The 277,762-nt window shown below is 48.7% G+C and overlaps 1 protein-coding gene and 2 long non-coding RNA genes across 10 annotated transcripts; 1 reads left to right on the top strand and 2 right to left on the bottom strand.

The window, feature by feature from the left end:
• Positions 1-35,482: 35,482 nt before the first annotated feature.
• LOC140425435 (uncharacterized) lies at positions 35,483-189,192 on the bottom strand. 8 transcript variants are annotated; one of them, XR_011947859.1, is made up of 8 exons: positions 188,820-189,192; positions 187,576-188,038; positions 183,251-183,561; positions 152,102-154,559; positions 131,467-131,531; positions 62,433-62,551; positions 40,489-40,664; positions 35,483-36,525 (listed from the first exon to the last, which is right to left on the bottom strand). It is a non-coding gene; the product is annotated as an uncharacterized lncRNA (long non-coding RNA). The 8 variants fall into 8 exon arrangements; XR_011947860.1 differs by lacking the exon at positions 131,467-131,531; XR_011947857.1 differs by lacking the exons at positions 131,467-131,531; positions 152,102-154,559 and adding an exon at positions 175,987-176,112 and having other exon boundaries at positions 188,820-189,025.
• Positions 189,193-215,726: 26,534 nt separating this feature from the next.
• LOC140425434 (uncharacterized) lies at positions 215,727-235,009 on the top strand. Its single transcript, XR_011947856.1, has 3 exons — positions 215,727-215,818; positions 230,924-230,981; positions 232,075-235,009. It is a non-coding gene; the product is annotated as an uncharacterized lncRNA (long non-coding RNA).
• Positions 216,505-219,988, bottom strand: sox4b (SRY-box transcription factor 4b). Its single transcript, XM_072509706.1, has one exon. The coding sequence runs from the start codon at positions 219,646-219,648 to the stop codon at positions 218,509-218,511; it is 1,140 nt and encodes a 379-aa protein (XP_072365807.1). The 5' UTR covers positions 219,649-219,988; the 3' UTR covers positions 216,505-218,508.
• Positions 235,010-277,762: the final 42,753 nt, after the last annotated feature.

Raw genomic sequence — 277,762 nt, 5'->3', positions numbered from 1 at the left:
CATTTACGACGGCGTCAACACTTAGACCCAGGATCGGAGAATCCCGCCCAGGGTTCTCATTGAAGCCTCATTGAAATATATAGCGGGGGGGATTCTTCCTCACACTGCACCTGTTTCTGGTGTGACACGCCCCTGCCAACAGCGGGATCCTCCGTCTCGGCAGCCAGCCAGTGGGATTTCCAATTGTGGGCCCCACACGCTGTCGGGAAATCCGCCGGCGTGAGTGCAATGCCAGCAAAACGGAGGATCCCTCCAAAGGAGAATCCAGCCCATAGGATTCTTAAAGGGCTTGACAGGGTAAAACCTGAGAGGATGTTTCCCCTCATGGGTGAGTCGAGGATCAGAGGGCACAGTCTCAGAGTAATTGAGTTGCACTTGCTATTTTCCAGTCTGTTGGGAACATTTCAGAAACAAAGGAATTTTGGAAAATTATATCAATGCATCTGCTACTTCCTCAGACATTTCTTTTAGGACCTGGTGTGAAGTCTTGTCACACTAATAGTTTTCTCAGTACATTTTCCTTGGTGATTATAATTGTTTTAAGTTCCTCCCTCTCTTTCATCTTTTTATTTATACATATTTGGGGGATGTTTTTGTGTGTCTTCTACAGTGAGGATGAGTGTCATTCAGATTTCACACACATGCATGTCCGGGATTCTCTGACCCGGAGCTGGGTCGAAGAGTCCCCGGGGAGGCACGAATCCCGCCGCGCCACTCCGACGCCCTCACCCCGATACTCCGACCCGCGAACAAACCTGCCGACGGGAATTGCGCCGCGCGCCTCGCAGAATCGCGAGAATTGGCGCGATGTGCTGGTCCCTCGGCCTGCTGCAAATCTCCGGCCTGGTCACACTAGCATAAATCAAAGTACCTTTTAAACTGCGTCAACCAGTCGTGCTGGTTGAAGCCGGCGAACGAGGAGGTAGGGGTCGGCGTGGGGCAGCCGCCACGGAAGCGACGGCACGGCCGTGGCTGGGGGGGGGTTGCGGTTGTCGGTGGAGGATGCGACCGGGGGTGTCGGGGCCGGTGCCGGGAGAGGATCACGAGTGCCGGGCTGGGGATCGGGGGCCGGGGAGGGGATTGGGGGTGCCAGGCTGGGGAGTGCCGGGGAGGGGATCAGGAGTGCTGGGGGGAGGGGGGGTGGGTTGGGTCGGGAGTGCCGAGGAGGGGATCGGGGGTGTCAGGCTGGGGATCGGGGATGCCAGGCACGGTAGAGGGGAGTGCCAGGGTTGTAGAGGGGGGTGTTTGCCTGGCTAGGTGCCACTTGGCAACAGTGGCAACCATGTAGCCCATGGCACCTGGATGCGGAGGGGGGTATGTACAATGATGATATGTCGTCTACCCCCACCACCTGCAGACTGTTATGTTTGGCCATCACCCAGCGATGTTGGCCGCCGCGGGGGCCGCTGTCCTGCATGTGGCCCTATGGGACCTGGAGCAGGGACGTGCCATGGAGGCGGCAGAGGCTGCCGCAGAGGAACGTGCCGCAGAGGGGCAGGTGGCAGCCGCCCAGGCTGGAGGGCCACCCACCCGACAGGACAATGAGGAGGAGGAAGAAGTGGTGGTGGTGCCACAGCGATGGAAGCGCCCGATGAGGCCCCATGTGTACCGGCGCCGCACATCGTACCAGGACCTCACGAACTGGGCATGCAGGAGGAGACTCAGGATGAACCTGGAAACTGTCGGCCATATCTGCCACCTGATGGCACACTTGGCACCATGTGGGACTTGGGGGACTCCCTCTTCCTGTGGCCGTCAAGGTTACGGTCACCCTGAACTTCTACACCACGGGGTCGTTCCAGTCGCTGAGTGGGGACCTGTCCGGCATTTCCAAGACGTCGGTGTACCAGTGCATCCGTGCAGTGGCTGCGCCCTGTATGACATTGCGGACCGCTACATTCAGTTCCCTGTGGACCGGGCCCACCAAGATGCCCGGGCAGCGGGCTTCGCTGTCGTGGCCAGGATCCCCATGGTACAGGGGGCAATCAATGAGGTGCACATCGCCATGTGGCCACCAGTGGATAACAGGGCCCTGTTCATGAACAGGAAGGGGCCCTATTCCATGAACATTCAGGTGGTCTGTGACCACCGGATGAAGATCCTGCACATCTGCGCCAGTTACCTGGGCAGTGTGCATGACCCGTTCATATTGGCCCAATCGTTCATCCCTGCCATGTTCGAGGGGTACCCCTCGGCTGCGGGGCTGGTTGCTGGGCCACAAGGATTACCCGTTGCGGTTGTGGCTGATGACGCCTATACGGAGGCCACGGACCGACACGAAGAACCGCTACAACGATGCCCATGCAGCGACCAGGGGTGTGGTCGAGAGGTGCTTTGGGCTGCTGAAGATGCACTTCAGGTGCCTGGACCGCTCTGGAGGGGCCCTCCAGTACCCATCAGATAGGGACGGCCGCATTGTTGTGGTCTGCTGCGTCCTGCACAATATTGCCCAGCAGAGGGGCGATGTGCTGGAGGCAGAGGAGGAGGAGGAAGGGGAACAAGACGAAGGGCACGCCTCCCCACATGAGGAGGATGTGGAGAGGGGTGGGGCAAAGCACGGTTCACAGACTGGGGGTGGGATTCACTGAGCATGGGCATGGACAGCACAGTACGACACCAGCCCACCATCCTCACCCCGCCCATCACCGACCACACTCACCCTGCCCATCACCGACCACACTCACCTGAGCTCGACGTCCTATCACCCCTCACACACACTGGTACTCACCTCACACCCCACCCCCGCACACATCAGACAGAGCACAAAGGCAGCTTCTGTAGATGTGAAAGTGATTTTAATTACAAACAATTCATACACGTGCCCTAGCTCCAGAACTAATCTGTGCCCTGCACCCGTGCCAACTTACTCAGTGTCTCATTTTCTAGCCTTACGGGCCCTATGATTATGTCTATTGGTTCCCCAGACGGTGCAGCAGAACTGGAGGTGGACTCCTGTGATTCCTGCCCTTTGACTAGGGCCCCCTTGGCGGCCATTTCCTGGGGCGGCCTGTCCTGGATCGCCTCGGGCAGCCGGGGTGGCGTGCTGCCAGCCTGTTCTGCCCTTTGCCCACCAGATGAACCTGGGAGGAAAGTAGGGCGGGGGGAATCCAAGGTGTTGCGGTGTTCTGGGACTGCCCCTGCAGGGGGACCTGGATCGGGCCCCAGCACCTCCCCCTCCCTCGGGGTGCCCATTGGCCCCCGGGGCTCTCCATGGGATGGGGATGCGAACAGATCTAGCACACAACGCACCCCCGGCACCTGGCGCTGCCAGTCCTGGAGGCCGTCCTGGTATCAACAAGGGTCTGCAAGTTTGCAGCCATGGAGCTCAGGGAGTTGGTCATCCCTGTCTGTGTCTGGGCGACGCCGGCCAGCACCTGGGCAATGGCGCCGATGCCCTCAGCGACGGTCTGCAGAGATTGGGTCATGGCCTGCTGGCACTGCGCCATGGCCTGCTGAGACTGGGCCACGGCGTTGAGTGCCGCTGCGAACCGCAGCAGGCTCTGGCTCATGGCTTCCTGTGAGAGGGCAGCCATGTCCTGGGCCACGGACGCCGCCTGCACGGTGAGCCCAAGGCCTTGCACCCAGGCCTTGCATACTGCTACCTATGTCCGACACCATCGCACCCATTGCCTCCACCGCGGATGCCACCCGGGCTGTTTCAGTCTGGGTGGCACGCATGACCGGCACCATTCGCTGCTCCTGCACGCGGGTGGACTCCTCCACCTGCGTCTGCAGGTGCTGCAAGCCGGCCGTCACCCCCTCCACTTGTCCCTGGGTCCCTGACTGCATCGTGTCTACGGGTGGGTGTGGGAACTCCAGGAACCCGGGGCCGCCTGGGCGGCAGCTGGTTGCTGGGGCTGGTCTGCCCTCCGACCATCCGGCCCCTCGGCTGTTCCTCCCTCCACCTGCCGTACCGGGACTGCTGTAAGGTGCGCACCAGTGAGTGTACCAGAAGCCTCATCGCTAATGTGCCCAACCGAGGTGAGTTTCTCTGCGATGGTGGAGGATGTAGGAGATAGCAGTGGCGTTATGTCGAGGTCCTCATCGGACCCGAAGTCTGGGCTCCCCTGGGGTGGTGTGACCTGTCCGTCCGTCTTTGGGTGTCCTGGGTGGATGTGTCCTGTGTCTGGGTGTCCTGGGTGGATGTGTCCCGTGTCTGGGTGTCCTGGGTGGATGTGTCCCGTGTCTCGGTGTCCTGGGTGGGTGTGTCCCGTGTCTGGGTGTCCTGGGTGGATGTGTCCCATGTCTCGGTGTCCTGGGTGGATGTGTCCTGTGTCTGGGTGTCCTGGGTGGGTGTGTCCTGTGTCTCGGTGTCCTGGGTGGGTGTGTCCTGTGTCTCGGTGTCCTGGGTGGATGTGTCCTGTGTCTCAGTGTCCTGGGTGGGTGTGTCCTGTGTCTCGGTGTCCTGGGTGGATGTGTCCTGTGTCTGGGTGTCCTGGGTGGGTGTGTCCTGTGTCTCGGTGTCCTGGGTGGGTGTGTCCTGTGTCTCGGTGTCCTGGGTGGATGTGTCCTGTGTCTGGGTGTCCTGGGTGGGTGTGTCCTGTGTCTCGGTGTCCTGGGTGGGTGTGTCCTGTGTCTGGGTGTCCTGGGTGGGTGTGTCCTGTGCCTGGGTGTCCTGGGTGGGTGTGTCCTGTGTCTGGGTGTCCTGGGTGGATGTGTCCTGTGTCTGGGTGTCCTGGGTGGGTGTGTCCTGTGTCTGGGTGTCCTGGGTGGGTGTGCCTCGTGTCTCGGTGTCCTGGGTGGATGTGTCCTGTGTCTCGGTGTCCTGGGTGGATGGGCCCTGTGTCTCAGTGTCCTGGGTCGACTGGGATGAGGGCCTGTTGGTGTGTCTGCTCCCCCCACCTCCCCCCCGTCGCTGGATGGGGCCCTAAGGCGTCGCCGCACTGGCACTAGATGGGGGCGGTGTACACCTGATGGTCCGGGTCTATCCCTGGCTTGTGGTCACCAAGGAACTGGGTGGGGGCAGTGTACACCTGATGGTCCGGGTCGGTCCCTGGCGTGTGGTCACCCTGGCACATCCTGGGGGCGGTCGGCATCCGCAGGGACAGGTGGATCACCGTGTGGTCCTGCAATACACAATACAGCATGCATGGTTAGACATGCAGACAGGGGGTGGGGGGATGTGGGGGTGGGAAGGGGGAGTGGAGGATGGGGGGATGGGGGAAGGAGGATGGGTGGAGGGGGAGGGGGATCAGAGGAGGGGGGAGGGGAGCAGGCAGGGGGTGTCTCACTTGGTGCTGCGCCCCCAATCTCTGCATCCACAACCTCCCGGTCCTCGGGTCCGCCTGCAATGTGCAGGGCCCTCTCTTCATGAACGGCGAGGGGGCGCAATTCAGGTGGACCCCCTCCGGTTCTGGCACACTTACGGTTGTTATGGGCGCGCTTCTCCTGGGGAGGGTGTGGGGGGGGAAAGGGGTGACAGAGATAACGGTCAACAGTGTTAGGCGGACATATACTTGCAGACCAGCGGTTGGGTGTATGTTGGCATAGGTTCACAGCCCATCCTGCCAATGCAGCCTGCATGGGTGGGTGCAGCCATATCCTCTGCTAGGGCTGTACTGCCCATCATGCAGGGTGGGGGGGGGGAGGGAGGGGGGAGCGGTGCCACATGTGTGGGGGTTTGGGGAGTTGGTGCCATGGGCACAATGGGGGGTACTCACCCTGGCTTCCTTGACTAGGTCATTGACCTTCTTGTGGCACTGGATGGCTGTCCTGGCTGTTACGGCCACGGCGCTGACGGCCTCTGCCACCTCCCTCCACAGGTGCCGGCTGGTGTTTGCTGTGATCCTGCGGCCGTGTCCGGGGTTCAGGGCTCCCTCCTGTGCTCCACGGCATCCAGGAGCACCTCGATGTCTCAATTAAACCTGAAATGTGCTGAGTTGACCTGGTAAGAGTGGCTCTGAATGTTGTGCTTTCTTTGAACTGACAGGGTATCCCTTGGAGAGGTATGCTCCCCTTTTGGATCAGGTCCCATGAAACCTTTGGGGGAGGTCAGGTGCCCTTTGAGGAAGGTACGGTGTCCTTAGGGGGAGGTAAAGTGCCTTTCGGAATTGTTAAAAGTAGGCATAAATGTGCGTAAAGATTGCATAAACTCAATGACCCGGCACTTTGGTGGGAGGTGTACACTTCTGACCTGATCTTCTGTCCAGGACTTGGTAAGAAATGTGCAGCAGAGCTGATCTAGGAGGCCCAGTGGAGAGCAGCAGTGTTAGGGGAAGTGTCCACACCACCTTTTTACAGCACTAAAGTGGGTAACTTTAAAGATCCCAGCCATTTTAAGAAGCCAGGAAAAAGGTAAATTGGTAAAAGAAGCAGCTAAGTGATTAGGGTGGTCAGTTTGGAGGGCTTATGCTGGTTAGGTGGGGGTATTCAGGTGATCTGAGGGTTTCGGCTGTACAGAGGTGCTCAGGTGGTCAAGAGGTGGGGACCAGTCGAGAGGTGGTCAGGGGAGTGGCTGGGAGGGTTGTTGGGGAATGGGTCAAGTAGTGAAGGGAATCGGGGGTTGAGGAAGGGTAGTCAGGGGTAAGGGGTAGTCGGGGTGGTGGAGGGGTAGTCAAGAGGTTGGGGGTTCAGAGTCGTGTGGTCAGGTGTTTCATGGTTGGGTGGTCAGAGGTATGGTAAGGGGATGGGCAGTCAGGGTAGTTCAGATGCTCAAGGGGGGGCCAAGAGGTCAAGTGGTGGGGAAGGTCGTCGCAAGTCTGGAGGGGTAATTGGGGTGGTGATGATGTAATCAGATGGGTATGAGGGTAGTCTTAGTAGTCAGTGGGGATGCAGAGAATAGTTAGGGGGCAAATGGAGGATTGGAAGTGATTCTCATCCATCTAACTTTTCCTGCTTAACTATTTTTCTAAGAAGATCAGAACCATTGACGCCTCCGACTTAAATCCATTGTCAGAAATGCGGTAAAGGGGGTGGCATGTGGCGCAGTGGTTAGCACTGGGACTGTGGCGCTGAGGACCCGGGTTCGAATCCCGGCCCTGGGTCACTGTCCATGTGGAGTTTGCACATTCTCCCTGTGTCTGCGTGGGTTTCACCCCCACAACCCAAAGACGTGCTGGTTAGGTGGATAGGCCACGCTAAATTGCCCCTTAATTGGAAAAGAAAAATAATTGGCTGCTCTAAATTTATTTTTAAAAAGGAAATGTGGTAAAGGAAACTTCACGACTTGTATTAGTGAAAGGATTTGTCAGCTCAGATTGTTCAACTAAAATTTAAACTGGGAAACCAAGGGGCCCACAAGAAGCGTAACATTGGCCAAAGTTCAAAAACTCTCTGGATCTCATCTGGTCAGCTGACTCCTCCTGACTTGCTGCCATTGTCGCCAAGTAGACAACGCAGGCCACTGTGGTGTAGCGGCAAATAAATTACAGCAACAATTACATTATAGAGCCATGCATTTTGCATGTAAAGCTGGCCCAATGCCAGCAGTTAGCGGGAGCCTAAACAGAATCATAGAATTTACAGCGCAGAAGGAGGTCATTCAGCCCATCGAGTCTGCACTGGAACTTTGAAAATGCACCCTGCTTAGGCCCACACCTCCGCCCTATCCCAGTAACCCCACTTAACCTTTTTGGACACTAAGGGCATTTAGTCGTGGCCAATCCACCTAACCTGCACATCTTTGGACGGTGGGAGGAAACCAGAGCACCCGGAGGAAATCCACACAGACACGGGGAGAAAGTGCAAACTCCACACAGTCACCTGAGGCCGGAGTTGAATCCGGGTCCCAGGAGCTGTGAGGTGGCAGTGCCATTGTGCCACCCGAACATAGGCAGAGAAGGTTCCATGGTTGTGAGATGCTGGGAAGGAATGAGTTAAAGCAGAGTGATCAATCTTGATCTTAAGACTGTAATGGGGCAGGAAGCAGGAAGAGTGCGGGGGGACAGCAAGAACTGAGCTTAATGAGAACAAGAGCAAATCTTCTGTTTAAAAGGAAGAGGCCGAAGAAGCAGCGGGAGGTGGAAGTACTGCTCAATCCCACCCTTGTCAAAGTGGATGATGTTGAGAGTGGGTGGATGGGAGCACTGTACTGTAGCCAGTGTGCTTTTCCCAAGGTTAGAGCAGTATATCAGCCTCCTTTTCCCATTGTAAGGTTTGTGCATTCGCTAGCTAAAGGAAGGAGGAGTTGTACTCCTGTGTGTTCCCGCTGTGGTCTATCAGTGACAGCAATATGCTGACCATCTGCTAGTTACATCCTGGCTTGTTCCAGGAGATTAGAACAAGCTGAAGCAAAGTCAAAACACGCATTTAAAAAAAAGCCAACCTGCAGCACTTGCAGTGCACAATCGCCTCAGAGTGACGAACTTACATGGCCGAGCCTTTTCGAGAGTCCTCTCCACCCACCACTCTGAAAAATAAAGCTTGCCCGCGTCTCCTGATGACTCGCACGTGAACACGACACCACGCAGCTGCTCATCTAGACCAACATGGGCGCGAACTGCCCCACATCAGTGTGGCTCCTACCACTCCAGCCATCCACTCACTATCACTGGCAGCATATTGGTGGCATCAAAGAGCATCAGCAACATTTATCACAAAAGTCAGGACGAATGGGTTTATCCAATGCAGCCACATCATGCCACAAGATCTTCACTCCATGACAGCGTTTATCATCTTTAAATTACAGAGGGAACACCATTGTGTAATTAACCTAATCTGCATACTAAATGACATCTAATTAAACAAATACATTAATATGTAATGATATAATTATATCCTCCAAGTTCTGTTGGATTTACAATTTCAGTTATAATGCCAAGGTGTTCTAATTAACCTAATTTACATATGGAAAGTACATGTAATTAGCACAGCCCATTAATGTAATCTCTAACTCTAATCCATTGTGTAACTCATCTTTCCTTACAAGACGCACACTTTCAAAATCTGGGATTTTCCCCTGGCCTAATTTGCATATGTAAATTTACTGTAAGTAGTTTAATTTCTTAACACTTTCCAATTGGAGTGTCAGCTGTACCTCAGCTGGTAAAGCTCTGACCTCTTGCGTTATAAGATTTCGGGTCCCACTCCAGAGCTTGAGTAGATATATCAAAGCTGACTCTACTGTCAGAGGCACGACCTTTTGGTTGAGACATGAACCAAGGTGCAAAAGACTCAATGGCAGGTCAGGTAAAGTCACCAGGTAAAGTCCCAGATGACCATAGGCTGCTTTCCCCTTGAGCACAGTTAGAAGTGTTACAACACCAGGTTAAAGTCCAACAGGTTTATTTGGAATCACTAGCTTTCGGAGCGTAGCTCCTTCATCAGGTGAGGACCTGTTGGACTTTAACCTGGTGTTGTAAGACTTCTTACTATGCCCACCCCAGTCCAACGCTGGCATCTCCACATCATGGTTCCCCTTTGAGGGGAGAGCTCTGTCTGTGCGGAGTCTGCACGTTCTCCCGTGTGTGCGTGGCTTTCCTCCGGGTGCTCCGGTTTCCTCCCACATCCAAAGATGTGTAGGTTAGGTGGATTGGCCATTCTAAATTGTCCTTAGTGTCCAAAAAGGTTAGGTAGGGATAAAGGGGATAGGGTGGAGGTGTGGAGCTTGAGTAGGGTGCTCTTTCCAAGGGCCGGTGCAGACTCGATGGGCTGAATGGCCTGCTTCTGCACTGTAAATTCTATGATTCTATAAAATCTCGTTCTCTGATATTCCCGCCTATCGCCGGTGATGAAACGAGATTCCCGCCCAGAAAAGGTGTGGCTCTATCAGGCCCCACCCACCAGAGCTAGGCCAAAAAACAAACCCCCAGGTTTTCTGTGTACAAAGTGCAAGTATATCTGGAGAGAACATTCGGCTGTGCAGCTGGAGAGCTACATGCTGGCTTTCTCACCTCAGCCAGCAGTCCGAGATGGTGAAGAAGGAGGGACCAAAAGCTTGATCGGGGGAAAGGAGAGCACGTCTGCAGTGAGGAGCTGGGCCAGCAGTTCAAGCCTGTGTTGAGGAGCCTAGGCCGCAATTCGGGCAGAGATCTGGAGCATCGATCATGAATATTCTCTGGAATTAGTTTGTTTCTTGAAGTTAAGCGTTCCCTTCAGAATTTATACAATTTTGATGGCAGTGAAATAAAGGAAACTTTGTGTTAACGGTTGAGCAGTCCACGTTACATGACATAAAGCCATTATTATTTACAATCAAACAGCAACACTCATGACAATTTGGGAAATAAGGTACAGTTGTCTAAAGTAGAGAGATTTCCCAACAACATAGTAGGAGAAGCTTGAGGTATTTAACTGAGGTACTGCAGTTCCCTCACAGAATTTACAATGGAAAAGTTAACAGACGTTCACAGGCTAACAGGAAGTATGTTTTGTAGACATGATGTATCAGTTATGGACAGGAAGTATTTAGGCATAGGCCAGAAGTACTCAGATTATAAACGGGAAATACACATGCAGAGAGTTTTACAGTACAAAGCGGCCCTTCGGCTCACCATGTCTACACCGGCCATCAAGCACCTATCTATTCTACCCCTTTTTCCAGCACTTGCTCCGTAGCCTTGTCTGCTACGGTGTTTCAAGAAAATGCTTCTTAAAGTTGTGTAGGTTACTGCCTCTACCATGCCGTGAGTTCTAGATTCCCACCACCCTCTGGGTGAAAACGTTTTTCCTCAAATCCCCCCTAAATCTCCTGCCCCTTACCTTGTCACAGGGCCAGGGAGCCGGGTTCGATTCCCGGCTTGGGTCACTGTCTGTGCAGAGTCTGCACGTTCTCCCAGTGTGCTCCGGTTTCCTCCCACAAGTCCCGAAAGGAGTGTTTGTTTGGTGAATTGGACATTCTGAATTCTCCCTCCGTGTACCTGAACAGGCACCTAGGGGCTTTTCACAGTAACTTCATCGCAGTGTTAATATAAGCCTACTTGTGACACTAATAAAGATGATTATTATTATTAAATCCATGCCACTTTGTTATTGACTCATCTATTAAGGAGAAGGTTTCTTCCTATCTACCCTATCTGTGTCCCTCGTAAATTTGTACACCTTAATCAGGTGTCGTCGTCGTTTCCCCCCCTCCCCCCCAATCCCCTCAGCTGTTCCAGAAAACAACTCTAGCCTAATGAACCTTTCTTCATAGCTGAAACACTTCAACCCAGGCAACATCCTGGTGAATCTTCTTTGCACCCTCTCGAGTGCAATCACATTCTTCTTATAGCGTGGCAACCAGAACTGCACACAGTACTCTATTTGTGGCCTAACAATTGTTTAATGCAGCTCCACCATAACCCCCCTGCTCTTATATTCTATGCCTCGGCTAATAAAGGCAAGTATCCCGTAAGCTTTGTTGACCACCTTATCGACCTGTCCTGCTGCCTTCAGGGATCTTTGAACTTGCACCCCAAGGTCCCTCTGGTCCTCTGTACTTCCTAGCATCCTATCGTTCATTGTGTATTCCCTTACCTTGTTAGTCCTCCCAAAATGCATCACCTCCCACTTTTCAGGGTTAACTTCCATTTACCACTGACTAGCCCATCTGATGTCTGCACATACTTTCTTCCAACAAATCATCACTTCCTTTGTCAATCTCAGGCATCGATTAAAAATGTAATTGTGCCCAACAGGCATGTATAAAGAAGGGTCGCACAGTTTTTAGGATGTCAAGGATGCAGGGTAAAATTTCAGACTAAAGGATCCTGGCAATTTACCCAAGGTAAGCAACATTGGGGGTGGGAGCCAGTTAGCTCAGTTGGTTTGACAGCTAGCATGTTATACAGAATAATACTAAAAATGCAGGGTTCCAGCTGAAGACTTGGGACCTGCATCCCCACCCTGCCCCACAGTAAATAATATAAACCACAGTTTATGAATCCTCGAATAATCATGGACACTACCTGGAGAAGAAGAAGTAACACGGACAATTGTAACTGTTCGCCTGCCTGGTTCCTCTCTGTAAACAGGCTGGAATTTTCCGGCCGTTGTCATTCACTTTTCCCGCCTGCAGTGCATACCGCCCCCAACTTTGACTAGCAGCGGGAAGACAGAATCCCACCGCCAGCGAACGTCGCCCCGGCGAGAACCACGCGGCTGGGGCACCGGAGAATACAACCCCGTCATTACAATAGTCCAAACAGTTCTCCTTTTTCTCTCCAATATATAGCGTGTGCTCACACATCAACATTTTTGTGATGCGGAGGTCTCTGCTGCCAGGGGTAAGGAAAGCGGAATACTCCATGATAGTGATTTCAGATCGCACTCCGCGCTTGGTGGGTGTGGTTTTGGAGGTGGGGTCAGCTCGACGGCCGACGTGGTGTTTGGATGTGGGGCTGTTAGCAGATTTGGGGTTTTTGTGTGAAGATGGCCAGGATGATTAATGAGTATGTGGAGTTTAAATAGAAGGGGGAGGAGTCGCTGGCCGTGCTGTGGGTGGCCCTGAAGGCAGTGGTGAGAGGGGAGATAATCTCGCACAAGGCGCAGGTGGATAGGGAGGTGAGGGAAGAGCGGCAACGGTTGGTGGGCAAGATTTTGGTGGCGGACGGAAGGTACTCAAGTGACCCCATCCCAGATCCTCTGGCTAGTAGAAAGAAGCTGCTGATGCAGTTTGATCTATTGTCATGTGAGAGCACCTTTAAGAAATGGGTGTTTATAAATGGGTGTGTATATAAATATCTGTAGTGAGAGCACCTTTAAGAAATGGGTGTTTATAAATGGGTGTGTATATAAATATCTGTAGTGAGAGTATCTTTAAGAAATGGGTGTTTATTACTGCAAAGAGGGGGTGGAGCTGCGCTGTCTGTCAGCTTTTTACTTTCATTTTAGGCTGTTTGCTGCAGGGTGTGTTTTAGTTTCATTTTCAGAGCTGGATAGCTGCAGTCACAGCCAGAAGGTGTATGGATCTCTCTCTGTAATCTAAAGACTGTAAATCGATCCTGGTGATTTAAAACTAAGAACAGTAAATACTTTAACCTAATGTGCTTCTGTTGAAAGGTGTTTCTTCTGTCTTCTGGCTGTTGTTTGGGAAGTTATTAAGCACTACATAGTGTTGTATTCTTTGGGGGTTGTATTTGAATTAATGGTTGCAAAGATGTTCACTGTATGTTTTAAAAAGGTGAACTTGAGTTCATAGAATAAACATTGTTTTGATTTAAAAAATACTTTTCCATTTCTGCTGTACCACACCTGTAGAGTGGGCCCGTGCTCCCATACCACAATCTATTAAAAGTTGTGGGTCAGGTGAACTCCATGATACACTTTGGGGTTCTCTAAACCCTGGCCCATAACAAATTGGGGGCTCGAGGGGGATAAAAGTCTCTCTGGCTTTGTGAACCTAAAGACAGTGAGGGGTGAGCATATTGTGGTTGCTTTTCAGGTGTGGTATTCTAGTTTAAGTAGGGAGTGTGTTGTGGACAATGGCTCTTTCAGAGGCTTTGGGAGTGGAGACGGTCACACGCAGTGCCTTACAGACAGAGACTAAAAGCAGACTGTTAGGTTTGGCAAAAACATTGCAATTAACATGACCTGACAAAATGTGAAAAGATGAGGTAATTGAAAAAATGAAAATCGCTTATTGTCACAAGTAGGCTTCAAATGAAGTTACTGTGAAAACCCCCTCGTCGCCACATTCCGGCGCCTGTTGGGGGAGGCTGTTACGGGATTATGGCGGTGGCTAAGCATTTAAAGTTGCCTGAGATACAGTTTGACTCATTGGAAATGACAAAAATTCAGTTGCAAATTAAACAAATGGAACATGAGAAAGAATTAAATCAGCTTGAATATGAAAGAGATAGAGAGGAAAAAGAAAGAGAAAGGGAGATACAGATCAGGGAAAAAGATAAGGAGAGAGAGTTTGAATTTCAGAAAATGGCCATGAAACAAGACAGTCAGTTAACATTGGCAGGCGTAAAGGGAAACGTACGGTTGGATGATAGTGATGAGGATAGTGAGAAAGAGTGTCAGAGTCGAAGGCTTGGTGGGGATCTATTTAAATATGTCCAAGCATTGTCAAGGTTTGATGAGAAGGAGGTAGAAGCCTTTTTCATTTCATTTGAGAAGGTAGCTAAACAAATGAAATGGCCACAGGACATGTGGGTATTACTGATTCAAACAAAGCTGGTAGGTAGGGCTAGTGAAGTGTTTGCTTCACTACCGGAGGAGTATCTGGGATGTATGAGGAGGTGAAAAAATCCATCTTAGCTGCATATGAACTAGTGCCTGAAGCCTACAGATAAAGGTTTAGAAATGTAAGGAAAGAATTTGGTCAAACATACATGGAGTATGAAAGGATCAAACAGGATGATTTTGATAGGTGAATAAGGGCTTTGAAAATAGACAAAACGTATGAAGCTCTCAGAGAAATTATGCTTTTGGAGGAGTTTAAAAATTCAATTCCAAATGCAGTGAGAACTCATGTGGAAGAGCAGAGGGTTAAAACTGTGAGGTTAGCAGCAGAGATGGTAGATGATTATGAGTTAGTTCATAAATCAAAGCTTGGTTTTCGACATCAGCTTCAGCCTGTGAGAGATAGAAACTGGGGACATGAGAAATACTCAAGTGGTAAAGGTAAAGGTGATCTGATGGGAGATAATAAGGAGCGTGTACCTCAGATTAAAAAAGAAATCCAGGAGGGTGGAAAAGAAATGAAAAGTTTCAAATGTTTTCATTGTAATAAACTAGGCCATGTAAAGTCACAGTGTTGGTGGTTGAAGAAAAGCACTGGGAAGGCTGATGTGATAAAACAGGATAAGACAGTGGGGTTTGTTAAAGTGATAAAGGAAAGCCCAAGTGAAGTGAAGGAGGTGCAAAAGAATGTGCAGCCTGATCAAGAGGTGATTGATAAGAAGGTGCCAGATCTCTTTAAATAATTTACTTGTGTGGGGAAAGTTTACTCATGTGTATCATGAGGAGCAGGTAAAGAAGTCACTATTTTAAGAACGGGAGCTATTCAATCGTTAATGGTAAGAGATGAGGAGTTATGTAGTTTGGGAAGAACGTTGCCAGAAAAGGTGGTAATATGTGGAATTCAGGGTGAGAGGAGTAGTGTTCCATTATATAAGGTAAGGTTGGAAAGTCCAGTGAAGACTCGTGAAGTGGTAGCGGAAGTAATAGAGAAACTATCTTGTCCATGAATCCAGTTTATCTTGTGTAATGATATAGCTGGATCGCAGGTGGGAGTGATGCCGACTGTGGTTGATAAGCCAGTGGAAAATCAGACAACTGAAATGTTGAAGGACGAATATCCTGGGATTTTTCCGGATTGTGTAGTAACAAGGTCGCAAAGTCATAGGTTAAAACAAAAGGAGAAATCTAAGAGTGAAGATCACTTTGAAGTGCAATTGTCAGAAACGATTTTTGATCAGATGGTTGAAAAAGAACAAGAACAGGTGGAGGATGAGGCAGATATTTTTAGTTCAGGAAAATTGGCGGAGATACAACAGAAAGATGTAGCAATAAAACGGATGTATCAGAAAGCATACACGGAAGAGGAATCTGAGTGCATACCAGAGTGTTATTGTGATGTCTTGATGAGAAAATGGAGTGTTATTGTGCTGTCTTGATGAGAAAATTGAGACCTTTACATTTACATAAGTAGCATTGCCTGTAGGGTATAGAAAGGAGGTGTTGCAAGTTGCACATGAGGTACCAGTGGGAGGTCATTTGGGAATAAGGAAAACTCAAGCTAAAATCCAGAAATATTTTTATTGGCCTGGACTACATAAAGATGTAGTTAAATTTTGTCAATCATGTCACACATGTCAAGTAATAGGGAAACCTCAAGCAGTGATAAAACCAGCGCCCTTAATACCTATTCCAGCATTTGAGGAACCTTTTACAAGGGTCCTAATTGATTGCGTAGGACCGCTTCCTAAAACGAAAAGTGGGAATCAATATCTTTTGACTATAATGGATGTGCCTACTAGATTTCCAGAGGACATTCCAGTACGTAATATTACAGCTAAAAAGATTTTGGAGGAGTTACTTAAATACTTTACTAGATATGGACTACCCACAGAGATACAATCGGTTCAAGGATCAAATTTTACCTCCAGGTTATTCAAAGAAGTTATGGATAGCTTAGGAATAAAACAATTTAAATCAACTGCGTACCATCCAGAATCGCAGGGAGCGTTAGAAAGGTGGCATCAGACTTTAAAGACAATGTTGAGGGCTTATTGTCATGATTATCCAGAGGATTGGGATAAAGGAATTCCATTCATACTGTTTGCAATTAGGGATGCACCTAATGAGTCAACCAAATGTAGTCCTTTAGAACTAATTTTTGGTCATGAGGTAAGAGGACCACTTAAATTGATTAAGGAAAAATTGGTGAGTGAGAAATCAGAAATTACATTATTAGATTGCGTGTCAAATTTTAGGGAACGATTAAATAGGGCAGGTGAATTGGCTAGACACCATTTGAAAGTTGCACAAAATGTGATGAAACGGGTAGTGGACAAGAAATCCAAAGTTCATAGTTTTGCCAGTGGAGATAACGTTTTAGTGTTGTTACCAGTGGTAGGTGAACCTTTAAAAGCAAGGTTTTGTGGACCTTATCAGATTGAAAGGAAATTAAGTGAGGTGAATTATGTGGTAAAAACACCAGATAGAAGGAAGACTCACCGAGTGTGTCATGTGAATATGCTTAAAAGGTACTTTGAAAGGGAAGGAGAGAAAAGGGAGGAGGTTTTAATGATTCTAACTCAAAGTGACGAACCAAATCCAGATAACTGTGCATTTGACATACCTCAAATTAAATTGGAAACCGAGGATGTTCTTAAAAATTGGGATGAATTGTTGAGTTGCCTTCCAGAGGAAAAATGAACTGACCTGAAAGAGTTATTGATATCACATGGGCAAGTTTATAGAGATAAATTGGGAAGTTCTGTAGCCATCTGGGATGGCCACTTACAACAAGAAACATGGACGTTCACAAAGCCCAATGGGAAATATGGACAATGTAAGATTCAGGCAGGCTCAGAGCCTGAATGTATATTTGTGAGCAAAGAATCCAGATAGCATCGGAACCCCGAACCAATTAGCATTTTGATGGCCCATCTCCGTAAGACAAAGAACTGATACTTGAGTAACCGATACAATCCCAGACATTTCGGCGCCACTCCCTGTACTCAGGAAGCGTAAACAACAGGGTCAATGACCACTTAGGACACACCCAGCCATCAAGGCACCCGCCCCTTTATTGGCTCAGATCGAATACAGTGATCGAGAACTGCCCAATTAATGGGGTCCAAACCAAAGGCCCGCCCAAAAGAGTGCAAAACTCTCCAAGGATAAAGAGAGACACTGCCACGTGTTCGATCTCTTTTTGACCTGGAGCTCCGGAAACGTCCATCTCCAATCGCAGCACCACCAGAAGCAAGTTCAAGTTCAACGCTCTCTACCAGACGGATGATCCTAGCTGAGCAGCAGTTACTTCTTCAGACCCAGTAAATCCAGATTCAAACAAAGGCCACTGTTCCTCTGACCTAAGCTGGGTGCCTGAAGTTAAGTACAGGTTGTCATAGTTGTTAGGTGTAATTTAACTAGTAGTGTTTATGTTGCTTGTGTAAGTTAATCTTGCGTGTAAAGAAAGTACCATTGATCTTGAACTAACTAACTGGTTGTTTGGCTCTTTGATCGATACCCGGTTGAACCTTGTGGCGGTATCATTTGATACCTGGTGACTCTGAAAGCAATATAATATTGATATCTAAATAAAGAAGGGCAACCTTATTGTTTGCCATATTTATAGCAGGTAAAAAAAGGCAACAGTTATTGGCGACATCTGACAGGACTCAAGCCAGAAGTGACTGTGTTACTCCGAGAGAACCCACAAAACAGTTGAATTAGAAATCCAAATTGTAAAAGTAAAAAAATCCACAAGCGTAAGACCAGTATCGATCAAACCTCCACGATTCGGAAGTATGTAATTTGCATGCGTACTAACAAGGGATATAAGGTAACCTCGATAGATTTTGTTGCGTGAAACATTGTGTAAGCCGGAAAATAGCTGAAGCCATACCGGCTGTTTGCACCACCGCTTTATTCCCCCCTGTCCCAAACTCCCGGTAGAGATACAAAGATAATCGTAGAGATGGCCATGAAGGCAATGGAACGCCTTATGCACCCACAGGAACCCGAGGTCGCAGCGACCAACAGAGCAGAACAGTGTCCCATATGGGAAGAGGAAATTAGGAAGTACCTAAAGGGGAAAGGATGGCCCCTATGGTCTGAGTTTTGTGCGAATGAGGAAACAGGTCCTGGTAGTATAGGACAAACTTGGTGGGATGACCTGACCGAGATCCATAAGAAGAATTAGTAGAGTTCGTAAGCCGATGGCAATCGTGTCCTGCTTGGCACAATTGTGAGGCACAGAGGAGGTCATGAGAACGCTCCGTAGGCAGCTTGAGCAGAAGGAGAGGAGCTGAGAGGGAAATGTTAGCGAGTGTGAGAAAGTAAATGAGCAACTCCGAGAGCAGTTAGCGGCGAAGGACAAGGAGATGGCTGATGTCAAACGGGCACACCAATCTTGTCTCGCTCACCTAAGTAGCTTTCAGATCCAATATGATAAGGCCTACCAGGACACGCAACGTGCGGTTTTGATAAGAGAGGAAACAGAACACCAAGCAGAACAATTGAGAAAGCAATGTGAGGATTTAAAGGCAGCCCTACGAGCACTCCACAGTTCCACCACGGAACAAAGGCAGAGTTCGGTAGACCATGCTAAGTGCCGGCAGCAAATTGCAAGATTACAATCACTGCTCTCAGTTCAGAATGAGTTTAGAGATACCTTTGGCCCACAGTTAGATCAGGAAGATGACCCCGATTGGCAGGAACGACCCACCGATATGCAAACGAAACAGAAAGTCAGAATAGAGCCCTCCAGGCCCCGAAAAGAAAAGCACCCACACCACCGACTGCACAGGCAGCACCCAACCCTATGAATCCCATCACCACACAGCGTAGAGTAACAACAGAAGACCAACCCGATTTTGTGTACACCACCCCACTAGCCATCACCCAGTTAAGAGATGCCCACGACAAAATAGAAACTTTTCACCCCACGTCAGACCCACACCACTTTTTCGAACGAGGTAGGCAACAGGCCCTCATGTATGGTCTGGACGAGCAGGAAGAAGTAAAACTCATAGTAATGAGCCTTGACCCGTCTGTTAGTTCAGCCCTTCCCGACCCACAAAATGTTGGAGGAGGTAGCCTCCAAGATAAGAAAACAGCCATTTTAGATGCCATTAGCTACAATAGAGGAGATCCAGTAGAAGGACTCAACCGGTGCCGACAGAAAAAGGGAGAGCATCCAACAGCATTTGCTGGATGCCTCTGGATCCACTTCATCGCAGTATTCGCTGATTTAACACGCGCCCATTTATCTGCAGACAATACGGCCGAATGGACCCGTATTTTAGTCGCCCACACTACAGATGCAGGACAAAAAGCATGAGTAAATTATGACTCCTCAGACCCGGCACACAATGAAGTGTGGGTTCTGAAGAAACTCTCTAGAGCTTGGGAACAATCCCGACATAAAAAGGCAGAGCAGGAGAAGGTAGAAGCAAACATGTATCTAGTAAGGACACATCAGGACCCCGCATGGGTAAATGAAGGTAGAAATGACGGACAGCACCATAAAGTACAGGGATGCTATAATTGCGGACAGAAGGGACATTACGCCCGCGAATGCAGACAAAACCCCCTCGAACCAGCAACGACACCAACAGCCCAACCCCCCACCCAGGAAACCATACCCAAGGGAGCAATACACCAGAGAGCCTGCTCCACTTTACGTGCCCCAGGGGTCATGTTACAACCGTGGGCAGTCAGGACACTTTGCCCAAGATTGCAGGAGAACCCCACCACCAGCTAGACTAGCACCCAGATATGAAAGAGAACACCACCCACAGCAGCTACAAGGTCCCAGCTGCCCCTTGCAAACTGTGAGCGCTTACCCACCACTTCTCCTGGCAGGGACACCTCAGCAATGCCACTTCATTTTTGTTTCTCTCCTTCCCCTCTTCTTCGGTCACACTACACTGACTCCATATGCTAGTTACACCCCGGCCAAATGTGATTTACGGTGTCCTATTTTCTGATGCAGCCTGCTCGCTTTCTTCTTTAGTTTGTTTTTTAATGTTGATTGTTTCTCTCTTGTACGACTTTGTTTGTCGATCTCTTGCAAATTTCTTGATACAGTTATGACAACTCCTTTGATGCCACATGGTAGTTAAAGGCACAAGTTTGTTGAAAGTCCATAAATATTCAAATTTTTACCGTTTTTGTAAGGTCACTCAGGCAGTGGAGTAACGGCACTTATCCCCGCCCTGCCTGAGGACCCCTATGTATTTGGTCAGCCATGCTCGGGTAGTGGAGCAACGACACTGATCACCGCCCTACCCTGGGATTCCACCCATTCTTGCCCTGCTCATACGCACCCCATTCGGAAAGTTCTTTTCGAAACTCTTTTGCTGTTCTTTTTAAAATGTGATTTAAAGAATGCACTTTGCCACAACTTTTGTTTCCTTTCCGGCGACCCTTCGGTTGCTAACCCCCACCTGCTATTTACATGTTAAAACACTTGGTTGAAACTAATTTGCACTGAACGGAGAAATTATCCGCCCACTCAGCCCATCAAACACAGGCTGCGCGAGTGCCCGCACTGTGACAGAATTATTTTTCAGATGTCTTGTCTCCCAAATGGTTGGTTTAAAAAAAAATGAGGGAGTCACATATGGTGACGATTCTAAATGCGAAATTGACATTAAGGAGAAACAGACAGACAAACTAGATATTAAACAACAAGATAATAACAGATATTGTGCTTGTACTCCCAGGAAGATACGAATATACCAGAAGACAGAGGAAGATACAGACAAGATGAAGACGGATCTGATTATCTGCATCATGATCGTCGTTGGATCAATACAGTTGCGCGCGTTAGCCGCCCCTATACCCTTCACCACACAGGCCCTAAACATGACCATCCAACACGATACCCCTAGCCCGGACACTACACCACACATAGACACAGCCACTGATACCCCACATGGTGTGATAATATCATATAGTGGTATTCCCTTTTGCACACGGTAGAAGCCCTATTGATTATAGCTATACTTTGCAGTGTCATCCAGACGATCAGACTTCGGAAATGGTGAAGGAGAACCTCCCGCCCACCAGTATACACATTCAGAGCCCCTTTTCTCGGACTTCAGCAGACCCCACACACTTTTTGAACCCCTTTCTCCCTAATAAATTCCACGGTTTTTTTAAATTAAATTACTTTCTCTGTAAATTGACATAAGTGCTAAGTAGGAATGTGGTGCTGCTATTGTTTATTTTGTACTGTAATATAAGTTCCTTTGATTATTAGATAGCAGCATGAGCGTAGTTTAGTTAAGGACAGTTAGAGGTTCCCCTTTTTGTGTAAAGAAATTGAAATGTATGATTGAATGTTAGAGTGCCCCCTCAGAATCTTTTAGATGTGTGTTGCAGTAGGGAAAACTTAGGTAAATGTTTCAACCCATAGGACTTGATTGAGGGTACCCGGCATGTCAGAGAGCTGGAGTAGATTCAGTAGTGTGATCCTTCACGCTTCACGTTGAGGATCAATAGGATGGACTGTAGCCATCTGGGATGGCCACTTACAACAAGAAACATGGACGTTCGCAAAGCCTAATGGGAAATGTGGACAATGTAAGATTCAGGCAGGCACAGAGCCTGAATGTATATTTGTGAGCAAAGAATCCAGACAGCATCGAAACCCCCAAGCGATTCGCATTTAATGGCCCATCTCTGTAAGCAAAGGATTGATACTCAGGTAACCGATACAAGTCCAGACATTTCGCCGCCACTCCCTGTACTCAGGAAGTGTAAACAACAGGGTCAATGACCGCTTAGGACATGCCCAGCCATCAAGGCACCCGCCCTTTATTGGCTCAGATCGAATACAGTGATCGGGAACTGCCCAATTTGTGGGGTCCAAACCTAAGGACCGCCCAAAAGAACGCAAAACTCTCCAAGGATAAAGAGAGACACTGCCATGTGTTCAATCTCTCTTGGACCTGGCGCTCCAGCAACGTCCACCTCCAATTGCAGCACCACCAGAAGCAAGTTCAAGTTCAACACCCGCTACCAGACGGATGAGCCCAGCTGAGCAGCAGTTACTTCTCCAGACCCAGTAGATCCAGATTCGAACAAAGGCCACTGTTCCTCTGACCTAAGCCGGGTGCCTGAAGTCTAGTACAGGTTGTTAGATGTAGTTTAACTAGTAGTGTTTATGTTGCATGTGTAAGTTAATCTTGTATGTAAATAAAGTACCATTGATCTTGAACTAACTAACGGCTGTTTGGCTCTTTGATCGATACCCGGTTGAACCTTGTGGCGGTATCATTTGATACCTGGCGACTCTGAAAGCAACATAATATCAATATTTAAAGAAAGAAGGGCAACCTTATTGATTGCCATATTTATAGCAGGTAAAAAAAGGCAACAGTACTAAAATGGCTATATATGATGTAGATGTGGGAAATGCTGTTCCAATCAAATAACATCCATACAGACTTAACCCTTTAAAATTGGCACAGGTTAACAAAGAGATTCAGAAAATGCTTAAAAATGGCATAATTGAAGTGTATTTCAGCCAATGGAGCTCACCCATAGTGATGGTACCAAAACCAGATGGTACCCAACGGTTGTGTGTGGATTATAGAAAGGTTAATGCAGTTACAAGAACGGACTCTTATGCTATCCCACGTTTGGAGGATTGCATTGAGAAAGTGGGACAATCAGCTTTTATTTCCAAACTGGATTTACTTAAAGGTTACTGGCAGGTACCTTTATCCGAAAGGGCGAAGGCGATTTCAGCTTTTGTGACTCCAGATGGTGTATACCAATTCAAAGTTATGCCATTTGGCATGAAAAATGCACAGCCACATTTCAACGGTTAACTAACAAATTTGTTTCAGGATTACCCAATTGTGCGGTATACATCGACGATCTGGTCATTTTCAGTCAGACATGGACAGAACATTTAAAACATCTGATGGAGTTATTTGATCGACTTCAGGAGGCGGGTTTGGTGATAAGCCTAGCCAAAAGTGAATTTGGAAAAGCCCAAGTCACTTTCCTAGGCCATACTATCGGACAGGGTCGAATTCTCACAAGGGATGTGAAACCACAGTTGTTGAGGAGTTTCCGATATCCTCAAATGATGGGAAATAATGCGATTTCTTGGCATGAGTGGATTTGATCGATCATTTGTGCCAAATCTTTGTAACGTGGTTGCTCCACTGATGGACTTGCTTAAGAAACGTTGAAAATTTCAATGGACAGTGGAGTTTCAACAGGCATTTGACTGCCTGAAAGCTGTGATAACCAATGCTCATATGTTGGAGAATTACAAGGGATTCTGTGATCAGATTGAACGAAAGTATCTGACTTTATAGAGAAATGCCAAGGCATAGAGAAATGGATGGATCGTGCAGAGACCTTCTTGTTCAAAAAGACTGTCAATCGAGAAGGATTCCAGTTAGAGGAAGAAGGGGAAAACAATGGACTACATGATTATACCTGTTTGCATGTGTTGTTTTTTGAAACGATAAAGTATATTTACTGTGTGCATTTCTTAAAGGATAGTGAAAAGGTGAAAAATGAAACCATCTTGAAGTTGATGGGGTTTTTTTTCTTGGGGGGAGGTGTCATGTGACAGTACCTTTAAGAAAAGGGTGTTTATAAATCGGTGTGTATATAAATATCTGTAGTGAGAGTACCTTTAAGAAATGGGTGTTTATTACTGCAGTGATGTAAGAGAGGGGGTGGAGCTGAGCCGTCTGTCGGCTTTTTACTTTCATTTTAGGCTGTTTGCTGCGGTGTGTTTTAGTTTTGTTTTCAGAGCTGGATAACATCAGTCACAGCCAGAAGGTTTATGAATCTCTCTCTGTAATCTAAAGACTGTAAATCGATCCTGGTGATTTAAAACCAATAACAGTAATGACTTTAACCTGATGTGCTTCTGGTAAAAGGTGTTTTAAGTCTTATGGATGTTAAAAGGAACGCTTAAAGGATTATTTAGTGTTGTATTCTTTGGGGGTTGTATTTGAATTAATGGTTGCTAAGATGTTCACTGTATGTTTTAAAAAGGTGATCTTGAGTTCATAGAATAAACATTGTTTTGTTTTTAAAATTACTTTTCCATTTCTGCTGGACCACACCTGTAGAGTGGGCCGTGTGCTCCCCATACCACAATCGATTAAAAGTTGTGGGTCAGGTGAACTCCATGATACACTTTGGGGTTCTCTAAACCCTGGCGCATAACAAATTGGGGGCTCGAGGGGGATAAAAGTCTATCTATTGGATTGGCTTAGTGAACCTAAAGACAGTGAGCATATTGTGGTTGCTTATCAGGTGTGGTATTCTAGTTGAAGTAGGGAGTGTGTTGTGGACAATGGCTCTTTCAGAGGCTCAGACATTTTTGGGGGTGGAGACAGTCACACGCAGTACCTTACGGACAGAGACTAAAAGCAGACTGTTAGATTTGGTAAAAACATTGCAGTTAACATTACCTGACAAAATGCGAAAAGATGAGGTAATTATGGTGGTGGCTAAGCATTTAAAGTTGCCTGAGATACAGTTTGATTCATTGGAAATGGCAAAAATTCAGTTGCAAATTAAACAAATGGAACATGAGAACGAATTAAAGCACTTGAATACGAAAGAGATAGAGAGGAAAAAGAAAGAGAAAGGGAGATACAGATCAGGGAAAAAGATAAAGAGAGAGAGTTTGGACTTCAGAAAATGGCCATGAAACATGACAGTCAGTTAAAATTGACAGGCATAAAGGGAAACGTACCATTGGATGATAGTGATGAGGATAGTGAGAAAGAGCGTTATAGTCGAAGGCTTGGTGGGGATCTATTTAAATATGTCCAAGCATTGCCAAGGTTTGATGAGAAGGAGGTAGAAGCCTTTTTCATTTCATTTGAGAAGGTAGCTAAACAAATGAAATGGCCACAGGACATAAAGGTATTACTGATTCAAACAAAGGTAGGTAGGGTGAGCGAAGTGTGTGCATCACTACCGGAGGAGGTATCTGGGACGTATGAGGAGGTGAAAGAATCCATCTTCGCTGCATATGAACTAATGCCTGAAGCCTACAGACAAAGGTTTCGAAATTTAAGGAAAGAGGGCCAGGAAGGCCTGGAGGAGCCTATGTGGGTGGAGGAGGTCTAATGCCAATGGGCAAGGTGCCAGGGCCGGATGGCTTCCTGGTGAAATTTTACAAAAATTTGCTGATTGACTGGTGTCATTATTGGAGGAGATGTTTGAGGATTCGTTAGTGTGGGGGATCTCTTCCAGAGACAATGATGCAAGCGTTCATCTCGCTTCTGTTAAAGAAGGATAAGGACTCGGTGACGTGTAGGTCGCACCGCCCGATTTCCTTCTTAAATGTGGATACCAAGATGTTGGCCAAGATTTTAGCACTACGGCTGGAGGAGTGTCTCCCTCAGGTTATTGGGGAAGGTCAGACGGGGTTTGTGAAGGGGCGGCGTTTGACGTTGAATATGAGGTGGCTTTTGAACGTGGTACTGTCCCCGGCAGAAGGAAGGGAGCAGGAGGTTACTGTGACGTTGGATGCCGAGAAGGCTTTTGATAGGGTAGAATGGGGGTATTTGTTTGTGGTGTTGGAATGATTTGGGATAGTGCCTAAATTCGTATCATGAGTTCAGTTGTTATACAAGGCACCTAAGGCCAGTGTCCGTACAAATAATGTTAGTTCAGGATACCTTCAGCTGCACAGGGGAATGAGGGAAGGATGTCCTGTGTCCCCCCTTCTTGTCTGCATTGGCGATAGAGCGTTGAGGGCCTCGGATAAGTGGAAAGGGTATAAAGAGGGGGGCTTGGAACACAAGGTGCCCTTGTACGCTGATGATCATCTTTTGTACGTGACGGATCCAATCCCCATAATGGGTGATATCATGGTGCTCCTGAGGCATTCTGGGGCTTTTTCAGGGTATAAATTGAATTGGGAGAAAAGGGAGTATTTTCTGGTCACTGTACTGGGGAGGAGAGCCAATCGGGGGGTGTTACCGTTCCATTTAACGGGTTCCCATTTTAGGTATTTTGTAGTCCAGCTAACACAGGATTGCGCATGGTGTCTTAAGGTGAAATTTTCGAATTTGGTGAACAGGGATCAGGCCGACTTACAGAAGTAGGATAGTCTCCCTCTGTCCTTGGCAGGCAGAATTCAATTGGTAAAGATGAATGTTTTGCCATGGTTCCTCTTCCTGTTCCAGTGTTTGCCAGTTTTTCTGCCGAGATCCTCTTTTGGGGGAATGGAGAAATTAATTTTGTGTTTTATTTGGGTGGCGAATGCGGTGAAGGTTTTGGGATGGTATGGAGATCCTGAAGCAACATGGGTGCAGATGGAGTTGGGATGAGTCATGTAGGGAGTTGGGGTTAAAGGCTTAATAGTGACAGCCTCGCTGCCAAATTGTCCGGTGAAGTATTCAGTGAACCCGGTGGTGGTCTCCACACTGAAGGTGTGGAGATAGTTTCGGCAGCTCTTTGAATTAGGGGGAGTATCGAAATTGGCACCAAATTGGCAAGGCTGGATGCTAGGTTTAGGAGATGGGAGGAGAAGGAGGTTGAAGGGATGAGGGACTTGATTTTGGAGGAGCGATTTGCCAGATTGGAGGAGTTGTTGGATAAATTTGAGTTTTCACAGGCAGATGTGTTTAGGTACCTACAGGTTGGCAACTTCGCAAAAAAGGTCTTCGCGATATTCCCTGCGGTGCCTCCTTCCTATGTGATGCAAAGGTTTTGTCGCTGATAGGGATGGAGGAGGGGTGTACGTCGGGCATTTATGGCAGGATTATGTCGGAAGAAGCAGTGTCTGTAGAGGGGGTCAATTCTAAATGGGAGGAGGAGGTGGGGTTGGAGATGGAGGAGGGGTTGTGGTGTGAGGCTCTGTGTAGGGTGAATGCCAGCATGTGCAAGGTTAGGGTGGATAGGGCCCATTTGACCAAATCCAGGGTGAGCAGGTTATTTGCAGGTGCGGAGGATGAGTGTGAATGGTGTGGGAGGGGCCCAGCTAATCATGTACACATGTTGTGGTCATGTACTAAGCTCGCGCGATTCTGGGTCTCCTTCTTCAGCACCATGTCGGTGATTCTACAAATTGAAGTGAAGCTCTTTGGGGCCATATTTGGGGTGTTGGACCTGACGGAGACGGGGGTGGGGGCTGATGTTCTGGCCTTCGTCTCACTGGTTGCTGAAAGGCAGGTACTGCTGGACTGCTGGGGTAGAGGTAAGCTTCTCTACCCAGTGCCTCAATGTGGCAGGGGGAATCTTATCTCTCGAGAAGGTTAAGTACACCGTGAGTGGGGTACTTGAGGGATTCTACCAGAGATGGCAGGCGTTTATTCTGCACTTTAAAGAGCTGATCACCATTTGGAGAGGGACCTGGGGGGGTGCTTTCTATTGGGGATCGTGTTGCATGGGGATGGGGAGGGGGGGCGGGGGTGGCGGGCGCAGTCCCGGGAGGTTTGTTTATTGTTTTATTATTTTACCGTGTTATCGTTTGTGTGTAAAATTTGAAAAATGTTAATAAAAATACTTTAAATAAAATTATATCCCAAACAGCAACAACAGTCACTACCTGCTTTTATTAACCGTCTTACTGTAGTAAAATATTCCAAGGCACTTCACAGAGCATTTATCGAACAAAATTTGACAGCATACCACAAAAATAGGTTGTTGGACATTTAAAGAGGTAGGTTCTCTTGAAGGGGGACCGAGAGAGGTGGAGAAGCTTAAGAAGGGAATTCCAGACCCTGGGGCCAAAGCAGCCGTAGGGATGGTCAACAATGGTGGAGTAGGGCAGCACGGTGGCGCAGTGGGTTAGCCCTGATGCCTCACAGCACCGAGGTCCCAGGTTCAATCCGGACTCTGCGTCACTGTCCGTCCGGAGTTTGCACATTCTCTCCGTGTCTGTGTGGGTTTCACCCCCACAACCCAAAGATGTGCAGGGTTGGTGGATTGGCCACGCTAAATTGTCCCTTAATTGGAAAAAATGAATTGGGTACTCTAAGTTTTTAAAAAAACAATGGTGGAGTGAATAAAATCACAGATGTTGAAGATGCCAGAATTGGGAGGAGTGCAGTCAACTGAGCGGTTGTCGGGCAGGAGGAGGTTACAAGGTGAAAGGGGGAAGAGGCCATGAACGAATTCAAAATAAAAGATGAGAATTTGAAAATCGACTGGGGCTTTTTTTTCTTTTTTAAAATAAATTTAGAGTACCCCAATTCATTTTTTTTCCAATTAAGGGGCAATTTAGCGTGTTCAATCCACCTACCCGGCACATCTTTGGGCTGTGGGGGCGAAACCCACGCAAACACGGGGAGAATGTGCAAACTCCACACGGACAGTGACCTAGAGCCCAGATCGAACCTGGGACCTCGGCGCCGTGAGACTAAAATCGACTGTTGCCAGACCGGGAAGCAATCTCGGCAGCGAACCCAGATATGGCGGGTGAACAGGGCTTGGTGCGAGTCAGGATATTAGCAGCCGGTGCCGGTATCCAGGCAGCATACATGGACATTCATGATAGAAATCAGCTGACCTGCTTCGAGACAGCAATTGAAGCAAGGCAGCGTCACTCAATTCAGATAATGACAGTGAGAACATTGCGTCTACAGACTGTGGAATTCACTTACAAAAAGGCAAATAAGAACAATTCAGTCCAGATGAAAGGGCACCATTCTCCAAAATTTGTCATCATAGCTTATCCAGATTGGGATGGCACAACGCCATGAAGTCACATCTTTACATGACCTGTTCTGACCTGCGGTCAGACTGAATTTTCTTAATTAACTCATAGATCCTCATCAGCCTCATCCCTTCACTTTCAATTGTCAGGAGAGTCATTTCTGATTGCGGACTGGCAGGTTAAAATACCACCTGAAATACCATTTTGCTTGATTATGTATTAGATAATCAAAGCATATATGGTGCCAGACTTTCAATTAAATTATTGGCATCAATGGTCCCAAACTGTCTTCATCTAAAAGGATTGCATTTGTATAACTATTGATGACAGAACTACGTAAATGATATTAAATACTGCAGTTGAAGGACCGCCATCTTTGATTTAATTATACAGTCTCTTTTCAAAAGGCTAACGTGGTTATCCCTTAAAGGGATTGACCTAATTGACTTTTCTTTTTTGACAGTCTGGATTGTGGATTAGTGAGAAGCCTGATTATTCATGGTGATGGCACAGGACGCTTTTAATCCCATAGATGACCCAATTTTAATCAATTAGGCCTTTAGCTACAGACTGCAGCTTAGTTGTTGATGTTTGAAGAGACTTGTCTCCTTCCGAGTGAGTAGGAACCCTGCCTCCAAATCATTCCTAGATGAAGAGCTGAGGAATTAGGATCGCTGATCTCAGTGTGGATTTTAATTGCGGTTTGTTTGGGGAAACAAGACAAATTTAAAAAATTTACAGGCCCCAAATTTGTACCAGTGAAAAATCAGCACCAACGGCTGCAAACAGACATGTCATGACCGCTGTCGTGCCAAATTCAGCATGAAAGGTCAGGAATATCCCGTGGCAATTCCAGGCCGTGGCCTACTTGATCGGGTAGGGATTAACTCTTGAGGATTAACTCTTGATGGACCAGGAATTATCAGCTGGGAAGGTGCAGTTTTGCAAAGTGCACCCCCAACAGACAGCGGGAGACGGGGGCATTAACATTTTCACAAGCTTGCCACCGGAAATTTCCACAGATCCACAACAGGTTCTAATATTCTGCTGTCAATGCCACCGGACTTAGCAAAGCCCGGGGAGGGGGAGCTAGGGTAAGCATGTTTCTTGTGGGAACGTACAGATGGCAAACTCAAAAGAGACAGCATGACCTAGTTTAATAAATCGTAGAAGCAATGACCTGATGGACTGAAAGGGTTGAACGGTGAACAGACATTTACATAATGAAAGCAGACACAGTTCACAAGTTGGAAGTTAGCCTCAGGCACTGGCTTTCTCCTATCACTGGACAGTGCGATTTGACCCAGTTTTTGGGCAGGCCTCTTGTGATACAAATTACAAAGAGCCAACAGTTAGCTTCAGATACAAATAGCAGTCCTTTGGAATGTCCCCATCTGTTGGTCTGGAGTATTGATGTCAAGGTAGGGAGGTTCTGTATACACGTGGGAGAAGATTCCAACTGCAAAATCATAAAGGTGACCGTTACATACATGGATTATTTCAATATCAAGAGCAATCAATGAAAATCACCCCCTCAGCCACCCCCCCCCCCCCCCCCCCCCCCGCCCCCATCCCGCCCGTCCCATTCCTCTTGTTGATCAGAGTCGAGGGGGTAATATTCCAGCTGCACTGTCGGCGGTCTTTCATTCAGGTGAGGGCCGAACTTCTCTGACCGTTGGGATTCTTTGCTCCCGCTGGCAGCGCATCCCCGTCAGGTTTCCTGACGCCGTGGGGTGGTTTCAATGGGGTATCCCATTATCCCATTGACATGCGGAAGGTGTAGAGAATCCTGTCGCCAGCAAACGGCGCACCACCGAGAAACACGCGGCTGGGGGACCAGCGAATCCAGCCCGGGATGTTAAACCAAGTCCCCGGTGCCCTCCTAGGCAGACGTGAAAGATGCCATGACGCTATTTGTGAAGAGAATGGGCATTGAACCACCGTACTGATTAATATTTACCCCTCAACCACCATCACATTATCTGGGCAGCACGGTAGCACAGTGGTTAGCACAGTTGCTTCACAGCTCCAGGGTCCCAGGTTCTATTCCCGGCTTGGGTCACTGTCTGTGCGGAGTCTGCACGTTCTCCCCGTGTCTGCGTGGGTTTCCTCCGGGTGCTCCGGTTTCCTTCCACAGTCCAAAGATGTGCAGGTTAGGTGGATTGGCCATGATAAATTCCCCTTAGTGTCCAAAAAGGTTAGGAAGGGTTACTGGGTTGCGGGGATAGGCTGGAGGTGCTCTTTCCAAGGGCCGGTGCAGACTCGATGGGCCGAACGGCCTCCTTCTGCATTGTAAATTCTATGATTCTATGGTCTTTATCACACGGCTATTTGTGGGATCTTACTGTGCACACGTTGCCTGCTATATTTCCTGTATTACAACAGTGACGATGCTTCAAAAGTATTTCGCTGGTTGTGAAGCGTTTTGGGACATCCTGAGGTCAAGAGATGCGCTACATAAATGCAAGGTCTTTTTCTTCTTTCTCTTCTTTATAAACCAGTCTTTCACAGGACTGATACATCCACAGTGCAACACCATTAAAAAAAAAATCAATCCAAATTCAGCTTGGTTGATCAATGGGTAAAATATCAATAAAATAAATTGCTGCAATTATCTAAGGCAACAGCATCACCATGGGAACATTACTGTACACCATAGATAGGGCGACAACATGACACCCTGGATTCTACACTGACCACATGCAATGCTGCACTGTATAAAAACTTTATAGAACCAGCAGCTACAGCAGTAACTCATCTGCACTAACCTTGGTCACACAGTAAAGGTTATACTGATAAACTACCGTACTTATAGTTAGCCGAAAGAGCAGTGGCTCCATTGTGTGCCAATCAATGCCACCTTAATTTGCCATCACTTTTAATGCTTAAAAATAAGCATGGCAAACAAATTTGTGCTGCAGCATGTACAGTTTTGCCAATGGCATTTAGCGTGGTTGGCTGGCCCTTCCCCGTGAATATTCTTTTTCTTTTTTATTCATTCATAGGCTGAGGGTGTCGCTGACTGGGCCAGCATTTATTGCCCATTTGAAATTGCCTTTGAACTGAGGGGCTCGCTAGACTATTTCAGAGGACTCTGAAGAGTCAGCCACATAGCTGTGGAGCTGGAGTCACATGTAGGCCAGACCGGATAAGGATGGCAGATTTCCCTTCCCGTAGGCGAAATCGGGATCTCACCGTAGCGTGGCGAGAAACCAATTATCACCACTTATGTCCCATTTCCATACAATCAACGGGAGCCACCCCATATCCATGGCCTCCCGTCATTCAGTGGCCTCCCTAGCAAGTGCTCACACTGGCGCCAATTAGTACTCCTTTCGAAAAACGTGAACCTGGCGGAAGGGCTTCTGCGGGGGGCCGAGGAGGTGAGTAGCCATCTTTGCTCACAGGCAATGAGCCGGGGGCACTGGGCTTGCCACCCTAGTGCATGGCGGGGGGAGGAGGGGGGGAGGGGGAGCGGGAGCTCGCCTGAGGGTCGGGGACCCTCCGCAGGGATGGGCCGCCATGGGGGGGGTGGGGGGGCAGGCACTGGGGGGGGCAACGGCTCGCGGCACCACCATGCCAACCCCTGGATCATGTGTAAGCGTTCCGGGGGCAACACTTGTCCCTGCCCGTCTGCCCCACCGATAACCCATACCCCTCACCAACTGCTCAGGCCTCTGCGAAGCTGAAGGCTATTGCTAATAGGGAATTGGCAATCGTGGTTAAGTGAGCACTTCACACATGCCAAGTGGATTCCCGTGGGTGGCCAGGCTATGTAGCAGGTGGGAGTCATTGCCCAGCATCCCAATCACACGTTGATGCCTGGACACTGTGCTTGAACAATGCAGGAAGCAACATCACACACGCAACATCCGAACAGCCAGAGGATGGAACACAGCTCTGGGGACATGTCCACGGCCGGAGGGTGGGCGAGCACCACGGGGAGGGGGAGATGCCTGGAGAGATGGGCAAAGGGTCTGAAGGTCGGCCCGCATTGCAGAAGAAGGTGACAGAGGCATCATACTGGTTGTGCAAAGAGGAGTTTAATGTGATGTACAATACCCCACTCCCGGTGGTGCCGCCATCCCACCTCCAAACCCCACCCCTCCTCCCCCCGGTGCCCTCAGCGATCCACAATGTGCTTGGCCCTCCTAGCTCTACCACTACGTCCATGTGTTTCCCCAGGATGCACATTTGAGGTGGAGGCAGCCAGCTGCCTACCTCATCCCGTGGCCTTTGATGCCCCTGGTGGGTGTCCTCTAGGGCTGGAGGGCCCAGGTTCACATGTCGGCAGCACATGCACAGTCGTGCCGGTCTGTCCCGTGTGCTGATCTTGAGACACGTCCTCATCAGAGGGGGGAACTTGGGGGATCTGGTGCCCACCGCCGCCACTCCATGGGACGGGTCCTCAGCTACCCCAGTCACCTCTAGGGCCAGCTCCTCGAAGGAGGTGAGGATTCTTATGTCCAGCACCCCACCGCGAATCTGGGCCCTCTCTAGCCGATCGTGGGAGAGCCTTTCCTGCGGGGCACAGAGAGGGCATCGTTAGCCACATGCGTGGCTCACAGTGGTCGGAGAGGGGGAGTGAAGGCGGGGTTGGGGGGCAAGTGAGGACTGGTGGTCGTATGGGACGTTGGGGGGGTGGATGCTCCCCTGGCGGGTGGGGTGGGTGGGGGGGGGGGGGGCATTGATGTGCACTCACCCGTGCTGCCCGGTGCAGGTCGTTGCCCTTCGTCCTGCACTGCTGGCCAATCGTCGTGGTCATACCACTGAAGCTTACGGCTGCCGCCACATCATCCCAGGCAGCATTGACTGCTTTGTGGCTCACCCTCTGGGACCTTCGGGGGAACAGGACATCCCTCTTGGCCTTCACCGCAACCAGGAGCCTCCCCAGGTCAGCGTCTCTGAATATTGAGGCTGGTCTCCTGGGCGCCATTGTTGTGAGCTGGCTGGGGGTGGCTGAGCAAGTGCAGTTTAAGTGCTGCTCAACCTTGTTAGCGGGGGGCTGGCAAGCGCGGTCCCGGCGAATCAGCTGGCGCGCCATTATTTGCGGCGAGAAGCACATGAGGCTTTGTTAAGTGGACCAATGATCATTGAATTGCGTTGTCAGCTTCACTGGGCCGAGGGCTGGGAAGCTCGTGGCAATTCCAGCTCAATACCACACTTATAGAAATGTTACCGTACAATTGCGCCCATCGTCATCATTAGACTTCAAATTCCAGATTTCTTTTTATTTTCACCATCTGCCATGGTGGGATTTGATCCTAGGTCCCCAGAGGAAGTGGTGATAGCACACCAACATGGCTGCAGTGCCTGCCTGGCAATTGACAGCATGTCCTTTTGTTAGCTACACTATGAGTCCTCTGACAAGAGATCCGACTGCTATTTTGGGAGGCGCCTGGGCAGACCTGGAGCTTGAGCCGATAAAGGAGCAGAAGCAGGGAGTTTAAAATGTACTTCTGTGGGGTTCAGAGGATTAGGAGGGCCCTTGCGGGACACCACGGGAATGTCATGGACTGCCAGCCCCGACATTCGCATCCTGGACCTACTTTAGCTGTTGCTAGGCCAGTCTCTGGGCCACACACTTTTGCACTGGCCCAAAATCAGCAAGTTGCAGCGGGGAATCACAACCTGCCTGTGTCAGGGTAAGAAGACTTGGAGCCAGATTTCTCCCCCCTCCCCCCAACCCCTGCCCCCAGCAGGTTCTGAGTTTGGGGGAAAGTGCAGAATTGCATGGAAGAAATTCCCTCTGGCTTCCCATCGACCCTGACCTGCTACACTGGCAGGTGTAGCCATTAATGGCCACCTTTTCTGCCCATCCTCAATGTTTAGGCTGGGGGCAGATGAAAATTTGAGAGACAGTTTGAGACAGTTTGACACCACCGGGCAGCCGGTCTCCCATTGACACCACCGGGCAGCTGGCCTCTGATTGACACCATCGGGCAGTCAGCTGGTATATTTAGGCGGGATGGATAACAATCCACTAACACAAGTATTCCACACCAAAGTTAAAATCTACTCAATAGGCTTTGCAAAGTACCTCAATAGATTAAAGTAACTTAACCCGTGCATTAATTCGCATTAAGGAGTTGGCTGTCCTTTATTTCCACATTATGGATTTATCTCACAGAGAACTTTGAAGCTAAACAGTCTGGCTCGGATCAGCTGCTGTTTTTACTTGCTTATCAGAAGCCCTTGAATTTGAACTCTTCAGGTTCTGGGAACCACAACAAAATGTAAAATCTGGACTTGCACGAATGCTCATCCTCAACAAGCTGTTTTTGTTTTTAGACTATTCAGTAACTGTTTTGAGATAAAAATACAGTTCCGTGGAATTGGCTCTTTGTATGATGTTAATTGGGTACGAGGAACACGGTCTGCTCGAAGTAGACAAGCATTGTTTTTACGATGGCAACTCCAGCACCTTGCTGAATCTCTGTTTGATTTGTCAGGTGCAATATGAGAGCATGATTATTAAAAGAGCAAAGGCTATACATCAGCGGTTGCCAGCCTTGTCCTTTATGGAGACCATAGGCCGCCATCAATATCTTTTGCAGACCGTAACCTACACAAGCTGTTTTAATTGTTATTTTTTACTTGGTCTAGGATTGACGGGGATCAAACCTATATATCAACGGGTATTAAAAACGCAGCTATTCCCAATGGTGTGTGCTGGCCACTCACAAATACATTGCGGATTAAGTTACACAAGGATGTTTGTGAAGCACATTACACTGTGAATAATAATTCACAATAATTAATAATAATAAACATCGATAATGATAAATACGAGATACATATATTTTTATTTTCCCACGGACCACCTGCGTTGAACCACTGCTGTACATCTTACTGGAAAGATTAAAGACTTTGATTAAAGCCATGTTCTTCTTTGTTCAATTGGGCAGTAAACCTGAAACAGATTGTTTTCTTTTAATGGAATCCTATCGATTTAGAGGAATTTGTTTCATTTAAGCCAGTAATCAACCAAGTATCATTTTAAGTTTGACTACAAAAAAAAGCTACTGAACTCAGAGGAAGTACTGATGTGACTTTAATCTCATTCCAACTACATTAAAGTTCATGCCTGCGGAGGCTGGAATGCCACGCTTCCGTGAACTGTTGCCAATTGACTGCTTTTTTTTTTTATGTATATGTATCTGAAATATATTTTCACTCATGATTGCTCGCCATTTAGATTTCTGGCTACAGGAACAAAATGACTCCGTCAATTCTAAACACTTGAGGCGCCATTAATGTTTGCCATTCAGGTTGTGTAACAACAATTCTGTCAAAGACCCACGGAGCACTCAGAGAGTTTGTTGGTTAACTCACTCAATTCAAAACGTTTCAGTTAATTTGTTTGAAACTGAAGGCTGAAAATTTGATGCAAACACAATTGCCTGAAAATGGCCGTCTTCAAGACATGCTCTAACCATCAACACCCGAATTCTGTGCTCCTTTCATTGTCCCTTCCTTTCCTGTGCAATTGTAATACTCTCTGGAGTTGGCTTCATATTGGAGTTAGTTTGTAGACAGCTCAGTGTCCAGACTCCCATCTGGAGACACCCACTTCCATCTTGAACCTCAGGCAAGACTAATAAAGTCGGATGAGTCCCTTGCGTGTGATTTCCGATCATTTCCTCCAGTCCTTGAGATGTTGCCTCGTGGCAAAATACAAAGAGTCGAAATCACCAGCAGCACCAGTCACAGAGGTTGGATGGGAACAGGCCATCAGTTCAATATTCTCCTATATTGCTGGTATGGCTGCACAAGGTCACTAGTTTTCCTCAGTTATTGGTGGAGTGACTCAGACACACCTAAGGGGGAAAAAAAAGAGACTTGCATTTATTTGGTATCCTTCACAACCTTAGAATGTTCCAAAGCTCCTTACAACCATTGAAATGCTTTTGAGGTGTAGTCACTGCTGTGATGAGGGAATTGCAGTAGCCAATTTGCAAACCGTAAGGTCCAATAAACAGCAATGAAGTAAATGGTCGGCGCATTTATTTTTGCTATTGGTTGAGGGATAAATGTTGGCTGCAGATATCATGAGGATTCCCTTCTCTTCTTCAAAATGTCATGGGATCTTAATGTCAAACTGAAAAGGCAGACAGCTCAACCCACGAAGGCTGCTCTGACAATGCAGCACTCCCTCAGCACTGTACTGCACTTCTAAGCCCAGCAGCGGAATTCTCTGTCAGTGGGTTCCTACGGCCCGCCGGCAGCGCACCCACGGCCACAGGTTTCCCGACAGCATGGGGTGGCCACAATGGGAAACCCCATTGGCCGGCTGCAGGAACGGAGAATCCCGCTGCCGACAGGTGCGCGCCGTGCCAGAAAACATGGCTGGTGGACCGGACAATCCCGTCCCAGATCTTCCGCTCAATGTACTAGAATGCCACTTGAATCGGCAGCCTTCTGACACAGAGGCAGGAATGCTACCAGTGATTGATGCTAATAGTGACTCCACATGATGTGTACATGTGACATGTACGTCTACTTCTCAAAGTGCACGTTGCAAAGGTAGCCTCCATTGGGTGTAGTATAAAACTTACATTTCCCCCTCTTTTCTCACCAAGCAGGTCCCCTTTCCCTTGTCACCAAAATGTCCATGTATTTCCACCCCCCAAGGACCTTCCTTTAATGTGGAGTAATGTGCATCGAGTCTCATTCACTAATAGACAGTCTGCCAGCTTTCAGGCTACAGGTGGACATTGGATGAGTGAAGCCCCTCCATCCTCTTACCAGACACACTGTTATTTTATTACAGTTCATGAATAAAGACAATGGATGAACTTCACTGGCGTGCTGCAGGAAATTACCTTGCAATGTGCCATGGGCTGTAAAGTTGACTACAATTTTCACTTCAGGGGAACAGTAATTTCCTCAACAGTTTGTTCCTACGTCTGGAATAATATCAACTCCTGTTCTCGTGGTAGTCACACTGGCATTGATTATCACTCAAACTGGCTGCGATTCAGTGAACTGCTAACGTGACATTTTACTGAATACATTCCTTACATTCTAACTAAATATTTGACGGGGACTGTGGAGAATGGGGATTTAATTTGTTACTCTTCTAACTCAATAATGTTGTACCCTATTGGCTTTTCCATATTATACTTGGAGCTACACAGGGGACGAAAGAAATTCTGCTGAAAGGCATAAGGTTCCAGAGTAGAAGGTAGAATGATAAGTACACCATCTCCATTAGTTTTACTACTGGTTTTCCGCAGTACATTTAAAGGCATCCTCTCCCACCCCAGCGAGAGATATGCTGCGAGGCATGAGATCACAATCCTATCACAGAAGGCTAGGGATTTGTGATTGTGGAAATGTTTGGTGTACCTCCTTGTATGAAATAACAGTACAATGTACCTACTGAGCTACAAATAATGTACAAAGTATTAGATCTAATGCGAATAAGGTACATCCAATTGAATTTGTTGCATTTGAAGCAGCTGACATTGAACCTGGCATACTTGCAGTGATTGTAAGAAATGCTGTATCTTGGAGAAGGGGTAGCTACAACCTATATGCGACCTAAGAGGGGAAGAATTACCTTAATCCAGGTGGACACCTTAACAATTATTAAAACACAAAGTTCACCCAAGTCTCAGAAATGTTGAATATTGATTCATCTTTTTTCCCCCCAGGATTTCTGGAATTAGTCTCTGGCTATATGTGTTTACTGTTCCGTATCTTTGTCTGACAAGTTTCATTTAATTGTGTAACAAATCCTTCTCCTCATCCTTTGCCTCAGTTCCGACTGCAAAAGAAGAGCAAGTCTATGTTTTGCCTTGCCTCAAGGTTTCTTTAGTGAATCAGACTCTTTGGCAGATGGTTAAATGTGCCGAAGCTGCTGGAAACTCAACACCAATGTTCAATTTTACAGTGAAACTTTTCTTGTGTGTGGCAAATTTGAAGGATTATTGAAGTTTTATCTGTTTATTGTTTTGTAACAGGGTTGTCTTTGTGAGACGTCAAACATCCTTTTGCTCTATTCCAGTGGCACCAGCTTTGTTTATCCTTCTTTCTGTTTAATTTTACTTTGAAGAAGGAATTATCTGTAGTTTTGAGCCAAACGATCCCTTCATCATTCGAACGGGATCGGTGCTGTTATCTTTCGTATTCACCAGGACACAAAGTCAATCTCGTCGTCTCTCAGGACATACCACCGTGCAGAGTGCAGAAGGTGGCTGTTTGGCAAATGTGTCCATGCTGGATCTTTGCAGAACAATCCAAACCCAATCCCAAGGCCCTGCTCTCTCCCCACGGTACCGTATCTTCACCTGCTCCATTGTCAATCTCGCGCCCCTCCAAGCCATAAAATATAGAACTGGTCTCAGCCTTAACTACATCCCCTGTAGTTTCAAATTACTTGGTACGTAAAGTCGTGTTTCCGTTGATGGGGACTTAACTACAGATGTTTCCTTTGTGCTGGTCCAAAGTAAAATACTCTGCCACAAGACTCGATAAGACCTGAAGGATTGCAACGCGAGATGAACCTGTGGAGGCAGTGCACAAACATCATGTTGGGTGCTCACTTGAATGACTGTAGAATGCAAACCACACTAAATACGCTGCTGAGTGGCTGAGTGCCTGAGCAGTGGGTGCAAAACTGTGAGAGGCTAGCACGAGTTGGAGCTAGCCGGTGAGTCTTACAGCCAGCCTGCACTTCTCAAAGGGGAGTCTGGAGTAGGTGCTGGAACTAATTGCGGAAGAGAGTTTGGACAAGAAGAATTGTGCCACAGCAAGGGATAGAGCAGGATCTGAGGTATTCCAAAACTGCATTGCAGTCGAGGGAAGGAGCAAAGTTATTTATCTTCAGGAGGCACGAAGCCCTCCTGACAACCTCTTGCAAGGCAGTGGAATAGATGTGGAAGTCAATTATAGGAGTCCAGACCCAAGGGCCTGAATACAGTGCCACAAGAAGTTCAATGACAGCACACGGGTGACCAAGGTCAGTAAACGCATCTTCAAATTTGATTAGCCACCAAGAGCCCCATTAGCTTCAAAGCACCATAACCCCATCACTCACCAACTAACGATATCTATCAATCACAACTCATACCTAAATTCAAAACTTCACTCACCTTCATACACTTAGAACGGCTGCAGGCCTCACGACCACATTACAGAGTTTGCAGCAGAATATTTTTCTTGTTGCCAGCACAAAGGAGGCATTCCAAGCTTGACAACCACATCACCCAAACACTTGTACCACACTCACTGGCACACCTTCCTCTCTCTTGCAGGACAAGGTGGTGCATAACTGCAGACCACAACAGCTAACTGGCAGAGGGCCCTCCTGTGGGGGAGACTGTGTTGGCCACCATTAGGGCAGCCATGATTGAGGCCCTGGCCAGTAATGGGACTGAAGTCATTGAAGGGGATCTTATACTCACACCTAATCCTCCTTCTCACCTCCCACTTCCCTCCTACTCACAATTTCTTCTCATTTACAAGCTGCAGATGGTGTAAGTTTGCACTTTTTTGCTTTGCCATGCTGCCCTCACAACTCTATCCTTGTGTGTTGATCCTTTCCGATGTTCACAAAATACAATTTAGCCAGGTGGATTAAAGGAGGGATCTCCATGTGACGAGACACCAGACACAATGCAGCCAGGTCAGAGGACAAGGATAGCAGACGTACCAATTTGCCAAGGGTGAGGTTGCACATTATTTCTGCTGCCGAATACTCAGCTAAGGACTTAAAGTGAATGGCTATAGAAAAAGGCTCATACACAGTGAGATGCTTGGTGCATTGGTTGACTCACCAGAAAGCATGTGGTCAATATCAAGGAGCAGGAGGAGTCTTACACCAACTTGGCACAGGGCTTGATGCAAAGCTTAGAAACCATCCTTTCCAGTCTTCAAGTGGTGGCCAGCTCCATGAAAACACTTGAGGGCTCAACCACGATGCAGTGTCCGATGGACGATGTGATGGCTCAGCCTACATTGCAAAACAAACATAAGGCACACTAAATCTGTGTGCTACAGCAGAAACACTTGTGCCACAGAAGCTCAGACTGCTGGTATTATAGCTGGGCTGCCAATGTGCAAAGGGACGTGCAGTGTATCAGAGCAATGTAGTAATCTGTCCTCCAACACATTACTAGGATTACTGAAAAAAGACACATCTGTCAAAACTTTTCAACTTGCACTCAATCAGGACAGACACAGGAATGCCAAATTTCAAAGGGAGCAACTATTTTGCAGGAGAAAAGTGTGCTGATTGGTTAGCAAGTGGACTCTGATTAGACAAGGTATTACCGTGGAAGGTGCACCAGGGAACAGTTATCCCCAAACTTCTGTCTAAATTCAAAAAAGGCAAGTCAACTCTGATTGACCAAGGCTTTGTTTGGGGAATGCACCGGGAAGCGCTGTCCCTCATGTTTTTGTTTAACTGAAAAAGGCACAATGCTTTGACATGTTTTTGATGTTTGCAGAGGGCAGGGTCTTGTGCATAAATATATGTAGATCCCAGCACGAATGGGCACAAGGCCTCTACTTTCAATCCTGAAGATTTCCCAGCCTACCTCAAATTATCCTATTAAGGTGTCTAAAAAATTTGAGCAACAGGTGAAGCTAGCTGTTCTGTGCTGCTACTGTGCAGTAGCAACATGAGTGGTATTCTCTAACAGGCTACTGCCGTCAAGCCAAAAAGATATTCCGCCTAGAATACAAATGAGGAATGTGGCATATGAATTTCAGTGTCAGTGTGATGCCAGGTAGGTAGACTGTATGTCCCAATGACTGGTGGATCATATCAAACAGCATGCCCCTTCAGCGGCTTGCAACAAGCAGAATACGAACTGAAGTAAACCAAACAAAACTCAGAGAAAAAGTGTTGAACGTTAGATGTGATTCTACAACTGGACAACACTTATTGAACAATCCCAAACATGCCCTATGTGCTCCCCCTTCCATAGACTTCAAGAATTTTAAGTAACAGCACAAACCACAACAACACTTCATCAACTCAACAATAACTAATAGAAATCACTCAGCAACTAGCCTGAAAGTGGTTGGTCTGGTGTGGTGCAGGGTGGGAGTGTCCTAGCTGCTGCTGCTGCTGGACACAGGTTTAATTGTGCGAGGTTAAGAGAAGCCACCAGCTGGAGTGTTCAGACTGAACTTGGTACCACTACCATTTAATCAGTGTTACACGCTGACTGGCATCACAATTTGCCTGCTCTGCATACTTTCAGTACATATTCCCGGTACCAGTGTTAACACATTTATCATAATAACATCTGCCATGGACAGTGCCAGAGGTGTACACATGCCTCACCAGGGGCAGCGCCAAAAGTGTATACATGTCTTGTCATGGGCAGTGTCAGAACTGTGCAATGCCCCACCATGGGCACTACCAGAGGTGTGCACATATGCCACCATGGGCAGAGCCAGAAGTGTGCACATGTGCCAACATGGGCAGTGTCAGAGTGTGCACATGCGCCACCATGGAAAGTGCACATTCGCATCCATGGTGTGCAGATGCACCATCATTGGCAGTGCCAGAAGTGTGCACATGCACTATCATGGGCAGTGCCAGAAGTGTGCACATGCACCACCATGGAAAGTGCACATTCGCATCCATGGTGTGCAGATGCACCATCATTGGCAGTGCCAGAAGTGTGCACATGCACTATCATGGGCAGTGCCAGAAGTGTGCACATGCACCACCATGGGCAGTGCACATTCGCATCCATGGTGTGCAGATGCACCATCATTGGCAGTGCCAGAAGTGTGCACATGCACTATCATGGGCAGTGGCAGAAGTGTGTACATGCACCTCCATGGGCAGTGCCAGAAGTGTGCACATGCACCACCATGGGCAGTGCCAGAAGTGTGCACATGCACCACCATGGGCAGTGCCAGAAGTGTGCACATGCACCACCATGGGCAGTGCCAGAAGTGTGCACATGCACCACCATGGGCAGTGCCAGAAGTGTGCACATGCACCACCATGGGCAGTGCCAGAAGTGTGCACATGCATCACCATGGGCAGTGTCAGAGTGTGCACATGCGCCACCATGGAAAGTGCACATTCGCATCCATGGTGTGCAGATGCACCATCATTGGCAGTGCCAGAAGTGTGCACATGCACTATCATGGGCAGTGCCAGAAGTGTGCACATGCACCACCATGGGCAGTGCACATTCGCATCCATAGTGTGCAGATGCACCATCATTGGCAGTGCCAGAAGTGTGCACATGCACTATCATGGGCAGTGGCAGAAGTGTGCACATGCACCACCATGGGCAGTGCCAGAAGTGTGCACATGCACCTCCATGGGCAGTGCCAGAAGTGTGCACATGCACCACCATGGGAAGTGCCAGAAGTGTGCACATGCACCACCATGGGCAGTGCCAGAAGTGTGCACATGCACCTCCATGGGAAGTGCCAGAAGTGTGCACATGCATCACCATGGGCAGTGCCGGAGTGTGCACATGCACCACTTTGGGCAGTGCCAGAAGTGTGCACATGCACCACCATCGGCAGTGCCAGAAGTGTGCACATGCACCACCATGGGCAGTGCCAGAGTGTGCACATGCACCACCATGGGCAGTGCCAGAAGTGTGCACATGCACCACCATGGGCAGTGCCAGAAGTGTGCACCTGCACCACCATGGGCAGTGCCAGAAGTGTGCACATGCACCACCATGGGCAGTGCCAGAAGTGTGCACATGCACCTCCATGGGCAGTGCCAGAAGTGTGCACATGCACCTCCATGGGCAGTGCCAGAAGTGTGCACATGCACCACCATGGGCAGTGCCAGAAGTGTGCACATGCACCACCATGGGCAGTGCCAGAAGTGTGCACATGCACCACCATGGGCAGTGCCAGAAGTGTGCACATGCACCACCATGGGCAGTGCCAGAAGTGTGCACATGCACCACCATGGGCAGTGCCAGAAGTGTGCACATGCACCACCATGGGCAGTGCCAGAAGTGTGCACATGCACCACCATGGGCAGTGCCAGAAGTGTGCACATGCGCCATGAATTAATTTTCGACCCGGAAAGGCACAGATGTGTGTCAAAAATAAGGGTGCTGTGCAACCGAGCTTTTTTGCTTCTGAGTGCATCTAAATCATTACTAGCACCTTATAATATCTAACTTTGAGCCGTTAAAGTTTAGTCTCTAGAGGTTGATGAATATGAGAGAAGAACTCTCTCAAGCAACATTTGCCCAGCAAACATTAACTTCATGCACTGTGGCTGTAGGACATCCTATTAACAGGATACACTATAGCAGCACACTAAACACTCCACGTGACTTGCCAACCACAGTGTAAGCCAGAGCTCAGTTGGCAGCACTCTCCTCTCTGACTCAGAACATTTTGCCACTCCACAGAGACTTGAACACCAAATCTTGGCTGACATTTTAAGGCAGTGTGTTCACTGTTCGAGGTGCTGTCCACACTGGCCACACTGTTCGAGGTGCTGTCCAGAAGGAAAGCCCTGAACCAAGGTCCCGTCTGCTCCCTCAGGTGAACTATTTTGAAAATGAGCAGCAATGTTCTCCCACATGTCCTGGTCATAATGGATTCCTCAGGGCGGCACGGCGGCGCAGTGGTTAACACTACTGCCTCACGGTGCAGAGGACCCGGGTTCGATCCCGACCCCAGGCCACTATCCGTGTGGAGTTTGCTCCTTCTCCCTGTGTTGCATGGGTTTCGCCCCCACAACCCAAAAAAGATGTGCAGGGTAGGTGGATTGGCCACTCTAAATTGCCCCTTAATTGGAAAAAAAGGAATTGAGTATTCTAAATTTGATTAAAAAAAGCATTTATTCCTCAACCATCATGAGAAAAATACGTGAGGTGGGTTTCTCCCGTATCCGCGCGATGGCCCGACAAGGCATAAAAAACAGCGTGAACCACTCCGGCGTCGGGCTGACCGGAAGTTGCAGGATTCTCCGCACTTCCAGGGGCTTGGAAGGCGCCAGAGGGGTTGGCACCGCGCCAGCCGGTGCCGAAGGAACTGCGCGAGTTAGCTCATGCGCAGAACCGCCGGCTTGGTCCAGTGCATGCGCAGACCGGCCGGCGTATTCTAGCGCATGCTCAGGGGGGTGTCTTCTCTGCGCCGGCCATGGCGGAGCCCTACAAGGGCCGGCGCAGAAGGAAGGAGTGCCCCCACAGCACAGGCCCACCCGCAGATCGGTGGGCCCTGATCGCGGGCCAGGCCACCGTGGGGGCCTCCCCCAGGGTTGGATCCCCCCACGCCTCCCCGAGGACTGCACCAGTCAAATTACCTGCCAGGTCACGCCGGCGGGACTGGCCAGAACCGACGGCCGTTCGGCCCATCGGGGCCCGTTGCCAACAGCCCCCGACCGGCGCGGTGTGATCCCTGCCCCCGCCCAAAAACCGCCGCCTGAGAATACGGTAGCCGGCGTCGGACCGGCGGGGCGGGATTCACGCCACCCCCCCGGGGATTCTCCAACCCGGTGGGTGTCGGAGAATCCGCCCGTGACCTGCTGGTTATCATATTACTGTTGGTCCAAGCTACAAATTGGCTCCTACAATACTTGATCCCATTGGTGGAAGGACCGAGAAGCAGAGGACACCAGTTTAAGGTGATTGGAAATGAAGCTTCTTTGATATGAGAGTACGTGTGGCCCTACGCGTGGCTTTTAAAAGACAATTCAACAATTACCTGAAGCGATATCATTTGCAGGGTTATGAGGAAAAGGCAGGGGGAGTGGGGCAAGGAGAGTTGCTCTTACAGAGAAGTGGCATGGACACGAAGGTCTGAATGACCACCACCTCGACAGTAAAGATCCTCTGATTAGAACATCAATTGGATGTAATTGGCCGGAAAGCACTTTGTGATGTCAAGAGTTCATGAAGAGAGCAATATAAACGCAAGACTTTCTCTCTATTTTCCCACAATATAAAGGATAAGAGTAGCAGTGTCCGAGGAACATCATTCCCTCCCAAGACACACACCATTCTGATCTGAATATACATCAGTGTGCCTTCATTCTCACCCGTTCAGTATTCTGATAGCATTGTAGGGGCAGCATCACTATAAAAACCACAACAGTTCAAAACAAATTCCCAGCAGTACAAAGATGGGTAATAAATGCAGTTTGCCAACATCACCCATATCCCAAACACAGAACATTAAATAAAACAAACAAAAAATTCAGCCCAACAGGTTTACACTTCAATACACCTTCCACGACCCTACGTCATCTAACTTTATCAGTGTAACATTCTCTTCCTTTCTCTCAGAAGTGCTTATCTCGCTTCCCCTTAAGTACATCTGTTCAGTTTACCTCACCTGTTTATTGTCGTAGCGCATTCCACATTCTAACCATTCTACGGGGAAAGAAGTTTCTCCTGAATTCCTTATTGGATTTATTAGTGATTTTTTTATGGCCTCTAGTTTTTCAATCTCTGACCTCTTCTCTTTGACTACCTAGCCTTTTGAACTCACCATTTTAAAGACTCTCTTTTCGAGAGAAAAGAATCTCAGCCTGTTCAATCGTTTTTGATAGTCAAGCCCTCTCAGCTCTGCTATTATCCTTGTAAATCTTTCCTGCACTTTCACTGATGTCTCTATATACATTTAATAATATGGAAACCAGAACTGTGCACAGTGTCCTAACAGCATGTTCTAACAGTGTGATTTATACAAGTTAAATGTGACTTCCTTGGGATTGAATTTTATCCTCCTAGAAATAAATCCCACAGCTTGCTTTACTTTAACAGTCTTATTAACCTCCACCACTACTTTTACTGATCTGTGTATCTTCTGCACTTACCAGCCCTTTGAGACAATGCTACGATACTGTTATTGGTTCAGTTCTGCTTGTCCCCTTGCCAAGACTTTGTTTACTTGGGAGAAAATATTGTTGCATGTTGTTTACCAACAACTTTTTGCCAAAAATCAATAGTCCTGTGTCTCCAAATATATCAGTGATTTTCAGCAGGACAGGTAGAACCTTCATCCCCATGTTGACCTGTTTGTGCAATCTTTAAAATTCATTACTCTGTTGAATTTCCTACAGTTTAGCCCTCTACATGACTGGATTAATGGCTTTGACCATTATTTGACTATTTCTGCAATGGTTTGGTCACTTGAAGAAAGAATCGAGAAGGTAATCCGTTTTGTGTCAAGAGGCTAATGAGCTAATTGAATGAATATTGTTTCATCTGCTGGACGGCACCGCTGCCTGTGCAGCAGGCACTCGGTGCTGCACCAAAGTGACATCTTGTGTTAAGGGCTCAGATCTGTGGGGGAGCTTGGCCTTTGGACTCAGAGGTGAGCACAGTCCTACTGTCCTGATCAAAATTTATCACTCAGCAACATTGCAAAAACATTGGGCGGAATTCTCGCAAACCATTTGTAAGTGGAGTCTCCATTGGGAAACGCGTGCGATTCCCATCAGGTGGATCGACGCCATTCAGATCGCAATCCACCCACACTTAGAAATTCTTTTGGAGGGGGGGGGCGAGTTTCGCACCGGCACTGAGAGGGATGAGGTCGAAACACGCCGGCAAGCATGGCTAGACAGAGATCAGTGCATCATTTTTAAAGGGCGCCTCAGTCTCAAAGTAACAGCAAAGGCCACCCCCTCACCACTCCCTGCAACATTGCCAACATCGGGGCTTCAGTGCCACCCACCATCACCATCCTCGGCAGTATCGGGATTCAGTGTTCCTCCCCCCCATCATCCTCACCGGCTTCAACCCCATCTCACCACCCCTCCCCCCCTCAAGGGATCACTGCATCAGGGCATTGGGACCCTCCGAATGGGTCTCCCTTCAGGTCACCCGCACACCCCATCCCCCGCAGGCCACCCCTAATCGCCAGTACCAGTGACGCCCCCCACGCGAGTGACACAATGCCATGGGGACGCCAACAGCCCTCTCTTCACGGCCCCTCTTTCATGCCCCTCCCCCTTTCAGGCATCCTTTGGCAGTATCAACACGGCACTGCTCCCGGTACCCCGGCAGTGTCAACATAGCCAGTGGCAAGATATCCCCGACTACCCAGGGGCTACAATGTCCTCAGAGGCCCCCAGGGTGATCATCACGTTTGGTCTCCGTGGGTGGTGACCAGTAATGATTCCCGCTGGCCTCGCGTTGCATCGGCAGAAGGGAGAATATCAGGAGCCAGGGCAATCCAGCTTTAAACACTCCCAGCATACTTCAATTATGATTTAAATATGCTGATCTGGTTCACGCCCAATATGTCTGCTTCAGCGGGCTGGGAGCATCGCGCACTGTTGACACCAAGCGCAAATCCCTTTTCGGGCCTCTCCCGCTATTCTCCCGACATAGCGTGATTGGCACTGGGCGCAACAAGGCCAGAGTATCACCCCCATTGTCTGGTCATTATCAGATTGTTGTTTGTGGGATTTTGCTGTGTGCAAATTCACTTCTGCATTCAAAAATACTTCATTCACTGTCTATAATGTTTATTGGGACAGTCTGAGATTCTGACAGCTGCTCCATAAATACTAGACAAAAGCAAGTTCATTCTTCATTCCCAATTGAACAAATGCTAACATGTTAAAAGGGGGGCTGATTTTACCTGGTCTCGTGGAGCTGGATGTTGAGGTACCCTACCTCCCTTGGTAGTGTCACATCACCTGGTGGGACTGCTGGACATGCATCACAGCAGAGCAGACCCTCCAGTCGGGCCTCTTGCTTCCTGGGTCCACTCACCAACCTTAATTTAACGGGGTTCAAACAGGAAGCTTATTAAGCCACATCCAGGAAGATCATGACTAATATCCTGCCATGGACTCTTCTGGGTTCCCAACCTGGGATTGTGAGCGACTTTGGGACTATGTCTCTGCTCTAGGTTTCAGAGGGATTTGGGTGTCCGAGTGCATACATCACAAAGGGCTGGTGTGCAGCTACTGCAAGTAATTGGGAAAGCTGATAGAATGTTACAATTTATTGCAAGGGGAATTGAATATAAAAGTAGGGAGGTTATGCTTCAGTTGCACAGGGCATTGGTGAGACCACACCGGGAGTATTGTGTACAGTAAGGGTCTTATTTAAGGAAGGATGTAAATGTATTAGAAGCAGTTCGGAGAAGGTTTACCAGACTAATGCCTGGAATGGGTGATTTGTCTTATGAGGAAAGATTGGAGAAGTTAAGTTTGTATCTGCTGGCATGGAGGCACAGTGGTTAGCACTGCTGCCTACGGCACTGAGGACCCGGGTTTGAATCCCAGCCCTGGGTCACTGTCCGTGTGGAGTTTGCACATTCTTCCCGTGTCTGCGTGGGTTTCACCCCCACAACTCAAAGATGTGCAGAGTAGGTGGATAGGCCACTCTTTTGAGGTCCACCAAAAGAAAAAAAATCGAACAAAGAAAACAAACTTAGGGACAAAGCAAAAAAAGGGCCACTCCTGTTAGGGGCACGGCCTGAACATAACGAAGATCAACTGAACCTTAAAAACACCAAATAAGAGTGCAATTAAAGGGATCAATAAAGCACCCCAATCCCTGCGGTGCCCACCAGGCACAGAAGGCCTTGATGGTGCCCGTGGACACCGCATGCGCCCTTTCTAGGGGTAGGCAGAGCCAGATGGATTCTTGATAAACAAGAGGGTGAAAGGTTATTGGGGGTAGATCAGCCATGATCTTATTGAATAGCGGAGCAGAATGAAGGGCCGAGTGGCCTTACTCCTACTTCAGCCAGGAAAACACACCCATTGCAACCAGACATATTCATTTCAATGATGTCATATACATGTTGCTTTAGATAATATCCACTTATAATTTTGTTTAAATCAGGTCCCAGGTGAAAAATTAGGTGAAGCTTTTTGACAACAATTATACTCCGGAGACAGCAGCCCTCAAGCATCATGTGCAAAGACTAAAAGCTCTTTACAGTCATTAATGTAAAAACCACAGGATGTTGCAAAAATAATAAGAGGCTTTGAATAATAATAACAATTGATAATATTAGATGGCTGGGAAAATATAATTGACTGTGAACACCAGCCTCTTCCTGCCGATGAAGCTCTTATTTCCAATCCACCCATAAGTGCTTTCCCTGACACCCTCAGGGGGATTTCTCCCTGCCACCCACTATCTTGTAGCGTGATCCCTATTGGACTCCTCCCTCCATCCTGCTTCCTTGCAAGCCCAAACGTGAATACCTACCACTGATGTTTTCTATTTAGAACACAAACATCCCTGTCAGCAGCAAGACCATCGTGTGGAATTTATTTCTCTGTACATCTGCGTATAAAAGTTGGAATTTGTGGCTTGAAAATCAAAAGGAAGTGTCCCGCGATACAAAGGCTTCAAAAGCACCGAATTTCTGGCAAGTGTGTGTAAACATACCCTCAGCCATAATTTCCGTGGGATTCGGATTGCCTCATTACCACAGATTCATTCACAAAACCCTGCATACCTGCATAAGGCTTCACCTTCACCCAGAACAATCACGCACGCTGTTTTCTCCCCCTCCGCCCTCTTCTTTGAAAAAGAAAAAGGTCTTCTTATCCATGACCACCCATGCAGCGAACTGCACGGGAAGCCAGGTCAACCTGCCAAGATTCTTCACGGCCGCAGAAACTCAAGTCTTTCTTAACCCTGGAGATATCAGATTGCATTGGCACACGTGTTGGTAAATTGGCAGATGCTGGAAGAGAACCTTGGGCAGTATTTTAAGCTCCCCACAGGCAGGGAGGCGGAGTGTTCAGTTGGTAACAACCTCACTTCTGATTCAAAACGTTCTGAGTTATAGAACATACAGTGCCGAAGGAGGCCATTCGGCCCATCGTGTCGGCATTGATCCACTTTAAGCCCTCACTTCCAGCCTACCCCCATAACCCAATAACACCTCCTAACCTTTTTGGACACTAAGAGCAATTTAGCATGGCCATTCCACCTAACTGCACGTTTTGGACTGTGGGAGGAAACCGGAGCACCTGGAGGAAACCCAGGCACACACGGGGAGAACGTGCAGACTCCGCCAAGACAGTGACCCAGTGACGAATCGAACCTGGGTCCCTGGTGCTGTGAAGCCACAGTGCTAACCACTGTGCTACCATGCTGCCCCCAGAGATCAAGGTCCACTCCAAAGCTTCAGTGCACTCAAGTGCAGTACTGTGGAGGTGCTGCACTGTCATTCTTACTGTGCTGGATTCTCCAATTCTGAGACTACGTCCTGATGCCGGCGTGGGACTGGTGGCATTTTACGACTGAAAAAACTGCGCAAACGGCCACCGATACCCCTTAAGGTGGGGGGGCTAGCAGGCACACAGCGTAGAGCACCCGGCTCTAGCTGCAGATACGGCCGGGGACTTGCCAGGTCCGTGGCTGCGCATGGCGGCGGCCTACAGCAGCCATGCCGTGCAACATGCCCCCGGCCGCACGCGGAGCTGGCCTGCCAAACAGTGACCCCCTTTGGCCAGGCACGCCACCCCCGGACCAGCCCCCACCAAAGCCCACCCTGCCCGCGAATCGGCTCCCCCTCGACTGTGGCGGTGTTGGACTGAGTCTGCAGCCACCACGCAGAGTTTCCGACAATAAATACCACACGCGACCGATGCCATCGGGAACTCAGCCCATTGGGGTCGGAGCATTGGGGGGAAGGCCTCAGATAACGTCCTGAGGCTGTCCAAACAGCATGAGGCGTACTAGAGTACGCCGTTTTGGATGGGGCAGAGCATCGCAAAAACAGTTCCGCCCCCAATTTCGGCACCAACATGGATTCTCAGGCCGATCGCTGAACACAATCTCGCCGTCAGGGACTGGAGAATCCCGCCCACTGTCTTTCAAGGGCAGTATGATGGTGCAGTCGTTAGCACTGCTTCCTCACGGCGCCGAGGTCCCAGGTTCGATCCCGGCTCTGGGTCACTGTCCGTGTGGAGTTTGCACATTCTCCCCGTGTTTGCATGGATTTTGCCCCACAACCCAAAGATGTGCGGTGTCGGTGGATTGGTCACGCTAAATTGCCCCTTCATTGGAATAAATTAATTGGGTACTCTAAATTTTTTTTTTTTAAATGAACTCTCTGGTCATTATCACGTTACTGTTACTGGGAGTTGGTACTTCATTGATAATAAAGCTCTTTGAGATGTCCGGTGATCATGAGATGCATTATATAAATGTTAGCTGTTAAACCGAGTGTGCAGAAGAGATTCACTAGGATGTTGCCTGGGCTGGAGTGTTTCAGCTATCAACAGAGACTGGAGAGGCCGGGGTTGTTTTCCATAAAGCAGAGAAGGCTGATAGGGGACCTCATTGAGGTGTACAAAATTATATGGGGCATAAATAGGATGCATAGGAAGGAACATTTCTCCTTGGTGGAGGGTAAAATTACCAGGGAGCATAGATTTAGGATAAGGAGCAGGAATTTTAGAGGGGATGTGAGGAAAAATGGTTTCACCCAGAGGGTGGTTGGAATCTGCCTGAAAGGGTGGTAGAGGCAGGAACCCTCACAACATTTAGGAAGCATTTAGTTGAGTACTTGAAATGTCATAGCATACAAGGCTACGGACCAGGTGCTGGAAAAGAGGGTTCGAGTCAAGAGGTGCTTGATGGCCGGCACAGAAACAATGGGCCGAAGGGCCTCTTTCTGTGCTGTAAAACTCTATGACATCTGACATCGCAGGCATACATAGAAATTCCTGTCGCGTGACTTCGAAAGAGAGCAGGAGGAGAGTTCATCCCAGTATCCCGGCCAACAATTCTCCCACCACCAACATCACTTAAAGAAAATTGATTCTCTCGTCATTGCTATTTGTATGACCTTGCTGTCTGCAAATTGATGCCATTTTTTCCTACATTAAAACAGTCATTACACTTCTTGGCTGTAAAGCTCTTTGGGACATCCTGAGGATGTGATAGGTGTTATATAAATGTAAGACTTGCTTTTTTTTTCATTTCTCACTTCTCATAGTTCAAATACACACACATACACACATATCCTGGAAAATAAGAGTTAAATTCACAGCCCACATGCCATTGTATATACTGTTCAGTGACAACACAAGGTCAGGATAATTATCTCTGCTCAACAATTAGCCTATTCAGCTGTAAGTGGCAGTGTAGTGCACTCAATTTATTATCTTGTTCTACATTGAGGTTAAATGCGGGTTGTTTTGGGGTGAGTACGGGAAAACAAGTTCCACAATAATTTCAATCAAGCTTTTGTAAGTGAGAGGCAGGATACGTGGCAATTTGCAGCACTCTCCCATGACTTTGTTACTGCAGTTCGTTCAAAAAGCTTTAGAGATTTCCCTTCAACCTGCACAGGTCACCTCTGTGCCTGCTCCGACACCCAGTCTCAGGAAAAGTGGGTTTTTATATCCGTGAGATTTTTTAAAATCCTAAACTGATTTGCAGAGCAAAATGTGGCAGTGTTTATTTCACATACCTGCATCGCTGTCACCCTCAACATATATATATAGGGGTTTACGCACATCCCTCTTGCCTCCCACCCCACAAAATACATAAAGGGGTTTACCCACATACCTGCACCTTACAACATGTACACGGGGGCTTACTCGCATACCTGCACCTTACAACATGTACACAGGGGCTTACTCGCATACCTGCACCTTACAACATGTACACAGGGGTTAACTCGCATACCTGCACCTTACAACATGTACACACAGGTTTACTTGCATACCTGCACCTTACAACATGTACACAGGGGCTTACTCGCATACCTGCACCTTACAACATGTACACAGGGGTTAACTCGCATACCTGCACCTTACAACATGTACACACAGGTTTACTTGCATACCTGCACCTTACAACATGTACACAGGGGCTTACTCGCATACCTGCACCTTACAACATGTACACAGGGATTTACGCGCATACCTGCACCTTACAACATGTACACAGGGGTTTACTCGCATACCTGCACCTTACAACGTGTACACCCAGGTTTACTCGCATATCTCCACCTTAAAATATGTACACAGGGGTTTACTCGCATACTTGCACCTTACAACGTGTACACACAGGTTTACTCACATATCTCCACCTTAAAATATGTACACAGGGGTTTACTCGCATACTTGCACCTTACAACATGTACACAGGGGTTTACTTGCATATCTCCACCTTAAAATATGTACACAGGGGTTTACTTGCATACCTGCACCTTACAACATGTACACAGGGGTTTACTTGCATACCTGCACCTTACAATATGTATACAGGGGTTTACTCGCACACCTACATCTTACAAAATATATATAAAGATTTAGAATCATAGAACTTACAGTGCAGAAGGAGGCCATTCGGCCTATTGAGTCAGCACCAGCCCTTGGAAAGAGCACCCTACTTAAGCGCACAGCTCCACCCTATCCCCGTAACCCAGTTACCCCACTTAACCTTTTGTTCACTAAGGGGCAATTTAGCATGGCCAGTCCACCTAACCTGCATGTCTTTGGACTGTGGGAGGAAACATGTGGGTTACAGGTGCAACAGGTGATTAAGGCGGCAAATGGAATTTTGTCCTTCATTGCTAGAGGGATGGAGTTTAAGACTAGGGAGGTTATACTGCAATTGTATAAGGTGTTAGTGAGGCCACACCCGGAGTATTGTGTTCAGTTTTGGTCTCCTTACTTGAGAAAGGACGTACTGGCACTGGAGGGTGTGCAGAGGAGATTCACTAGGTTAATCCCAGAGCTGAAGTGGTTGGATTACGAGGAGAGGTTGAGTAGACTGGGACTGTACTCATTGGAATTTAGAGGGATGAGGGGGGGATCTTATAGAAACATATAAAATTATGAAGGAAATAGATAGGATAGATGCGGGCAGGTTGTTTCCACTGGCGGGTGAAAGCAGAACTAGGGGACATAGCCTCAAAATAAGGGGAAGTTAAGATTTAGGACTGAGTTTAGGAGGAACGTCTTCACCCAAAGGGTTGTGAATCTATGGAATTCCTTGCCCAGTGAGGCAGTAGAGGCTCCTTCATTAAATGTTTTTAAGATAAAGATAAATAGTTTTTTGAAGAATAAAGGGATTAAGGGTTATGGTGTTCGGGCCGGAAAGTGGAGCTGAGTCCACAAAAGATCAGCCATGATCTCATTGAATGGCGGAGCAGGCTTGAGGGGCCAGATGGCCTACTCCTGCTCCTAGTTCTTATGTTCTTATAAACCGGAGCACCCGAAGGAAACCTACACAGACACGGGGAGGTAGTCACCCGAGGCCGGAATTGAAGCCGGGACAGTGGAGCTCTGACGCAGCAGTGCTAACCACTGTGTCACCGTACTCGCAGACCTGTCCCTTATAACATGTTTGCAAGGGTTTACTCGTATACCTGTACCTTACAAAACATATACAGCGGTTTACTCATATTTTTGCACCTTACAACATGATATCCATGGGTCTCCTCCCCAGGGGATTATTTCCACCACCTTCCCAAGAGGGATGGTTAGGGTGGATCAAGTGTCACATATGCTCCGCTAAAGCAAAACAAGATTCATTACTGACTGTGTAACTGTTGATCCAATTTTTGATCAGTGATCTTCCAATGATTTTGAGTATGCCCCCGTTCTCCTCCAGGCAATGGAGAGAGTGCAGAAGAGGTTAACGGGAATATTTCCACAGGTGATGAGCTTCAGTTGTGAAGATCGGCTGGAGAAGTTGCGACTCTTTTTTGGAGAAAAGGCTGAGAAGAGATTTGGTAGAAATATTAAAAATCCTGAGGGGCCTGGCCAGAGTAGACAGGGGGGAGGGCGACATGCGGCGCAGTGGTTAGCACTGGGACTGTGGTGCTGAGGACCTGGGTTCAAATCCCGGCCCTGGGTCACTGTCCGTGTGGAGTTTGCAAGTTTCCCCATGTCTGCGTGGTTTTCACCCCCACAACCCAAAGATGTGCAGGTTAGGTGGATTGGCCACATTAAATTGCCCCTGAAAAATAATTATTATCGAGTACTCTAAATTTTTTTTAGAGTATTTTAGAGGGGGGCGGGGGGGGGGGGGGGGTCGCAAGAGAGAAGGCACAGACTTAAGGTAATTGGCGAAAGAAGCAAAAAGTGATACGGTAAAAGACATTTTTAGCACAGCGAATGGTTTGGGTGGGGAATACGCTGCCGGGCAGCACAATGGTTAGTACTACTGCCTCACGGCACTGAGCACCCGGGCTCGATCCCGGCCTCCAGTCACTGTCCATGGGGGGTTTGCACATCCTCCCCGTGTCTGTATGAGTCTCACCCCCACAACCCAAAGATGTGCAGGGTAGGTGAATTGGCCACACTAAATTTCCCCTTGATTGGAAAAAAAGAATTGGGCACTCTAAATTATTTTTAAACAGGAATACACTTCCATGGGAGTGTGGTGGAGGCAGGTTCAATCAAAGCATTCAAAAGGGAATTAGATCGCTTCTCGGCCTTTTGGCTAAGATGGGCGTGAGGTCAGGTCTAATGCCTGGATCTGGTCTCTCTTGTGGGGACCATGAATTGGATTCAATTTGAATTGCTTTTTGGAGCAGACAAGGATCTGGATTAGGGATTTGCCCCTGTCCACACTGAGCTTTGGCTTTGTAACTCTGATAAAGGAATTTAAACAGAGGAATTAGATGATTATTTGAAAAGCAGCAATCTGCAGGGTTACGGGATGAAGGCATTCAGAGGGTTAAGGAAGACACAATGGGCCAAATGGCCTCTTTCTCTCCTGTACCAATTCTGTGGTTCTGACGACTACATTTCTCTATTTCCATGTTCCAGCATTGTGTCAATGCTGGCAGAATGATGGACAACAATGGGACAGTGGCTTCAATCATTGCAGAATCAAGAGAAAAGGTGTGAAAGAGGGATAAAGGCCCAGGTTTTTGTCCCCTGGTCGGTTGTGCAGAGATGGGACATTTCCTGGCTCTGCAAACCTGATTTTGAAACATGGCTGCCCACAGGGTTTCACAAAAAGACGTAATGGTTTCAAAGATGGAAAAAGAACAACTGCGAAGTTTAATTGGGCAACTGAATTGGTTAGGTAGACAGAATAGACCGCACGTGAGTTTTGATTTCTTAGAGTTGAGTACAAAAATGAATGTCACATTGACAATAAATCTCTGTGAGAAAATGTGCACTCAACAAAAAGTGTCAATGAAAAAAGGTTAAGGATAGACATCGCAAGTTTGAAGCAGATGTTGGACAGAGGGGAATAACAAAAATTAAATGGGTCGACAGTAGCTATCAATTGTCAGACTGTTTTCATTCGGAGGGGTGGGCTAGATTTGCAGTCAGGCCCGCTGCCCCTCAACTAGTGCAGAGACTGCCAGGTGCAGAGATGGGCCGGGCAAAGGCATGTCTTTGTGCTCCGGTACTGCGTTGAAGTAATTTTTTTAAAAACAGCCCTCATCCCCCTCAATGCCCCCATACACACTCCCTGTACCCCATCCATACCAACCTATGTAAACCCATGTCCACCACTAATCCCCCATGGTCCCTGATGGCCCCATGCCAACCCATGCCCCTCTACCAACCGCCATGGTTCCTCATATATTCTATGCCAACACATTCAGTCTACCCACCACAAATGCCCCCATACCCCCGATGCAACACACATCCCTCTGTCCACTCCCCAAGACCCTTCAGAGCTGTTGTGCCATCTTAGTGCCAACCCATTCCCCCCATCAAACATCCTTTTCCGTTAGCCCATTATTCCAACTCACCTAGTATCTTTTGACAGTTCCTTGACAACTTTTACAGTTCCTTGATAGATCTTTTGTCAACTGGACAGGTCTTTGACAGTTATTTCACAGCTTGACAGTTCCAATGAATTTTTCCATAAAAGTGCACAATCATGTTTACTTTAACAATCCCAAAACATGCTTTATCACATTCCCTACCTCTCCCAAATGTGTCCCAGGACTCTATCCAAAGCGGTACCTTACCTCTTCAAAGTAGTATCATCCTGGCTAACCAAATGAATCCACCAATTTCCGATCTCCTCTTACAATTCTGGCTTTTACACTCCTGGCCCCCAAAATCCTACTTCAGTGGGGACAGCTGGTGGTTGAAATGGCCAACTGTCTCTGCAAATCGAGCATGTGCAAATCCCGGCCTGACCCCAGTCCTGCCCCCGTGACGTGGGAAATACCAGGTTCAGGGGCCGGACTTCAAAATTCTGGTCATTTCCAGAATGTTTGTCATGATGGACAGCCTCTCTGTCATGGTAAAAATCTAGACTGGAGCGTAAGAGGAGAGATAGAGGGCTGAACTGGAGACCCAAAAACCAGATGCAGGAATTGCAATGTGCTTGATTATCCCATGCTCGCTGAATACAATGCATGTTAAGTAATGGGTTAAGCGACATTCCAATTAGTTGTCTCATTTATGTTAAGTATCCAATAATTGACACTGATATGTAAAAGGACTTCAGGTGGCCTTTGTGTCAGGTGATGTGATGATAGGGTTTTGTGCAGAGTCTGTTAAAGTGAAATAAAGGTGTTGGTGAAAAGGAGCAGAACCTTTGACTATACAACTGTAGCTAAATGTCTAACAAATGGTAGCAGAGGATGGTTGCTGTGCAAATGTGAAGGATTGAAAGAAACAACTTTTCCAGACCAACCTAAGGAGTGAGTGAGAAGAAAAAAAAACCAAAGATATATGGCTTAATCTAGGATAAAGATGGCCGGATATGACTATCCCCCCTTATTTTCTGAAAGGGGATCATACGACCAATGGAGAAGTGCAGTAGTTATGTGAACTAGGGTAACTGCCTTGGGAAAGAGAAAACAAGGTATGGCATTGGCTCTTTCTCTACCTTATGACAGTAAAATCTGGGGCAAAGTGTTTTCTGAGCTGGATTTGGAAGAGTTAGACTCAGAAGAAGGTCTGCAGACTCTATTACGTTATATGGATAAGATTTATAAGAAGGATGATTTGTTAAGTGCGTATGAAGCATGGTCGGATTTTGATAGGTTCTGGAAAATAGAGGATTTCTCCAGTGAAGACTATATAATGAAATTTGGCAGACCATATAAAAGGCTGCAGAAACACAACCTGGAATTTCCACAGTCTGTGTTGGCCTGTAAATTACTTGACTGTGCTAGAGTGAGCAACATGGATAGGCTCCTGGTTTTGACAGGAGTTCAGTTTACTGATAAGGATACCTTATTCGATGAGATGACAGAAGCTTTAAAAAAGTTTCTGGGGAAACATTCAATTCCGATGGCTCTGATGATCCAAATAGGTCAGCCTGCAATAAAGCCGAATATGGAAGATACACTACTAACAAGATAAGGCAACAGTTTTTGGAAAGACGGTGGACTTACAATTTACACAGTCGGGACACTGTTGTATTCCATTACTGACAAATAATATTTCAAGTAGAGTTGTTAAGGATGTGTCAATGGCAGTTGAAAATGGGACTTTAGCTGATAAAAAGCTTGTTGTAATAAAACTGCACAGGCAATTTGCGCATCCGTCTCCTCGGAGGCTGAAAAATTTATTAAAGGGTGCAGGGGTAAGGGATGAAGACTATACTAAACTGATAAAACAGGTTAGTGGTCGCTGTGAAGTTTGTAGGAAGTACAGAAGGACACCGATCGTAACCCTACCTTTGGCCAGGGATTTTAACAACATTGTGGCCATGGACCTTAAGATCTGGGATAAAGCCAATAATATATTTATTTTGCATTTTGTAGAGTTAGCAACCAGATTTAGTCAATCAACAATTGTACAAAGTAAAGAAAAGAGAATAATTCTGGATCAAATCATGGAAAAATAGATAGGGACAGGAATGGGCCCACCGGCAAAATTCCTTACGGAAATGGGGGAGAATTTGCTAATGATGAGATAAGGGATATGTGTGAAAACGTAAATATCACAGTTATGAATACGGCTGCAGAAAGCCCATTTAGTAATGGTGTCTGTGAAAGAAACCATGCTGTAATCGATAACATGCTCCGGAAAATTTTGGCAGATAAACCGAATTGCAGGCTAAATTCAGCTTTAGCATGGGCGGTACATGCAAAGAATTCATGACAGATGGTTGGGGTCTATAGTCCCTATCAATTAGTGTTTGGTAGAAATCCTAAAATTCCGTCCATTTTGGATGACCAGCCTCCAGCTTGGGAAGGGACTACAATTAGCACTGCCTTTGCTGAGCATTTAAATGCATTACATAGCAGTAGAAAAGCCTTTTTGGAAGCAGAAGTCTCTGAAAGAATTTGCAGAGCTTTAAAGCATAATATACGGCCATCAAATACCGTTTTTCAGCAAGGAGACATAGTATACTATAAGAGAGACAATTTTTATGAATGGAAAGGCCCAGGGAAGATCGTAGGCATAGATGGGAAAACAATTATTTTGCAACATGGCAATCAAACTGTTAGGGTACATTCATCAAGGATAATGGGTACAGACTACAGATTTTCAAATTTAGACAGAGCAGACAGACATGATGAGGAACCAGGGTCATCTGGTACGCATGTGTTACAGAACTATGAGGACCAGTTAACTGATATGGACAGGGTTTCTGTAGAGGAACACAACACATCTGGTGAATTAAAACAGGCCATTTTTCCGAAAGGGCAACTGCCAAAAGTTGGTACAAAAGTGACATACTTGCCTGAAGGGTCTAGTCAATGGAAGGATGCAATTTTTATTAGTAGAGCAGGGAAGGCCACTGGAAAGTATAAACATTGGTTGAATGTACAGCATTCAGGGGAAGGGGTCAAGACAATGGATTAGGAACACGAAGTTCAAAAATGGAGGGCACAGAAACGCAGTGCCAGTTCAGATAGTACATTAAACAGTGAACAGGTTTGCAGGAAAAGGTCAAGAACTATTGAAAGGTCATCCCACAGCAGAGGGGAAAGATCAAGCAGTAGCAGTACAGAACGAGATACCAGGCGGGAGAGGGGACGTTGTTTATCAAGGTCTCGGAACATGAGTAAGAATATGAATACTAATATGAGTGGAAGCCCATATTCACGTGAGATTTTGGTGGCTTCCAATAAATTAGATGAAAACGTTATCAAAGATGCCAAAGAGCAAGAACTGCATAGTTGGAGTGAATTTGGGGTCTACACGGAGGTACCGGATAGGGGACAAAGAGCTCTATCTCACAGATGGATTTGCACGGAAAAGGTTCTTCCGGATGGAACTTATAAGGCAAAGGCCAGGCTTGTGGCAAGGGGATTTAAAGAAAACTTAGAAGATCAGGATTTAAGGGTAGATTCACCTATGGCAGGAAAGGTTATTTTAAAGATCTTCTTGGCTCTATTAGCCACAAAGGCATGGGAATGTAAATCTATAGATATAAAAGCTGCCTCTTTGCAGGGTCATCAGCTCCAGAGAGACATTTTTCTCGGTCCTCCTAAAGAGACAGCTAACACAGAAGGGGTACTCTGGAAGTTGAACAAATGTGTATCTGGATTAAATGATGCGTCTAGAGTCTGGTATTTTTCGGTAAGGTCAGTTTTGTTAAAGTTAGGCTGTTGTAAGTTGAAAGCAGATCTGGCAATGTTTTACTGGCACTATAAAGGGAATCTTTCTGGCATCTTTATGATGCATGTCGATGATTTTTTGTGGCGTGGGACTAGTGATTTTGAAGCTATTGTAATCTCTGGTTTGAGGAAAGAATTCCGGGTTGGAAGTCAGGCATCCGGTGCATTTAAATATATTGGATTGGAAATCGGCCAGACTAAGTTAGGGGCAACTTTACGTCAGCAATCTTATTTGGAAAGCATCAGCCCAATAGCAATTAGCCGTGGCCGGGTTTCACAAAAAGACGTAATGGTTTCAAAGATGGAAAAAGAACAACTGCGAAGTTTAATTGGGCAACTGAATTGGTTAGGTAGACAGAATAGACCGCACGTGAGTTTTGATTTCTTAAAGTTGAGTACAAAAATTAATGTCACATTGACAATAAATCTCTGTGAGAAAATGTGCACTCTACAAAAAGTGTCAATGAAAAAAGGTTAAGGATAGACATCGCAAGTTTGAAGCAGATGTTGGACAGAGGGGAATAACAAAAATTAAATGGGTCAACAGTAGCTATCAATTGTCAGACTGTTTTCCAAAAAGAGGGGCTAGCTCACATAAACTTTTGGGTATTGTTAATGAAGGGCGCCTGTTTCTGTGATTGTTTCATTTTTCCAAAATGGAAAAAAAAGAAGGGGGGAAATTGCATGTGTGTTTTTGAGTTTCTTGTAATTTTGTTTTCATCTAATTAGTTTTTTCTCCAAGGAAGGGAGACTGTTAGGTAATGGGTTAAGAGACATTCCAATTAGTTGTCTCATTTATGTTAAGTATCCAATAATTGACACTGATATGGAAAGGGACTTCAGGTGGCCTTTGTGTCAGGTGATGTGATGTGAGAGTTTTGTGCAGAGTCTGTTAAAGTGGAATAAAAGTGTTGGTGAAAAGAAGCAGAGCCTTTGGCTTTTTATACAACAGCAGCTAAACGTCTAACAATGCATGCCAACTTCCCAGAGTACACTAATTTGAAGGAACTCAGCATTCCGCGAACCCAAACTGTATTGTTGATTGACTGAACACATCAACAGGGGACCAATGTCGTGAATGGCAGGTAAACCTTAAAGCTATCTTGCAGTACCTAAAACTAGCTGGCGCCTGCTAAAGATGAACTGTAGTGACTCAAGCTGCAGTTACACAAGAAATGAATCTGTCGTCCTCTCTCAGAATGAAAGTATTCATCCTCCCACCACTGCCACCCGGCCAGTATCCTTGTTGTTGCCTGTCAACCGGTCAGCCCAGACTGCAGCCGCCCATACCAAGACATTGCAGACACAGCCTCACCTTCTAGGCTCAGAGCTGCTCGAGGTCATCCTTTTTTCTGATTCATTCATGGAATGGGGGCATTGCTGGCAAGGCCGGCCCTCTGCAGTCCACATGGTGTAGGCACAGCCACAGTGCTTCTAGGGAAAGATAAAGGAACGGTGATATATTTCCAAGTCAGGGTGATATATGATTGCTGGTGGCAGTGTTCCCATATACCTGCTACCCTTGTTCTTCTAGGTGGTAGAGTTCGCAGGTTTGGAAGGTGCTGTTGAAAGGACACTGGCCAGATTCTGCAGTGCATGTTGGAGATGGTATTCAGTGCAGCTACTTTGTGCTGGTGGTGGGAAGAGAAAGAGTTGGGTGGCGTCAGTGGACATGTGGAACTCGAGTTTGTGTTTGTGGATGATGCTGTCCGGGGAAAATTAGGAAGAAGCCAGGGATAGATCCTTAAGGAACACCAACGTTAACAGTGCAGGAGCAGGAAGAGAAGCCACAGTTAATGCTTGTCTGGCAACAACTAGAAGATACGAATAGAGCAAGGCAAGGGCATTTCCACCCAACTGGACAAAAGTAAATTTGGAGGGCGATGTGACCAATTGTATCAAAGGTCACAGACAAGTAGTGAAGGATAAAGTGATATAATTTACCTTTCTCACATTCACATAGGATACTGTGGTAATTGTGCCTATGATAAGAGCTGTTTCAGTACAATGACAAAAGTCAGAAACCTGACAGAAGTATTCATTCTCAGGGCTTGAATTTGAGGGCAAGAGAGGAAAAGGGGTTAGAGATGGTCCATTGCTTGCAAGGACCCGCGGCGTGGAGTTTAAGGATTTTCTTTTAAGGAGAGGGATAATGACGGCAAATTTGAAGAAGTGGAGGAAGTAGCTCAGGAGAGAGAACCATTAACATGAGCTAGCATGAGAGCCATACAAAACATTTACAGCCTCGTCAACACGTTCAATTGCAGCTGCACAACACTGATAATCATGGAATTTAACCAGCGGATCGTGAATGTTTACTGACACATTTGAATTCAGCTAAAAAGCTGGCTGTTTTTTATTTACAGGACAGTGGGAGGTTGCACTTCCCACTCCTTCCCTTGGGAAACTCCACCACAAAGGGGAAATGGAAAGAGATTTAAAGTAGCTCCCTCCCTCTAACTTCATAAGGTTCTTTTCTTAAACCAAAATTATATGCAATTTGTGGCTGCATTAATTGTTACTTCCTGACTCAATGATTCCAATGCTATCCTAACTGGCCTCCTACTTTGTGCCTTCTGTCAACCTGAGGTCATCCAAACCCAACTGGTGTACATCTGAACTCACACCAAGTTCCACTTAATCATCACCCATGTTTGTTGATCTACATTGGCTCCCGGTCTGGCAGCAGCTCAATTTTAACATTCTATTCTGGTTTTTAAATCTCTCCATTGAATCGCCCCTCCCTTCCTCCGTCATCTTCTCCACCCCCACAAGTCTGAGATCTCTGTGCTCCTCTAGGTCTGGCCTCTTGCAAATCACTCCACCATTTGTCACCCTGCTTTAAGCTGCTCGGCCTTACACTATGGAATTCCCTCTCTAAACCTCTGTCTCTCCACCTGTCTCTCCTCTAAGGTGCACATTAAAAGCCCCCTGTGAAATGCCTTGGGACATTTTTACTATGTTAACGGTGCTTTATAATTGCAAGTTAGTATTGTTACCATGGGATTATTTATACCCACCTGAGAAGGCAGACGTATGGCTGGAGGAAATGACAAGAGGAGTGAGGCCATGGGGTTGGATTTGAGAACAAGAATGGGAATTTAAAAACCAAGCTCCAGTTTGGTTTACATCTACAGCAATGAGGCTGACTGCAATTCCTCACCTTAACCTTCACAGCCCATCCTCCCACACAGCGTCCATTTCCCTGCTGATGGTATGCAAATACCAACTGGGAGGCAGGGTCTAGGACACTGACCTGTTTTCAACCTCCTGATGCCAGGACCACCTCTTGTAAAGCACTGGAAGGCCAGGGGACTGGCAATAATAGGCCCAACACCTCCTGATGAGGTGGAGGTTCTTGGGAGAGACCGCCTCCCCCTCCAAATTGGCTCCACCTTTGAAGACCTCAATCTTGGCCAAGCCTGACCAAAATGGCAGCCGTTCCCATTATTCGGGCCTCTTTTTTTCCCCTTTGAATGCAGAATTGACAGACTCCTGATATTGAAGTGGTGTCTCTTACGCAACACCACCAATTTTCCTCCTTTGGAACCCTCCAAGCATCTGCAAACAGCCCAATGGCCTCGCTAACCCCAATTGAGGAAAAGCGATCATGGTTTATGGCAGAATTGAGGGCCAGATAGATGTCCTGCACAGCCAAATCTCCAAAGAGGGAACTAGGACCTGTGCCCAGTGCAACAGCATAAGCACCATTTCTCTTCAATGTTTTAGAAACAGAGGGTTGGTGCACAGGAACAATCACCCACATTTGTTTCCTTCTTTTCATTTTCTTCCTCCTCTCCTTTTAAAAAAAATATTTTATTGAATATTGATATTGTTGGCAATGGCAACATTTGCTGTTCACCCCGAATTGCCCTTGAGAAGTGGTGATGAGCTGCCTTCTTCAACCCCTGCAGTCCGTGTGATGTAGATACACCCACAGTGCTGTTAGGGAGGGAGTTCCCGGATTTTGACCCAGCGACAATGAAGGAACTGCGAAATATTTCCAAGTCAGGGTGGTGCGTGGTCTGGAGGGGAACCTGCAGGTGGTGGTGTCCCCATGTGTCTGCTGACACTGTCCTTCAAGGTGGTGGAGGTTGCAGGTTTGGAAAGTGCTGTTGCAGGAGGTTTGGCGACTTACTCCAGTGCATCTTATAGATGATACACAATGCGGCCATTTTTGCAGTGGAGAGGATAAATGTTTATGGGGCGGGCATGGGGTGACAATCAATCGGATTGCTGAAGACACTCATTCTTTCAATGGTCTCCATTTCTACAAACACCAGGCACCATCCAGTGGCTCACCATTCACAATTGAGCTCCGTCAGCAAATGTTGCCAGGCTATTCAACATAGTGGTGGATGTTGGACTTGCTTCTGTTGCATGGGAAAGCATGAAGCGTGCCCCTCCCTCCCTACCTTAACTCACATTAGGGTAGGGCCAGTGGGATTTGGGGCTTCTCTAGTCTGCAAAGCTCATCACTCCTTCATTTGTTGAAATAAAACACAAATGCCTGAACAAAAATAATTTTTTAAAATTTGAACTGGTACCCCCAATATTCTAGCTCTGCACTCCTCTATCTCTAGCCTCTTGTTCGTCACTGATTTCATTCACTGTCAACCATGCTGGGCCTTGTGGGAAGCACAGTGGCGCAGTGGGTTAGCCCCGTTGCCTCACAGTACCCAGGTTCGATCCCGGCTCTGGGTCACTGTCCGTGTGGAGTTTGCACATTCTCCCTGTGTCTGCGTGGGTTTCACCCCCACAACCCAAAGATGTGCAGGTTAGGTGGATTGGCCACACCAAATTGCCCCTTATTTGGGAAAAAAACATAATTGGGTACTCTAAATTTATTAACAAGAAGGAAAAGAGTGATTTGGGCAGCAGATTTGTGGAATGGGCAGCCAGCGAGGAGAGTATTTTAGAAATTGATGCTCAATGTGATAAGCCAATGAACGAGGCGTAGGAGTCTAAAATCACATAAGAATTACAACGTAAGGCTTTTCAACCCATTTTAAATCATCCATTCAGATAGTTCCCCTGATTGTGGAATCCAACATTTTCTGAAATGTCTCTATACATGCAAAAAGAGGCCATTTGGTCAAACGAGTCTGCAATGACCCACTGAAAGAGCATCTTACCCAGGCCCACTCTCTCACCCTATTCCCTTAACTCTACCTAACCTGCACATCTTTAGATTGTGGGAGGAAACTGAATCATCCAGAGGAAATCCACACAGGCGCATCAAGAAAGTGCAAACACTGTACAGACAGCCAGCCACCCAAGGCCGGAATCAAACCCAGGTCCCTGCACTGTGCCACAGAGCCATCCTGGGTTTCCATCATAACTGCTCAGTTTCAGGCAGCACGATGGGTTAGCCCTGCTGCCTCACGGTGCCGACGTCCCAGGTTCGATCCCGGCCCTGGGTCACTGTGTGGAGTTTGCACATTCTCCCCGTGTTTGCGTGGGTTTAGCCCCCACAACACAAAGATGTGCCGGGTAGGTGGATTGAACACGCTAAATTGCCCCTTAATTGGAAAAAATGAATTGCGTACTCTAAATTTATTTTAAAAATGTGCTTCCTTGCCCTGCAGAAATCCCTGCCAACCATTTGAAATCAGGAATGTATGTGCCTGTATATGTGTGTGCATTTGTGTATATGTGCATGTGTGGAATGTCACAGGCACGGACCTGTGCATCACACAATCACAGCATTTTTACAGTGCAGAAAGAGGCCATTCGGCCCATCGTGTCTGCACCGACTCTCCAAATGAGCATCATGACTTACCGCCATTCCCCTGCCTTCCCCCCCCCGTAACCCTGCACATTGGTTTTATTCAAGTAATCATCTCATGCCCTCCTGGATGCCTCAATTGAACCTGCCTCCACCACACTTCTAGGCCGTGCATTCCAGACCCGAACCACTCACTGCGTGGAAAGGTTTTGTTCACATCACATTTACCTCTTTTACGAATCACTTTCAATCTGTGCCCTCTCATTCTTTTTTTTTGTTTTTATAAATTTAGAGTAAATCTGGGGAGAGAACCGAGGATCCTGGGGGTTTATTTCAATCGCTCATGGGATGCAGGCATCTCTGGCTGGACCAGCATTTATTGCCCATTCCTGAGGGGAGTTAAGAGTGAACCAGATTGCTTTGGCCTGGAGTCACATGTAGACCAGATCCAGTAAGGATAACAGATTTCCTTCCCTAAAGGACATGAGTGAATCAGATGGGTTTTTACAAAAATTGACAATGGTTTTGTGGTAATCATTAGGCCTTTAATTACAGATTTTTATTTCGTTGAAATTTCAACGCGATGGGATTCGAACCCAGGTCATATAATCGTAGAATCCCTACAGTGCAGAAGGAGGCTATTCAGCACATTGAGTCTGCACCGACCCTCTGAAAGAGCACCCTACCAAGGCTCACTGACACACTATCCCTGTAACCACATAACCCCACCCAACCTGCACATCTTTGTCCAAGAGCATTACTCTGGGTCTTCTGGATTAGTTGTCCCAAACAATACCATTGTGTCACCGCCTCCATCCATCCAACCTTGGTCAGAGGTCCCGCCTTGAGGAGCTGTCAGCTAATCAGATTGGCCAACAGCTGTCCAGGTCCTCCATGCACAGCGCTGCAGTGGCCAGAAGAGGTCCTGCAGCACTGTGCCTGAGCCTAAGCCCTAGGTAAGTATCAGGGGTCCCGGGGAGTCGTTAGGGGGGGCAATCTCGGCATCGGGGGTAGGTCAAGCGGGAGGAAAGGCCAGAACTCCCTCACTTCCTGCCCGAGTTGGCGATTTTTTACTTTTTTGGGTTGTCACCCAGCGCCTGCCAACCTAAAAATTGATGCCCTTCAGTGTACATCAAGTGGCTACTTAAGGGCTTAATAGCGGCTTCCTGTTCGACGCCCAACCAGGCCCACTGTAATATTGCATGTGGGTCAGGGCGGGCAGGTAATTGGAGGGAATCCTGTGCATGTAACTTTACATCCTCTGCCCCCCCGGCCATCGGGGGGGAGAGATGGGAGGCAGGGACATTGGTGGTGGGGGAGAGTATACAATTCTGGTCAAAGTGTGTATGTGAGAGAGGTTTTTTTGTATATGTGTGAGAGAGTAGTGTGTCTGTGTGAGAAAGTGTGTGTGCTTGTATGAGACAGAGACTGTGTGTGTGAGAGTATATGTGTGTGAGAAAGAGGGTGTGTGCATGTGTGCGTGTGAGTTGCAGAGTGTGAGTGTGTGTCTGAGTTAGCGAGAAATACCATGCTATCTATCGGGACTTTGTTGCATTTCGGAGCCTCAGCTGGGAACGCCATATCGAGGCCGCACTTAATCCCATTTCCTGCAATGAGAAGCTCTGCTTGCCAGAACTCCTCAGTGCAGGAAGAGATCGGGACACCATTTTTAAATCACAACATAGTTCAGTTCTCCTCAATCAAAGTTCAAGGTCCTCCTTCCCCTGCCAGTCCATTCTCCTTCATGAAGTCCGCTGCCTCCTCCGCCTAGCCAACGTACAGCTGCCGGACTCCATAGGTCACCCATACGCGAGCTGGGTACAGTAAACCAAATTTAACACCCTTCGGACTTGACTCTGTTAAAGCTCGCCCTCCTCTTCACAAGCTCTGCTCCCAGGTCTTGGGACACCCGAATCTCGACGTCTTCCCAAGTGCATCGCCTCGTCTGCCTGGCCCACCTCATGATGCATTCCTTGCCCAGGAACCGATCGTACCACCATCGCCCTCGGGGGCTCACCCCCCTGGGGTTTGCACATCAGTGCCCTGTGGGCCCGATCCACCTCCAACGGCCGATCTAACGCACCTTCCCCAAGCAGCTTCGCCAGCAACTTCCTAACATCGGCACCCTCATCCGATCCTTTGATTCCCTCCGGCAGACCTACGATCTGGATGTTCTGCCTCCGAGAACGATTTTCTAGGTCCTCCACTTTCTCCATCAGTCGCTTCTGCTGGTCTCACATCAGCCCAATTTCTGCTGTCATCGTGATAGACTGTTCCTCCTGCTCCCCCGCCAGCCTCTGGATCGCCTGTCCCTGGGCTGCCAGTCTCGTCTCCACGCGGTCAACCACCGCCTTGATCGAGTCCACCTCCCGGGCCAGGTCCTCCGCACTTTCCTTCCGTTGTTGAGTGAACTTTTCATTCAGGAAGCTCACCAACTGGTCCATCGACCACTGAGCCGGCCGGGTCAGACCCTGCCCCTGCCCATCCGTCATGCGTTGTCCAGTTCTCACTTACCTCAACCAACTGGTTCACATTTTTCTGGGCACATCTGAACCGCAGCTCCATAAACTAAGGGTCACTCTCTTCTGCTCTCACTTCTGCACCTTTTTCCCAAAAATTTCTTGTGACAAAACGGCGTAAAGGCCACAAAAAGACCACCATGAGCAGGAGCTGCCAAATATGCGATCATTCACTCCATGGCCGCCACCGGAAGTCTCAGCACCATTTTTAAATGGCGTCCCGAACTCTCGACCCCCTGACACTACCCCAAAACCCCCAACTCACCGATGAGGAGGTCCTCGGGGGGGGCCCCCCTGCGCCCCACCTCACACATGGCAGGGCAGCCCCAGGTCCGATCCCAAGCATGGGAAAAATGCCAGCCTGGCACCACCACCTAGGCACTGCCAGGTTGGCAACCCAGTGGTACAGCCAGGGTGCCATGCTGGCAGTGCCAAGGTGGCACCAGCAGTGCCAGGGTGTCACCCTGCCCAGAAAACAACAACCTGGGGCCCTCTGATCCCCACCCACCCCCAAAGTGCTGCTCCATCTACTCCCCATTTGTGAGGACCAGCACTCACCCAAGGTCTCCAAGGCGAAGGGGTTAGATCCCAGGACCTCGGTAGATCCAGCGACTGCACATCAGAGTAAGACTAGCTGTCTCACTCTCGTATACAGATTTGCCAGATACTGAGAGAGAGAGAGAACAGTGCATGATTGTCAGTGTGTTTTTGTGTGCGAGAGAGAAGAGTGTGTATGTGTGTGAGAGAGGAGTGTGATGTGTGTCTGTGTGTTAGTGTGTGCGAGAGAGAGAAGAGTGTGTCTGTGTGTGTTAGTTAGTGTATGTGTGTGTGAGAGAGTGTGTCTGTGTGTCTCAGTGTGTGTGTGAGAGGGGAGTGAGTCTGTGTGTGTTAGAGAAAGGCAGAGGGAGAGAGAGAAAAGTGCCTGTATGTGTATGAGAGTGGAGTGAGTCTGTGTGTGTTAGTGTGTGTGTGTGTGAGAGAGAGAGAGAGAGAGAGAGAAAGAGAGAGAGGAGCGTGTCTGTTAGTGTGTGAGAGAGAGAGAGGGGAGTGTGTCTGTGTGTATGAGCGAGAGAGGAGTGAGTCTGTGTGTGTGTGTGAGAGAGAGAGAAAGAGAAGTGAGTCTGTGTGTGTGAGAGAAAGAAAGAGGAGTGTGTGTGTGAGAGAAGAGAATGCGTGTGTGTGTGAGAGAGAGAGGAGTGCCTGTGTGTGAGAGAGAGAGGAGTGAGTGTGTGTGAGAGAGAAAGAAAGAGGAGAGTGTATGTGTGTGAGAGAGAAGAGAATGCGTGTGTGTGAGAGAGAGAGAGAGAGGAGAGTCTGTGTGTGTGAGAGAGACTGAGAGAGAGAAGTGAGTCTGTGTGTGTGAGAGAAAGAAAGAGGAGTGTGTGTGTGAAGAGAGAAGAGAATGCGTGTGTGTGTGAGTGTGAGAGAGAGAGAGAGAGGAGCGTCTGTGTGTGTGTGTGAGAGAGTGAGTCTGTGTGTGTGAGAGAGAGGATGTGTCAGTGTGTGTGAGAGCAAAAGAAGAGTGAGTCTGCGTGTGTTAGTGTGTGTGAGAGATAGAGGAATGTGCCAGTGTGTGTGAAAGAGTGAGTAGTTGTGTGTTAGTGTGTGTGTGAGAGAGACCAGGGGCGAAATTCTCCGTAATCGGCGCGATGTCCGCCGACCGGCGCCAAAAACGGCACAAATCAGTCCGGCATCACCCCGCCCCAAAGGTGCGGAATCCTCCACATCTTGAGCAGCCGAGCCCTAACCCTGAGGGGCTAGGCCCGCGCCGGACTGATTTCCGCCCCACCAGCTGGCGGGAAAGATCTTTGGTGCCCCGCCAGCTGGCGCGGAAATGACATTGCTGGGCGGCGCATGCGTGGGAGCATCAGCGGCCGCTCACGGCATCCCCGCGCATGCGCAGTGGAGGGGGTCTCCGACCCGGCGGGGTGTCGGAGAATCCCGCCCCAGGAGTGAGTTGTGTGTGAGAGAGAGAGAGGAGTGTGTGTGTGTGTTAGTATGTAAAGTAAAGTAATCTTTATTGTCACAAGTAGGCTTACATTAACATTGCAATGAAGTTACTGTGAAAAGCCCCTAGTCGCCACATTCCGGCACCTGTTTGGGTCCACAGTGGGAGAATTCAGAATGTCCAAATTACCTAATAGCACATCATCTCAGACTTGTGAGAGGAAACCGGAGCACCCGGAGGAAACCCACACAGACACAGGGAGAATGTGCAGACTCCACACAGGCAGTGACCCAAGCCAGGAATCGAACCTGGGACCCTGAAGCTGTGAAGCAACAGTGTTACCCACTGTGCTACCGTGCTGCCCACATAAGAGACAGAGGAGTGAATCTGTGTGTGTGAGAGAGAGAGAAGAGAGTATGTTTGTGTGTTCGTGTGAGCTTGTGGCTGTGGAACCCTGGGTGTTTATGTGTGTTTGACTCATTTCCAGTCCCTGGTTTTACCATCCAGCCATGGCCGGGGGGATTAGGGGTTGCAGCAGACCAGCCAGAGATCCATTGACTTTCAGCAGGCTCGGACGATCCCAGTGCCAGGCAAGGCTGGAGAATCTCACCGCCCCCCCAGTCGCAAAATTCTCACTCTCCCTCATCTCCACGCAACAACAGTTATTCCCACCCACCCACATGGCGGTGGGTGAGGGTGAGTTTCCCACCCACCCACCCACATGGCGGTGGGTGAGGGTGAGTTTCCCACCCACCCACATGGCGGTGGGTGAGGGTGAGTGCATGCACCCCCCGAGGCTGGGTGTGAGCCAGACACACACACTTCCCTTTCATACTATAATGGTCATCTTTATTAATTATTCTTTTGTTAAATTATCAATTTAATGCTTTGACATTGCTTTATTTTTATCAGCAGGGCATTTCTTCTGTTCATACTCAATCTTTTATTGAAATCCATATATCTGAAATTTCCTCATTGGCCCCTTGAGTGGGAAAGTAATGGAAATGTGTGTCCCCCCTGTACATCAAAAGATTGGACAAGCCTGGCACACAGCATGATGGGATAGCCTGCATCGTGGTTTTTGACTAATAAGGTGACTGCATAACACTGCTTTAAATTAAGCTTCTGGGTAGGTGGAGTTAAAATCCCATTAATATGGCAATAGGGCACTGACACTCTTCTATAAAAGCAATTATGAATTCAGGGCCTGATTGCCACATGAAGACATTTCACACACACCAAACATACCTGGCGTGGATAATGGATCTGTACATGCTGTACCGAAGAATTTACATAAGAATTACAAGATGTGCTTTCTCAAACAGTGCCAGATGTTGTTTAAAACAAAAACACAAAAGTTTTAAATTATTGGGTTTTACAAGATTAATGAACAGTTCTTGGAAAATGATCAATAAATGACTCAAAGTTGGAGATGATTATATCTTCATCCTTTGCTTCTAACAGATATTTTTTTAATTGCAGCCCACACAAATTAACCACATTGCATGTCTATGAATTGAATGATTCTGCCCAATCATTTTCAGCACTCTTTGCAAACCACATACCATGCTATGGAAAAGACAGGGACAGATTCCGGGAGGAGATGAGAGGATTATGCTGACTGGTAAGTAAAGTAAAATTGCCATGGTCCCAGATGACCATAGGCTGCTTTTCCCTTTGAGGGGGAGAGCTGACTGGTGGTGATTTAATCTGAGAATTGATGTGGTGTTGGGTGCTCTGGATCCGAGGAACACATACAGGCCACCAACACTTAAAATAGTGCAACACTATTTTATTAAGTTAGAAACTGTTGAACATACTTTCACTGTGGGTTAACACGATGTTAGATTAAACTAAAGACCTATGCCTGTCCTAACCAGTCTATGCACTCAGCACATGGTGAAGATCTGTGTTGTAAGCTGTAAGCTCTGTCCTTCTAGGAGGCTGCATCCCGAATGAGCGGGAACTCTGATGCCCCCTGTCTTTATAGTGAGTGTGTTCTAACTGGTGATTGGCTGCGGTGTTGTGTGTGTTGATTGGTCTTGCTGTGTGTCCATCAGTGTGTGTGTATCTGCACCATGATATACTGGTGTATATTATGACAAGAATCACCATACCTTAGGCGAGGGGCAAGGTCGAGAAGGTGAGGCCTTCATAAATAACCTCAGCTGGTACGGAAATTGAACCCACACTGCTGCTTCCACTCCACATCACAAAGCAGCTGTCCAGCCAACTGAGCGAAACCATCAACACTGCACAAACACTCCACTGACGTCACTACACATCACGCGACGCATAACCAACAGGAATGTATTCCCAGACACTTAATATAGAAATAGGTGCGACAAAATACTGGGAAACCAGGAGAAGGCAAATTCAGGACAGGTATCAAGAAGCAGTTATTCACAGAAAACATGATTGACACCGGAAAACGGGTCTTCTGGGTAGCACTGAGGAGTGGAAATCTTCGGAGACATTTATGAGGGACGATGGCATGATGTTGAGGAATCAAAGCTTTCTAAGCAAGGACGACCTATATTGGCTGAATAGCCTCCCATCATTTGCACTGGCCTTTACTATCTTAAATGGGACGGCAGTTGCCATCAGCAGGTTTTTAAAATAGAAAATCAAAGTCAAAGCATTTGCTAATCGCTAATTACCACAAGCAAGGTAAAATAGGACCAGATGACAACTGTCGTGCCATGTTACTGACATCCTCCAGCAGTAACGAGATGTGGGCAATGTGATTGGGATCCATTCTTTGGACAGTGCACCCATTTTGAGGAAAGTCACAAGACTGGAGGACTGGTACATGAACAGTTTTATTTTTGTTGTTTTCCACAGTTATTCATACCGCTCCTCCCTACTGTGATCGCAAAGATAAAAATTCTATTAACATTCTCTTGAAGAAGAATGATGCATTCTAAATTGTTTCACCAATAACAATAGCTCCTGGAGGCACTTCAGTTACACTGTGCCAGCATCTTGGCTTCACACTAATATATGTTTCTACATCATGCCCTCACTGCTCCGTAGCCTTGGAATTTATTGTCCATTAAAGGCATGAGGCTGTCATGTTATTGTGATCTGCTCAAGAAAAATTACACACAAATAATGGCCTGACATATTTATTTTCCTTCAAATGCATCTGGATCAATACAATTTCACTGGGAATTCACGAGGTTTCATTTCTCTTTAATCACAGCTGCATAATAATGCTGTCAGGTGAAGGTACTGCAAAATGGGTGACCGGTCAGCCCATGTTTGGAATGTTTAATCGTCTGGCTTCTTAATATTCCCTAATTTGTTCCCTCACTGCCGCCCCTGTTTACACCAAATGGTGTCATAAAAAGGTTTGCTCCAAAATGCCCCCCATCAGTTAAAGTGTGCGTCTAGGCCTTGTAAACAGGTTCTCAAATTTAGCTCCCTGATCTGTGTCTAATTTGTGAACCTCAGCCTGGGTGGGGGCGGGGGATGGGCGGGGGGGGATGGCGCTTTGCAGAGGGGAAAAGAGTGAAAGATGTACATTTACAGAGTGTGTTTCACAGCCTCAGAATTTCGCAACCAATTCAGTGGAGTCACTGTGGAGAAATGTGGCAACTAATGTGGACGCACCATGATCCCCACAAATAATGATGCAGCAATGATCAGGTAATCATGCACATGGGCAACTATCAGCAAAATGTCTCAAGGTCCGCAGTCAGAACCCAGATGGGCCCCACATGGACCGCAGTCAGAACCCAGATGGGCCCCACATGGCCCCCCAGGCCGCAGGTTGCCCATCACTTGATTAGAGCAATGAAGTACAGTATCTCAGCATTAAAAGCAAAACAGGGAAAGTAGTGATTAAACCCAAAGACCAGATTCTCCCAAATTTCCCATCCCAATTTCCAAACTCCACACTTCCACAGTTCCAAATGCCATCCACACTCCAATCCAGATTGTCAAACGCCACCACTCCCTCTTTCCAGATTCCCAAAGTGCTCCCTTTCCCCAGTCCACTTCTCAAACATCATCCTTACCCCAGTCGGAACACCAGTGTTACCTGAGTTTTAATACAAATTCTTCAACCAGCCAGAATGTTGCATGATTTGGTCAAAAAGTATTGTTGTGCAGATCTTAAGAAACATTGATGTGAAACATTAACAGAGGAGCTGTCGACAAGATTCCACTCTTAATACAAACCCTTAACCACCACCACCCACCCCCACCCCCCCCACCCCCAGCTTAATACAAGATTATGTTTTTGAATTTAAGTAAATGAAAAGGCTGTTAGGACAAATTAACACATGTATAGATTTCTGAAGAACACTTTTGACAGTAAAACGGAACTTGTCAGGAAGGATTTAGTTCATCAGGTAAAATGAAGTAAAATAGAGACTTATTTCAAAATGCAACCTCTCGTTGGTACTGGCACAAAGGAAACATTCAGCTTCAAGCAGACCTCATTGTTTACATTCATCGGCATTCAAGTGTGTGGATGATAATTTATGAACCTAACACAGACTCTCAAACACCACCCGTCTCCCTCCCTAAAAATAAATACACATGGACTAGTATCTGAAGAAGTGTTGTTGTGTAACGGATATAGAATAGAATCCCTACAGTGCATAAGGAGGCCATTTAGCCCATCAAGTCTGCACCAACCCTCTGAAAGAGCACCCTACCAAGCCCACCTCCCCACCCTATGCCCATAACCCCACCTAAGCTACACATTTTTGGACGCTAAGGGGCAATTTAGCAATCCACCTAGCCTGAACATCTTTGGACTGTAGGAAACCCACGCAGATACGGGGAGAACGTGCAAACTCCACACAGACAGCCACCCAAGGCTGAAATTGAACACGGGGCCCTGGCGCTGTGAGGCAGCAGTGCTAACCACTGTGCCACCATGCCAGGGAAATCCTGACAACATATAAACTCAAATGTCGTTGAGAGAAGAGTATATTGTACATTCTTTTGAGGGGGTTTCTGCATGTATGCTGCTTTGTAACTCTCTCCTTATCTCTGCTTATATTTTTCAGCTCTGAGACTTGTATTTCCCTCTACCCTTATCTTATTTATGCCACTCTCTTCTACCTCTGTTTACACCAGGCTTGTACCTCCTGGCTTGTTCCTTTATTTCTGTTTTGTCTTCCATACTTCTCAGGTGGAAATAGAATCCTGCAGGTGTGCGAGGGATCAGGGCATGAGCACAGGCCAGTTTTCAGGTCACTTGCAGTGCACGGGTATACAGCCAGTGGTGTAGACTGATATTGAGAAGCAAGTGAAATTCAGGCCATGACCAAAAGCCAAGGTCAGGCACGTGGTAGATATGGATCATTCAACAGCATCGCTTATCAAGGAGATTAGGAGCAAAGTTTGAGAGATAAGTATGTATAGTAAACAGACTAAATATGGCAAGGCCAAGCATAACTAGAAAGCATCATGTTACATTTATAAAGTACAGAATGTCCACTATACTCTTTTAATATATTATCAGTCAATTGCCGAAGCCATTATACGTGGGGAGTCAAGATCATGTAATATTCAGGTGACGTGAAGTTAGAAGATGAGGAATTAGATCAAGTCATGCAGATGTAATTCAGCCCCAATGTTAAAGTTGTGCATTAGTTTATTTTAGTATAGTACTGTAACTTTATAATTATTATTTATAATTAAATAGCAAAACCTAAAGCAACTTGAAAAGTAGAGAAATAAAGTAGGTTGAAATATGGAAGCAGAAGGCTGTGGAGGCCAAGTCGCTGAATGTATTTAAGATAGAGATGGATAGGTTCTTGATTAATAAGGGAATCAGGGGTTATGAGGAGAAGACAAGAGAATGGGGATGAGAAACATATCAGCCATGATTGAATGGTGGAGCAGACTCGATGGGCCAAATGGCCTAATTCTGCTCCTGTGTCTTATGGTCTCATGGAGGTTTCTCTATATTGTAGGATGCCAAATGTAAAATTAGCTGCTATGGCGCCACCGCTGGTGGGAAGGTGTAATGTCAATGTCACATGTTTACATAGGTGTTATGTATCAGAGTAAAGCCATTGGCTGGTGTAATGTTACGTGTTATGCAATGATGTCAGTGGAGTGTTTCGCGGGATTTTGCAGAAATCACCATTGTACCCTGCTTCAGCAGAATCTTGTAAATAAATTCCTTGAACTATGTTATACGACCTCGGCGTGTGCCCTTCTGATTCTTTCATTTTCGGCTGCAACAAAAAAATTACAAAAGAGAAGCTGGTGACCAGATCCAGACCATTAAAAAAAAAGGGAGAAAAACCACTTTCTGAACCAGAATGAGGAATCATCGATGGGGCAATTTAGCGTGGCCAATCCACCTAACCAGCACATCTTTGGGTTGTGGATCGAACCTGGAACCTTGGCGCCATGAGGCAGCAGGGCTAACCCACTGCGCCACCGTGCTGCCCCATCTGACGTGGTCTTGAGGACATTTACCGAGGAGGTCGTGTCGCTGAACGACTTCATCAAGGTGACTGTGGAAGTTAACAAGCAGAAAGTGGAGTTGCCTCTTCACATTGTTCAAGGAAACTTTCCAGCATTGTTTTGTTTTATTCGTTTATGGGATGTGGGCATCGCTGATTGGGCCAGCATTCATTGTCCATCCCTGAGTGCATTTAAGAGTCAATCACATTGCTGTGGATGTGGAGTCACATGTAAATCAGACCAGGTAAGGATGGCAGATTTTCTTCCCTAAACCCAGAAGGGTTTTTACGACAATCGTCAAAGGTTTCATAGTCATCATTAGACTTTTAATTCCAGATTTTTATTGAATTCAAATTTTGCTGTTTGCCATAGTGGGATTCAAACCCTGGTCCCCAGAGTGTTATTACCCTGGGTCTCTGGATTACTCGTCCAGTGACAATACCACTATGCCACACCTCCCCATATCATTTGGGAGACATTGGTTAAGGAAGATCGAACTAAATGCGCCAGTGTGAACCAACTTGTTGACTCTACAAACGATCCTCGACCACTTCTGAGAAAGTATACAAAGGTATTCGAGGAGCCATGTGGATCCATGATTGGGGTCAATGTGAAACTCAAGATAAAGGCAGACAGCATGCCTGAGTGTTGAAAGCGCTTACCGTACTCTATGGTATTCATGGACGAAGCAGTCGAGAGGTTCCCAAAGGCAGGAGTCATTGGGTCTATCACCATCCAACAATTGGGCAACCCCAATTGCCTCCATCTTAAAGAAGGATGGTTCAGTACGAATATGCGGGGATTTAAAATGACTATCAGCCCTGTATTATGTGCTGATCAGTACCCTCTACCAATTATCGAAGGTCTTTTTGCAGGATTCTCAGGAGGGCAAAAATTGAGCAAAATTGTTCTCTCCCAAGCCTATCTGTAAATGATTGTAGCTATTGAGTCTCAGCCGTTATTGGCCACAGTAACACACCAGGGTGTGTTTCAGTATCGGTTCCGTTCAGGATAACGTCAGCACCGGCTCTCTTCCAACAATCTATGAATCAGGCTGTGAGTGGGCTACTGGGTGTGTAATGCTACCTGGACAGCATTTTGATTACAGGTTCAAATGATGGAGAGCATATAAAAAACCTAAAAGCCACTCTCAAGGCTGAAACTACATAATCTCAGGGTCAAGAACGAGAAGTGTGAATTTTTTACATCTTCAATCACTAACCTGGACACATTATCGACGAAGACGGTATTCACAAAGAACCTAAGAAATGTTGGAGATGCTGGATGCTCTGTGACCACAGAACATGACTCAGTTAAGGTCGTTTCTTGGATTATTAAGTTCATATCACACTTAGCAACAAAGCTTTACACATATATTTCTTGGTAAGAAACAAGCTTGGCTCTGGAAGAAAGATTGTGAGGATGCTTACCAAAATGTCAAAACAATATTACAGGGATTGGAGTTGTTGGTCCATTATAATCCAAAACTGAAGCAGCAGCTTGCTTGTGACACATCACCCTATGGGATTGGAGCAGTTGTCTCGCATATAATGCCTTCAGGCAAAGAGCGACCAACAGCATTTGCTTCCAGGATGTTCGCTAGCACTGAGTCCAATCCTACTCAACTTGAGAAAGAAACTCTCAGCATTATTTTTGGCATTCGAAGTTTCCACCATTATTTATTGACCGTCAATTTACTCTATTGACCAACCTCGTCCCTTAACAACAGTTTGTGGGCCACTCGCTGCTAATTGATAACAATGTTGGGCGTTAATCTTGTCGGCACAGGTGTCATTAAATATATTGAGTCTGAACAGCACACAAACACGGATGTTTTGCCTAGGCTGCCACTGCAAGATTAACAAGACGAAAAAGATAAGCATGAATCTGATGAACACTTCAACAACATATTTTATTTGTCTCATGTGGAAAATGTTTCAGAGAACGTCTTCTCAGGTGTGAAAATTTACCCGACCAGATCCAGTGATGGGGAAGGTGTTGGACATAATTCAAAGGCAAACTAACACTTTTTTTTCCTTCTTTTTTTAAATAAATTTAGAGTACCCAATTAATTTTTTCCAATTAAGGGGCAATTTAGCATGGCCAATCCACCTACCTTGCACATCTTTGGGTTGTGGGGGCGAAACCCACGCAAACACAGGGAGAATATGCAAACTCCACACGGACAGTGACCCAGAGCCGGGATCGAACCTGGGTCCTCGGCGCTGTGAGGCAGCAGGGCTAACCCACTGCGCCACCGTGCTGCCCAAAAGGCAAGCTAACACAAGAACACAGAAAGAATTCAGACCTGTAACCCTATCTTACCAGGCATCTGGAGTTGACAGTACAAAGTGGAGTATTGCATTAGAGCAGTCAATCCACCATATCTTCAAAGTAGAATCCTGGAACAGCTGCGCGAGGGCCATCTAGTGTAATTATAATGAAGGAGTTGACGAGAAGCTACCTCTTGTGGCCCGGGTTGGATGCCCAAATAAAGGAGAATGTGGGGTTATGCCAATCCTGTGCTGCATTGAGAAATGTACCTCTACTACAACCTTTGCATCCATGGGAATTTCCTACCAGGCTATGTCAAAGAATCCATGTTGATTATGCGGGACCAGTTGAAGGACATGTTTTTGGTTATGGCTGACGCGCATTCAAAATGGCGCAAAGTTGACAACATGAAATCGTCAACTACGGAACAGACCATAGAAAGGCTTGACAAGGGATTTGCAAGATTCAGGCGACCTGAACAACTCGTGAATGATAACGGTACTCAATTCACATGAGCCGAATTTGAGGACTACCTGAAGGGGTGTGGCATCAAATCTGCCCCCTCCCATCCAGCTAGCAAAGGCTTAGCTGATCGTTTCATACAATCGCTCATGCATGTAGTGAAGGTTTTGAGGGATAAGGTTCTCTACCCAACCGTGTCAATAGATTTCTAATGAAATACAGAAACACTGCGCATTCAACAACACAGAGCTCACCGGCTATCCTGATGTTCAAAAAGAAACTACGCACACATTTCAACCTTCAACTCCGAGATAGTCAGCCAACAACAACAGACGCATGTGGCTAGAAGGCAACAACATTCCGAAAGTCGCCTTTGACCGTGGGGAGCATGTCCTTGCAAAGAATTTCACCCCAAGCAGAAAATGGACTCCAGCAATTGTATCAGCCAAAACGGGATCGATTTCATATATTGTACAATCTGACGATGAACTATTTCTGGTGTTGGCACGCTGACCAATTATTGACTGCACCTGGTGAGAGTACAGAATCTGTACCAGATGTTTTCACCACAGATAGTATGGACAGGGACATGTCCGACTTGAGGACTGCAACTGCTGAAATTATGTAATCTGTTGTGACAGAATTATCCACACAACCAGAGACAGTTGCTGAGTTGGTTTTACCAGATGTAACACCAACCAGCGTACAGGAAGACACTCCTAGTACCCGTCAGAGCCAAGTTCCTGAACGTCGTGTTCTGCCAAAACGAGACCGGCATCCGCCCAAGAGACTGTCTTACTAATGTCCGTATGTAACATGAGAATGTTAGTTATGGCATTATGTGTTGGATCAGAGTTAAATTGCTTGTTTAAGTAAAAATGCTGGGGACTCTAAAGGAGTATATAGGGAGGGGTGTTATGTATCAGAGTAACGCCATTGGCTGGTGTAATGTCACGTGTTACACAATGATACCATCGGAGCGTCTCGCGAGCTTTTGCCGAGTTCAGCTTCGTACCCTGTTTGAGCAGCATCATGGAAAGAAACCCCTTGTACCATGTTATACGAACTCGACGTGTGCCACCTCTGATTCTTCCTTTTTGCAGCTTCAACAAAGAATCTAACAATAGGTCGTTTCCATTCGAGATGTGGGCATAGGCATTTGCAATTGGAATGTTGACAGAAAAGTGTGAGAAAAAGTTGCCACAGCACACCTTGCTGATAGGAGAAAGTGACAGCTGCTGAGCTGCCTGATGAGAAATATTTGGCCGAGTTATATTTTGTTTCTAATAACGTACGTACTCCTCTCTGACCATTTTCACGGGTCCTCCTTCCATTGAATCACCTGCTCCATTGATAACTTTAAATTGCCGGACACTATTTCTGGCAGCTGGCTCCTGTGTCTGGTATTTAATCAAGTCAAATTGCAGAAAAAGTAGCAGAAACCGATCTGTGTGTAATTTGAACAGGCTGATCCCAGATCTGCCAGAGGACAGGACCAGAAAGCCTAAGCTTTCACTAAAATGTCACTAAAATGCACATACATGGCACAAACTGAAGGCAAGACATTCAGCACCCAAGGGATAGTTATTTCAAAAACTGGGGTCATTAATAATAAAAAATATGCATTACTATTGTGCTGACATGTGGACAGTGTGGGATATTTTGCAGTTGAATAACAGAGATTGAACCTGGAGTTGTCAATTCCCATCGAGTGAGATCTTCCGGCTGTCAGCGCTCCACCATTACAGAGTAGGTGGGTGGCTCCAAAATCGACAGACCGTCCACTCAATGTAAACAAACAATTAAGGGTCAATTGAGCTTCTTACCAAGCCCGACGATGCCAATAACACTGCCCATACCATAATACAGTTGATGTGAGCGGTGGAGCTGGAGTGGGCAGATCGTTCTTGCAAAATGGTTTTCAAAGGAGTAGGAAGGAGGGACCACGTTTCAGGGAGCACCCTTTGCACATCGGGTGCAGCCCCTCATTAGGCCATACCCCTATATTTTCCGACCCTCACATTCTCCAAATTCCACCACCGCAACCCCCCCAACCCATTCCCCCCATCTCAGCGCCCCCCCCCCCCCCCCCCGCAACCCCCGCAAAAGCTGGCCAAACCCTCCCCGTCCAACACTCCAGGCTTACCTCACTCCAGGAGATGTTGGACATTCTTCTCGGGATTGGTTCCGGTTCCGGCAGCACCCGTTTCTCAGCTCTTGGCACTGCCAGGACTGCTGGAGTTGCCGGCCAGTCGGGTTGGCTGGAAGCTCCCAAGTGATGGGACTTTCTCCCCAGTGATGGGACTGTCTGTCAAGTTAGGGTTGCCCAGAGTGAGGCGACTTCCAGTCGACTTGCCTTCGGAGCGGGATGGTGGAGAGGTGGCGGGGACAAGCCATCTGTTCCCCACAGAATGCAGCCCAGTCAAGTAGTCAGGTGCAGCCATGACCAGGCCATACTTCCACTAATAATAATAATAATCTTCATTAGTGTCACAAATTAACACTGCAATGAAGTGACTGTGAAAATTCCCTAGTCGCCACACTCCAGCACATATTCGGGTACACGGAGGGAGAATTCAAAATGTCCAATTCACCTAACAGCACCAAGTATGAAGGTTATGGATTTGAAGCACAAAATCCAGGCTGATGATTCAGTGCAACTTCTTCCTTTCTTTTGTCTGTTGTCAATCTGGCCTGATATTAAACCTGGACAAGTTATGTAAAGTGGGTGTAGAGTTTGCAACTGGAAATCCAGATGTGCTTTATTTGAGAGTGTTCTCATGGGAGAGCTCTAGGGAGCAGGGGGAAGCATTCTAGCTCCTCCTGGAGTGCTGCGAAAATGGTCACCTTCTCCCCGAAGCTGCCCTCACCTCGCTTCAGGTGTCGGGTTTCCCGCTGCGTAAGAAGTTAACCATTGTAGAAGCACCACCCCCCACCCCCCCCCCTCCCCCCACCCCAACCCCATGTGCTCACCTATGTTGAAACCCTGAGGGTGGGTATAGCGGGATATTGGCCAAATGTGGGCAAATGGGACTAGCTTTGTGATAGAAACTGGGCTGCATGGACAAGCTGGGCCGAAGGGCCTGTTTCCATGCTAAAACATCTATGACTCTATGACTCCGCCCCCAGCCCACTCCCTTTTTTAGAGCCTAGATTCAAATCTAAATGATGACCGCTTAAGAAAGGCTGTGGAAGCCAGCAGTTATGGATCCATTAACACCTTCAGAAGAGGCGGGGGATAGAAATCACAGGAGAATGTGCGATGTATAGAAAGTCAGGAAGGCGATACATGTGCTTACATTCTTACCTCATCAATCACCAACGGGTGACATGCTTAATGCTCATTTTGCATTGGAATAGACATAAAACATTTCCAAGTTTTATTTTACAAATTGCTTTTAATTCCACCAATTATCCAGGAATTTCAAACAGTACCATGGATGTTGTTAAATCCATCCGAGATGGTAGTTTGGGGCCTCAGCTCATGTCTCATCTGAAAAGACAGCAGTTTAATATTTCCTACAGTATGGTTCAAGTGGGTTTGAACCCACAATCTTCTGGCGCAGAATTGAGAGTAGCTATCACTGAGCCATGCCTGACAGCCACAGCGAATGTGACACAATCGCAGAGACTGCATGTGACGTGCCAAAAGTGCAATTTTGCAGGATTGTTTGCATGTGACCAATTTAATATAATGAGGTTTTCTTTTCCCATTCACCATGAAGATGATGGAAAAATGATTATACAGATTAAACTTGTTAACAGGCTGCTTTTGCCATCAAATTAACCTGGGACTGCTTTCTATTCCAGTTTCTCTGCGCCTTCATGCCTCTGTACAGCTGGCAATCATAAATGAGAGAAGGACAAACATGTGCTGGAAACATTACCAGCCAAAGCAGTCACTCACTCCTCACTGCAAGGCTAAGAAAATTTGGCATGCTTACGATTGTTACAGAGTTAATGAACTCGATGGGTGTTGAACATCTAATTTTGCCATTAAGGGTTTCCCCTTGGAATGTGTTGTAGGATGGGTCATTGAATCTGTGATGGATGAAAACGATACTCATGAAGTAATTCAAATGTAACGGGTTTCAAAACGGAGCAATTCCCACCTTGCACATTAGCAATTGCCTTTATCGTTTTGATCAGCTCACTCATATCTCCGGTCAATTTGCTTTTGTCCAGCATCAGAAGGAATTAAATTCTCTGATCCTTTTCCTCACAACTCGGCAAGTCAAACCATTTATTTTTAATGTTCTTCTCACTTGCTTGCAGGCACTCAGATCCTAGATGCAATTCTCCAACCGTGGTCATACTGGAGTTCATGCCTTTAGCTACCTAAGCCCTCAGCTCTGAAATTCCACCTCTCCCCAAACCTCATTGCCTTTCTTTCCATACGTCACTCCTCAAAACCTTCCTAATTAAACAAGCTTCCTTGTATCCCCAAATCTCCTTACTTTGCTCTGTGTCAAGCAGCTTGGAAAGTTATGCTTCATTAAATGTGCTATACAGATGCAGGTTGTTGTTGGAGTGTTTTAAAATTCGATCGGTATATGGATATCGCAAAACGGCGCCTCTCTCTGCACAACCTGTTTGCTTTGACAATTCCAACATTGCACTGTCAAGATACAGTTCTTATAGAATTTACAGTGCAGAAGGAGGCCATTCAGCCCATCAAGTTTGCACCGGTCCTTGGAAAGATTACCCATTTAAGCCCAAACCTCACGCCTCCACCCCATCCCCATAACCAAGTAACTCCACCCAATCTTTTTTTTTGGACACTAAGGGCAATTTTAGAATGGCCAATCCACTTAACCTGCACATCTTTGGACTGTGGGAGGAAACCGGAGCATCCAGAGGAAATCCACATGGACACAAGGAAAACATGCAGACTCCTCACAGACAGTGACCCACGCCGGGAATCAACCTGGAACCCTGTAGCTGTGAAGCGACAGTGCTAACCATTGTGCTACCGTGCCGCCTATGGTAGAAGAGTCACTCATCAGTTCCTTTTAAAGATTGTTTTGTGCTCGATTCAAGTGAAATAGCCGACTCTGAACTTATTTTCATCCACTGCTAAGATTTTCCAGTTATAGGACATAGACAGGATGAGAATGAGAAAAATGGATTAGCTGAGTGTCCAGTGGAGTTGCAATGTGGGGATATTTCATGGTTGTCCTTCTATTTGAGGACAACATCGACTCAGGGTCATCAATATCTGCCGTGGGTCTTCATGCAATTGAACAGGCTGATTCTCCACCCACAACATGGGTCAAGATGTCCCACAAGGTAGTGGGATCCGGAGTGCGGGATTTGATTCCTTCTCTTCCCTTCTCTGCCTCATCATCAAAGCACAATGCAGTGAGAAGGACACGTTGTCCCCATTTTGAACGACCGGTAGCCAGCCAGCCATGACATTAAAATCAATGCTGCCACACACTTCGAGCAGAGTTTCAGAGTGTCTTTGAGTGACATTTTCTTCGTCCTCCACTGGAACGCTGACCATTTCAGAGTTGAGAAAAGAAGCCCTGGTGAGAGCGATGCTTTCTGGCCATACCCGTACATGGTGTCCAGTCCTCTGAAGTTGATTTTGTTGTTGTTTTGCCTATATGCTTGTGGGAGCTGGCTTCAAGAAGGACGCTGGTGTTTGTTAAGACAGAAATTCAACCACTGCTGGTGATAACAGGACTGTAGTTTGAAATGATTGTGCTTTCTTGAAGTAAAGCCGAAACTCAAAGTCGAATCCGGTTCCAGCACACATCATGCATACTCGTTCACTCCATTTGTGCCTGCAAACACATCCAGTAGCAATTCCATTGTCGTGCCATGATTTGACAAGTTTTACATTACCCTCCACTATTAACACTGGCTGCTGAATTGATTCAACATTGGACTGTGTACCAAAGAAGACACTACGGGTGTTCCCCAATTCGGAAACCCTGGCTCAACCAAAGGGTCCAATCCCTGCTGAAGTCCCGGATGAAGGCGTTCAAGTCTGACGACCCTGACCTATATAAGAAATCCAGGTACGATGTACGGAAAGCCATCAGGGACGGCAAAAGACAATACCGGATCAAACTAGAGTCCCAGGCCAACGACACAAACCCACGACGGCTATGGCAGGACTTACATGAGATCACAGGCTACAACGCAAGGCCAGGCGGAATCTCTGGGGCTGGAGCATCGCTCCCTGATGAACGGAACAAGTTCTATGCCCGTTTTGAACAGTCAGCCAATACATCAGTGCCACCCACCCCAACAACCCTGGACACACCCATACTCACTATTACAGCCTCAGAGGTAAGAGCTGCCTTCTTGAAAGTGAACCTGCGGAAAGCGACGGGCCCCGACAGAGTCCCTGGGCGAGTACTCAGAGTCTGCGCAGACCAACTGGCGAGTGTATTTGCAGACATCTTCAACACCTCACTTCTCTGCTCCTGCTTCAAGAAGACCACCATAATACCGGTACCAAAGAAGAAAAAGGTAGCGTGCCTCAGACTTCCGGTTGCGGCTATGCGGAGCTAAGTCGCACATTCGGCGGCTCCCGCGGAAACTGACTTTTGGGCTCTTTTCAGGGCCCCCAAAGGCACTTTTTCGACGTTTCCCGGTGTGGGAAGGAGTCTACAACAGCTCCCTGTCAGTATATGGCTTCAACTAGGAGCGGGGCGACAAAAAAGGTGGTGGTGGACCAGAAGAAGGTGCGAGGGAAGAAGGACAAAATGGTAGTGGGCGGAGACCAGGCAGCGTGGATGCAGTGGGCGGAAGAGCAGCAGGAGGGTATCCAGCGCTGCTTCAGAGAGATTAAAACGGACCTGCTAGAGCCGATGAAGGCGTCTATTGATCAGCTGCTGGAGACACAGATGGCCCAGGGAGTGGCGATCCGCGAGGCTCGACAAAAGATCTCTGACAATGAGGACGAGATCTTAGGCCTGGCGGGAAAGGTGGAGGCGCACGAGGCGCTCCACAAGAAATGGCAGGAACGGTTTGAGGAGATGGAGAATCGGTCGAGGCGGAAGAATCTGCTGATTCTGGGCCTCCCGGAGGGGCTGGAGGGGCCGGACGTGGGGGCCTATGTGGTCACCATGTTGAACTCGCTGATGGGAGCAGGGTCCTTCCAGGGGCCCCTGGAGCTGGAAGAGGCCCATAGAGTGCTGGCGAGGATGCCCAAGGCCAACGAGCCTCCGCGGGCGGTGCTGGTGTGGTTCCATTGGTTCGTCGATCGGGAGTGTGTGCTCAGGTGGGCCAAGAAGGAGAGGAGCAGCAGGTGGGAGAACGCGGAGGTTTCGATATATCAAGACTGGAGTGCGGAGGTGGCAAAGCGGAGGACTGGGTACAATCGAGCGAAGGCGGTGCTGCACAGGAAGGGGGTGAAGTTTGGCATGTTGCAGCCGGCGCGACTGTGGGTCACCTATAAGGACCGGCACCATTATTTTGAGTCTCCGGAGGAGGCGTGGGCCTTTGTTCAGGCCGAGAAGCTGGACACAGATTGAGGGTCGGGACGGGCGATTGGGGACTGCGGTTGATATGCTATGTTTATTTTTGTTTCGAGGGGGGGGGCCTTTATATTGCTCCGGGTTTCTTTTCTTTGTGCTTTTTCTCTTTTGGGTCGGTGAGAGTGGCTGGGGCGGGTTGGGCACTGTCTTGGTTGGGTTGGTCGGGGGGGCTCTTGGAGGTGAGATGGGGCCCCGCGGGGGAGGGGGAGGCCTGCGTCAGGGGTGAGAGGACCGGGCCTGTAAAAGGAGCTGCGTCAGAGGTGGCGGGGCCTGGTAGGTGGAAAGCGCGGGCTTTTTCCCGCGCTGAAGACTGGAGGGGGCGGGACCAGGGCGGGGAAGCGAGGGTCGTTTTCAGAAGGGGGAGGGGGAGAGCCTATGGATGGGGACGGGAGAGGAGGGTGTGCCACACAATGGGAGGAGTCGAAGGAGAGGCGGGAGTGGCCGGGGTCAGCAGGAGTCAGCTGACTTGCAGAAGTGCAATGGGGGGAGTAAATCAGCTAGGATGGGGCCTAGCCGGGGGTGGGGAGGGGGGGGGGGGTGTTGTTGGGGGGGGGGGGAGAGGGATCGAGTTGCTGCTGCTATGGTCAAGGAGGAGCTGGAACAAGTGGGGGGGGTCGAGACGGGGGTATGCCGCTGTGGGGAACGGGCCGAATGTGGGGTGTGGGCGCGTGGCTGGCCGAGGAGGGGTCATGGCTAGTCAGCGGGGGAGGGGGGCGGGTAGCCCCCTGATCCGGCTGATAACCTGGAATGTAAGGGGACTGAATGGGCCGGTTAAGCGGGCCCACGTGTTCGCGCACCTGAAGTGGCTCAAGGCGGATGTGGCTATGCTTCAGGAGACACACCTGAAGGTGGCAGACCAGGTAAGATTGAGGAAAGGGTGGGTAGGTCAGGTGTTTCACTCGGGACTAGATGCCAAAATTCGAGGGGTGGCGATCTTGGTGGGAAAGAAGGTGTCATTCGAGGCGTCGAGCATTGTGGCAGATAATGGCGGTAGGTACATAATGGTAAGTGGTAAGTTGCAGGGAGAGAGGGTGGTACTGGTCAATGTGTATGCCCCGAACTGGGACGATGCAGGTTTTATGCGGCGAATGTTGGGTCGGATCCCAGACTTGGAAGTGGGGGGCCTGATAATGGGGGGAGACTTTAACACGGTGCTGGATCCGGCACTGGAGCGCTCCAGGTCTAGGACGGGTCGGAAGCCGGCGGCGGCTAAAGTGCTGAGGGAATTTATGGACCAGATGGGAGGGGTGGACCCTTGGAGATTTGCAAGGCCGGGGGCTAGGGAATTTTCATTCTTCTCACATGTCCATAAGGCTTATTCCCGAATCGACTTTTTCACCTTGAGTAGGGCGCTGATAGCAAGAGTAGAGGATACTGAGTATTCGGCAATAGCCATTTCGGACCACGGCCCGCATTGGGTGGACTTGGAGATGGGGGAGGAGAGGGATCAGCACCCGCTGTGGCGCTTGGAGGTGGGGCTGTTGGCAGACGAGGAGGTGAGCGAGTGGGTCGAAGGAAGTATAGAGAGGTACTTGGAGACCAACGACAACGGGGAGGTCCGAGTGGGGATGGTATGGGAGGCACTGAAGGCGGTGGTGAGGGGAGAGCTGATCTCCATTAGGGCCCACAAGGGGCGGAAGGAGTGGGGGGAGAGGGAGAGGCTGGTGGGGGAGATGGTGAGGGTAGACAGGAGGTATGCGGAGGAGCCCGAGGAAGAGGCGTAGCCTCCAGGCCGAATTCGACCTGGTGACCACCAGGAAGGCGGAGGTGCAGTGGAGGAAGGCCCAGGGGGTGATTTACGAGTATGGGGAAAAGGCAAGCCGGATGCTGGCGCATCAGCTTCGGAAGCAGGACACAGCTAGGGAGATTGGGGGAGTTAAGGACAGGGGAGGGAGTGTGGTGCGGAGTGGGGTTGGCATCAATGTGGTCTTCAGGGACTTCTACGAGGAATTGTCCCGATCAGAGCCCCCACGGGAGGAGAGAGGGATGGGCCGCTTCCTAGACCAATTGAGGTTTCCAAATCTGGAAGAGGGACTGGTGGCGGGATTGGGGGCCCCGATTGGGCTGGAGGAGCTGATCAGAGGGATAGGAAGCATGCAGGCGGGGAAGGCACCGGGGCAAGACAGTTTCCCGGTTGAATTTTATAAAAGATATTTGAACCTGTTGGGCCCGCTGTTAGTTAGGACCTTCAATGAGGCAAGGGAGGGGGGGGTTTGCCCCCGACGATGTCCCGGGCACTGATCTCCTTGATCCTGAAGCTGGACAAGGATCCCCTGCAGTGTGGGTCTTACAGACCGATCTCCTTGCTAAATGTAGATGCCAAGGTGCTGGCGAAGGTCTTAGCCACGAGGATTGAGGATTGTGTGCCGCAGATCATCCATGAAGACCAGACGGGGTTTGTGAAGGGGAGGCAGTTGAACGCAAATGTGCGGAGGCTTTTGAACGTTATCATGATGTCGACGAGGGAGGGGGAGGCGGAGATAGTGGTGGCGATGGATGCTGAGAAAGCCTTCGATAGGGTAGAGTGGGGGTACCTGTGGGAGGAGCTGAAGAGGTTCGGGTTTGGGGAGGGGTTTGTTAGGTGGGTTAGGCTGTTATATGAGGTCCCGATGGCTAGTGTGGCCACAAACAGAAGGAGGTCCGAGTACTTTCGGTTGCACCGAGGGACGAGACAGGGGTGTCCCTTATCCCCCATGCTCTTCGCACTGACGATTGAACCCTTGGCTATGGCACTGAGGGAGTCAAGGAACTGGAAGGGGTTGGTGAGTGGTGGGGAGGAGCATAGGGTATCGCTTTATGCGGACGACCTGCTGCTGTATGTGGCGGACCCAGTGGGAGGAATGCCGGAGGTAATGAGGATTCTTAGGGAATTCGGGGACTTTTCGGGGTACAAGCTCAACATGAGGAAGAGCGAGCTGTTCGTAGTTCATCCAGGGGACCAGGAGAGGGGGATTGGCGAGCTCCCACTAAAAAAGGCGGAGAGGAGCTTCAGGTATTTGGGCGTCCATGTGGCCAGGAGCTGGGGGGCCCTGCATTGGCTTAATTTTACAAGGCTGGTGGAGCAAATGGAGGAGGAGTTCAAGAGGTGGGACGCGTTGCCGCTGTCCTTGGCGTGCAGGGACGGTGCTCCCAAGGTTTTTGTTCCTGTTCCAGTGCCTCCCCGTGTTTATGCCGAAGGCTTTTTTCAGGTGGGTTAACAGGAGTATAATGGGGTTTGTGTGGGCGCGAGGGACTCCGAGGGTGAGAAGTGTGGTTCCTGGAGCGGAGTAGAGATAGGGGGGGACTGGCGCTGCCCAACTTCTGTGGATATTACTGGGCTGCCAATGCGACAATGGTGCGCAAGTGGGTGATGGAGGGGGAGGGGGCTGCATGGAAGAGGCTGGAGACAGTGTCTTGTGTGGGGGCGCTGGCAACAGCGCCACTGCCGCTCCCTCCAAGGAGGCATACCACGGGCCCGGTGGTGGTGGCTGACCTCAAAATTTGGGGACAGTGGATGCGGCACAGGGGGGAAGTGGGGGCCTCGGCGGGGACCCCATTACGGGGGAACCACCGGTTCGCCCCAGGAAGAACAGGTGGAGGGTTTGCGGGGTGGCACAGGGCAGGGATACGAAAGTTGGGGGACCTGTTTGTGGACGGGAAGTTCACGAGCCTGGGTGAGCTGGAGGAGAAGTACGGGCTCCCCCCTGGGGAACACCTTCAGGTACTTACAGGTAAGGACGTTTGCCAGACGGAAGGTGGTGGAATTCCCGTGGCTACGGCCACACACAGTACAGGACAGGGTGCTCTCGGGGGGGTGGGTGGGGGTGGGGAAGATCTCGGAAACTTACCAGGTGATGCAGGAGGAGGAGGAGGCCTCGGTGGTGGAGGTAAAAGGTAAGTGGGAGGAGGAGTTGAGAGGAAATTGAGGAAGGGACGTGGGCAGATGCCCTGGGGAGGGTGAACTCTTCCTCATCGTGCGCGAGGCTCAGCCTCATACAGTTTAAGGTGCTGCACAGGGCACACATGACCGGGACAAGGATGAGTCAGTTTTTTGGGGGTGAGGACAGGTGTGTCAGGTGTTCAGGGAGCCCAGAAAACCACACCCATATGTTCTGGGTATGCCCAGCGCTGGAGGAATTTTGGAAGGGCGTAGCGAGGACGGTGTCGAGGGTGGTAGGATCCAGGGTCAAATCGGGCTGGGGTCTAGCAATATTTGGGATGGAAGAGGAGCCGGGAGTGCCTTTGCGTCCCTGGTAGCCCGGCGAAGGATTCTTCTTCAGTGGAAAGATGCGAGGCCCCCAAGCGTGGAATCCTGGATCAACGATATGGCGGGGTTTATTAAGTTGGAGAGGGTGAAATTTGCCTTGAGAGGGTCGGTACACGGGTTCTTTAGGCGGTGTCAACCGTTCTTAGACTTCCTGGCAGAGCGGTAGACATTGGTCAATGGCAGCAGCAACTCGGGAGGGGGGGGGGTCACTTTATTTTTTTTTGTTTTTGTTATTTACACTGGAGGGTCTGAGGGGGTGTATATACCTGTTGTATTAAGTTGGGGTGTTAATGTTAATTTATTATTTATGTACAGGGGGGGGAGGGGGGGGTGGATGGTTGTTTTTCTGGACTGTGTTTTGCACTTAACCCTGTTGGGTTTCTTTTTCATTTTGTTATTGATATTTTATGAAAACCTTTAATAAAAATTATTTTTTTTAAAAGGTAGCGTGCCTCAACGACTACCGACCGGTGGCCTGATGTCTGTTATCATGAAATGCTTCGAGCGGCTAGTCATGAGACGGATCAACGCCAGCCTCCCAGACCGTCTCCATCCACTGCAGTTTGCCTATCACCGCAACCAGTTCACAGCAGATGCTATCTCTCTGGCCCTACAATCAACCCTCGAACATCTTGACAACAAGGACACCTACGTCAGACTGCTGTTCAGAGACTACAGCTCCGCCTTTAACACCATTATCCCAACAAGATTAATGACCAAACTCTGCAATCTTGGACTTGACACCTCCCTGTGCAGCTGGATCCTTGACTTCCTCACCAACAGACCACAATATGTCAAGATAGGCCACAGCACCTCCTCCACAATAGTCCTCAACACCGGGGCTCCCCCAAGGATATGTGCTCAGTCCTCTACTGTATTCCCTATACACACACGACTGTGTGCAAGGTGTAATTCCAATTGAATCTATAAGTTTGCGGATGATATGATTGTGGTTGGTCGTATCTCAAACAACGGCGAATCAGCCTACAGAAGGGAGATAGATCGCCTGATTGCATGGTGTATCGAAAACAACCTCTCTCTAAATGCTGGAAAGACCAAGGACCTGATCATCGACTTCGGGAAGTGTAGCACGACACCACACACCTCCCCTCTCCCCCAGTCTACATCAATAGCTCCGAAGTGGAGATGATAGATATAGATAACGTAAGTTCCTGGGGGTCACCATCACCCCTGGGGGTCACCATCACCAACAGTCTGTCCTAGTCCACTCACGTTGATGCAACAGTCAAGAAAGCCCAACAAAGTCTCTACTTCCTACAGAAACTAAAGGAATTTGGCATGTCTGCATCGACTCTCACAAACTTCTACAGGTGTGCGATAGAGAGCATCCTATCCGGCTGCATCACAGTTTGGTGTGGCAACTGCTCGGCCCAAGATCGCAAGAAACTGCAGAGTGTGGTGAGCTCAGCCCAATGTATCACACAAGCTTGCCATCCTCACATTGATTCTGTATACAGCTCTCGCTGCCTCAGGAAGTCAGACAGTATCGTCAGAGACCCTTCAAACCCAGGCTTTGCCTTCTTCCAGACCCTTCCATCAGGCAGAAGGTACAGAAGTCTGAAGACCCACACATCCATACATAGGAACAGGTTCTTCCCCACAGCTACTGGACTCCTCAACGACTCTCCCTTGGACCTGTTCCCTGGAAGAACATTATTTACGATGCACTATGTTGCTCTTACTCATGTGTTGCTTGTTTGGCCCTTGGTCCGCACTGTAACCAATCACTATTTGTTGATGTGCCATTTGTCAATGTACTCTGTCGATTATTCTTTTGTCTACTATGTACGTACTGTGTACGTTCCCTTGGCCACAGAAAAATACTTTTCATTCTACTTCAGTACATGTGACAATAAATATCAATCAATCAATCAATCAATCAATCCACAAAATGTGGGGAAGGTTAATGGGGAATTGGGATTGGGGCGTTGTTTAAGTAAGCCATGTTGGCTGGGTTTGTTGTTGGTTGGGTGTGTGTTGTTCATCTTGCTCTTTTGATATCTTGTTGTTAAAATTATAAATGCCTTAATAAAAATACTTTTTAAAAAATCAGTCAATCAACCACTATCCACCCACAGAAATAGTCGAGAGGTAGCAATATAACCGGTTCACTTCCCAATGCTCGGCACCAAACTTTGTTGTGCCTGTGATCATCTCATGGTTGCTGGGGCCAAACAAGAAGATGACTCGACTACAGCTCAGGAAGCTAATTTGCCAACAAATGACCTGCTTGTATTATTTCACAATGGAATGCGGCATGCAAGCCCTCATACCTGACGGAGCCCTGATCCATGAAGAAAGCTGTGCAACCAAGTGTCAACACATTTTGCAGTAATTATAGCTGCAGTTGCCTCTGGCTGTAACCCTGCTGAGGTGTCATCCAACACATTAAAGAGGAGTCCCAATGCCAACTCTCTACAACATCCCACACCAGGGGCAGGACTTTACAGCCCCACCTCAATGTGTCTCCCCCACGCCAGCGTGTGCGATGGGACAGCTAAATGGTTGTTTACTTCAGCAGGATCATCCCATCCTATCGGGCAGGAGAGACCATAAAATCCGAGCCCACAGATCAAGGGCCTAAAGAAACGGAAGCACTTCTCTGAAGCTGCAATGAACTTATGCAATAGACATGTTGGGACGTGCTGAATGCAGAAGGTCAATGACAGAGCTTGTTTCCAGGATCGTGCCAGACTATTTTTGTACATCTGTTACTAACAATCTACATGTTTATTTTGGACAGTTTGAATGTAATATGGAAGTCCAGCACCGTCCCAACAAGAAAATAAAAATTACAAATGTGCCAACATGAAGAAATAGTGGAGGCATTAGTTATGATCTTTCAAAAGACACTGGAGTCAGGGAAAGTCCCAGAGAATTGGAAAATCGCTGTTGTAACCTCCCTGTTCAAGAAGGGAACAAGAAAAAGATGAAAAATTATAGGCCAATTAGCCTAACCTCGGTTGTTGGCAAGATTCTAGAATCCATCGTTAAGGGTGAGATTTCTAAATTCTTGGAAGTGCAGGGTCGGATTAGGACAAGTCAGCATGGATTTAGTAAGGGGAGATCGTGCCTGACAAACCTGTTAGAGTTCTTTGAAGAGATAATAAATAGGTTAGACCAAGGAGAGCCAATGGATGTTATCTATCTTGACTTCCAAGAGGCCTTGATAAGGTGCCTCACGGGAGACTGCTGAGTAAAATAAGGGCCCATGGTATTCGAGGCACGGTACTAACATGGATTGACAATTGGCTGCCAGGCAGAAGGCAGAGAGTTGCAATAAAAGGTTCTTTTTCGGAATGGCAACCGGTGACGAGTGGTGTCCCGCATGGTTCAGTGTTGGGGCCACAGCTGTTCTCTTTATATATTAACGATCTAGATGACGGGATTGGGGGCATTCTGGCTAAGTTTGCCGATGATACAAAGATAGATGGAGGGGCAGGTAGTATTGAGGAAGTGGGAAGGCTGCAGAAAGATTTAGACAGTTTAGGAGAGTGGTCCAAGAAATGGCTGTTGAAATTCAACGTGGGCAAGTGCGAGGTCTTGCACTTTGGAAAAATGAATAGAGGCATGGACTATTTTCCAAACGGTGACAAAATTCATAATGCTGAAGTGCAAAGGGACTTGGGAGTCCTAGTCCAGGATTCTCTAAAGGTAAACTTGCAGGTTGAGTCCGTAATTAAGAAAGCAAATGCAATGTTGTCATTTATCTCAAGAGGCTTGGAATATAAAAGCAGGGATGTATTTCTGAAGCTTTATAAAGCACTTGTTAGGCCCCATTTAGAATACTGTGAGCAATTTTGGGCCCCACACCTCAGGAAGGACATACTGGCACTGGAGCGGGTCCAGCGGAGATTCACACGGATGATCCCAGGAATGGTAGGCCTAACATACGATGAACGTCTGAGGATCCTGGGATTATATTCATTGGAGTTTAGGAGGTTGAGGGGAGATCTAATAGAAACTTACAAGATAATGAATGGCTTAGATAGGGTGGACGTAGGGAAGTTGTTTCCATTAGCAGGGGAGACTAGGACCCGGGGGCACAGCCTTAGAATAAAAGGGAGTCACTTTAGAACAGAGATGAGAAATTTCTTCAGCCAGAGTGTGGTGGGTATGTGGAATTCATTGCCACAGAGGGCGGTGGAGGCCGGGACGTTGAGTGTCTTTAATACAGAAGTTGATAAATTCTTGATTTCTCGAAAAATTAAGGGCTATGGAGAGAGAGCGGGTAAATGGAGTTGAAATCAGCCATGATTGAATGGTGGAGTGGACTCGATGGGCTGAATGGCCTTACTTCCGTTCCTATGTCTTATGGTCTTATGGGGCGAAATTCTCCAGTATCGGCGCGATATCCGCCGACCGGCGCGAAAATCGGCGCTAATCAGTCCGGCATCGCGCCGCCCCAAGGGTCGGAATCCTCCGCATCTTGGGGGCCCCAGCCCTAACCTTGAGGGGCTAGGCCCGCGCCGGACTGACTTTCGCCCCGCCAGCTGGCAGAAAAGGCCTTTGGTGCCCCGCCAGCTGGCGCGGAAATGACATTGCCGGGCGGCGCATGCGCGGGAGCGTTAACGGCTGCTCACGGCATCCCCGCGCATGCGCTGTGGAGGGAGTCTCTTCCGCCTCCGCCATGGTGGAGACCGTAGCGAAGGCGGAAGGAAAAGGGTACCCCCACAGCACAGGCCCGCCCGCGGATCGGTGGGCCCCGATCGCGGGCCAGGCCACTGCCCAGGACCCCGGGGCCTGATCGCCCCGCGCCCCCCCCCAGGACCCCGGGGCCCGCCCGCGCTGCCTTGTCCCGCCGGTAAGATAGGTGGTTTAATCCACGCCGGCGGGACAGGCATTCTAGCAGCGGGACTTCGGCCCATCCGGGCCGGAGAATCGCGGGGGGGGGCGGGAGGCGCCAACCGGCGCGGTGCGATTCCCGCACCTGCCGAATCTCCGGTGCCGGAGAATTCCCGGGGGCGGGATTCACGCCAGCCCCCGCCGATTCTCCGACCCGGCGGGTGGGGTCGGAGAATCTCGCCCACGGTCTTATAAGTTGCAAAGACATTGTTTGTCTATCATTAAGGAACATAAAAAGTGTGTCACAACAGACGGAGCCATCAGTTGTTTGTGTTTACCCCTTCCCCTATTTTAACATGCAGGTTTCCAATGCTAATTTTTCCCTTCGTGTTCTGTTAATAAATGAGTGAACTCCTTCATCTCTCCTCATGAAAGAAGCACATTGATGGTTTGTTTTTCTAATCTCGATCCAAATACGTCAACTAAACAAGCAGCGGACATGAAGAAGAATTGAATAAATAGCTGAGTGAGGATGAAAATTGGAAATGCAAATCTTTATGTTAAAGGTAAAACAGAAAACCAATTCTACAACAGTTGATTACTTTTCCATCTAATAATAATGTTTATTATTGTCACAAGTAGGCTTACATTAACACTGCAATGAAGTTACTGTGAAAGTCCCCTAATAATAATAATAAAGCCGCCACTTCCATTGAGGTACATTGAGGGAGAATTCAGAATGTCCAATTGAATTCAGAATGTCCAATTCACCTACCAAGTACATCTTTCGGGACATGTGGGAGGAAGCTGGAGCACCCGGAAGAAACCCACGCAGACACTTGGAGAACGTGCAGACTCCACGCAGACAGTGACCCAAGCAGGAATCGAATCTGAGACCCTGTCGCTGTGAAACAACAGTGCTAACCACTGTGCTACTGTGCCACCCATCTTTTGCTGCACCTGATTTCCAAAACACATCTGACCAGAACAGAATACTTGCTGGGCATTTTCATGTAAGAACGTTCCAGAGAAAATGTTGCTTTCATTACATTCATTTTGAGACCATGGACAGGATTCTCCGCTGGTGGGATGCTCCATTTTGCCAGCAGCCCAGGGGTTTCCCGACAGCGTGGGGCTGCCCTACATTGGGAAACCCCATTGACCATCTGGCGTAACGGAGCATCCCGCCGGCGGGGTGAAACAGAAATGTGGCACGGCGGGGCGGAGAATCCAGCCCCATGTTAGTGGGCAGCAAGTTTAAAAAAGTTCAGAATGTATTCATTCTTCCAAAATACACAGAACATTTTGGCTCTCGCCTTGAGTTGACCTTTATCCTTGTGAAGAGTTGTCAACAGTTCCGGGTATTTTAAATAGAGCCAGGTTGTCATTAGTCACAGGGTTTTTAAGTAATTCTTTTAACTGCAGAAAATGCCATTTGTTGCATTTTAAAAACCCAAAGTGACGGATTAATGCTCATTAATACAAGATATCTTCAAGGTTGGAAATGGATAAAAGGCAATATGCGAACTGAGAAATGTCACTGAAATGACACGGAATTAGGTTTTAAAAGCCTGAAGCTGTAAGATAAAGGCCAAGGAATGGCACTGCCAAGGGGCGGGGCCTGAAGGGGAAAGAAATTGAAGGGGGCAGGGCCAGGCTGCGGCCTATAGGGAAACCCACAGGGAGGGTCCTGTAAGCCTGATGCCAGCGATCCAGGGGAGGGGGGACATTAATGCCCGATCGTAATCGGCGGTCGGGCAGAGAATCCCTTTTTACAACTGAATCGGGGGGGTGGGCCTGTTTTCAGATGCTCCGGCCACTCCAGAACGGTGTCATCGTGGAGTACACCGCACGCCATTGGGATGGCCTCAGGACGTTACCTGAAGCCCCTCCCCGGTGCTCCGCCCGCGATGGGCCGTCTTCCCGATGGCGGGGTACACGTGTATTCTCAGTTTTCATGAACCCAGCATGGCAGCTACGGACTGTGTCCAGCACCGCCACAGTCGAGGGGGGAGCCGTGCCATTGGCCGGGGGGCTTCGGTGAGGGCTGGGATTGACGGGGCATGGTCTGGGGGTGGCAAGGGGGCCCCAGGGAGGCACTACCTGACAGGTCGGGTCCGCGCGCAGCAAACACAATGTTGATCGGCGCGACCGCTGCAGGTTTTCGCCGTGCGCATGCGCGGCCACGGACCTGGCAATTCTCCGGCCATTTATTTTGTGAAGGCCGTGTGTTTTACGTGGCACGGCTGCATGCCCCTCACCGGTCGGAGGATCGGTGCTGGGGCCGCGCAGATTTTTTCATCATAGAACTAGACACATTCCCCTGACATAACCTCAAAATCACAGAATCCAGCCCCCTGTTTCTCTGGGGAGAAACACGCCACTTTTCAGTCAGAACCTGACACTTGTCCATTTTGGGGGGAAAGTCCCATCCAAGGACCTGGGAAAGTTTGAGTTGAAGTTGGCTACAGTGTATCGGGTCATGTTTTGGACACAGTAAGGGTGCAAGGAGAAGAAAAGCAACAAAGTTAACATATCTTGAATGTGGAAGTGAGGGAAGCTGAGAAAAACAATGAGCATCGTACAATCATTAAAATAGAGAGAGGCAAGAGAGGTTTCAATGGAGATAGAGGTTTGAAGCTGAAGTTGAGGAAAGGATTCCAAACGCTCACTGGAAAATGGTGAAACAATGGGCGGGATCGAACAGATCGGTTTCTAAGTGTCATTTCAGGCGGGCTTTGCTGGGAGTTTCTCCCCAGCTCTGTCGGCGAGTTCCCCACCGCTATCTAACCACACTTCATCAATTTTCCGGCCATGGGGAGTATCTCTTTGGGCAGTGCCAAGGTGCCAGCCTGGCAGCATCAAAGTGGCAGGTGCCAGGGGGAGAGACGGGGCCCTTGCCCTGTCCCTGACCACCCAGGGGCCTCCGATGACCAGGGAAACCCCCCCCCCCCCCCCCCCCCCCCCGTGGGCCATTCTGTCTGGTCTACATTTGTGTAGACCAGTACTAATTGGTGCCCAGCTGGGGTCTACCTGGGGAGCTGGTAGATGCCGGGAGCCGGTTAAATCCAGGGTCAGCACACTTAAGTGGGTTTGAAATCCACTTATGCATGCAAGCCTTGATCCACCCATTGGGCAGGATCCTGATCACAACACCTTACGAGATCTGGTCAGATCTCACCAGGTGTACTGGCTGTCAGGAAGCCTAGTGGCGGCCTCTTCCAGCATTAACTGGTCACATCGCACCTCTGTTCAGGCACAATGTGGCCGGTAGATCGCGCCCAATATATGTTTACTGGTTTCCTTGTATTCTGATGCATTATGATGCATCAGCTGTTAGGATCCCAGTTGATGTTACTACTGGATGGGACGGCCCCAGAATGGAACCCTGGCTCAAGAGGCCGTAACTTTTACTTTGTTTTAGAAAATATGGATGAATAGAGTCACAGGACCACCAGTTTACTTTTAACAACAGGAAAAAAAATAATTGAATATGAAAAGTTTGATTAGAATGCAATGATCCTTCACTGCCCCTTGTCTTCACAAATGTACTCAGATTTTAAGAATAACACAGGTCACAAAATATATTTTATGCTATAATGTGCTCAGTAAATACACAGTCCCTGCAAAACAGGCCAGTTATGGTCAGACACACCCCATTCTGAAACCAAGTGGCATATGCCACCCAATTGTCAAACAGTTCAACCTTATAAAAGGTATGCCACCCAATTGAACCTCTGTGGATTTCTCCTCAAATTTCCCCAGATGACGATGACATGGATGTTTCCGAATTCCACTTAGAGTATTCTTCCAAACAAAACTTTCTCTCAGCTGTTTGCAGCAAGAATCGACTTCCAAGATTTCCAACTCTCTTTTCAGTATTCCTTTATCTTAAATTGCCACAAACTTCCACACAATCTCCAAGGTACTCAGCTATACCAATATAGTCCAAGGTGGTGAACGCCCAGGTGAAGCCGAGCTGGGGGTTAGCATTATTTGGGGTATCAGACGAGCCGGGAGTGCAGGAGGCAAAAGAGGCCGGTATTCTGGTTTTTGCTTCCCTGGTAGCCCGGCGGAGGATTTTGTTACTGTGGAAAGATGCGAAGCCCCTTAGTGTGGAAGCTTGGATCAATGACATGGCAGGGTTCATCAAGCTGGAGAGGATAAAGTTTGCCTTGCGAGGGTCTGTGCAAGGGTTCCTCAGGCGGTGGCAACCGTTCCAAGACTATCTCGCGGAGCGTTAGGAGGAGGTCAGCAGCAGCAGCCCGGGGGGGGGGGGGGTGGGGAAGGAGAGGGAGGGGTGACGTTTGGGTTAAGGTGGGGTGTTTCCCTATTTGTGTTTTCTACTGTTATATGGGGGGTTATTGTATCTGGGGGAAATCTTATGTATAATTTCTGCTTGTGTTTTTGTTTCTTTTTCTTGTTGGGAGGGGGGTTTTGTTGAAAATTTGTTGAAAAATTTGAATAAATATATATATATTTTTTTAAAGCTATACCAATATAAGACTATTCTTTCACAGGCTGCGCTATGGTCACCAATCTTAGGACTGCTTCAGTTATCTGGCTTGTCCCTAGCCAACTTCACTAGGTCTGCACTTTTCAGCTCTTTCTTTCATGGCAATGAACAGTACCTTGCTCAAATTCTAGTTCCTTTGACTTCAATATTCCTGGAACTTCTCTTTTCATTCCCTGGTTTCTGGAACAAGCTGTTCTTTAGTTTCTGGGATTTGTTTTCTTGTCCATTGCTCCATTGTTCTGCTCCTGGTGGAGCTGTGAGAGCTGCCTTTTCTCTTACTACCTAGCTTCAACTACCTTGGGTCCAATTTAAACTGAACTCAAAAGGTTTTTCCAACTTAAAAGGTGGCCCTTGGTTGCTAAGCAACAGCTCAGTTTTCTTTAAGCTCTTGCTTGCTTTTCACATCCTAAACTCTTGAAACACAATACAGACACAGTTTGAAATGAAACCAAAACCCAGAACCCAAACCAATAATCAAAACACAGAAACTGGGACAGTTGGGGGTGTTGGCTACATGAATTTGTTTAACATGAATCTGACCAGTGGGTGGCACGGTAGCACAGTGGTTAGCATACTTGCTTCACAGCTCCAGGGTCCCAGGTTCGATTCCCGGCTTGGGTCACTGTTTGTGCGGAGCCTGCACGGGGTCCTCTGGGTGTTCCATTTTCTTCCCACAGTCCAAAGATGTGTAGGTTAGGTGGACTGGCCATGCTTAGTGTCCAAAGACGTTGGATGGGGTTACTGGGTTACGGGGATAGGATGGAGGTGTGGGCGTGGTAAGGTGCTCTTTCCAAGGGCCGGTGCAGACTCGATGAGCCGAATGGCCTCCTTCTGCACTGTAAATTGTATGACTGGAAGTTTGCCCTTTCGTACATGGAAGCACTAAATTAAACTCATTTAAATCTATACCTTGGGGTGGATTCTCTGGTTTCCCCAGTCACGGGTTACTCGGCAATGCACCATTCGTTTGCGGTGAAATTCTTTACTCCAGCCGCTTGTCAATGGTATTTCCCATTGAAGCCACCTCACGCCACCGGGAAAGCCATGGGCGGGGGTGTGCTGCCGTCTGGAAAGAAGAATCCCAACAGCTGGAGAATTCCGATCCTTATTTCTAATATCCAACAACTTAAAACTAACTCTCCTGACACTGCAAACATATTTGATTTTCAATATCAGGAGTCGGACAAATACCCAGCTCAAACCTTTCTCTTCAAAGATTATGATGCCATGTGAACTGCTCTTAATTAGATGACAGTATGCCAGAACTGTCCAGTGCTGCCAGTAAACTTGAACTTCTTCAATATTTACACTGCAGCATTTGCAGAGATACAGGCATGTACCAAGCTGAATATTTTGTAAGAAAATTGAGCTCACTTTAAAACAGAAATGAATGATAATTTTCTTATCATTTTGCACTTTTTACATTCATCACGAAGCACCAAGGAGAGTGGTGGAACATGTTGACACAGTAACAAAGGTGGAGGGGGGTAGGGGAGGGAAGGAGGTTAAACCCTTTTAAAAAAGGTATATGCCCCAACCTGACTGGTCCATGTCCATTGAGTTTGTTGGGTGGTCAATTGCAGCCACTCTACCTTGTTGGCCTCCTCAACTAAAGCCCTGTCTGTAGCCTGCTCAGGAATTGCCAACACCCCCAACTGTCCCAGCCCCATGATTGCCCCCTACGTTAATGCTTGGCCTGCCAATACAATTACCAAGGACTGTCCCCAAACATCCCCAACGATCCACGGCGACAGCCTTAGGCTGCCTTTCCCTGCCTGAGGCTGAACAATAAGGTCGCAACAACAACAACAAAAAATCAAAATCAGTACAAATGAGTAAATTCACTCAAAGGTGCAATGTGAGAAAATAGAAACCTCACTTTTGTACAGTGTGGGAGGGGGCAAGGAGATGGAGAAGTCTAAAATGGAGATTAAGAACTATTGTTGGATCAAAATAGAGTGAGATTTTTCTGACATTTGACCTTGTCAAACCTGACATAGAGAATATTTCTTTCTTGGGCTGGGGATTTCCTTGGAATTGTCAGGCTTGGCCATCACAACTCTGTTGCACTTCCGGTGGCAGAGTGTGAGCAATTCCAAGGAAATTCCGGGATGATGTGTCAAGATTGGAAAAGTGTTGCAATTTTCCTGTAGTGAAATTATCCCACATGTAAAATTTTTACACAAAAACATATTTAACCCTTCCATTGCACAGAGAAAAATCTGCATTCCAGGAAGAAACACCAAGAGTTAATCCAGATAAACTCAAAAGTCACTCTTTAAACTAATCCCCACATATATAGAATTACAGATTTAAAATTATAAACCCACAGCTCAGAGCACTCTGAAGCAGGGATTAGTTCTGTATTTAGGCCAATGGCATATTACAGTTATGAAAATAATAGTCTGAGCCAATGAGAAATGAGTGAATTGGGATTTTGTTTTGCACCCATACTAATTACATAGAATTAGGTAGAGACGACAGCACAGAAACAGGTCACTGGAATCCTGTATGATACCTATCTCAGTATGGAGTCAACACACTGCACAACCTATCTACTCTGCAGATAGACAAGATTAGCAAAAGCATCAAAGAGCCTTCACCTGCTCCCTCTCAGTGGTTCAAATCCAAGTTTCCACCCTCTCTCGATAGTAACTCATGAGCTCATGAACTACTCTGAACTCGTGTTCTGAAGGATTGGTCAAGTTGTACATGGTTTAATAGCAACTTTAGAAACAAAAGAAGGCCATTCAGCCCCTCACGTCAGTCCTGCCACTTTCCATTAGCTCTACGCTGATCTGTACATCAACTCCATTTATGCCTTAGCACCATAATCCTTGACGAACAAAAATCTGACCGATCTGTCTTGAAAGCTTCAATTGTCTCCACCTAATATAAAAAAGCACTTCCTGATTTCCCTCCTGAATGACTGGGCTACAATTATAAGATGATTCTTGGTTCCCAATCAGAAGGAATAGTTTCTAGGTCAAATCCTTTCAACAATTTAAACACCTCAATCGGCTCACTCTTATACTCCATGGAATACAAGGCAACAAAAATGCAAAAATCCATGTATGCAAGCTGTCTTCATAATTTAATCCTCTAATCCCTAGAATTTATCAAAGAGCTGACAAAACATGATGAGATAAATTTTCCGATCCCGCCCACCGGGGGAATTGTCGCAGGCGGGACAGATAATTTAACGGACCATTAAAAGATCCATTGACCGCGGGTGGGCTAGGCCGGAAAATCCCACCCCATGGGGTGAAGGGCCTCCTGCTATGATCTGTGAAGCCTACAGGCCAAGATAAAGCAGAAAAAGAAAGCATATTTCAATCACACAAGACGTAATACTGTAAGAAGCCTAGAGTATAGAAAGTACAGGGGTGCAGTAAAAATGGAAATTGGGAAAGAAAGGAGAAGATATGAAAAAATATAGGCAGGTGAAGTCAAAGAAAATCCTAAAATGTTTTCCCAATAGATTGGGAGCAAGAGAATAACTAAGGAAAATATAAGGTTTATCAGAGATGTACATGGTAACTTGTGGGTTGATTCAGAAAATGTGGGCAGGGTTCTCAATGAGTACTTTGCTCTGTCTTCACTAAGGGTAGGGTGATGCAGACATTCTAGTCAAAGAGGAGGAGTTTGTTAGATACAATAGCATGGAGGGAGAGGAATTACTGGAAGATAAGAATGTATCTCAGGCTGTTAAAGGAAGCCAGGGTGGAAATAAGCGCAGCAGTGAGCAGGTCACACGGCCTGCACATACACTTGACATTAAGCGCCCTGTGCATTTGGTGCCAAATCACGGAGGAGAGCTTCTTTCTTTTTCTGGCTTTGAGCAAGCAAGGAAAGAGGACTGTGACGATGGATTGTTTTGTTACAAGGAAGACATGGCTAGAGACACAAATAGGCAGTGTACCTACTGGCCAGGATCTCACATCTGAATCTGCTGGAGAGAGTTGCTCAGGAGAATTCGCAGCAGGACAGAGCAGTGCTGATGTTAGATCTGCACAGAGCTACAGGGCCTCTGGTGAAGAGCCTGCAAAGAAGAATCCTAACTTGGGAACAAAGCAGTATAAAGATTATTTCTTGATGTATGATTTTGTCAATTGTGCCAATGCAAATAAGGATACGAAGCCCATGCGTGTTATGTTCAGGGAAGTAAAAGTAATAATAATAATCGCTTATCATCACGAGTAGGCTTCAATGAAGTTATTGTGAAAAGCCCCTAGTTGCCACATTCCGGCGCCTGTTTAGGGAGGCTGGTATGGCAAATGAGAGAAGTTTCAGATTTTGAAAGAGAATCATAGAATACTTACAGTGCAGAAGGAGTCCATTCAGCCCATCGAGTCTGCACTGAACTGTCAAAAGACTACCCTAGCCAGACCCAATCCCCTGCCCGATTCTTGCAACCCCCTAAGGGGCAATTTAGCATGGGCAATCCACATAACCTGCACATCTTTGGACTGTGGGAGGAAACTGGAGCACCCGGAGGAAACCCAGGTGGAGAATGTGCAAACTCCACACAGACAGTCACCTGAGGTTGGATTCGAACCAGGGTCTCTGGTGCTGTGAGGCAGCAGTGCTAACCACTGTGCCACCGTGCCACCGAAGTGGTGGGTGATAAACTCCTTTTGAGGTTGACACCCCATTGTCAGTTATTAACTTACAACTGACTCCAAATGAAAAGACTACGCAGCTGTACCTGACCTGTGACAGCACATCAAAAACACAGCAAAAGCCCATGAGGCTGTCAGCATTCTAGAGTAGCATCTCCCAGCAGTATCCAGTGCTGAGTAAAACAAGCATTTGGTTGCTATTGCCCTTCACGACAACCTACATGAGTGGTATCGGATTTTCCATTCTAACAAAGTTGAAGACGGCACAGAGGAACTGGCTGAAGTCTGCACCTGACAAGTGCATTGCCCTCTCCTCCTGTGAACCTGATTGGAGTGAAATTGTGAGATCAAGAAGGCTGCCCTTTCGCATTAAAGATAAGCGAACATAACGTGTGTCACGATGGCCGGCCTGCATGGGTCCCGAAGGTCAGCCAGTTGGCAAAAGTGGGTCCCTGGTTAAAAGGTTTAGCCCCCCCTGGAGGGGGGCTATGGTGAATGATGGTGTCTGGGTTGTTTGAAATAAATTATTGAAAGGTAATCGCACTTTAATGTGGTGCAAATAGATGCTTGAGCTGTAGAAAGAATGACATTAATAATAAAGTTGAAACAGCACTTTGTAATGCATGCCTCCAGTAACAGTCAATGATTACTGCCAATTGCATTAAAGGTGATGTCTGGGGTAAGTGGGGACAATCTGTTTCCACTCATGAAAGAATTGAGAATGAGAGGGCACTGGTTTAAAGAAATTAGCAAAAGAAGCAAAGGTGATAGAACAAACAACTTTCCCACACGGGGAGTGGTTAGGATCTGGAATACACTGCCTGAGAGTTCAGTGCAGGCAGGTCCAATAAAAGAATTCAAAAAGGAATTTGATTGTCATCCGAAAAGGATGAAAGTACAGAGTTACGGGGCGAAGGCTGGAAAATGGCACGAATCGCTCATTCAGAGAACCAGTACAGACACATTGAACCGAATGTGCCCTTCTGCGCTGTAACAATTCCGTCACTCTGTGTAAGTGATGGGGATCCCCCCCAAACTTCTGGAGGCCCCTTCAACCCGCCTTGCACCCCACCCCCACTCGTCAGACCTCCTTCCACACTCCTTTCATGGGCATGGCCCCATCAGGTCCTGACTCTTGGTAGTGCCACCCTGGCACCCAGGCACTCAGGCACTGCCACCATGTCAGTGCTCCAGCTGAATTTACAGTGCCAACTGGGCACCTTGGCACTGCCAGGATAGCAGTGCCAAGGTGTCAGGCTGGCAGTGCTAAGGTGTCCTTGTTCAAGGGGGTGGGTCAGATGGCCACCCTGCCTTGAACCTGCCAGCCTGGCGCCTCTGATGGCCGTGGAGACGCACCCTGTGTGCCGTCCCGCCTGATCAACGTATGTGTGGACCAGGACTGAACGGCTCCCAGATACGGCCCGCGGGGTTTCTGCCGCGCAGGTCGGGGGCCGTTGAAAGCTCCCGCCCCGGCGATTCTCCCCGCCTCGACGGGGCGAGTACCCGCCGACTTCGGCCAAGTCCCACCGGCATGGGTTATGTATGGTCCTACCCGGTGGACCTCGGAGTTCTGGCTGCGGGGGCCGTCCTGGTGGGGGATGGGGGTATCCGACTCAGCAGGGTGGCTAATTCCGTGGGGGGCCTATGTTCCTCCGCGCCAAGCCCCTATAGGGCTCTGCCATATTGCCCGGAGCCGGAGCGGGTCCACACATGTGCGCCGGTTGCCGTCTCCGCGCCAGCCCCGGATGTGGCGTGATTGTGCGGACACGTGCCGGCCGTGGCTTTCGAGCGCCAGAGCAGCGGCCACCTCTCTCCGGCGCAGTACTAGCCCCCTCGGAATAGGTGAATGCCTGGGCCTGGAGGCCCTTTGACACCGGAGTCGTTCGCGCCACCTTTGACACCGGTGTCAGAACCTGGCCGCGGGATTGGAGAATCCCGGCCTAACTCCCTGGGAGGCCTGTAGGTGTCGGGAGCCCAATAGAACCCAGGTGAGCGGACCTAAGTGGGTTTTAAATCTACTTAGGCATTGGGGCGGCACTGGCACAGTGGTTAGCACTGCTGCCTACGGTGCTGAGGACCCGGGTTCAAATCCTAGCCCTGGGTCACTGTCCATGTGGAGTTTGCACATTCTCCTCGTGTCTGCGTGGGTTTCGCCCCCACAACACAAAGATGTGCAGGTTAGGTGGATTGGCCATGCTAAATTGCTCCTTACTTGGAAAAAAAATAATTGAGTACTCTAAATTTATATTAAAAAACTACTTAGGCATGTGAGGTTTGGTCCCGCCCATTGTGGGTGGGATCCTGATCGTGCTGCCTTGCGAGACATGGGTAGATTTCGCGAGGTGAGGGCGGCATGGTGGTGCAGTGGTTAGCACTGCTGCCTCGCAGCGCCGAGGACCTGGGCTTGATCCCAGCCCCGGGTCACTGTCCGTGTGGTGTTTGTACATTCTCCCCGTGTCTGCATGGGTCTCACCCCTCTTTTATGACATTACTGTATCATCTTTTATTAAACTTCTTTGTGTGTTTTGATATACAACGGAGTGTAATATGTATTACTCAAACCTTGGTTACTGATGAGGTCTTCTGAATCTCGATGAAGAAGACTCGAACTCGTCCAGTAGTAACAAAAGGTTTATTGAGTAACTATAACAATAATTGTGTGAGTTCTTTACTTTAACATTGATACTAGTGATAAGGTTAACAAGATCTAACTACAGTAACTATGCGTAACTACACTAAACATCTGAGCTAATCTGATACTCCTGTCCTGGTCACAGGACATCCAAAAGAGAGAGAGAGACAAAATGTGGTTGCTTTTATACTCCTGTGGGTCCGGCCCTCTAGTGATCATCTGGTGCTACTGATTACACATTGCCTTATGTACATGCACATTCAGAGATCACTGCAACCCCCACAACCCAAAAGATGTGCAGGGTAGGTGGATTGGCCGTGCTAAATTGCTCTTTAATTGGAAAAAAAAAGAATTGTTTACTCTAAATTTATTTTTTAAAAGATCTCGCGAGGTGTACTGGCTGTCAGGAATCCCTCAGGAGGCCTCTCCCAGCACTCCCATTCGGGCACAACATGGCCAGTAGATCTCGCTCTTAGTTTCAATATGGGAGACTTCCACCCCTAGTTGATTGTAATTTGCTTCCTGGATGTGACAGAATATTTCCTGTTATCTCCCTGAACTTCAGATAATGGACACTAACTTCTACCTGATTAAGATTGAGGGCGCGATCTACCCGAATGGGGACAGCGTCCTATCATGCTCAAGATTAGCCAGGTCTTTCCAGGGGGTTGAAGCACCTAGAAACACCCTGCTATCGAATGCCCATCTGGGTAGATCGTGGGCCTCTGCGGGGAATGCACGGCCGAGGCTGCACTCAGCCCCATTGCCTCCGCCCATAAGCCCTCTTCCATCTCACCCTCGAGCTCCTCTTCCCACTTAAGCTTCAGCTCCTCGGTCTGTGTCTCCTCTGCTCCCATAAGTTCCTTATATTTATCTGAGACCCCCCCCCCCCCCATCCACTGGACACTACCCTGTCCTGGGTCCCCCCAAGTGGCAGGTGTGGGAAGGATGGAATCTCTGCGTAGAAAGTCCCGCACCTGCAAGTACCTGAACTCATTCCCTCTCGCCAGCCCAAATTTCTCCTCGAAAGCCCTCATGCTCGGAAAGCTCCCTTCCAAGAACAAATCCCCCATCCTCTCAATCCCAGTCCTCCGCCATGCTCGGAGCCCACCGTCCATATTACCCTGGGCAAACCGGTGATTGTCACAAATTGGGGACCAAACCGATGCCCCCACTCCCCCCACATGCCTTCCCCATTGGCCCCAGATCCGCAGAGTCACCACCACTATAGAGCTGGTGGAGAACCGTGCCAGCGGGAGCGGCAGGGGCGCCGTGACTAGGGCTGCCTAACTGGTGCCCCTGCACGAAGCGGCCTCCATCCGCCCCCAAACCGACCCGCATCCCCCATCCACTTCCTTATCTCATAGCTATGTTGGCTGCCCAGTAGTAGTTACTAAAGTTTGGCAGCGCCAGCCCCCCTTCCCCTCGGTTACTCTCAATCGCTTCCCCGCCCACACGAATCCCATAATCATTTTATTGACCCTCTTGTAAAAAGACCGCAGAATGAAAATGGGGAGACACTGGAAGACGAACAGAAATCTCGGGAGGATTGCCTTTTTAACCGTCTGCACTCTCCCCGCTAGTGTCAGAGGGAGCGCATCCCACCTCCGGAACTCGACCCTCATTTGCTCCACCAACCGAGATAAGTTCAACTTGTGCAGACGGCCCCAGTCCCGCGCCACCTGTATCCCTAAGTATCTAAAACTGTCCCCTACTGACCTAAATGGCAGCCCCCTCAGCCTACCCTCCTGGCCCCTCGCTTGGACTACAAACAACTCACTCTTTGCCATGTTCAGTTTGTACCCCGAGAACCGGCCGAATTCCTTCAAGGTCCCCATGATTTCATCCATCACAGCCACTGGATCCGTGATGTATAAGAACAGGTCGTCGGCATACAATGAAACTCTGTGGCCCCCCCCCACCTCCACCGTACCAGCCCCTTCCAACCCCTAGAAGCTCTCAGAGCAATTGCCAATGGCTCTATTGCTGACGCAAACAGCAATGGGGAGAGGGGACACCCCTGCCTTGTCCCACGGTACAGTCTGAAATAGTCAGATGTCATCCTATTCATCCTCACACTCGCCTCCGGAACTTGGTACAACAGTCTGATCCAGTCGATTAAGCCCTCCCCAAACCCAAATCGTCCCAGCACCTCCCATAGATAGTCCCACTCGACCCGGTCGAAAGCCTTCTCGGCATCCATTGCCACAACTACCTCTGCCTCCCTACTCTCCAGGGGCATCATGATCACATTCAGCAGCCTTCTTAGGGTGGCCACCAGCTGCCTGCCCTTGACGAACCCGGTTTGATCTTCCATAATAACGTCCGGCACACAGTCCTCAATCCTAGCTGCCAAGAGCTTGGCCAGTATTTTAACATCTACATTGAGCAGAGAGATCGGCCTATAGGACCCACATGCCTCCGGGTCTTTGTCCTGTTTCAATATCAGGGAGATGGTGGCCTGTGACATCGTCGGGGGTAAAACCCCTCTGTCTCTTGCCTCATTAAAAGCCCTAACCAGCACCGATCCCACTATCTCGGAGAACCTTTTGTAAAATTCCACCGGATACCCATCCGGCCCCGGGGCTTTACCCGATTACATGGCCCTCAAGCCCCTCAATATTTCTTTGGTCCTGATCGGGGATCCCAACCTGTCTACCAATCCTCTGCCCACCTTTGGGAAGGTCAGTCCATCCAGAAAGCGCCTCATCCCCTCCGGCCCCGCAGGGGGTTCCGAGGTGTAAAGCTTACTATAGAAGTCCCTGAACACCTTGTTCAGCCCTGCCGGATCTCCTACCAAGTTTCCCCCGCCCCGTCGACTACCTTCCCTATTTCCCTGGCCGCCTCCCTCTTCCTCAGTTGCTGTGCCAGCATTCTACTGGCTTTCTCCCCATGCTCGTAAATCGCACCCCTCGCCTTCCTAAGCTGCTCCATAGCCTTACCTGTGACAACACCCCAAACTCAGTTTGTAGCCTTCGTCGTTCCCTTAATAGCTCTGCCCTCGGGGTCTCCGCGTATCTCCTGTCTATCTGTAAGATCTCCCTTACCAGTCGGTCTATTTCTGCCCTGTCCGTCCTGTCCCTATGCGCTCTAATTGAAATCAGCTCCCGTCTCACCACTGCCTTCAGCTCCTCCCAAAGCACCGCAGCTGAGACTTCCCGTGTCATTGGCCTGCAGGTAGTTTTGCATACATTTCCTCACCCTCTCACACACCGCCTCGTCCGCCAACAAACCGACCTCCAGCCTCCATTGAGGGTGCTGAAAACTTTCCTTGCAGACCTGCAGATCCACCCAGTGCGGGGCATGGTCTGAAATAGCGATCGCCGAATATGTCTGTCACCCCCTCCAGCAAATCCCTGCTCATGATGAAAAAATCAATTCGGGAATACACCTTATGGACATGTGAATAAAACGAAAACTCCCTCCCCGTCGGCCGACTAGCCCGCCATAGATCAGCCCCCCCCCCCCCCCCCCCCCCCCCCCCCCCCCCATTTGCTCCATAAACCCCCTCAGCTCGTTTGACATTGCCTGCATCATACCCTTTCTTGAACACGATCGGTTTAGGCCGGGGTCAAGGACTGTGTTAAAATCCCCTCCCATAATCAGCCTGTGCGAGTCCAGGTCAGGTATCTTCCAACCCAGTTTTAGGGGGTCCCCACTAAATCCCCCCAACTTTGCACAGAGCACACCCCAGCCCAATCACCCCAGCACACAAAATGCCAGTTTGCCACCCTGGCGGTGCCACTTGGGCACCTTAGCAGTGCCAGTCTGGCATCCAAGTGCACTGCCAGGGTGTCAGGCTGAAACTGCTAGGGTGCCAGGCTGGCACTGCCAGGGTGCCCAGGTGACACCAGCAGTGCCAATGTACCAACATGCCCAGAGGGCATGCACCTTGGGGTCTCTCCCCTGGGAGACCCCCACATGTGCCATTCTGTCTGGTCCCCGTTTGTGGAGGTCCAATGTCTCCAATGCGAAGGAGCTAGATCCCACACCTTGGTTAGATCTTGGGAACGCATATTAGAGTGAGACTAGCTGCCTCACTCTAATAGACAGAAAGTGATTCCACCCACAACAGGCGGGATTCACATTGCAACGTCTCGCGAGAATCGCGTTGGATCTCGAGTTGGATCTCATGGCAAGCCGAGTAGGATCTCCCGACATCTACCGGCGGCGTTGCGCTGCACCGCGCTGCTTTTCGGGTGCAATGCGGCCGGTAGATCCCATCCTGAGGCTGCAACCTACAGGTCAGGTTTATTGGAAGTATCAGAGATGAAGTGGAATACCAGCTTGCACTTTTTCAAATCTAATACAGAAGCTTTGAGTAACGTCATCTGCTCAAGTACAAAATGGTCAAAAGAATCAACAGCATTGACAGTACTGACTGTGGGTCAGAGACTGTTCTGTAACTCGTGTACACTGAGATTTGTAATGATCCAACAAGGGCCACAAAACTATGTCACATGTCTTGCACACAGTGATGCAAGAAAAAAATCTGCAGTTCGAACGACTTGTTCTTTTGATCTGAGGAAACAAGAGGATAATTGATAGTTCAAATTCACATATCCATTTGAATACAGCTATCAGGGAGAAACGTTTCTTCAAGTCCCGACCCATAGACTGATAGTGAAGTGGAAGTTACCGGGAAGCATTTGCATCAATGCTGATGACTTAGTTATTTAAATGTGTTGAAGACCAAGATACAATTGACTATTCACAAGGCTAACAACTACAGAAGGTTACAATTAGCACATCAACAAGCAAGTAATTTCATCTAAATCCCCGCAGCTGGGTCCTGAGTGTGTTTACAGTTAGATTGATAAAAGAAAGACTTTCATTTTGTAAAATGTATTTCACAAACGCGGGATGACCCAAAACTCTTCACAGCCAATACAGTGTAGTCGCTGTTGTAATACGGGAAACGCAGGAGCTAATTCGCAGACAGCAAGTGCCCACACCAGCATGTGATAATGACCAGATTGTCCAATTTTGTGACGTGTGAGGGATGCCGTCCTCGCAGTGTTGGCCTTTGTGCCACGCATTGTCGGTATCATCTCCTGCGCCCATAGCCTTTGCGACTCTTCCAAACGACTATACACTCGCTGGAATGTCGCTGACATTCCGTCCAGCATCTCACGGCCGCGTCCTAGCTCTGGGAGAACCTTGTCCAGAGGCTCGGCATCTGACAGGCATTCAGCTGAATCCTGGGTTCCACCAGACCTCCGCCTGCTGTTGCCCTTGGATGTTCCTGTCTCCACCTGATGTGCATCAGCAGCTGTGTGGTGCTCATCAGATTGTGCCCCAAAGGCCTGTCTACTAATGTTGCCCACTGAGGTGAGTGGTGGAAAGTGGGGATGATAGCTGTGACACCTCGATGATGGTCTCCTCAGAGCTCTCCTCCCAAGTGGTCTCTTGAGTGGTGGGGGGGGGTGGTGGGGACGGACGATTCCAGATGGCCCGGCCCCATCAGATGGAGTTCCTGCGAGAGAATGGACACATGATCAGTGAGAGGGAAGGATCATTGTGTCTGACATGAACAACTCACTTGAGTCAGGACATCTTGGTGAAGGGGCAGTGGTTCCTCACCTCTCTGGCACAGGCCAACTTCGCTGTCAGTGACTGCTCTCTCTTCAGGCAACCCCGCGATTTTGAGGGCCCGTTCCTCATCAGGGGTGAGGAGTCAGGTCTTTGGTACTCCGCCCCCCATCTTGCCTCTTTCCCAATTATTATGGGCTAACTTTTCCTACGGGGATAAAGAGAGAGCTTTGTGAGCCGCACACTTGATGGGTCAGGGGGGTCTATAGCAGGTGGCAATTGTGAGAACTGGACCTGGACATGAAGGGGTTGTGTCAGTGGGTGCCACAGGTCTCTGTGGAGCAAGTGTGAAGATCCGATGTGAGGAGATAGAAACATAGAAACAAAGAACATTACAGCGCAGTAAAGTCCCTTCAGCCCTCAATGTTGCGACCTGTGAAACCACTCTAAAGCCCATCTACACGATTCCCTTATCGTCCATATGTCTATCCAATGACCATTTGAATGCCCTTAGTGTTGGCGAGTCCACTACTGTTGCAGGCAGGGCATTCCACACCCTTACTACTCTCTGAGTAAAGAACCTACCTCTGAAATCTGTCCGATATCTATCTCCCCTCAACTTAAAGCTATGTCCCCTCGAGCTAGACATCACCATCCGAGGAAGAAGGCTCTCACTGTCCACCCTATCCAACCCTCTGATCATCTTGTATGCCTCAATTAAGTCACCTCTTAACCTTCTTCTCTCTAACGAAAACAGCCTCAAGGCCCTCAGCCTTTCCTCATAAGATCTTCCCTCCATACCAGGCAACATTCTGGTAAATCTCCTCTGCACCCTTTCCAATGCTTCCACATCCTTCCTATATTGCGGCGACCAGAATTGCACGCAATACTCCAAATGCGGCCGCACCTGAGTTTTGTACAGCTGCAACATGACATCATGGCTCCGAAACTCAATCCCTCTACCAATAAAAGCTAACACACCGTACGCCTTCCTAACAACCCTCTCAACCTGGGTGGCAACTTTCAGGGATCTATGTACATGGACACCAAGATCTCTCTGCTCATCCACACTGCCAAGAATCTTACCATTAGCCCAGTACTCTGTCTTCCTGTTAGTCCTTCCAAAATGAATCACCTAACACTTTTCTGCATTAAACTCCATTTGCCACCTCTCAGCCCAGCGCTGCAGCTTATCTATGTCCCTCTGTAACTTGTAACATCCTTCCGCACTGTCCACAGCTCCACCGACTTTAGTGTCATCTGCAAATTTACTCACCCATCCTTCTACGCCTTCCTCCAGGTCATTTATAAAAATGACAAACAGCAGTGGCCCCAAAACAGATCCTTGTGGTACACCACTAGTAACTGGACTCGTCTCAACATTTCCCAACAACCACCACCCTTTGTCTTCTTCCAGCTAGACAATTTCTGATCCAAACTGTTAAATCACCCTGAATCCCATGCCTCCGTATTTTCTGCAGTAGCCTACCATGGGGAACCTTAGTAAACGCTTTACTGAAATCCATATACACCACATCAACTGCTTTACCCTCATCAACCTGTTTGGTCACCTTCTCAAAGAACTCAATAAGGTTTGTGAGGCACGACCTACCCTTCACAAAACCGTGTTGACTATCTCTAATCAAATTATTCCTTTCCAGATGATTATACATCCTATCTCTTATAAACCTTTCCAAGATTTTTCCCACAACAGAAGTAAGGCTCACTGGTCTATGGTTACCGGGGTTGTCTCTACTCCCCTTCTTGTACAAGGGGACAACATTTGCTATCCTCCAGTCTTCTGGCACTATTCCTGTAGACAAAGATGACTTAAAGATCAAAGCCAAAGGCTCAGCAATCTCCTCCCTAGCTTCCCAGAGAATCCTAGGATAAATCCCATCTGGCCCAGGGGACTTATCTATTTTCACACTTTCCAGAAATGCTAACACCTCTTCCTTATGAACCTCAAGCCCTTCTAGTCTAGTAGCCTGAATCTCAGTATTCTCCTCGACAACATTGTCTTTTTCCTGTGTGAATACTGACGAAAAATATTCATTTGGCACCTCTCCTATCTCCTCGGACTCCAAGCACAACTTCCCACTACTGTCCTTGGCTGGCCCTACTCTTACCCTGGTCATTCGTTTATTCCTGACATATCTATAGAAAGCTTTAGGGTTATTCTTGATCCTACCTGCCATAGACTTCTCATGTCCCCTCCTGGCTCCTCTTAGCTCTCTTTAAGTCCTTCCTAGCTAACTTGTAACTCTCGAGCGCCCTAACTGAACCTTCATGTCTCATCTTTACATAAGCCTCCTTCTTCCTCTTGACAAGTGTTTTGACTGCTTTAGTAAACCACGGTTCCCTTGCTCGACCACTTCCTCCCTGCCTGACAGGTACATACTTATCAAGGACACACAGTAGCTGTTCCTTGAACAAGCGCCCCATTTCCATTGTGCCCATCCCCTGCAGTTTTCCTCTCCATCCGATGCATCCTAAGTCTTGCCTCATCGCATTGTAATTGCCTTTCCCCCAGATATAACTCTTGCCCTGCGGTATATACCTATCCCTTTCCATCACTAAAGTAAACGTAATCGAATTGTGGTCACTATCACCAAAGTGCTCACCTACCTCCAAATCTAACACCTGTCCTGGTTCATTACCCAGTACCAAATCCAATATGGCCTCGCCTCTCGTTGGCCTATCTACATACTGTGCCAGGAAACCCTCCTGCACACATTGGACAAAAATGGACCCATCTAAAGTACTCGAACTATAGCGTTTCCAGTCAATATTTGGGAAGTTAAAGTCCCCCATAACAACTACCCTGTTGCTTTCGCTCCTATCCAGAATCATCTTTGCAATCCTTTCCTCTACATCTCTGGAACCTTTCGGAGGCTTATAGAAAACCCCTAACAGGGTGACCTCTCCTTTCCTGTTTCTAACCTCAGCCCATACTACCTCAGTAGACGAGTCCTCATCAAACGTCCTTTCTGCCACCGTAATACTGTCCTTGACTAACAATGCCACCCCTCCCCCTCTTTTACCACCTTCCCTGAGCTTACTGAAATATCTAAACCCCAGCACCTGCAACAACCATTCCTGTCCCTGCTCTATCCATGTCTCCAAAATGGCCACAACGTCGAAGTCCCAGGTACCAACCCAATCCGCAAGTTCACCCACCTTATTCCGGATGCTCCTAGCATTGACGACACACTTTACACCACCTTCCTGCCTGCCGGTACACTCCTGCAACTTTGAAATCTCACTCATTACCTCACTACTCTCAACCTCCTGTATACTGGAGCTACAATTCAGGTTCCCAAGCCCCTGCTGAACTAGTTTAAACCCTCCCAAAGAGCATTAGCAAATTTCCCCCCCAGGATATTGGTACCCCGCTGGTCCAGGTGTAGACCATCCCGTTTGTAGAGGTCCCACCGACCCCAGAATGAGCCCCAATTATCCAGAAATCCGAAACCCTCCCTCCTGCACCATCCCTGTAGCCACGCGTTCAACTCCTCTCTCTCCCGATTCCTCGCCTCGCTATCATGTGGCACGGGTGACAACCCAGAGATAATAACTCTATTTGTCCTTGATCTAAGTTTGCACCCTAACTCCCTGAATTCCTGCCTTACATCCCTATCCCTTTTCCTACCTATGTCGTTGGTACCTATGTGGACCACGACTTGGGGCTGCTCCCCCTCCCCCTTAAGGATCCCGAAAACACGATTGCGAGGTGTCAGCCAGTGATTTGTGGGAGGGGTTGAGAATTTGAGGGGTGGCAGGCAGAATCACTGCAAGGATAGAGGCGGTAACTTACCCTTGCACTCAGTGGAGGTCGTTGGTCTTCTGCCTACATTGGATGCTGGTCATACTGTCCACAATGACAGCCACTGCCACTGCTCCCAGGGGGTATTATTGGTGGCCGTGCTGCTGGTCCTCCGACCCCCTCGGGGGCACCTGTTCCCATCTCTCATTCATAGCGTTGAGAAGCCTGTCCAGGTCACACCCCCAAACAGAGGAACAGGTCTGCGCGTGGTCATGCTTGTGTGTTGACTAGGAGTGAGTAGCGTGGGAGCATTTAAAAGCAGCACCCCCTTGTTTGCGGCGGGACGCTGAGGCACAAGTCTGGCGAATCAGACGGCGAGACAGCCAGTAATGGCAAGATGTTCGTGGGGGATCATTTTCAACACTTAATGCCGTTAAATATGGACCAACCCCACCACTAGCACCCAAAATGATGCTCAGAATTGCTTCCGTTAAATCATGCCCAGAATGTTTCCCCTGGCTGGTGAATCTAGAGCCAGACGACACAATCTCAGAATAAGGGGCAGGACATTTAAGACTGAGGTGAAGAGGAGTTTCTTCTCAGAGGATGGTGAATCTTTTGAATTCTCTACCCAGAGGGCTATGGAAGCTCAATCATTGAGCATGTCCAAGACCGAAATCAATAGATTTCCAGATACTAATGACACCAAGGGATATAGTGATAGTGGGGAAACATAGCGTAGAATTAGATGATCAGCCATGATTTTTTTGAATGATGGAGCAGATTCAATGGGCCGAATAGCCTACTGCTATTTCCATATTGCTACGACAGGTTGCAAGACTAGGCTTGTATTCCCCTGAGTATGGAATTAGAGAAAATGATAGCGTGATCAAAACGTTTGAGATGATTATAGGATTTGATAAGGTAGATGCAAAAAATATATTTCCTGTGTGAAGAGGCATCATCTTAAAATTAGAGCGAGGCTGTTCATGGATGATAGCAGAAAACACTCAAAGTTGAAACATTGAACTATGTCCTTCACAAAGCTGCTGCGGCCAAATTGCAAATTTCAGGGCGGCACGGTGGCGCAGTGGGTTAGCCCTGTTGTCTCACGGCGCTGAGGTCCCAGGTTCGATCCCGGCTCTGGGTCACTGTCTGTGTGGAGTTTGCACATTCTCCCCGTGTTTGTATAGGTTTTGCCCCCACAACCCAAAGATGTGCAGGGCAGGTGGATTGGCCACGCTAAATTGCCCCTTAATTGGAAAAAATGAATTGGGTACTCTAAATTTATTTTTTTTTAAGTTGGAAATTTCACAACAGAGTTGGGTAAATTATCGTTAGGATTTCCGAGACAGATCAGCCATGATCGATCTAAATGGTGGAAAAGGCTCGACAGGCTGAATGGTAAACTCCAGTTCCTATTTTCCTTTGGTGGGGGGGAAGCATAGTCCCATCTAAATCTAAATGCACAAATCAAAATGCCTTCCACCCATTGACTTGTTGATTTCCAGCTTGTAACTAGCCTCCGGGTGAGAATGAAAATTCAATGGATGACATCAGTACCATGGAGTCTGAGAGTTTCTGTGTGAATGCTATTAGCTGGAATGCCGAGCTTAAATTGTAACAGTGCCGCAATACTGTCTATAAAAGATGACTGCAGGCTCTGAACTAGCTTGTATCTCTTACGAAAAAAACATTCGTAAAACACTCCCTCAACGTCTGGTTTCCAACACTAATTAATTTTATTACAGAGCAGGGCAGCACGGTGGCTCAGTGGGTTAACCCTGCTGCCTCGCGGCGCCGAGGTCCCAGGTTCGATCCCGGCTCTGGGTCACTGTCCGTGTGGAGTTTGCACGTTCTCCCCGTGTTTGCGTGGGTTTTGCCCCCACAACCCAAAGATATGCAGGGTAGGTGTATTGGCCACGTTAAATTGCCCCTTAATTAGAAAACATGAATTGGGTACTCTAAATGTATTTATTTTTTGTTTAAAATTTTTTTATCACATAGCAAACACAACAAAAAGGAGATTTCAAAGTGAATGTTTTCCATTTACCTAATAGCAGCTATTAACTGCTTTAGACTGATTGATATTAGCCAGTGTGGTGATGGTCGCATCAGCCGGTTGCCGCCAAATGGAGGTGTGAGGTGGGCTACCCACTGTGAATCAAACATGGTTTGGGGGGGGGGCTTCTTTTGAAGATAGTGAGGGGTGGATCTTAATGGGCAGGCAGGTCCATTACCTCCCTTCGAAATGTTAGTTAATGTCTATTCTTCCAAAATTCAATGAAGAAACCCTTCCTTTGGGACTTACAGTCAGAAAGAATGCTTGATAGGTCTGCACGGTGTCACAGTGCTTAGCACTGCTGCCTCACGAACACCGAGGTCGCAGGTTTGCCCCCACAACCCAAAAGATGTGCAAGGTAGGTGGATTGGCCACGCTAAATTGCCTCTTTATTGGAAAAAATGAATTGGGTACTCTAAATTAAAAAAGAAGACAGCAACAAATGGCAAAAAGAGGGACGGGGGTGGAATCTCCCAGCATGCTGATGTGGGCCCTGTCCCAATTTCAAAACTTGGTGTCAACAATCCAAAGTAAACAGGAATGTTACAGGATGACATTCAGCATGCAGCCACAGAAATAAAGGTTTCTGGCCGGTTTGAGGCAGAAATCCACGGTTCTTACAAAGCCCTGTGGGCAAATTGGGCTTTACAGCACCCTTATGGTACGATTACAATAGAGTAGGCGTTCCTCTAGTCTGGCGCTCACACTTTGCCTATTGCACCACCACACTGCATGATAAATAAGGTGCACAGAAATGCAGACCCGCAGTAAAAACTTCACATGAGAACAGAAGTTGACTCGTGTAGTCACCCGAAAACAATGACTTTGTTAATAATTGACATTTGATCCGTGGGAGTAAATATTATTTTAAGTCTTGCTTCAATTCTCTTTGCAGCAATTAAATATTACACATTTGCATTCTCAAATGTTCTCACATTAATCACTGCCCTCTTTTTTTTCTTGAAAGTATTTATGGTGAGTTTCTTGCTTTTTCTGGCAGTGCTGAAGGATAATGAGAGATGCTTTTCCCTCTCGACTCCTGGAGGGAATGCCTTGTGCTGTGAAATGTCTTCCGTAAGCACTGGAGATTCCCTATTCCATCACCTTAATGTTGACTCCTCACACGTGGACTAGGCAGTGAGCACCAGCCTATCGTTTAACATACGAGACCAGCTTGCCTTTCCTCAGACATGTGACTGCATGTATTTCCCAGTGGGAATCCTTGATAACACCAGGCCTGCCTTAATATGCGCTCCAAGAAATAGTGAGACAGCTACAGGTACAGAAGCTGCTCGTAGTATGTGTGGAGGTTTTTTAAAAAATCTTTTGGTGATGGTGTCACATGGATAATATCGGATTCACGGGCCTCACCCTGCTTTGGATTTCCATTGACTTCTTGAGGCACGATCAACTTGACTTAAAAAGACGAAAGTTGAATCCAAACTGAGGCTTTATTGATATCAGATGTGTGGCCTCCCACAGCAGTTGGCGAAATGGCTGCGAGCTGGAGGACATGCATATTTATACCCCACCTCCTGGGCGGAGCCAGCAGGCAGGGGCCACAGGCGAACCTGTAGTGCAGGTTCTACCGCACAACCTCTAATATAAGTACAATAGTGGTTTACCACATTCACCCCCTGTTAAAATTGAGTCCGGCGGGGGTGGTGGATAACAATATACAATCATGATTTTAATATTTACAGAGCAAAACAAATGTCTCTTGGTGTCCGGTGGACCGGTCAGAGGTTCAGCCGGTCCGGGGCCTTGATGGTCCTTTGAGAGCGACAAAGTGGTGACGGCGATGTTGGTGCTGACCTGGTCGAGGGTGACTCTGGGAGTGTGCCGAAATCCTCTTCATCGATGGGCATGGGCAGGGGGAGGACTGACGGTCCTGGGGGGGATGGTGTTGCGAGCGACGGGGAGGGGAGGGTGGCGACGGGGGTCGTGTGGGGGTGGAACCTGCTGGTGCCAGGTCCCTGAGGGAGACAGTATCCTGGTGGCCGTCGGGGAACGCCACGTAGGTGTACTGGGTGGTAGGTGTGCGTGGAGCAAGTGTACCCTCTCCACCAACAGGTCCGCCTTGTGGAGTCGCACATGTTTACGGAGAAGCACGGTTCCCGGAGCTGTGAGCCAAGTCGGGAGCGACACCCCAGATGTGGACTATCTGGGGAAGGCAAAAAGATGTTCATGCGGTGTATTGTTAGTGGCAGTGCAGAGTAATGAGCGAATGGAATGTAGTGCATCAGGGAGGACCTCTTGCCAGCGGGCGGCCAGGAGATTTCTGGACCGTAGGGCCAGCTGGACGGCCCTCCATACCGTCCCATTCTCCCTTTCTGCCTGTCCGTTTCCCCGGGGATTGTAGCTTGTCGTTCTGCTGGAGGCGATACCCCTGCTGAGCAGGAACTGACGCAACTCATGAATGAGGATCCCCTGTCACTGTGGATGTAGGCGGGGAAAGCGAACAGAGTGAAGATCGAATTGAGGGCTTTAATGACGGTGGCAGACGTCATGTCGGGGCAAGGGATGGCGAAGGGTAACGGGGAGTATTCATCGATCACACTGAGGAAATATGTGTGACGATCGGTGGAGGGGAGGGGGCCTTTGAAGTCCCGCTGAGGCATTCAAAGGGGCGGGAGGCCTTCACCAGGCGCGCGCAGTCTGGCCGGTAGAAGTGCAGCTTGCACTCCGCACAGACCTGGCAGTCCCTGGTGATTGTCCTTACTTCCTTGACGGCGTAGGGCAAATTTCATGCCTTAATGAAGTGGTACAACCGTGTGACCCCTAGGTGACAAAGGCTGTCGTGTAGGGTCCGGAGTCGGTCTACCTGTGCGCTGGCACATGTACCTCGGGATAGGGCATCTGGGGGCCCATTGAGTTTGCCAGGGCGATACCTAATCTCGTAGTTATAGGTGGAGAGCTCGATTCTCCACCGCAAGATTTTATCATTTTTGTTCTTGCCCCACTGTGTGTTGTTGAACACAATGGCTACCGACCGTTGGTCAGTGAGGAGAGTGAATCTCCTGCCGGCCAGGTAATGCCTCCAATGCCGCACAGCTTCAACAATAGCTTGGACCTCTTTTTCGACGGATGAGTGCCGAATTTCAGAGGCATGAAGGGTGCGGAAAAAGAATGCCACGGGCCTGTCTGCCTGAATGAGGGTGGCGGCAAGGGCGACGTCTGATGCGTCGCTTTCTACTTGGAAGGGCAGTGTTTCATCTACAGCGTGCATTGTGGCCTTGGCAATATCAGCTCTGATCCGGGCGAAAGCCTGTTGAGCATCGGCCGTCAGGGGAAACTGGGTAGGCTGTATGAGTGGGCGGGCCTTGTCCACAGTTGGGATCCACTGCGCGTAATATGAAAAGAACCCCAGGCAGCATTTGAGGGCCTTGGGGCAGAGTGGGAGGGGGAGCTCCATGAGGGGGCGCGTGCGGTCGGGATCGGGCCCCAGAACTCCGTTCTGGACCACATAGCCGAGGATGGCTAAGCAGTTCGTGCTGAACACACACTTCTCCTTTTTGTAAGTGAGGTTTAGGAGAGTAGCGATGCGGAGAAATTTAGCACGGTTGGCGTCGTGGTCCTGCTGATCATGGCCGCAGATGGTGACATTGTCTAGGGACAGAAACGTGGCCCGCAAACCATACCGGTCGGCCATTTGGTCCATCTCCCTTTGGAAGACTGAGACCCCATTAGTGACGCCGAAGGAGACCCTAAGGAAGTGATATAGACGCACTTCTATATCTGCCTCTGCCTCGAAGGCGGTGTATGGACGGTCCAATTTATGGATGGGGAGCTGGTGGTAGGTGGATTTCAGGTCCACCGTTGAGAAGACCCCATACTGTGCAATCTGGTTAACCATGTCAGATATGCGTGGGAGGGGGTACACGCCGAGCTGCGTGTACCTGTTGATGGTCTGGCTGCAGTCCACGACCATTCAGTGTTTCTACCCAGATTTAACCACTACCACGTGAGCTCTCCAGGGGCTGTTGTTGGCCTCGATGATGCCTTCCCGAAGCAACCGCTGGACTTCGGACCTGATGAAGGTCTTATCCTGGGTGCTATACCGTCTGCTCCTGGTGGCAACGGGTTTGCAATCTGGAGTTAGATTAGCAAAGAGGGAAGGTGGGTCGACCTTTAGGGTCGCAAGACCGCACACAGTAAGGGGTGGTAAGAGGCCGCCGAATTTAAGGGTTAGGCTCTGGAGGTTGCACTGGAAATCCAGGCCGAGGATAAGTGCAGCGCAGAGGTTAGGGAGAACGTAGAGGCGGAAGCCGTGGAATTCTACGACCTGGACCGTGAGCGTGATCGTGTAGTACTCCTGGATCGCTACGCAATGGGATCCGGAGGCCAGGGAGATTGTTTGATTGGCGGGGTGTATCGTGAGGGAGCAGCGCCTTACCGTGTCCGGGTGTATAAAGCTCTCGGTGCTCACGGAGTCCAGCAGGCAAGAGGTCACATGGCCATCGGCTTTCACGCTAGTGGATGCATTGGCCAGGTTATGCGGGCGAGACTGGTCGAGTGACATGGAGGCGAGCCTTGGTTGGTCGTCGGGTAATGGGGCGGCCGTTGAGTTCCGATCTTGGAACGCTGGTGGTGTCCATGTGTTGAGGGGTAGACAAGATGGCGGCTCCCGGAAATCTTGGGGGTTACAAAATGGCGGCGCCCATGGAACGAACGCACGTTGCGGGGATGGAGCAAGATGCCGGTGCCCATGAAACGCATGTGCTGTGCGGAGGGGAAGATGGCAGCGCCCACTGATCGCACATGGTCTGGGGGGGAGGAGAAGATGGTGGCGCCCATTGTCCGTGACTGGAGGGGGTGGTGGCGATCGCGGCCACTGAGCGGGCCTGGCACACTGCGGCGAAGTGGCCCTTCTTCCCACAGGCTATACAAAGGGCAGCGCGGGCCGGGAAGCGTTGGCGGGGGTGCTTTTGCTAGCCGCAAAAGTAGCATCGGGGCCCCCCGGGGTTTGCTGGCTGGCGTGTAGCGCAGGCATATTGGGTGGGCAGTGCCCCACTGGGGCGGCTGCTTGTGAAGTCCATGAAGCGTAGGAGGGGTGGGCCGCGCGGCTGGGGGCGTAGGACTGGACGTTGCGCAGGGCGACCGACATGGAGAGCGCTAGCGTTTTAGTCTCTGCAAGATCACGTGTGGCCCCTTCTAAGAGCCGCTGACGTATGATGTCTGACCCAATTCCGGTCACAAAGGCGTCCCTCATAAGGAGGTCTGAGTGTTCCTTAGCTGTAATGTCCTGGCAGTCACAGTCCCGGACTAGTGGGCTTAGGGCCCTCCAGAAGTCTTCTATGGGCTCACCCGGCAAACGAGTTGCGAGCGCGTGCCTGGCGAAGAGCGTGCTTGTCTTCTGCTCGTAATTGTCCTTGAGTCGAGTCGTGGCTTCGGCGTAGTTTGGCACATCCTGGATCAGCGGGAAGACTTTGGAGCTGAGCCTGGAATATAAGATCTGGATCTTCTGAGCCTCTGGAACAGGGGTCGGTGCCGCATTGATATACGTTTCAAAGCAAGCTAGCCAGTGCTGGAAGTCCTTTCTGGCGTCGCTTGAATGCGGATCCAGCTGCAGGCGATCTGGTTTAATACGGAGGTCCATCCTTTGAAACTGATACCAATAAATTGAGGCACGATCAATTTGATTTAAAGACGAAAGTTGAATCAAACTGAGGTTTTATTGGTATCAGGCCTCCCACAGCAGCTGGCGAAATGGCTGCGAGCTGGAGGGCACGCATATTTATACCCCGCCTCCTGGGTGGAGCCAGCAGGCAGGGGCCACAGGCGAACCTGTAGTGCAGGTTCTACTGTACAACCTCTAATATAAGTACAACAGTGGTTTACCACACTTCTATATATGTCTGCACGTGTATCTGTATGACAATATTAGGCCATTCTGTAATTTGAATAGGCGACTGATACACAGAAAATTGCATTTATCTAGGAAATGGAACTCTCCATTTAACCTGAGTAATTCTTAAGGGTTTTAACTCATGATTAATGGAGCAAGTGCGATGGTGACTGTTCATAGTATTACTGCAGATTTACATGGGCAGCACTCCTATCTTTGCTGTAGAGGTGTTGGAAATGCTGTTGCTGCTGGGGAGGCAGCAAAGTTAAAGGTAAAGTTCCCCTAGTCCCAGATGACCACAGACTGCTCGCCCCTTTGAGGGGGAGAGCTGACTGGTGGTGATTTAACCTGAGGATCACCACACCTCAGGTGAGGGGCAAGACTGAGGAGACAGGTCCTTGATAAATAACTTCAGCCAGCGGGGGAATTGAACCCATGCTGCTGGCCTTGCTCTGCATCATGAACTAGCTGTCTAGCCAAGTGAACTAAACCGGTCCCCAGCAAAAGAGGGTCACACTATCTGGATCTGAAGACGACTCGCTAACATGAGTGGAAACTTCATGGCTGACTGAATCAAGGGAGTCAACTTGAGTCTCAAAGAAGGTTGCAGATATCAGGAGGAAGGTGGAAGCCAGATTCCTTAATCATGGCTACATTTCCTTCAGGATCCAACAATTGTGAAGCAAACCTGTTTGAGGTTGCTGCACCCTCTGTGAAGCATCGTTTGAAACATTAGAAACAATCATTATTCTTTCGGCACAAACAGTTTTAATTGCGATAAAACTAGTGACAGAAATACTGGGCATTGTGGGTGGAATGCCGGTCAGGAGCAAGTCCACACACCCCTAGGAGCCTGTTCTGCCATTTTAATTTGATCATGAGTATAAGAATTGGCAAGTCATGTTGCAGCTGTATAGAACCTTAGTTAGGCCACACTTGGAGTATAGTGTTCAATTCTGGTCGCCACACTACCAGAAGGATGTGGAGGCTTTAGAGAGGGTGCAGAAGAGATTTACCAGAATGTTGCCTGGTATGGAGGGCATAAGCTATGAGGAGCGATTGAATAAACTCGGTTTGTTCTCACTGGAACGAAGGAGGTTGAGGGGCGACCTGATAGAGGTATACAAAATTATGAGGGGCATAGACAGAGTGGATAGTCAGAGGCTTTTCCCCAGGGTAGAGGGGTCAATTACTAGGGGGCATAGGTTTAAGGTGAGAGGGGCAAAGTTTAGAGTAGATGTACGAGGCAAGTTTTTTACGCAGAGGGTAGTGGGTGCCTGGAACTCACTACCGGAGGAGGTAGTGGAGGCAGGGACGATAGGGACATTTAAGGGGCATCTTGACAAATATATGAATAGGATGGGAATAGAAGGATACGGACCCAGGAAGTGTAGAAGATTGTAGTTTAGTCGGGCAGTATGGTCGGCACGGGCTTGGAGGGCCGAAGGGCCTGTTCCTGTGCTGTACATTTCTTTGTTCTTTGTTCTTTGTATGACTGATCTGTATCTCAATTCCATTTACCACCTTTGATACACATCCATTGACACTAATTGTGCCAGGCATCCACAACATTTGGGGAAGGGAAGTTGAGATTTCTTTGTGTGAAAATGTATTTCCTGATTTCCCTCTTAAATGACTGGGTTTTAATTTTAAGATAATGCAGTCTGGTTCTCACTTCCCACACAATGCTGCTGTGTCAGCTAAGATGAATATTTGTGTGATTTTTGAATCATGGCCCATGGTACTTAATGTCACTTTGGGGAAGCATAGGACCCAAGGAGCAGAGGTAAGCCATTTAGCCCTTCCCGCCTGCTCCTCCATTCGATAACATTGTAGCTGATCTGATTATGGTCACAACTCCATCTTTCCATCTTCCCGTCTGCTCCCCCTTAACCTTTGACTCCCTTGTCTATCAAAAAATCTATCTGACCCAGCTTTGAATAAATTCTGTGACCCCAATCTCCACAGCTTTCTGGGAAAGTGAATTCCCATGGCCCACTGGGAGAAACAAATTCTCCTCTGTTTTGAGGAGAAACTCTGCGTAAAATTAAATTCTTTTTTTTTTTTAAATTTAGAGTACCCAATTCATTTTTTCCACTTAAGGGGCAATTTAGCGTGTTCAGTCCACCTACCCTGCACATCTTTGGGTTGTGGGGGCGAAACCCACACAAACACGGGGAGAATGTGCAAATTCCCACAGTGACCCAGAGCTGGGATCGAACCTGGGACCTCGGCATCGTGAGGTTGCAGGGCTAACCCACTGCGCCACCGTGCTGCCCTAACCTCTTATTCTTAAACTGTGTCCCAGAGTTCCAGTCTCCCCACACGAGGAAACATCCTCTCAGTGTCAACTCTATCATGCCCCCTCAGTATCTTTTATGTTTCAATAAAATCGCCTCTCACTCTTCTGAGCTCTAAATGTGCAAAGTGGAGCTCATTTCAGTCGTATCCCAATGCATTAAAACAAAATGTATTACTTCAGTTCACAGCACAGCTTCAGGAATTCCAGTTTAAGATGTGAAAATAGCCGATGATTGCACCCACCAGCACGGGACATGGTATCCAAATGATGTAATCTGTGTGAGTGAGAAATTCAAACATTGGCCCACTCGTTTCCTGGTTTGTTTACAAGGGAAGGCTTGTATGTGTGCATGTAATCTGTGAGTTTGTTATTACATTTACACTGCATGGCCATCGATGGTGCAATATTTGCCTTGAAAAGATATGATATTAATAATAAACACATTAATGTATTTGTATAACATTCCTTTCACGACTATTCCCAAATGGGTGAACCCAGCATAGACGCCTGTACTAAAATAACAAACACATTTCACACACACATTTGTTAATGTGTTTGTAACTGCTATTACACAGCATGATTTCAAGGAAACTACCTCGTCTACTGCACTGCCAGGTGCAAAGGATGGTAACATGAAAACCACTACTTCCTCATCGAAGGAGGTGGCGCGATTGTCACAACAAACACGTCCAACAAGTTGAAAAGAAACCCCCTTCTTCTGCCATTTTACTGATGGAGTCAGTGTTGGGTAAGCTTCACTAAAATAGAAGCAAAGGAATTTCTCACAAAACATGTTCAAATGTTTACGAAAAACATGGAATGCTGCTAATACGTCAGCATAAACGGAGTCGTGGGCCCAAAATGAAAATCACTTATTGTCACAAGTAGGCTTCAAATGAAGTTACTGTGAAAAGCCCCTAGTCACCACATTCCAAAACCTGTTTGGGGAAGCTGGCATGGGAACTGAACCGTGCTGCTGGCCTGCCTTGGTTTGAATCGCTTCAAAGCCAGCGATTTAGCCCAGTGCTAAATCAGCCCCTATCTCAGAAGAGTCGGGAAATGAGATTCCCGCTGGTGAAATCTCGTTTTCCGCTTCCATGCCCCTCGCTGGGGACATAACGAGGTTCCCGCCCTTTCATTTCAATAAACCTAAATATAATTAAAGGGCTTCCCCACAATATGTCCCCCCCCCCGGCACTCTAAATAATCAGGTATTTAATAATAATCAATAATCTTATGAGCGTCACAAGTATGCTTACATTAACATTGCAATGAAGTTACTGTGAAAATCCCCTAGTCGTCTGGTCGGGTATACAGAGAGAGGGAATTCAGAATGTCCAATTCACCTAACAGCACGTCTTTCGGGACTTTCTGTGGGAGGAAACCAGAGCACCCAGAGGAAACCCACACAGACACGGAGAGAACGTGCAGACTCCGCACGAACAGTGAACCAAGCCGAGAATCGGGTCCCTGGCGCTGTGAAGCAACAGTGCTAACCACTGCGCTACTAAAACTTTTTTTTTTTTTAAATAAATTTAGGGTACCCAATTCATTTTTCCAATTAACAAGGAATTTAGCGTGGTCAATCCACCTACCCTGCACATCTTTGGGTTGTGGAGGCGAAACTCACGGAAACACGGGGTGAATGTGCAAACTCCACACGGACAGTGACCCAGAGCCGGGATTGAATCTGGGACCTCGGCGCCATGAGGCAGCAGTGCTACTCACTGCACCACCGTGCTTCCCACTTGTGCTACTAAAACTTGAAGTAGTCAAGGGGAACCTGCTGGGGGGTGCAGAGCTAAGTATATCCCCCAGGGGAGAGGGACATGCCTAGGCAGGCACTGCCATTCTGACACTGCGCCCTGGCACTGCCACCAGCACTGCCAACATGGGTAGTTCCCCGAATGTGTGGGGGGTTCGCAAAAACGCCTGTGTGGCCGGGAGGAAGGGGTGGTGGGGGAGGGGGGAGGGGGGTGGGGGAGGTCACGAATGTTAAAATGTTTGTTACACAGCACCATTGAAGATCAGAGGCATTCTCCTGGGGACAATTTCTCCCTCAGCCAACATCAAAATGGATCATCTGGCTGCTACCTCATTACTGTGGAACTTTCCTGTGTGCACCTTGCTGCATTTCCTACCTAACAACAGTGACTAGGTTTCAAAGTGAAATTCATCGGCTGTATAGGACTTGGAGACATCCTGAGGTCCATGAAAGGTGCTGCATAAATTAACCCTTCTTTTTGATATCCCGCGGAACTCATTTCAAGACAACTGTTGTACTGACAGCCAACCTGCGGCGTAACCCGCGACTACCACAGCCAGTCTCATCTCAAACTTGGAAATTCTTTACAAAATTAATGTCAGTCAAACAGACAGACATCCAGCACAACAGCTTGTTGGGTTAGTTCAAGTTTCATTGACAGACACAGCAAACAATGCTGCATTGCCTGATCCTCAGCCCACACAATCAAGCTTCAAGAGCAGCAGATAATGGCCATTCATACCGTTAAAATGCCTGCAATGTTCCAGTGGAATGAGTGGATCTGCTCCAGTGTCAAACTGAGCACAGAACAAATATAGGCCAAACAGTCCAACTGGACTATGAGGTGCTTCTGCCTCACTTGAGTTTCTTCCCATTATCTCAATTTATCAGCTTATTGTTCTGTTCCTTTTCTCCCTGGCTTATCTTGTTTCCCTGTAAATACATTGCCCCCCACCCCCCTCCACCCGCCGGCTATTCTTTGTGGCAGGAAGTTCCACATCCTCACCCCTCCCTGAGTAAAGGATTTTCTCCTGAGTTCTTCAGGTTGATTAGTCACTCTCCGATATCTATGACTCATCGTTTTCCCACATACCCTCAGCAGCGGTGCACCGGGAACGTTTGAGGTGCAGGAGCTCTCAGGAAATGTGTTGGCCATATCATGTTAAAATATACTAGCACGTTGTTTTCCTATGTATTCATTATTTTAGCCCCCAAACATCAGTAAAGCTGTTTTTTAAGTGAAAATTATTAGTGCCGGTCGGCGTTTTATTTCGAACTATGTGGCATTTTGAATCATTATCCATTAGCATAGCTAGAATTCCATTGTGCAACAGTTTAATTATTTCATTCAATCCTATTAAAAACATGAATGACAGAAGACTTTACTTACTTCTGACTGGGGGCTGCTGTGTGGAGGGATCGCTGCTTTTCTTGATTTATATTGATGACCTAAATCTGGATGTACAGGACACAATTTCAAAATATGAAGATGATGCAAGACTTGGAAGTATTGTGAACTGTGAGGAGGCCAGTGATGGAACTCAAGAGGATGCAGACAGGCTGGTGCAATAGGTAGACACATGGCAGATAAAATTTAATGTCAAGAAGTGTGAAGTGATACATTTAAGTCAGAAGAATGAAGAGAGGTGACATAAAATAAAGGGCACAATTCTAAAGGAAAGGCCGAGGCAGAGGGAGCTGGATGGATATGGGCATAAATCACTGAAGGTTCAGGACAGGTTGAGAAAGCAGTTTATAAATTATACTGAATCCTGTGTTTTATACATGGGGGTGCAGAGTTCAAAACCAAATAAGTTATGAAGCTTCATTAAAAAACTGGTTCAGCCTCAACGGGAAGGATGTGAAGGATTTAGAAAGGGGCAGAAAAGATTTACAGGAATGGGGGTTCTGAGGATGTGAGACTTCAGTAATGTGGATAGATTGGCAAAGCTGGGCCAGGTCTCCTTGGAGAAGAGAAGGTTGAGGGGAGATTTGTTGGACATGTTCATAACAAGCCTGGAGAGCGTAAATGGGGAGAAGCTGTTCCCATCGGCAGAAGGTCTCGAACCCGAAGGTGATTAACAAAAGAACCAGAGACGACATGAGGAAAACATCTTTATGCAATAAGCAGAATGCACTGTCTGAGCGCGTGGTGGAGACAAATTCAAATGTGGTTTTCAAAGGGGAACTGGATAATTATCTGAAGAGAAAATATTTTACTGGACGACAGGGAAAATGTCGGAGTTGGACGAGCTGAGTTGCTGTTGCAGAGAACTGACGTAGAGACAATGTGCTGAATGGCCTCCTTCTGTAACCATTCTATAATTCTGGTATAGATACATTCATGGAAGTTGATAACACATGAGGAAGAAAGAAGCGGAAGGTTACCCTGATAGAGTGATCAAGAAGGTTGAGAGGAGGCTTGTGCGGAACTTAAATACCAGCATTTGACCTGTTCCTGTGCTGTATATTCCATGTATATTCCATGTAAAGCTGCCAGCAGGAATACAAACATTCCACTGCATTTCACATCTTCAGGCCATCACAGCCAAAGAATTAATGTGGATCATTTTCTCTCCCACCCGCTCCATCCCCCTCCACAGTCTCTTGCTCTCCCCAACCCCACAGCCTTCCCCATACACTCCGTCTCTCCCACAGTCTCTTTCCCCCAACCCCCACACATTCTCTCTTTTCCACCAACAACTCACACTCTCTTCCATCCCCTGGCACACTCCCTCCCCTCACTCCCTCACACTCTCTCTTCCCACCTCCAGCTACCTCACCTGGGCTCCACACCACTGCTCCAGCTACCTCGCCTGGGCTCCACACCACTGCTCCAGCTACCTCGCCTGGGCTCCACACCACTGCTCCAGCTACCTCGCCTGGGCTCCACACCACTGCTCCAGCTACCTCGCCTGGGCCCCACACCACTGCCCCAGCTACCTCGCCTGGGCTCCACACCACTGCTCCAGCTACCTCGCCTGGGCTCCACACCACTGCTCCAGCTACCTCGCCTGGGCTCCACACCACTGCTCCAGCTACCTCGCCTGGGCTCCACACCACTGCTCCAGCTACCTCGCCTGGGCTCCACACCACTGCTCCAGCTACCTCGCCTGGGCTCCACACCACTGCTCCAGCTACCTCGCCTGGGCTCCACACCACTGCTCCAGCTACCTCGCCTGGGCCCCACACCACTGCCCCAGCTACCTCGCCTGGGCTCCACACCACTGCTCCAGCTACCTCGCCTGGGCTCCACACCACTGCTCCAGCTACCTCGCCTGGGCTCCACACCACTGCTCCAGCTACCTCGCCTGGGCTCCACACCACTGCTCCAGCTACCTCGCCTGGGCCCCACACCACTGCCCCAGCTACCTCGCCTGGGCTCCACACCACTGCTCCAGCTACCTCGCCTGGGCTCCACACCACTGCTCCAGCTACCTCGCCTGGGCTCCACACCACTGCTCCAGCTACCTCGCCTGGGCTCCACACCACTGCTCCAGCTACCTCACCTGGGCTCCACACCACTGCTCCAGCTACCTCGTCTGGGCTCCACACCATTTCTCCAGCTACCTCACCTGGGCTCCACACCACTGCTCCAGCTACCTCGCCTGGGCCCCACACCACTGCTCCGGCTGCATCGCCTGGGCCCTACACCACTGCCCCAGCTACCTCGCCTGGGCCCCACACCACTGCTCCAGCTACCTCACCTGGGCTCCACACCATTTCTCCAGGTACCTCGCCTGGGCTCCACACCACTGCTCCAGCTACCTCGCCTGGGCCCCACACCACTTCTCCAGCTACCTCACCTGGGCCCCACACCACTGCTCCAGCTACCTCGCGTGGGATCCACACCACTGCCCCAGCTACCTCACCTGGACTCCACACCACTGCTCCGGCTGCATCGCCTGGGCCCCACACCACTGCTCCAGCTACCTCGCCTGGGCCCCACACCACTTCTCCAGCTACCTCGCCTGGGCTCCACACCACTGCCCCAGCTACATCACCTGGGCTCCACACCACTGCTCCAGCTGCCTCGCGTGGGATCCACACCACTGCTCCAGCTACCTCGCCTGGGCCCCACACCACTGCTCCAGCTACCTCACCTGGGCTCCACACCACTGCCCCAGCTACCTCGCCTGGGCTCCACACCACTGCTCCAGCTACCTCGCCTGGGCTCCACACCATTTCTCCAGCTACCTCGCCTGGGCCCCACACCACTGCCCCAGCTACCTCGCCTGGGCTCCACACCACTGCTCCAGCTACCTCGCCTGGGCTCCACACCACTGCCCCAGCTACCTCGCCTGGGCTCCACACCACTGCTCCAGCTACCTCACCTGGGCCCCACACCACTGCCCCAGCTACCTCACCTGGGCCCCACACCACTGCTCCAGCTACCTCGCCTGGGCTCCACACCACTGCTCCAGCTACCTCGCCTGGGCCCCACACCACTGCTCCAGCTACCTCGCCTGGGCCCCACACCACTGCTCCAGCTACCTCGCCTGGGCTCCACACCACTGCTCCAGCTACCTCACCTGGACTCCACACCACTGCCCCAGCTACCTCGCCTGGGCTCCACACCACTTCTCCAGCTACCTCACCTGGGCTCCACACCACTTCTCCAGCTACCTCACCTGGGCTCCACACCACTGCTCCAGCTACCTCACCTGGGCTCCACACCACTGCTCCAGCTACCTCACCTGGGCCCCACACCACTGCCACAGCTACCTCGCCTGGGCTCCACACCACTGCTCTGCTACCTCGCCTGGGCTCCACACCATTTCTCCAGCTACCTCACCTGGGCCCCACACCACTGCTCCGGCTGCATCGCCTGGGCTCCACACCACTGCTCCAGCTACCTCACCTGGGCCCCACACCAATGCTCCAGATACCTCGCCTGGGCTCCACACCACTGCACCAGCTACCTCGCCTGGGCTCCACACCACTGCCCCAGCTACCTCACCTGGGCCCCACACCACTGCTCCAGCTACCTCACCTGGGCTCCACACCATTTCTCCAGCTACCTCACCTGGGCTCCACACCACTGCTCCAGCCACCTCGCCTGGGCCCCACACCACTGCTCCGGCTGCATCGCCTGGGCCCCACACCACTGCCCCAGCTTCCTCGCCTGGGCCCCACACCACTGCTCCAGCTACCTCACCTGGGCTCCACACCATTTCTCCAGCTACCTCACCTGGGCTCCACACCACTGCTCCAGCTCCCTCGCCAGGGCCCCACACCACTTCTCCAGCTACCTCACCTGGGCTCCACACCACTGCTCCAGCTACCTCGCCTGGGCCCCACACCACTTCTCCAGCTACCTCACCTGGGCCCCACACCACTGCTCCAGCTACCTCGCGTGGGATCCACACCACTGCCCCAGCTACCTCACCTGGACTCCACACCACTGCTCCGGCTGCATCGCCTGGACCCCACACCACTGCTCCAGCTACCTCGCCTGGGCCCCACACCACTTCTCCAGCTACCTCGCCTGGGCTCCACACCACTGCCCCAGCTACCTCACCTGGGCTCCACACCACTGTTCCAGCTGCCTCGCGTGGGATCCACACCACTGCTCCAGCTACCTCGCCTGGGCCCCACACCACTGCTCCAGCTACCTCACCTGGGCTCCACACCATTGCTCCGGCTACCTCGCCTGGGCCCCACACCATTTCTCCAGCTACCTCACCTGAACTCCACACCACTGCCCCAGCTACCTCGCCTGGGCTCCACACCATTTCTCCAGCTACCTCACCTGGACTCCACACCACTACTCCAGCTACCTCACCTGGGCTCCACACCACTGCCCCAGCTACCTCGCCTGGGCTCCAGACCACTGCTCCAGCTACCTCGCCTGGGCTCCACACCATTTCTCCAGCTACCTCGCCTGGGCCCCACACCACTGTCCCAGCTACCTCGCCTGGACTCCACACCACTGCTCCAGCTACCTCGCCTGGGCTCCACACCACTGCCCCAGCTACCTCGCCTGGGCTCCACACCACTGCTCCAGCTACCTCACCTGGGCCCCACACCACTGCCCCAGCTACCTCACCTGGGCCCCACACCACTGCTCCAGCTACCTCGCCTGGGCTCCACACCACTGCTCCAGCTACCTCACCTGGGCTCCACACCACTGCTCCAGCTACCTCACCTGGGCTCCACACCACTGCTCCAGCTACCTCGCGTGGGATCCACACCACTGCTCCAGCTACCTCGCCTGGGCTCCACACCACTGCTTCGGCTGCATCGCCTGGGCTCCACACCATTGCTCCAGCTACCTTGCCTGGGCTCCACACCACTGCTCCAGCTACCTCGCCTGGGCTCCACACCACTGCTCCAGCTACCTCGCCTGGGCTCCACACCACTGCTCCAGCTACCTCGCCTGTGCTCCACACCACTGCACCAGCTACCTCGCCTGGGCCCCACACCACTGCCCCAGCTACCTCGCCTGGGCTCCACACCACTGCTCCAGCTACCTCGCCTGGGCTCCACACCACTGCTCCAGCTACCTCGCCTGGGCTCCACACCACTGCTCCAGCTACCTCGTCTGGGCTCCACACCACTGCTCCAGCTACCTCGTCTGGGCTCCACACCACTGCTCCAGCTGCCTCGCGTGGGATCCACACCACTGCTCCAGCTACCTCTCCTGGGCTCCACACCACTGCTCTAGCTACCTCGCCTGGGCTCCACACCACTGCTCCAGCTACCTCGCCTGGGCCCCACACCACTGCTCCAGCTACCTCGCCTGGGCTCCACACCACTGCTCCAGCTACCTCACCTGGGCCCCACACCACTGCTCCAGCTACCTCGCCTGGGCTCCACACCACTGCTCCAGCTACCTCACCTGGACTCCACACCACTGCCCCAGCTACCTCGCCTGGGCTTCACACCACTTCTCCAGCTACCTCACCTGGGCTCCACACCACTGCTCCAGCTACCTCACCTGGGCTCCACACCACTGCTCCAGCTACCTCACCTGGGCCCCACACCACTGCCCCAGCTACCTCGCCTGGGCTCCACACCACTGCTCTGCTACCTCGCCTGGGCTCCACACCACTGCTCCAGCTACCTCGTCTGGGCTCCACACCACTGCTCCAGCTATCTCGCCTGGGCCCCACACCATTTCTCCAGCTACCTCACCTGGGCCCCACACCACTGCTCCGGCTGCATCGCCTGGGCTCCACACCACAGCTCCAGCTACCTCACCTGGGCCCCACAACACTGCTCCAGCTACCTCGCCTGGGCTCCACACCACTGCACCAGCTACCTCGCCTGGGCTCCACACCACTGCCCCAGCTACCTCACCTGGGCCCCACACCACTGCTCCAGCTACCTCACCTGGGCTCCACACCATTTCTCCAGCTACCTCACCTGGGCTCCACACCACTGCTCCAGCTACCTCGCCTGGGCCCCACACCACTGCTCCGGCTGCATCGCCTGGGCCCCACACCACTGCCCCAGCTACCTCGCCTGGGCCCCACACCACTGCTCCAGCTACCTCACCTGGGCTCCACACCATTTCTCCAGCTACCTCACCTGGGCTCCACACCACTGCTCCAGCTACCTCGCCTGGGCCCCACGCCACTTCTCCAGCTACCTCACCTGGGCTCCACACCACTGCTCCAGCTACCTCGCCTGGGCCCCACACCACTTCTCCAGCTACCTCACCTGGGCCCCACACCACTGCTCCAGCTACCTCGCGTGGGATCCACACCTCTGCCCCAGCTACCTCACCTGGACTCCACACCACTGCTCCGGCTGCATCGCCTGGGCCCCACACCACTGCTCCAGCTACCTCGCCTGGGCCCCACACCACTTCTCCAGCTACCTCGCCTGGGCTCCACACCACTGCCCCAGCTACCTCACCTGGGCTCCACACCACTGCTCCAGCTGCCTCGCGTGGGATCCACACCACTGCTCCAGCTACCTCGCCTGGGCCCCACACCACTGCTCCAGCTACCTCACCTGGGCTCCACACCACTGCCCCAGCTACCTCGCCTGGGCTCCACACCACTGCTCCAGCTACCTCGCCTGGGCTCCACACCATTTCTCCAGCTACCTCGCCTGGGCCCCACACCACTGCCCCAGCTACCTCGCCTGGGCTCCACACCACTGCTCCAGCTACCTCGCCTGGGCTCCACACCACTGCCCCAGCTACCTCGCCTGGGCTCCACACCACTGCTCCAGCTACCTCACCTGGGCCCCACACCACTGCCCCAGCTACCTCACCTGGGCCCCACACCACTGCTCCAGCTACCTCGCCTGGGCTCCACACCACTGCTCCAGCTACCTCACCTGGCCCCCACACCACTGCTCCGGCTGCATCACCTGGGCCCCACACCACTGCTCCAGCTGCATCGCCTGGGCTCCACACCACTTCTCCAGCTACCTCGCCTGGGCCCCACACCACTGCTCCAGCTACCTCGCCTGGGCTCCACACCACTGCCCCAGCTACCTCGCCTGGGCTCCACACCACTGCTCCAGCTACCTCACCTGACCCCCACACCACTGCTCCGGCTGCATCACCTGGGCCCCACACCACTGCTCCAGCTGCATCGCCTGGGCTCCACACCACTTCTCCAGCTACCTCGCCTGGGCTCCACACCACTGCTCCAGCTACCTCGCCTGGGCCCCACACCACTGCCCCAGCTACCTCGCCTGGGCCCCACACCACTGCTCCAGCTACCTCGCCTGGGCTCCACACCACTGCCCCAGCTACCTCGCCTGGGCTCCACACCACTGCTCCAGCTACCTCACCTGGCCCCCACACCACTGCTCCGGCTGCATCACCTGGGCCCCACACCACTGCTCCAGCTGCATCGCCTTGGCTCCACACCACTTCTCCAGCTACCTCGCCTGGGCCCCACACCACTGCTCCAGCTACCTCGCCTCGGCTCCACACCACTGCTCCAGCTACCTCACCTGGCCCCCACACCACTGCTCCGGCTGCATCACCTGGGCCCCACACCACTGCTCCAGCTGCATCGCCTGGGCTCCACACCACTGCTCCAGCTACCTCGCCTGGGCTCCACACCACTGCTCCAGCTACCTCGCCTGGGCTCCACACCACTGCCCAGCTACCTCACCTGGGACTATGGCCACTTTACTTTATTTGCCAATATTTATCCTTCAACCAACAGCTAGAAAACAGGTGATCTGATCAGTATCATAGTGTTATACGTGGGACCTTGCTGTGTGCAAATTGGCTTCCACATTATCTTCAATTACAACAGTGAACACTTATGAAATTCACGAGCTGTAAAATACCGTGGGACATATGAGAGGTGCTATTTAAATGCAAGTCTATCTTTTCACAGAATCTCACAATTGTTACCCTTTGGCCCATCATGTTTACAGCAGCTCTCCAAATGAGCAACTCACCCAGTGCCATTCCCCAGCCTTCTCCCCATAGCCCTGCACATTCTTCCTCTTTGAATAACAATATAATTTCCTTTTAAACGCCTCGATTTGACCTGTCTCCACCACACTCCTGGGTAGCGCAATCCAGATCCTAACGTGAAAGAGGTTTTCCTCGCGCCACCACTGCTTCTTTTGCCAATTACTTTAAATCGGTGCCCTCTCGTTCTTGATCCTTTCAGCAGCGGTTTCTCCCTTTCAGCAGCGGTTTCTCCCTGTCTACTCTGTCCAGACTGCTCAGAGTTTTGAATCAAATCTCCTCTCGGCCTTCTCTTCTCCAAGGAAAACAGTCCCAGTGATGTGTTGATGTGTTGATCCCTGTTACTGACTGAAACATTAACTTTATCTCATTTTCAAATGATTCACTCAATTCTCTCTTGCCGTGGAAAGTACATAAAAGATCGGCTTTTGTGCTTTTCATCAGGAAGCTTGCATATTGCTGCAGGCAGATATTAACAAGTTAGCTTTCATCCCCGTCATGGTGCAGTAATGGTGGCAACAGCCACATGTGGAATGAATGTTGGGCTACGGTTCTGCAGCACCGCCATGGTCATTCATCACACCCAATGTTGCCGTTAGAACGTACAGGGGAGAGAAACACTCCCACCCAATGATAAATGAGGAAACAGTTTGGTGAGCTGAAATATTGAGCTGAATTCTCCGGTTCCCAAGCCACGTGTTTCTCGACCGCGCGCTGCTGTCTGGAGGCGGGGACAGCACTGAAAACAAAGCCAACTTCTCGCCAACCTCCTCGTTGCTGATTTCAAATTCTGTGATAAATCAGCTCCTTCCCTTTTTAGGTTGAAGATGTTGCCTAAAAATTCACCCCTAAAAACATCTTCCAATTTCCGATCCGGTCAACAACTGTCTCTGAATAACCCTGCATCTTTTGCCATGTCTTGGGCTGGATTCTCCGTTCCTGCGGCTAAGTGCCAGCTCAAACAGAGAATCCGCGGGAGGTTCACGTCAAAAGAATCAGCTCAAACCCCTCATGATTCCGGTATTGGTGAGGGGCGAGCACCGGCGGATTATGTATAGAATGGCCGGGTCCCGGGCCGTGCATGCGCACGGCTGACATCCTGCAGCGGTCGCGCCGTAAAATATGGCGCCGGCTGTGCACGGTCTCAATCTGCCAGCCGCAATCCCATAACCCACCCCTTGGCCAACCCCTACCAGCCCCCCCAGCCTTCGCAGAAGCCCCCCGGCAAGTGGCACGGATCCCAGCTGAATGTGGTGGTACTGAATAAAGTCCGCAGCCGACACACTGGGTTCACGACTTGGGTCTACTGGAATGTGGACTGTCTGACGCTTTACCCGCCCACTGTACTGTGGGAACCAGATTGGGGGTGGGCAGGAGGACAATCAGCTGGCTACCCGCTTTATTTTACATGCCTCCCACCCCAACCCCACCCCCATCCCTGCCCTCAAGCATTCAAATACACTGGCCTTCAAATTCACTCCTGCAAAGTTGGTCTGGGCATGCAGTCACACACAGGTCAGACAGACAGGTTTCTGATACTATAGATTACAAATAAACCATTACCATCAATCTGATAGTTCCATGGTCACTTTTACTGAAACTAATTTTTAACGTCCAGATTTGTTTAACTGAGTTTAACTGCGCAAATTGCCACGTTATGTTTCAAAGTCATGGGGCGAAATTCTCCCCCAACGGCGCGATGTCCGCCGACTGGCGCCCAAAACGGCGCCAATCAGACGGGCATCGTGCCGGCCCAAAGGTGCGGAATGCTCCACATCTTTGGGGGCCGAGCCCCAACATTGAGGGGCTAGGCCGGCGCTGGAGGGATTTCCGCCCCGCCAGCTGGCGGAAATGGCGTTTGTTGCCCCGCCAGCTGGCGCGGAAATGCGGCGCATGCGCGGGAGCGTCAGCGGCCGCCGACAGTTTCCCGCGCATGCGCAGTGGGGAGAGTCTCTTCCACCTCCGCCATGGTTGAGGCCGTGGCGGAGGCGGAAGGGAAAGAGTGCCCCCACGGCACAGGCCCGCCCGCGGATTGGTGGGCCCCAATCGCGGGCCAGGCCACGGTGGGGACACCCCCCGGGGTCAGATCGCCCCGCGCCCCCCCCCCAGGACCCCAGAGCCCACCCACGCCGCCTGGTCCCGCCGGTAAATACCAGCTTTGATCTACGCCGGCGGGACAGGCAATTTCTGGGCGGGACTTCGGCCCAACCGGGCCGGAGAATTGAACGGGGGGTCCCGCCAACCGGCGCAGCCCGATTCCTGCTCCCGCCCAATCTCCGGTACCGGAGACTTCGGCGGGGGCGGGGGCGGGATTCACGGCGGCCAACGGCCATTCTCCAACCCGGCAGGGGGTCGGAGAATGATGCCCCAGTTCTCTGGAAATTTACACAGCCCTATGGATTACTGGCCCAGAAACATGAGCACAATGTTATTATACCCGATTCATGTTAAATGCAGAATCAAATCATAGTCCTGCTTGTAACAGCTATCATTTTGTTTTCACATTTCCTCTCCTGCAAGCACCAACTCTTACTTTGCCACACAAATACTCATATCGTTCCAAGAACCTTGACCCAGAGGTATTCTTCACAGCATGAGCTGAGACAGTAAGATTCAGCAGGCTATTTAGCTATCAAGGACATCATAGCTTATCCCAATCCCATTTCTGCTCAATGTTCAAATCCATGCCTTTTCCTGCAGGGATCAGTGTACAATATGAAGCAGTGTTCCGAAAGCTAGTGATTTGAAACAAACCTGTTGGACGTTAATCTGGTGTTGTAAGACTTCTTACTAAGTCAGGAATGTTATGGAATACTCTCCCAACCTTGGATGAGTGCAGCTCCAACGTTCAAGAAGCTCGTTACCATCCAGGACAAAGCTGCCAACTTGATTGGCACTGCATCCGCAAACATTCACTCCCTTCACCACTGATGCACATTGGCAGCTGTGTGTACCATCTACAAAACGCATTGCCGAAACTCACCAAGGCTCCTTAGGCAACACCTTTCAAACCCACAATCACTATCATCTGGAAGGACAGGGGCAGCAGACACATGGGAACACCACCACTCAGAAATTCCCCTCCAAGTCACTCGCCATCCTGACTTGGAAATATAACGCCGCTCCTTCGCTATCACTGGGTCAAAATCCTTCAATTCCCTTCCTAACAACACTGTGGGTGTAACTGCACCACATGGACTGCAACGGTTCAAGAAGGTAGCTCACCACCCATCTTTTCAAGGGCAATTAGGGATCAGCCAGCGAAGCCCTCATCCCAATAACAAACAATGAAAAACAGTGAGGCTTAACTCCCCTCGCTGTCTCAACCAAGTCCAATTAATTGAATTCAGACCAGTGGGGTTGAAGCAGAAACCATCTTATATAAAAGTGCCGCATTATGTAGTGGCATATTTGCATGCAGAAGAGTCTTCCATACCTGTCGACATCACACTCTCGCAATTATCCTTCACTTGTCCACTTCTTTGTATTTAAGTTCCTCCATGCTCTCCCCCTTTCCTACTTGTCCTCCAGCTCTACAACTCTTCTATTTCAATCACTCCATCAGTGAGTGGTCTTCAGCTGCCTTGGAATGAAATGGAACTCCCTTTCTAAACCCCCTTGCCCTTTTCTCCTATTTTGAATCTACCTGTCGCATCAAGCATTTGCTCACCTGTCCAAATATCTTCTTATGTGGCTCGGTGCCACACAAAGGTAAGAGAGAGGCAAGAATGGACATTGGACGACTAGAAAATGAGGCTGGAGAAGTAGTAACAGGGAACAAAGAAATTACAGAGGAACTGAATAGTTACTTTGCATCAGTCTTCATGGTGGAAGACACCAGTGTCATACCAGAACTTCAAGAGAGTCAAGGGCAGAGGTGAGAGTAGTGGCCATCACTAAGGAGAAGGCGCTGAGGGAACTGAAAAGACTGAAGGTGGATAAATCACCCGGACTGAAGTATTGGAAGTGCATGGTAAAATAGGACTGAGTCAGCACGGCTTTGTCAAGGGAAGTCATGCCTGACAAGTCTGTTAGAGTTCTTTGAGGAGGCGACGAGGAAGTTAGACAAAGGAGACCCAGTGGACGTGATGTATTTGGATTTCCAGAAGGCCTTTGACAAGATGCCGTATAGGAGACTGCTAAATAAGAGAAGAGCCCATAGAGTTCGGGGGCAAGGTACTAGCATGGATAAGGATTGGCTGACTGGCAAAAGGCAGAAAGTGGGTATAATGGGGTATTTTTTAGGATGGCAGCCGGTGTCTAGTGGTGATCCGCAGGGGTCAGTGTCGGGACCACAGCTATTCACAATATACATTAATGATGTGGAAGAAGAGGGCAGCACGGTGGTGCAGTGGTTAGCACTGCGGCCTCACGGCACAAAGGTCCCAGGTTCGACCCCGGCGCTGGGTCACTGTCGGTGTGGAGTTTGCACATTCTCCCCATGTTTGCGTGGGTTTTGCCCCCACAACCCAAAAATGTGCAAGCTAGGTGGATTGGCCACGCTAAATTGCCCCTTAATTGGAAAAAATGAACTGGGTACTCTAAATTTAAAAAAAATAATCTGGAAGAAGGAACTGAGGGCATTGTGGCTAGGTTTGCAGAGGATACAAAGATATGTAGAGGGACAGGTAGTGTTGAGGAAGCAGTGGGGCTGCAGAAGGACTTGGACAGGCGAGGAGAGTGGGCAAAGAAGTAGCAGATGGAATACAATGTGGAAAAATGTGAGGTTATGCATTTTGGTAGGAAGAATGGAGGCAAAGACTATTTTTTAAATGGGTAAAGGCTGAGAAAATCAGAAGCACAAAGGGACTTTGGAGTCCTTGTTCAAGATTCTCTTCAGGTTAACGTGCAGGTTCAGTCGGCTGTTAGGAAGGCAAATGCAATGTTAGCATTCATGTCGAAAGGGCTGTAATACAGGAGCAGTGATGTATTTCTGAGGTTGTATAAGGCTCTGGTCAGACCCCATTTGGAGTATTGTGAGCAGTTTTGGGCCCCGTATCTAAGCTGGCCTTGGAAAGGGTCCAGAGGAGATTCACAAGAATGATCGCTGGAATGAAGGACTTGTCATAAAAAGGGCAGTTGAGGACTCTGGGTCTGTAATCGTTGGAGTTTAGAAGGATGAGGGGGGAGCTTATTGAAACTTACAGGATACTGAGAGGCCTGGATAGAGTGGATGTGGAGATGTATCCACTGGTAGGAGAATCTAGAACTCAAGGGCACAGCCTCAGACAGAAGGAACGATCCTTTACAAGATGAGGAGGAATTTCTTCAGCCAGTGGGTGGTGAATCTGTGGAACTCATTGCCGCAGAAGGCTGTGGAGGCCAAACCACTGAGTGGCTTGAAGACAGAGATAGATAGGTTCTTGATTAATAAGAGGATCAGGGGTTATGGGGAGAAGGCAGGAGAATGGGGATGAGAAACATATCCGCCATGATTGAATGGCGGAGCAGACTCGATGGGCCGAATGTCTAATTCTGCTCCTATAATTTATGGTGCTAAATTTCGATAAATCATGCTCCTTGGGACATTTTACTACATCAAAGGTGCTATATAAATGCAAGTTGCTGTTGTTGCTGGCTCTGCATTCAGCCCTATGGGAGCTCTGCTCATTTGTTCCAATGTAAAAAGGTTGTAAGCTACACAATTTTGCGAGTGCTGACAGAAAAATATGGGGGCAATTGCACTGAAACGATTAAATGGTTTGAATTTTTCAAGTGGCCAGCTATGTTGGACAACAGACATACTGCTTCTCGGAAACACACATTTAGTAACACAGTCTAAACTATCTAAACATGGGAAAATAGCATGATCGGCACTGTCCCTCCACCACAGAGAAAACACTCAGGAAACTTTACATCTATCACTCTGGTATTTCCAGATGAGGTGGGAATTCATAAGTTCTGTACACACTGAAGTTAATGGAAAACCCTGCCAACCCTAAGGATTACAAGAATGCACTTGTACAATCTGGGAAAGTATTGACATAGCGCACTGCCAGCATATTTTTAAACCAAACTGTCCACACTGTAGATAAACTCGAGTTGGCTTATTTGAAGGATGACATTGTGGAATGCATGCAAGATAATAACTAGAGGCAGAAACTAGTCAGTTGTAAAATGTAAACAAAGCTCAGTGGCCTGATCGAAACCATTTCCCACAACTTGGGGTTAGCACTGCTGCCTCACAGCTCCAGGGACCCGGGTTCAATTCTGGCCTTCGGTGACTGTGTTGAGTTTGCACTTTATCCCCATGTCTGCGTGGGTTTCCTCTGGGTGCTCCGGAGGTTCCTCCCACAGTCCAAAGATGTGAGGGTTAGGTGGATTGGCCATGTTAAATTGCCCCAAAGTGTCCAAACGTTTAGGTGGGGTTGCTGGGTTACGGGGATAGGGTGGAGGCGTTTAAGTAGGGTGCTCTTTCCAAGGGCCAGTGCAGACTCGATGGGCCAAATGGCCTCCTTCCGCACTGTTGATTCCATGATTCTCTGAACTCCACAGCCATCTCTTGTGCTGTCAGACTGCTGAATTATCCCATAAACCAACCCTACAAAATCTGACTGTGTTCAATGCCTACATGGCCTTGTTCCTCCCTGCCTCTGTAAGGTCTTTCAGCTCTATAATCCTCTCAGAACTCTACAAATCCTAGCAAGCATTCCCAATTTCCATTGCTTCATCATGGAGGCTGGATCTTAAGCATGCTAGGCCCAAAAGTCTGGAATTCCAGCCCTAAACCCAGCTCTCACTAATTTCAACCACCGCAACTTTGCTAGCACCTACCACAGTTTCTAATTTCTGATTCCTTTATTCACATTTTCACCACCTCTAACCTCAATTTTTCCCGTGTCCTCCTACTTGGAGTGCCATCATCCACACTCTGTAAATCCCAGCACCCAAACACCCCACCACTTGTATTAAGCCCTGAATCAAATGGTGTCCCACTTGCCCTCACTTGTCGACCTGCATTTCCTCCATTCTGCAATATAAAACCCCAAATCATCATCCACATCTTCCGATCCCTGCATGGCCTTGTCCTCCTCAGCCTCCTTCAAAACCTTGGATCCAGCCCTCCAGTACTCCATTTATGGCCTTTGCCCCAATTCTTTGGAAATTAAGGCCAGGATTTTACTGTTCCTCCCACCCGGTGGGATAGTACTATCCCGCCAATGTAAATAGCAATCTAAATGGCCTGCCACATCCGTTGGGTGGGGGACCTAACTCTTCTGTTGCCAGATGCATGAGCACCATCCCTAAATCCTCCTTCCATTTCTCCCCGGACCTGTGAAAACCTCCTCAAAACGTTTCATATTGGCCGACCTGTCAGTCATCCCTCCATATCTCTCCTGTATCATTTGGCCTCTCCACCTTCATCCCTGCCTTTTGTGAAACTCCGTGGAACTTTCTCCATGAGCTATATGACTGAAGGTCATAGCCAGCTATGTTAACCTTATATAGAACCTTGATGAGATCACACTGCTGTCTTCAGCTCTGTGCTTCAAATTACAAGAAAGATAGAGAAGCATTAGAGACAGTGCAAAAAGGGATTTCCAAGAATGATATTACAACTAAGAGGTTACAGCTAATAGGAAAGTCTGAACAGGCAGAAGCTCTCTTCTCTAGGAAGTAGAGGTCTAAGAGGTGACCCATTTGACCCATTAGGAAGGGATTCTAGAGGGGTAGACACAGAAATGATGAGGGCGATTTTGCACCCACATACGCCATGAGCGCAAAATCTCATGGCAATTGGGAAACGAGATTCTCACCGACGAGATCTCGTTTCCCGATTTTCCCCGCCGTTAGCCTGTGATACGGTGATGTATCAAAGTTCCCGGCCTTTGCATTGAATTCAAATGAATTTGAATGTATTTAAAGAGCTTCCCCACCATATGTTCCCCCGGTAAGGAATTCCCCCCTCATCAACGTGATGACTCGTCGGAGAGGTTTACAATAGCTATTAGAAAACTGGAAACAGTTGAGGGGAAGTCAACCTGGGTGGTATTGCCAGGCTGGCACTGCCAGGCGGCTGTGCCAGCAGCGTGCCCTCTTGGAGTGGGGGTCCACTTATGCGTGGTGGGGGGATGTTGCCCTAGTGCATGTATGTGGGTGGGGTTGAGTCAATACTTTTAGGGGGTGGGGGTTTCCCTCATGCTTGTGGGGAGGGTGATGTTTCCCCAGTGCATCTGCGGTGAGGAGAGGGGGTTGCCCGGTGCTTTTGGAGGGGAGGGTCCCCCATGTCCGGGGGGGGGGAGTTTCTTTTTAATGCAGATCAGGGCGCCCTTGAACTCTGTTGAGCCGATGGTGCCAGCTCTCTCAGGCTCTGCCCTCACCGGCATGATGGCAAAAACCACGGCCCCGAGATGTTCGGTGCACAAAGTGCCAAGAATCTGGAGAGAAAACTCGGCTGTGCAGCTGGAGAGCTAGACACTGGTCCCTGTCCACCCCTCCAATCCCCACCCCAGCCAGCGCTCTGTTCACTGATTGCAAGATTCCACCCAATGTTTCTACTTGTGGGGGAGATCAGGATTAAGATGGCCACTCACAAATCCAACCAGGGATTCAGGAGAAACTTTTTAAGCGAAGTGTGGTGAGGTTATGGAACATATTACCACATGGAGTGGTTGAGACAATCAACAGAAGTACGTTTAAGCGACAGCTATATATCAGGGTATGGGGTAAGAGAAGAATATGTTGATAGATTGAGATGATGTCAGGTCGGAGACCTCATGGAGAGTATAAGAACCCAACATAGACCTGTCAGGCTGAATGTCCTGTCTGTACTGTATGTAAATTCTATGTAATTCCATGAAAAAGCACAGTACTTGCAAAATTTATAAATGTTCTCAAAGTTTAGCAAACTCATTTGCTTTATATTCAGAGCACGGACATTGTTCAGATATCTTTCAAAACCCCAATTACTGTGTAAAAGTGGCAGTATCAGAATAAATCTGGCACAAACTCATGGTATAATGGGAGTGTGTACTGGTTTAAGCCAAAGCATATGCATGTTTGACTTTCATATCAGATTCCCACAAAGCTGAGGTCTGACAACAATAATCAGTCTCAGTTCTTATATAACAGGAGGTATGTTTTTCTCTGTCAAAATAAACCAAAAATAGTTTTAACAAGATGTTTTCTTTCACTTTCCTGTCCATTATTCATTGTGGTATTAAATTCTTAGTAATCAAAATTACCATTACTGTGCCTCAGACAATACCATGTGAAAGATCAGTTGAAATATATATTGTTATCTGAAGCTGATCTCCCGATCTCTGAGATTGGATAAAGAGTGGACAGAATGAGCTTGCATTTCTGTAACCCACATGAGACAGAATCTTATTGAGGCCTCGAGGATTACACTTGCTGGTGAGAGATCTACACTGCCTCTTTTTGGGAACGCCTGTTGAACCACAAGCCAACCAGGCAGTGGTGAGGTCAGTAGTGGGCCCTCCCCTGGAACCAAGACCCCAGCGGAAATGTCTCGCCAACCAGGAACTGCCAGCCAGTCAGAGGTTAGAAGCTCTTGTGTTCAGCAGCGCCGTTGGGGAGGAAGTGACTGCTGCCAGAAGGACTCAGGATTCTCAGGATCACAGAGCGACCAAGGCCACAGGTAAGTAACTTGAGGTGTGGGGGGTGTTTTTGTGGGGTGGTAATCGCTAGAAGGGTTCATGGGTGTCGGGAGCAGAGGCAGGGGGAGTGGCTCGAAGTGGGATCCCCACCACTCCCGATGAGCCATCACTCGATCAGGCACTGAGTGCCTTTAATTGATGGATGCCCCCGACGCCCACCCCAGGAGCTGACTGCACAGTTTCACCTGCCATGCATGCTGCATGGTGACAGGTCTACCTACCACTGGGTTGATACCAGCAGTGATGGCATGAGGCCTTTATCTGATGAATAATTGGCCTACGATGAATCTCAGCTCGTGGTGGGGCAGCAAGGTCAACCATTCGCCTTCCTGCCAGAACTTAACTGTGGTGAAGACAGGAAGATGGTGGGCTTCCAGGTATACCACTATCCTATCTAATTAAACCTTTTCACCTCCAAGCTCACCACCAGAGATGTGTTCCATGATATTCCGATACATTATCCCAACATGGGGAATTGTATTACGGTACATTACCCCAACATGAGGAATTGTGTTCCAGTACATTCTCCCAGCATGAGGAATTGTGTTCCAGGACATTATTCCAACATGAAGAATTGTGTTCCAGTACATTATCCCAACATGAGGAATTGTGTTCCAGTACATTATCCCAGCATGAGGAATTGTGTTCCAGGACATTATTCCAACATGAAGAATTGTGTTCCAGTACATTATCCCAGCATGAGGAATTGTGTTCCAGGACATTATTCCAACATGAGGAATTGTGTTCCAGTACATTATCCCAGCATGAGGAATTGTGTTCCAGGACATTATTCCAACATGAAGAATTGTGTTCCAGTACATTACCCCAGCATGAGGAATTGTGTTTCAGGACATTATTCCAACATGAAGAATTATGTTCCAGTACATTATCCCAACATGGGGAATTTTATTCCGGTACATTATCCCAACATGAGGAATTGTATTCCTTTTCATTATCCTAGCATGAGGAATTGTGTTCCAGGACATTATTCAAACAGGAGAAAATGTGTTCCAGGACATTATCCCAGCATGATGTATTGTATTGAAGTACACTTTAGGCATGACCGTAGCACAGTGATTAGCACTGTTGCTTCACAGCGCCAGGGACACGGGTTCGATTCCCGGCTTGGGTCACTGTCTGCGTGGAGTCTGCATGTTCTGCCCGTGCCTGTGTGGGTTCCCTCGGGTGCTCCGGGTTCCTCCCACAAGTTGTGTTCCAGTACATTATCCCAATATGACGAATTGTGTTCCCGTGTATTACCCCACCATGAGGAATTGTGTTCCGGCACATTATCACAACAGAAAGAATTGTGTTCCAGTACATTATCCCAGCTTGAGGAATTGTGTCACCGTACCTTATCCGAACAAGGAAAATTGTTTTCTGCTATATTATCCTAACAGGAAGAATTGTTTTCCGGTAGTGGTCGGGAAATTATTGGTGAGGACTCTTTGAGACAGGATTTACTCCTATTTGGTAGCAGTGGACATATTAGCGAGAGGCAGCATGGTTTTGTGAAGGGGAGGTCATGTCGCACTAACTTGATCAAGTTTTGAGGAAGTGACTAAGATGATTGACGAAGGTAGGGCAGTGGATGTTGTCAATATGGACTTCAATAAGGCCTTTAACAAGGTCCCTCATGGCAGACAGGTACAGAAGGTGAAGTCACACGGGATCATGGTGAACTGGCAAGATGGATACAGAACTGGCTAGGTCATAGAAGACGGAGGGTGGCAGTGGAAGGGTGCTTTTCTAATTACTCGTGACTCGTGGTGTTCCACAGGGATCAGTGCTGGGACCTCTGTTGTTTGTAGTATATATAAGGGATTTGAAGGAAAATGAAACTGGTCTGATCAGTAAAGTTGCAGACGACGCAAAGGTTGGTGGAATTGCGGGTAGCAATGAGGACTGTCAGAGAATACAGTAGGATATAGATTGGTTGGCGACTTGGGTGGAGAGATGATGGATGGAGTTTAATCTGTACAAATGTGAGGTAATGCATTTTGGAAGGTCTATTACAGGTGTGAAATATACAGTAAATGGCAGAACTATTGTCAGAAGAGGGATTTGAATATACAGGTCAATATGTCACTGAAAGTGGCAACCCAGGTGGAGAAGGTAGTCAAGAAGGCATACGACATTCTTGTCTTCATCGGCCAGGGCACTAAGTAGACAAATCATGCTGCAGCTGTATAGAACCTTAGTTAGGCCACACTTGGAATATAGTGTTCAATTCTGGTCGCCACACTACCGGAAGAATGTGGAGGTTTTCGAGAAGGTAAAGAAGAGGTTTACCAGGTTGTTGCCTGAAACGGAGGGCATTAGCTATGAGGAGAAGTTTGATAAACTCGGTTTGTTCTCAGTGGAGCGACGGAGGTTGAGGGACGACCACATAGAAATCTACAAAATTATGAGGGGCATGGACAGAGTGGATAGTCAGAAGCCTTTTCCCAGGGTAGAAGAACCAATTACTAGGGGACATAGGTTTAAGGTGCGAGAGGCGGAGTTAACAGGAGATGTGCAAAGGAAGTCTTTTACACAGAGGGTAGAGGGTTCCTGGAAATCGCTGCCGAAGAAAGTGGCGGAAGCAGGTACGATAGTGACATTGAAGGGGCATCTTGACAAATACACGAATAGGATGGGAATAGAGGGATAAGGATTCCGGAAGTGCAGAATGTTTTAGGTTAGACGGGCAGCATGGACGGCGTAGGCTTGGAGGGCCAAAGGGCCTGTGCCATGCTGTACTTTTCTTTGTTCTTTGTACATTATCCCAGCAAGGGGAATTGTGTTCCAGTACATTATCCCAACATGAGAAATTGTGTTCCAGTACATCATCCCAACACAAGGAGTTCTGTTTGTGGTGAAGGCAGAAATTGTTTTATATTATATTTCATATTTGTTTCAATAATATTATTTAAAAACCCTGGTTTAAAATATATACAGGCAGTATGTCTGTTAGAACTGCAATTAAGGAGTTGTAAAACGTGAGGTCATGATTCATTCCAACCACTTACCTGATCACAGATAATGGTCTAATGGGATATTGTTATGATTGTTGGAGATTCCCTAGAGAGTAGATCATTTATGAGGGGTTGCATTTAGTCCTAGCAAAGCAGTACGTTATCCCAACATGAGTTGTGTTCCAGTACAATATCCCAACATGAGGGGTTGTGTTCCAGTACATAATTCCAACATGAGTAGTTGTGTTCCAGCACATTATTTCAATATGAGGAGTTGTGTTCCAGTACATTATCCCAACATGAGGAGCTGTGTTCCAGCACATTATCCCAACATGAGGAGCTGTGTTCCAGCACATTATCCCAACATGAGGAGCTGTGTTCCAGCACATTATCCCAACATGAGGAGCTGTGTTCCAATACATTATCCCAACATGAGAAGTGGTGTTCCAGGACATTATCGCAATATGAAGAGTTGTGTTCCAGTACATTATCCCAACATGAGGAGCTGTGTTCCAGTACATTATCCCAACATGAGTTGTGTTCCAGTACATTATTCCAACATGAGTTGTGTTCCAGTACATTATCCCAACATGAGGAGCGGTGTTCCAGTACATTATCCCAACATGAGGAGCTGTGTTCCAGCACATTATCCCAACGTGAGGAGCTGTGTTCCAGCACATTATCCCAACATGAGGAGCTGTGTTCCAATACATTATCCCAACATGAGGAGCTGTGTTCCAGCACATTATCCCAACATGAGGAGCTGTGTTCCAGCACATTATCCCAACATGAGGAGTTGTGTTCCAGCACATTATCCCAACATGAGGAGCTGTGTTCCAGCACATTATCCCAACGTGAGGAGCTGTGTTCCAGCACATTATCCCAACATGAGGAGCTGTGTTCCAATACATTATCCCAACATGAGGAGCTGTGTTCCAGCACATTATCCCAACATGAGGAGCTGTGTTCCAGCACATTATCCCAACAGGAGGAGTTGTGTTCCAGCACATTATCCCAACATGAGGACTGGTGTTCCAGGACATTATTGCAATATGAAGAATTGTGTTCCAGTACATTATCCCAACATGAGGAGCTGTGTTCCAGTACATTATCCCAACATGAGTTGGGTTCCACTACATTATTTCAAATGAGGAGTTGTGTTCCAGTACATTATCCCAACAGGAGTTGGGTTCCAGTACATTATCCCAACATGAGTTGTGCTCCAGTACATTATTCCAAATGAGGAGCTGTGTTCCAGTACATTATCCCAACATGAGTTGTGTTCCAGTACATTATTCCAAATGAGGAGCTGTGTTCCAGTACATTATCCCAACATGAGTTGTGTTCCAGCACATTATCCCAACATGAGGAGCTGTGTTCCAATACATTATCCCAACATGAGGAGTTGTGTTCCAGCACATTATCCCAACATGAAGACTGGTGTTCCAGGATATTATCGCAATATGAAGAATTGTGTTCCAGTACATTATCCCAACATGAGGAGCTGTGTTCCAGTACATTATCCCAACATGAGGAGCTGTGTTCCAGTACATTATCCCAACATGAGTTGGGTTCCAGTACATTATCCCAACATGAGGAGCTGTGTTCCAGTACATTATCCCAACATGAGTTGTGTTCCAGTACATTATCCCAACATGAGTTGTGCTCCAGTACATTATCCCAACGTGAGTTGTGCTCCAGTACATTATCCCAACATGAGTTGGGTTCCAGTTCATTATTCCAAATGAGGAGCTGTGTTCCACTACATTATCCCAACATGAGGAGTTGTGTCCAGTACATTATCCCAACATGAGTCGTGTTCCAGTACATTATCCCAACATGAGTTGTGTTCCACTACATTATTTCAAATGAGGAGTTGTGTTCCAGCACATTATCCCAACATGAGGACTGGTGTTCCAGGACATTATCGCAATATGAAGAATTGTGTTCCAGTACATTATCCCAACATGAGGAGCTGTGTTCCAGTACATTATCCCAACATGAGGAGCTGTGTTCCAGTACATTATCCCAACATGAGTTGGGTTCCAGTACATTATCCCAACATGAGGAGCTGTGTTCCAGTACATTATCCCAACATGAGTTGTGTTCCAGTACATTATCCCAACATGAGTTGTGCTCCAGTACATTATCCCAACATGAGTTGTGCTCCAGTACATTATCCCAACATGAGTTGGGTTCCAGTTCATTATTCCAAATGAGGAGCTGTGTTCCACTACATTATCCCAACATGAGGAGTTGTGTTCCAGTACATTATCCCAACATGAGTTGTGTTCCAGTACATTATCCCAACATGAGTTGTGCTCCAGTACATTATCCCAACATGAGTTGTGCTCCAGTACATTATCCCAACATGAGTTGGGTTCCAGTTCATTATTCCAAATGAGGAGCTGTGTTCCAGTACATTACCCCAACGTGAGGCGTTGTGTTCCAGTACATTATTCTAGGGGGAGTGCAGCGAAGATTTACCAAACTGATTCCTGGGATGGTGGGACTGGGATGAGGAGAGATTGAATCGGTTAGGATTGTATCCATTGGAGTTCAGAAGAATGAAATACATCTCATAGAAACGTATAAAATTCTAACAGGACTGGACAGGGTAGATGCAGGAAGGATGTTCCTGATAGTGGGTGAGCATAGAACCAGGAGTCACAGTCTGAGGATACAGGGTAGACCATTTAGGACAGAGATGAGGAAACATTTCTTCAGTACCACAGGAAGTAGCTGAGGCCAAAACATTGGGGGCGGGATTCTCTCAGCCCTGGGCCAGGCCGGAGAATCCCTGCGACCAGGCCACACCGCACTGACGCCGGCACACGATTCGCCGCAAATCGGAGAATCGGCACCATTGGCGTCGGTTGCGGGCCGCCCTACACGGCCAGCCTGCCGATTCTCAGGCCGGGATGGGCCGAGCAGCCGTCGTGGAAACGCTGAGTCCCGCCGGCGCTGTCCACACCTGCTTCAGCCGGCGGGAACTCAGTGTGGAAGGGTCGGGTGGCAGCCTGTGGGAGGGGAGGGGGGCTCCAACCCCGGGGGTGGCCTCCGATGCGGCCTGGCCTACGTGCCGCGTTTCCTACATGCCGGCCCCTGTAGTCCTGCGCCATGTTGCGTTGGGGCCGGCGCGTTGAAGGAAGCCTCTGCACATGCGCGCGTTGGCGCCGGCGTTACTGCGCATGTGCGGATCTCGCGGCGCCCAGTTCGTGCCAGGATCGGCAGCCGGAGCAGCGTGAACCACTCCAGTGCCATGCTATCGGGGGCCAGAATTAATCCTGGGAGCGGCCCGTTCACGCGGTCGTAAAATGCAACGGCGTTTAGGACGGAGTGGACACTCTGCCACGGGATGAGAGAATCCCGCCCTGCATGTTTTCACAAAGCAGTTAGATATAGCACTTTGGGTGAAGGGGATCAAAGGATATGGGGAGAATGTGGGATTAGGCTATTGAGTTCGATGATCAGCGTGTTCATAATGAATGGCGAAGCAGGCTCGAAGGGCCGAATGGTCTCCTCCTGCTCCTATTTCTATGTTTCTATGTTCCAGTACATTAGCCCAACATGAGGAGTTGTGTTCCAGCACATTATCCCAACAGGAGGGATTATGTTCCACCACTTTGTTCTTACATCAGTTGTTGCCTTATAATACATTACTCGATCATTATGCTTTTTTCCCCAAAACATTATGCAGTGTGCAGAGTTGTGTTCCAGTACATTATTTCAACATGAGGGGATGTGTTCAAATACTTTATTCAGACATGAGGTATTGTCTTCCAGTACATTATTCAAACATGATGACATTGTGTTTTAGTATAACCTTTATTCATGGAATGTTGTGTTTCAGTGCGTTACTGTTAATGAGTAGTGGCAGCAAGATATCTATTGTTTTCATATGGATGTCTCTCCATTTTAGTCTGCATCAACGAGTATATAAGGTACCCTCATAGATGGTGTAATGCTGATCACTCCCTCCAAGCAGGAAGTGTTAAACACATTCTGTAAAAAGCTCTGGGGTGAATTCTCCACCTCACCAGTCGAGTGTTTCTCGGCAGCTCGCTATCGCTGCCAGTGGAGTTCTCAATTCCACCGCTGGCCAATGAGATGTTTTATTGTAGCCTCCCCACACCGCAGGATACCGTCGGACGGCGGTGCACTGGAATGGAGAATCCAGCTGGTTGAGAATTCACCCCTCTGTCACAATCTCTGGGATTTTGGGACCCCCACCCACAGCTATAACTTCCATGCTTCCTCTAACATGACGATTGCTATGATTATCAAAGTGCAATTCAGAATGTTTTAATTGTGGCTGATAACAACATCACTGCTCCAAGCGATGATAGACCAATGGCCACCTGCAATATTGTCCAAGTAACAGTATTCAACATATTTGGTGGGGTATAAGAGGCTGCTAGGAATGTATACCTGTATAGCTTGTGGTGTAGTCAAGGTAGCACGGTAGGCACAGCGGGAATTATTTCAATTTTACAAATTACTTGAAGACCAACAGTTCATTACACCCCTGAACACGTGGTACAAATCATTTCCTCTAGAGTATGCAGAGAGCATCATTTAGGTAATCCAAATACTGCAATTAGTTATCCAAGATTGGGGTCCAGGGAACCTTGGAAAAAACCAAGCTGTGCAGGCTTCTTACAGGGGTAATATATTCCATATTCAATTTACCTTCAAATGTTTTCCTTCAAATACAAGAAAATGTATTCATTATACTTTGATTCTGGCTATTATCAGCTTGGAAGGTGTGTTGATGGTGAGGATTAAAGTTGAAAATTACAGACAGCCCCGACAGCGCTGTGTTCTGATAACTCACTGTGAAGCAATTTTAAATTTCTCGCTTGCTGCTTTTTGACATCCTCTACATTGCAAGAATATAAAAAAGTGCTATTGCTGCCAACAGGGACATTTTGAGTCTCCTGTAAATCCTGTGATAACTGAGCTGACTGATGACATTTTCTTAGTTGGAATTGTTGTGCCAGTATTTTGCTCTCTCTTTGATTCACAGAGTAGAATGTGATCTGCATTAGCAGGAAGTGTATGATTCCAGAAAAGCATCTTGCCCTCTCTCTGGTGTTTTACATCAACTCTCATTATTTACAGCAGGCATTAACCCTTCCTTTCATGGCCTTCACGTCTGCTCCCCTTTCTAGGTATGCAGCGAATATTCAATCTGAACAGGTTTATGTTTATTCCAATAACCAGATTTTGTGCCAATTCATTCGGCATCTGCTGATCAAAGAGGTGACATGATAGGCTATTGTCTGTTTCCTTCTTCCCTTTCTGATCAGTAGCACTTTTCATTGTATGTCATCGGTTACTTCCTCTGGTTATATTCCAATAGCTGTTATTTATTTAAACAAATGAGCTGAAACATCTGTGAGGCATCTCAATTTTTGGTGTCCCTGACACTCTCAGGAGTCGAAAGGACCCTCTAACTCCCTTAAAGTACCATCATCCCGCACACCCCACCTGCCCTCATACCATTCCCCCCTCACATCTTATATAGTCATCAAAGTGACCAAAACTGAGCAGTCAGGGAATCATGGCATACACCAAACAATAGTCAACATTGCTGTTTTCTCACAGTTTGTGCACCTATTCAAATGCATCAACATTTAAGATTGACAATGCATTATAAATTTAAACAATTCACAATTCGCTCCAAACTGAAATCTAATGTATTGCTTTTGGGATGTCTGGGGGGTTTTCTTTGAGAGATCGTCGAATAATGTTGCCATAGAGGGAGCTACAGCTCTTCACAGTTAAACTGAAGCACTGGGAGATCAATGTACAAACCAACTATAATAATTCAGGCATTAAAAGGTTCATCGATAGATAGATGCCTGTTGCTCAAGTAATAAAGTTAAAAAGGAGTAAAGTGTGAATGTGGTGGCGCAGCCCCACAGATCTGAACAAAGAAGCTGAACGTACAAAGTCAGTGCCAACAAGCTGCCTCGAGCTGACAGTCATTAGGAAAGCCTTTGGGAACTATCCCTGGCTAGCCTCAGATTTATGAGTGGAGGGAACCAGGGGCGAAATTCTTCGGTATCGGCGCGATGTCCGCCGACTGGCGCCCAAAGCGGCGCAAATCAGTCGGGCACCGCGCCGCCCCAAAGGTGCGGAATGCTCCGCATCTTGGGCGGGCCGAGCCCCAACCTTAAGGGGCTAGGCCCGCGCCGGACGAATTTCCGCCCCGCCAGCTGGCGGAAAAGGCCTTTGGTGCCCCGCCAGCTGGCGCGGAAATGACATTGCCGGGCGGCGCATGCGCGGGAGCGTTAGCAGCCGCTGACGGCATTCCCGCGCATGCGCAGTGGAGGGAGTCTCTTCCGCCTCCACCATGGTGGAGACCGTGGCGAAGGCGGAAGGAAAAGAGTGCCCCCACGGCACAGGCCCGCCCGCGGATCGGTGGGCCCCGATCGCGGGCCAGGCCACCGTGGGGGCACCCCCCGGGGCCAGATCGCCCCGCGCCCCCCCCCCCCCCAGGACCCCGGAGCCCGCCCGCGCCGCCTTGTCCCGCCGGTAAGGTAGGTGGTTTAATCTACGCCGGCGGGACAGGCATTTTAGCGGCGGGACTTCGGCCCATCCGGGCTGGAGAATTGCCGGGGGGGGCCGCCAACCGGCGCGGCGCGATTCCCGCCCCCTCCGAATATCCGGTGCCGGAGAATTCGGCAACCGGCGGGGGCGGGATTCACGCCAGCCCCCGCCGATTCTCCGACCCGGCGGGGGGTCGGAGAATCTCGCCCCAGAAGAGAGAAATGTCAACAATTATTTGTGAAGCTGCCCAAATCTGGTGAACAGATTTCACCATTTGGCTACCTATAATTCCAGATCTTCATGGGAATTTAGCTGTCGGGTTTAGCATTAACGTGGCTGCAGCATTTCATGAAACAATTGTTTTGACATGGGACAAAGCCATAACAGAAAGGAACCACAATTTATATTGTATTTGTCGTATAGAATAAGGTCAAAGGATTGCTTTATAGGATGGAGGGATGGACACCCCAGAAGGAAAATGGATGCAAGAGTAAAAGAGACTGAAAGCAGAGATAAAGACGTGGGAATTCTCCTTCGATGGGTTCCTCCGGTCCGCGGCAGTGTACCCACGCCCGCAGGTTTCCCGACGGTGTGGTGTGACCACAATGGGAAACCCCACTGGCCGGCTGCGGGAACGAAGAATCCCGCTGCCGGCGGGGCACGCCACGCTGGAAAACACGGCTCCTCCAAATTTGGAGGAGGTTGAAAGCAAAAGTGATTTGGGGAGAGAATTCCAGAGAATTTCTATCTCCGTTAAAACTGGAAATGAGTGGATTCAGAGATTCAGTTCAAGATCAACATCTGGCAATGATGCAGAGGAAGGTAGGAAGGGGCACAAGCAGGAAGCAGAACGTCTGAACATTCACGCAACACCAAATTTAGGGGATATTATCATAGATTATCATAGAATTTACAGTGCAGAAGGAGGCCATTCGGCCCATCGAGTCTGCACCAGCTCTTGGAAAGGGCACCCTACCCAAGGTCAACACCTCCACCCTATCCCCATAACCCAGTAACCCCACCCAACGCTAAGGGCAATTTTGGACACTAAGGGCAATTTATCACGGCCACTCCACCTAACCTACACATCTTTGGACTGTGGGAGGAAACCAGAGCACCCGGAGGAAACCCACGCACACACGGGGAGGATGTGCAGACTCCGCACAGACAGTGACCCAAGCCGGAATCGAACCTGGGACCCTGGAGCTGTGAAGCAATTGTGCTATCCACAATGCTACCGTGCTGGAGGAGACAGGAATGTGTTCCATTGTTAACACGGAGACAGGAATGTGACAAAATGCAAGGTGACATTAATACGTTTGCTAAATGGAGTTGTAATTTGCAAATTAATTTCAATAAAGATCAATATGAGCCGGTGCATGTTAGTAAAGAGAAGAAAGTGGCTGGTCTGTGTCAAAATCATGGAACACCCTCCCTAGCAGCACAGTGGGTGTATCTACACTGCATGACTGCAGAGGTTCAATAAGGCAGCTCACCACCACCATCTCAAGGACAATTAGTGATGGGCAACAAATGCTGGCCTAGCCAGCGAAGCCCACATCCCCAAAAATATATATTTAAAAATAACATTTCCTTGGAAAAGAGGTGCCTACATGGCGCAGTAAAGTCACAGGAGTCTAACAGTGCTGATATGCAATGACTAAGTCGTGATACATATTAATAAGGCCTGGAAAAACTGTAAGGCAGGCATTGGGGTTCTTTACCAGAGGCAAAGAATTGAAAATCAGAGATGTTACGATATGAGGGGGGAGGGGTCCAACAAATCACAGTTGGGGTTGAGGGGAGTGGAGGGAAGGGTGGGGGGAGGTGATTTCCAAGATTAACTCCCTGGATCTGGAGGACACATATGAGCTCCTCCTGGACCACAAACAGTGCTGGAAGGGCAACTTTCTTTGGAACCAGCCTACCTCACCTCCTAATGGCTGCCTGATTTTTCAAGGCCTGGGAAACCTGGTCAACATGCACTAAAAATGGAAACCATGTTAAAATGGTGACAACACAGCCTTCTGAAAAGGCCTGAAGAGCCACCTCCTGAGACCAGTTTAATGATCTGCCACTTTTTCCACCTCCGTTTAAACTGGAAATGAGTGGATTTGAAGCAGCTTGACTTTGGGTTTGAGAATTCTAACATTTTAACTTCCTACCACACCCAAACCCATCTGTTTCTAAGGGTAAAAAATCCCAATATATCTTTCCTCAGTAATTTTGTCATTTTCATAGCCGGAATAGGAAAAGTACATTACATTTTCTGGCCTGTCGATTTCTGACTGTTCTCCTGGAATATTCCACAAGAACACTCATGAAAAGTAGCCACACCTTTGGTGCTTGGCTGTGAACATACAAGGAATGGACCAGCAAAAACAAACCAGTCCATTGGACCTGTATCGTACAGACATAGTGGAAGCTACATTGATCATCAACCCAGGTCATGCAATATCCTCGGAGCGGTGGAAAGACTTTAAGGCCAAGTTCGTGAAAAAGCATGCCAAATTCCTCCATAATCCCACAAGGAAACCAAGCATGTTCCAAGAGCCTACAGCAGCTGTAAACACTCAGGATTTCTGCCTCTATTAAATATCTACAATTCAAGACGGCGCTACCTCAATGTTCTCGTTAAGTGAAGTCACTGCACAGATGTAATCAAGTCACCCCTTTAAATGACCACAGCCACACGAGAAGAATTAAAGGGCTGTGCACTTATAAATTGCCCTGACATTTGAGGGAGGTTGTTCTCCATCCAGGGACTCATTCAGCTACCTCCTGAAAGTCAGTAGCAAATCCATTCACACACACATTTTGGATACCACCCTCTTGAAACAAAGCCCAGCTATATGGCCATTTCTCAACTGTGAGTATGTCAGAGCTGGAGCTATTCCATATTAGTGCAAACCTCAAATCAATGCATAGCTGCTTACTCGAGCTGTTCTCACACTTCACTGCTTTCATGCAATTAAGGGCTGAATTTTATAGGCGACCCATGGGTGGAGAAATAGGTGGGTGGATAGGTAAATTAGGGCAGTATGGCATTTGCGACAGAACCACCCAAACCCACCTTGATTTTATGGCCCAAGGTAGATGCACGTGGGCCTACCACCCAGTGCCCAGTTGTGGCCCTAAAGTGGCCAATTAATGCTTAATTAAGGGCTTCATCCTGCTGCTCACTCTGATTTAATGGACAGTGTGAGAGGCCTATGCCCAACCTATAGCACAACCGGTTTAATCCCGCTGCAGGCTGCTGGTCAGTGAAAGGGTAGTTCCTCCTTCCCAGGTCGCCTGAGCCGATGGGAGCCCTTCCCCCTCAGGTAAGACGCCTTGCATCGGCCTTTCCCACCACAGCACCCCCTCCCCCTCAACATTGTTCAACATGCTCCCCCAGCTCCCTTGCCAGGTCCTGCCAACCCTGTCCCGAGGAGGTCCCAGATTTACTTGGGTTTGAGGGCGTTGGTGGTTCTTCTTTCTCCTGGGTCTCCTGCAATACCGGGCTACCAACAGCTACTGATCCTGGTGGTGCAGCAGGCCTCTGATTGGCCAACAGGTCTATGAGGCGGGTCTTCCTCCTGGAGATGGGACGGAAATCCTGCCTCATACTAATTAAAGGGCGCATCGCCCAACAAGAGACTCAAAGACTCCTACTCTGCTGCAATGTCAGGTTCGCTCCGCACGACGGAATCAGGCTACTTTTGCTCTCTAGTTTCAGTATCAGTGTTACTGTCAGGATGTGTATGCGAATCCCACATAGAAGAAAATTCAATCAATAATCAGATCTGAAAGCATGAAAAATCATGCACATTGGGTGTGTTGTGAGTAAGATAAGACTTAGGGTAGTGTACAATGTAAGATAGTTACGGTTCAACACGTTGACACTTAAAGGGGCAGCATGATGGTACAGTTAGCCCTGTGGGGACCTGGGTTCAATTCTTGTCTTGGATGACTGAATGGAGTTTACACGTTCTCCCCATGTATGTGTGGGTTTCCTGCAGATGCTCCGGGTTTCTCCTACAGTCCAAAGATGTGCGGGTTAGGTGGCCATGATAAATTTCTCCTTAGTGTCGAGGGATGTGTAGGGTAGGCTATGGGGTTACGGGGATAGGGCGGGGTGGAAATGGATAGGGTGCTCTTTTGAAGGGTCAGTGCAGACTCAATGGGCCGAATGGCCTCCTACTGCACTGCAGGGATTCTATGATTTCTATGAAAACCCCAAAAATAAAAGTTTACCAGCACCACGTTCCTTTCAAAATACATTGTATCCTTGAACCGTGCAAAGCCTGTTGTGTACAATGTTTACAGGAAAAACTTCCAAACTAGTTTTAATCCTCTGTGGAATATTATGCCAGATTGCGACAAAGCTTTAAGGATTTGAGCTGCAGTAATGTTGAGTTTTAGAGAAGTCAACGTTAGAAAAATGATGAATACTCACAACGATAAAACCTTTTCAAGACTGTTACAGATTGAATTTGTGTGGTCCCTTCCAGTCAAGTTTTCTTATGGTATCCTGGGCGGTACTATAATTTGGTGCAGCTCCATCCATTCCTCATTTGCCGGCCTCCCCGGTGGGCCTTCACTTCCATTACTAGCACTCGGGACCTGGGCAGCATCCTCCTCAGAGCAGGCAATCTGTGCTACACGCTTTAAATCAGAATCTGCCTGCTGTTATTTAATTAGGGAGGTTCAACTCCTCCTCTTCTTCAGACTGGTATCCAAAGAAGGTTTCAGCCATTCAGACCTCCGACTCATCCAGCTGGAGTGCTGGCCCCTTCTTGTTTAAATTCACCTGTCTGGTTTGGGATTGGATCACTAGTCTGTTATGGGCCAGGATATGGAGAACCCCAACGTGTATCATGGAGTTCATCTGACACACAACTTTTAATAGATTGTGGTTATTGGGGAGCACACGAGCCTACTTTACAGGTGTGATGCAACAGAAATCTACAGTACTTTTAAATTAAAACAATGTTTATTTATGAAACAAGTTAACACTTTATAAACCCACAGTAAACATCTTAACAACTATCAACACCAATAAATCCCCCAAAGAATACAGTACGCTAAGTAACTCTTAGTCTTTCCTTGCAACATCCATAAGACAAAAAGAACCAAGCTCCTTTTTACAGAAAGACATCAGGTTTAACTTCACTACTGAGAGCAGTTACCACTTTGAAATCATCAAATGAACATTCTTTAGCTTGCAGAGGTTCAAACACATCTTGCTGTGACTGCAGCTTCTCCAAATCTAAAACAAAACTAAACACACCCTGTAGCTGTGAGCCCAAAGTGAAAGTAAAAGCAGACAGACAGTCCAGTTCCACCCACACTCTGACATCACTGATAAACACCCATTTCTTAAAGGTACATCCACTACAGCTATTTTATAAACCCCCATTTCTTAAAGGTACTCTCACATGACAAGTCTATCACTAAAACCAGGGGGCTTCCTCCTCTAGCTGCTTCTCTTGCTTGAACAGTCCAGGACTATTGAGGACACTGCCACCTTGCTGCTAGCCAAATAATTCCCAAATAAGAAATCTATACCCTACCACCGGCAGCTCATGGAAAATTCTAGGTCAGATCGCTCTGTAAATAGATTTGATGGAGAGAAATGGGGATGTAGCCTGCTCCAACTCCATTGATTAACACCTTTGCATTCAAGGACGTTTCTGGGGGAAGGATTGAGTGACCCCGGTATATCTGAGCAGCACAATGGACTTGCTCATTTCTTTAGGAGTGCGGGGCACGGTTCCTTGAAGACAAAACTCCAGTGGCTCTCAGGAACTTTGTCAGGCTCTGCCACGCTTAAAGAGGTACTTCTGGAGGACTTCATTTTTGCAGCAAGGGTCACTGCCTGATTTGCTACTTTGCTGCCTATTCAACAATCTTACTGCTTATTGTTAGTATTCACAAAGCTTATTGCTGGTTCTTCCAATTTCTTTAAAGGTCAAATGTGGCTCATTTGCAATATACTTAAATCCCAGAGAAGTCCCCAATTCTTTTTCAGACAGAATTTGTGGGGTCCCTGGGGCGGCACTGTGGTGCAGTGGGTAGCACTGCTGTCTCACGGCACCGAGGACTTGGATTCCATCCCGGTCCGGGTTACTGTCTGTGTGGAGCTGGCACATTCTCCCCGTATCTGCGTGGGTCTCACCCCCACAGCCCAAAGGTGTGCAGGGTACGTGGATTGCCCCTTAATTGAAAAAAATAATTGGGTACTCTAAATTTAGTTAAAAAGAAAGAATTTGTGTGGGCCCTGCCAGTCCATAGTCAGGATGCTCGTGTGTAAGCTGCGTGTAGTCCTTTTCCCTCAGTGAGTTTTCCTAAATTTAAATTAATTCCAGCAGCAGGCTTTTTAGTTATTTTAAAAATAAGTAAGTTATTTGTTATCATGCATTTTCCCCAGATGGTTAGAACATAACATCTCAATCACTCGTCTCATTCACAACATCACTCACACAAATACCGATGGAGTTAAAGCCGTAATTATAAAAATGGGATTTAACGCAGTCTCTATGTCATTACAGGCCTAACGTCTTCTTTGTTAAGTTAATCCTTTAGTTGAAGTAAAGGTATTTTAGAAACAATGGATTCTCATGAAGCTGTAATGTCTCTTGTAGATGGCTAGCCAGGAGCTTGGTTCTCAGGTAGGCTGTGAAGCTGGAACAAGTACAGTGTTTTGGATGCATTAGAAGATGGTTCAAATGGTTCAGGTGTTTAAGATGTTTCTCTGCTGGATTTGCTTTGTTCAGAAAACTGCAGTATTTTAAACTGCAGTGCCTGAAAGTTAGTTTCAGTCACATGATCACAGATTTACCACTTCTGAAATCCACGGCTGCGCAGTCATTAGCACCGCTGCCTCATGGTGCCAAGGACCCGGGTTCAATCCCGACCCCGGGTAACTGCCATGTGGAGTTTGCACATTCTCCTCGTGTCTGCATGGTAGGTGGATTGGCTACACTAAAATTGCCCTTTAATTGGAAAAAAAATAATTGGGCACTCATTAAAAATACATATATATTCTCCTTTGTTCAAAATGACACTTGGGAGGCCAACAGTGTAGAGATCCCCTACACTTCAAAGGCTGCTTCACTCTTAAGCATGAGATGTGCAAACTTCACTGGTGGCTGCAAAATATCCTTATTCAGGCCCCCCATTTACTAAATATTGGCTAAAGAATCAGATACTGACCAGTTTAAATGTCCATAGTCACATGTTAAATGGCAGCCATCTTAACAGGATTTGCGGCCACTTTCACAAAGTAAGATTTAACAGTCCATAATACTCAATATACTTGGGATTATACTCAAGTGTGACAAGACAAAATGTCTCAAAAAACACAACACAATTAATCATTTTTTTCCAGTTTGGTTTCTGTGGTTATGTAAGCAAAATAGTATAGTCTGTGCATAAAGTCAACAACAAATAAACCCTTAGATTCGGGGGAACCACAGATTTGAGCCAGGGAAGGGGAACGGACGTTTGCGGAAATGGGAGGGGAAGGGGATTAAGACACTAAAAGATATGTTTCTTGGAAGTCGGTTTGCAGGATTGAAGGAGCTGGGAGCGAAGTATGGGCTGGAGCAGGGGGAAATGTTTAGATACATGCAGGTTCTAGATTTTGCCAGGAAGGAGATAGAAAGCTTCCCGGTGGAGCCGACCTCCACATTGCTGACGACAAGGGGGACTGGAGAAGGGGTTAATGTCGGCTGCAAATCACGTTCTTATGTTTTGGTCCTGTCCAAAGCTGGAGGATTACTGGAAGGAGGTTTTTAGGGTCATCTCTAAAGTGGTGCAGGTGAAACTGGACCCGGGCCCTCGGGAGGCCATATTCGGGGTGTTGGACCAGCCGGGGTTGGAAACGGGTGCGGAGGCAGATGTTGTAGCCTTAACCTCGTTGATTGCCCGAAGGCGGATCCTGTTGGGATGGAGATCAACCTCTCCACCCTGTGCCCTGGCGTGGCGGGGGGACCTGTTGGAATTCTTCATTCACGAGAAGGTTAAGTTTGAACAGAGGGGATGGATGGAGGGGTTCTACAGTTCATGGGTGTTATTCATTATGCACTTTCAAGAATTGGATAACATCGAACTAATGTTAGTGGGGGGGGAGGGTGCACGTTGGGGGGGTTTGGGGAGGGGGACTGCACATGTTAATGGTGGCTCTGGGTGATTCCTGATTCCTTTTTGTTATTTGTTTATGTTAACATGCGTGATGCTGTTTGGAGGTTTAGTGGGAGAATGGGATTGTTGTTGTAATGAATTACAGTGCCTCACAGATCTCTCTAAAATGATTGTATGTATTCATTAGCACTATCATTCTACACCACCATAGAATACTGTTGATCGGGGAGGCACGGTGGTGCAGTGGTTAGCACTGCTGCCTCACAGCGCTGAGGACCCAGGTTCGATCCTGGTCCCGGGTCATTGTCCGTGTGGTGTTTGCACATTCTCCCCATGTTTGTGTGGGTCTCACCCCCGCAACACAAAAGATGCGCGGGGTAGGTGGATTGGCCACGTTAAATTGCCCCTTAATTGGAAAAAAATAATTGGGTACTCTAAATTTATTCTTCAAAAAGCAGACTGTTGATCGCCACTGGTTTGCTATACAGTGACACGCATGTTCTAGGATAGCTCATATGCTTGGATTGGTGTTGTAGCTCTGGTTCTGAAAAGTAATGCAGGAGTCAGTGAATCTGTTTATTTTGACATTAACTTGAACCACTGTCCAACACAGCAATCAAATTACTTGAAATGAAATGAAATGAAAATCGCTTATTGTCACAAGTAGGCTTCAAATGAAGTTACTGTGAAAAGCCCCTCCCTCGTCGCCATTCGGGGAGGCTGGTACGGGAATTGAACCGTGCTGCTGGCCTGCCTTGGTCTGCTTGAAAAGCCAGCGATTTAGCCCTGTGCTAAATCAGCCCCATCTCAGAAGAGTCGGGAAACGAGATTCCCGCTGGGGACATAACGAGGTTCCCGCCCTTTCATTTCAATAAACCTAAATATAATTAAAGGGCTTCCCCATAATATGTCCCCCCCCCCAATGATTTTGAGGAAGCGGCAGTTAGTTTATCTCCACATGTCATGAGAACAAAGAGCTGTCCTAAAAAAATGTTTTCCACAGAACAAAATTAGTCACGCCAAGTTAGATTCCTTGTTCATACTGCAAGAGTCCATCCTGTTTATATCCTTTGTCCCCATTTCTTTGCTTTTATTATTTATGGTCCGCGGACCTATAAACAGCCTGTACCTTTAAGCAGAAGAGTGCTTGCCAGGACAGCACGGTAGCACAGTGATTAGCACAGTTGCTTCACAGCTCCAGGGTCCCAGGTTGGATTCCCAGCTTGGGTCACTGTCTGTGCGGAGTATGCACGTTCTCCCCGTATCTGCATGGGTTTCCGGTTTCCACCCACAGTCCAAGATGTGCAGGTTAGGTGGATTGGCCATGATAAATTGCCCTTAGTGTCCAAAACAGTGAGGTGGGGTTACTGGGTTACGGGGTTAGAGTAAAGGTGTGGCCTTAAGTAGGGTTCTCTTTCCAAGAGCCAGTGCAGACTTGATAGGCCGAATGGCCTCCTTCTGCACTGTAAATTCTATAATTCTATGATTGACAGGGTGTTCCTAGGTTTCGTATATTGGAGAGGAAAAGGCAGACTCATCAGCACCGAGTGAATCTCAGCTTTGGAGGAAGTCGGTTCGATTGGCTAACTGGCAACAGGTAGGTTGGCCAGTGCCAATGTTCTGCTGATAACAGTCAGTGATTGGTCCCTGCATGATGCTTTCTGAGCGAGCTTGACGGAACTGTTTAGACCGTGGAAAGAGAAGGATTGTGTTGTCCCTCTCTCTTGCCTGCTGAAGTGAGAGCACTGCTTTATTGTTCTAAAACCAGTGAGTGCTGGCACATCTTTGCTGTAACCCTGAAATGATCCTTAATCTACAGAGAAAGTAGACAAACTTGCCGGAGAAAACCATCCCAAGCCTAGAAGGAAGAAGTACCGAAACGAAAGCTTGAACTTCAGAAAGACATTAACTTGAAGTCATCCTAGTGCATCAAAGATCTTTTATCCTTTTATTTTATTAATATTTTCTTAACCACTCTTTCCCTTCTATGTTGTTATTTTGTCTGTGTGTGTGTATGTAGAGAGCGGGGACAGTTAGAAGGGGGGTGGGAGGGAGTTGGGAAAGGGGCATTAGATAGTCAGTTAGATTTTTCAGCCACTTTAATTATGATACTGTACATAATAAAAGGTTACTTGTGTTAAAGTTCCAAACCTGGTGACTGTAGCTTATTGGGCTCAACTAAGGCCCTCGGGTATAAAGGGCAGCACGGTAGCACAGTGGTTAGCACTGTTGCTTCACAGCACCAGGATCCCAGGTTTGATTCCCGGCTTGGGTCACTGTGTGTGCGGAGTCTGCATGTTCTCCCCATGTCTGCATGGGTTTCCTCCGGGTGCTCTGGTTTCCTCCCACAGTCCCAAAAGGTGAATTGGACATTCTGAATTCTCCCTCTGTGTACCCGAACAGGCGCCGGAGTGTGGCAACTTGGGGATTTTCACAGTACCTTCATTGCAGTGTATACTTGTGACAATAATAAAGGTTCTATATTTCTTAAAATACAGTTAGAGTACCCAATTCATTTTTTCCAATTAAGGGGCAGTTTAGCATGGTCAATCCACTTACGCTGTACATCTTTGGGTTGTGGGGGGCGAAACCCACGCAAACACGGAATGTGCAAACTCCACATGGACAGTGACCCAGAACCGGGATCGAACCTGGGACCACAGCGCCGTGAGGCAGCAGTGCTACTCACTGCACCACCGTGCTGCACAAGATTATGGGTGGGATTCTGCGGGAACCACTCCGGCGTCGGGCCGCCCCAAAGGTGCGGAATCCTCTTCACCTTCAGGAGCTAGGCTGGCGCCAGAGTGGTTTGCGCCACACCAACCAGCACCGAAGGGCCTTCGCCGGCCGGCGCAAGTTGGTGCATGCGCGGGAGCGCCAGTGTGTGCTGGCGTCATCCCAGCGCGTGCGTATGGGGGGGTTCATCTCCGCGTCGGCCATGGCGGAGGACCACAGCGGCCGACGCGGAATATTAGAGTGCCATGGCAACAGGCCTGCCCGTGGATCGGTGGGCCCTGATCGCGCACCAGACCACCGTGGGGGCACCTCCCGGGGCCAGATCCCCCCGCTCTCCGAGGACCCCGGAGGCCGCCTGCGCAGCAAGGTTACACCGGCGGGACGGGCCTAAAACGGGCGGCCACTCGGCCCATCACGGGCCGGATAACCACCGGGGGGGCCGTCGCCAGCGGCCGCCAACCAGCGCGGCTCAATTCCCGCCCCCCGCTAAATCCCTGCCGCCAAATCCCCGGCGGGGGGTCGGAGAATCCCACCCTATATATTTGAAATAAAATATAATTTTGTGTTGCAACTCCTGGTTATGTGGGGCCAGAATCAACCGCGTGCTAGCCCAAGGTGTCGTGACAATACCATTAAGTCAAATCCTCCATGCTAAATAATAAAACGGCTGCTGTTTTTATACATATATTAAACCGCTGAAGCAATTTTACATAAAAACATTCTGCACTGATTCAGCCAATGAATCCACACTAAGCTGTTTGAAATGTCACCATGTTTGATGACTCAATTACAGCCCATCTTCTCTTCCTGGGTAATGCAGCTATGATGGTGTCTGCTCTGTTAAATTTCTCTATGCTAGCCTCAGGGATTCCTTCAAAACATACTTCAAAAGCCCAAGAATTTCACCCCAGTTAAGTAGTCGCAATAAATAAGTAATGAATAAATGAGAGAAATTCAAATGTCTTGTCTATTCTGAACATAGTCTTGAAAAGGAAATAGCTTTGAGCCATTTGAACAGAATGCAAGTATGTAGAAATAGCACCAAACCTAATTGCTTTAAAACATTTAGCAAACTAAAACCGAATTGGTGTAGGTTCAATATCTGATGAGCTCTAGTTCTGCAGCTACATATGATAACACTGTAAAATTTATTTCATTATGAGAAATGCTATTCAGCCACATTTCAATGCTCACTGGGACGTAATATCCCCACATGTTTCACACATTTTGAACACAACAGGCAGATTTCTTAACCCTCACAGGGTAGAGCAAATGCTGCACTATGTAGGAATACAGCTTTGGTGAATTGAATATGGAGCTAATGACTGTACCTCTAGCAGACATTTGAACAGGTCGGATATTTTCAACAGGTTGAAAAATATTTCACTGAAGTTCGACTGAGGACGGCACGGTGGCACAGTGGTTAGCACTGCTGCTTCGCATCACCAGGGACCCAGGTTCAATTCTAACGTTCGCCCCGTGTCTGCGTGAGTTTCCTTCGGGTGCTCCGGTTTCCTCCCACGGTCCAAAGATGTGCAGGTGAGGTGGATTGGTCATGATAAATTGCCCCTCAGTGTCCAAAGGTTAGGTGGGGTTACGGAGATAGGGTGGGGGCATGGGCTTAGGTAGGGTGCTCTTTCAGAGGGTGATTGCCGACCCAATGGGCTGAATGGCCTCCTTCTAGGATTCTATGATCCAAAAGCTCAATGAGTTTATCCAGTTGTATGGCTGAGCCAAATCTGATATATGTTCTTTGCCAAATTAGCAGATCTCTGCAAACATGGGGGTAAATTAAGTTCCGTGTCCTTGGTGGTATGAGAGGAGAATTGGCCAGTGTTCAGGATCCAATCACTCACTGGCAATCCCTGTTTGAAGTGTGCAGGTGTGGGACTAGGTGAGGAGACTGTCAGTAGGATTACCTTGAATTATCAAGTGCCACGAACTCTAATCCTACATAAATGACTGAATGTCATTTGGACAAAGTTCCAGGAGAAAGCCATGTTTAACTCTGTACACCAGAGTACACCAGAATCATTGATTCTAAGAGAGGAAGAGAGAAATCTGGCATGGGAAACCTTTCTTTAAAGAGTTGTAAGCAAACTGTGTGATGCAATTCATGAGCCTTTCTCTTTGGATCTAGTTTTGAAGCGAGATAAAACTTACTGAGAATAATTTTTACTTTGGACAACTGATAAGCCACGCAAAAATCTTTTTTTCCAATTCTTTCATGGGACATGGGCGTCGCTGGCTAGGTAACCATTTTTATTACTCATCCTTAATTGTCCTTGAGAAGGTGGTACTGAGCCATCATCTTGAACCGCTGCAGCCCATGTGGTATAAGTGCACCCACAGCGCTGTTACGGAGGGAGTTCCAGTATTTTGACCCAATGACAGTGAACGAACAGCGATACATCCCTAAGTCCCTAAGGATGGTGTGTGGGTTGGAGAGGAACCTGCAGATGGTGGTGTTCCCATGCTACCCTTAACCTTCCAGATGGTGGAGCTTGTGGGTTTGGAAGGTGCTGCCGAAAAAGCCTTGGCACTGATTTCAAAAGAAATGAAAATGAAATGAGATTTCAAACGCACAGCTGACCTGACCGTTGGCCATTTTACTAGAGGTGCAGAAAAACCTTCAGCCCAGGCACATTGAGTTACATCAAACCCTGTACAAACAAGGGTGGCAATGCCGGTGACAGTGGTTAGCACTGCTGCCTCACAGCACTGGAGACCCGGATTCAATCCTGGCCCCGGGGGGGTCACTGTCCGTGTGGAGTTTGCACATTCTTTCCGTATCTGTGTGGGTCTCACCCCCATAACCCAAAAATGTGCAGGGTAGGTAGATTAGCCATGCTAAATTGCTCCTTAATTGGAAAAAAAATGAATTGGGTACTTTAAACAAAACTCTGTACAAACACAAACAAACAACCTACTGCTGCACCGTATATCTGTGTATAAATAACCAAAGGTAGGAAGCATCATGGAGAATTGACACTTAGAAGAGCCACCCTGTCAGAGCGCAACAGTGTCCTTAACCATTCAAGTTATTTCACTGTCATGTTAGACTCAATTAGCACTTTCAAACAGTAATTAACCTAGTTGCCAAGTCATTATTTCCACTGCAGTGACTGGAGGGATGTAAAAAGTCACCCAGCTTTTGCTGAAGTCATTTCCCTTACCTTTTAAATAAAATATAGTATGTAAGACATAGCTCTTCTATCAATATTTGCATAAGGGCAGATTGAAGCAGCAACAAAATATGCCATTACCTGTAACAGTTTCAGTTACCCACAAGTGAAATGTTTAATTGCATTTTTATTAACAACAGTTTAATGCCCAAAAGCTCCAAAATCTTAGCCCAACTCAGAAAATATTTTCTTTAAATATTCTACCACCACGAAATTGATGGTAATTAGACTTCCTAAATGTTCCTTTTACAACCTGACATCAATGACATTGAAATAGCACAACCTATACAATTCCTTCATAAACCAGCGCAGGGAATCTTCTTACAGAAAAAGGCTTTTTGTCTACCAGTCCTCATATTATATGTTGAGAAACTTTCTTTGTCTTGGATGTGCGTGGGTGTGTGTGTGGAGGGGTGCAGGAAAATCATGATTATTTTAGTACAGAGACTGGGTTACTTACTGTAATATCACTGTCTTAAATAGCAATATTCTATTGCTACCTTCCTGAAGAGATATTTGGCACATCATTTAATTTGGGGAATGAGGTAGGGGGCGCGATTCTCCACTCCCGTGCTGGTTGGGAGAATCGCCTGGGCCGCCAAAGTTTCCCGGGACGCCGGTCCGACGCCTTCCCGCGATTCTCCCAAGCGGCGGGAACGGCCCGGTCGAGTTTCGCGGGCCGCAGGCCGGAGAATCGCCGGAGACACCCAAAATGGCGATTCTCCGGCACCCCCGCTATTCTCAGGCCCGGATGGGCCGAGCAGCCAGGCCAAAACGGCGAGTTCCCCCCGGCGCCGTCCACACCTGGCCGCTGCCGTCGTGAGCGGTGCGTGAACAATGGGGGGGGCGGCCTGCGGGGGGCGAGGGGGGATCCTGCACCGGGGGGTACCTCAAATGTGGGGTGGCCTGCGATCGGTGCCCACCAATCGTCGGGCCGTCCTCTCTGAAGGAGGACCTCCTTCCTTCTGCGGCCCCGCAAGATCCGTCAGACATCTTCTTGCGGGACGGACTTAGAGAGGACTGCAACCACGCATGCGCGGATGACGCCCGTTATGCGGCGCCGGCCGCGTCATCTATGCGGCGCCGCTTTTACGCGGGCGACAAGGCCTGGCGCGTGTAGATGACGCGGCCCCGATCCTAGCCCATTGTCAGGGCCTGAAACGGTCGGGATTGGGGCTGTTTCGCGCCATCGTGAACCTCGACGGCGTTCACGACGGCGCAGCCACTTCGGTGCGGGAGTGGAGAATCCCGCCCCAAGTCATTTTCATCATGACCGTATCATGGTCATTACTCCCTGTGCTCAAGCCTGGCCAGCATCATGGCAGGGCTCCAACTGTGCCACCATATGACATTCACACAATCTGGGGGTTCACTGGGTAGCAATCAGGAGAGGGAATGCTGTTTGATTTTCCCCTTTCTAGTCCAGGGCGTAGAAGGCAGTTGTATTGCCCCTATGTCTCTGTCATCATCCTCGCTGGGATCAATTCTCTCAGCACAGAGAAGTAATCGAATCTGACCCATACTCCAGCTAGGCATTGCAAAAACTCACTGAGCTTTCACGAGAGGTGTCGTTCCTTCTCCTTCTTCAATTTAAAAAATATACATTACAACAATATAATAAAACATCCCAAGACCCTTCGTAGGAGCATTATATATTTTTTTCCATAAGGGGCAATTTAGTGTGGCCAATCCACCTACCCTGCAAATCTTTGGGTTGTGGGGGTGAGACCCATGCAGACACGGGGAGAACATGTAATTTCCACACTTAGGGTGACCCAGCACTGTGATCGAACCCGGGTCCTCGGCTCCATGAGGCAGCACTGCTACCCACTGTGCCACCTTCAGAGAAGCATTATAAAGCATTATTTAACACTGAGCACAGAAGGAGATATTGGGTGAGATGACATACCAGGTAGGTTTTAAGGAGTATCTAAAGGAGAAAAGCGAGGTAGTGAGGTATGGGGAGGGAATTCCATTTTGTGGCTTTGCTAACAGCCATTTCAGTAGTGTGGTCGAAGTCAAAACCTGATTGGAGGGATTTAAACATGGAGTACCAGAAAAGGTGGGCATAGATTTGTGTGGCTATTATGTGAGTGTTGAAAAGTGCCATGTAATAATGATGGCCTGCTCATTTCATTTCCAATAATCAGATTTTTCCTTTGCAGTGTCAGTAAATTCATTCTGGGAGCAATGAATAATCTTTGAACTTTGTGATCAGTGCCCAGGATCGGAGAAAACAATACTCTGGATTTTAAAAAAGACCTGTTTCTGAAAGAGCCACGGGCGAACATTACCATAAGAGGCATCCATTATTTTGTTTATTTTAAAGAAATGCTGTCAGCATGAAAACCTCTTTCTATTGTTTCAGACCAGGTTCTATTGATGTAAATCACATAGAAACATATCACTATGTAATTTGTGTGTGATGTCAGAGGTTGCCTGTTTCCCTTGCTCCTCTTAACACAAATAGATTTAGTTATGTTTAGTTTCCCTGTGCTGACTGTGCATCCTCGTTGCTACACTGCATGATCTGGAGAAAAACAGGGGCACGGTGGTATAAGTGTTTTTAAATGAGCATATTATCTTCCTAAGGGATTACAGATGCATGTTTTCAATAGCTGAAAGAATATTGAACTAATATATATATATATATAAAAGGAGTTATGTCTTATAAACTGGAGGAGCAAATTTAAGACACGAAGGAAAGATGTTTTTTTACCGTTTCACGAGAGGTTATTTGAAAGCTGTATTGCCGATATATTTCCAAAATTGTAACAGATTTCCGATGTAACTTTGATGAGTTTACAATGTGCCGCATGCAAAGTTTTTAACTAAATCTGTCTAACCAGAAGTTTAGCATCTGGTCTGCATCTTTTAACACTTCGGTGAACATAAAATCCACCACATCATGTTTTCTTGATTGAGGGCAGCACGGTAGCGCAGTGGTTAGCACTTCTGCCTACGGCGCTGAGGACCCAGATTTGATCCCGGCCCCGGGTCACTGTCTGTGTGGAGTTTTGCACATTCTCCCCGTGTCTGCGTGGGTTTCACCCCCCACAACCCAACGATGTGCAGAATAGGTGGATTGGCCACGCTAAATTGCCTCTTTATTGGGAAAGGAAATAATTGGGTACTCTAAATTGATTTTAAGAAACAATGTATTTTTAAAAAATGTCTTCTTGATTGACTAAAATATGAAAATTAAGTCAACAACAATAACAGCTACTGTAACTGAATAGAACAATTTCCTGTAATATTTTACTGTGCAGGTAACAGATTTATCATGTACAAGCAAACTATTACCAATCAATATCTCGAAAAAATTATGCTAACCTTTTGGAAAATGCTTTCTGTTGCCATCTTGCTTTCTGAATAACTCATATTGTTAACTCATCGATTCGACATTGCGACTTGTCCCTTTATGATACTTAACCAATCAAATGTCAGATGCATAATTATCTGTAACGGATGTACATGAGACACCAGATTCAGTAACCCCAGGATATAATGACCAATTCCAAATTTATAATGTGAAAAATGAAAACTTAAAATGCACAAAATAAACTTCTAAATTTCATCTGATGCTGGAATTCTAAACAAATTAACCAACGATGCTTTGGGCACGGAAGCCTACCCTTTCTCAGCGACCTTGGATTTATCTCTTTCTTGCTTAGTCATTTATCTTTAATCTTGGGAAGTTTTATTCTTTCACAACCATTCAGAATTCTTCAAAACTGTCCCTGCGACGTTCAGCAATGGAGGTTGAGTGACATGGTTATCTAAAACTATGTTGAAGGCAGATAAAAAATGTATGTTTGAAACTTGGATCTTCGGGGACCTGCTTCAGCAGCTGTTTGAGGGAATCAGTATTCTGTTTGCATAAACTGATCCATTCTGTCAGGGCTAGTAAAGGATCTATGGCAACTTATTTTGCAAGAAAAGCAATTCCTGTCTTGCAAAATAACAAAGATCATAGAATTCCTACAGTGCAGAAGGAGGCTATTTGGTCCATCGAGCCTGTACTGACCCTTCAATAGAGCAGCAGATCTAGGCACATTCCCCCACCCTATCTCTGTAATCCTGTAACCTAACCTGCATATCTTTGACACTAAGGGACAATTTAGCATGGCCAATCCACCTAACCTGCATATCTTTGGAGGTGTGATGTGGTTATAGAAAACAAATGCATTGCCGATGAACCGTGTGTAGTTTCAGGACTTCAGAAATCTTGGAATTACATGCTGTTAAAACCTCATGCCAAACTTACCAACCCCCATACAAATTGTGCTATCTTGAGGCAAGTATCTCAAGGCTGTGATAGGCAGCGTTTTAATCAGTAAGGGTATCAAGGGTTATAGGGATAAGATGGGAAAGTGGAGTTGAGGAATATATCAGATCAAAAAATACATGATGTCATTAAATGGCAGAGCAGACTTGATGGGCCGAATGGCTGACTCTGCCCCTACCTCTTATGGTAAGTAGATCCTCTTCCTATTCGCCAAGCCACACTAGATAATGGAGCACAGCCCATTGCTGACTCATCCACCCTACTCATTGAAAACAGGTTACTTTTAACAGTTAAGGAATTTGGTACTGAACTGGATAAACCCTTTCAATAATAAACTTAAGGAGAGATATATGAGGCTTTGCAATGAATAGGTCAGAGCTTTACGAGTGAGAGACGGAATACTGCATTGTCTGATTCATCGTGAACAACACCTGTGCCTTCTCACAAGTAATATATATCACCTAGTAATCTGGTGTTAACCACAGGATGTACAAATGACAGAAAACATCTTGCAAAAAGGTCACAAATGCAGAATCTTGTGAAGCAAAGAAAGGGCAAATTTATTTAAATAGAGATTCCCAGGTTGTTATTATTTTTAACAGTTCTTTAGTTAGAACTTCACAATCACCATCCCTTCCCTGCACACCCGGAAGAAGTAAATGCCAATTTCAGAGATTTTTCCGGAAACCTGTGAGTATGGAATCATACAATCCTTGAATGCTTACAGTAGGCTGTTCGGCCCATTGTGGCGGTGTTGTTCCTCTGCAAGAGCAATTCATCTGGTTCCACACACCAATCTTTCAAATCTCTTCTTCATGTTATCTAAGGAGAGCAGCTCCAACTTTTCCATAAATGAAGTTCCTCATCCCTGGAATAATTGTCATGAGTTTTTTCTGCATCCTCGAAAAATGTCTTTACATCCTTCCCAAAGTGTGGTGCCCGGAACTGGACACAGTACTCCAGTTGAGGTCAAACCAGAGTCTTAGACAGGTTTGCAGTAAAGTCCTAACTTTAGTCCCCTTTGCCCCTACTTATAAGCTGCAAGATCCCATTTGCGATATTAGTCATGTTCCCAACTTGCCTTGTTGCCTTAAGGGATCTGTGCATATATACCCAAGGTCCCTCTGTTCCTGAACTGCCTTTCAAACTCTACCCATCAGTTTAGATTGCCTCTCCTCATCATGTCCAACAAAATGAATCAGTTCCTCTGCATTAAATGTATTCTGCCACGTGTCCATCTAGTCTACCAGCCTGAATATGTCCTTCTGAGATTTAATACAATCCTCTTTACACTTTACAATACTTAGGGGTTTTGAGTCATCTGACATTTTTGAAATTGTGCCCTAAACATCCAAATCTAGGTTACTATAATATATGCCAAGAAAAGGAGAGGTCCCGACACTGATCATCCAGTCAAAAGAACAATAATTAAGGTTGGACAAGTCACGGCCGCGCTCGCTGGCCCCATCGGGGGGGGGGGGGGGGGGGGGGGGGGCGAAGGCGTTAGCTGGGCTGAGGGTGGAAATGGGAGGGGTGGACCCTTGGAGGTTTCTGCACCCGAGGGAGCGGGAGTACTCGTTTTTCTCAGCAGTCCATAAGGTATATTCACGGATCGACTTTTTCGTGGTGGGGAAGGCTTTGCTGGCTGGAGTTAAGGGGTCGGAATACTCGGCAATTGCAGTGTCCGATCATGCTCCGCATTGGGTGGATATGGTGCTGGAAAAGGGGGTAGCGCAGAGGCCGGGGTGAAAGTTAGATGTGGGACTTTTGGGGGACCAAGTATTCTGTGACAAAATTGAAAAGGTAATTAAGTAATACGTAGGTTTCAACTGTACGGGTGAGGTGTCGAAGGCGGTCGTCTGGGAGGCTCTAAAAGGCGGTGGTGAGGGGGCGGTGATTTTGTTTAAGGCCAGGGTGGACAAAGAGGAGAGGTTGGAGCGGCAGAGGGTAATAGATGAGATGTTGGAGGTAGATAGGAGTTATGCAGAGGATGGGGACCCAGCAAAGCTGGAAAAGAGGAAGGAACTACAGGCGAGCTTTGACCGACTATCTACCAGGAAGGCGGTGGTCCAAATGAGACGAGCAAGGGGTGCAGTTTAGGAACATGGCGATAAGGCATGTGTTAGCAGGTCAGCTCTGGAGGGAAGCAACGGCAAGGGAAATTGTGCAGGTGAGGGATAGGGAAGGTGGTGGTGGCTCCGGATCTGATTAACAAGGTTTTTGAGGAATTTTATGAGAGGTTGTACAGGTCAGAGCCTCCTGGGGGAGACTATGAGATGCAGGGATTTCTAGATGGGTTGGAGTACCCGAGGCTAGGCGAGGGGGACAGGGCTACATTAGAAGGAGCAATGGTGGAGCAGGAGATAAAGGATGCGATTGGGAGGATGCAGTCGGGGAAGGTGGCAGGGCCGGATGGGTTTCCGGTGGAATATTATAAAAAATTCAAGGATAAGCTGGCACACCTGATGGTGGGGATGTTTGAAGAAGCGATAGGGAAGGGGGTGTTGCCACAAACTTTGGGGCAGGCATCGATTTCCCTGTTGCTAAAAAAAGATAAGGATCCGACGGAGTGTGGGTCGTATAGGCCCATACCACTTCTGAATGTGGACGCAAAAGTGTTGGCGAAGGTACTGGCGGGTAGGCTGGAGGAGTGCCTCCCGAAGGTGATAGGTGAGGATCAGACGGGGTTCGTGAGAGGGAGGCAGCTCTTTTGAAACGTTAGACGGGTATTGAACGTCGTTATGGCACCGGCAGAGGGGAAGGAAACAGAGGTGGTTGTGGCACTGGACGCTGAGAAAGCGTTTGACCGGGTAGAACGGGGGTACTTGATGGCAGTTCTGGAGAGGTTTAGAATTGGACCAAGATTTGTGAACTGGGTAAAGCTATTATATAAGGAGCCGAGGGCGATTGTCCGCACAAACAACATCAGCTCGAGATACTTTTCTCTCCACCATGGGACTAGGCAGGGATGTCCCCCTGCTGCTCGCGCTCACGATTGAGCCGTTGCCCATTGCATTAAGAGGTTTGGGGGTATGGAAAGGAATAGTGCGTGGGGGAATAGAGCACAAGGTATCCTTGTCTGCCGATGACTTGCTGTTATATGTGTTGGAACCGAGTGTGTCAATAGAGGGAATATTGGAGCTGCTTCGAGTGTTTGGGTCTTTCTCGAGATACAAACTAAATCTCGACAAGAGTGAGTATTTTGTGGTGTCTCGGCCAGGGGTGGGGGCAGGGGTGGGGGAGCTGCCATTCCGTAAGACAGGGACTCACTTTAGGTACCTGGGGGTGCAGGTTGCTTGTGCGGGGGGGGGGGCTCCGCAGGTACAACATTTCTAGTTTGGTGGGGAGAGTGAAAGCCGATCTGGCAAGGTGGGACGGCCTTCCTCTGTCACTGGCGGGTCAGGTACAGGCGGTTAAAATGAATGTGTTTCCGCGATTTCTGTTCATTTTTCAATGCCTGCCGATTTTCCTGCCAAAGGCTTTTTTCAGAGAAATTGAGGGAAGGATTACGTCGTTCATATGGGGAGGGAAGGTGGCCAGAGTTAGAAAGGTGCTACTAAAGAGGGGAAGGCAGGCAGGGGGTTTGGGTCTTCCGAACCTGATGTATTATTACTGGGCGGCGAATGTGGAAAAGGTATGGAGCTGGGTCAGAGGGGCTGATTCCCAGTGGGTCAGAATGGAGGAGAGTTTGTGCAGGGGGTCGGGATTGAAAGCACTAGCAACAGTGCCGCTCCCAAAAGCCCCGGGGAAGTACTCAGGGAGTCCGGTAATAATAGCTTCATTGAGAATTTGGAGGTAGTTTCGCCAACACTTCGGGTTGGGGGCAGGGTCAAGGGAAATGCCGATTCGGGGGAACCACAGATTTGAGCCAGGGAGGAAATTTTCGGAAATGGGAGGAGAAGGGGATTAAGACACTGAAAGATTTGTTTCTTAGGGGTCGGTTTGCAGGATTGAAGGAGCTGGAAGCATAGTATGGGCTGGAGCAGGGGGAAATGTTTAGATACATGCAGGTTTGAGATTTTGCCAGAAAGGAGATACAGAACTTCCCGGAGGAGCCGGCCTCCACATTGCTGGAGGAGGTGCTGACGACAGGGGGACTGGAGAAGGGAGTAGTGTCGATGGTTTACGGAGCTATTTTGGAAGAGGAGAAGGCGCCACTGGAAGGGGTCAAAGCAAAGTGGGAGGAAGAGTTGGGAGAGGATATGGAGGAGGGGTTCTGGTGTGAGGTGCTCTCAGAGTGAATGCCTCCACCTCGTGCGCGAGGTTGGGGCTGATACAGCTGAAGGGGGTATACAGAGCACACCTCACGAGAGCGAGGATGAGCCGATTCTTTGAAGGAGTAGAAGATGTGTGTGAACGTTGCGGGGGCGGGGGGGGGGGGGGGGGGGGGGGCGCTAATCACGTTCATATGTTTTGGTCCTGTCCAAAGCTGGAAGATTACCGGAAGGAGGTTTTTAGGGTAATCTCTAAAGTGGTGCACGTGAAACTGGACCCGGGCTCCTGGGTGGCCATATTCGGAATGTCGGACCAGCCAGGGTTGGAAACGAGTGCGGAGGCAGATGCTGTAGCCTTCGCCTCGTTGATCGCCTGAAGGCGGATCCTGATGGGATGGAGGGCAGCCTCTCCACCCTGTGCCCTGACGTGGCGGCGGGGACCTGTTGGAATTCTTGACTCTTGAGAAGGTTAAGTTTGAACTGAGGGGAAGGATGGAGGGGTTCATGCACTTTCAAGAACTGGATAACATCGAACATTAGATGGGGGGGTGGGGGGGGCGGTGTGTGTTGATGGTGACTATGGGTGATTCCTGATTCCTTTTTGTTATTTGTTTATGTGAACATGCGGGCTAATGTTTGGGGTTTGGTGGGAGGATGGGATTGTTGTTATTGATATGGAAATTTACATATTTGTTACTGATTATTGTTTATTGTTGGTGGGTGTAAATTTGGGAGAAAATGTGAAAAAGGAGAATAAAGAAATATATTTTTTTTAAAGAACAATAATTCACCATTGTTTTCTGTTTCCAGTCACTCAACCAATTCCATATCTATGCTGCCACTGTCTCTTTATTGCACAAACTCTTATTTTGCTCACCAGACTGTTATGCAACACTTTGTGAAATGCATTTTAGAAACCCATATACGCTGCATCAATTGCATTACTCTTGTCCACCAGGCACCAGTTAATGCAGGAGGCAGGGATCTTGTCCATCAGCTGGAAAGCCAGCAAGAAACCCACATCACCTCTTTCAGGGAAGGTGCAGTGCGACACACATCTAAGAACTAGCATTGTCGCTGGATCGCAGGCCACAGGAGAGTGTTGGTGTTGGCGCAGAATGGGAGTCACAGGGTGGAGGTCATGGGAGAAGGGCTCAGTGGTGGTCAGCAGTAAGGACAGAAGGCTGACTTTCAGTGGGCCCCTGTTCCGATGCTGGCTGGGTCCCTCAATGAGGCACAGAAGGCATTTAAATAAAGGGCACCTCTCTTGGGAACCTGTCAGCAACACCACACGGGTTTGCATTCCATGCTACCCAGATGGTGACCCCCCCTCACCCGCTGCTGGGTTAATATCAGCGGCAGCAGATGAGACACTTAAGCCATCCACAGATCTTCCCGTCATACACTTAATCAGAATAGAACAGGAGGGTGACAAGATCCTCACTCACCACCCTCCCATCTATCACCAAACTAACCAGGGTGGGAGAGCATTAAATTTTGCCCACCCTTTTACTGTATCAAAAGAACTAATCGGAAGGTAATTAGTATTGCATACAGCAAGGATGGTCCTGTGTTTCACCGTAATGAACGCTGATAACATTGATGGTTCCTCTCATGCTTTTAATGATCTAGGAATTATCTGTATGTATAGTCGGCCAGTGCAATTGACCCAAAATATTTCAATTCACTTTAATTTCCTGTCCCTCACCCACCCCCAACCCCTACCTTCATTGGACCGATATGTCAATATCAAGTTACTTTTTATCTAAATCTGGCCAGTGTTTCACATAAAGAACAGATATCATAGCCATTATCATTGAACTACAGACATACATAACAGTCAGTGCACAATCAAATCTATTTAGATGTAATGGAAGAAGAGAATTAACAAAAATTCCTGAAGGAAAGACAGTACAATATTATTTTCTATCTGTGTGGTCTCATTCTCCAACTAAATTTGGACTAAATTCTCTATCTCACCACAACTCATCACCATACAGTGAAAATCTTCATATAGGATATTGAGGAAAAAAGGAAAATAGATTGTTTCAGATGACGTCAGTGTGCAGACATGCAAAGCAAAAACGTGACATACCTGAAATTCATCAAGAATCCGGCTCAGTTAAATTATCCAAATGCCACCACCTTCATAACAAATAATCCCCAGGTCCAATTTGTAAAAATAATTGCCAGAGAAATCAAGTTTGATTATATCCTGCAAGTGCCCTCTCGTGATTCAGCCAAGAATAAAACGATGAACCCTTCAAAACATGTAGTGCGCATTCCTCCATCGGTTTGCAGGTCTACAATTGCACATAAGCCTATAAATCCACTATCATTAGGCTCGTCGAAGTTGTAAAGATCCAGATTGGTTCTTCATCCAGACACGCTCCGGTGAGTACTTCCCTATCAGAAGAAACAATTTGTGAGCCGGTTAACAGTTATATCTTTTCCACAACATTTTGACTAATTTAATTTTTATTTCACATAAAGGCAAACATCCTCAATGAAATAAAAAATGAATTTGCCCTGTAAAATCATCTACAGCTAACCTTCTGTTGAACTAGCATCAAATTGTCGAGTAGGCAACCAATATAAGGCCAAAACGTGGAAGTGAAATCTCAAATGGACATTAGAAAGCAGTTGGGTGCTCTGTAGTTCAACTTATAGAAAGTTGTTAAGACAAAGCTCTACTTCAAAGCTTATTACTTAAGCTTAGTTATGAAAATTTAACTTATGATCTGGAAGCAGATACAAAACAGTTAGATACTGTGAACAGAGAACTAAAGATATATTCTCTTGGTGGATGAATTAGGATGGATCAGAAGAATGCTGTACAGATTGTTACAAGGATGATAATTTTAAAGAGAAAGCTACAGTTCAAGGTTCTCTGGCCTTCCCACAGTGGGTTTCTCGGGGGCGGCAGGGGGCCCACCCCTGACCAGCGTATGGCAGTTCCCATTGAATCCACCCCACACTGCCGGGGAACCCGTGGCAGGGTTGGACGGTTAGCAGGGCCAGAAGATCCAGCCTGCGTGATTAGCCGGAAGATCTCGCCGACAATTTCTAGTGCCCTTTTTTTTCTGGTTGGATTTTAATAAACTGTACTTGTATTAAACAAATGTGGCACTGCTAGCCAGCCATATGCACAACTTGCATTCCACCCATGTGGGGTGCAAAGGGAACAGACACTCAACCCTGTCGTGAAGAATGTGAAAGACCCCATCTACTGTTGTCTTTCACACTACCTTAAAACTCATCAAATGCTTCTGGAGATAAGGTATCAAAAATAATACATATGGACACAGACAAAGTAATCAAATTCCTCTGAAATATACAGTCAGCAAGGCTTTTTTTAAAAAATGTTTTTATTAGGGTTTTTCTTTTTATACAAAGCAAAGGTGAATGTGAACATACACGACATACATCAGTTACCATTCACTATATACATCAGGTCAGAAAAGCTTTTTAAGAACTGTTTACCAAGCCAGCGAGCAGAGCTCAGAAAAATAATGAAAGGCTACAAAGAGCCATCTCTCTCTCTCTCTTTCTTTGGAAGTATTGTGCACGGATATTGCAAAGTAACCATCCCAAGAAGAGAAAACCTAGTGCAAATCAAGATTTTGGGGATAAAATGTGGATATCCACTCTGTACAGCTACACCCAGGGAAACAACTGAGTGAAACAGTCACAACATAGACCCACCACATCAAGACCAGCCAAAGGACATATTCCTTTGATTCTTATATTCCATTGATTGTTTATTTTCTTCGTGAACTGTAACAAAATCTTCACATCTACCCTTGTATTCTACCATCTACGCCAGTGTGTGTGGGGCTCAAGGAATGGGTGTGATATTTGAATAAGGGTTACAATTTACCTCTTTTTTTAAATTCAGGAAATAGGATCAATAAATGTCTTTTGTCCTTTAATTTAAACACAGAAAACCTGCATGATTAATTCTTTATTATCTGAAAGCACAACTGATGGGACTCCTGCAGTATTGGCAAGGCACATCCTCACTACATTCACAACTAAACCTTGTTACATCTAACCCTACAGTGGCAAATTCGGGGAGTCAATTTTTACAACTCCTAACATGGCATTCGCAAGATGATTTGATATTGATATGAATCAGATGGGAGGGCAAATCATGACTGTTGTCCAATTACAGTTCATCCTGGTGTTAGACTGCAAAGATTTGGGAAATGTTAATCAAGGCTGAGCAATCTTTTCCAATAATCTTCTCGACGAGTTCATCCAATAAATTAACTTTAGATTTGAGAAATGGGTTTTACTTGGTCACTGAAATGGAATCTCTCAGTGAATAGTTCTGTCAATACTGCGACTTGAAACAACTTATTAAAAGAGTGTCTTTATTTAAGTAGTCCTATTATTTTTCTTAAGTTAGCATTAAATCCTTTGTCTTCAAAGTCCAACTGCGCCATACAATGCTTGCAAGGATTCCCCCAGTGGTGTCCCAAGAAATAATTAATAAGTCCTTTGTTTCTAATATCTGAGAATTTACATGTCATACCTGGTGGATTCCCTGCACTCCTTATTCCTCCAAGACATTCATTCCTTTTATATCCCTCGCCCTCTCCAAATCTCAACAATGCACTGAGTGACTCTAGTAGAGTCAACAAAAGAGCCCAAAAGTAGAGGAGTAGCATTACGATGAATTATGGTTGAAGCAACACAGGATAAGAAAGAAAGGGCTGGGGGAAGAGAAAATAGAACAGAGAAGAAAAAGAAAAGAAAGTTGGGGTGGGCGAGGGTCGAAAGTTAAAATTGGAGGAACCAAAGCATGTTTCCCACGTTTATGTGACCTCTGTTTTGATCTTATTGCAGCAAGATACGGAAAGATACATGGAATTTTTACCCTAGCGACAGTAAGTCAGTTGAAACAAAGGAATAGGATCTCAACTCGCTCTGCCTCACAACTTTTACAATCAGTTTACCGCCATTCAGCAGGTGCTTTTGGGGTCACGATTTTATCGATTGCCATTGGGTTGAAGGAACCAGGTCTGGATTGTGTTTCATTCCAACCCGTTTCTTTGTGCGGAATACTGAAATGTCACACGATTTAAAACAAAAACGGATCAGCTGAAAAGCGCTGTCGAAAAAAAACACTAAAACGTGACCAATTTTTGACTGTAACACAGACACTAAAGAAAATCCATAGTATTTGTCGGAAGGGAGCAATGGGCAGGGTTATCTGTGAAATCTGTCTCGTTCTTTTTTGGAATGGTTTAAATATATCCCACAATTAAATATCTTAGTTATACCTGCCTTTCGTAAATAATGCAGGGTATATTCAAATATTGAGTGCATTCGACATATACGAAAGGATTTGTTTTGTTAAACTTCTGCAGCGGGATAAGTTTGATCTTGTATCTTTTAAAAAATTAATTCTGGGGTGGGGGGAGGGTGTTACAGAACTTTGCAGGAAACAAATAGAAATCGTTTTTTTTTTAAACACAAATGTTTGAATAGACAATCTACAAAAAAATACGAAATCTACGAATAATGAAGTGGAGACGTGCAGTATCAAACAATGGTTCCCCCCTTTCACGAGGAGTGCCGGAGTAACAAAGAACAAGGAGTGGCTGAATTCACTGTTTATAAAATCGATGAAAGTAAAGGATCTCCAAATCTTAGTCCGAAAAATTACTGATAGCTGACTTACCCCAATACCAATTCACCTTCACGTGTACCTAGTTGAGAAAGTGTTGTGAAATTCTAGTCGGATAATACAATGTATTGAACGGAGTCAGCATAGTAGACCATAATCTATTGTTTGAACTCCAGCATCGTATGCGACACTGTACGGTTAACCATTTGGCTATTTTTTTAAAAATCCATATTACAATTGGGTTTTTGATCGTAGGCAGCAAGGTTAAGTATTTCTGAACGAAAATATGAGGAGAGCAACAGTCATTCCTCCTGTCCCGCTGGTCCAACGACAACGCCAAGCATCGCAAACTATTCTTTTTTTTTTGTTAATTCATGATTGCTAATCAACATGTTGCCATACCTTCTCTTTCTGAGGTGTTGCGTCAGGCACACAGACTTCGGACAAGCCTCGAACTTGAGTTTGTGGTCCATATGGAAAGCTAAATATTCCCCCCAGACAAAGAGTAAAACTATTCAGAGTGCCCTTTGTCCCACCCAAAAAATAGAGAACCACACACGGTGGACAAAGAGGATGAAGCAAGCAGCAGACAAAGGCTGACAATGGTAGGAGTTCAATAAGGGACAGTTCGCCCCTACAACCTTAAACAAAGAACTTGCATTTTTTTGGAACGATTCCTGCGCTGAGACTATCCGCCGCTGGACTCAGAAGGCAGACAAAACACATGTCCGCGCATTGCCCCCCTCCCCTCCCATTGAGAACAGTTACACTGAAGATTTCCTTACCTCGATTCGAGTTCCATGATCGATATGAATAGTATCGAATTCTATTCATCCTAGACATTAATTCAGCATTTTGAACCCCCCTCCCTTCCCCATGTTTATATTTGTTGGGGAGTCGAGGGGCTCCATTTAGCAACGAGTCTTTATTGCCAATCGGGCGCATTAACTGTTGCTGGAAGGAACGTGGAGCAACTTCTGCCGCCCCCAAAGTTTCAAAACATGACCCTCAAAAGTAGCAGCGCAAATCCTGGTGTCCTCACCAGGCGAAGGGGGTCTCTGGAACTTGGTCATTTTTGATTCTGACTCCTCGCTAAACGGCAGCAGTTTAAAACTAAACTATTGGCAGGGGTGGGTTACAGATCCAGCGAGTGCCCCCTGATCCAATACTTGTTGAAATAAGTTCGATTTGATGTGTCCAGTTTCCTCTCTCCTCCCTGTGTCTTTCAAATTGGGCCACATTTTCGATCTGAAAAAGATAACCCAAAAAATAAAACTGCCAATAACTCCTGATCGAATCGCCCAGCCGAGGATCAGCGGTGCAAATCTCGACATGTTTCCGCCAATTTCATCTTTTGTTTCATAACGTGACCACCACCGCCCCCACCCCACCCAAACCAAAAACAAAGACCCTCCTCCAAACCCCCCCCCCCCCCCCCCCCCCCCCGCTCCCGCCACCCACACACACAAATGCGAGTGGCAGAGCAGCACAATGCCAGCCCATGTTGCAGGCAGCAGAGTCACTGTGAGGAGTTACTGAGGGCTGAGCTCTCACTCTCTCTCTCACACCGGTTCAGGAGCTGGCTTCGGGGCTGGTGAGCCCAGACCGGGGAGAACAAAGGCTTGGCTCCGGGCCTTGCGAGTTCAATAGCAGCCGCTGCGTCAGGGAGTGCAAATGGCAGCGCTCACTCACTCACTTCCTACCTGTTGCTCGCCTGCTGTGTGTGTGTGCATCTTGAAACAGCACGTCGTGGCATTCCCAGCAAGACCCATCAAGAAAATGGAAACTTTATCGCGGGGCTGCAAACATTAAAATTGACCATTCCTCCCCCTCCCAATGCAACAAGAAGAGGCCATCCCATCAACTTTCTCTCTCTCTCCAGCGCGGATTTTAACATCTTCCTCACCCCCCCCCCCCCTACCGTCACGTAGCACTGACAAGACATGAGGAGGGAGTGAGGTGGAGGTTGGGTGGGGGTGTGTGTGTGGGGGGGGGGGGAGAATACTCCTTAACAAAAGCAAAAACTTACCCCAGTGGCTTGGGGATGGACATCACCTGCAGCCGCGACCCTCCAACAATAGCGAGGCTGGTGCATGTGTGAGGGTTCATTCTGTCTGATCTCTCTCCAGCCTCTCGGAGTAGAACAAAGGAAACTCCTCTCGCCCCTGCGTAAAAGGCTTTTGTATTTAACTTTGGTGCTGACGCGCTCACGCACTCTTTCCTCACACAGGCGCTCCCTAGCCCAACTTCTCGCCATCAGTGAGCAAGTAGCATTGACACCCCCACCGCCACCCCACACACACCCTAACACAACTCATAGCTGTCACATCTCCTTGAAGTTCTGGTTTGGAATGCTGTTTTTTTTTTAAATTTGAAGTGGATCTTGGATCTGTCTGTAATGTAAAGTTTGGAAGTCTTGGCAACAGTTTGTCTTGGGCCTGAGTGGGGAGGTACGGAACCCCGCCCGCCCGAATGACAAATGCAGGAGCTGGGAGCTCACCCAGGGGAAGGAAGGAAGGAGGGAAGGCATTCTCTTTAAAGAAAGGATGAAGTTCGGGTCAGGAATCTGTAGCCTGGGGGTGGGTGGGGAGGATCTTCAGAGGTCCAAGGGTGGGGTAGGTGCGTGGGGGGGTAATAACAAACCACAAAGATTCTCCGCGAACGACCGTAATCAGCCGAGTGAGTGAGACTGCCAGCCAGTGCACTCTCCGGACTGGCCATCTGAACTCAGTCCCAATGCAGGTTCCAGTGGTCTGGTCAAAGACAACCAGCCCGGGCCATTGACAAGCACCCAGCATACCCCCGCCTATACTTCCGAGTGACTGCAGGTTTGGATAGCTGTGCCCAAGACCTTTACACAGGAGTGAGGTTCCCCAAACGGACCGAAACTGGAACCCCCCCACGCACACTGGAAATCCTCTCGTTTCTCCTCAAGATTTAGGGCAGCATCAAGCTAACTGAGTTCTGTCTGGAGTTTTCTTTTGGAATGAATTGAAGAAGTTTGGTAAACATGTCATTCCGGACTGGATTGAGACAAGTGGATGGGTAGTCCTATTCCTGGACAATCACAGTGAGATGATCTGCAAGCGCCAACAATTGTTCCTACTTCCCCATTCTGAATTGTGCACAGCGTGCTGGGGTGGAGCGTTAGGTGGAGGGAAGAATCGTTCAGCAGCAGCGATGTCGAGCTTTGATGTTAGTAGATCAGGTGCGCCATGAACAACAACCTGCATTGATACAGCGCCTTAAAAGTCCCAAGGCGCTTCAACAGAGTGAGTCATTCAACAACATTTGAGATGGAGCTGGGTATGGAGTGATAAGGGCAGAATTAGAGAATAAGAACTTTTAAATCCTGGTGTTATGGGACGGGGAGCCAATGATGGTTAACCCGCAGCAGGGTGATGAAGGAATGGGACTTGGTGCCAGTTAGGTCAGGAGCAACAGCTTTTTGGATCTGAAATGTGTGGGGGCCGCGGGCGCACTGCAATAGTTAAACCCAGAGCTAACAGTGGCATAGATGAAGGTTTCGGGAGCCGATGCTTCCGAGGCGGATATGGGTGATGTTACATGGGTCAAAGTAAACAATCTTCGTTGCTGGCGAAGATATGAGATTAGTAAACTCAGCTCGGGGTCAGATAGGTCTCCGAGATAGTGAATGGTCTGAATCAGCATCAGAGAGTTGCCAGGGATTCTACGACTCGGGAAGGGAGTTTTCCGAACATTTGAAGGAGGCAATAGAAATGAATTCAGGAACTCATACTGACTTAATCAGATAACAAAAAGACTGAAATAAATTATTTGGTATTGACAATAATGCTACAATTACTCATTGGCACAATCAGTTCAGAGAATCATAGAATTCCTACAATGTAGAAGGAGGCTATTCGGCCCATTGAGTCTGCACCAAACCTCTGAAAGAGCACACTACCTGGGCCCACTCCCCACCCTATCCCAGTAACCCCACCTAACCCACACATCTTCGGACACTAAGGGCAATTTAGCATGGCCAATCCACCTAACCCGCACATCTTTGGACACTAAGGGACAATTTAGCATGGTCAATCCACCTAACCCGCACATCTTTGGATTGGGGGAGTAAACCCACGCAGACACGGGGAGAAAGTGCAAACTCGCTGTGACGCAGCAGTTGTAACCACTGTGCTCACGTTGCGCACTGATTTTCTAAATTCAGATCTCAGGAGATGCCCATGTCGTTCAGTCATGGATTGGAACTGTACTCAAGTAACAATTGTCAAAGGTCAACTACCCCTCAGATTAACTGTTGTCAAGATAGCAGAGTTCATAAATAACCAGTTATTTACACCAACTTGCTGATGTCACCCACGAACTGTGATTGATAAAGTTAATTTATTTTTTAGTACTTCGCTAATAACAACATGTGCTTCTTGTACAAAGTAATCGACCGTGAGATTCCCACTGCCACCGACCATTGCAATCAGTGCAATACCCCCATAAGCAATCCTCCAAAGCACCCATGACTGCAGAGCAAACAGCCCTATAAATCTCCGGTGCTATTGGCAATGTCGCGCAAGCCTGAAAGATGAGCATGAATGATGAATGATAAATCAAGTCAACAGAGAAGTGAATAATTCTCCACACAGAGATATAAACAGCAAATACAAATACACATCATCAATATGACACAAGCATCAATACTCACAATAAGGAGAATAATGGGATCATATATACACAATGCAATAAAACAAATGTAACGAACCATATAAAATGAGCATAAATATATGAATAAGAGTGTAAGTACCTATATGACCCGTAATGACATGCTATCTGACCCTGAGGGAGTTTCCAACCCCATATCCTCTAGACAAATACCGCATGGCACATAGACATAAGTGTAAGCAATTAAATGAACATGGATTTGGCATTAGTATTACTTCCAGATGTCTGTATAACAATGCATTAATGTCCAAATTAATATTTGTTCTATAAATAGTTCCTGTATCGGTGGAGACTTGTTTTAAAAATGTCCCCTGATATAATGTTGGATCAGAACCGAAAGCAATATGAATTAACTCAATAAATCAGTACCTCTTGGGATAAAATAGGTTTTCTGACAACTGCGAGCATTACCATCTCCAGAATGGAAGTGTTTATTTCAAGAGATATTATGAATGAAACACATCAGCTTGGCTGCTCATCTTGTTGGAAATCACTTGACTCGACATTAAAGTTGCCCCTTGCCTGTTTGATCTTGTGGCTCTGATAGATATTGAAAATCCCTTCAGGACTATTTGAGGAAGGGCTTTCACCAGCTTTCCTGTCAATATTCCTCACTTACTGACTTGGGAAATAAGTATATTAAGGAATACGGAGAGGAACTGGGATTAAAATGACAAAGTGCTGCCATTGCTAACGCAATAGTGGAACGTGCTGGTTGGGCTGAAACTGTTCCTGTTGAACAGATATGAAAAACGGAATGACGGATAGATCATTTCATTGGTATTTGTGATAGATCATTTCATTGGTATTTGTGGGATCATGGTTTCGTAAAAGACCAAAAGCCATAGAAGCAGAATTAGGCCATTCGGCCCATCGAGATAGCTCCGCCATTCAATCAAGGCTGGTATATTTATCATCCCCATTCGCCTGTTCTCCTGCCTTCTCCCCAGAGGAAAACGGCTGCGCCTGTTTGTCAGGATTAACAATGATAACTGCTTTTCAACATAATCCGTTGTAACTATTCCAAGTACTTTTGAGACCTACAAAATGCTATGTAAATGTTTCCCTTTCCTTGTCCCATAATGAACGATTGGGAATTCAGAATAGCAGATAAGGTGCCCCGAGGTTTTATCCACCCACACCACCCCACTCCCCCCCCACCACCCCGCCTACAGAGCCAAACACGAGTATATATTCCTACCTTTGCTGACTTTGAATTCTTCCACCAATCCCGCCCCCATTATCTGTGAACGTGACTCATGTTGGGACTTGATTCCATGGGCATCCGAACCGTCTGGTACATTTACCAAGTGGCGACATTTGAATGACATTGGAGTGCTGAAAACGAACCTGTCAAAGTGCCTGCTTCCAAGTAGGGGACTGACTCTGGGCCAGCAAATGCCACTGGAAATCTTCCTGCGCAGCAAGATACTGCGACCGATTCTACAACGTGCAGAACATCCTCGTACGACCAGTTAATTCAGCACAGATCAGAAACATAAGCTGGAATCCTCCTTGTCTATACAACACAGCACCGCACCAGGATTTACCTGGAAGTCATTGGAGGAGATCGCGTGCTAACCGTGCATGGGTAAAGTTTTTTTTCCATCTATCTCTTACATGTCAGCTGTTTATTGAAGCTGCAGTCAAAATTATATTTGATTGTAAAGACAGAATAGCTGTGAGTCATTTCATTAAATCCCATTGAAGATGTAATGAGTTGAAGACCTGTAATGGATTAATCATCATGAAAGAATGGATTCATAAACTGAAATAACCCCATTGCTTTTGAAGCTTATGCTTTGAAACCCCTATTATAGTACACGGCACACGGGGCTACTACAGACGGTCTGTAATTCTGTCAAAGTTTCATTTTTATTTAATACTACTACTGGACTGGAATGATACTGTGTTATCTGATTTAAAAATATATATATTTTGCGTCTCTGCAAATGCTATAATTATATGTCAACTTCTGTGGTATTTGTAAATTACCAAGAATTAGGATCCACATCATTTTATATATATATATATATATAAAGCGTCATCACCAGTTTCACTCGCAGCCCCAGTGCTAAAATTAACTCTCCTGCTTCTATTCGTAGGGGAGAATGTTGTGCTGAATCAAGAACTTAAATGTGATCAAGAAGTACAATATCACATAACTTTGCATTCAGCCATTGTTTATTGATCTCTATATTATTTATTTATGGTTCTGTAATTTTAAAAAAGACTTGTATTTATCACATCACATATCTCAAATTGTTTTGTTAGGGTGATTTACTTTGAAGTACACTGAAAGATACATTCTACATCTTGGACACAAGCATATCCTACAAGCATTCATGAGGTGAATGAGCTTTTTGTGGTTTGGCTGGGGAAGGTTAGGACACTAACAGAACTCACTGCTGCTTTTAGAACAAAGAGCTTTATCGTGGGATTGTTAGCATCCAATTGAAATGCACACCAATGAATTGGGCGACGGGATCTCAGTTTATCATTTAATCTGAATGGCTAAACTCCAGAAATGCAGCACTCCCCCCAGCTCCATGCTAGAACACAAAGTTGTGTGCTAGGCTTTGGATGGGGCTTGAATCTGCAACCTTCTGATTCGGAGGCAAGACTAGCTGAGCCAAGCCATCAGTGCCAGGGACTTGGGTTCAATTCCAGCATTGGGTGACAGTCCGTGTGGAGTTTTCACATTCTCCCCATGTCTTAGCGGGTTTCTTCTGGGTGTTCCCACAGTCCAAAGATGTGCAGGTTATGTGTGGTTACGGGGATAAGGCGGGGGAGTGGACCTAGGTAGAGTGCTCTTTCAGAAGGTCGGTGCAGACTGGATGGGCCGAATGGCCTCCTTCTGCACTGTCGGGGTGCTATGATCAAGGTGCAGCCTAGCTTAAGATGTGTGCCTGCGTTTCTCTATCCAACCATAAGGAATTAAAAGTATTCTGAGTATAGTAGTGAGTACACCATAAACGCAACACTGTGTCCCACCAACAATAAAGGCCTCAAGTTCCATTTCCAGTCTACCCCATGTTACCTCAGTATGACCAGCAGTTAAGGCACCACAAACGGATTTAATATCCCCACAAGCAGAAAGAGAAAAAAACCATGCAGTGTTCCCCACTTGGTGCATTGAGACCTGCTGGAAATATGGAAAGGGATGGATCTCCCTCCAATAGCTTTTCAATACTCATCTGTGCTCATAATGAGAACAAAGGGCTGCTGACTCCAATAGAACAGTACTCCAACATAATTGTCACCTTCAAAATAGGATGGAAGAAAATGGGACCAGGGATTGAAGGTAAAGAATATTTGAAACAAATTATCTCACCTAGTAAATCTGCTTCATTCATATTCCAGATATTATCACATGCATTTCTTAGTAGCTTAAGCTAATTTATGTTCCAATCTTGTAAATGAAACCAAGCAAAATTCCTGATTACCTATCTAAACCTACATTCTACATATACGATCAATGTGGTACTTCAAAGCTTTCCTGCATTGAAACATCTCTCTATTATATCTCCAGCATGATCAATACATCAATGCTTTGTTACTATGAGGCTTGTGAGATTAAAGTCGCTTCCAGCAAATGCAGTACATGGCTGCTCACATCATGTGATTCACACCATTTACTTTGCAATGTCCTTGATAATAGAAAAATGGGAAAATAACTTTAAGAATCTCAGAAGGAGTCCTTGATACAGAGCTCAAAATGGAGATTCTTGATTCTTTTGCTCCTCAACTTGTCACTCCTAATCAAGTGTTCTTTCCTGGTCAGGGCCTAGTAACACCCTCAGCCGAAGGTACGAGAGAATCCAGGTACAAGGTTTTAGCAGAGATCCAATAGGAGCTCATGCGAACCACGGAAACAATGTTCCCAATCTGTGGTGATTACACAGTCCTGGTGACAAAGTGCCTTTAAAGTTGTGATTTTCAGATCTGCCAGTACACCTTGAGAGACAAGTGGTTTACACAAGTGGTTTATAGCCAATTCTAATCTGGATTATGAACTTTACGAGATTACTATAGTGCTTTTATGTAGGACCAGTCCAAACTAAACAAGCAGCAAGAAGTTTATTAATGCTCCTTACTGTTCCCTGGTGGCCTAGTGGCACAGCGCCAGGGTCCCAGATTCAATTACCAGTTTGGGTCGCTGTCTGTGCAGAGTCTGCACGCTCTCCCCGTGTCTGCGTGAGTTTCTTTCGGGTGCTCCGGTTTCCTCCCATTAGTCCTGAAAGACGTGCTGTTAGGTGATTTAGACATTCTGGATTCTCCCTCAATGTACCCAAACAGACGGCAGAGTATGGTGACTAGGAGCATTTCACAGTAACTTCATTGCAGTGTTAATGTAAGTCTACTTAATAATAATCTTTATTGTCACAAGTTGGCTTACATTGCAATGAAGTTACTGTGAAAAGCCCCTAGTCATCACATTCTGGCGCCTGTTTGGTACACAGAGGGAGCATTCAGAATGTCCAAATTACCTAACGCACAACTTTCGGGACTAGTGGGAGGAAACCGGAGCACCCGGAGGAAACCCACGCAGACACGAGGAGAACATGCAGACTCCGCACAGACAGTGACCGTGCCGGGAATCGAACCTGGGACCCTGGAATTGTGAATCCACAGTGCTAACCACTGTGCTACCGTACTTTAGACAATAATAAAGATTATTATTATAAGTCACATGGTTTCAACTGGCTAACCTTCACCAGCATGATGGTAAATGCTGGAGGGACACAAGGTGGTTGTTGACCCAAGATTTATATTATTATGTCAACTGATTTTGCCCTGCTATGTAAAACGTCCTCTTCTGACCAACTCCCACAACACAATGCCTCCCTTCATTGATTCAGATCAACGGCAAGACCCTGGAAACTGGACCATTTTCCTTATCTTGGGAACCTCTTCATGATGAAGGCAGACATAAAAGATGAAATGTTTCAAATGTGAAAATAAAGAGTACTTGAGAATCCGAATCTCAACCCCAAGACTAAGAGTGTTGTTTACTAGGCAGCAGTGGTTCCCTGCTGCTATAGATTTTGAAGACTTGAACAACCTGCAGAGGCATCTCAAAGTATTGGAGAAATACCACCAGCGATACCTTCCCAAGATCCTCCAATCCAATGGCAATAACAGTGGTCTGACAGCCTTATCCTTTCTCAAGCTATCCTGCCGAACATCAAGGTGCTAATCACTCAAAACCAACTCCACTGGGCATGACATGGCATTTGTCTGCCTGATATGAGACTCCAGGAGCAACTGTTCCACTCAGAACTGGGTCGTGGCTGGAGATTCCCAAGTGGGGAATCTAACGCCTTTAGGAATGTTCTTAAAGCATCCCAGAAAAGGTTAAACATCCCCATCAACTCATGCACGTCCCTGTCCGGTGAACAACCAAAAGAGAGATGGTTCATTCCAGAAGGCACTGAGCACATCAAAAGACTCCATCAGGAACAAGCAGAGGTGAAGGCAAGGTATTAGAGAGAGAGAGAGAGCATACAAAGCTCTCAACAACTCATCTACCTGATCCTCCAAGCATTACCTATCCCACATGTGGCAGTATCTGCAGAGCATGCATTGGCCTTATCGGCCATCTCAGAACCTATTGAACCAGAATGGCAGTCTAAGAAGAAGAGATTTTTTTCTTGCATTTATCAATAATTCGGCCCTAGCTCAGTCAGGTTTTCAAAAGGAAAATTCTGCACCTTCATTAGATGCTGCTTTTGTATAAATATACATTGGGCGACAAATGGTTGCAATATTGAAAACATTAAGTTATCCTGGCCAAATAACCAAACACAGCAACATTCTAAGCATTACACTATAACCATGATAAGACTGATCTTTTGGCTAAAAAATATCAGCCTCAGTTTATGGTCTATTTATTCAACATAGCACATTTCATGTATGCTGGTGGTATGTAGTAATTTAGAAGATTTCCTGTTAGGGGGAGAACTTACCATTTGGATGTATACTGAGATATATTCTCAGGTGTTGGGGGTGGTGGGGCTGGATTTCACATGCTATTTTAGTGATGTGGTTCTGTTTCAAATGGGCTTGGCACTATCAAATGCTCTAGGTGTCCAACTTCTGAAAGGATTGAAATAATGAAGTTGGCAAATAAGCATTTGGTGAGACACAAAGTGATCACATGTCTCAAAATGGCTATAAATCCACTTGTGCAATTAAGAACCCATTGTCAACAGATCAGAGAAGAGACAGTCTTGAGCTAAAAAAAAATGAATGCACAATGGCACGACAAAGCAGAAAGACAATTAAGTGGGAGAACTATAAAAATCAGAAAATGGATGCAAAGAATGTAATAAGAGGTGTAGAATGGTCATATGGAAACATATGAATACTAAAAATAACATACTTCACAAATATATTAAGTTAAAAAGAGTCAGTAAAGGAAATGTGAGCCCATTAAAAATGGAGGTGAGACTATAATGGACATTAAAGAAATGACAGACTTGTTTTTTGAACACATTGGATCAATTTTCACAACAGAGGGAGAGTAAAACAATTGCAGTGCAAGGGAAACTAAAAATAATAGAAGGGAGGAACTTATTCAATTTAATATAACTTAAAAAAAAGTAATGGAGAAATTAATGTTACTTAAGATAGTGAAAGCTCCAAGACCTGATGGTTTCCACCTCAGGGCATTAAAATTAATAGGTGAGCAAATTGTAGGTGCATTCATCAGAATTTTCAATGCTATCTAGATTCAAGAATTTTTCACCTGAACGATGCCAGGGATTAAGGGGTTAAGTTATGAGTATGGGAGGCATGGCTTAAATCCCTTGAGTATAAAAGTAGTGATCTGATTGAGTATTTGAAACATCAGGATTAGGTTAGCGGCAGGTCAATTATTTCCTTTGGTAGAGGAAATCAAGAATGAGCAGAAATAAATTCAGAGCTAGCCTATTCAAAAGGTAAATCAGAAAGGACTTATAAAAAAAAAAGGAAAGTGAATTCTCACACAAAACACAGTGAATGCTGAGACAATTGGAGCTTCCAAGATGTAAATTGATCATTTTTTGTTTGGGATGGGTATCAAGTGATATGGAGCTAAGGCAAATAAGTTGATTTGAGATCCAGATCAACCATTATCTAATGTGATAGAAATAATGTGTCATGTATCTGGATAATCAAATTATTCAGCAGGAAAAGAAAAGATTAACAATACTTCCGTTCGGTCTAACTAATGCAAACCTGCTGTTTCTGTTCACTCTATACAAACCTGCTGTTTCTATAAACTGAAATGCAAAAAAGAAAAACAGCTGTTTCCCCTAACTCTAACCCTGAAACAAACCTGCTGGATTTTCAATTATCAGTGGGGGGAAAGTCAGGCCTGGGCCTGGATTGAAAACTGTTTCTCGGATGGCATCACTGGATCCTGATGCCTCTGGAACGCAACACGATTGTCAAAGGGAGCACCAGAGGGTGAGCTGGTAGGGTTGCCAACTGTGCTCAAAAGTATTCCAGGAGGTTTCATTGCATGACTTGTCCCCACTCTCCAGCCATTTGTCACCCAACACATCCACCCTTGTGATGCACTGTCTTCCTAAACCAGTTAGTAAACAAAAAGATTAATTGGGTGATGCTTAACTTTCAGCCAAACAACTATTTTCCCCATTTTCAATATTTCATGACTGGTAAAGAAATGACAAGAAGTATTTTTCTGTGTCTCTATGACTTTTCTCCAGGGTTGCAAACACAGTGTCCTGGAGAATGATCTTCAAGTTTGGGTGCACCTGTCATTAACATCGGGGGACAATGAGGTGAAATGGGGGCTAATGGTTGGCACATGTAAGAAGTTGAGATTTATATTCAGCTGCTCAACCACTGGTTCAGGCTTATCATTCTAAATTAAATAAAAACAAAGGGGTGAAAGGTTATGCGGGGTTGAAGTTACAATCAGATAAGTCATGACTTTATTGAATGATGGAGCAGGGAGGGTCCGAATGGCCTATTCCTGCTCCTAATCCCTTTGTTCATACATATTTCATTTAGTTCCTCTATATAACTTGGTGATGGAGGTTTCGCTCAGTGGCCTCTTATCTGAAACTGTTACCAATCTAGCGGTCTGATCAAGGGCCCCGGCCAAACATGAAAAAGTAACAATTTTAGTTTGACTGGATGCTAAATCTACGCGGAGGGAGAAGAATGCAAACTCTTATTCACCTTGCGGAATGAATCGCACTGGTTTTGATGTGTCACTTTCTCGTTCTTAGCACTTTCAAACTGTCCAATCATTGGATGGGAGTTTGTTGTTTTCATACTTGGCTTGTGAAAGGTTCAGCTGAAATCTGAATTGACAGAGTGACGCTCGGATTGCCTGCATTCCAGCACGTTAACTTTCACTGAAAGACTGCCTTCAAACAGCGGCCAATTCACTTCACCGCGTGTGTCGCGGTTACAACCGGAGTATCTCAACTGGTGGCTGGAAGAGACGCAGTGAGTTTTACTAGGCGTGGAATGTGGGAAAGCGATTGGGAGTGGGGGGGATTAACGAGAAGTGCCTCAGTCATGATCCCAGTGGGTGTCCTGACCTGCCTGAACCCCAATGGACACTCTATAACCATCAAATGAAGATTTTGCATTATGGATGGCACATATTAATTTGAAAGTAAATCAATACTTAAGTCAATGTTTTGAGACTGTTTTGCTATTGGAGGCACTGGATTGTGTTCACCGATGAGGGTTCAACATGTCTCATCAAAATAGGCCATTCAGCCCTGGCAGTCTTACTGCTGGGCCTCACAGGGCCTCGCCCCAGTCGATTTAATCCACCTCACCCTATCCATGACTCCTTCCAGCCCTCCCTCCCTCCTGTCCTCTCGACAGTCCCCTAAAATCTTGTAACGATTCAAAATTGGATATCGTTCGATAACACCATAAGACACCGGAGCAGAATTAGGCCATTCGGCCCATCGAGTCTGCTCCGCCATTCAATCATGGCTGATATTTTTCTCATCCCCATTCTCCTGCCTTCTCCCCATAACCCCTGATCCCCTTATTAATCAAGAACCTATCTATCTCTGTCTTAAAGACACTTAGTGACTTGACTTCCACAGCCTTCTGCGGCAATGAGTTCTACAGATTCACCACCATCTGAAGAAATTCCTCCTCATCTCAGTTTTAAAGGATTGTCCCTTCAGTCTGAGGTTCTGCCCTCAGGTTCTAGTTTTCCCCCCTAGTGGGAACAGCCTCTCCACGTCCATTCTATGTGGTGACCCCACTTAGCAGGGTCACCCCAAAAGCGTGCGGATCTTTTATACGTTGGGAAATGTTGTCAAAGTTTGGGCGGCAGCAATGCGGTGGGGAGGGGAGTGTGTGTGTGTGTGTGTGCGTGGTACGGGGGGGGGGGGGGCGGTAAGCGGGCTGATTTATTTGGTGAAAGGGGGTTAGGTGTGGGAGATACACCGGTCCAGGCAGGGCAGTGCACAGTTGTCCCTCTCCTGCAGCTACTACAGGATGAGGCTGCCAATTGGCACAGCTCGGTGAGCCAAACCTTGCGGCTGTTTTAATGAGTGGAACACTATGCCAAGCCTATAATTGTTTCCAAATGACTATCTTGCAGCCGTTGTTTTTGGGCGGGGCTGTTTATTTATTATTCTCCACTGCTGAGGACAATGGATGCTATCTCCCTGTGATTCTCACCAACCCCCGGGTTTGGATAGTTTACCTTTAGTTTTTTTTAATGCAAAATAAGATTGGCTCCGCCTGATCTTGTGCCTTTAGCGTCTCCAGCATTTTAAGAAAAAGGCTTTTTTTTTTTGCTCAGATATATTAATGGGGCGATCCGAGAGGCGAATGGAGATTTATCACGTGTTGTGATGACTCTGGAGTTTGTTAACTCTTTCTCTGCCCTTCGCTGTTCTCTCTCGGCCGGTTCCCAGTTCTCTTCGCTCCGCCACTGGCGGCAGTCCCGGGATTCTGGGGCTCCTTTCCTCAGACCTCCCTCTCACCTCTCTCTTCCTCCGATGTGGTTACTCCTCAAATCCCACTCCTTTGACCAAGCTGTCCGAATGCCTGTGGGTGACTCCAGCGAAGTTCACGTTCAAGGCGCTATGTAAATGAAGTCGATGTTGGAGCGCGTTCTTTCCCATCCAGGATTGAGGTACGAAATGGAAACTTACATTGATGTAGCGCCTTTCGCCTCCTCGGGATGGCCCAACGCCCTTCGCAGTGACTCTCGCTCTACAGCCAGTTTATGGAGGACAGGATCCAGCTGACAGCAATGATACCATTGGCACATTCACCTTGTTTTCAGAGGTGTGGATTAGGGGATAAATGTTGAGCAGGACACCATCAGAACCTCCCTGTTCTTTTTAAAAATAATGTCTCTGATGCTTGACTTCCATCTGAATAGAGGGGGCACTGGCCTTGGTTTAACTATATGGTGGTGGGGGGAGGGGGGATATAGAGTCACGGTGTAATCGAGTCGTGCTTGGGGTTTGAAAGCATTATCTTCTGGTCTGAGCTCACAGGCCAAGGGCAGCATACTTTGCCCCAAGACAGGGCACCTCCACCCACCTAGCATCACGTGGCTCTGCCCCCCCCCCCCCCCCCCCCGCCAATCTCTGTGGAAACCTTCATCCATGACTGTGCCTCTGTTACATTCACGCTGGATAATCCCAATGCTCTCCTGGTTGGCCCCTCACTCTTTGTAAACTTGGAAACCACCCAATACTCTGCTGAGTGTAGCCCTCCTCGTGCTTGCCCATTCTCATTGGCACTCTGTCCCTCGACTAATTGATTTAAAAAAAAACATCCTTGTTCACAAATCCCCCATGGCCTTGCCCCTCACTATTTCCGTAAACTCCTCCAGCCCTAGGAGCCTTTGAGATTACTATGCCCCTCCCATGCTAGCCATCTTGTCCATCCCCCAATTCGCTTTGCCCCACGATTGGTGGCAGTGTCATCAGTTGCTAAGGAACTTGAAGTCCGGAATTCCCTCCCTCGACCTCTCTGTCTCTCTCTACTCCTTTTAGATCACTTATTAAAAACATCCTCTTTGACCAAGAATTTGGTCTCGGTGCTGATATCTCTTTAGGCGCCAAACCGTGTCTGATGATATGCTCCTGTGATATTTCTGCTACATTCAAGGCAATATGCAAGGCAAGTTGCTACTGCAGGCTTTCTTTGCACGAATTGGGTCGAAAATTCCCAATAACTTCAGAAGAAAAGTAAGTTTTGGATCTGAAATATATGAATGGCTTTCACATCTCTCGCCTGTTAATGGCTGGGAGTGAGCAGGCAGCGGGAAGACTCTGAAGGTGACCAAGCACGTCACCAGAAGAGAATAGGCCAGTTCTACATTTCAAAAAACCGTCCACTTAGATGTTTAAGAAAATGACCTCAGTATTTGATGATGGGATAGGAGACAATGCGGGGACTTAGCTCTACTTCAAAGGCAAGATCAATTATATTCCTAAACGATACGTTGTTGCACAACACAGGATTCACCACCCCGTTTCTAAGGAACTGTTCTTTTTTTAATAAATTTATAGTACTCAATTCATTTTTCCAATTCAGGGCAATTTTAGTGTGGCCAAACCACCTACTGTGCACATCTTTGGGTTGTGGGGACTAAACCCACGCAAACAGGGGAGAATGTGCAAAGTGCACACGGACAGTGACCCAGAGCTGGGATCGAACCTGGGACCTCAGCGCCGTGAGGCAGCAGTGCTAACCACTGTGCCACCATGCTGCCCTAAGGAACTGTTCAAACTAAATCTTCTTCTTAGTTCTCTCGAGAAAGAGAACTTAGCGCTCAAAGAGAAAGCTGCCTCAAGGCACTGCAATCTCCACCACCCCCTAGGGCAAGGAGGCAGGTCCCAAATTTATCCCAGCTGGAATAGGGATTCAACCCCATGCACTTGGAACCAATCTGATCCATATTGGCCATCCAAATAAAGTTGCCATAGTCCCAGAGGACCATGGGCCTCGCTTTTCAGGGAGAGCTGAACTGGTGGTGAATTAACCTGAGGATCACCACACCTCAGGCAAGGTTGACAAGAAGGGTAGGGGTATTGAACCCACACTGTTGACTTTGATCTGCATCACAAACTAGCTGTCCAATCAACTGCGCTAAAGCAGCTAACAATGGTGGCACTTTTACATACACGCTGTAGACTGGAGCAGCATTGTGTGGTGGTAGAGGCTCCAATTTCTTTCACATTGCTGACCCGGAATCTCTCCTGCTCTGACCATCTGTTATTGTGTTATGGACACCTAGTCAGCTCTCAACAGTGGCTGAAAGACTGGACCAGAGGCGCAACCTTTTAAGTTTTATGACGGTGGGGAAAGATCGACTCGTTCCAGGAGTGATAATATAAGAAATAGAGCTTGGTTAGTTTATAAAACAAACTTTTTAAAACTTAGAGTACCCAATTATATTTTTTCCAATTAAGGGACAATTTAGCACGGCCAATCCACCTACCCTGGACATCTTTGAATTGTGGGGGTGAGACCCACGTAGACACGGGGAGAATGTGCAAACTCCACACGTGCAGTGACCTGGATGATAAGATTGTGCCAAGTCAGGATGGCGTGCGCCACTTAGAAGGAAACTTTCAGTTGGCATTGTTCCCAAGCCTCTGCTGTTCTTGTGCAGAGGTGGCAGAGGTTTGAAAGGTCCTGTCGAAGGAGGCCTGGCAAGTAACTGCAGTGCATGTTGTCGATGATGCACACTGCTGCCACTCCAGCTAGTGGTGGAGGGAGTGAATGTTGAAGGTGGTGGATGGGGTGCTGGTCAAGCAGGCTGTTTTGTCCTCAATTGTGCGAATCCTCTCGAGTGTATTGGAGCTGCACTCATCCAAGCACGTGGAGAGTCCTGATATGTGTTTTGTAGACGGTGGACAAGCTTTGGGGCCAGGAGTCTGACCACAGCATTCTCATTCTTGTAGGTCCTGTATTTTCATGGCTGGTCTAGTAAATGTTCTGGTCAATGGAAACTCCAGCTTGCTGATGGTGGGGGTTCAACAATGCCAATACTCTCTTGTTGGTGACGGTCATTGTCTGACACTTGAGTGGTGTGGATGTTACTTGCCACTTAGCAACCCAAGCTTTATTTGGATGATTTAAATGAGACCATCCAATCCTGATCAAAATAGTTGTACAGAAAATATACAGCCACAAACAGGCTATCGGACACAAATTATTATTTCAGTGTGGTGGGGTTCATGGGGTGGGGGGGGTGGGGGGGGGGGGTTAGTGATGTGGGGGCAGTGTGGCGGGTGGGGGCATGGGGTGGGCAATTGGTGCAGTGGGAGAGTGGATGGTTGGTGGGGAGAGGGCAGCAGTGTGGTAGGGTGGGGGATGGGGGTGAGTGTGGTGTGGTTGGGGAGGGGTGGGCGGCGGGAGGCGGCCCGTCGATGGCGGGGCGGGACCGGGACCCCGCCCCGGAGACCGGGACCGGAACAGCCCCCCCCCCCAACACACACACCCCACACACAAGTGTAACGACGACAGATCAATTTAAACCGGCTAATCGCACAATTCCAATTCAGGTTATTTTGCTCAGAAATGGCCCATCTCTGGTGAAAGTGCCTATTTCATGAATTTAAAGCGCACTGGGCTCGTATTTAACAAGCGACATGCATCCTACAATAAACCTCCAAGTTACACAAACCCTGGCTATGCCACCTCGAACCACTAAACACATATTCTGCATTTGACAACTATTAGTCTGACACACGGTGGTAGCGTTGATTTTTGCGAAAACAATGTCGGCTCTGCGGTTACTGTCGCGTTTCCCTGTTTGATGCCAGACGAACTAGTCGTTTCTACCCTCAGGTATTAAGTACATCCGTGTGTCGGAGATCCTCTGCAGAAGCAGATACCCTGGCATCAGGCTAGAGTGGGGGGGGGGGGGGGGGGCTGATCCTTGTAAAAATGTTGACTCAATGGCCAGATTCAGCAAGACAGCACCTGTAAACTCTCGCTCCTGGTGTGTTTAGAAAGTTTATGGGTGCCGGATTAAAAATTGGCACGTTACACGCTTGTATTAACTAGCTGTGTTAAATTCTGGTAGCAGTCTTGCCAGAAAGGAAACAGACTTTCTTCCACTAAAGTTGTGCCCCCAAGGCATTGACACGCGTCTTCGTTTTTACCTATGTTTTTAGTGGGGAGGGCAGCGTTTCTGTCTCTGTTATTGGCCGCACTGTATGGACCTTGATTGCTCGCTGCTCTGGTCGGTTGGCTGGTGTGTAGTTTACACACACGCTCTGCTGCTGTTAAAAGACACGAGAGGCTGCAGGGCAGTACCCAATGTAATTGCCCATCTTGTCACCCCCTTCCAGCGCCGGAATCTCAGAGGTTCACCACACAGGAGGCCATTCAGCCCACCATGACTGTGCAAGCCCTTTGAAAGAAATATCAATTTGTCCCCCTTGTTGAGAGTTACCATGCATTCGGATTCCACCACCGTCTTGGGAAGCGCATTCGTAAAAATGTTAAATCCTTATCGCCACTATTGTTTTGTTAACAATGTGGTTAACGATGGTTAGCACTGCTGCCTCACAGCGCCAGGGACCCGGGTTCAATCCCGGCCTTGAGTGATTGTCTATGTGGAGTTTGCATGTTCTCCCCGTGTCTGCTTCCTCAGGGTGCTCCGGTTTCCCCCCACGGTGCAAATATGTGCAGGTTTACATGGATTGGCCATGCTAAATTGCCCATTGATGTGCAGATTAGGCAGGATGACTGGGTGGGGGAGTGGGCCGAGATAGGGTGCTCTTTCAGAGGGTCGGTGCATATTCGATGGGCCGAATGACCGCCTCCTGCACTGCTTCTATGGAATTCTAAACCTGTGCTTTCTGGATTCTCATGAAAGTGAAAACAATGTCTCTTTCTTCATTTCATGGGGCCAGACGGACAGTGGTTGGCCATTCAACCCCTAGAGGGTGGGGTTCTGCCGGTAAATTAGACCATAGCTGATGTGTATCTTAACCCAAATCCCCCTATGGTTCCATTTCCCTTCATACCAATGGCCCAGCAAAATCTGGCAAACACACTTTTGAATGTTTCAATTGACCCCGAGCCTCAGCAGTTTTTTTTTTTGGGGGGGGGGGGTTCCGAAATGTCCACGACTCTTTGTGTGTGAAGAAGTGTTTCTTGCTCTGCAGAGCAAATAGGTTAACACGTACCCTGTCAATCCGTGACACCCTTTTATTCGTAACCGGAGAGATGATCTGGAGAGTCCAGCAGCTATTAAACAGCAGTCTATTGTGGTAAAGCACATCAGGGGGTTACATCTCCAACAGTAACACCGCTGCCCGTAACTATCTATGTCCCTTGCAGAAGTCCAGGCCACTGGACATGAATCCGTGCCGTTTGGGATGGTGGAGCAATTTCCACGCGGAGGTTTTACGGCCCAGCCGTTATCATTCATGGGGATTTCGTGCCTCGGACGGACACGGGGTGACCCGTGTAATGGGTCCCACTCAGATTTCACTGCTGCTAAAAGAGCGTGTAACAGGCAGTGGCACCAGTCCTCCTGCAGTGGGACGCTTGAGAAATTGAGCAGATCTCTCCCCCCCACCCCGCCCCCAGCCCCTTTGGAGATTGAGGTGGTGGGGGGGGGGGGGGGGGTGGAGGTTGTTGATTGTGTTACATTCAACAAGAATGGTGTTTCAGATTGACTCGGCAACGCCAGCAAGATAATTTAATGTCTATTATATATATCCAGAGACATGCATGGAGATATTGAAGGATTTTTATATATTTACTGAGAAATGCACACAATGCTCGTTACATGTAAAACGCGCTGGAATCGTTCAATTTCCTTTCTTTCTACAATCATTAACCCTTTAAATGCAGAAGATTTTATTTCATTTCTCGCATTTCTGCGGGCTCTGCGCAACAACGCGCTCAGAATCATCGCCCTGACTGTATATTTATCCAGTGGTTTGATTCAGCTCAACATTGTGGCTATCCCAGGCCCGAACCTCCATATCGTCTTGAACCTCCAGGCTGTCTTTGACAGAATACGCGCGTCGCCACACGATAACGTTAACAGCGCGATGCCAGAGGCCTGTCCTGTTCTCGGGCTTCTGTGGAGAATGAGTCCAGACTCAGGAATGGTGTTGTTTCTGGCGATGGTGCAATATGGACGCGCGGTGGACGTTTGAAAACGGCTCGGAGGGATGTGCAGACGCCGATTTCGCCCTTCTGGCAATCTGATCAGTTGGCCAAGTGGGGTGGAGGGGTGCTGCTTGGGTTCCTGGGCATCCGGCCCCCGTGCCCCAGGTTTCGGAGTCTGAGGTGGGCTGCCAGCCCTCCCACTTTGACCTGTGTGCAGGGAGGCGAGAGACCGGAGGAGCATCAACCATCCAGACACCCACCCTGCCAAAAATTAAAACACTAAACGAAAAAAATAACCCCATCATCAACTGGTATTAAAAAAGAAGCGTCAATGTCTAACAGGTTTTAATAAAATATTCCCGAACTGCATGGATAGGGGGACCCAGCAACTTAACACAAACAGGACTGCAGCATCTGGTTAAATATATTGGGGCGTATTCATACTTTATTTTAGATGAGAAGTTTGGGTAGAATATTCGTCTCGAAACAAATCGGGTATTCCAATACAACGTTCCTGCTCTTTTATATAGGATTACGTTCAGTCGCGGCAATAACAACTTGTATTTACGTAGTCAATGTCCCAAAGTGCTTGATAGGAGCCATTAGCAAAGACACCCTCCCGAGTAAAGAGAAATCAGGACACACAGCCAATTGCTCGGACAGAATTTTGATGGGGTCCCTCAAGGGAAAAAGAAAGGCTTTGGGTTGCAGTGAGGTTGAGGGAGGGAGATCCAGAGTTCGGGAAGGGGGGCAGGAAACTGAAGGCACGTCCCAGAGGATTGCCGAGCTGGGGAAGATTACAAAGACATGGAGGGGCAAAGCCAAAAAGGAAAGGGAGCCAATTTAGGTCAGCTGAACGGGACTTCGGTGGTAAAAGAAAGAGAAGGCGGATTGGGGACGAAACAGGCGCTGGGTGCAAGCAGGCAGCATGACCTACTTTGTATCTGTCTCTACGAAGGAATAAAAACTGCTGCTGTGGTTGAAGTGAAGGAGGAGACACTGGAGCAGGAAGAAATGATAAAGGGGAGATATTAGAAAGGCAGGCTGTATTTAACATTGATGAGTCACCAGGACCCAATCAGATGTAACTAAGGATGGAAATTGAGGAGGGACTGATCTTCATCTTCCAATCCTCCTTACATGGCAGCTGGTGCCACAGGACTGGAGAATTGCAAATGTCACAGCCTTCTTCAAACAAAGGGGGTAAAGATAATCTCAGCAATTACAGGCCGGTCAGTTTAACCTCTGTGGAGGAAAATCTTTTAGAAATGATCATCTGGAACAAAATTAACAGTTACTTGGACAGAAATGGATTAATTCAGAGGAGTCGGCATGGATTTTTGAAGGGCAAATCGTGTTTGACCAATCTGAGTTATTTAATTATGTAACAGAGAGGGTTGATGAGGATAATATGGTTAGTCTGGTGCACATGGACTTTCAAAAGATAAAGTGTCCCATGTCAGACCTGTGAACAAAGTTAAAGACCATGAAATGAAAAGGACCCTGGCAGCTGGACACCAGGCTGGCTGAGTAACAGGAACAGAGAGCAATGTGGTGAATGTTCTTGGAGTACCTAACTACTCCAGGCTTGCATAACGCAAAACATAGGGCGGATTCGCCAGCCGTGTTTGCCCAGCAACCAGAGAACCCCGCCTGAGGTCAATGGATTTTCCATTGTCGGCATCTCGCCCATGGCATTCTTGCGGTGGGCGGAAGAATCCAGCCCGTAGTGTCCAACATTAGATGTGATTCCGCAATTGGACAACACTTGCTAAACAATCCTGATTGTACTAAGAATTGCTCTGAAAATCAATTTAAGATTATCATTTGAGGTCGCAGGGTGGCTCACTTCAGCATGCTAGAAGCATGCTAATATATATATACACACGCAGGGCCTTGTCCCTTGCAAACAGAAGGAACATGCCCTTTTCCAACTGAACAAAAGCTTGGTGGACAGCCATTGCCTGGTTCATTCCCCATGGCAATGCCTTGATCAATCACAGTCGACCTATGCAGTTTGAATTTGAAATGAAGCTTGCCAGTTAACTGTTCCTTGGTGCATTCTCCATGGTAAAGCCTTTATCAATCAGAGTCCTCCCGCCCCCCCCCCCCCCAATAACTAATATCCATTATCTTCTCATGCATTATAAATTAGTGTTCCCTTTACTGTTAGTATTCTTTTGAACTATTCTGGTGAGTGCAAGACAAAAAGCTTTGACAGCATGTTTCGTTTTTCAGCAATAGAAAAGATTTACACACTGTGGGTGGAGGGGAGGGGAATGTGTCTAGTTGTTCAGCTCTGACAGAGCCAGCATGGACTTGATGGACTGAATGGTATTTTTCTATGCTGTAACCATTCTATGATTCTATTCTGCCAATTAAGGTGCAGACAACAGTCTTTTGTATGAGCTTACGTTTACAGAGGAAGCCAGGTAGGAGGTCAGCCAGGAGTGCATCAGAACAGTTGAATATGCATGTGTCAAACACATAATGAGGAATTCAACAGCAGATGATAGGAGATAGGGGCTGAAACGAGTGATTAGATTGAGGTGGATGTGGTGATGGAGAGGATATGGAATTGAATGATTAGCTGAGGGTCGAATAAGACATTAGGCCTGGTTTAGCCACAGACTGTGGACAGGGGAAAATACAGAGCCAATGGATATTGAATAGAATTGACACTGTGGATCAAAACTAATGGCTGCAGTCTTCCCAATGGACTTAATTGGAAAAGCTTTCTGCCCATCCAACATCTGATGTCAGCTCAGCAGTGCGACAAATCAAAGGTATGTGAGGGGAGGAGGGGCAGGGGAGGGGACAAGAGAGGTGGCTTGGCATGTTTTGGGTGATACTGCCGAGAGGACAGCATGGATAGAAATAGGAGGGAGGCAAGGAACGGCCTTCGGGGGAGCTCCAAATAAAACGGTGCAGATGGGAAAGAAGAGTTATGTCGTGCCTACGATTGGGTAATTATGAATGGGCCAATGCGAGGGCACTCAGCTGGACAAAAGAGGAGAGCTGCCTGCTCAACCATGTCAAAGGTCACAGGCAAGTCGAGAAGGGACAGTTTACCACATGACGCTCAGCTGGGGTGTTGTTTGTGACAGTGGCCAATGGCTTTTCAGGAATGGAAATCTGTTTGGACGGGTTCAAACACAGAGTTATGGGAAAGCTGAGCACAGATTTTGTATCAGTCTTGGCTGCAATACATTGTTAAAATGGAATTGTATTGCAAACTTTGCACAATTGATGTGACTGAATACAATTTATAAAAATGAGCGTCTTTAACTGTGTAATGAAATGACCAAGCATCCTTTTTTATCAACATATACCTATTTCCAAAACTGGTCATGATTAGCTGCTAAAAATGCCTGCTATATTTCTATATAAGAGTGACTCGATAGGTTTATATCTGAAAAAAAATATTTCCGGATTGACAATCTTCGCAGTTTGAAAACCAAACACTTCACTCCCGTCGCCCAACTCCGCAAAAACATTGCTGGGAAATATACAAGTGTTTGGGTTGTTGGGGGACGATTGCGTTTCTATCCGCCATGATCTAGGAAGGAAAGCAGAGTAGTGTAAGTGAGACTAATCGACCCATTTGCCTTGCCTGTGCCGAAAACTGCACAAGAAAAACAGTCCTTGAAAGGCCGTTTCCGGACACTCGGAGACCAACAGTTCATGCACCGATGTTTCCAATGACAGGCACCAAACATCCAGAGGGGTTCCAGCTGAGATTTTACAAACACGGATAGACGCCGCGAGTGAGGAAAGGGTCCGATTTGATCAGAGACTTTCTGCATTAAAGTTGCATGCGTGTTGGACACATTTTGTGAGCGGTCTCGTCTGTTCTTTTTCTTACATTGAGCGCGGAATGTTTGTCAACAACAACAATCATGGCGACAGCGAGCAAAATTTGAAACAAGTACGATCGCTTTTGTGTAACAACGGATAGCTGTTTTTAAAAAATTCACGCCATGGGACGCTGCTCACAAAATGGGGCGGTTTTATTCGTGAAACTGGAATCGATAGCCAGTATTTTACTGTGCATGCACTGAAGAGACAGTGTGCATTGATTCATGAACCTCCACTTCCACTTAATGCTAACGCTGTTTTGGGATCTGCCTTTCTGTCAGTCTAGCATTGTAGACAACGCTCTCACATCTGTCAACTCAGAAAAGACTGCAACTTCTCTTGACACCTAAAGCTAAACAAAATCTAGCCCGAGAGCTAAAGACGGCAGTTTTTCCTAACTCTAAAACTAAACAAGACCTAACCGTAAACCTAAACAGTACTGAACCCTTAAAACTAAACAAAATGTAACTCTAAACCTAAAGACTTCAGCTTTTCCTAAGCCAAAACCTAAACAAGAATTAATCATCAATCTAAACAAGACCTAACCATAAACATAACAAGACCTAACCCTAAACTTTAGGATGCCAGCTTCTCCTAACCGTGATCTAAGCAAATTCGAACCATAAACACAACTTAACCCTAAAGCTAAAGTCTCCAGTTTCTCCTAGTCAGAAATCTAAACAAGTTTTAACCATAAACACAAAGACTAAAGCTTCTCCTAACACAGAACATGGACAACCCAACATGACTCTATATAACTAACACTAAATTTTAAAAAGATCGAAACCTATATCTAAACAAAGCCTGGCCCTAAGCTCAAAGACAGCAGCTTCTTCTCAACGTAATTGTAAAGAGGCCTTTAGATTTCCTCATCTTAAACCAACCTTCAGCCTAAACAGGTCTGTGGAGACAACTACCATCTAGAAGGACAAGAGCAGAAGATACCTGGGAACCCACCAAGTCATTTACCACCCTCACTTGGAAATATATCACCATTGTTTCACTGTTGCTTTGGCAACTTGCTGGAACTCCCTCCCTAACAGCATTATGGGTGTACCTACGCCTCAAGGACTACATCAGCCGAAGAAGGCAACTCACCACTACCTTCTGAAGGGCAACTAGGCATGGCCAATAAATCCTGGCCTAACCAGCAACACCCACATCCCATAAATTATTTTTTTTAAATTAACACTGACCAAGAAAAATCCTTAAACCTAAACAAACCAAGCAACTTCAACTAAACCTGGGGCAGCACGGTGGCACAATTGTTAGCACTGCTGCCTCACAGCACCAGGGACCTGGGTTCAATTCTGGCCTTGGGTGACTGTGTGGAGTTTGTACATTCTCCCTGTGTCTGCCTGGGTTTCCTCTGGATGCTCCAGTTTCCTGTTACAGTTATGCAGGTTAGGTGGATTGGCCATGCTAAATTGTCCCTTAGTGTCCAGGGGTGTGCAGGTTTGGTGGGTTATGGGGATAGGGTGGGAGAGTGGGCCTGGGTGGGGTGCTCTTTCAGAGGGTCGGTGCAGACTTGATGGGCCAAATGGCCTCCTCCTGTACTGTAGAGATTGTATGGATTCCAAGATATAACCTTAAACCTAAAGATGCCAACAGCTTCAACCAATCCCAGACAGGATATAACCTTAAACCTAAACAAGCCAACAGTTACAACTAACCCTGACCAAGATATAACCTTAAACCCAAACAAGCCAACAGTTACTACTAACCCTGACCAAGATATAACCTTAAGCCTAAACAAACCAACAGTTACAACTAACCTTGACGCAGATATAATCTTAAACCTAAACAAGCCAGGGCAGCACGGTGGGGCAGTGGGTAACACTGCAGCCTCACGGCGTGGCAGACCCAGGTTTGGTCCCAGCTCTGGGTCACTGTCCATGTGGAGTTTGCACATTCTCCCCGTGTTTGCGTGGGTTTCGCCCTGCAATCCAAAAGATGCACAATCTCGGTGGCTTGGCCACGCTAAATTGCTCCTTACTTGGATAAAAATGAATTGGGTACTCTAAATTTATTTTTAAAAACACTAATGAAGCCAACAGTTACAACTAACCCTGACCAAGATATAACCCTAAACCTAAACAAACCAACAGTTACAACTAACCCTGACCAAGATATAACCCTAAACCTAAACAAACCAACAGTTACAACTAATCCTGACCAAGATATAACCCTAAACCTAAACAAACCAACAGTTACAACTAACCCTGACCAAGATATAACCCTAAACCTAAACAAACCAACAGTTACAACTAACCCTGACCAAGATATAACCCTAAACCTAAACAAACCAACAGTTACAACTAACCCTGACCAAGATATAATCTTAAACCTAAACAAACCAACAGTTACAACTAACCCTGACCAAGATATAACCTTAAACCGAAACAAACCAACAGCTATAACTAATCCTGACCAATATTAATCCCAAACTATAGGCAAGATCACAGCTTCTACTAACCCTAAATTCGGAAAGTAAATTGTGTTCTGTCACCCCTATAAAATAACGAGATGTGAAAACAAAGCTACCTACGGTCAATTCCATGGAAATTGTATTTGCCCCATCACTTCTATTAAATAAAGCTGCGAGGAAGACTCGCTGTTTTGATTCCACCCTTAACCTCAATTAATTCTAATTTTAAAAAAAGGTGTATCTATCCAATCCGAATGCTGTATTTTGTGCTGGGACGGGCGAATTTAAAGTGCATAAAATGAAGGGAACAAGATTCCAGAAATGGCTTGCGTAAGGCGATTTTAGGGTCTGCCATTTAGAAATTGTTTTGTGAGGAGAAATTGGGTTTAATTCACCCAGCTCGGCAATCAGGCGATTTATTTCGGAATTTCCCAACATTCTGGGCCTGCCGCACAAAACTGGCCTTCTCTTTCTGCCGCCTTCAACCATACCAAAACACGGTTGTCCTTTCTTACCTCGAAGGTAGAAGTTTCCCTAAGTGGGAAGGGTGTCTGCAAAACAGCAGTCGTGACAAAACCCACATTTATAACTAAAATCTCATTACTTCGCTAAACCTCTGGCGTGAACTGATTTACGGATCTCCCCCCCCCCCCCCCCCATTGTAACCCCGTATTACCATTGTAAGTCAGGCACTCCACATAATTCCAGTCTCTGTGCGCAGAATTAATTTAAGTGCAACCGAGGACACGGTACCAGCACAGAAATGTCGCCATCTTTACTTAGGAGCGGGTACAATGACTTCACTAGAAAGGAGAAATAAATACCAATAGCTTTAATAGACGATTCCACCAGTGTTATTTGAGTGAAAATGTTCCTCCAAATGTTTCCCTCTGGTTCCTTTTGAAATCCCGCAAGTCCTGTAAAAGTGGGGAGGGGCCCGCCTAGTTTAAAAACATCATTTCACGCATTCAAACACGACCCCTTTAATAGCTGATCCACACACGGTCTGCCTCAGGAATACCGGCGAGTCGAGTCTGTGCTATGCCACTGAAAGGTCTGATCTGTAACTTTGACCCCCCACCCCCTCTATTTCCACCACACCGATGTCTATTTTCTCGCTGGGTTATAGTTTATGTCCTGTTAGAACTTCCATTGCAACAACCTTAGGATTGGGGCGGAGGGTGGCGTATTGCCTAAGTACGTTTTAAATGTTATGTTATTATGGTCGGAAATGGATCCTGCTCTCCCAATGCTATTCCCAAAGCAGGAATAATGCGCCTTTCCCCGCTTGCTGTGATGGTCGGTACCCCTCACCCGCGCCATTCATGAACCAACTGTCGTTTGCTGTGGCCAGAGCGGTTTTGCTGGAAAGGTTTTAGCATCCGTGCGAAAGATCCCCTAACACTCAATTGTCAAGGGGAGCCGCAAGACTCTTTGTAATGGGTTGTGTAGAGGGGGAGGGGGAGGCGAGGGGAGGAGTTGGTTTTGCCTGTTAATGCATGGAGGGGGGGGGGGGGGGAGGGTTGACAAACACTGTGATTGAGTTGGTTGAAATGTTTCCCATATAGGTTTAAGATATTAGGAGGTAACAACTGTTGGCTCACAATTAAAACGTGCATCCCTGTGGCCTGGCCAGCGAAAGGTTAGGAATATTAAAACAGGACTCGCAGTTTGCGGTTCTATAAATGTGTGTGTTGGGGGTTAACATCCAGAGGAACCCTTCCGGCCTCCGTAGCCCCAGCTACGGAGTGGAACTTTGTGAATAGCCCTGTATCCAGTTGCAGTGCACAGACCGCGCGTTGTTCAAGACCGCAGGACCTCTTCCTGATCCAGACTGCACCACTCCCCCCCCCCCCCCCCCCCCCCCCCCCTCCCCCAGCCCACCTCCTCCGCCCGTCTAATCGCGGACTTCCTGGGAAAATTCAGGCAGCATTCAGACTCAAGTGAGTATTTCAGTTACAGGATTGGAAGCCCACCAGGTGGGTGGGTGTGGGTGTGTGTGTGTGTGGGAAACTAACCCCGAATGCCTCCAACTGAACTCCCCAGTCGAATCTTTTTTAACTTCTTGGCTTCACATCTGTTTCGAGAGAGAGAAAGGGAGAATTGCGTTTTGGAAAGTAGATTATGTGAGTCGTGGCGGACAGTTGAAAAAAAAAACACCTTTCCTGGAAGGTTGTAGACAGGCCCACGGTTTTGTCAGTTTCTGACGGGGGAGCCGGTCTTCTGGTTAAGAATCCGGCTCTGATTTAAATTTGTCCCATTTCAAACGACCCTTCCTTCTCTATGCCACAAGAGTTAAAGACACCAGACAACATAGAGAGACGCGTGGCTTGTTTATTTCGAAATTGACAAGAATAAAGTGATCATTAACATTTTTACTGACTATTTTATCCCCCTCCCTCCCACCCACACACACATAAACATAGACAGTGCTTTCGTTTTGGTTTGGTGGAACTTGTTTTTTGCTAACTTGTTTGGAATATCTGGTGAATGTTGTTTTCACTCACGTTTGGTGCGTGTCCACGTTTAGTGTACGTAAACGAGTTTTTTAAAAAACAGATTGGCGCTTTTACCCCCCTCCCCCTCCTTTCCCTCGCTTTCCTTTGCAGTAAAGCAGGGACTCAAGTGGTTAGGGTTCAGTTCCAGCTGATTTTATTTCCTCTCTCAGAAAAAAAGAAACTATTTACAAGAGTATATCAACAATCTGACAGGCAGTGACTTGACACGATTAGCTGGTATGACATTTAAAAAAAATTGTGTTGAGGCATGATCATCTGACAGACTATACACAGCATATTGCACAGGATGAAAATTTAAAAATAGTTAAAATAAATGATTTTTAAAAAAAAACAACTAACAATCGGACAGCTACCGAGATTTTCTTTTTTTTCCCCCGGTTGCTGCCTTAGTGCCTGTCACGGTAGTCTGGACACATACAAGAACCACAGTCTTGTGGTTTACATAATACAGATTTAAATGTACAAAAAGGCGTTCGCACTTTTCTTCCAACCCGTTCCCCCAATCAAAAAGAAACCCACAACAGCTAAACCTGATTTCGGAATTTATATGCTAGCTTCATGCCAAAACGATATATTCAGCGGACAAGTTATAAGAATGAATAATGGTTATCATCGTCACAGAATGAGGCGCGCAGCAGAGTGTCGCAAACTCAAATCAGTATTCTCCATGTCCAGTGGCTGAGCACAATTTAAAGAGCGCCACATAATTGGTTACGAAGTTGCAGCATCCCTTTTTTTTGCGTTGGTGCCCAACTTCACAAAGCTCGAAGCAACTTGCAAAATCACGGTCCACCTACTCCCCTTGCATCTCGCTAATATTTATATATATATATACGTGGAAGATGACTGCAGACATGAGCAAATTTAAAGGAAGCCTCAATGGTCATCTGTTTCTAAGTAAAAGTGTCCAAATGATTTTCCATTTTTAAATACTATTAAGTAGGCATATGAAAGGAGGCTACAGTGGGCACGAAGGAACATTGTCGGTTTCAACATCTGATCAAATACAGCCCCGAAGCCAATGTAAAGGTAACTGCAGCCTTAAATTACAAAATCTGCACATTGAAGTGTAAACATGTGGAATTTTTAAAAAGAGGCAAGACGGTGGCATCGGCCTCTTTGTTCATCATCAGGAAATCCAAACAGCAATAAACACCGATTAACACCCCCTTTATATTTTTTACAAAAATACACTGAGAAAATAATCAAAAGTCTCATCTTTCTCTGTCTTTGTTTTAAAAGTGTCAAAGTCTACATTTAAATATAAAATTAAAAGTTTAACTCTAGCCCTTCAGTGAAGGAGATTAAACGGTGCAGGTAATTAACAGGCCTACGGGGGAAAAAGTCAAAATGTTTGGCCAGTATAAATACATCCATATAAAATGGGCTTCTGATTACATTTACAATGGAAACAAAACAATACGAGGATGAAACATCGGTGACTAGAAGTTCATGTTTGTTGTAAATTGTCGTGGAACACAGAACTTGTGAGAAATTTTGGTCCAGAAAATACAGTCCAGCGCAAAAAGATTTCAGTAGGGTCAGTGAATAAGGGGGTAAAAGAGCTGGTGACTTAGTAGGAATCATACAGAGCGCCATCTATCCGTTTTGATTCGCCCTGACACGAGTAACTTCAAGTCTGTGCAGAATCTGGAAAGAAACAGTACATGCTATGAACCTAGCGAAATCCAGTAATCCAACCACACCGTTCTGCTCGTGAAACACCCTCTTCGCGTGTAGATCTCACGACTTTGTGTGTGTGTCTGTACCAATACAAATTGATTTGGCGATTTCATTCCAAAGCCTTAAACGTTCTCTCTGTCTTAACAGCGAAGCCCCGCGTTTCCTCCGTACGTGCAAATCAATTTCAGGTTTTCATTTTCAGCCCAGAGTGGAGGCTGGGCATTTTATTTTCAATGGAATCTTAGTCGCTCCTAAAACACGTCGGCACATTTGTTTTTTTTCTCTCTCGCTGAAGACTGGCGACCAAACATTCGGATCACGCTGCAATGTTACAGCACTTGGATCACAATTATTTTACTTCACGATCCCTTTTTCTGCCCCCCCTTCCAAGATTAAAACAGCAACAGTCCGTTCATTTCACTTGTCGCTTTCTAATACGTGAACACCAGATTTGAAATACTTGACTCCAGCCAGTCCCCTGAAATCATTTCGCTCACCTCAGGCGTGCAGTAGTCAGGGAACTCAAAGTGGGACGCGGACTCCTGCTCAATATTAAACTCCAAATCCCTGTCCAGGGACGAGCTCAGGTTGCCCAGCGTCATGCTCTCGAAAGTGGGGCTGGAACTAAGGTCCATGAGGTCGTCCTCGAACTCTTCGTCGGAAGACGAGGCCAGGGACGAGGAAGAGCAGGAGTGGGATGTAGAAGGGGTCGGCGAGATGGACCGCAGATTGCCAGGGTGCTTGCGCTGATCCACGGGCGAATCTGGGACACGCACCCTTGCCCCGCCTGCCAGGTCTTCATAGAAACTGACCGGGTCGCTGGTCTCGGCTGAAGAACTGAGGGTCGGGCTGGCTGGCACAGCGGCTGGAGAGGTAGTGCCCTGGCCCCTGAACGACCGCCTCTCTTTCAGTTTCTTATCTACAAGGTGCTTGGAAGCGGGGCTCGTCCGCGCTTTGTAAATCGCGTGTTGGCTGCTAGTGTTTGTGTTAGAAGTAGTGATGCCTGAATACAGATGCTGGTGAATAACCGGAGACTTGGTGAGCGTGCCCAAGATGATCTTGTGCGTTTTGCTGGGTTTGTTAATGCTACTATTGCTGCAACTGCTCTTTTTAGCCGGGGGTTTAGTGTTGATCTTTTCCGTTTTCTCTCCGGGTTTGCTGCTTGTACTTTTTGCCTTCTTTCTCGGTCTGTATTTATAATCTGGGTAGTCCGCCATGTGCTTGAGCCGCAACCTTTCGGCTTCACGGATAAAGGGGATTTTGTCACTGTCCCTCAGCAACTTCCAGCGCTTCCCCAAGCGCTTCGAGATTTCGGCGTTGTGCATGTCCGGCGACTGCTCCATGATCTTCCTCCTCTCGATCTGCGACCACACCATAAAAGCGTTCATGGGTCTCTTGATGTGCCCACTGGCGGTCTTGCACCAGCTCGGCTCGTCCGTCTTCTCCCCATCCGATGCCACCGAGTCCGCCGTGGGTGAGCAAGCTATGCCCACGTCGGAAGCGCCGGAGTCGGTAGACTCTCCGGCTAGCACCGCTTCCGTGTTCTCTGCGTTGTTCGTTTGCTGCACCATGCTCTCTCTCTGTCTTTGTAAATATATTTCTGCCCTGTGGGCACTGAGGGGGGAAAACAAGAAGAGAGGCTTTTTTTTTATATATAACTGTAGCAGTTTGGTTGGCTTGTACTTTCCTCCCTGTTATTACAGAGACTGCGGTGCTTTGGGGGGAAAGAGAGCTGCTCCTCGCGCGTTCGCAGAGAAGAACCTAGTTTCTTGTATAAAATGTGTATATACTTTGGCACAACCTTCCCCCTCTGACCATGCGGGGAGACTGTGTTATATAAAAAACTTGTGTCTGCTGCTTAAACCAGACTCGAACTCGCTTCGCCTTCTTATCCAGTCCCAGGCATTGTGACGTCCCCTCAAAGGTGTCCGGGCCCCCGCCAATCACCGGGCGCCGTCCGCCCAGACCGCGTCTGTTTCCAACGCTGTCGAGCGACCGGCCCCGCCCTCGCGCCACCCGATTGGCTGTCGGCCGCGCGGCGCGTGCAATGAGAAGCGCCGTGGCTGACCTCATTCCAGTTTACACTACCAACTTAAAGGGGGCATGGCCGTAAAGGCACTTAGCCAGCCTCTCCACCCCCTCCTCCACTGCGCTACCTCCCTCCCTCCTCCACTACACTCCCTCCTCCACTGCACTCCCTCCCTCCCTTCTCCACTGCACTCCCTCCCCCCTCCACACTCCCTCCCCCCTCCACACTCCCTCCCTCCCTTCTCCACTGCACTCCCTCCCTCTTCCACACTCGCACCCCGCTGGCATTAAATTAAAGCTGCATTATACCTTTTTCCTCTCTCCCTCAGACTGGCATTTGTCCGTCCCACTGACTCAGACACCAGTCAACCAGCAAGCCGAATCCTTTCTTGTGCTGTATCTTGCACGCACACACAGTTCTCTATCTGTGTGCGCGTGTGTCTCGCACACAAACATACACACACAAGCAGCTAGTCGTCTGATGTTTAAGTTTCGGGCAAATGACACGAAACTGTAATCTCTGTGTTGATTCGTTTGCACTTTCACGCCGGCGAGAATGCCAGACACTGTGAAGCTAATTCACAAAACATTACTGAGTTTTTTTTGAACGTGTGCGTGTGTATTCCGTGCCTTTAACCGCTCAGGTCTCCCTCTTTGCGCCCAGATTCATTTCAGCAGGACGTGCCCGTATTAATGTGTAACAGATGAAAAATAATATCCATCTCCACCCCGCCGGAGAAGTGGATAAACGCTGGCAGCATCAGAAGCCCATCATGTGGGCTGGGCATAGTCAAAGAGGCGCGTCCAATACATTCGGCTGACGACCACCCTTTATCGTATCGACAGTTGTAGGAAGAAAACAAGGTGCTCGATGTGCAAAATAGGTTCGGCTAAAACGAAAGATTTGGGAAGTGTTATGGGGATACCAGACTGGTGAGATGAGCAGAATGCATTTCTTTATCGCAACACCGAAGTTAATAAACGAGCCCCGATTTTCTCCCCATAGAATATATACTTAAGATGCAATCTCATTGGCAGTTTTAAATGGACATCGGTGTGCCCGTTAAACGAATCACTTTGAATTCGGATTCTGACAAACACAAGCCCCTGCATTGTGCGCATACTTAGCTTGCCATGGAAGTTATGTAGATGTAAGGAGTTAAATCACGCCTCGTTTGAATTTATTGTATATATGCGCAAAGCACAAAAAAGAAGCGAGAATGTGATACATGGAGGCTGAACACATGTCTTTCAATACTTCACTTGTGTTGCTTCCAATATAAGACGCGAGGTGGCGGCACTGCGCCTATATACTCATCAGACGTATTGCGGGGGAGGGGGCGGGGGAGAGAAAGTAAGGTGAGCTAGCGATCTCTTCTTATGGTCCAGTGAAACCGAAAAAATGCTTCCCACTAAGTTTTCCCAATATTATGAAAACCAATTCAGCTACTCCGTCCTCTTTCTTATTCACGACGAGCTGTGATTTGTGCTGTATCCCTGTGTTACACTTAACGTTTGATCTGACCTCGCTTTGTTTGATGTTCCATAGTCTTGCTTCAAAAGGCAATCCGAGTGGGGCACTCGATGGACCAGGTACGAGGATTTCGACATATCCGAGGATTATATTCCTCGGGGAAAAGGTTACATTTTCCCGATTGGTACGCGCGCGAAAAAGCAAAGCTACTGATCCAAATGTCTCCCGCGAAATTTTGCTGATTTCAATTTTACCTGTAAAACAAAGTGGTCTTCTCTGCCAATCTTAATGCCAAGGCGGAAGGGGAGACATTTGTTTGTCTTCGAATCAAGTGGGCCCAATGATCCGTACGACCAAATACACCGCTCCTGAAAACGAGGCAGGTTCATCGGTTCAAACTCAAGTTGTAGGGGCATGTGAGAATGCATGTTCTGATCTGAACTGACCCACGTTCATTGGCTTTATTGTGTGTAAGCCAATATGTTCACACTATATTTATTAAAGAGTCTCTCATTTATATATTTCACTAGATATGTGATTGACAATTGTTAGAATATGTTGAACGGTATCTAAAATCGATCATAATGTATTGAAAGCACTCAGCAGGCCATGGTTAGGATACTCAGGTCTGAGGGCCCATTGTCAGAACACCTCACAGGACGGAAAGAAGAACCAATCTTCATCAGGTGGACATGCCGGCATTGGACTGGGGTGAGCACAGTAAGAGGTCTTACAACACCAGGTTAAAGGGTGTTGTAAAACCTTACTGTTCTCACCCCAGTCCAACGCCGGCATCTCCACATCATGACAACAACCATGCAACCTCAAACAAACCATTGTTTGCAGCAAACTACCCAGCCTTCAGAACAGCGACCAGACATACACAACCTTGCCATGGCAACCTCTGCAAGACGTGCCAGATCATCGACATGGGTACCACCATTACACGAGACCTCCAGGTACGTGGTACATACTCGTGCGACTCGGCCAACGTTGTCTACCTCATACGCTGCAGAAAAGGATGTCCCGAAGCATGGTACATTAGCGAGACCATGCAGACGCTGCGACAACGGATGAATAGACATCGCGTGACAATTACCAGGCAGGAATGTTCCCTTCCAGTTGGGGAACACTTCAGCAGTCAAGGGCATTCCGCCTCTGATCTTCGGGTAAGCGTTCTCCAAGGCGGCCTTCAGGATGCACGGCAATGCAGAATCGCCGAGCAGAAACTTATAACCTGATAATCTTGTTTTTCAAGTTATTGGTTGGAACAATTTGCATTTATGTCGTGCTCTCCATAACCTTGGAACGTTTCAGAGGCCTTTACCAGCAGTGAAGTGCTTTTTGAAGCACATTCACTGTTGTAAGGTAGGAAGCGCATTGCAAGCTCACACAAAAAGCAATATGATAATGAGCTCGAAGAATAAACAGTGCCCTGGTCATCAGGGGAGATATGCTTTGCTGTTCTTCAAAAGGAATCTTTGACATCTAGAGTTCAGTTTAATGTCAGTGCCCCTCAGTACTGCACTGGAGAATCAGTCTAGATGGATTCTGCAATGGCACAAAGTCCCACCAGGGGAACACCCAATAGTATCACCAAGAACTAGTAAAAATCTCTATGTTGATGTTTCCCCTGGCAGGTGAGTCTAAAACCAGGTGACATCATCTCTGGATAAGGGGTAGGACATTTAAAACTGAGACGAGGAGACATTTTTTCACTCGGAGGGTGGTGAATATTTGAAACTCTCTATGCAGACGGCTCAATCATTGAGCATGTTCAAGACATAAATCAATAGATTTCTGGAGACTAATGGCATCAAGAGATATGGAGATAGCGCGGGAAAGTGGCATTGAGGTAAATGATCAACTCTGATCTAATTGAATGGCGGGGCAGGACTAATGGGCCAAATGGCCTCCTGATCATTTCTTCTCATGTTCCATCATAAATAACCTGAGCCTGGCTATAGGGAATACATTTTCAAAATTCACAGACAATACAAAACTTGGCAATGTAGTAAATAACAGTGTAGAAGCATACTCCAGAAGAATATTGACAATTTGTGATTCAGGCAGACATATGGTAGAGGCAATTGAATAAGTGTAAAGTGATCACTTTAGGAGGAATGCCATGAAGTGGTATTATATTCTAAATGGTACTATTTCAGTTGGCTGGATGGCTGGTTCGTGATGCAAAGTGAGGCCAGCAGCACGGGTTCAATTCCCGTACCAGCTGAGGTTATTATGGGGGCCACACCTTCTCAACCTTGCCCCTCGCCTGAAATGTGGTGATCCTCAGGTTAAATCACCACCAGTCAGCTCTCCCCCTCAAAGGGGAAAACAGCTTATGGCCGTCTGGCGACTTTACTTTTACTATTTTGAAGGAGAATGAAAGAGCAGTGACCTGAAGGTGCTTAATCACAAAATTTGGAGGCTGCCGGGCAGTTGTTAAGATGACTAAGAAAGTGTATGGGGCACTTGGCTTTGTCAAGGGGGGTGTAGTGAACACAAAAACAAGGATTATTTTACTATAACTTTAGAAATCACTGGCTGGACCTAAGTTGGAGTATTGTGTTCAATTCTGGGCACCAAACTTTAGGATTGCTGTCAAGGCTATGGAGAGGGTACAAAGGAGTTCTATCAATATAGTAGCATGGTTATTAGTTACGTGAAGAGTGTGGAGAAGCTGAAATTGTCTTTCTCAGAACAGAGGAAGATAAGGAGACACCGAATAAAGGTAGTCAAAATCATGAGTGGTTTTGATCCAACAAGTGTCAACAGTTACTATGTCAAATAGGGCTCTGGTCAAAGGTTACAGAGTTAACATAATTGGCTAAAGAAGATGAATTTAGGAGTTTTTTAAAGTAGGGTTGGGTTCACTAATGTCCTTGAGGGAAGGAAATCTCTGGTCCTTACCTGGTCTGGCCTACATGTGACTGGGCGGCACGGTAGCACATTGGTTAGCACTGTTGCTTCACAGCTCCAAGGTCCCAGGTTCGATTCCCGGCTTGGGTCACTGTCTGTGTGGAGTCTGCACGTTTTCCCAGTGTCTGCGTAGGTTTGCTCCGGTTTCCTTCCACAGTCCAAACACATGCTGGCTAGGTGGATTGGCCATGCTAAATTGGCCTTAGTGTCTAAAAAAAAGGTTAGGTGGGGTTACGGGGATAGGATGGACGTGTGGGCTTAAGTAGGGTGCTCTTTCCAAGGGCCGGTGCAGACTCGATGGGCCAAATGGCCTCCTTCTGCATTATAAATTCTATGATATATGATCCTGATCCACAGCAATGTGGTTGACTCTTAAATGCCCTCTGAAATTACCTCATAAGCCACTCAGTTATATCAAACCACCACCATCTTCTCGAGGGCAATTGAGGATGGGCAATAAACATTGGGCTTGCCAACGAAGCCCACATCCCATGAATGAATTGTTAAAAAAGACCTGGAAAGCACTACCTGTCAGAGTGGTGGAAGCAGATTCCATGGGAACTTTCAAATGTGAACTGGACATAGATTTCAAAATAACTAATTTGTCGGGTTGGCGAGGGGGGAGTTGTGACACGAGACTAAATTGGACAGCTCCTTCAAAAAGCCTAAACAAGGAGGAGGGACTGAATGGCCCCCTTCTATGCTGGAAGATTCTGTGAATCTGTTCCAACCACTAACTGTCGCTATGGCCATCTGACAATTTAGCCCAATCCAATTTCCTGCTCACATTCTTATTTCTCTTTAATAATATTCCAACTTGAAAAATGTCACCCCTTCTTCAAAAACTATTTGTGACAGTAAAAATCGCGATCAAGTCGCCGTTTGATGATTTTTGAAACCTCTCATATAAATCATATAAATTCTTATTCAGAATGAAGTGCATTTCAGAATACAAACCGAATCTTGCAATTCGTCAACTTGCTGCGTGCCAACTTGTCCCCCATCCTCTCCTCTCCCACTTTCCACAAACTGTCCCAGTTGCAGCTGGCCAGAGACAAGCAGTTGATCGTTTTTTGTAAAATCTAGAGCTTAAAAGCACGACCCTGGACCACACATGTGTAACTGTATGCCCAGTGGATGTGGATTAAAACACTCGTGAAACCCTGTCGAGGGATTTTCTAGAAGCAAGTAAGCACATATATTCGATTACTGATTCTACCAGTTTAAAACATAGATATACTTATTATTGTCGTAACGGGGAGCTGTGTTACAGAAAACTGCTCAAGGCTGATCGTTAGTGAAAGTACATTAAGGTAGCTGCCGTTCAAACCTCTGAAAAGGCCAGCAGAAGTTGCCGCAGGCTGGGTTTGACATCCAAAAAGGATAAACGGACGGACTCCTGGCAAATGCGATAAAGGAAGCAATTGCGAGCGGCAGATTAGCGAAATAGCTCATTCTCCTGAAAGCTCCATCGGACCCCCCTCCCCCAATTCTCCGGAGAATGCCGATCAGCAACAGTGGCATATCCATAGACAGACAGGGCAACGACCTTCAACCAATATGGCAATTAGCAGACCAGGGACAACCCTCCCCGTCTCCATCCCATCCCCACCCCTTCCTGCCCGACCCGACCGAACCCCAGGGGACCCACGGACGAATTGATTTAACCCTTTAAGACTCGCATCGCCTCCAGCACCGTTGGTGCCATGCCAAGAAACCTAATGCTGCTCCGGCAAGCTGGGGGTATTGCAACAGCAGCAGGGACTCACACACTGCATGTAGCGATGTACATTCTGAAACATGGAATTATAAAATGTTAGAAGTAAGTGTGTGTGTGGGGGGGGGGGGGGGGGGGGCGTTGGGGGGTGGCTCGGGGCTAACTTTGAAAGAAAGCGATCGTAACACCTGCCTGTTTCCACAGCTAAATGGCAAGATGTTAAAGAAATGTCGAGCAGCCAGAAGATTGGGCCGGTCAGGAGGGTTTGCACTGAAGCAGTTCAGGGTGGAAGGCAGGGCGGGCTCGGGGCGATTAGCAGATTTATCCCCGCGGGGCAGGTGCTGCAAATCAGTGCGTGGATTGGGGCCATCAAAGAAAGCCGCCGGCAAAGATAATGCATTGTCTCATTTCGAAATAAGATTGTCGTTTGTCGCCGCGCAAAAAAAATATTGTATTTTGTCACCAGATCTGTTTATGGGTGAGGGGGGGAGCTAAGGGCCATCAAACCAGCAGTTTCATAAACTCGAGTCTGTTTCCCATTCAGGAAAAGCAGTGTCTTCCTGTGTTTAAGATTGTTCAAATTTGACCCCTGAGCAAATTAATGATGCTTTCCTCAAGTGACAGCCCGGCCAAAAAAAAAAAATATTAAAATAGAGGACGGTGGCGGCGGGAGGGGTGCGCTTTGGCGGACAACGACAACCTTTGATAGGCTGTTTTTGGCTGTTGCCGAGCGCTCCTGTGTTCAGCTGTTGCCGTGTGAGGGAGAGGGAGGGTGAGGATCAGCAGCAGACTCTGCAGCAGCTGACACGCGAGGGCCCGCCGCTCACAGGGGGCACGTGCACTGCGAGAAGGGCGACAGGTGCGGAGCGCGCGGGGCGGGGCCAACAGGTGAGGCGCTGGCACGTGCCGGCCTCACCTGGGGAGCAGGCAAGTCGGCGGCCGCCGCCAACTCAGGCGGGCAGGGCCGCATCTGCTCCGCGCGGCTCCACATTTACTACTCGTTGTATCTTTTCTCTTTCGCAGGCACGGACCAAAAACAAGCCGTCCGTCTCCAGGGGAGTATCTCCCACTTTAAGGCGCCGCCAGGCTGAAAACGGCATTGAAACATAAAACAGCGATACCAGTCTGTCACCCAACTGTTTCTATGCATTCCGGTCATATTCCTGAGCTACGGATGAGTTTAAGTGGGAGTATTTCTCCCAAGGACCCGATTTAGAAGTGTCTCAATTTCCCTGAACTTTTGACTTTACAACCTTACAAATGCAATGCTTTGGCAAATCCTTTAATTAGAATTTACGAATTTGGTGAAAGGCGGTCACCCCCCACTCACCAGACTTGAACTCTAATGTTACGGCTATTTCCAAATTTTGCTTTTTCAATTTGGCATTGATTCATAATCTGTTGTGCATTTATTTTGCAAAACAGGAAGTTGCAGGCAACGAGTATCTTTGCTTGCCTCTGTCTCCACCCCAGGTTATCTGCTGCGGGGATCCATGCTTCTATTATCTCTGGATTCCACTATTCCAATGCTCTCCGAACTGGCCTTCTCCCCAACCCCACCAGCTTGCAGAAACCTCAGCATAATCTTAACTTTGCTGCCCATCCACCCTTCATCTTTGTGCTCCCAATCTGGCAATGACTCAAATTTAGAATTTCATCCTTGTGTTAGAACATAAGTGACAGGAGCAGGAAGAGGCTATTCAGTTCCTTGAGACGGCTCTATATTCAAATCCCTCCAGTTCACTGCTCCTAAACTCTTTAAACTCCGAAAGCCTAAATCCTAAGTGCTAAACCATATGACCATAAGATGTAGGAGCAGAAATAGGCCAGTTGGCTCATTGAGTCTGCTCCATCATTCAGTGAGATCATGACCAATCTGATATGATAGTCCTAACTGGGCAGCACCATGGCACAGTGGTTAGGATTGCTACCTCACAGCGCCAGGGACCCGGGTTCATATCTGACCTCGGATCACGTCTGTGTGGAGTTTTCACTTTCTCCCCATGTCTGCGTGGGTTTCCTCCCATGGGAGAAAGGGAAAACTCCACACAGACAGTGACCCAAGGTCAGATATGAACCCAATGCAGTCCAAAGATGTGCAGGTTAGGTGGATGGGCCATGCTAAATTGTTCCTAAGTGTCCAAAGGTTAGGTGGGGCTATGGGGATAAGGCGGGGGACTGGGCCTCAGTGGAGTGCTCTTTTGGAGGGTTGGTGCAGACACGATGGGCTGAATGGCCTCCTGCTGCACTGTAGGGATTCTATGAACTCTACTTCCCTGCCTTATCCCTGTAACCAGTGATTCCCTTACAGATTAAAAATCTATCTGTCTCAGCCTCAAACATACTTAATGATTCAGCCTCTACAACCCTCTGTGGTAAAGAATGCCACAGATTCACTACCCTCTGAGAGAAGAACCTCTCCTCCATATCTCTGTCTTAAAAGGGTCACCCTTATTCTGAGATTATACCCTCTGGTTGTAGACTCTCCCACAAGGGAAAACAACCAAGCAGCTACCGTGTCAAGTCCCCTGAGAACTCTTTATGTCTTGATAAGGATTCCTCTCATCCTTCTAAACTGCAATGAGTACAGGTCCAACCTACTCAACTTCTCCTCATAAGAAAGTCCTTCCATACCAGGGAACAACCCTCTCTGCATTCCTGCAATTCTGGTCTTTTGTGCATCTCCAGTTTTCATTGCCCTCACCATTGGCACGCACCTACATTTGTCTGGGTTGCAAGCTCTGGAATTCTATTCCTAAGCTACACTCTCAGCTACACTCCTTTAAGATGCTACTTTGAAAAACACCCTTTTTAACCTGGTAATGTTAGAAAGACATTCTGAAGTTTTCATGATTTTGGTTTGGAGGTGCCGAGAAACTTTGCTCAGAAGCTTAACTATCATAAGTGGCATCCTCAGTAGTGGGGGTTAGGGTTAGGCATTGTCTGTTGAAGAAGTGCACAGGTCATGTGTTCTATCATCTCTCAATGTGGCTTGGTGCCAACATTGTCAGTACTGTATGCTTTATTTTTCAGATGATATTTTTAAAAACCTTAAATTTTGCTCCTGTTTCTGTTACCTCCACTCATAAGCAGTTATCTTCGATTCCAAAGCCGTCTTCCTGTTAGTATGTGACCATTTACTTAATAAGTAGTGACAACATAGGACAGAGAACAAGAAACTGCTATGTTCGCATTAAATGTACTTCTCCACGGACAATGTAAAGGCCCAACTATTGAGGATGCCACTTAGGATATTTAAGCTTCGGAGCAAAGTTTCTTGCTACCTGCAAACCAAAGTCACACAAACATTCAGAATACCTTTGTAACCTTCCTTTCCTACATTATTCATAATTACAAAAATTTAAGATAAACAGACAATCCTGAAATGGATAGTTAACATTGACGATTTGTGTGGGTCTCACCCCCACAACCCAAAAAGATGTGCAGGGTAGGTGGATTGGCCATGCTAAATTGCCCTTAGGTTTTGTGGAGTTACGGGGATGGGATGGAGATGTGTGCTTAAGTGAGTGCTCTTTCCAGAGCCGGTGCAGACTCAATGGGCCAAATGGCCTCCCCCTGCACCGTAGATTCTATGATTCTATAAGTCCTCTAAATTATTATTTTTTTAAACATGTAAGATTTGCATAGCTACCACCATATTGAGTCACTTCATAGAATCATAGAATCCCTACAGTGCAGAAGGAATCCATTAAGCCCATTGAGTCTGCATCGACCCTCCAAAAGAGCACCTATCTAGACACACAGCCCCACCCTATCTCTGTAACCCAGTAACCCCCCATAACCTTTTGGACACTAAGGGGCAATTTATCATGGCCAATCCACCTAACCTGTATATCTTTGGACTGTGGGAGGAAACCGGAGCACCCAGAGGAAACCCATGCAAACATGGGAAGAATGTACAAACTCCACACAGATAGTCACCCAAGGCTGGAATTGAACCCGGGCGTTGTGAGGCAGCAATGCTAACCACTGTCCCACTGTGCCACCATTCAGGGCATGGTCAATATTATCATAGTTGGAAGCCAAATGAGGCTGCATTGGATAACTGGGCAAGATTACTCCCTCTGTATAGTAGCTTCACAACATTAGAACGTTATCTATTTTACTTATGGGTTGCCTTAATCAGGCATGTCCAGTATTGGGTGATAATGTTCTATTAATGTTTGCATCCAAAAGCAACACAATTCTACAAATGATAAGAAAGCACAAGTAGTACAGTAAAGGAAGTTGCAGGTTAGCTCACACATTCCGGTTATATAATCGGGCGTCATTGATCCAAATTATTTTGGATCTCCTTCGAAATGTTAGGCTCCAGGAAGTATAACAAAATATATGTAATCTAACTTGAACTGTAGAACTGTTGATTGTGCATTTGTATCACAAAAGCACAATACAAATAAAGCTTAATATATTTATATTGTGTCCAAAGATGCATTTTGATCAGTTTCATTGGCTACTTTGGATTTAACTCTGCAAGATTGTTTTTTAACTCAGTGCATAATTGCAGGTACAGTCAATTCCACTTTGTGCACCTATATCAATATAACCAAAACCCAACCAAGTCTCAATTTGTTCCGGATTTAGTCATTGCTATTAATTGTGTTGATGTTTGTTTTGCTAAAAAGTTCTGCAGTGTATCAAAAGATAGACTAGCAATGCCTGAAGATGTTTGTATGCTCAACAGCATCAATGTGACAACAGCCTAGATCATGTCTCGAGTCCCATCCCCGGAAAATATGAAGGTAGGAAACCTAAAATCAAAACAGAAATTGTTAATGCTAGGAACACACAGGAAGCCGGTTAAATCTGAAAGTTTGAGTATAATCCTTCATTAGCCTGATAAATAAAATCCTCTGATTTATTTTATCACCATACCGTCAATGACACGATCATTCTCAAAATATGATCAACAGTGACAATACAAAACACTTTAAGCAATAGCTTAATTTCCATTATTTCAACTTGTAGAACCAATAGCATCTAATACAGTGATGGTTATGTCATTATTGAAAATAAATAAGTTTTTTCATTGTCAGTGCTGACTATATGAGTACAGATATAGGGTGGAATTTAGTGTTGGGGAATGGGGTCTTGCCCACTGGTTGGAGAACAAGTGGGGACCCTGTGTCGCTTCTCTCCAGGAGGTTGGACGCAGTTACGAGGGAAGTATGACTGGCAGATTTCTTGAACCAGTAACGCCACTGGGAGCAATGGCCACAGCCAGTATTGCACTCGGGCCTTCGTCAGGGAAAATTGCTGGATCAATGGGGAGAGGTGAGTGGATGGGAGGGGGTTGTAGGGATGGGGTCACCAGTAAGTGAGAGGGAGCGGGTTGGATGCAAGGGCAAGGGTTGTATTTCAATGACACACTCCCTGATGCCTTGATCGGGCATAGTGCTTGTTCAAGTGCAAATTGACTTATTGGCTATACTCCTATCCTTATTTCAGATTTCCGAGCTTCACAGATTTCCTCTTACCTGAGCCAATCACTGGGCAGTTCTGTTCAGGATCAAGAAAAGGCAAATGCAATTTCTTATTGCTTTATCAGAATCGTATTTTCGTCGAACTGAGCTATCAATCCCTGTTGGGACAATTAAATGTTAAGAACCTCTGCAGTTATTCAGCTTTTTCACGGATCACTAACTCAGGCATTCAAAATAAGTTGACAAGCCAGATCTAAAAGTGCATTGAGGCTCCGTCAGTTTCACTGTAGCAGTCCCTTAACACTGGGATAAAAACATTTGACAGTGAGCATAATTACAATGAGCTAATATGTTAATTATTTTTCATCTGGGAGACAGAAAGGGTGTTTATGTTTAAATTTCTGTTTTGCAGAGGGTGAAGGCGGGCTTGATGTTACTGAATAGGAACAAAACATCTTATTGTGTTAGGGAGTCAGGCTGGAATCACACTGAAAAGAACTCCTTGTCACGAAAAGTACTCCATCTGCAATCAGATGAATAGGCTGCAAGCGTGTGTGTCTCAGCCTCAGGTCTAATAGACTGGCAATCTGATTTTAACTTGTAATTTGTGTTTTCTTCTGTTGCCAGGACTGGCAGATGCAAGAGGGTGTCCGTTAATGTTCAAGTTCATTACTCCTAAGGTCTGAGCTGATCAAAATTGCAGAAGGAGTTTGATCTTGAACTCTTTATTTGCACATTGCAGCTTGCCTTCGTATCTTGGCACACTTGTGTCTTTCTTTTCACTTTTAAAACAGAAACTGCTGTTTCAAAATAAAATTGTTAACCATCACTTGCTACATCTACCGCATAACAATGCCACATATTGTTGCAACTATCAGTGTAAATTGTCTTCCTGTGATTTTATCTTGGCTTTTAATTACATAAAATAATATTTTGAAATCAACAGTATAATATGAGTAATTTAGGCATGCAGGTGTCTGAAAAATTGGCTTCCTATTTAATACCATTGAAAGCTAGTCCCCTGCACATAATTCTCATTAATTGTTACCAGAATCATTATAATCAAAACCAATCAAACCTTTGAGTACAGGAGAGTCAAATGCGAGAAAATGTGGAATTATTTTTTTTACGATTTAAAAGGGTAAATGAAAACATCAAATGCTAGGGATTGGAAATAAAAATCGACCATGAAATAAAAAACAAAGATAATCCCATCAAAACGTATGTTGAAACTTAACTCTCTGAGTTATCCTTTCTTTCAGATGCTGATTGAGCTCCTCTGCATTTGACTCATTTTTGTTTATATTTAAGGTCTTTTAAAAAAAAGTATTTGATCGCAATGTATTCCTGCATGCTGCAATTATGTATTATTAAATTTTGGTTCATTGGCTCTGATTATAAAGAAAGAACTGTCGATATAATACCTTTCATATCGTCGAGATATTCCAAGGGACTTAAAAAAAATACTTTTGAATTATAGTCACAGTTGTAAAGTAGGCAAACATGGTGTGGTAGTCGGTATTAGGGGTATTGCGGTACCTAGGTTGAGGCTGTAAGATCATTGGTGTGGGAGGTACCTGAAACAGGAAGATCATTGGTGAAGCCTGCCTGCTAGTTTCGCCCAGTAAGGCGGAGTATAAGAGCCTGTGTCTCCCTAGCAGCTGTATTCTGTACCTGCGCTGCTGGGGAAACATCTAGTCCAATAAAGCCTTCAATTGTCATCCAATCTCGCTTCTGGAGTCATTGATCGAGCATCAATTTATTGGACTAGATTTTAAAGAACGATAATATCTTACGGTGGAGGATCGAGCTCTCCACCTACAACTATGAGATCTTGTATCGTCCTGGGAAGCTAAATGAGCCTCTTGATGCCCTATCCCACGGCACATGTGCCAACGCACAAGTGGACCGACACCGGGCCCTCCATGAGGACCTCTGCCACCCGGGGGTCACTCGATTCTTCCATTTTATCAAGACCCGCAACCTGCCCTACTCCCTCAAGGAACTGCCAAGTCTGCACAGAGTGCAAGCCGCACTTCTACAGGCCAGAGAAAGTGCACCAGATAAAGACTTCCCGTCCCTTTGAACGCCTCAGTATGGACTTCAAAGGGCTCCTCCCCTCCACCGACCGCAACACGTATTTCCTGAACGTGATTGATGAGTACTCCCGGTTCCCATTCACCATCCCCTGTCTCGACATGACCGCAGCCACCGTCATAAAAGCCCTCCACAGTATCTTTACCCTGTTCGGTTTCCCGCCTACATACACAGCGATAGGGGGTCCTCCTTCATGAGCGCCGAACTGCATCAATTCCTGCTCAGCAAGGGCATCGCCTCGAGCAGGACGACCAGTTATAACCCCCGGGGAAACAGATATGTAGAGAGGTAGAACAGAACGGTCTGGAAGACCGTCCTACTGGCCCTACGGTCCAGGAATCTCTCAGTCTCCCGCTGGCAGGAGGTCCTTCCCGATGCACTCCACTCCATCAGATCACTGCTGTGTACCACGACAAACGAAACACCTTATGAACGTCTCCTTGTCTTCCCTAGGAAGTCCTCCTCTGGGACCTCGCTCCCAACTTGTCTGGCAGCTCCTGGACCCATTCTGCTCTGCAAACACATGCGGGCGCACAGGTCGGACCCATTGGTAGAGAGGGTCCACCTCCTTCACGCTAACCCTCAGTACGCCTATGTGGCGTACCCCGACGGCCGGCAGGATACGGTCTCCCTATGGGACCTGGCGCCCGCTGGATCCCCACCCACACCTCCCCCACCAATCCTACCCTCCCTCCCACCGGCGCACCCCACGGCTGCCCCCTGCCCAGGTGGATCGGTTCTTCCACTGGTCCCATCCAGGGCTGATGAAGTTACCGAAGAAGCCAAAGTCATGCTCCCGGAGTCACGGATGCCCGAGCCAGCGCTGCATCACCGCTGAAACTGCAACGATCACAGAGGACGACTAGTGCCACCGATCGACTAATTGCTTAATTCTGATATGTGCATGTAAAATGAATACTGTAAATAGTTGTGACATGTAATAAGGCAAAACATTGTACCACCGACGGGTACAACCATAATCTCTACCACTGTATGAAGCGAGACCACCATACCCGCCGGACTCTTTTTTTAACAGGGGGTGAATGTGGTTGTCAGTATTAGGGGTATTACGGTACCTAGGTTGAGGCTGTAAGATCATTGGTGTGGGAGGTACCTGAGACAGGAAGATCATTGGGGAAGCCTGCCTGCTGGTTCTGCCCAGTAAGGCAGAGTATAAGAGTCTGTATCTCCCGATCAGCTGCATTCTGTACCTGCGCTGCTGGGGGAAACATCTAGTCCAATAAAGCCTTCAATTGTCATCCAACCTCGCTTCTGGAGTCATTAATCGAGCATCACATGGTAGCCAATCTGCACGCAGCAAGGTCAGAGAACCAGCATTAAGATAAACAACCATTTAATCTGTTTTGTTGGTATCGACCAAGATGCTGAAAAATTCCCCTTTCTTCTTTGAGTAATAGCACAGGGTTTTTAATATCCACCTGAACAAGCAGACAGGCCTCAGGTTTTAATGTTTCATTCAAATGGCAGAAGTTTAACATTTCAACATTCCCTCAGTACTGCATTCAATGAGAATATTGTTAATTTGCAAAAAATGGGCACCACGGTGGCGCAATGGTTAGCACTGCTGCCTCACGGCGCCAAGTAGCCGGGTTCGATCCCGGCCCCGGGTCACTGTCCGTGTGGAGTTGTGCAGCGTAGGTGAATTGCCCACGCTAAATTGCCCCTTAACTGGATAAAAAGAATTGGGTACTCTTAAGTTTATTTTTTTTAAATTGCCAAAAATTATAACTACATAGTGATAACGGAGAAGACATAATAACAATGATATAGCAGCGGCCAGTGACAGAGCTAGGTTTGACCAATGTGACAGGAAGGGGGCCAAACTAAGAGAGGAAGGTTGCTGATTTACCTGACCTAAAGACTGAGCCAGGTGCTGTATCGGTTTGTTGGCTGAACCTGAAGGAAGAATTGGGGGATGGTGGGGCAGGGGCTCAGGTGGGGGAGTTGGAGGTGTAACCTGGGAGTGGAACAGAAATGGTCCTCCAAAGACATGGGGTGCGATTTAGCGGTCTTCAAACTACGTCTGCTGTTGGACCCTTTTAGCGGGATGTTTCACGGTGGCTGCAGCACTGAGCAACATCCTGCTATTCAAAGACACTTTGCCAGTATTTTTTAGCCCCAGGGTGTTTCTCTCCGTTGAGGCCGCACTTAGACTGACTTCTTGCTGGTGAGCTGCTCTCGCCAGCAGGAATGGCTGTCCACAGATGGGGGCGCCATTTTGAGCAGCAACCCAGATCTGCTCCCTCCATTCAGGTACCCCTGCTTTATCAACCTACCTCATGTCCCCAACTTTCTCCAGTCCCCTGGAAACCTCTTCACCATCCTCCAAGTGGCAACATCCCCCCACCCCCGGCAGTGCCAACCTGCCACCCTGTCCATGCCAATTTGGCACCCTGGCAGTGCTATCTGTGCACCCTGGCAGTGCCAGGGTGGCACCACCAACGTGTCTAGATGACAGTGCCAAAGTGTCCAGGTGCCTGCAGAGTGCCAGGGTACCCCACCTTGCCCCTGTCTCTGACCACCTGAGGGTTTGCAATGGCCTGAGAGACCCCTCCAGGTACTGTTACGCCAAGTTCATGTTTATATGGTCCACTAGTACGAAAGGGGGCCCTGGTGAGGTCTCCGATGCACAAATGTTGAGTACCGGGTGCCGGGAGAATCTGGGTATTTAAATGAGTCATTAGGCGATCTGGATCTCGGCCAGTGATCGTATCGGTGCCTGGTGTGGAGCTCGATTTGGGGCTCTCACGCAATTCATCCGTTGTGCCCGGCTCCATGCAATGATGTGACAAGACAAGAACAAAGAACAAAGAAAAGTACAGCACAGGTACAGGCCCTTCGGCCCTCCAAGCCCGTGCCGACCATGCTGCCCGACTAAACTACAATCTTCTACACTTCCTGGGTCCGTATCCCTCTATTCCCATCCTATTCATGTATTTGTCAAGATGCCCCTTAAATGTCACTGTCGTCCCTGCTTCCACCACCTTCTCCGGTAGCGACTTCCAGGCACCCATTACCCTCTGTGTAAAAAACTTGCCTCATACATCTACTCTAAACCTTGCCCCTCGCACCTTAAACCTATGCCCCCTAGTAATTGACCCATCTACCCTGGGGAAAAGCCTCTGACTATCCACTCTGTCTATGCCCCTCATAATTTTGTAGACCTCTATCAGGTCGCCCCTCAACCTCTGTCGTTCCAGTGAGAACAAACCGAGTTTATTTAACCGCTCCTCATAGCTAATGCTATGAAGAATATTTTTCAAGAATATTTTTCCTTTAATCAGATGGATTATTTGCACAAACATTTTTTTTCCCCAAAACATTTTTATTAAATTTGTAACATTTTATATAAAAACAATCAAATGTGCAGTTAACCGGATTCAACAAATACTTAAGCTGGAGCAAATAGCAGAGAGACCATCGCCAATATCTCCAAATGCGACCTCAACTCCATCCATACCCAGGCAACCTCCTGGTCCCCAAACCAACCTAACTCCTTCTCCACATTGGCCGCCCAATAGTGAAACAACAGGTACAGCAGCGCCAACACTCCCTGCCTGCCTCTCCCTCTGTAAGACCCTCCCTCCGAATCCGAGGAGTTCACTCCGTCCATATAAACCCTGTTATAAGACACTCTAGCCCCCAGAAAAATGCTTTAGGCAGAAAAACCGGAAAGCACTGAAACAAAAACACGAGTCTTGGCAATCTTAATCATTTGCACCCGGCCCGCCAGAGACAAGGGAATGTTGTCCCATCTCTGCAAATCCGCCCTCACCCTACTCACCAGACTAATAAAGTTCAGCTTGTGAAGCCAGGCCCAATATCGCGCCAGCTGGAACCCCAGAATACGGAATGTATCCCAGCACAACAAATAGGCAGCCCCTCACCTCAGCTCCGCTGAATACTTCTCACGTTTTATCCCAGAGACCAAAGTCTTACCCACAACAAAGAAGTCAATCCTTGAGTATTCCTTGTACACCAGTGAAAACAAACGAAAACTCCTGACACTCTGGGTTTACAAACCGTCACAGATCCACCCCTCCTGCCTCCTCCATGAATGCCACCAACACCATTGCAATCCCCGAAAGAGACAGTGACCTTGGCCTGGAGCAATCTAACTTTGGATCCAAAACACAGTTAAAATCCCCCCCTATAATCAGCTGCTGCATAGCGAACAGCTGTTCCATTAACTTAACATCATCCCAATTCAGGGCATACTTGTTCACAAACATCACTGCCTTCCCTTCCTGTGTACCTGTAACCATCACATAATGGCCACTCTGATCAGCCACCACTATCACTGCCTGTAAACAAACCCACTTACTAACCAAAATCGCCAGCTCCCTTGCCCTACTATCGAACCCTGAATGACAAACCTGGCTCACCCAAGCCTTCCACAACCTGATCTGGTCCCGCACCCGCAGGGTGTCTCCTGCAGGAACACCACATTGACCCCAAACCTTTCAAATGGGGAAAAAAACTCTTGCCCTCTTCACAGGCCACCCGCAAGCCCCAAACGTTCCAGGTGATCAACCTTGTCAGGGGTCGCTCACCGCCCCCTCCACTCCCGTTCGCTAGCCACCCCTCCTCATGGCTAGCAAAGTGGCCCCCAGCCAGGGCCCTTCTCCAACAGCCCCTCAAAACCAACAACAACCCATCCATTCTGGCCCCCACTCCCCACCAACAGTCCCAAACCCTACCATCATTAACAAACTTAGGTAAACGGGCTGTACGGTAGCACAGCGGTTAGCACAGTTGCTTCACAGCTCCAGGGTCCTAGGTTTGATTCCCGGCTTGGGTCACTGTCTGTGTGGAGTCTGTACGTTCTCCCCGTATCTGCATGGGTTTCCTCCGGGTGCTCCGGTTTCCTCCCACAGTCCAAAGATGTGCAGGTTAGGTGGATTGGCCATGCTAAATTGCCCTTCAGTTAGGTAGGGTTACTGGTATACGGGAATAGGGTGGAGGTGTGGGCTTATGCGGGGTGCTCTTTCCAAGAGCCGGTGCAGACTCGATGGGCCGAATGGCTTCCTTCTGCACTGTAAATTCTATTATTCTATGAAACCTCTTCCTCCTCCAGATCAAACAGAACAATCCCCATATTTTTATTAAAACCTCCCCCCCCAACAAGGTCAAAAACACAACACCCAAAAGCACAAAGCTATAAGCACAGTACATAAATATTCCCTCTTCATTCACAGAGGCCCAAACATCCACCTGACAACAGCCCCAACTTCTTCTCTCTGATAAAGGCCTCCGCCTGCTCTGGTGTATCGAAACGTGGGGCGTCATTCCCCGACCCCCCAGAGGGCCGGAGAATGCCCGTTGGCCGCCGTGAATCCCGCCCCCGCCCCCGCCGAAGTCTCCGAAGGGAGAAAAGTCAGCGGGGCGTTAATGGCGCCGCTGCCGCGGAGAATGTCACGGGTCTGCGCAAGGCAGCCGATTTTCGGCCTGCCGATATTCTCCCTTCCGGATGGGCCGAAGTCCCGTCGACGTGATGACCGTTCACGTCGACGTGAATCAAACCTCCTTTTCATCGGCGTGACCCGGTGCTCCAGGCTCACGCCGACCAGCGTGGAGGTGAGTGACGGCCTGGGGGGTTGGCTCTGGGCAGGAAATGGCGTGGCCGCAGACTGATTGCGTGAGGAGAGGTGTGTCTCGGCTTGTGTGTGTGTGTGTGCGGCGGGGGGGGGGGGGGGGGGGGGGTGGTTAGAGTAGGCTGGGCTCCGGGGGAGTGCCGGGAGGGGGTCCGTGCCGGGGTGGAGGTTGGGGGGGGGTCCGTGCCGGGGTGGAGGTTGGGGGTTGGGGGTGGTCCGTGCTGGGGTGGAGGTTGGGGAGGGGGTCCGTGCCGGGGTGGAGGTTGGGGGTTGGGGGGGGTCCGTGCTGGGGTGGAGGTTGGAGGTTGGGGAGGGGGTCCGTGCCGGGGTGGAGGTTGGGGGTTGGGGGGGGGTCCGTGCTGGGGTGGAGGTTGGGGGTTGGGGGGGGTCCGTGCTGGGGTGGAGGTTGGGGGTTGGGGGGGGTCCGTGCTGGGGTGGAGGTTGGGGGTTGGGGGGGTCCGTGCTGGGGTGGAGGTTTGGGGTTGGGGGGGTCCGTGCTGGGGTGGAGGTTGGGGGTTGGGGGGGTCCGTGCTGGGGTGGAGGTTGGGGGTTGGGGGGGTCCGTGCTGGGGTGGAGGTTGGGGGTTGGGGGGGTCCGTGCTGGGGTGGAGGTTGGGGAGGGGGTCCGTGCTGGGGTGGAGGTTGGGGAGGTGGTCCGTGCCGGGGTGGAGGTTGGGGGTTGGGGGGGGTCCGTGCTGGGATGGAGGTTGGGGGTTGGGGGGGGTCCGTGCTGGGGTGGAGGTTGGGGGTTGGGGGGGTCCGTGCTGGGGTGGAGGTTGGGGAGGGGGTCCGTGCCGGGGTGGAGGTTGGGGGTTGGGGGGGTCCGTGCTGGGGTGGAGGTTGGGGGTTGGGGGGGGTCCGTGCTGGGGTGGAGGTTGGGGGTTGGGGGGGTCCGTGCTGGGGTGGAGGTTGGGGGTTGGGGGGGGGGGTCCGTGCTGGGGTGGAGGTTGGGGGTTGGGGGGGGGTCCGTGCTGGGGTGGAGGTTGGGGGTTGGGGGGGTCCGTGCTGGGGTGGAGGTTGGGGGGGGGGGGGTCCGTGCCGGGGTGGAGGTTGGGGGGGGGTCCGTGCCGAGGAGGGTGATGGGAGGGCAAGTGAGTTGGTCCACCTGGCCAGGTGCCAGCCTCCAACAGTTGGACCCATGCGGTCCATGCCACCTGGCTGGGGGGAGGAGGGGATATGGGCAATGATGACATGTCGTCGTTCCCCTCCCCCCCACCAGGCTGTCATGTTTTCAGATCATCCAGCGATGTTGGCCGCCGTGGTGGCAGCCGCTCATGTCTATGTTGCCCTGGATGAGGAGGAGGAGGAGCGTGCCAGAGAGGCAGCACAGGCTGCCGCAGAGGGGCAGGCGGCAGCCGCCCAGGCTGGAGGGACACCTGACCGACAGGACGAGGAGGGGGAGGAGGACGTCGCGGCCCCACGGCAACGGAGGCACCCGAGGGCGCCCCGTGTGTACCGGCCCCGGCAGTCATACCAGGACCTCACGGACCGGGAATGCAGGAGGAGACTCCGGATGAGCCAGGAAACCGTGGCACACATCTGCCACCTGCTGGCACACCTGTCACCGCGTGGCACTGGCGGGGGACACCCTCTCCCCGTGTCCGTCAAGGTTACGGTGGCCCTGAACTTTTATGCAACGGGGTCATTCCAGGCACCGAGTGGGGACCTGTCCGGCATATCGCAGACATCGGTGCACCGGTGCATCCGGGCAGTGACAGATGCCCTTTATGCCATAGCGCATCGCTACATCCGCTTCCCCGTGGACCGGGCCAGCCAAGATGCCCGGGCCGTGGGCTTCTCTGCCGTGGCCGGGTTCCCCATGGTCCAGGGCGCGATCGATGGGATGCATGTCGCCGTGCGGCCACCTGCAGATAACAGGGCCGTGTTCACTAATAGGAAGGGGACCTATTCGATGAACGTACAGGTGGTCTGCGACCACCGCATGATGATCCTGCACGTCTGCGCCCGTCACCCAGGCAGTGTACACGACTCATTCGTGTTGTCGCGGTCATCCATCCCCGGCATGTACGAGGGACGCCATCCCCGGCTGAGGGGCTGGTTGCTGGGCGACAGGGGCTACCCATTGCGATCGTGGCTGATGACGCCTATACGGAGGCCACGCAATGAGGCGGAGAACCGCTACAATGATGCCCATGTAGCGACAAGGGGAGTGATCGAGAGGTGCTTTGGTGTGCTGAAGATGCGTTTCAGGTGCCTGGACCTCTCTGGGGGCGCCCTCCAGTATCGGTCAGATAGGGTCGGCCGCATCATTGTGGTGTGCTGCGTCCTGCACAACATAGCCCAGCAGAGGGGCGATGTGCCGCAGGCAGAGGAGGGCGGAGTGGAGGAGCAGCAGGAAGAGGCGCAATCCTCCCCAGATGAGGGGGATGGGGGTAATGGTCAGGGCAGACGGGGTAGACACAGGCGGGTGGCTGTCCACCGTTACCGGCTGGCCCAGCGGGCACGGGACAGACTGATAGACGCCCGCTTCACTGACTAGATGGGCGTGGGAATCGGGTAGTATGGCCACAGACCGCACACCATGGCAACAGCCGACCACCCACATCCCCCACCCATCCACCCACCCAGCACCCTCACCCCCCTCCCCAACCCCACCCGCATGCACACCACCCCCCCCCCCCCCATTGCCGATCCTCCGGCGGCACAACGGGCCGGGCTCACACAGTTGCGGGTGGACGCGTGTCTATCGCAGGCCATGGAGGATGATGACAACCCGCCCTGCGATGAGCTCCTGGCTCTACATCGTTGGACTATGTCTGACCCATGGCCACAGTACCACCATCCACCCGGACCATCCCTGCATGCGGCTGTTACACTGCAGCGCACGGTCCCATCCTCTGCCCGGGGGATGTTGATGGCGGCCCAGGGGGAAGGGGGCAGACTCACCTGGGGCTGAGGTAAGACCACCCCTCACACACACACTTGCGCTCAACGTACATGACACGCCCGCACACTTTGGACAGAGCACAAAGGCAGCTTCGGTAGGTGTAACATTGACTTTAATAACCAAAGGAGTTCATGCACGTGCCCGAGCCCCTAAAACTCATCTGTGCCCTGCACCCGTGCCAACTTACTCAGTGTCTAATTGTTTGGCCTTACGGGCCCTTTGACTACGTCTACGTGGTTCCCCAGACGGTACAGCAGAACTGGAGGTGGACTCCTGTGATTCCTGCCCTCTGACACTGGATCCCTTTGGCGGCCGTTTCCTGGGGCGTCCTGGCCTAGATGGGCCAGGCTGCGGCCCGGGCGACTGGGATGGCGAGCTGCCAGCCTGTCCTGCCCGTTGCCCACCCGATGCACCTGGGACGGAAGGGGGGGAGTCCGAGGTGTCGCGGTGTACCGGGACCTCCCCTACAGAGGGAGCCGGGACGGACCACACCACCTCCTCCTCCCTCGGGGTGCCCGATGGCCCCCAGGCCTCTACATGGGTGGGGGATGCGAACGGACTGGCCATCCGACGCCCCCCCGACATCTGGCGCTGCCAGTCCTGGAGGCCCGTGCTGGTATCGACAGGGGTCTGCAGGTTTGCAGCCATGGAGCCCAGGGGGTTGGCAAACCCTGTCTGTGACAGGGCGACGCCGGCTCGCACATGGCCACTGGCGCCGATGCCCTCAGCGATGGCCTGCTGAGACTGGGCCATGGCCTGCAGAGACTGGGCTATGGCGTTGAGCGCCTCTGCCATCTGGTGCTGGCACTGGCTCATGGCCTCCTGTGAGAGGGCAGCCATTTCCTGGGCCACAGACGCTGCCTGCATGGAAGGCCCCAGGCCTCGCAAACCGTTCCCCATGTCTGACACCGTCGCAACCATCCTCCACCGCGGACGCCACCCGTGCGGTGTCAGCCTGGGTGGCACGCATGACCGGGACCGCTCCCAGCTCCTGGACGCGGGTGGACTCCTCCACCTGCGACCGCAGCCGCCGCAAGCCGCCCGTCACCCTCTTCGCTCGTCTCCGGGTCGGTGGTTGCATCGGATCTATGTGTGGGTGTGGTAACTGCAGGAATCCGGGATCCATCTGGGCGGCAGATATTTGCTTGGCCTGGGCTGCCCTCCGACCGCCCGGTCCCTCTGCTGCTCCTACCTCCACCTGCTGTACCGGGACGGCTGTGTTGTGCGCACCAGTGAGTGTACCAGACGCCTCATCACTAAAGTGCCCAACCGTGGTGAGTGTTTCTGCGATGGTGGAGGGTGTTGGTGACAGCAGTGGCGTTGTGTCGTGCTCTTCGTCCCACTCTGAGTCCATGGCACTTTGGGGTGGGGGTTCGTCTCCACCCATCCACTCTGAGTCACTGTCCGGTATTTCATCTTCCTGGGTAGTGCTGTCCCGGGTAGTGCTGTCCCGGGTAGGGGTGTCCTGGGTAGGGGTGTCCTGGGTAGTGGTGTCCTGGGTAGTGGTGTCCTGGGTAGTGGTGTCCTGGGTAGTGGTGCCCTGGCTCGGATGTGACGGGGGCCTGTGGCTGCCCCCCTCATCGCTGGGTGGTCGTTCCCGCACGTGACGGGGGTGTCGTCTCCCTGTTGCTCCAGGTCTCTCCGTCTCCCGTGGAGTGCGAGGGGCATCCTGCGGGCGTCGCATGCTGGAGGGTCCGGGTCTCTCCGTCTCCCGTGGTGTGCGAGGGGCATCCTGCGGGCGTCGCATGCTGGAGAGTCCGGGTCTCTCCGTCTCCCATGGTCTCCGAGGGGCATCCTGCGGGCGTCGCATGCTGGAGAGTCCGGGTCTCTCCGTCTCCCGTGGTCTCCGAGGGGCATCCTGCGGGCGTCGCATGCTGGAGGGTCCGGGTCTCTCCGTCTCCTGTGGTCTCCGAGGGGCATCCTGCGGGCGGTGTGCATCTGCGGGGATGGGTGCCTGGACGTTTGGTCCTGCGATACACAATGAAGCATGCATGGTTAGACATCAGGCAGTGATCAGGTGATACGGGGGAGGGGGATATAGGGGAGGGGGGATATGGGGATGGGCTGTCGGTGGCTCACTTGCTGGTGGGGCCCCGACCTCTGCATCAGCAACCTCCCGGTCCTCAGGTCCGCCAGCCAGTTCCAGGGCCCTTTCCTCGTGTACGGTCAGTGGCCTCTCATCAGCGGGCCCTCCTCCAGTCCTCACATGCTCCCTATTGTTGTGTGCGCGCTTCTCCTGTGGTGGGGGGGGGGGTGGTGGCAGGGGTAAAAGGCAACAGTGTTAGGCAGGTATATGAATGCACGCCATCGGTTGCGTATGACGCTGCACGGCGTGAACCACTGCGCAAGCGCGGATCCCGTTACGTCGCTGCTAGCCCATTTCGGGCCGGAGACTATCGACCCATTTTTCTGACGTGACGCAAGTGGGATTTGCGCCGTTTTTTGCGCCGATCGGCGGACTTTCCGCCGATAACGGAGAATTTCGCCCGTGATCTTTCAAGGTGATCTGCAACCTTGCCGGGTACACTACCCCAAATTGCACACCCTTGCTTCAGAAAACAGTGGCGCAGTGGTTAGCACTGCTGCCTACTGCGCCAAAGACACGGGTTCGATCCCAGCCCTGGGTCACTGACTGTGTGGAGTCTGCACATTCTCCCCGTGTCTGTGTGGGTCTCACCCGCACAACACAAAAAAAGATGTTCAGGATAGGTGGATTGGCCACACTAAATTGTTCCTTAATTGGAAAAAAAAAAATTGGGTACTCTAAATTTATTTAAAAAACAACAGATCTCTGGAATCAAAGATTAAGAGGCAAAACTGTAAAGAAACAATGGACTGCATTAATGAGGAGATGGTTGAGGTACAGTTGAGGTACATTTCCATGAGGGTGAAAGGTAGGTCAACCAAACCTAGAGTTCTCTGGATAATGAGATAAGATGGAGCAGAAAAAGGATGTGCATGAACAGATGTCAGTTCGATAATTCAAGTAAGAACCAGCCTGATTACAGGAAGTTCGGAGGGGAAGTTGAAAAATGAAATAAGAGAGGCAGAATGAGTATAAGAAACTGGCAGCAAACACAAAAGGGAATCCAAAGCTTTTCTACAGGCATATAAATAGTGAAAAGGTAGTAAGAAGATGGGTGCGGCTGATTAGGGACTAGAAATGAGCTCTGTGCATGTGACAAACGACTCTGCTTGGGAGACTATGTGCTGTCGCCGGCGTGGGAAAAGTGGCGTTTAACGCCCGAAAAAAAGGTGCAAAACCTCCACCGATCCTCCGTCTGATGGGGGCTAGCAGGCACACAGCATAGAGCTGCGGATACGGGCGGAGAATTGCCGGGTCCGTGGCTGCGCATGCGCACGGCAGCGGCCTGCTGCGGCACGCCGTGCAACATGGAGCCGGTCATGCACGAACCTGGCCTGCCAAATAGTACCTCCCTTCGGCCAGGCTCGCCATCCCCAGACCACCCCCCCACCAGTGCCCCCAGCCCCCGCCAAAGCCCCCGCTGCCCGCAGATCGGCTCCCCCCCCCCCGACTGTGGCGGCGCTGGACTCAGTCCGCAGCCGCCTCGCCAGGTTCCCGAAAATAAATAGCTCATGCGCCCCACGCCGTCTGGAACCCGGCCCATCGGGGCGGAGCATCGGGGGAGGGCCTCAGCTAACGTCCTGAGGCCGTCCCGATGGCGTGCGGCGTAATCTGTGAGTATGCCGTTTTGGAGGGGACGGAGCGTCGCAAAAGCTGCACCGCCCCCGATTTCGCTGCCAACGGGGACCAGCGAACGTGATTTTGGCCTCGGAGATCAGAGAATCCCTCCCTTTGTATCTGTCTTTACCAAGTTAAAGATTCCCTGAGCCATGTTAAAGTAATATTCTTGGAGATACAAACCCCAGTCTCAGCATCCTCTGGCCCAGCTCACATCCAGAAGCAAAGGAAAAACAAGTTGATTCAACGCTAGTGAAAACGCAACAATCTGCTCCTGCAAATACCGCTTAATCTAAATGCACTGTGAATATAAATTCTTAAATCTAATAATTATCCAGAGTTGTCTCCTTTGCTGACCTTGTCAAGACAATCGAGACTAATTGTACAAATCAAAAGACATATTAATTTATAGTATCTTAAATACTAAATTTACACCTTCGGATAAAGTACAGGATACATATGAGCTTCAATCCTGTTTTATTCTCATCTGCTCATTTTGGTGATCTATAAGTTCAGCTGATATATTTATTAGAATGGAAACCAAGTTAAAGTGTTCGCAGCAGCAAGATCCCCGAACAAAAGAAATTATAAGCGATTTGAATCTAATTGTAATTATGCCCCATAAGTACGTTTTCTGGCAGCACTTCGTGAGTACCGATGATTTGACTGAGTGCTTCAGATTTCCATACTTAATCAAAGTGCCAATACAAAATACATTTTTGATTTGATATTTTGAATTTTATAACTACAGTGGTTTGTTCGAACAAATCGAGATCAGGGGCGAGATTCTCCGACCCCCCGCCGGGTCGGAGAATCGCCGGGGGCTGGTGTGAATCCCGCCCCCGCCGGTTGCTGAATTCTCCGGCACCGGAGATTCGGCGGGGGCGGGAATCGCGCCGCGCCGGTTGGTGCCCCCCCCCGCGATTCTCCGGCCCGGATGGGCCGAAGTCCCGCTGCTAGAATGCCTGTCCCACCGGCGTGAATTAAACCACCTACCTTACCGGCGGGACAAGGTGGGCTCCGGGGTCCTGGGGGGGGGGGGGGGGGGGATCTGGCCCCGGGGGGTGCCCCCACGGTGGCCTGGCCCGCGATCGGGGCCCACCGATCCGCGGGTGGGCCTGTGCCGCGGGGGCACTCTTTTCCTTCCGCCTTCGCCACGGTCTCCACCATGGCGGAGGAGGAAGAGACTCCCTCCACAGCGCATGCGCGGGGATGCCGTGAGCGGCCGCTAACGCTCCCGCGCATGCGCCGCCCGGCATTGTCATTTCCGCGCCAGCTGGCGGGGCACTTCCGCCAGCTGGCGGGGCGGAAATCAGTCCGGCGCGGGCCTAACCCCTCAAGGTTAGGGCTCGGCCGGTCAAGGGTCGGAGGATTCCACACCTTTGGGGCGGCGCGATGGCCGACTGATTTGCGCCGTTTTTGGCGCCGGTCGGCGGACATCGCGCCGATACCGGAGAATTTCGCCCCAGGTTTGTTCTGAAACATTTAATGTCCCTTAAACGGCATTCCAAAGTTACCCCAACGTTCTGCATACCAGTTCTTGGAGTTAGTTTCATGTCATAACCAATTCAAGAATGATATAAAAATCCTCATCAGGTTTCTCAGCTGCATCTGCCCTGTTTCACCCACTAACATCTTGCTGTTCTCTCTACTGTATGTTTCAACCACCGCACGTGGAATATATCACACGCAAAGTAAGCTGCACAAATACACATGGAGTGCAGCATGTGAGAAACCATAATTTCAGGTAAAAACAGTCCAATGCCGGTGTGCAGATACACTTCAACTCCAGTACCATATATCCAGATTACAGTGCCATATTCTGTTTTTAATAAGCTAAAAAGGTTCCATGTGCCAGGCGTGCAATTACATCCAGTCATTACACTGAAAAAGTGTCACATTTTGAAAGCCATTCAATGTTATGTATAAATCAACCCAAAGGAGACGGTTGGACAGTGGTACTGTCATTTGACTGGTAATCCACAGAACCAGGAGACTCTGGGGATCTGGGTGAACATGAAATGATTACGAAACCTGCTGTCCTGCCCTAACCTACATGTGACTTCGGACCACAGCAATGTGGTTGACTCTTAAATAGCCGGGCAAGCCACTCAGCTGTATTCAACTGTTGCAAATGAAAGTTACACTGTATGAACCGGATATCGACCTCGGCACTGGAACCAACAACGGCAAACTCAGCCCTGTCGACAATTCCTCCTTACTAACATCTGTGGGGTGCTTGTCCCAAAATTGGGAGAGCTGTCTCATAGTCATACTCACGGAATCATATCTTACAGATAATTTAAACTCAATAAAATATCTGGAATTAAAAGTCTAATGATGACCATGAAACCTTTGCCGATTGTCGTAAAAATCCATCTGATTCACTAATGTTCTTTAAAGAAGAAAATCAGCCACCCGTATCTGGTCTGGCCTACATTTTTTTTTAAAATTTAGAGTACCCAATTATTTTTTTCAATTCAGGGGCAATTTAGCGTGGCCAATCAACCTAACCAGCACATCTTTGAGTTGTGGGGGCAAAACCCACGCAAGCACGGGGAGAATGTGTAAACTCCACACGGACAGTGACCCAGAGCCGGGATCAAACCTGGGACCTCAGCGCTATGAGGCAGCAATGCTAACCACTGGGCCACCATGCTGCCCTTTGGTCTGGCCTACATGTGACTCCAGACCCACAACAATGTGGTTGACTCTTAACTGCCCCCTCAAGGGCAATTAGGGATGGACAATAAATGCTGGCATAGCCTGTGACACCCACGTCCTGTGAACAAATAAAAAGAAAACAACACAAGAAGTAGCACTTACTCAACAACAACTGCTCATGGATGCTCAGTTTGGGTTCCGACCAGGGTCACTCAGCTCCTCTCCTCATTATAATAATAATTATCTTTATTGTCACAAGTAGGCTTACATTAACACTGCAATGAAGTTACTGTGAAAAGCCCCTAGTCACCACATTCCGGCGCCTGTTCGGGTACACAGAGGGAGAATTCAGAATGTCCAATTCACCTAACAAGCACCTCATTCGGGACTTGTGGTAGGAAACCGGAACACCCGGAGGAAACAAACGCAGACACGGGGAGAACGTGCAGACTACACACAGATAGTGACCTAGCTGGGAATCGAACCTGGGACCCTGGGGGTGTGAAGCAACAGTGCTAACCACTAAGCTACCGAGCCTCCCATGTGCTACCGTGCCTTAGTTCAAACATGAACAAACATGAATAAAAGAACTGAATGTCAGAGGTGAGACGAGAGTGACTGTCCTTGATATCATGGTAACATTTGATTGAATATGGCATCAAGGAGCCTTATCTAAACTGGAGTCGATGGGAATCAGGGGGAAAATTCATCACGTGTTGGAGTCATACCTGGCAAAAGGAAGGTGGTTGTGGTGGTTGGAGGTCAATAATCTCAGGCTCCACAATATCACTGCAAGAGTTCCTCAGAATACTGTCCTAGGTCCAACCATCTTCAGCTGCTTCACAAATAAATTTCCTTCCAACATAAGGTTAGATGTGGGGATGTTCGCTGATGATTGGCCAATGTTCAACACCATTCCTGACTCCTCAGACACTGAAGCAGTCCATGTGCAAATGCAGCAAGACCAAGATAATATCCAGGCTTGGGCTGACAAGTGGCAAGTAACACTTGTGTCAAATAAGTGCCAGGCAATGACTAGCCATATAAATGCTGTGACTACCAGAGCAGGTCAAAAGCTAGGAATTCTGCAGCGCGTAACTCATCTCCTGACTCCCTAAAGTCTGTCTACCATCAACAAGGCACAAATAGGAGTGTAATGGAATACTCTCCACTTGCCTGGATGAGTGCAGCTCCAACAACACTCAAGAAACTTTATATCATCCAGGACAAAACAGCCTGCTTGAATAGCACCCCTCCCACGAACATTCATTCTGTCGACCACTGGTGCACAGTAGCAGCTGTGTGTCCCATCTACAAGATGTACTGCAGGAACTCACCAAGGTTGCTTAGACACACCTTCTAAACCCACAACCACTGCATGTAGAAGGACAAGAGCAGCAGATACCTGGAAACATCACCAACTGGAGGTTCCCCTCCAAGTCATCACCATTCTGACTTGGAAATCTATCGCCATTCCTTCACTGTTGCTGGGTCAAAATCTTGGAACTCTCTTCCTAACAGCACTGTGGGTGTACCTACACCTCCAGGACTGCAGTGGTTCAAGAAGGCAGCTCACCACCACCTTCTGAAGGGCAATTAGGGATTGGCAATAAATGCTGGCCTTGCCAACGAAGCCCACATCCCATAAATGAATTTTAGTAAATACAGGCTATGTCCTTGTATGTAATAACCTTTTAAATAATATAGATAGTGATTATTAGTCATCATTTGTTTGACATAATTATTTATTGCTTAAACAAATATAATAAAATGAGTCACAAATTTAACAGCATTTATGCAATTCAACTGTATCAAATATTCTACGATGATTGCCCGCACATTGATTCAGATTGAGAACTCACCTCAATTGGTCAGGAAAACATATTGAGACATAGTTGTACTTTCAGATAATAATAATAATTGCTTATTTTCACAAGTAGGCTTCAATGAAGTTACTGTGAAAAGCCTCTAGTCGCCACATTCCGGCGCCTGTTCGGGGACGCTGGTACGAGAATTGAACCCACGCTACTGGCGTTGTTCTGCATTACAAGCCACCTGTTTAGCCCACTGTGCTAAACCAGGTGAGCCTTCCCTTCCTTTCTTTCATGCTGCACAACGGCCAGCAGTTTTCCTTCAGGTGAAAGAACATAACAACAATTTGCAAACAAGTGTTATAATATCATGACACATTTTAGTTATAATATTAACTTCTAGTAATTGCACAACAGGAAACTTCCAGTCAATCGTACATTGTTAGAAACTACACTATCATAATACATTGCCTGCCACCAATACCTATTAAGCAGGAAGGCGCATGGACAATATTTACTGCCTATTTAAGGGCCTCACCCCACTGCCACTGGTAAACCAGTGATGGGCGGAGAGCTCGCCATGTGAGAGCAGGGCAAGTAAACCCCCATACAGGGTTACTTGTGGGCTCCTGTGGCACCCTCTTTCAAAGGCTATCAGTGCCCGGTTAAGGGACCTGGCATTGGAGGATACGGAGATGGGGGGCTGAGAGCCATTGCCCTGTGTTAGCTGCTGTGCTGTTTATCCCCTTTAGAGGGCGATCTGCCAAGAGGATCACGTGATCTGATAATCAGTCAGGGACCAGGGTGGGGGATCACCCAAGCAAGCACGGCTTTCTCTATCAGTTCGATCCTCTGCATTGTAGATATATATAAATAAACATTGCAGTTGCTATTTACCTAACTGGTGAGCAGGATGTATTACAACTGCAGGGGCGGCACAGTGGCACAGTGGTTAGCATTTCTGCCCCATAGCTCCAGGGTCCCGGGTTCAATTCCAGCCTTGAGTCACTGTGTGAAGTTTGCGCTTTCTCCCCATGTCCGCGTGTGTGTCCTCTGGTGCTCTAGTTTCCTCCCACAGTCCAAAGATGTGCAGGTTAGGTAGATTAGCCATGCTAAATTGTCCCTTAGTGTCCAAAAGGTTAGGTTGGATTATTGGGTTGACGGGGATAGGGTGGGAGGTAGGCTTAATTAGGGTGCAGATGTGATGGGCCGAATGGCATCCTTCTGAACTGTAAATTCTATGATTCTAGCGCCTTCCCCCCCTTCACCCCTCTCCTCTGAACTCCACCCCACAACCCCCTCTCGCTATCACTAATCTGTGGGCTAGAGTCCTAGACCTTGCATAGGTTATACTGGCAGAAGCCGCCGCCTCCATCATCCTGGGGAAGGCTTACTGCTGTCCAGTTAAGAGTCTGAGTGGCCCAAAATACTGGCCAAAATCCTAGCCAAAAGGCTAGAAGACTGCGTACCAGAGGTGGTCGCAGAGGACCAGGCGGGCTTTGTCAAAGGTAGACAGCTAACCTCGAACATCAGGCGCTTGCTGAACGTGATAATGACCCCCTCCGGGGAGAGAATACCAGAGGTGATCGTCTCCCTAGACGCAGAAAACGCCTTCAACAGAGTCGAATGGAAATACCTCATAGAGGTACTGGAGCGGTTCGGGCTTGGAACAGGGTTCACCACCTGGGTAAAACTCCTATACAACACTCTCATGGCGAGCGTATGGACCAACTCCTGATACTTCTAACTGCACAGGTGCACCAGACAAGGATGCCCACTGTCCCGCTGCTGTTTTCTCTAGCGATCGAGCCATTAGCAATTGCTCTCAGAGCAGCAAAAAGCTGGAGGGGGGTCCGAAGGGGTGGCAGAGAGCACAGAGTCTCACTCGATGCAGATGACCTGCTCCTCTACATTTCGGACCCACAAAGCAGCATGGGCGGAATCATCACGCTCCTGAAAGAGTTTGGCGTCTTCTCGGGCTACAAACTCAACATGAGCAAAAGCGAGATCTTCCCGGTACACCCACAAGTAGGGGGGGAAGCACTAACGGGACTGCCGTTTAACCAAGCCCAACACAAATGTAGCTACCTGGGGATCCAATAAGCCCATCACTGGAAAGGGATCCACAAATGGAACCTCACCAGTCTGACAGAGGAAGTGAAAAAGGACCTGCAAAGATGGAACACACACCCACTCTCCTTCGTGGGGAGAGTCCAGATGATCAAAATGAATGTACTGCCCAGGTACCTCTTGTCGTGTTATTCACCCTGGGGTAACACGGACTGCAACTGGATGCAGTTGTGCTGTAAAGTAGACACCAAACTTAGACGTTAGTTCAATACGTTTTATTGAACTTCTGGAGCAGTGCACACAGCTTGCTGTTGGTTGACACTCTACTAATCTAAGTGTGCTAACTATAACTAACTAGACCAGATTAGCTCTGAGCCACGTGTAGAAGGTGCTAACTGATATATACACCCTGACTGTCACTACAGTTGTCACCAGTGGAAAGAGGCAGAGTGCTGATGCCTCGTGTGTTTTGTAGTGAGAAACCCCCCTCTAGTATTCTGCCTGGTTATTGGTTGTGTTCTGTCCTGTGTGTTGATTGGCTGTACTGGGTGTCACTGCCTGTCTGTATCTCATTATGTGCTTGAGTGCATATCATGACATCCCCCCCCCTTTAAAAAAAAAATTCATCGGTTGCTTAGAACATATGCGACTGTATGTACATGTATAACTATTTACATTAAATGGCGAGTGAATGAATATGTACATGAAAGGTGTCGAGCGTTCAGATACAAAACAATATTTACAAGATAAATGTCTATAAGTCCAATCTTTGGGGCTGGCGTCGGATTCTTGTCGACCGCCTGAGAGGTGGAGGTGGGGACGACGGCACCTTGACAGGCGGGATTGCTGCCAGATTGGTGGCCTCATGGTGTGAGGTATCTGGAGGAGGCATAACAACATCTGGAAAGGTGAGATTTGGTGGTGGGCAGGCAAGTTTGCGTGGTGCCCTTCTGTTGCGCCTGACAATGGAGCCATCAGCCAGACGAACCACAAACAATCTGGGAGCAGCCTGCCGAACAATAACAATAACATCTGGGGCTGACCAGCCTCCATCAGGCAGCTTGATGCGAACAGCATCTTCTGGAGATAGCACAGGCAAATTGGTAGCATGAGCATTGTACGTCAGCTTCTGCCGGTTCCTGAGTTGCTGCACCTTTTGCAGCACTGGGGGGTGATCCAGGTCTGGTAAGTGTATGGCCGGAACTGTCATTCGCAGGTCTCTATTCATGAGGAGTTGTGCCGGAGACATCCCGATGGACAGAGGGGTTGCCCTGTACGCCAACAGCGCAAGGTTGAAGTCAGAAGCAGAGTCCGCAGCCTTGCAGAGCAGTTGCTTCACTATATGGACCCCTTTCCCGACCTTCCCGTTGGACTGCGGGTAGTGTGGGCTTGAGGTAATGTGTTTGAATTGGTCCGACTTGGCGAAATTGGACCACTCTTGGCTGTGGAAGCAGGGACCATTGTCACTCATGACAGTGAGTGGAATACCATGCCTGGCAAATGTCTCCTTGCAGGCCTTGATGTCTGTCCTTGATGTAAGGTCTGACAGCTTCACACCTTCTGGGTACTTGAGAAGTAATCTATGATGAGCACATAGTCACGCCCATTGGCGTGAAAAAGGTCGATTCCCACCTTGCACCATGGAGAGGTCACGATCTCGTGTTGCTGGAGTGTTTCTTTCGCCTGAGCAGGCTGGAAACGCTGGCAGGTCGCACAATTGAGGACCATGTTGGATATGTCCTGGCTGATTCCAGGCCAATAGACAGCCTGCCGGGCCCTGCGCCTACACTTTTCGACAACAAGGTGTCCCTCGTGGATTTGTTTGAGCACTAAACTCTGCAGGCTGCGAGGAATAACGATACGATCTAGCTTGAGGAGGATCCCCTCGATAACTGTCAGGTCATCCTTCACATTAAAGACCTGAGGGCATTGTCCTTTTTGCCAACCATTTGCGAGGTGGTGCATTACACGCTGCAGAAGCGGGTCCTTGGCAGTCTCTTCTCGGATGTTGATCACTGTTTCATCTGAGGCCGGGAGGTTGCTGGCACACAGTTGCACCTGCGCCTCAATCTGGCGGATGAAGTCAACCTGTTCACAGGGCGAGGTGATGGAGCGTGACAGGGCATCCGCAATTATCAGCTCCTTGCCTGGTGTGTATACTAACTCAAAATCATACCTGCAGTTTCGAAGGAGATTGCGCTGAAGCCTGGGCGGCATGTCATTCAAGTCCGAATGTTATGGACCAAGGGTCTGTGGTCAGTCTCCACTGTGAATGTTGGTAGACCGTAGACATAGTCATTGAACTTTACAATGCCGGTTAGGAGGCCCAGGCACTCTTTTTCTAGGGCATACCTCTGTTCAGTAGGAGTCATGGCCCTTGACGCATAGGCCATTGGAGCCCAGGACGAGGAGTCATCCTTCTGGAGGAGCACTGCACCAATGCGTCCGTGGAGATTTTTGTCTCCCTGTCCGGGTCAAAAACCGCTAGTACCGGAGCAGTGGTGAGCTTTGCCTTTAGCTTGAGCCACTCTGCTTGATGTGTGGGTAGCCACTGGAATGCAGTGGACTTCTTCACCAGATGCCTGAGAGCCGTGGTGTGTGATGCCAGGTTGGGAATGAACTTTCCCAAGAAGTTTACCATACCGAGGAAGCGTAGTACCGTCTTTTTGTACATCATCTATGTAGACACACACCCCTCAATGCTCTCCATCATCTGCTCCATGATTCTGTGGAAGATTTCAGAGGCTGAAACAATGCCGAACGGCATCCTGTTATAACAGGACCTTCCGAAAGGTGTATTGAACGTGCAGAGCTTCCTGCTGGACTCGTCCAGTTGAATCTGCCAGAAAACACGCGATGCATCGAACTTCGTGAAGAATTTGGTGTATGCCATCTCACTTGTCAGTTCCTCCCGCTTCAGGATCGGGTAGTGCTCCCGCATTATGTTCCGGTTAAGATCTTTGGGATCTATGCATATCCGTAACTCTCCTGAGAGCTTCTTCACACAGACCATCGAGCTGACCCAGTCAGTCAGTTCCGTCACTTTCGAGATTATACCCGGGTCTTGGAGCTCCTGCAGCTGCACCTTTAAACGTTCCTTCAGAGGAGCCGGCACCCGGCGTGGTGCATGGATTACAGGCGTGGCATCAGGCCTGAGTAGGATCTTGTAGCAGTATGGCAGAGTGCCCATTCCATCAAATACATCCGGGTATTGAGCCAGGATGTCATCAATGTCAGCCTGAAGATCCACATTGGAAGAGAACATGGACTCGCTATACGAGGTTGAGTAGCTTGCATGCATGGGCACCAAGCAGGGATGCCTTATCAGGCTTGACGATTTCGAATCGCAGTGTGGCATTGATGGTCTTGTTGGAGACAAACAGATGACAAGATCCTAATGCAGTTATGGCATTGCCATTATAATCAAGGAGCTGGCGGAAGCATTTTGGGTTGTTTTTTAATGCGGTCAAAATCAGCTTGAGAGATGAGATTGGCTGAAGCACCAGTGTCCAGCTTGAACTGGATGCTGCATTGGTTAACGTGTATGACAGCACGCCATTCGTCCGCAGAATCCACGTTGAGGAGAGATAGGCATCTTGCTGAATTTGAGGAGGCATACTCACATGTAGTGATGATGCCCACACGATATGGGGACTCCAGGCAGTCGTCCTCTGGATCCGTAGTGCTACCAGGATCAGAATCCAGTAGACCTTGCTGTACACATCGAACGCGTTTGCGTTGGAAATGGGATCGCTGGCCCTTGACCGGTGGTGCAGACCTACACAAGGCTGTATAATGTCCAGGCTTTCCACAATTTAAACATCGCCTGCCTTTTGCAGGCATTGCCGCTTTAAGTGGGCGGTGCCGCATTTCGGGCACGTCATGCCGTTGGCGTTGTTACGGCTCCATGCTTCGTTGCACTTGCACAGTGCGGTCAGCCGACATTCGCACTTCCAAAGTTTGGTCTTCGGCCGCTTCATTCTCCCGTTCGTGATGCGCATGCGTGGGACCCCGGGAAAAGTGCGCGAAATGGCCGCCTTCATCGATACTGAGATGCCGCATCCGGGCGATGGCCTGTACCCTCTCTGACTCGTGGGAGGCAAGTTGTTCCTGTTCTGCCGATTTGAAACGGGAGTACCGATTTCTCGCCTGTTCATGCACATTACACGTCTCGACTGCTTCTGGCAGGGTCATGTTTTTAATTTTGAGGAGCTGCTCCCGCAAAGAGTCGGAGTGGACCCCAAACACGATCTGATCCTTGATGATGGAATCAGCGGTGTCACCATAGTTGCAGGACTGCACTAATATATGGAGATGAGTTATAAAGGATTGGAAAGGTTCATCCTTACCCTGAAGGCGTTGTTGAAAGACATAGTGCTCAAAGCTCTCGTTCGTTTTGACTGCACAGTGACTGTCGAATTTGGCTAAAACGGTCTTGAATTTGGTCTTGTCCTCGTCGTCGGCAAAAGTGAGCGAGTTGAAAATTTGGATGACTTGGTCCTCCGCAGTTGATAGGAGCAGCGCGATTTTTCTGGCATCGGATGCATCCTCAAGGCCCAAGGCCTTAATGTAGAGAAGGAACCTCTGCTTGAAGACCTGCCAGTTGGCGCCGAGATTGCCGGAGATCCGTAGCTGTAGAGGGGCCTGGATCTTCTCCATGCCGCTGGAAGGCACTCGCTGGTCGTCACTAAATCACTCGAGGTAAACCACTTAGATAAAGTAGACTACTGGTACCATGTCTTGTTATTCACCCTGGGGTAACACGGACTGCAGCTGGATGCAGTTGTACTGTAAAGTAGTTCAATACATTTTATTGAACTGCTGGAGCAGTGCACACAGCTTGCTGTGGGTTGACACTCTACTAATCTAAGTGTGCTAACTAATAACTAACTAGACCAGACTAGCTCTGAGCCATGTGTAGAAGGTGCTAACTGATAGAAACACCCTGACTGTCACTACAGTTGTCACCAGTGGAAAGAGGCAGAGTGCTGATGCCTCGTGTGTTTTATAGTTGGAAAGCCCCCTCTAGTGTTCTGCCTGGTGATTGGTTGTGTTCTGTCCTGTGTGTTGACTGGCTGTACTGGGTGTCTGTCACTGCCTGTCTGTATCTCATTATGTACATGAGTGCATATCATGACACCTCTTCCTACTTAGATCCATCCCAATCTACATCCCCAAGGCCTTTTTCAAAGCACTAGACAGACTAATCATGGCATTCGTATGGGGGGGGGGGGGGGGGGGGGGGGCGGGGAGAATGCTAGGATTCCAAAGACGGTCCTACAAAAAACAAAATCAAGCGGGGGACTAGCCCTCCCAAACCTACAATTCTACCACTGGACGGCGACAGCCAAGCAAATAAGAGGATGGATCAAGGAGCCAGAAGCCGAATGGCTGCGCGCGGAAGAGGCCTCCTGCGTTGGGACCTCCCTCTGGGCCCTCGCCCTGGCGGCACTCCCATCCCCACCCAAAAAACACTCCAGCAGCCTAGTGGTGGTACCCACCCTCCAGTCCTGGAACCAACTGCGGCAGCAATTTGGCCTGACCAAAATGTCGGACAAAGCCCCCATCTGCAACAACCATCGGTTCACACCAGCGCTGACTGACGCCACCTTCAAAAAGACGGAGGGACACTGACAGTCAGGGACCTATACACGGACGGCAGGATCACAACACTGAATGAACTGACAAAGAAATTCCAGCTAGCCAGGGGGAATGAGCTAAAGTACCTGCAACTCAAAATCTTCCTAGGAAAGGAGACAAGGTCGTACCCACAACCGCCACGACAGACATTACTGAAAGAGTTACTGGACACAAGCATCCTAGATAAAGGGAAATGTAGCGACATGTATGACCGACTGGTAGAAAGGGCCGACACCGTACTGGATTGAACAAGAAAGAAATGGGAGGAAGACCTGGGGACTGAAATAGGGTGGGGATTCTGGAGTGAAGCACTGCATTGGGTCAACTCCACGCAAGGCTCAGCCTGACACAACTTAAAGTGGTACATAGAGCCCACTTAACAAGAACTCGTAGGTTCTTCCCAGAGGTGGAGGACAGATGTGAACAGTGCCCAGCCAACCACACCCACATGTTCCGTTCTTGCCCCAGACTTGTGGGGTAGTGGACAGCCTTCTTCGAGGCAATGTCCAAAGTGGTAGGGATGAGGGTGGAGCCATGCCCGAAAGTGGCGATCTTCGGGGTATCAGACCAGCCAGATCTATTCCTGGGGAGGAGGGTGGACGCCCTTGCTTTTGCCTCCCTGATCGCCCGCCGTAGAATCCTGTTGGCCGGCGGTCAGCAGCACCACCCAAAGCTGCAGACTGACTGTCCGACCTCTCGGAATCTCTCCAAATGGAGAAAATCAAATTCGCCATCCGAGGGTCAGACAACGGCTTCCACAGAGCGTGGGAGCCATTCACCCAATTGTTCCGGAACCTGTTTGTGGCCAACGAACAAGCAGAAGATTAGCCAGGTAGCCAAGAATAAGGGGAAAGTAGCCAAGGCATGAGAGGGAGGGATAGACCGGGAGGGGGTGGGAACATCTTATCCCAGGAGAAAAGAATGGTGAACCACAGGAGAAGGGGAGAGAGGAGGGCGAAAGGGGGCGGAGGGGGGGGGGGGAGAAGAGTGAGGAGACAGGGAACAATAGAGGGGAACCAGAGAGATGGGGGGGAGGCAAGGGAATGGTAACCGGAAGGAGGGCACGGGAAAAGAAAACAAACTTGGCAAATACAGGAACAGAGATCAAGGAAAATACAGGCGAAAGACGGGACGAACGACCGAAGCGGAGGTGAATGCGAGACGACAACGGCAGCGAAAACTATCTGGGAGAAGCAAGTGACAACACCAACACCAGATCCATTCACGAATTGCCCTCTCTGTATTGGACATAACCAATGTAATTGTTTCTCCGGCCCCTAAATGTATATCTACCTCCCAGTTTACCCCCCCGCACAAACAGATGCCTACTTATGTGTTAAAAATAATATTGCCAATTGTACAGAGTTGCTGTTGTCGAGCTAGTGCATAATACCCTACCAGTTATTATTAGTTTTTTTTTGTGTGTGTTCTCTTCTCTTCTATATATATATATATATTATTCTGTGTACATAATTGTGAATATACTTTGTTCAAAAACCCAATAAAAAACATTTATAAAATAAAAAGAGTCTGAGTGGCATTTAATACGGCAGACTTTCCTAAAAATGACGACACGGGGCTCTCGCTACCTCTCCAGTCGGTAACAAGATCCCGCTCACCTCCATTAAATACAACCCATAAACTGTCTGCCCACTTTCAATTGTTCATTGTCTTTATTAGAGTTGGTAGGAAATTTATTTAGGTCATAAGGGGTTTGTAATGAGACGCAACCAGTGGTGGCTGACTGTACAAGGGGCCTCACCTGTCCGGAACCTACTCAAAAAAGACCACTGTTGCCATTGTAGTTCAAATCCTGTCATTCAAGAGTTGGGGTTTGTCACAAGAGGCATGTTTGTGACTTCCCGTGTTTCCCGTTCCCTGACCCAAAGACTGTCTGTTGGTAGATTTTGCTCAAGAAGAGTGCACCATATGGGACACTGAGATTGAAGCCGGTTGAACAAGTCATCATGGAGTGGTAACTGAGGTGCAGCTTGGATGGTTTCAACCAGCTTGTGGGTCAATGTCAGTCGGTGGATGTGTGGCGGAGTGATGTTTACGAGGACAGGAAGCTGGAGGAAAGGGTGTTGAGTGTTAACAAGATGTGTGTGAGATGACATTTAACAGATAAATGCACAATACTCTACTGTGGAGTGTGTTAGGGAGAGTGCTGAGGTCTGGAGTGTTGTGGCAGCAACACCTCATGTAGACCCAGCAGGCTTCGTCAGTAAGTTGTTTCTGATTTTGACTCTTCAAATGTTCCCGGAAGGACAGATCCCTATCTAGAGTCACTCCCAAGTATGTTGGGTTGGGTTCATGTTTTAGTTTCTGGCCATCTAGATAAATATGCAATTCTTTTTTTCCACTGGCATTGTGGAGGTGGTTTTATAGGGATTTAATGCGAGACACATGTGCTTCAGTAGTCCGTCAATTCTGTAACATCTTCATTAAGGACCTGGGGTGAAATTCTCCGTTATCGGCGCAAAGTCCGCCGATCGGCGCAAAAAACGGCGCAAATCTGACTTGCGTCACGCCGGAAAAATCGTTGCAAAGTCTCCGGCCCGAAATGGGCTAGCAGCGACGTGACGGGATTCGCGCTTGCGCCCGTGGTTCATGCCGTGCAGCATCATACGCGCCGCACGGCGTGACGGCTCATAAGGACGCGCTGCACCCCCCCACCCGACCGGAACACCCGACCGGAACACCCGACTGGATGGCTGGCCGCCGCTCAGCCCCGAGGTTCCAGTCACGGGATGTGGAGGCGCTCCTGGACGCAGTGGAGCAGAGGAGGGAGGCCCTGTATCCCGGGCACGGCCGCAGAGTTGCCCCACGCCACAGCCGGCATCTGTGGAGGGAGGTGGCAGAGGCCGTCACCGCTGCGGCACTGACACCACGGACAGGCACCCAGTGCCACAAGAAGGTGAACGACCTCGTCAGAGCAGGCAGGGTGAGCCTCCCCCCCCCGCCCGATATCCATATCCCCCCTCCCCCATATCCCCCCATCCCTCATATCCCCCCTCCCCCATATCCCCCTCCCCATATCCCCATATCCCCCCTCCCCCATACCCCCCCTCCCCATATCCCCCCTCCCCCATATCCCCCTCCCCCATATCCCCCCTCCCCCATATTCCCCCTCCCCATATCCCCCTCTCCCATATCCCCCCTCCCCCATATCCCCCCTCCCCATATCCCCCCTCCCCCATATCCCCCTCCCCATATCCCCCTCCCCCATATACCCCCTCCCCCATATCCCCCCTCCCCCATATCCCCCATATCCCCCCTCCCCCATAACCCCCCTCCCCCATATCCCCCTCCCCATATCCCCCCTCCCCCATATCCCCCCCTCCCCATGACGGCCCATGTCCAGAGCTTGTGGAACAACAGGGCCGTCATTCTCCGACCCCCCGCCGGGTCGGAGAATGGCCGTTGGCCGCCGTGAATCCCGCCCCCGCCCCCGCCGAAGTCTCCGGTACCGGAGATTGGGCGGGGGCGGGAATCGGGCCGCGCCGGTTGGCGGGACCCCCCGCTCAATTCTCCGGCCCGGATGGGCTGAAGTCCCGCCCAGAAATTGCCTGTCCCGCCGGCGTAAATCAAAGCTGGTATTTACCGGCAGGACAAGGCGACGCGGGTGGGCTCCGGGGTCCTGGGGAGGGGCGCGGGGCGATCTGACCCCGGGGGTTGCCCCCACGGTGGCCTGGCCCGCGATTGGGGCCCACCGATCCGCGGGCGGACCTGTGCCGTGGGGGCACTCTTTCCCTTCCGCCTCCGCCACGGCCTACACCATGGCGGAGGCGGAAGAGACTCTCCCCACTATGCATGCGCGGGAAACTGTCGGCGGCCGCTGACGCTCCAGCGCATGCACCGCATTTCCGCGCCAGCTGGCGGGGCACCAAACGCCATTTCCGCCAGCTGGCGGGGCGGAAATCCCTCCGACGCCGGCCTAGTCCCTCAATGTTGGGGCTCGGCCCCCAAAGATGCGGAGCATTCCGCACCTTTGGGCCAGCGCGATGCCCATCTGATTGGCGCCGTTTTTGGCGCCAGTCGGCGGACATCGCGCCGTTGGGGGAGAATTTCGCCCCTGATGTCAGCAGCATAGATTAACATGCACGGCGTGGTTGTTGACAGGTTATTTGTATGTAGGTTTAACAGCATTGGGGCTACCGCTGACCCCTGCAATCGTCCATTGGCCTGTCTTCCGTGTGCACTACTCCCTTGCCCAAGGTGGACTCTGAGTAGACTGTTGCAAATGAGAGTTTCAACAAGAATCCTTATCCAGGTGAGAAGCATTCTGGATAGCTTTAAGAGCAGACCAGTGGGCCACACTGTATCATAAGCCGTTGTGAGGTGCAGTAAAACTATACCTGTCCTCAGGTTCGTTTGGAAGCCATCTTCAATGTAGATGGTGAGTGCCAGAAACTGATCACATGTGCTGCCCCTTACAGAAACCAACTTGGCCGACATTAAGGATGGTCTCTACCTCCAGCGATTGTGTTGCAGGATAAGATGCCCAAAGATCTTACAAGCACATAGAAAGTAGCGAAAAGCGCTACCCCACCCTCCCCCTAACACCCCACCCAAACGGCAGCCTCCAGTGAGGGCAGTGCCAGTCAACAGTACCCCTGGCAGCAGGGAGGGCGCAAGGACCGGGGGCACCATGGGGCCTGATACTGAAGTGGAAGGAGTGCGGGGGTGGGGGAGGGACATTCGCGGGCGGGGCCCGCCGTGCCAACCGGGGCCACTGTGTGGCCCATGGAACCTGGTTGGGCACCATGTTAACATGTTGGCCTTTCACGCCCTGCAGATAATGGCATTTGGCCAGCAACACTGGCTGCCGTGGTGACGGCCGCAGTTCTGCGAGATGCCCTGTGTCCGCGTGACTGGGGGCCACTTGGAGAGGAAGGGAAACTGCAGCAGCAGCGCGGGCAGCAGCGGAATGGGCTGCAGAGGACTGGGCTGCAGAGGGCCGGGCTGCAGAGGACCGGGCTGCAGTAGAACAGCCAGCAGAGGACCGGGCTGCAGAGGACCGGGCTGCAGAGGGCCGGGCTGCAGAGGACCGGGCTGCAGAGGACCGGGCTGCAGAGGGCCGGGCTGCAGAGGACCGCGATGCAGAGGGCCGGGCTGCAGAGGGCCGGGCTGCAGAGAGCCGGGTTGCAGAGAGCCGGGCTGCAGAGAACCGGGCTGCAGAGGACCGGGCTGCAGAGGGCCGGGCTGCAGAGGACTGGGATGCAGTAGAACGGCCAGCAGAGGGCCGGGCTGCACAGGACCGGGCTGCAGAGGGCCGGGCTGCAGAGGACCGGGCTGCAGAGGGCCGGGCTGCAGAGGGCCGGGCTGCAGAGGGCCGGGCTGCAGAGGACCGGGCTGCAGAGGGCCGGGCTGCAGAGAGCCGGGCTGCAGAGGGCCGGGCTGCAGAGGACCGGGCTGCAGAGGGCCGGGCTGCAGAGGACCACGATGCAGAGGGCCGGGCTGCAGAGGACGGGGCTGCAGAGGGCCGGGCTGCAGAGGACCGGGCTGCAGAGGGCCGGGCTGCAGAGGACCGGGCTGCAGAGGACCGGGCTGCAGAGGACCGGGCTGCAGAGGGCCGGGCTGCAGAGGGCCGGGCTGCAGAGGAACAGCCAGCAGAGGGCCGGGCTGCAGAGGACCGGGCTGCAGAGGACTGGGCTGCACAGGACCGGGCTGCAGAAGAATGGCCAGCAGAGGGCCGGGCTGCAGAGGGCCGGGCTGCAGAAGAACGGCCAGCAGAGGAACAGCCAGCAGAGAGCCGGGCTGCAGAGGACTGGGCTGCAGAGGACTGGGCTGCACAGGACCGGGCTGCAGAAGAATGGCCAGCAGAGGGCCGGGCTGCAGAGGGCCGGGCTGCAGAGGAACAGCCAGCAGAGGGCCGGGCTGCAGAGGGCCGGGCTGCAGAGGGCCGGGCTGCAGAGAGCCGGGCTGCAGAGGGCCGGGCTGCAGAGGGCCGGGCTGCAGAGGGCCGGGCTGCAGAGGGCCGGGCTGCAGAGGGCCGGGCTGCAGAGAGCCGGGCTGCAGACGACCGGGCTGCAGAGGACCGGGCTGCAGAGGACCGGGCTGCAGATGACCGGGCTGCAGAGGGCCGGGCTGCAGAGGGCCGGGCTGCAGAGGACCGGGCTGCAGAGGACCGGGCTGCAGAGGGACAGCCAGCAGAGAGCCGGGCTGCAGAGGACTGGGCTGCAGAGGACTGGGCTGCACAGGACCGGGCTGCAGAAGAATGGCCAGCAGAGGGCCGGGCTGCAGAGGGCCGGGCTGCAGAGGAACAGCCAGCAGAGGGCCGGGCTGCAGAGGGCCGGGCTGCAGAGGGCCGGGCTGCAGAGAGCCGGGCTGCAGAGGGCCGGGCTGCAGAGGGCCGGGCTGCAGAGGGCCGGGCTGCAGAGGGCCGGGCTGCAGAGAGCCGGGCTGCAGACGACCGGGCTGCAGAGGACCGGGCTGCAGAGGACCGGGCTGCAGATGACCGGGCTGCAGAGGGCCGGGCTGCAGAGGGCCGGGCTGCAGAGGACCGGGCTGCAGAGGACCGGGCTGCAGAGGGCCGGGCTGCAGAGAGCCAGGCTGCAGAGGACCGGGCTGCAGAGGGCCGGGCTGCAGAGGACCGGGCTGCAGAGGGCCGGGCTGCAGAGAGCCGGGCTGCAGAGAGCCGGGCTGCAGAGGACCGGGCTGCAGAGGACCGGGCTGCAGAGGGCCGGGCTGCAGAGGGACGGGCTGCAGAGGACTGGGCTGCAGAGGAACAGCCAGCAGCGGAACGGGCTGCAGATGACTGGGCTGCAGAGGGCCGGGCTGCAGACGGCCGGGCTGCAGAGGGACGGGCTGCAGAGGGCCGGGCTGCAGAGGGCCGGGCTGCAGAGGACCGGGCTGCAGAGGAACAGCCAGCAGCGGAACGGGCTGCAGATGACTGGGCTGCAGAGGAACAGCCAGCAGCGGAACGGGCTGCAGAGGACTGGGCTGCAGAGGACCGGGCTGCAGAGGGCCGGGCTGCAGAGGGCCGGGCTGCAGAGGGACGGGCTGCAGAGGGCCGGGCTGCAGAGGGCCGGGCTGCAGAGGGCCGGGCTGCAGAGGGACGGGCTGCAGAGGGCCGGGCTGCAGAGGGCCGGGCTGCAGAGGACCGGGCTGCAGAGGACCGGGCTGCAGAGGACCGGGCTGCAGAGGACCGGGCTGCAGAGGGCCGGGCTGCAGAGAGCCGGGCTGCAGAGAGCCGGGCTGCAGAGGACCGGGCTGCAGAGGACCGGGCTGCAGAGGGCCGGGCTGCAGAGGGACGGGCTGCAGAGGGACGGGCTGCAGAGGGCCGGGCTGCAGAGGGCCGGGCTGCAGAGCAACAGCCAGCAGAGGACCGGGCTGCAGAGGACCGGGCTGCAGAGGACCGGGCTGCAGAGGGACGGGCTGCAGAGGGACGGGCTGCAGAGGGCCGGGCTGCAGAGGGCCGGGCTGCAGAGGGCCAGGCTGCAGAGGGACGGGCTGCAGAGGACCGGGCTGCAGAGGACCGGGCTGCAGAGGGCCGGGCTGCAGAGGACCGGGCTGCAGAGGAACAGCCAGCAGCGGAACGGGCTGCAGAGGACTGGGCTGCAGAGGACCGGGCTGCAGAGGACCGGGCTGCAGAGGGCCGGGCTGCAGAGGGCCGGGCTGCAGAGGGCCGGGCTGCAGAGGGCCGGGCTGCAGAGGAACAGCCAGCAGCGGAACGGGCTGCAGAGGACTGGGCTGCAGAGGGCCGGGCTGCAGAGGGCCGGGCTGCAGAAGACCGGGCTGCAGAGGACCGGGCTGCAGAGGAACTGCCAGCAGCGGAACGGGCTGCAGAGGGCCGGGCTGCAGAGGAACAGCCAGCAGCGGAACGGACTGCAGAGGGCCGGGCTGCAGAGAGCCGGGCTGCAGAGAGCCGGGCTGCAGAGGGCCGGGCTGCAGAGGACCGGCTGCAGAGGAGCAGCCAGCAGCGGAACGGACTGCAGAGGGCCGGGCTGCAGAGGGACGGGCTGCAGAGGGCCGGGCTGCAGAGGGCCGGGCTGCAGAGGGCCGGGCTGCAGAGGACCGGGCTGCAGAAGACCGGGCTGCAGAGGAACAGCCAGCAGCGGAACGGGCTGCAGAGGATCGGGCTGCAGAGGGCCGGGCTGCAGAGGAACGGGCTGCAGAGAGCCGGGCTGCAGAGAGCCGGGCTGCAGAGGGCCGGGCTGCAGAGGACCGGGCTGCAGAGGACCGGGCTGCAGAGGACCGGGCTGCAGACGACCGGGCTGCAGAGGAACGGGCTGCAGAGGGGCAGGTGGCGGCCACACAAGCTGGAGGGCCGGCTGCCCAACAGGCCAAGGGGGAGGAAGTGCCAAGGAGGCGCCGCATGAGGACTCACGTGTTCCGGCGGCGCCTGTCACTCGAGGACTTGCCAGACTGGGCATGCCGTTGGAGACTCTGGATGAGCAGTGAGACAGTGCGACACATCTGCCAGATGATGGCACACCCGGCACCGCGGGGGTATGGGGGAGGACACCCGCTCCCGGTAACCGTCAAGGTGACTGTCGCCCTGAACCTCTCTGCCACGGGGTCCTTCCAGTCGCCGATTGGGGACCCGTCTGGGATCTCACAGACCTCGGCGCACAGATACATCCGCGCCGTCACGGAGGCCCTTTATGCCCAGGCACCTCAATACATCCAGTTCCATGTGGGCCGAGCCCACCAGGATGCCTGGGCAACAGGGTTTGCTGTCATCGCTGGGATGCCCCGGGTCCAGGGGGCGATAGAAGGGATGCATGTCGCCCTACGGACACCGGCGGATAACAGGCCGCTCTACACTAACAGAAGGGGGTGCTCGGTCTCTCTATCCTCCCTGTACTGGGATGACCTGCCCCCCCGCCCCGCCCCTTACCCCACAGAGGCCCCCTAAATAAAGAAACCCCCACAGAGACCCCTGAAAGAAAGAGATTTCCCACAGAGACCTCCTAACCCCCCCAGAGATTCCCTAAATAAAGAGACCCCTCAGAGGCCCACTAAATAAGGGGACCACCTCATAGAGCCCCCCAAAGTAAAGAGACCCCCCCCCTCAGACCGCCCCATAAAAGTGACCGCTGTCAGGAAGCCCTCCATAAAAGTGAACCTTGACAGAAACACCCCCCACCCAGAAAAAAAACCCTTGTCAGGAGCCCCTCGAAGAGAGACCCCGGTCAGTGAGCCAGACAGAATTAAGTGCTTTCCAATCACCTCCCTTTACAGTTGAGTGATTTTGAAGTGGTCAGCTAGACATTGACAGCACGTAATTAGAATCATAGAATCTCTACAGTGCAGAAGGAGGACCTTAGGCCCATCGAGTCTGCACCGACTCTCTGAAAAAGCACTCCTACCTTTGGACTGTGGGAGGAAACTGGAGCACTCGGAAAAAACCCACGCAGACATAGGGAGAAAGTGCAAACAGTCACCCAAGGCCAGAATTGAACGCAGGTCGCTGGTGCTGTGAGGCAGCAACGCTAACCACTATACTATCGTGGCACCCCTGTTTGAAGTGGTCCAGGAGCTGTGAATTAAAGCTTGATGTTTATGAACATTGCAGTTAGAGCACTTTAGAGTTACTCAACTGTGAAGGAAGGTGAACAGAACAATGCTGATAGATGTGGTGTGTGGAAGCTGTCAATCACAGCCGAGTAAAATTAATATCAAAGAGAAATGAATTTATGGCTTGCAGCTCAAAGATCTGAGGGGGTTTAAACCCAGCTGACTGGTTTTCTCTTTCCAGGATTTGACAGGTGCTGCTTCCTGTGTCTGAGCCAGCAGGTGTATTACCCAGGTGAGTGTTAAAGCAGTGATTTTTTTCACTGCCTCTGTCTGGACTGCTCTCTAGCGTCTAATCAGGGGTCTCTCTTCTGGGGAACTTCCTGACAGAAGTCTCTCTTCTGGGAGGCTTCCTGAGAGGGGTTTCTCTTCTAGGGGGGCTTCCTGATTGGTGTCTCCTTTCTGGGGGACTTCCTGACAGGGGTTGCTTTTCTGGGGCGACTATGGGGGTTTCTTTATTTAGGGGGTGTCTGTGGATCTCTTTATTTAGGGGATCTCTGGAAAGGGGTCTCTTTACTGAGGGGGCCTCTGTAGGGAGTTCTCTTATTTAGGGAGTCTCTGGTGGGGTTCTGGTGGGGTGGACAGGTCTTGCATTGTGGGAGGGGGTGGGTGGCCATCGATACATTTTGGGGACAACTCCCTTCAAGTGTTACCCCCCTTGCCCACCGCGAGGTCCAACGCGTCAGGGCCACGTTTGTCAGGACCAGTAATGATTCTTGCCCACATGATTCTCAGCCCAGAGGACCGGAGAATCACGCCGGCCCGCAGAATAGTGGGCGCGATTCTCCGCTCCCGCGACTAGGTGCCCACGCCGTCGAGGTTCATTACCGATTCAGGGCCCGAATTGGGCTAGGATCGGGGCCGTGAGAAACTCGTGGGGAGTGTCGCGAAAGCAGCGTCGGCAACGCGCCCCCCGCGGCGCCGCTTTACTGGCGTAACTGCCGTCACCCGCGCATGCGTGGTTGCCGTCCTCCCCGAGGCCGCCCCGCAAGAAGATGTCGGATGGATCTTGCGGGGCGCGGAGGAAAGGAGGTCCTCCTTCAGAGAGGCTTGCCCGCCGATCGGTGGGCACCAATCGCGGGCCAGACACCTTATGAGTCCTACACCGGTGAAAGAGGTCATCAGAGGTCACTTTGAAGAATTATGGGGTACCTTTGGGAGAGCGGTGGAGGCACATGAGGGTTCTTGTACTTGAAAGAGCACTCACCCTGGTAAGGGCCCGCCTTCATGTCGTTGAGATGCTACTGCATGTTGTGCCATTTCCCCTGACAGGACAGAGTGGTAGGGTGCTGGGCAAGGTGTGCTCATGGACTCGGTCCCTGGCGAGAGGTGGGAGCGAGTTCCTGATTGAGTTCGAAATTTGGCTGCAATGTTTTGATAATGTTGATTTGAATGGTGTCTTTATCCTTCAATTTTTGTCATGGCAAAGGCACCCCCAAAGATATTACCTCCCTTCCTTCCTGCCCTTTTAAAAGGGTTTTTCAAAAACGGCCTGCCCACACCGGCCTGACTGCCCATTTGAAAAAAAAAGAAGAAATCACTTATTGTCACAAGTAGGCTTCAAATGAAGTTACTGTGAAAAGCCCCTAGTCGCCACATTCCGGCACCTGTTCGGGGAGGCTGTTACGGGAATCGAACCGTGCTGCTGGCCTGCCTTGGTCTGCTTTCAAAGCTAGCGATTTAGCCCTGTGCTAAACAGCCCCTTGATCCATTATCTGCCCCATTATCAGGGTCAATTGTTTTTAATAAGCTCAGTTGGTCTTGATTATTTATTTCAACAAGATGGGGGGGGCTATTGATTTCAGCCCCCGTCCACCCCAGCTATATTAAGGGGGTGAGCTCGGGGGTGGTGGGAAGGTGGTAGAGTTGGCATCCGCCCTTTTTACATGCCTCCCTGTCAAAAATATGCGCGCTGGGGGCAGGTAAAATCCCACCTAGCATCTTAATTTTTTGTCAAGTCAGTGATGTTTGGGGAAGTAACTTAATCAGGAAGTAATGGGGCGGGATTCTCCGGTTGCCAACGCCAAAATTGCGTTCGGATATCAGCCGGAGAATCCCCGTTTGTCCAGCGCCGCTCGTCGGGGGGGAGCCGTGCCGCTGGCCGGGGGGGGGCGGGGGGCTTCGGTGAGGGCTGGGGAGACTGGGGGCGGGTGATCCAGGGGTGACGAGGGGGTTACTGGGGGACATTATTTGGTCGGCTGGATCCGTGCACGGCCGGCGCCATGTTCCACGGCGCAGTCGACGCAGGCCGCCACCATGCGCAAGAGCGGTCACTCCCCGGCCGTATCCGCAGGTAAAGCTGGGGTCTTTACTCTGGACGGCTGCTAGCCCCCACCGGACGGAGGATCGGTGCAGCTATTGCGCCTTTTTTTCTGGCGGGAAACGCCACTGTTCCCACGCCGGCGTCAGCACTTAGTCTGTAAATCGGCGAATCCAGCCCAGGTTTCTTCAACTGGAAGAGTACACAACTTTCCTTCTCAATTACACAATTAGAGTTCCATCACGTTCAGTTCAGCAATGAGTCACATTATAGATCCAACAGGGGAATCATATTAACATATTTTTAAGCAGTGTTCACTTCAAATGCAACAAAAGATCGCTGCCACAATGAAAGGAAAATGTAGTACAAGATGTACTTAGATTGACCTCTACCTCCATTTGACGAAGTAGAATACTGAAAATTACTTGGAAAAGGATTATCACAATAATATGCATAGACTAATGGTAAATCCAAATCATCAATCATGGATTAAAAATTTGTTAATACCCTTAAGAGGTGAAATAGCATTAATATTCAGATGAGCATGGTCTCACATTAGGGGTATAATGCATGCAGCAATTGTCACTGTCTGCGATACAACTTAAATATAGAATAATAGCCGACAAACAAATTAAACGTATTGTAAAAAATAAACTGAGTTAAGGGCTGCAATGTATTCTGGTAAGTCAGATGGCACTTTAAAAGCTGCGGAGGATTCACCTACACGATTGTACTAAATAGCACCCTTTTAAATCAACCCATATATTTATCATCAGAAATAATGGCAGGGTCAATAATTGGTATGTTCTAGACATATTCTTGAATAAGTACACATATTTATTGAGACTAATTTGTGAAAGAGGCATTATTGTCAATTCATTTTTGTTGGAATAATAGAGGGGGGAGGAGGGGGAGGAAGGAAGGGGAGGGGGAGGGTGGCTGGGGAGGATGGGGGAGGGGAGTGGGTGGTGTGGAGGGGGAGGGAGGGGAGGTGGTGGGGAGGGGGAGGGAGGAGGGGAAGGGGTGGAGGGGGCCCATCTCTAATTGGCTTTGAGGAGTTGGTGGTGAGCTGCTTTCTTAAATCACTGCAGCCAACGTGGTGTAGACACAACCACCGTGCTGTTTGGGAGGACTTTCCTGGATTTTGACCCAGCGACAGTGAAGGAACGACGAAACAGTTCCAAGTCCGGATGGTTTGTGGTTTGGAGAGGAACCTGCAGGTGATGGTGTTCCCAAGCATCTGCTGCCCTTGTCTCTCTGGGTGGTAGAGGGTTTTGAAGGTGCTGTCACAGGAGCCTTGATGAATTTCTGCGATGCATCTTGTAGGTAGCTCGTGTGGTTGTGACTCCTAGCTATGGGAATCCCTGGCGTAGGCAGTCAATTCATAGAATCTCTACAGTGCAGAAGGAGGCCATTTGGCCCATCGAGTCTGCACTGACCCTCTGAAAAAGCACCCTACCCATGTCCAACCTGCCCTCCACCCCACAGGTAAGCTAAACTGCACGTCCCCAGACACTAAGGGGCAATTTTAGCATGGCCAATCCTCCTAACCTGCACATCTTTAGACTGTGAGAGGTGACCAAAGCACACCTCTGCGGAAACCCACGCAGACACGGGGAGAATGTGCAAACTCCACACAGACAGTCCCCAAGGCCAGAATTGAACCCGGATTCCTGGTGCTGTGAGGCAGCAGCGCTAACCACGATGCCAAGGTGCCACCTGGTACAAAACGCAGCCCAGTGAGATGTAGCAAAAAGGCCAGAGGAAAGATACGCGTTGTGTTCTATCAAATATTCAATATCAGGTGATGACTTCAAGCCTATAACCTAATCTTAGGGTTTAGGAAATACTATTTTACGCCACTGTTCTATTCCAGTAGCACAAATCATTGTCAAGTTGTTCTGCATCTTGTTCTCATATTCTAGCTGCAATAACTTCAATAATTTCAAGATCCATACTGCTATCATTATCCATACTGCTATTATGGTCAGCACGGTTGCACAGTGGTTAGCACTGCGACTTCACAGTGCCAGGGTCCCAGGTGTGATCGGGGTAGCACAGTGGTTAGCAAAGTTGCTTCACAGCTCCAGGGTCCCAGGTTTGATTCCCGGCTTGGGTCACTGTCTGTGCAGAGTCTGCACGTTCTCCCCATGTCTGCGTGGGTTTCCTCCGAGTGCTCTGGTTTCCTCCCACAGTCCAAAGATGTGGTTAGGTGGATTGACCATGATAAATTGCCCTTGGTGTCCTAAAAGGTGGGTGCAGTTACTGAATTACGGGGTTGCGGGGATAGGTGGAAGTGTGGGCTTGGATGGGGTGCTCGATGGGCCAAAAGGCCTCCTTCTGCACTGTAAATTCTATGATCCATGGAGTGATTTTCCTTTTTTTCAATTCATTTGTGGGATGTGGGTATCACTGGCTGGGCCAGGTTTTATTTCCAACCCTAATTGCCCTCGAACTGAGTGGCTTGCTAGGCCATTTCAGAGGGAGAAGTGCTAATCAATGATATATACATCTTAAGGACATATTTCATCCCGCTATATATCCGCTGGGACAGAGCAGGAAAAGTGCATTGCTTTCACGGGCATCAATGCGCTGGATGATCCAGCCCTCCAAGCTGAAGGAAGACATTTTGGTGAGAAATGGCAGCAGCATTTAAATGTACATTGTGTTTCTGGCTGTCTAGCCATACAAATAACCAAGCAGATACGAAAGCGACATTTAAGAGGCATCTTGCCGAATACTTGAATAGGATGGGAATTGAGGGATACGGACCCATGAAGTGCAGAAGGTTTTAGTTTAGACAGAAGTAATGATCGATGCAGGCTTAGAGGGCCGAAAACCCTGTTCCTGTGCTGTACTGTTCTTGTTCAATCACAATAGTTTTATGGGGTAACCAATCATTAACAGTTGGGATGAGGGCCAGCATGATTTGGAGACATCCACTGTGTATTCAAGACCTATTTTCTATTCATTGCTTTCCATAACGTCTGGGCAAATTAGGAACCAAACTGAATCAACTACCCAGAAACCCACTTTCATATTTGTGTGTACGCATGCACACTTCTGTCTTCTGCAATTTTTGTAGTCCTTTGAAAGGAAAAGCCCAGCCATAGTCTCAACCTACAAAACAACCCAATTCATAAAACACTAATCACAATGCAACCCTCAAAATGAGCAAGTACAAAAGTTAGTATGCAATAGAAAATGCCTGAAGGAAAAGTGTTTTAAAAACTGGCCCTTTATTATGCTGTAAAAAGCCAGGCTAATTACATACAACCATACCACTCTGTGTGTTCAGCTGTTGCCGACTTTGAACCAGATGTGAGCATAAAAGATACTTTATAGAGAATGCCCATATTAAAATTTTTCCAAATTAATCTTAGTTCGTTAAAAATGTAACACCTTTATTGAAAAGTATGACTTCAAGTGTTGTGGAGTAGATAGCCTGATTTGTTTACACAGAGCAGGTGTACTCTGCCTATCTTATCTGTAATGTAATACATAACAGCTGTGGACATCTGTTTCAATTAATAATTTACCAGCATTACAAGATACTTATTCAAATATTTTGTTCAGTGTTCACTGAATAATGGAGTAGTTTCTTTTCAAACAGCCTTATCAGCACTGTGGTCTGAGCAAGACTTTGTTAACTGGATAATAATGCAAACAGGGCCAATTATTAAAGACAAAATGCCATTCAGGCACTAAGCAGTTGTAGTACATAAATTCAAATGACAAACGTAAACAAGCATGGCAAGATTTTATTCTATGCAAAAATTCAAAAAGAAAGGCTCGGCACTGGGAGATCCTTCTCTTTGTTGGCATGCACAGCAAGTTACCAATGGATGGCCAGCTTGTTCAGCTTTGCCCGATGTTGTACTGAGCAGAATCAGGTCAGACTGCCAGGCCACATGCACCTCAAAATTATTTAAGTGCAATTTCTATTCTTTTTTAAAATTCGTTCTTGGGATGTGGACATCGCTGGCTGGGCCAGCATTTGTTGCCCATCTCTAATTGCCCTTGAACTAAGTGGCTTGTTGAGCCATTTCAAAAGGGGCAGTTAAGAGTCAACCACACTACTGTGTGGATCTGGAGCCACATGTAGGCCAGACCGGGTAATGATGGCGGATTTCCTTCCCTGAAGGGCACTAGTGAACCAGATGGTTTTTTAACAACAATCATTAGACCTCATTCCACATTTTTAAATCAAATTCAAATTTCACCATCTGCCATGGTGGAATTCGGACCCATGATCCCAGAGCATAACCTGGGTCTCTGGATTACTAGTCCAGTGACAATACCACTACGCCACCTCCTCCCCAATGGAAGGTGGCATTGTAATGGAGGATGTGACTATTTAAAGTAGAGAGAAGCGTACTTATAAATAAGCTGCAGGAAAGAATGAAAAGAAAGACTTGCATTTATGTAGTACTTTTCACAGCTTCAGGATGTCTCAAAATGCTTTGCGCCCGATTCATTGTCGGCTGCCCTGCATTCGAGGATGGAGCGTATACTCTGGGTCGTAAGTGTCTGCCAAGGCCCTTCATGTGACTGAACAGGCTGATTTGCGACCCGCAGATCTTTGGGCACATGGGCAGAACATGCCATTAAGCAGTGGAATCCGGAGTGCAGGATTTGCTTCCTTTTCTTTCCTTCTCTGCCACCTGCCCTGCCTCATTATCAAGGTGTTTGGACTCAAAGCATGATGCAGCTTGATGGACATGTTGTTGCCATTTAGAATAATTGGTTGCATGTTTCTCCTAGACATTAATGACCATGCTGCCACACTACAAGGTGAGCATCAGAATGACTTTGCAGCATTTGTCCTTTGCTGGAACACTAGCCATTTGAGAGTTGAGAAAACAGGACCTGGTTTGGGGGGGGGGGGGGGGGGGAGGGGGGGGGGAGAGACACCCTTTAGACATCTGGACATAGTGTCCAGCCCTTGAAGTTGATTTATCAGGCGTTTTGCCCGAATGCTTGCAAAGCTGGCTTCAAGAAGGGCAATAACATTTCTTCAATGGTCCTCCTGTTGAATCTGGAGAATGTGGCGGAGGCATTACTGAGGGGGTTTCGCCCGCACTGTTATGTGTCGCTGATACTGAGATCAGAGCCGGAATTCTCCGGCAGTTGGGATTCTCTGTGCCCACTGACAGTGCACCCAAGCCTGTGCGTTTCCTGGAAGCATGAGGTGGTTTCAATGGGAAATCCCATTGACAAGCGGCGGAAGCAGACAATCCCACCACCAATGAAAGGCAGGCCGCCGAGAAACATCTGGCTGGGGGAACCGAAGAATACAGACGCAGGTCTCACTGCAGTACAGGAGCAAGGTGATGAAAGCTGCTCCTCTACTCGGACATTTGTTGACTTGCGGAGGTCCTCGCTGTCAAATACTCATTACTGCAGTTTGTAGAAGACTGAGCTGATGCAGGTGATTTGCTGTTGGATCTCTTTGGCTTTTACAGAGAGGTGACTGCCAAGGTATGGAAAACACTCAACATTTTCCAGAGTTTTTCCTTCACCAGGAGGTAGAATATCTGACTGACCATGCCTTAATTCATATGTGTTTTATTTTGGAAAATTCAAGGACAGGCCAAGTTTCTTTTCTGCAGAATTGAAGAGATGGAGAGTGACTTGCAAATCTGGTGCAATGACATCTGCAAACCGTGGATCATGCATCTCTATGGTGATCAGTTTAGGATGGGCACAGAGGCGACTGAGGTTAAAGAGTTTTCCATCTAGATGGTATTTAACACTCACACCAGGAGGCAGTTGAGATTTGATGAGATGAATAGACACTGTCAGGTTGATGGTAAATGGTATAGCGACTATCACACAGCCTTACTTGTTACCGGTCTGGATTTTAGAAGTGTCTTTTTCAGATCTCCCATTCAAGACTGTTGCAGTCATATCATCATGAGGCTATTGCAAGATTGATTTTTGGACATCCAAATCCCTGGAGCACAATCCAAAGAGCCTCGTAATTTACCTTTGAACTCTAATCACTGTTAAAATGTGGGAAACAACACAGCCAAATTGCTCACAGCTAGATCCAGCACACCACAAGGTGACAATGACATCTCAGTCATGTTTGTTGAAAGGTGAATATTGGCCTGAACATCAGGGAGCACTTAACTGGTCTGAAAATAGTACCCTGGGATCTTTTGCATGCATCAGAAGGGGCAGACAAGTCCTGGGTTTAACATCACAGACGTGTTTCAGTTATAGATGCACTTGAGACACTTTCCTATTCTTAAATTTTCTTGTTCCTGTATGAGGAGAGCAGCCGATCTGTTTGTCTCACACACAGCAATATCAGATTGCTTTTTCACATCGAGTTTCACTGTACAGCAATGAGACTCAGAGTTAAGTGAACAGAATTGACTCTCAAGTTTACTTGCGGGTAACAGGTGCCTTGCACTTGATGCAGAACCTTAGACACACCTTTTCAATGTTCCTTGCAGGCCCCATTATTTTATATTTACAAGTGTAAGTGTCTGAAGGAGAGGTACCTTTGTAGTGAGCTAAATTCACAGGAAGTAAATGTATACTCAATATACACACGGAGCCCATTAAACCAGGAGCATTTTGGCTGTCTTCTTCTTGAACATGAGTAGAGTGCTATGATTCACCTTAGGCCGGGAAGTTGGGTGCAAGGAGAGGGGCGGGCAAATGAGCTGGGATTGATATTTCCTACCCATTGGCTTGCCGAAAAATGAGAACTGAATCAGGCTTAGCTCTACAGCAACCCTGCAACCACCCTCTGCACCCCCCCTCCCCCCCCCCCCCCCCACCCTCTCCCACCAAATGAAACAATTTGTCAACACTAGCTCACAAACAAAGAATGGCACTCTTGTGCAAGGTACTGGAGGCCTCCAGCATTTTGGAACTGTAACTAGCATGAGTCAGCACCTACGGGAGATCATTTCGGCGATGTGGATGCGTTGCCTGAAAAGGTGACGGAGGCAGATTTAATAGTAGCTTTCAAACAGAAATATACTTGATGATTCCAGGGAAGGAGAGCAAACTGATATCCAACTTTCATCTCCTTCAGCTCGCTTACCTCTGTAAAACTCTAGATTGAGCAAAGTCTGTGCAAAAAGCCCCATTTTGCTTTACTTTCCAAGCAGGACCTGCACCAGAAATGTTAAACAGTCTCAGAAGACAGAGCCTGTCAGAACAGTACAGACCAATGCTGTCATTTTTCATTTCTGCAGAGCAGATAGCAATCCAGGTGCCCTTCGGTACAACATGAGATGTTGACTTGCTCCTGCCTTGTCACTTAATTAGGGGTTAACTCACGTGATTGAATTTGGCTTTTTCTTCTAAAATTGAAAATAAATCAAACACAGCTTTATAAAAAAAAACTGCTACCAAAGTGCACTTTACATTTAACCTTAATAGTTACAGAGGAACGAGTCCATGGGAAATGTCAATCCATTTTTTAGACAAATTCATCAGTCGATGTTATTAAAATAGTTTTTTGAAATAATTTCTATGCAGCACAATCTACCTGAGGCTACTTTCCTGCAGGAATGAACCCATTTCAATTTATTTAATGTCAGGAGTGCCACAATTCACATTGAAAATCTGAGCCTTCTGATCTATTTAGATTATTTTATAAATATTGTACATACAACTCTCTACTTACAATAAGCCATTTTGTAAGACAGAGTCTGTTACCAAGTCAGATAGAAAGTCGGGGTGTCTCCCATCAAGGCGAGATGAAATTTTTACATTGCGATTTCTTAAAATGATCATTGGGTCAGTTCCAGAATAGACTGTTCTGTTTTCTATCTTTGTGAAACCGG

The sequence above is a fragment of the Scyliorhinus torazame genome, chromosome 6, assembly GCF_047496885.1.
Source record: "Scyliorhinus torazame isolate Kashiwa2021f chromosome 6, sScyTor2.1, whole genome shotgun sequence".
NCBI lineage: Eukaryota > Metazoa > Chordata > Chondrichthyes > Carcharhiniformes > Scyliorhinidae > Scyliorhinus > Scyliorhinus torazame.
The sequence above is the reverse complement of the archived record's forward strand: the minus strand, read 5'-3'. Positions and strand labels throughout refer to the sequence as shown.

What these genes read in the sequence shown, in the direction of transcription:
- sox4b (XM_072509706.1), bottom strand. Translation starts at nt 219,648, where the DNA reads ATGGTGCAGCAAACGAACAACGCAGAGAACACGGAAGCGGTGCTAGCC.